Raw genomic sequence first — 288,358 nt, forward strand, 5'->3', positions numbered from 1 at the left:
TAAAAAATGAACAGAGCTCTAATTTCCTGATGATGTAGGTGCTACTTGGAAAGTAGCCTGTGAGGTGGCACAGTGGATAGAGTGCCGGGCCTGGAGTCAGGAAGACTCATCTTCCTGAGTTCAAATCTGGCCTCAGATACTTACTAGCTATATGACCCTGGATAAGTCATTTAACCCTGTTTGCCTCAGTTTCTTCATCTGTAAGATGAGAAGGAAATGGCAAATCACTGCAGTGTCTCTGACAAGAAAACCCCTAACAGGATCACAAAGAGCCAGACTCGACTGAAAACAGGTGAACAAGAAACACTTGAAAAGTATTTACTACTGGCCTAGTGTTGACTCTGTCTTGCTCTCCATTCCATTTTATAGTACTTAGAACTAGATGAGGGGGCAGTTAGGTGGCGCAGTGGATAGAGCACTGGCCCTGGATTCAGGAGGACCTGAGTTCAAATCCAGCCTCAGACACATAACACTTACTAGCTGTGTAACCCTGGGCAAGTCACTTAACTCCCATTGCCCAACCAAAAAAAAGACAAAAACCCAAGAAGGAAATAAAAGTCCATAGAACTAGATGAAGAATAAATCCTTTATTGACTTAATAACTAATTTTTGGGGGGAGGTGAGTAGATGGTTAAGAGTTAGGTGGTTTTGAAAACAGAAAGACTCTGGAAAGAAGCCATCATGAGAGGAGCTGGCAGTCTCCATCATGTCCCTCTCCTTAGCTTAAGCTAAACTGAGACTTTATGGAATTTTCCCCTTGGATGAGATCTGGAACTCTCTCTTTTGGTCGAGCTAAGATACCTCACTCCCATTGGGAGACCTCCTTCACTGTTATCTGGTATATATTCTCATACATACACTTTGTCTGACTTCTATCCTGCTGTTGATGTGGATAAATGAGTTTTTTGCTTAAAAAAAAAAAGACATAGTGGTTTAATTGAAGTGGCTATTGTATATAAGTGTAGAGGTCAATGGAACCCTAGAGAACTCCAATGGCATTTTGAAAGTGTTGTTGTTGAATTGGTATAATCTTTGAGTAGATAAAGGCCAGTCCTGATACCATGATTTTGCTATTGCTGTCTTGGGACTCTTTTGCCTTTGGGGATAAAGCTTTTGCTTGGGCAAAAGTTATGCCTATAAATTGAGTACAGAAATCCTTAGAGGAGGCATTTACTCCCATTTAACAGCTGGGAAAGTAACTGAAGGGATCAGAGTTTGGAGTGGATTTTATACACCTTCCTTCCTGGAGGGCTTTAAAAATCCCACGGTCCTTAGCTGAGAACCCAGGACTAAAATTTTAAGGCAGGGACTGGACAAAATGATCTACTGAGCTATTATCTTTCACCTCCCAGCTGTGCTATCAATTAGCTTCATGACATTGCTCAAGTACTTAAAGCTTCTTGAGTCTCAATATCCTCAGCTATACAATGAGGAAGTTGGATTAGGCAATCTCTGAAGTCCCTCTCATATACTGTGATCCTATAATCTAAATACAGTCCAAGAGCCCCATCAGAAATGATATCCTTCCCATTTCCCACCAAAAAGTTTTAGATGACTACCTCACCACTGTTCTTCACTATTTAAATCCCAATGATATAAAGCAGCTGCCCCTACTTTCTCCCATTATCTCCCCTCTCCCTGGAGCCAGTTTGGATTCAGTCAGAGGGCCACATTTGAGGACCTAGAGGGTTATATGTGGCCTTGAGGCTGCAGGTTTCCCACTCCTGAAAAGGTCATAAATATTTCTCTGATTATAAGCTATAACTACCTGCTATTTGATAATGGGAACTGGAGAAACTTTTGGGCCATTTGATAAGCTATGAAATACTTCCTGGGGTTCTGTTGCCATAGCAACTGATGATCAAGAAAAGGAGGTATAAGGAACCCTGACTGCTGCTTCCTGTCTTGGACTGGATTCTGCCACTTTTCCCATATTTGTTAAGGTTCCCTAGGAAGTAAAGTCCACCATCGTCTTCTATTCGTTGGTGCCATACTGTTTGCCATAGATATCCAAGCACTGCTTTTCATCAGAGACCTCTGTTGACTGGGCCTTTGAGTCATCTTCAGCTTTCTTATCATTCTCCTGGTAGGTAATAAAACAAAGAAAAAAGTTACTATCCAGCACTGCATTCCTCCTTGGCTCTTGCCTTTCTGCTGAAGACTTTGTGAGTCAGTAATTTCTCAAATCCTTTCCCATCATCTCCCTTGCTTCCGATTATAATCTATCCCGTAGATCTCCATCTACCTCAGTGGAAGAGGAAGTGGGAAAAGGTATTCATTTATCCATAGTGGTAAGAGGAACTGGGAGAAAAAAGTCTGACTGTGGAAGATTAGAGAATTGTGCAGAAAGAGGGTGAATGCTATAAAGATAAAACAAAAAATTCTCCGAACAGTCCTGCTAGTTTAGACCTAAATCAACCAAACTTCTATTTTAAGCCCCTGTCAAGATGCTGCATACCTGATTTTGAGTTCTGTAGTATTCATTTAACAAATACTGATATTTGGGTTCATCAAGTCCAAGCAAAGTGGCTAACTTCCCACCTAGGAAGTCACATACTACAAGAAAGCAGAAAAACAAAAAACACTAGAGTTGGCAGGATTCATAAGGAGGGAAGCTTTGAGTGTATGTGGCTGAGAATTTGAAACTGCATAGAAGAGATAAACCAGTTTCTAGAGAGGGGTGCTTCTCTAGAAAGGACTTATATGGTTTAACTGTTCTTAATGCCATAGTCACTCCAGTGTGTTCTAGGGCTCAAAGGAAACTTCAGAGATCATGTGGTTCATCCCTTCTCGATTTAGGTTTTTATTTTTGGTTATACATATACAATCATGTTAAACATATTCCCATATTAGTCATATTGTGAAAGAAGAATCAGAACAAAAGAGAAAAATCATGAGAAAGAAAAAACCAAACAGACTAAAAGTGAAAATAGTACTCCATTTAATTTTTAAAGAGGGAGTAGAGAGGCAGGTAGGTGTTGCAGTGGATAGAGACCAGCCCTGGAGTCAGGAGGACCTGAATTCAAATCCGGCCTCAGACACTTGACACTTATTAGCTGTGTGACCCAGGGGAAGTCACTTAACCCCATTGCCTAGCCAAAAAAAAAAAAATGAGAAAGTTGGAGCAGATGGCTTCAACGGTCCCTACCCAGTCTTAGAAGCTGAAGAGTAGGTGCCATTCTACATTGATGCAAGGAGTTCCTCACTAGTAGCTCCCTGCATTAATAAAGTCACAGATCCAGAAGGGGGAAAAAAGATGTTATGGATGTGAACAGTTAAATTACATCTAATAATAACACAAATTTATGTAGCATTTTAAGGCTTACAAAGCACTTCCTATGCTTCAGAATTAAAGTTGCCTCACAAGCTCGTGAGGAAGGTGGTAAATTAATTATTATCCTCATTTTACTTATGAGAAAACTGAGGCTTTGAGAGGCTACATAACCTGTGCATGGTCACATGGCTAGTAAATATCTGAGGCAGGATTCAAACCCAGGTTATGTCTTCATAGTCCAGACTCCAAGTCCAGGTCTCTTTTCACTACTCCATGGTACCTCAGATCAGATAGATACATCTTTTATTCAATAAACAGTCAATTATCAAACATTTATTGATCATCTACTGCGTGCCAGGCACTAAGGACACAGTTACAAAAAAAAAATGAAACAATCCCTCCTGTAAAGCAGTTTACAGTCTATATATTTGTAGAATAATCATAATAAAAAAGATAAAAACAATAGCTAACATTTATATGATGGTTACCATGTTCAGGCACTATGCTAAGTGCTTTACAGATATCTCTTTTGATGCTCACAACATCTCTGGGAGTAGCTACTCTTATTATTCCCATTTTATAGATGAGGAAATTGAGGTTAAGTGACTTCCTCACGATCACAGACAGTAAGTGTCTGAAGTTGGATTTTAACTCAGATCTTCCTGATTCTAGGCTCAGGCTCTATCAACCTAGCTACCAAAAAACAAAAACAAAAACAAAAAACCACAAACCCAATCTTCCAGAGAAGAAAAATCCCCCTTTTCACTCAGTTATCCATTCCAGTGCTTAACAATACTCACCATCGGGTAGTTCTTCATATGTGTAACCATAAGCCACTTTCTTCTTCCTCTGTTCTCAATCAAGATGGAGAACAGCAAGATAGGATTACTCACCCATCTAATTGTTGACACATTTAAGGCCCAAGGTTTAAATTAAGTGGAAAGCAAAATAAAAAGGAATTCTAGGAGTTTTCAATATGGAACAAGAATTTTAGGATTCCTACAGAAAAATTTCACTCTATAATTTTAGGATCAAAGCCTCTTCTGAATAACATAATGCTGGGGTGATCCTGGTAGTATTTTATACTGCAGGTGTTTAGTTTGCTTAATTAGACTATAGATTGCTATAGGGTATATATTTCCATTGCAAGATCTGTTACTGAGTGGTATCTGTCAGTAAAGTGATATCTGGCCAAATGGCAGAAGCTAAATAAATAAATGCAGAATGGAAATTTTTAAATGAAAGTGAAAAATGTAAAAGTTTTATTTCACTTTCAAGATTTTCTAAGGAAATTCTCTGTCTCTCTCTCTGTCTCTGTCTCTCTCTCTCCACACACACACACACACACTCACTCACTCTTTCTCCCTCTCCTCTCCTTTCCCCTCCCTTCCCCTCTTCTCCCTCATACACACAAACACATTCATACATACACATTCTCACTTTGTCTCTGTTTATCTGTCTGTCTGTCTCTCTCTCTCTCTCTCTCTCACACACACACACACACACACACACACACACACACACACATTCTCCGTCACACACATTCTCTCTCCTGTCTCTTTGTTTCTGTCTCTGTCTGTCTCCTCTCCTCTTTTCTCTTCTCTTGCTCTCTCTCGATCTCCCTCCTCCAACCCCACCCTTCATGTTTTGAAGACATATCCAACTGAAGCTTACTGATTGTGATCATTTTTAGGGGAAAACAACTCAAAGTAACAATCAAGTTATTGGTTATTCTAAGTCACAATTTGGTCCGTGTCAAAAAGAGAAATTGTCATCTTGAAGAGCTAAAATGAAGGCACTTACTGGAAAATGTAGCACTTGTCATTCTTATAGCCCAGAATCTCAAGTATGGCCCCCATGGAAGTTTAGTCTGAAAACCAACAAACAAATGAAATTGTGACAGTGATTAACAGAAAAGCCCAAGGATTTCAGAGAACTGTTTCTTGTAGAGATTTCACAATGCTATACCGCACTAACTAAAAAACATGTAGCAAACTCAGGTTTGCTTAATCTTCACTCTCTCCTATGTCCCAGTGCCTTTCTATAACCAGGGGTACTTTATAGTGAGCTGCTTTCACTTATCATTTTACAGAGAAGGTATCTATACACGATTAAATGATTTCACTCAAAGACACAGAAATGGATCTAGGTGACAGAGATTTTTGTAGTACAACTCCACTCATTTTATTTTTAGATGTTTCACTGATACTTTGAAAAATTAGCTTTAACATCACCCCTTACCCCACAACAGAATGCCCTATTCACTAGGTGAGGATTAACTTTTTGTGTGTCATGCACACCTTATTGAAGGAAATGATACATTTCAGTTAGAGCTTAGCAAAAATAAAAATATGATTTATTCCCATTCAGATTCACAGATCCCCAGAAATCTAGTCCATGGATGCCAGATTAAAAGCCCATACTTGAGAGCAAGGTCTTGTGTGAGCTGTTCTAAGTCATGAAAACCAAGTTCAAATCCTGCCTTTCACACTTCTAAGCAATGTGATGAGGGACAAGTTACTTAACTTTCTGAACTTTCATTTTCTAAACTATCAAATGGGTATAATACTGCTTACCTCGAAGAGCTGTGAGGATCAAATGAGATAATGTAAACAAAGCAGTTTACAAAATATATAATGTGCTCTCAAAAATCAGATATTCTTATTAGAATTATTTTCCAGCTAATGGTTTGGCAAATGGCTACTGTCCCTTTACCTATCACCCATATGGATCTATGGACTTACAGTATCAAGTGTTGGAGTACTCTTTAATTCTTCTTTCTCATCATCTTCTTCTTCTGTGCTATATTCATCTATAGTGTCTCCATTTGCAAAGTGGATTATCCTTTTGGGGATAATTCTTTTGGTAGTTTCTCTCTTCTCCAGTCCTGACTTTGGGAAACCATCCTCCTTCCCCATAAGAGAAACAACAACAATAACAACAACAAGAGATAAAGTGAATAGAGGAAAGGATCTTGTTAAGTTTATCTACTCAGAACAAGAATAAGGGATGTTTAGCTCAGTGCTGTGTAACCAGCAAGTTCTTCATAAATATCAATGAAGGATAAGTCCAGCCAGAAGAAGGCTGAAGACAAGCATTACCTGATTGTGTGGTATGGTTTCATCAATTCCAGGTAGAGTCAAGTCCCAGTTTGCTGCAGAAAGGAACAGTCAGAATAATCTGAGCCACCCAAGCAATCCTTTAAGGGCCACTTCTTCCTTTCATTATTTTCAAAACAAATCTCCGATAAAGAGTGGTCTCTTCTCTTTGTAGCCACGAAACCTTGCAGATTGCTTATGTGATACATATACCAATGGTAGCAAATAATATATCACAAGTTTTAGGACTACATGGACACCACACAATCGAGCCCATTCAAATGAGATCATATTTGTATAGTGCTTAGCACAGTGCCTGACACATAGTAGGTGCTTAATACATTCTTGTGTCCATCTCCCACTTCATGATGAATTCCTTTTGTGGCACTGAATCTATGCCATTTTCACAACAGTCTTTGTAAAAAGCTTAACAAAGCCTGAAATTCTCTCTTTCTCTCTCTCCTACTCCCTCTCCCTTTTCTCTGTCTCTTTTCTCTCTGTCTTCCTGTCTCTGTCTCTGTCTCTCTCCCCCTCCGTTTTCTCTCTCTGTCTCTCCGTCTGTCCCCTTCTCTCTTTCTCTCTGTCTGTCTCCCTTTTCTCTCACTCTCTTCTATCTATCCCCTTTTCTTCTGTGTGTCTGTCTGTCTGTGTCTCTCTCTCTCTCTTGCTAGAGCCAGCTTAAACTGGCTTGGGCCAAATTTGAAATGTTCATTGTGAGCATTTACACCTCAAACTACAAATCAGGGCTTGATTTATTGTTTTATTGATTTCTAGACTTAAGAAGGTGATTAAAAAAAGCAATGTTAATAATCCATATCAAACTTTAAAATATATTGTGGGTACATATTTTTCCTGGTGAGCTGGTTCTTAAATATTTAGCAACACACAATTACATACCTCCCCTAGTCCTGAAGTTCCTTTAAGAATGTTAGAATGAGAACATACAAGATATTTCCCACCTTATCCCACTGGGCATCAAAGTATCATAAAACTGATGGAAGAAATTTGAGCAGGAGTTTGTATGTATGGGTATTGTGGAGAACGGTGGGAATTGACCTATAATTTTTATCACAGAAAGCCTAACAGCCTCAAATTTTAAAAAATTTACTTTGATAACATTTAGCACTCACACTATGCAAAGTATATTAGCTTCCATTTGCTCCATTCTTTAAAAAATATGCAAAGTATAACTGATTAATAATAAACATTGCATTTTGATGATGCTTTATAGTTTTTGAGATATATTATTATTGTTACCATCTCGTTAATTCTTTTAACAATTCCATTATATAGGCAAGGGATTATTTTCCCCATTATATAGCTAAACCTCAGTTGGTCCTGAATCTTAGAAAGGTTGTGACTTGTTCAATGTCACAAAGTCAGAAAATGGAAGAAAAAGGTCCAAAACTCAGGTCCTTTATTTCTAATTCCTGTGCTCTGCCATCAAATTCATTAGCTATTACTTGAAGCTTTGTCATCTATAATTCGATAAGCATGCCATCTATTCATTTATCCAAGTCACCAATAAAAATGAGAAAATAGCACAGAAATTTATCTACTATGCCTTAATAAAGTTACCACAGAACCTTGTTGGTTTTTAAAAACCACAAACTCTTTAAAAGCAACTCACCTGCAATATCTCTTTGGCATTTTCCATTTTTTCACCAAGTCATATTTAGTACTGAAGGCTATAATACTTTGGAGCTGGACCTTGCTTTTGGAGTAGATGACATGAAATAAACTAGACCCAGGCCATGTTGCATGATTAAATGTGCTCTGACGTGGAACTTTTTCCCTCTCATGCATGCGTATTAAAAGGCAGGATCTGTTTGAGTTATAGGCAGGTCTTCTGCTATTTAAACAGTCAACATTCCTTTTTTTCCCCTGTTTAAACATTCAACATTCCTTTTTTTTTTTTCTTCCCTATTCCCTATCAGTTAGCTAGGGGTAATTGGAACCAAAAGAGGCTTGGAAATGGATATGGTAATGTTGAAAGTTAAAACTTTCAAGGTAACTCTTTTACTATCCTTATTATCCTATAAGATAGATACATGAGTGAATAGCTCCAAGTCAGAGAACATTTAAAGGCACAAAAGGTCTGAGTTAAGACTGAAATTCTAAAGTTCCAGTGCAGTCAGTGTATGTTTCCCAAGGCCACTTCTAAGCCAGTTTTATTATATCAAGCCATTCATATCTAACAGTTATAACTACTTCTAGGTCCAAAGGGCGGGGGCACTGTGTCTTCTCTCTCTCTCTACTAAGGGACCTGTCTGTCTCACTTCTGGATACCTGCATATGGTATAGGATATTGTCCCTAACTTACCAGATTCAGTTCTGGAGGAGCCTGGCTGTAATAAGAGGACTTAGACTCCTTTTCTCATTCTCTTTGACTCTTTACACTCCCTCCCTGGCACCCTAGGGAAAATTACTTGTAGTTTAGGTATGGCTTATGTCTAGGTTTTCTCCAACATAAAGGGGAAAATTTAGACAAGCAGCCAGAACATAACTACTGTTATATTTTCCTGGGAGGTTAAGGTGTAAAACTGTCAGCTCATAAAGCATTTTGCAGGACTGCAAAATAAATCAGTATTTCCTAGTTCACATTGGTTCTGCATGTTCCAAACAACCTCTTCCAGATCTGTGTCTTCTGGAAAGTGAGTCCAGGGATTTTTCCCCTGTCATTGGTATCCTCCTTAATGCAGAAAATCCTCCTGTAGCGAATCAACTTTGATTAAGGGGCCTAGAATCTTTGAGATGCCTACAAGGGGGTAGTTGTCATGTTAGGGTTGGTGTCGGGGAGGTTAAAAGCAAGAAAAAAGGTAGCATCATTTTTCTCCCCACTCTTCCAGATATCGACTCAAGTAGTCCTGATACAATCTAAAAATGGGAAGAGACAGTCACCGTCTTTTGAAAACCCACTGACTCAGTGGCTTTTCTTGCTTAGTGGATAATAAAGGGGTGGGTTCATCATTCCAAAAGGTCCAAGTTCTGAAAGTGGCTAGGATGCAGGTTCAGCATGGGTTTACTCCAATCCAACCCCTACAACACATACATTTCTAGTCCTGATAATAAAACTATTATTATATTATTAAAGATGGTACAAAGTAATACCATCTATTAGTGGAAGAAAAACTGCCACTGGAAAACCAAGTCATTTTTTAGTGCCTAGTGGGGAAAAAGAATGTGTAAGTTTATTGTTGTTTAAAAATTAAATTAAGGGATTTGTAGGGATTACAAAGGAACGAGGGAGTCTCAGAACTAGTTTATATTTAAGCCATGTTGAATGTTCTTCTGCCACTTAATGGGCCACTTGGGAATGTACCAGAGCACAACTGTACTAAGCTATGTAGTACAAGCAATTGATTGTATAAGCAAGTTCTTACTATGAGAAATACCCATGTGTCATATGATTTACATGTTTATCCAAAAAACTCCTGCACTTGTTACCATTTGCCAAACCATTAAGGGGTTTGAAAATTTGACATTATTGCTTTTAAAATAGTCTTAGGGACCTTTTAAAAAATGTTTATTTATTTTTAGTTTTCAACATTCATTTCCACAAGATTTTGAGTTCCAGATTTTCTCCTCATCTCCCCCCTCCCCAAGATGGCATGCATTCTGAATTCCCCTTCCCCTAATCTGCCTTCCCTTCTATCACTGCCCCCCCCCTTTCTCTTATCCCCTTCCCCTTCTATTTGCCTGTAGAGCAGGATAGATTTCTATACCTCATTGCCTGTATATCTCATTTCCCAGTTGCATGTGAAAACAATTTTTAACATTTGTTTTTAAAGCTTTGGGCTCCAAATTCTTTCCCTTCCTCCCTCTCCACCCACCCTCATTGAAATGGCAAGCAACTCGATACAGGTTATTCATGTGTAGTCATGCAAAACACTTACATAGTTGTCATGTTGTGAAAACTCTATTCCCCTTCATCCTATCTATTTTATTCTATTCTCTCTTTTGACCCTGTCCCTCCTCAGAAGTGTTTTCTTCTGATCACCTCCTCCCCCAATCTGCCCTCCCTTCTATCATCCCCCTCCTCTCTTACCCCCTTCCCCATTATTTTCCTGTAGGGTAGGACAGATTTCCATACCCAATTGAGTGTGTATGTTATTCCCTCCTTAAGCCAAATCCGATGAGAGTAAGATTCGCTCATTCTCTCTCCCTTTCCCCCGTTTCCCCTCCACTGTAAAAGCTTTTTTTGTCTGTTTTATGTGAGATAATTTACCCCATTCTACCTCTTCCTTTCTCCTTCTCCCAGTATAATCCTCCCTCACCCCTTAATTTTATTTTTTAGATATCATCCCTTCATCTTCAACTCACCCTGTGCCATCTATATCTATCTATCTATCTAATCTATCTATCTATCTATCTATCATCTATCTATCTTATCTAGCTAGCTAGATAGCTATTTTTTTCTTAGGGACCTTTTGTAAACAGTACATCCAATAGCTAGATGTGGACAGGAGACTAAACATCATTCTTTGGGCTGCTTTGGGACGTGTATTTAAGCTAAATTTTGTGTTCACCTCCACAATGAGTGTCTTAAGGGTCTCCAGACAATACATTCTCTTTATTTGATATCTTCCAAGTGACTAATTTAAATAGGTATTTCCTTCATTAGGGAGGTTATCAATTTCATTAGGGAGATAAGTTTCATTCATTGGATCTATGACATTATCAATATGGCTATTCTCTCCTCTGGTGTAGCTCTGAACCCATCCATCTTATAGAGCCTCTTTTGAATGTTTAGCCTATGGACTAAAAGCCTTTCACTAGGTTTTTATTCTTATATCTCACAGGGATCAGAATAATACTTTGCTGTCTATTTGTCTGTGACATGGTCAACAGAGTGCCAGACTTAGAGTTAGGAAGACTGGGTTTCAAATCCTACTTCTAACACCAGCTGTGTTAACAGGAAAAAGTCATTTAAACTCTCTGGGCCTCAGTTTCCTCATCTGTAGAATGAGGGAGATTGGATGAGCTGGCTTCTGAGACTCCTGTAAGTTCCAAATCTATGATCCTATCTATGAAGGACTTTATCACCTTCTCTACTTAGTTTTTTTCCTACATGACCAATTTCATTTCCTTCTCCAATTATAAATTTCTTTAATGTTATGCATTATGCTACTTCATGAGTTCAGGCCATTGTTGGAGATACATATACATATACATATCTATGTGTATATGTATGTGTATATGTGTATGTGTATGTATATGTATATATACATGTGTGTGGGTGGGTAGGTGTGGGTGTGGGTGTGTGTAGAGAGAGAGAGGGAAAGAGAGACAAAGAGACAGAGACAGAGACAGAGTTTTAGCTATTACTGTAAAACGAGAAGTTGTTTTGTGTGCTCACCAAAGGAATTTGTTTATTATGGAAGTTGTCCTGTGCAGGATACAGATGGAAGACACATGTCCAAGAAGTGATGATTTCATTCAAATAGTCCAATTTGCAGATTGCACGAAATCCAAGAATATTATAAGGCCTCAATGAGATCTATGATTACTCAAGAGAAATGTCTAAGACAATAACAGTTTCTATCAGATTTCATGGGCATTTACCTTGAGCACTTCCAGTGCTCTGTAAGTCACATGCAACTTTGAATGTAAAGAGATTATGGCATTACAGGATTCACATCATCACCAGGAGAAAATTTCATGTTAAAAAGATGGATTTTTGTCCCTGAGATCGTTAGAATCATTGACACAATTTCCCAAATACAATCCATTCTGCTTTCTCTTAGTTGAGTTCTGTGCCCAACTCATTGTCTCTTCACAAGGCCTATCCCAGATTCACACACTGATTTACTAACTGAATGAATTGGCCATTAAACTGCATACCTTGGAACATACAAAAGACATTTTTCATTCATTTAGTTCATACGATTTCACGGGTTGAAATCTGATGGAGATTGCTATTTTCCTTTATTGAATACTGAACATTTGTGCCTTCTCAGCCCTAAGGTGCTTCTCTCTTTCTCAGCATGTATGTCCGCCAGTTCTTCTTCTTCTCCTTCTTTTTTGGCTAGGCAATGGGGTTAAGTGACTTGCCCCGGGTCCCACAGCTAGTAAATGTTATGTGTCTGAGGCCAGATTTGAACTCAGGTCCTCCTGACTCCAGGGCCAGTGTTCTATCCACTGTGCCACCTAGCTGCCCCTGCCAGTTCTTTTAATACCGTTGGATGCAGTTTATCTGGAACTAGTGACTTGAACTTGGGAACATCGAAGAGGTGACATGGGCTGGGATGTAAAATGCATGAAAGGAAGTAATCAATCAATCAATCAACATTTATTAAGCTCCTACTATGGGCTAGGCCTATGAAATTAGTCTGGAAAAGTAGATTAATGTTAGACTGTGGAGAGTTTTAAATGCTAAAATGCTTGCATGTTGACAGTGACACTTGTTGTTCAGTCGTGTCCGACTCTTGGTGACCCCACTTGGGGTTTTCTTGGCAAAGCTACTGGAGTGGCTTGCCATTTCCTTCTGCAGCTCATTTTACAGATGAGGAAATGGAGGCAAACAGGGTTGACTTGCCCAGGGTCATACTTCTAGTAAGTGTCTGAGGCCAGATTGGAAGTCAAATCTTCCTGACTTCAGTCTCAACATTCTATCTACTGCATCACCTAGCAGCCCCTCAATAGGAAGCCACGAAAGACATTTAAAGAAGGTGATATGGTCAGAACTGTATTTTTAGGCATGTTAATTTTGCAGATGGGTGCATGGATTTAAGAGGGGATTACTTGGAAGCAGGAAGACCAGTAAGGGGGAATTGTTTCATCCTTTGTATTAGTATACACAGCACAATACCTGGCACATAGTAGGTATGTAAAAGATACTTGATTGATTAGGGATAGTGAAGTTCAGAAAAGTGATTTAATTAATCCCAGAGCTGCTAATGCTTTAATTCAGTACTCCTTAGTCCTAATCTAGTCTTCTGGAAAGGTCTGAGAAAGGAGGAGAAGGCTTTAGATGACCAAATAGTGTCTATGGCTCCTTCCTGCTCTAAATCCTATGGTCCTAGAAGTGAGTTTTTTGTGCCAATGTATAAAATGACTAGAATGCAGCAATTGACCCTGGACAAGTCTCTTAACCCTGATTTTCTCAATTCCTCATCTGTAAAATGAGCTAGAGAAGGAAATGGCAAACCACTCCAATATCTTTGCCAAGAAAACCTCAAATGGGGTCATGAAGAATCAGATACAACTGAACAACAAAAAACTGTGTCATGCACTGAGTTATGCGCTGGGGATAAAAAGACAAAAACGAAACATTCACTGCTTTCAGAAAGCTCACATTCTATCAGGGAAGGCAACATGTACATATTAGGTATATGTAGAATACAAAACCAAAGGTATTTAGGGAAGGACAGCATGAGTGTTTGAGGGGAGAGGTCAAGAAAGGCTTCATATGTTACCTAGAGAGGTGTGAGCTGCGTCCTGAAGAAGGTGAGAAGGTACGAAGGGTGTGTACTTCAGATGTGGGTGACGTCCAAAGAGAAGGAAGATATAATGCCATATGTGGGCAGGTGGCTAGTGTTGTGAGTTCAAATCTGGCGTTACACTTACTAGCTGCGTGACCCTGGGAAAGTCACTTCAGTTTGCCACAGTTTTCTCATCTGTAAAATGGAGAAGGAACTGGCAAACCACTCCAGTTCCTTTGCCAAGAAAACCCCAAATGGGGTCACCAAGAGTCATACACAGCTGAACCAACCAAACGTGTGAGGAGCAGAGAAAGCCAGTTTGGTTGGACTGTAGTGGGGAAAGTAACACATGAGGCTGAAAAAACAGGTTGGAGCCAGATCTTGAAGGGCATTAAAAGCTAAACTGAGTTTATATTTGATCTGAAAGCTAATAGTGAGCTGAAGTTTATTGAGCGGGGTTTGACACACCTGTGTTTTAAGGAAAATCACTTTGGCAACAGTTGGGAGGTTGGACTGAAGGAAGAGATGAGGCAGAGAGGCCAGTACAGGTGATAGGGGCATGAAAACTAAAGTGGTGACAGCGTGAGTAGTGGATAAAATAGACATTATGGAGGTAAAGAATATAAGATTTGGCAACTGATTGGACATCACCCAATCCAGATCATAGTAGCTATTGTCTATTGTGTGGCAGATGAGGAAAAGAGAGGAATTATGAGGTTATAAGCTGGGGAGACTTGAAGAATAGTGGTGCCATTTGACAAATATGTAAATTCAGTAGGACTGATTTGGGAAGGAAAATTGAGTTGTTTTGGACATGTTGAATTTGAGATATCTATGGGACATCCAGTTTGAAATGTCCAATGGGCAGCTGGTGATGCAGTACTGGAGCTAGAGAGAAGCTGTGGCTGAGTATATCAATGTATGAGTTATCTGCACAGAGATGTTAATTAAACTCACAAAAGCTCACAAGGCCTACAAGTATAGAGATGGACAGAGCCTTGGGGTACACCTCATTTACAGGGTATAATATGAAGTGGTAGTAAGGTGTGGGACAGCCAAGAGAGTAGTGTCACAGAAACTCAGAGAAGAAACTACCCATGAGAAAGGGGTGGTCAACAGACTCAAATACTACAAAGAAGTCAAGAAGAAAACTGAAAAGGGATTGATAAAACTTAGGGAGAGAGAAATAACATGTTATTATATTATACATATGTTATTATAATATAAATTGAGGAATGCCAATTTTTACATCACGTTAGTGAAACGTATCTAGGTGATGGTGAAATCCAGGGTATGACCACCAATACATATAGCTGAAGTCCTACATGGAAGAGTTCTCAATTTAGTCAAAATCCCACCTACAATGTCTTTCCTGGTCCCACTTCATGCTACTGACTTCACTCAGAGACCACCTCCAATTTGCTCTGTATACATCTTGTTTCTCTCATTAGAATGTAAGCTCCTTGAAAGCAAGATTGCTTAGTGCCTTTCTTTGTATCCCTAGCATTTCGTATAGTTTCTGGTACATAGCAGGTGCTTGATAAATGCTTGTTGACTGATGAGGTCATGGGATTTGAAGAGACTGAATGGGTAGATTAAGGTGTTCCAGGGAGCATTCAACATGTTGAAGTCCCCTAGTATAATGGCAGAAGACAGTAAACCAAGTACTGTACTTTTTAAGAAAGGAGGAATGATCTGAGGAATGATATAACAGCCACCAAGATCTGGATTCAGTGATAAGTTTGTATAAAGTAAACTTCAAAGCAGAGGTTACTGAATGATGGCAACAAAGGAAGGGTCAGCATGGTGGTGGTGGGAGAACTTTAGTTAGGACCAACTGGCTGGTGCTGAGATCAGGTCTCCTCTTTGTCCAACTAGGCAGGAAGATAGGTGCTGAGACTAGGACCCCCTCCTCCAGTAAGAAAGGCAACCGGTGACAAATTTTCAATTTCCTATTCAGATATCTTACTTACAATTTACAAGCAAAGCTCTTTCACATTTTCTTGGTATTTTTTATTCTTGGCACTCAAGACTTCATGCTGCTTTCTGTTTATGTACTAAATTATCTACAGATATGCCCAATCAACTACTGTGAAGTAGGAATAAGATGGTCTGCCCTGTTAAAAGATTCAAAATTCATCAAGAAATTAATTTATGCTCTGTGAAAAGACAAAAAATTTTAAAATGGCAGCATCTCATATACACCTCTTCAGGGTAAAACAAGCACTAGCCTCAGTAGTTTTCATATGTGATTGAATAAACTGCTCTGATTATTAGCATGAGCTCTTTTGAAGTCTACACTCTATTAAAACATGTTACTGAGGTTAGCAAGTTAAGTAAAAATAGAACTCTTCAGACAGAGATTAAGATTATCCAAGGTGGCACTACAAATTTATTTTTTGAAAAGCGTAAAATATACACTAAAGATATTTTCGTCTGAACATTAATTGTATCCTAATGTGACCAGTACAACAAAGAGAAAAGAATAATTACAAGCACTTTTATATAGCACTGGAAATACAATATTAATTTTGTAAAGTGCAAAGTTTGCTGCACAACATTGTAGAAATGATGGTAAGTTTTCTTTCTGGCCATGTGCTCAGAATACTGCATCATATTACATATGCTACATATTAATACCAGCTATAGACCCAGGCCAATTCTACCAAGATGGGCAGATGAAAACTCATCATATCAAAGAGTGCATGCAGACATATATAATTAAAACAGAATTAAATAGTGCATGAAATCAAGTAACATTAAACTGATACAATGACTATATGTATATATATATACCCACATTATATATATACCTTTTAAAAACTTTACTGTGAAAAATCATGATTTTGTTGCACATTAGGTATCTTATTAACTTAGTATAAGCATAAATATTCAATGTGAAATAGAACTTAAAATCCTAAAGAACTTGATTTGTAAAATTTCTCTTCTTAAAAAAGGGTGGGTGGCACAGTAACTGCCTATAGAATCAATGCCTTCAGTATAAGACAGTTACAAAAGACCAGAACTGGCTTAAATCAGACAATAATTAGGTGGAACAGCTAACAACATACATGCCTAACCTTCATGTAATCCCTTCGCCTTTATTTTTAAAAAAATCTCTAAACATGATGTCGAAATTTTATGATAGAAGATTCTAGCTGTAAGTCAGCTTTAAAGAGGACATTCATTTCCTACCCTTTACAAAGCTGCCAATCATTAATCTTGGTATTTACAATATCTTACAAAAAAGAAATGACACATTTTATGCATGGGAGGAGGAATCATATAAAACGTTCAGTATGAAAAATGAAAAAAACTAGGGTGAAATGCACTAATACATAAAATACATGAAAAAGTTCTACGTGCAGAGCACAGCAAATGTTAGTGTTAGGCTTGACTACCACAGTCAATGATATATGAAACATTAATGTTTGATCAGTATGGCTCACATCAAACCTCTGGTAACTTTCTCAAAGTAAAACATACACAAACAGTTCAAAACCAAAAAGGTTTCTGTACATATATATAGTGATGCACCATTTAGTAAAGTGTTAAAACGGCGAAATAATCAAATGTTACAAAGGAAGGAATTAGACTAAATGATCCATTTCTAAGGTCTTTTTCTAGATCTAAATTTCAACGACCGACACTTTATGTAAATATCATTACTTAGATACACTAACTTTGCTTTGCTTGGAGCTCTCTAATTTACAGACGGTTCACCTTTTATCTAACTCCTTGCTCTCTCAGTCCTGAAATATTCTCTCGAAGAAAGCAATACTAAGGTCTAACTGGTCATGATGTCAGTCTTTCCAATATTCCCAACAGACCCATGGGCAGTCATCTGATTTCCTGACATACCTAAGGACCTCTGGGCTGTGTCATCCACTTTGCTGAAGCACCCTTAAGACTTCCAGCCCTTTCCTTCTGCCCTGCAGGGGAACTTTCTTTTATATACTGTCTCCTTCACTAAGTGTGAGCTCCTTGAGAGTTAGGACTGTCTTTTTTTTTTTTTACTTGTATCTTTAAAGGTGCTTAGCACAGTGCTCAATGGGTAGTAAGCACTTAATTAATTCTTTTTATTCATTCATTCTGACATGATATATAGACTATTATTGAAAGCCTTATGAAGAGAACATATTCAAGTCCAAAACCAACTGACTTGGACACTTTGAAACAGAAATAAAAGGTAACCAGTGTAATTCCAAAGAGGTAGTTCTTCAAGCTTCTAAACATTTTCTGCATTATTGTATGGCATATAATTTCCAAGGGCTAATTTCTTTTTACCTTCTTTCATATAGATATATAAAGCTTGTTACACACAAATTAGTTCCTTAAGTCACATAAGCTCTCTAAAAAGGGATTTAAAATAAATATTCATTCCAAGAAAGTAAAGCCTATGTTAACTAGAAATAAAATTCAGACTTATCTTAATGTTCTAACATGTACACTGCAATTCTAGTTTTAAAAATATTAATGTTAGGCAAATATGTATCAAGGAGCCTAACTACTAATAATTTTCAGATTCTTCCATAATATAAAAGTTGTTTCACATGAGAAATAATAAATGGCTTGGGAGTGTTACAGGTTTGTGCCATGATACAATATAGCCATAAGGAAGCAAGAACTGTTTTTTTCTTTGTCGACTCTTATCTGTACCTCTCCTCTAATTTCAATGACAGATGGGAAATGAAAACAAATCTTCTTGTGACAAGGAGAAATGATTCTTTTTTATAATTTAATATATTAAACTGAAACCTATTACTACTCTAGAGCTCTCCAAAAAACACTCTTCCCATATCTTCAAGTCAAAGTAAGGTCTGTAAGAAGCTAGTCTAGTGAACTGACTAAAGTGGACACAGAGAAATAAAGCACTAAAAAAACCCCACCCTATTAAAAAGTGAGTGTTGAAATAGTTGAAGACCCACGAAAAGAAGCAAATTACTCTTCAGTCTCCCGAGGAATCACAAAAAAGAATCCAGTCCCAGAGTTAACCCAATCCACTTAAGAGAGGAGTTTCCTGTTTCTATGGCCTTCTAGGAAATATGGCAGCCACTATCCTTCTGTGGTTTGATATCTGGTTCTTTGACTGGTTTCAATTCTTCCTCTGGTTTGGGTTTGGCCTAGAGGGAAGGACAAAGAGTTAAGAATATCTGAGGCAAGGCTTTGGAATCTAAAATAAATTAATTTTTCTGAAGATAGCATATTTTTTTTAATGTGACAGTGTAAGTACTGGCAAAGTTGGTCAGACTACTACACATCTAATTTAGAAAGTATCATTTTTGCTGAAGAAGAAATTCTGGAATGGTACATTAGGTAATAGATCTGTCTGTATCACTTATTTTCATTCTTCTTGTGAGAAGGAAGGAAATAAAGGAGCCTTGACAACAACAATCACTAGCATTTATATAGCACTTTAAAGCTTTACAAATATTATTTCATTTTATCCTCACAACCATTCTGGAAGTAGATGCTACTATTACCCCCTGAGGCAGGCAGAAGTTAAGTGACTTGCCCGGGGTCACAGAGCTTGTAAGTATCTGAGGCAGGACTTGAATGACTCAGACCTTCCAGAGTCTAGGCTCAGTGCTCTATCCATGGAGCCAATTAATTGCCTCCAAATACAAAAAGCTAAATAGTCCTTTCCCCCTAAGGAGCTCATAGTCTAGCTAATTGCCATCAACAGAGAGACCTCAAGTTTGGAAGTAACAAATTCCCACATTATTTTGATGTCATTAAAAGAGCTTTATGTTGCAGCAAGCAAGTGGCTAACTAAGCAAAACAGAAAGAAGGCTATTTTACAGAGTTATTTTGACTGTGCAAGAGTTTTAACTCAAACCCAAGAAAGGCAAAATGGCTCTGAAAGAACAAAGGGTTCCCACTTCTACCTTTCACAAATCCCTAATAATCTTTCCCATAAATCTCTAATCATCTCATGCCAAAATTCAGGCTTTCCATTTACATTATCACCTTCATAAACCAAAATGCACTAAGGCTACTGAGAAATAAATGAATAGCAGTATATTTTACACCTTGATTATTTCCTAGAATGCTAAAATTAAGACCATATCTTCAAATATTCAATGAAATGGTCAATGTAAAGTGTGGAGCTCTATTGCAGAATCATATATTAATCTACTCCATTCTTTTAAGAGATTTAAGATACCACTACCACTCTTGTGTCTGATCTTAAAGCACTGTTTACAGACTTAAAAAAAAAAAGATAGGTATTACTTTGAGAATATTTACTTCTATGGATTCAGGAGCAAATATCTGGAAATTTTTCCAGAATGAAACAAATACTGCAGAGCCTTCCTGAATATTAGAATAACTCCAAATGGAAAGCACTAAATTAGCTAATTTAATAGTCACTGCTCTCAAATAAACCTCTATCTTTGCAAACAGGGAAAATAAAGATATTGAAATAAACTCTATAATCTTTATCTTAATTTTAAAAGAGAAATGGAAGAAATAAAACAGAATAAAGCTTATACATTATCATCCTTTGGCCTCTTGGTGAGATCAAATGCAGCTAGTATTTCTGGTGTCCAGTGTGCATTCAGAGGAGGAAATTCAAAGGCTACAGGCTCTACAAGGCCATAGTTTGCTTTGAGTTCAAGTTGTGGTGCTTCTGTTGGAACTTTTTGGAAATATCTATAAAAGAAAATTTAAACAACAATTTAATGCCAAGTTTCTCTTAAAAGAGACCAGGGATACATAATGACCCATCTCAACCACTTCTCTTCACCTATTAACAATGAATCTTTTGGGTATCAGCTGATTCCAAAAAGGATTATTCTCACCTAAACAGTTTACTGAGATAAAGTCAACTCCATGATAAGATTTTTTTCCCTGACATATAGTAGGCATCTCGTAAATGTTCTTTGATTGACTTGTGATTGATACTGTCTGTTGTGTTCTTTAGAGGTTCTTAGTAATATCAAAATAATGTTTCCTAAAACCAGGCAAACTGACAAGTTTTACTGTGTTAATTATTTTGTTCCAAAGGCTGTTAAAGGGGGCAGCTAGGTGGTGAAGTAGATAGAGCACCGACCCTGAAGTCAGGAGGATCTGAGTTCAAATCTGACCCCAGACCAAACACTTGACACTTACTAGCTGTGTGACCATGGGCAAGTCACTTAACCCCAACTGCCTAAAGAACAAACAAACAAAAAAAACCAAAGGCTGTTAAAGATTTTAGTTAGAATTTTTCTTTTTCTTTAAAAAAGCTCTATTGATAAATGAATAGTTTCTAATGAAGACGGTAAAATAAACAAAGAAATGTTAACAGAAGTATATCCTCACTAGTCATCACTGATAAACATTAGCTAAATTTATTAGAAATGAGTGATACATCAAAAATAGAGGCCAAGGTAAAAACATTTTAGGTGTGGCAAACTATAGTAAATATATAATTACGTTGTTCTCCAGTTAATTCTAGAAGTGAGAAAGTCTGTAGTGCTTTATGGATCATTCTTCATGCAGTATTTAAAAGTCAGCCTGATAAGGCTGGGGAAGAGGACTGAGAGAAAAAAATGGTTTTCTACCTTTAGATAAGACACAAAGGCAGATATAAGATGAGTGGAAAGGTGGATTAATAGATGTCTGGGGGTAGTCTAGTAAGTAGAATTATTATGTCCTCTCCCTTAGCTAAAATCATATTACTTAAGGAACAGAACCACCTGAAGATGCAAAATACTTAGGTATTACAAAATTTATACATTTTCAAGGGAAAAAAAGGAATTAAGACAAAAATTAAGGTTACTCTACATGCAAACACATTTTTATGTAACCTAATTAAATACAAAAGAAAACAAAGATTCTGATACACAGACATCTACACTTACATGAATCCATTTTCTCTCTGACATTTTTCTAAAGTATTTTTCACTAGACTTCCAAGTTTTCTAAAGAACAGATGTCCCGAAGGTTTGGCTGTTGTTCCAGGTCCTTTGGTTTCTCCATACTCTTTGCACAGTGCTTCAGCCTTGGCATAAACTGCACGTAAAAAGAAGGTAAAGTTTACTAGGTTACAGTTCATCATTTCATGCTCACTCCCATTTACTTGGTGAAATAAAAAACAAGATTCCTAAGAACAGCGAAATGAGATACAAACTAAGAGGTGAAGAGCTATGGGTGTTAAACACTGCATTTATTTTTTGACTTGGTTGATGTGTGTGTCAGTCTTACAAAACACTTTTTCTTCTTTTTTTTAAATAAGAGCCAGTTTCCTTGAGATAGAATATATTTGGTTATGACACTGATATCAAAATAAAAAGTATCAATATATATTTATTTAAATTAGAAGCAAACTTCTCTTTATAAACTCTGGAAAATTCCCTTCCCAGGTCCCCATCTGCCCATTTGAAGGTCCCTTTATCTGCTTAAGAAAATAAAAAATTAGCTTTTAAGGGAGTTAATATTCTGGCAGAAAAACTTACATTTTTCTGATTCCTGGAGAGACCTGATTGCTTCACCACATTTATCACTTGCCAGCAAAGTCTGACCATGATAGCAGTAAGCCTGGTGCAAGAAAAAACAAGATTTCCCATTTCTGTTTTCCCCAAATGGCATTTAACAACGGATATTACTTCTTTCACATTTCAAATATGTCACATAAAATTGCCTTTCTCTATTACTTCAAATACTAATTCCTTTTATGATTTTTATTTCCTCTCAGAAATATTAGAAAAATTTTATTATCTCAGTAAAGGACTTGAATTAACTTAAAATTCTTCGTTTATCAAAGACAAAGTACACTAAAATATGTTACAAATATTGGAAGGCTGGACTTTCTTACAAGTATGCAGTAATGGGAGATACTTAGAAGAGCAGAATGAACTCTGCTATCAAGAATTACTACAGAAATTTCCTTGGATGAAGTTTAGGATTAAAGATGGATTCTAAAATAAAGCCAGAGAAGACGATCAATGTCCATTACTTATTTAAAGTCTACTCCAACATTTTTCATCTAAAAAAAATAGACATATATAGTCTGTTAGGTAAGTACAAAGGATCAAACCCAAAGAAAGGTTTTGAGCAGCTCATTACCAACCTAGGAAGGCTAAACTGGGTGGTATGTCAAGCCTGGTTTAATACTTTTAAATTTTATTAAAGAAATAATTAGAATGAAGGAACTGGGAGGACATTCATCAAGTCTGCAAAAGACGCCAAACTGAAAATGGCCTTACAAACTTGTCGAAGACAGAAATCAAAGTAGTCTTAATAAATTAAGCCCATAAAAATGTTCAACAAGAATAAATCATATCTTACATATAATAGGAACTATATAAAACTTCTTGTTCAGTACCTAAAATATGAGTACACTAGAAGATATTTTTTTATAATGGTGAGGTTTTCTAATCTATTTAGTACTAGTCAAGAATAAGAAATGTGCTAAGACAGAGGGTCTAAAGAAAAACCAACCAAAATGATGAAAGGAACAGAACATCAGGGTTTAAAAAAATGTTTATTTTAAAAACAAGAGCTATAGTTATTCAGTTGGAAAAGAAAGCAAAGACTATCTTTAAGTACATCAAGAATTATTATATAAATAATAATACTAAACTCTTTTCCATCTTGGCTTCAATGGATCTGTAATCTCAGATGTCCATATCCTCTCCATCAGGACAAATGTCACCTATCCATGCCTTTCGATTCTATGTGATGTTTATTAATTTTATGCCACAGATCAGCCACAGAAAATCTACCCAATGTGCTAAAGAACTTCTTTTAATCTTTAAACATTTCACAGATATCAGTACAGTACTCAGGATCTCCATGTGTTATCCTTTGCTCTCATTAAATGACTTGTCTAGCTCCTTCTCTGAATATGAATTTGCTCAATAATTTCCAATACTCCAATCATACATCTCTCCACTGTCCTTTGGGTGATCTGCAATTTTTAATCTTTGGAGCTTTAGGCACATAAGCTTCAATTATCTTCACTGTAGTCTTTTCTGCTTATATATGCTAACTATGAAGATGGCAAGGCAAGATGAGTAAATACGTCCCATGAAATGACGCTTCTTGCTGTCACTGGGAACAGAATGAAACTCATTCCACTAACTCTTCTGTTTACTTTTCCAAGCTGACGCTACAACCCATCCATTACTTTAACCACAGCTTGCTTTTGTCTTCTGGTTTCATATATCAACATTGGTATGGTTTATTTCTTCCAATAAATAGCATGTCAATTTTGTTGGTCAATGGACAAAGAGCTCACATATAAAGTATGTATTGTTAAGTTACTATTTATAGATAGTCTAAAACTGGGAGATTCTCAGCACTCTGCCCCATTTTTCAACCATAATTACCACCATCAAAGAAAAAGGGTTTGCACTAAACTGAAGGTAATAATTTTTTTAAAAAAATTGTTTTCTCTCAGCCAACGTATTGATGATGAACCTTTCTGTACTTAAGACAACATTCTTGTTTGTTGATGACTTTATTCTCAAAGCCTTTCCAGAACTGCAGACTCTAGGAAAGCTCATGCTTTGCTGGCATAGTCTTCAATAATTTAGGGTCTACCTCCACATCAAGATGGGGGCACTGGAGCAGGGCTTTGCAACTGTTTAACTTTAATAAGGGAAAGAGGACACAGACTTAAACTTCAGTGAGAAGGGCTAATTAAAACAGGTTTCCAAAGAAAGCTAATAGAAGAAATGTCATACTGAGTCAGATCCATGCATTTTGATAAACAAGGGACATTGTGGGATGTCATGGAACAAAACCAGAGTTAAACCAATTAATTCTTTTAAATGGGATTTATACTTAGGAAATGAAATATTCAGAGAAATCTGCTCTCTGTAGAATAGGAATGTATTCTATTTTTCTAGATACATTAAGAGTACAAATCTTGGAAATCTGACTAGAAAATAGGGTGGAGTAAGATGTAGATGACCACACTCATTTCTCTTTCCCTAGTCCGTGTCAAACTAAATGTTTGTACTAGACAATCATTAATGAACAGGGTAAGTAATGATATCTTTTTGTTCTGAACCAGACCAGGAATTAATCAAATGTTCTCACAAATAGCAAATGTGAATGTGGGAACAACATTTTAACATTATACAACGTTAAATAAATACTTACATAAGCTGTGTAAAAACACATTTTCAAGTGAAGGTATTTCCTCCATTTAACAGTATATGCAGGCTCCAAACTGGATAAAGTGTGATCTAAAAATTACATTTATAAAACAAAACATAACTTCTCTGATTGACAAGAATCTTTGGTTTTCCTTTCTTCCAGAGTTCAAATACTATCACCATTCCAGTTTAAAAATTAAGACTGATTTGTAAACTTGAAACAAATCCTAAAACAATTCTTTTTCAGTGACAGTCAAATTAGACAGTGAGACCAATCACATGATGATAGTTTTCTCTTTTGAAGAATGTGGACCAGGCAGTGAGGAGTTGGAAAGAACACTAGACTAGGAGTCAAAAGGCCTTAGTTCTGGAGCTAGATAATTCTGATACTACTTACTGCCCATATAATATTGGGCAAATCGTTTTTTATCTCCTTGAATTTAAGCTTCCTCATCTGTCAAATAGAGATTAATACTTCCATGCTTAACAGGGTTGTAGTGAAGTTCAAATTAGATAACAGATGTGAAAGGGCTCTGAAAACTTTAAATCATTATGCAAGTTATGGTATTGTCATTATCTAAAAGTAAACTAATCAAGAAGAAAGAAATATAAAATTCAGTAAAATCCAATACTGATTCCTAAAGCATAACTGTCTTTTAATTTTGCCAATTTAATTGAACTCAACATTTCTTAAGCACCTACCATGTGAAAGGTCCAAAGATAAAAAACAACAGTTGTGAAAAGACAAAAAACATTGGTGAAAAGAATACTAGACCAGGAGTCACAAGATTTATGTTCTACTCCTAGTTCCAACACTTTCGCTAGCACTGTAACCTCAGTCATGTGTGTTAGGACCTATTCTACCTCTGGACAACTGGCTGCTGGCCCATCACGTAGATGTACAACACCCCAATATAGGAAGTACTGAACAGAAGGCCCTGAGTGAATGTTAACCTATCCACTCTTCCCATACTGAGAGTCTGGAAATTGACAAAGGAAAATTAAGAGTTAAACCAACAATTTAGGTAATGAACAAACAAACCTTGTACCACCTAGGGGAACCTGGTTGTACTACTGAATGCCTTCTCCCCTGCCCCCCCACCCCAGTTCAGGTTCTTTTTCAGGTAGATGTTTGCATGTGTGTGTAGGTATATCCAAAAACACCATTCCCTCTTCTCCTCTGACTCAGCTCCCCCTAAGAAAGAGTAAGCAAAAATCATAAGAGCACGGTTTTAGAACTATATAGGACCTTAGAAGCAATGGGAATGGCAAAAGCCAATATCCCTTCAAGACAGTGAGAGCTGTATTCATTTCCCACTTCTTAACTTACCCTTATGGCTAACAAACCCCGACCTGTTTCTCTCTATATTGTTTTTGGTTTTTTGCTTTTTAGGCAATCAGGGTTAAGTGACTTGCCCAGGGTCACACATCTAGTAAGTGTCAAATATTTGGTCTGAGGCGAGATTTGCACTCAGGTCTCTCCTGACTTCAGGGCTGTTGCTCTATGCACTGTGCCACCTAGCTGCCCCCTTCTCTCTACATTCTTGTAAATACTCAATCATCTACCACCTAGGTACAAGCTATTTTCAACCTCCCAACCTCCTTTTTACTCATGTCCACTTATTCATACTCCAACCCTATACCACTCATGTCCCACTCTAATCCTGCTCACTCCCTTGTATTACATCCTCCAGAATTACTATTCCATAATGAATAAACTTCCTTTCATTCTGGTCCTCTTTCTCTAATACTCCTACAATTTACTTGCTCTCAAAGAGACCTGTCTTCCCCAGAGGACCCTACATCCTCAGTCAACATTTCCAACACTGTATCTTCACTCAAACCCCAGACACACTGGTCTTGGGGGAGAGTTAAAATACTCCTTGCTCTCCTCTGCTTTCACTTTGCCACCATCACACAGCAACACCTCCTCCTCGATTCAAATCATGGTGGCTTTGTCTACTGGTCCTCAAGTCATTCTCTCTCCTTTCCCAAGGAGTTTAGCAACTAGATAACTGTCTACAAATTTATGTTATAAAATCTCAAATGGGACCTCAATTCTGTTAGGCAATCCTTATCAACTCATTATTCCAAGCTCCAAAGAAACTATTTATAAACTCTTAAAAAGTTGCTAAAACTTGGCTGTTTCTACATCCTTAACATTCTTTGCACTGACTACTTCTCTTTACTCACAAAGCAGTTAAGTCCTTCTTCAACTCTCACCTAGATTTGTATGAAGGCCTCCTAATTAGTCTCCACCACCCCCCCTTTTTTTTTTTCAGCCAAAGACAAGGTTTATTAGAACATCACGTTGGGCAGACTCTTTGGTCTCCCTTTCTTAAAGGTCTCCCCCTTCTAATCCATGCACCACTCTACTACCAAAGAGACTTTCTATCAGCACAGATTTGACCATATCAGTGTCCTACTTGATTAACCCTGATTTACTGAGTAAAGTTATTACAGGGAATAAACTCCCAGTTATTTTTTGAATCAACTATAAACTCCTACATTTAGGTTTTAAAGCCCTCCACAAGCTGGCCCGACCCACTTTCTGGCCTCATTGTATGTTACAGTCTTTTGGACTCTGTGATCCAGCCAAAATGGCCTTCCCTCTGCTCCCCTCATGTGACTCTCCATCTCCCATCTCTGTGCCTTTACAACGACCAATCCCCCCCTCACCTCTGCCTCAGAGAATCGCTCTCCTCCTTCCAGATACAGCTCGAGCAACATTTTCTACATGATGTCTTTCCTGATCCTCCTCAACTGTTGGTTGTCTCCCTCTCTACTTAGGCACCTAGAGGCAGCTAAATGGGAGAGTAAATAGAATGTTGGGCCTGGATTCAGGAAGACCTGAGTTCAAATTCAGCCTCAGATGCTTATAAGCTGTGTGACTCTGGGCAAGTCACCTAACCTCTGTTTGTCTCAGCTTCCTCAACTATAAAATGGGGGTATTTTGCAGGGTTCTTGTTAAACGAGATATCTGTAATGCACTTAGCACAGTGTCTGGTACGTATAGGTAGGCACTGTTTAAATGCTTATCTCTTGCCCATCTCATCTCATATTTATCTACTTTGTATTTTTTTTATATTTATTCTGTATATACTCAATGTTCCACAAAGACTTGTCTTTCACATTAAAATGCAAGCTCCTTGAGAGTAAGAATTGGTTCAATCTTTTTATTCTCAGTGCCTGGATACATAGGAGGTACTTAATAAATAATTATTGGCTGATTAAAACTTTGGCACATTTGTTAATTTTGTGAGCCCCTAACTGAAAACTACTATATGAACAAGCCCAAAGTCAGCCAAGGGATAACTCAGAATCTCTTCTGACTTCTCCAATTGACTTCAACCAACTGTAACAATCAAAACTCCTAAAGCCTAGATCTATGAGTGAAGACAACAGATAACATGTTGTTTCCCCATCAATCACTACCCTGGAATCCATGAAGAACAAAGGAGAATCTACAATGCATCAGAAATGGGACTTTTCCTGTAGCAAAGGAAAAGAAATGGGAATCATCCTATGTAGTACCACCCCAATTCGGATGCAGATTTGGGGGGACTACAACACACTTCCCATGCCTAGGCTTCCTCTGGCCTCAATTAACTATTAATTTAATACATATGGATCTTACACATGGGTTTTCTCCTTTTTTCTCCCTAGTGAGAGATGCTGATTTACTGTGTAATCACTCATTTGAACAGGTCTTTGCCATCAAATGTAGGAATCAAAATGGATAGGAGAAACAGATCTAGTTTTGTTCTCCTTTTAAAACTCCTATAACTCACCCAAACAGCCCTTTTTCAAACTACTTCAGTGACTCCGATTCATGTGAGCCCAATTAATGGGACTAATCCAGTAAGTCATTTAACTTTTCTGGATCAGTTTCAGCACCTGCAAAATAAGGCTGACACATGCTTTATCCACCTTACACTGCTGTGAAGAGAATCCATGGCAAATGACTATGAGAGCAATTTGGAAATTGTTAACCCTGTACAATGAGACACTATCGGAAGGAGTTCAGCATTTCCCTTTTCATAGAGATAAAAATTCCATTTCCATTCACAGGAGCACTTCTTGCTTCTTAACTGTAAACAGCTTCATTTCATCACATTTTACTTTTAAGTATATCAATCTACATGGACACCTGTCTGATGAATGGCTTACAACAGTACCCCTAATTAAATCAGTGGAAGAAAAACTTGGACACCGGATGGCTAAGGAGCACAATAATGGACCTAGAACTCACCAGCTCTTTGATAGAAATTTGCTGTTTCGTATGCCAGAGCAGCAATTAGGCCTGGATTATGTTTGAGTTCAATTGCTCGAGCAATTGTAACTGAAAAAGAAAAAAAATGTACCTCTATATTAAGAATTGCAACAGAATACAAGTTCAATTTGGATACATGGTAAGAGCAGAAATATACATCTGTGTCCCTAAAGTTTTAAGACTGAGAATGTTACATAACAACTATGATGTGAAAAATGTAAATTCCTGAAAATAAAAGCACCAGCATGCAGAAATTGCTGAGCTCAGTAGTACAGAGCCAAATCCCCCAAATGTTCTAAGAAATGTGATTCCTTGCATTAAGTAGTAACTATGAGACATACCAAGAACTATTCCTATGAAACGATTAAGAATGGATCAAGAAAGCCCCTAGCACAAGCTCTAGCCCTTATAGCTGTATGTTTGCATGTAGGCATATCCAGAGAGCACAGAGAAAAGCAGATGCAAAGAGCAGAAATGGAGGGAGGAGAAAAAGAGGGCAAATAAGAAAAGGGTGGGTGTGGTTTTTTACTCTTTCAGAAGAAGTAGGATAAAGTCAAAGACCTTCCTCAAAAGAACCAGAAGTCTTTCACCTTGTGTAGCCAAAGAGAGTCTTGCTAAAAACTAATAAGGCCAAAAGCTATTAAAAATTTAAAAAAAATTGCTTTTTGACTACAGATCTTTCAGAACCAGTTATCTTCTGGACAATGTAGCTGAATTGCAAAATAAATGTACTTGTAGAAAATTAATTTCTTAGAAATTCAATGCTACATTGTGACATTTGGGAATACCTTCTTGAGCTTCAGCTTGACATTGAATAATGTAGGAATCTATGAGTCGAACTTCCAAATCCCTGCCTTTTTCTGCAGGTGTGATAAGTTTGGGAATATGGTTTTCCTAAGAGAGAGCAAAATAAATGCCAAATTTTATTTTAACTCAAATTATTCTCGCCTGTTTAATGTTATATTTAAATATTTTAAGTGAATGATACTTCTAAAAGCTGAGGTGAAACATTCAATTTGGGACTTTGCTAGAAATTTCAAGGGCAAATTAAAGTTGTGCTAAACAGAGCAACTGTAATGGCCAAAACCCACAAAGAACTACAAGAGCTTCACATACCATATATTAGTAGAACAGCAACTATAGCCACAAATAATTTTTGGTTCAAATCAAGGGGGTATTATGAAATTTTTGTGTATATAATTCATACCTTTTGGAAAGCATTTAGCCAAAATGCTAATACAACCAAGTTATCTTTTGTATGTTATCCTGAACTATACTTTCAGACAATTAAGAAAACTAAATGTACAAGAAAAATGCACCTAAAAGAGAATCATGAAAAATACCATGTACAATTATAGTTTTTATCCCTGCAGTAACATCTCATACCAAGACTACAAATGAGAGATCACCTTTATATAATAGGGTTTTAATGTTTAGAAAGAACACTTCCCTCACAACAAACTTATAAAATAGCTACTGTAAATAATGTAATCATATTGCAGATACAATACAATAAAAATTTATTAAAGGCCTGCTGTGTACAAAGCGTAATTTTAGGCATTGGGGGAAGATACAATTTTTGGATAAAACACTGTCCTTGCCTTCCTGGAGACTGAAGTCTAACAATAGGGATAAAATGTAAACAAATAGCTGTGATGCATGACAACTGCATCAGAAAGCTTTCAGAGATCTGAAGGATCTCTGATACCAAGGAATTTGAAAGAGCAAAGTTGTAAGTACTGAACGTTTTGGCTAGAGATGAACCAGAAATGAAGACCACATTCCCATTTTTTTCCATCCTCACCTGACTAGGAGCAATTAAAACAATACATTATGATTAAAGATATTCTATTTATTAAATTCACATTACACTACAAGGCAAAAGATAAGTAGCTATGAAATAGTAAAATAAAGGACCAATTACTAATATATTTAAAATAAAAAACAAATTTCTTGGATCTCATCACTGAAATTCAGAAAGCTTCAAAAAGTGAGAAAACTATCAAAAGTAAAGATATATTTTGGTACCTTCAAATGTTTGAAAATCCCAGCTGCAATTTTTAGGCTTTTATGAACTTCTTTTGCTTCATCTTCTGTTATGCTAAAATATAATGACACCAGTCATACTAATTCTTCTTTTTAGTTTTCAAATAATTTTTTTTATCAATAAAAATAATTATTTACAGAAATTCTGGCCTTGTTCTTTTTGTAAATTCAATATTAACACTGCATATTATGGCCTAACATTTCACTCATTAGCATTTAAAACATCTCTATTTGGAAACAATCTGCACAGTTTAACAAGAAAGTGTTACAGATCCTGAAAATAACATTGGCTATGTTAAAGTTAATAATATATATAGACATTTGCACATATTCTTTGCCCCTTCTGTTCACACTTACTTTTCTTTTCCAGCCAATCTTGATGCATATTTGGTATACCATAAGGCTACATTAAAAGCCATGGAAATCAATTCAAACACAGCATCTTGCTGGGCACTAAAATTAAACACACTTTCATTAATTTGGTTACCTCATATATATCAAGTTTATCCATATAAAACATTAGCATCAATATGATTACTTAGTATACTATCAATCAACAAATATTTATTTTGAATGTCTACTAGGCATTATAGGTGAAAGAAAGATTACAATATGATCTTCAAATACCATATAACCTAGTTAGGAAGGTAAGACAACTATACATGAAAATATATATTAAATGTCAATCAATCAACAAGCATCTATTAAATACCTACTACATTCTGGGGACAGTGCTAGGCAGTGGGGACACAAAACCATGAAAAGAAAATCTCTACCCTTAGAGAGTTTCCATTCTGTCACAGGCAACAAGTACACATGTAAATACATTCAAATAAAAATAAAATAAATATAAGGTAAATGGTGGAATTAGCAGCTGAAAAAACCAAGAAAGGCCTCATGTAATAGGTAGGGTTTGCCATCTAACTGGCCAAAGGGAAGAGCAAAAAGACCAGTTTGGCTGGACCAAAGAATGTATGAAAGGGAGTAATATATAAAAAGGTAGGGAAGGAAGATTGGAGCCAGATTGTGAAGGACTTCAAAATGCCGAAGTAGTTGGTATTTGATCCTAGAGAAAGCCACTGAAGTGGCATTTGAAATGACACAGTCAGATCTCTCCTGTAGAAAAATCAATTTTGGAAGTTATGTGGAGAATGGAAAGTGGACTGGAAGGGAAAAGACTTGAGCCAGGGAGACCAACAAAGGTGATGAAAAATACTCTGTGTGGTCTAGGAGAGAGGTGATGAAGGCCTGAACTGGATGGTGGGGGTGGGAGCTGGCTAGGTGAGTAGAGAAAAGGTCTATATATGAGAGAAGTTATGGACGTAGAATTCACAAGATTAGGCTAACTAATTGGATATGGAAGGATGGAAAGGCAGAGCGAGGAACTGAAAATAACCCTATCTTATGAGTAGTTCAGAAAGGAATGATTCTTGAACTGGTCCTGAGTTGAATCCTCAAAGGATGGGCAGGATTTAGATTGATGAAGAAGCAAGCTTTTCCAATCAGGGGACTGGAATGGTAATTGCAAAGTAGATGAAATAAATAAGTTTCAGAGAAACCAGGAAAGATTTCACATATATATACAAATTTAAGCAACTTAACGGTGATGAAATATAAGCCAAACGACTAAATCATAGGATCATAGATACAAAGCTTTAAAGTACCTTAGTACCAATGTCACCACCCACTCTACCCCCAGGGACCCTAAGATTTGGGTAAATTAAATAGCTTCTCTTCTGAAAATGGCTGGAAATTTCCTAAAGACGTCACTTCTACCTGACAACATAAAGAGGAGTTTTCTATTTCACACACATTCCTGTTAATGGCATAACACTGGCATTTAAATATCAGACAACACAAAAATTTGTCTTTCCATTGAAGACCAAAAAATGAAATAAAATGATTAGACATAAAGAAAGATCAATCATTGAACTATTAGAACAGGCAATAGCCAAGGAAGGTTATTGTTCAAGTTCTTCCTTTATTTGTTAAGGTAGTGTACTTTGTTTTGGAACAATTTCAAGAATAAGACATTATCTCTAAGGTCCCCTAAAGAGCTAATTTTCTATAATAATCACCTTATGATGAGGAATTTTCAATGCTACCCAGAAAACATTATTAAGTGCCTACCAGTTCTTTGCAGTTTCTATCCCCAGAGTTTAGCACAGTGTTTTGCATATAGTAAGTGATTAATGAATTTGAATCATTCATTCATTTATACCATGTACAAAGCACTTGTGGTATATACTGGGAATGCAAACATCAAAATAATAATGATAATACTGACGATGATGCTAGTTAACATTTACCTTCCAGAAAGCATTTAGGGTTGGGGGGAATACAACATGTATACAGGAAAATATAATACAGGGTATTCTGTAGAAGGAGGGAATATCAGCAAGTAGAGGGGAGGATCAAGAAGGCTTCTCACCAGAGATAGCATCTGAGCCAAGCCTTGAGGGAGGATAACGCCTGTGACAAACAGAAATGAGAACAGACTCTAGGAAAGGCACAAGGACAACTTCTGTAGCTGTACTGATGCAGGAGACAAAATGTTAAGTTCAGGGAACAGCTAGCAGTTACTTGGCTAAAATGTAGAATGCATGAAGGGAAATGAGGAATAAAGTAGACAATGTATTAACATAATTTATTGATGATAAAATAACATTTTAAATGTTGAGGAAGGATATGGAATCCTTCACTGATTCTGGAGAATTTCAACACTGGAGAGAAAGCCGGAAAGGACAGTGAAGGATTAAAGACTAGTTGTGTGGGAAGGTCTGCTGGTGGGGAACTTAACAGACAGTAAACAGACCAACTCTCTAGAGCTCCCTCTCAAAAAATGTAGAATGAATAGATGAAGAGAAGGACTTTCAACTTTACTCTCAAACATAAGCTCATATAGTTAAGGTGGAGGGCTCAAATGCCTACATCCTTGTTCTGCATGTTAGTACTTTTTTTTTTAAAATTAAGAGTTAGTCTTCCTCTTGACAAGGTGAAAGTGAACATTTTTTTTCACAGTTTTCATATGGGTCAAATCTACTTTTCTAAGCGAATGAAATATTTTTCTTAACAGTAAGAGTTAAATTCAAATATTGTGGTTAAAAAATTTCCTAGGATATTAAAACAAAACAAAACACAAAACTTGTTAGGGGCAGCTAGGTGTACAGTGGATATAGCTCTAGCCTTGGAGTCAGGGGGACCTGAATCTGCAGACACTTGACACTTATTAGCTGTGTGTGTGACCCTGGGCAAGTCACTTAATCCCAATCGCCTCACCAAAAAGCAAAACAAACAAACAAAACCAAACTTGTTCAGATTTTTACCTTTTTTTCCCCCTACATTTGTTTTCCAAAATACAGAGCCTATGATTTAGTCCCTAGTTAATTAGTTACAAACATCAGATTTAACTTAGCACTATATACCTTGGAACATGACCTTGTAATGTATCAGTCCACTTAAAGTTTTGAATGTATCTCAATTTGCTTTCTTGGGTAGAGTTATCCAATGAATTTATGAAACCTGAAAAAAAATTTTCAAAATCTTAGTTTCAAAGAACTTCAGATATCTTATAGCAAAAAAATTAAAATATTCAGATGGATCCCAGCAAGAAGACACCAAAACACACACAATTCTATTCCACAGTTTCAATGGCACTATGCTCACATTTACTTTCTCCACACAAATTCCTTGGCCTCATTCTCTGACTACTTCTACCTCACCAGAAACTTAGGTTCCCACCGCTAGAATCCCTACCTCTAAGGGATGAGCTTTTGCCTTGTTATATTGGAGCATAGGCTCCTATATCTCTTTCTGGCCTTCTCTCCTCAGCATGCCCCAATGCAGGTACACTTCCATCCTCAGGCCAGCTTCCCAGCATGCATTCATATATTATACTCCCCACTAGAATGTAAGCTCCTTGAGGACAAGTCTGCCTTGCTTGCTTGAATTTGTATCCTCAGTGCTTAGCATAGAACCTGACACATAGTAAGCAACTTAATGAATACTCACTCTATAACTAACTTCATCTAACTTTCTCTGGCAACAACTTAAATCTGAACACTCAAAGAGTAAGAAATGGTTTTCAAAATAGTGTTTAAATGACCTCATTTTCCTACCTATCTTACCATTCTTCTGAAATACAACCACAACCTTCATCAGAATAAAAAATTCCATCTTTAAAAGCCCAAGAATTATACATTTATTCAACAAAATGGACATTATAATACCTGCTTTTAACAAACAGAAAAAATTCAACACATGTCAGTAAAACTTTAAACATCTAACCTTGCAAAAGAGAAAAGTAGGAATCTGTTGCATTCTTCATCATTTCTGGGTTACAGGTCAAATCAGTGAACAGCTCAAGCAGTCGTGCCCTTGATGATCTCAAATCACTTGAAGAATAGGTAAGAGAGTAAAGCTAAGTAAGCTCTATCATGAAGTCTAAAGAAAAGTGGGCAATTTAAAAATATTTAAAAATCCATCAATTCAAAAAGATACAAGGCTTGTTCTCATATATGAAATCTTACAAAATCGTATCTCCCAAGAAATCTGGGTTTTTTTGTCCAACGATAGAAATAAATTAAATTTCTAATTTAGTATCCTCAGATATTATATACATATATAATATATAAATATATATATAAATATATAATATATATAAAATGAATCTTTAACCATTCAAAAAAGATAAAAACCAGTTCTAATTAAAAAAAAGAACTTTATTGCTAAGATGTCACATTGACAATGTACTGCTGATTTAATTTTAGATAATATACATGGCTCTGTTGAATCTTCTAGTTTAGGGACATTTTAAAGACTCCTATTTATAACTGACAAATACTTTAATGGATCTGTGATTGCAGGTGCCTCCAGTGACTACAATTTCAATTCACTCATGCCTGTCCATTCTATCTGATTTGTCCATGTCTACCTGTAAATTGGTAGCAGGAAATTCAACCAATATCCTAAAGGGCTTCCTTTGTTCCCCCAACAGTCCACAAAGACCAGCGGAGCTTTCCGGCTATCAACTGCTTCTTTCTTGCATCTGCTACATGATTGATCTTATCTTTCTTTCTGGTCATACATTCCTCTGATGACTTTTTTTTTATACCTTTTCTCTTGTACAATCACTAATTTGTAACGTGTTTCAGCCTCCTCCTGTCCATCAATCCTTTGTGGCTCACCTTCTGGATGATCTCAGCCACAGCAAAATCCCAGAATTGTTTCACACCAGCACCAGGTGGTCTCTGAGCTTGGACAAGCACCTGCAGTACCTATGTTCAGGTCATGAAGTCCTGCTATGAATCAAATTTGTCTCACTGTTGCTGTTGTCCTTCCATTGTCAGGGCTACAGCTCACTGCATAGCTATTGGTATAAGTATTGAGATTGGCCCACGCTAAAGCAGGTGTCCTGTAGAGAGGTATTATTAGAGAAGGCCCCAGCATGTGTCCGGTTTCCCTCTACCAACTGAATAAAGAAATCTTTTTGCTTATAGCCATTGTTAACTCTTTGGTTTAATTTTATTTGTTATTTTATTTGTTAGAGTTGACTGTGATTTTGATAACCTGTGTGAGCTCTCTGGTTTTTTTAGAGTTAACAGAGGTTACAAAACCTCTGTGACTCTTTGGTCATTTGTTCTTAGGGTTGACAAAACTAAGACAGAAGTTAAGGGACTTGCTCACAGTCACACTGCTAGTAAGTATCTGAGGTCACATTTGAATTCAGGTCTTCCTGACTCCAAGTCTGACACTCATGATTTGCCTCATGCTTTTTCCAAACCTCGAATGCCTAATCTCTGCCTCTCTGCCCAGTTTAAACCTAATGTAAAGTCCCTATGTTTTCGCGAAGGCTTCTCAGATTACTTTAAAGCTCTACTCTCAACTCATAACATGTTGTCTCTGGTAAATTAATCACATGCTAATTTGTGAAATCTTTTGCACTGTTTTCTTGAGTTTAATTTAGCATTGGTAAGGTAATTTAACTATTCTGGCAAAGTGTAACTTCTCCTATGTAAATAGAGGGGAAAAAAACAAAAGATCTCAAAGGTATAAAATTTTAAAATGTGGGAGTTTAACTTTTCACATGCTGTCTCTCCAACTAAACTGCAATAGTTCAGGGTATGTATGTCATATTACTCTATATTGTCCACAACACCTAGAAGAGCAAAGTGAACAAAGCATAGTAGTTGAAGTAAAAGCATAGTAAGAAACATTAGATCTGATTCAAACTTACTTGCAAATTTTTGAAGCTGCAGGAGTTGTAGCTACACCATAATAATTAAAGGAGACAGGTGCAGTGGCTTTTAGTGGGTTCCGATGAAACCAGTGTGTCATTTTCCCCAGATGTTTTCTACAGATCTATGTAAAAGAAACCTAAACACACAGGAGAAAAAAAAAGTATAGATCTGAATGTTTATAATGAAACATTTATAAAGTGAACTCTATACCCATTTTTAGTTTTATAATGAAAATTAAAAATACATATCATTTTGTTTTTCGTGTTTACAATATACATTTCTGAAATGCTTTTCTATTAAAAAGATTGTACTGTATTTAAGTTAGGTCTACATAAAATTTGTTATAGTTTGCAAAGTAATATTTAATTTACATGACCCAGGAAGCAAAAGTAAAAAGTTAGATAGAGAAGGTCCTTCCAAATAACCTATAACAACAGATCATATATTACTGTTTTTGGTATTTTTTTCTGGTGAGGCAACTGGAATTAAGTGACTCATCCAGAGTCACACAGCTAATAAGTGTTATGTGTCTGAGGCTAAATTTGAACTCAGATCCTCCTGACTTCAGGGCCGGTGCTCTATCCATTGTGTCACCTAGCTGCCCCGATATATTATTGTTTTGATTTAAATTTAGACTCCAATAGGAAAGAGGTTTCCATTATTATTTTTCCTGTATCCCATTGGTGGCACACAAATCTTTATATTTTCTCTATGATAAACATTTTCCCCTGCAGCAGTAGTAACAAAGATTACCACCATTTAAAACAAATTCATTGAGTTAAAAAAAAATCCTTCCTAAATCTTATAGACTGTATCTATAACCTCTATAAAAAAAAAAAGAAAAACCTAAACACCTAAGTGCACTACTATTTTTAAAAGACTGACTTGTATCTATAACCTCTATAAAAAAAAAAAAGAAAAACCTAAACACCTAAGTGCACTACTATTTTTAAAAGACTGTCATCTATATTCTATCTTGAAATTAGTCCAGGAAGTAGTGCACAGAAGACATTTTGTCAATAATTTCATGATTTAGAAATATTTACTTTAGTTGGCCTCACTACTTATTTAAAATCAATAATCTTTATCAGCTTTTCTTATTGCTATTAAGATGGTATAACTATTGACTGGCACAACACCAGCTATGGCCAAAGTTTAAAAACAACAAAACTCATTTATATGCCACTTTAAGTTTACAAAATGATTTTTTCTTAACACTTTGGTGAGGTAGATAGTGTTAAATATTACTGCTCTGATTTTACCGAAGAGGCAAATGAGGCTGATGAAGTGACTCATTCTATCATGCTATAACTTGCCAGACATCACACAGCTAAGTTTAAGATAAGGGATTTGAATACGTAGCTCCTGACTGATTCCATGAGTAGCACACTTCCTACTACACTAAAGAACTATGCAAGATGAATTAGAAATCAAAGACACTAATCTGCACTACTTTTACCTTTTGCACTACTGGCTAAAGACAAGGTTCATAAACCAAACAGCTTCAACTGCAACCTGTCTTTTTCTCTCTAAGACACAGCCTTGATATTCCTTTTATCCTTAGTTGACTATTTATCCAACATGTTGTAAACATAATCGTAAATGGCAGTATATGTCCTGACACTGTATAACAGGATCATTGACAATGAGCTCCAAGGGAACTTGAAGGCATCTAGTCCAACCCCCTCATTTTAAATATAGAGATCTTATGTAACTTGCCCCACGTCACACAAATAAGTATCAGAGGTAGGAGTTACACTGAGATCGTGACTTGGAATCAGCCACTGTACTAGCTTTTCAATTACTTCAGGCCAGAATGACAATATCCATCTCTGAAAATGAGTATTTAAAAAAATTTAACTTTTTACTTAACTGAGTATCAAAGAGAGGCAGGTAATCTGTGAATAGATATTCTTTGGGAGGAAAGAAACCTAAGCTGATGAAATACAGGTTGGACCTCGGTTGCTCCTATTCTTAAAAGAATTTCAAAACATTAGAATGGATTTCTGTAGCAGAATTTTCTTCCCCAGAGACATTTTTTAAAAGGATCATTATCCACCTGTATTCAGAATCAGGATCCTTTATGTGTACTCAACTTTAAACAAAACCAAATTCAATTAATCAAAATCAAGATTTACAAAAAAGCTAAAATTAAGAGGACAGAGCTTTAATTTGCAAGCTTTCCTAGTGAGTTCAAAATTAAGTTTACAAAATTCACAGGCATCTTTTTACCACTGAATTTGCCCAGTAAGTTATAGGACTACTGCAATCTACTACTCAGTGATTGATATTTGTCCAGCAATTTTATGACATATTTTGGAAAAGGGTTCTTTATCACCTAATGAGAGGAAAAGCACCTTCCCAACATACCTCTTCCAGTCAGTCAACAAGATTCATAGAATACATTACTTAAACTAAAGTCTGGTCTATAAAAACATACTTTTAAAATGGTAGAAACTTTCTTGAACAAATTTTGATTTCCTCAGTAAAAAGCAAAAATTGTTCATAACTTAAAAAACCACTTGAATCATACCTTTGGGAACTTCCAACTCACTTGAAACAATCTATTTCTCATAGAGAACTCTCACCTACAACTTAATTGTGTAATTCATCAATACAAATATGCATGCCTTCTGGTGACTAAATGGATTATGTACACATTTAAAAGCTGTAATAAAATTAGTGCTTCTTCCAATTTCTGGCGGAGTCTTGGTGAGATATGTCCAAAACATGATCTTTTAACTGAGAGTGGTTCTTAACCTCATCTTCGACAACTATTTCGATCTAATTCCCTTCCTTGGTAATCCTATTTTACGCACTAATAAACAATATTCCGAGAAGGGGTGACCCACTGGCTTCATCCAGAGGGTCCATGCAACAAAAAGGGTGAAGAGCACACGAAGGAATGAGGATTGCCCGGCCCCAGCCTCCCCAGAACTTTCCCCAAGCCTTCATCTGTCATCAGGAAATTCTCGGGGCGAGCCGGTTGGTGTGGGGTCGTCTGTGGAGTCAACGCACGTGCCCCTGTTTCTGGGATCACGCTCAGACCCAGGACGAGATCCTCCCCAAAGGACAAGACTGGGGGTGGGTGGAAGGCAGAAATATATGAGGGGAGAACGCTGGCTGAGCCCCACGAAGTACCAACTCACCTGAGAGCTGGGCCACCACTTCCGGCTTACTAGCTCACCCTCCTCCCACACCCTCAAGAAGCTGGACAAGTTGCGCCTGCGCGATAGGGAGATACACACTCCACCTTCCCCAGCACATACAGCTGGACACACAGAAAGTAGGGAGGAGCCGTGGAGTCATTCCAATAGAAAGTCGATAGCGTCAACTGCGGAAGGCAGGGGAAGGCTACTGAAAGCCGAGATCATCGTTCGCGAACCTTTAAGAGGATGCCTTGCGAGCCCAGTGTGTACAAGGGCTCTTGGTAAGGTTGGGAGTGAGGAGTAGAGCCAAAGTGGGGGTGTTTCCTGACAGGAGGCGGGAGAAGAGTAAAGAGTTTCTCTAAGACGCCCCAACCTTACCGTGTGTGTTGATGGGGCGGGGGTTTCAATGACGGGGACATGTAAGGGGGCGGGCCCCAAAACGGAAAACAACTAATAATAGACACGTCACACTCACCAGGCTTCTCAGAGAACCGTGAAGCAGTTATTCCGGGGAAGTAGAGACAATGTCGGTACCCTCGAGACTAAAAGCAATAGGACTACGGGAAATCGGAAACCTCGGGATACTGGGCAAAGATCACGTGGCCCCCGAAACCATGACAAACAAGCTGGCGGAAACCCGCGTCCCTCGGAGATCGATGCTACGGTGGCCTGCGTAGCCCCTCTGCCACACTTTAGGGCTTCGAAAGTCGGGTTGTGGCCCCTCCCTTAGGTCAAGAGCAAAAGAGGAAGAACTCTGCAGGTTTCTCTTCGAGGCTCAGGTGCCCCAATGACAATGGCGGCCGCTGGCTCCTCCCGGCCGCTCCGAGGAGGCGGGGCCGACTCAACCTAACACGGGAGGCGGGGCCTACGAGGGGCGGCTCCTCCAGTGCCGCAAGTTTGGCTGTGGCGGCAAATGGGCTTGGGCGGCTCCGGAGCTGGCGGCGGAGGCTACTGAGGCTCGTCCTCGGAGCCCAGTGGATGCCGCGGCGCGAACCCGGGACCATGGCTCCCTAGAGCTCTCGGGCACGGGCGGGGGGGGCGGACTGGACCGGACATGTCGGAGGTGACCCGGAGCCTCGTGCAGCGCTGGGGCGCCAGCTTCAGGAGGGGTGCCGACTTCGACTCGTGGGGGCAGCTGGTGGAGGCGATAGACGAGTACCAGATGTGAGTGACTGACCCCGGGAGCTGGGCCCGGCGCGGCCTCCTCCCTCGCCCATCCTCCTTTCCCCCCCAAATCCGGGCGCGGCCCCCGGGGCGGGTTGGAGGCCCTCTGTAGATGTCCGAGCTTTTCCCAGGGGGCCGCCTTGGCCCTTCCTTGAACGGGCCGGGACCGTTCAACAAGTAGGCGAGCCCGCCCCGCCCTTCTCTCGGGGTAGCTGCCCACGAGCCTCGGCGGGTCACCCCTCCCAACTTGCACCCTCCGCCTGTCTGTCTGCCTCCTTCCTTCCTTCCTCTGCCCTTGCAGGTGGCTGCCCCTGCTAGAGAAAACTTCTCGGCGGCGCATCCCGCTGGAGGTTCCCCGCCCACGTCCCGGAGCCTGGATGCCCGCTTCGTGCGGGGCACAATCCTTGATCTGAAGAAAAAAAAAATTTTTAATTTTGAAAAGGAGGTGGTCTCGAGCTTGGCTGGGAAGCGTTTTGCCAGCAATCGGGGTGTCCCCGTGGGTCCCCTTTCCCCCCTTCTTATCTCTTCCCGGAGGAGCGCGTTTTCCCAGTACACCTCGCTGCGGTTTCAGTTTCCGAAACTGTTATTTGCTAGGCATCGAGTTCCACATCCCCACACCCTTTCTCTGTTCCTTTGGGTGGAGTCAGCTCGGGATTCGAGGAGGATTGAACGCAAAAATGCGAATTCTACTCAGCGTCTGACCAACAGCTAGCTCCCTCTCTCCTTCCTTCTCCCCTCATTTGTGGATGAGTTAGAACGTAAGCTTCATGTGAGTAGTAGGAATTGTTTGGTCCTTCTTCCTATTTGTATCCTCAGCTGTAGCCATCCCAATACTATGCCGAGGCCAAGTAGACACTTGATAAATGCTTGTTGATGAAGGGTAAAAGATAGCTTCAGGGTACAGGTGGGTACCAGCTTCCTGAACACCCCTACCCTGTTTACTTCTTTCTGGTTTTCCATGAAAGCTTCAGAGATACTTTAAAAATTACTGATAACATCTGTTTGACCTTCATTTCCGAATATATTTCTTACCTATCCCGACTCATTCATCCATCTCTTTAGTAACAGATAATTTTTTTAAAGAAATCCAACAAAACTGACCAACACATGAATCCAGTCTTACACTATATGCAATATTGCACATCTCTGCAAAGAAGAGAGAGAAATACACTTTCTCAGATGAGGTGGGGTGCTTGGTCACTGAAATTACACAGCTCTCACAGTCTCTTTTTGTTCTCTTCATTTATATTGTTGTGTATTTTGTTTTCTTGGTTCTACTTCCCCTGTATCCATTTTTAAAAAATGATTCTTCAGGGATATCAGGCAGTAATACACTAACAAACGATTAGAACCCTTTCTAATTCAGTTGTGATGTTTATATTTCAGTACTTTAGTGACTATATCAGAATGACCTGCCCTTCTTAGTGGAAAGACCTTATGCACAAGTTTTAACTTCAGTTTTACTTAGGAGAGCTGTGGTAGGCATAGTTCACAGCCAGGCCATGTTTACTTATTTGAAACCTTTTACCAAGTTGGTGGAATTATTATTATTGTAATTAGAATTATAGTACAGTTCTGGAATAGCCTTTTGAAGAAAACTGCACATCACCATGAGAAACTATAGTAGGTCCTTCTTTAGTAGAATGATCAGTGTTGTGTGGAATTAAAACAGGATGCTATGTTTGCCAGCTCTTGCTTCATTACTACTTGGGTGTTGATTCAATAAAGAAAGTCATCTTTTGTGGGCTAGAAGAATGTTAAATAGTATGTGTGAATGAAATATTTTTTCCTAAGTATCTACTGGAGTAGATTGGGACTTAATGAATGACAGTATGGCATGGATAGAGAGAGGCTGTTTCTTTTGCTGGATCATCCTTTATATCCTACCTCCCTAAATGTGCCTGTATCTCAAGTCTCTTCCGTCTGGACTCTCTTCTTATCTCTCTCTACATTTTCTACTGGTGGACTCACTTAGCTCTCCTGTGTTCAATTTTCTCTACATGGATGATTCCCAGATGTATATATCTAGCCCTAGTCTTTTTTTTTTGCTTTCCATTCTCCATCACCAAATGCCTCTTGGACATTTCAATCTGGATGTCTTTTAAGTATCTCAGATTCAATATGTCTGAAACATAATTAATCATCTTTCATCTCCAAATACACCCTTTTTCCAGACTTTTCTATTTTTGTTGAGAGCATCACCATTCTTCTAGTATCCCAAGTTATCAACCTCGGAGTCGCCCTCAATTCCTCACTTTTCCTCATCCCACATATCCAGTTGCCTGGTCTTGTTCATTTACTTTTATGCTATCTGTAATATCCATACCGTTCTACTCATATGGCCCTCATTCAAGTCCTCATTGATTCTCTCATCTGTGCTGTTAGAATAATCTCCTAATTGTTCCTCCTATCTTGAGTGATCACCTTCTATCTCAGTTCATCCTCTACAAAGCTGTCATTGGGATTTTCTTAAAGAATAGATGTGACCATGCTTTGTAAACTCCACTGGCTTCCTATTTCCTACAAGATCGTACAAACTTATTACAGACTCCTCTGGCGTTTAAAGCCCTTCACTATTGGCCCCAACCTAGGCCTAATGTACATTACTTCTTTTAAAATACTGGACATCACAGTGCTTGGCACATATTATTGAATTGTTCCTCACAGTATTCCAGCTCCTGTCATCTCAGGTCATTTGTCCATTATGCCTAGAACATACTTCTTCCTCATTCCCACCACTTAGAAACCCTGGTTTCCTTTGAAGCTCAACTCAAGTATCACCTCCCCTACATGAGGCCTTTCCTGGTATCTCCAGCTGCTAAAGTTCCCTTCACCTAAATTACCTTATAATTTGTTTAATTGGCATAAATATAAATTATAATTTGTAATAGGTTAAAAACCATCTAAATGCTAGACACTCTGCTAAATGATAGGGATAAAAAATGGGCTAAAATGGACCCTGTTCTCAAGTAGTTCCCATTCTAATGAGTGAGACCACAAATAGATAACTAGATATACACAGAATAAATGGGAAGTAGTCTCAGAAGGGAAGGCCCTAAGACCTGGGGGAACCAGGAGAGGCTTCCTGCAGAAGGTAGGATTTGAGCTGACTTTTATGTAGACAGGTTGCCTCCCCTGATAGAATGTAAGCTCTTTTTCATCTTTGTATTCCCAGCATAGTGACTGGCACATAGAAGTTTAACAAATGTCGCTTGAGTGAATGAAATGATAATAAATCTACAAATATTTGATAGACCTTTCTGTAGAAAAAGGAATAGTAAATTCTGAATGAAGTGAGTAAATTAAATTATTCCATTCATCTCCAGAGTAATCAGTTTGGCACTTTTTGCACTTAATTTGATTTTGTAGGGATGTGGTCTTCTAAGCACTTAGGCTGAGGATTCAAACATACTCCTTTGTTTTCTGTGTTTAAACTAAATGTCATCTACCCCAAAATCCAAAGCTGCCTTTCATTGGTATTCCAGAACAAAATGACCAGATCTGGAACAGAAAGACCTGAGTTTAAATCCTGCCACTGAAACTTATTCCCTGTATGAGTTGGGGCTAGCTACAAGCTCTCTGGGCCTGTCTTACTTTTCTATAAAATAATAGTTGGATAAGAACAGAGATCTTAAGAGTGTGTGTGTGTGTATGTGTATGTATGTATGTGTGTGTGTGTGTGTGTGTGTGTGTATAATAGACCCCTATGGTAGTCTAGTGAAGCCTATGGCCCTTTCTCATAGTACTATTTTTAAATAATTGAAGGAAATGCTAAATTTCAGAAGTTAATGAAAATAAAGGTATTATTTTTTCCCATCAAAGTCTGTAGAATCCCTGAAATGTATACATGCATCTTTTTGAGGTTCATGGACCCCAGGTTAAGAATCCCTTGGACTAGGTGTCTGAAATTAAACAGCTTTTAGCACTCAGATTCACTCAATAGCAATTGAAGATTTTTTTTTATCTTAATAGGAGAGGAAAATTGACTATACAAACCATGTATCCAGATTAGAGTTTTGAGTATTTCAGCGTGATCCAGAGAAGTGTGATGTGATGTATTTTTAAAAATTTTTTTTGGGGGGGGGCAACTAAGTGGCACAGTGGATAGAGCACCGGACCTGGACTCAGGATAACCTGAGTTCAGATCCAGCGTCAGACACATAACACTCACTAGCTGTGGGACTCTGGGCAGGTCACTTCACCCCACTTGCCTCACCCCCCCAAAAAAAAATCTTTTGGTTTCTGATGCTCTCCTATAGAAAGGGAAATTCCTTGGCTTCAGATACCCATGCTAGGACTTTAATTGGAATTTTCCTTTAAATCAGATAAATAATGGAGACTTGTCTATTTCAAGTTCAAATAAAAACATGGTGAGAGTGAATTAAATTTTTGTAAGCATTCAGACTCTCTACAAAATGAAATCAAGAATTGAGAAAATTATCAAATAGACAGATATTGAGACAAAAATGTTACTTTGGTTATGTTGTATAACTTGAATTCTCATCACTTGAATGTATAGATAGTCTCACACTGCTGATTGTTAGTTTAGTTAAATCTTCCTTTTTCTATTTGAATTTTTATTGAAATAATCATTTCCCTATGTATCCATCTCTTCCCACACCCCACTCCCAGACATCCCAGAGATGACAAAGGAGAGCATTCCAGGAATGGGGGCCAGGGAGAAAGTAGTTGGAGTTGGGAAATGGAGTAACTTATTTGAGAAACAGCTAGGAGAGAAGTGCTACTCAAGTGCAGAGTATGTTATTAAAAAGGAAGTAGGGTAAGAAGGTAGGTGTAAGAAGACTGGAAACGTGGGGAGGGGTCAGTGCTTTGAACAACAAAGAAAGGATTTTGATCCTAGAAGTGATATTGAGTTACTCAGTTCTGAGAAGACCAGTGTTACGGTCAGACCTGCACTTGAAGAAGATCATTTTTGATTGGTGGATAGACTAGAGTTCAGGTGTGAAGTGATGAGGGCCTACTCCAGGGTGGTGACAGTGTCAGAAGAGAGAACGGGACATATGTGAGACGTGTGTAAAATTAACAGGTCTTGGCATCGGTTTGGATATGGGAGTTGAGAGGTAGTGAGAACTTGAAGTGTCATCTGGGTTATGAGCCTGGGTGACTAAGAGGATGATGGTACCCTTGAGATTAATAAGGAAGTTTGGAAGGGGGGGAGGTGTTAGGGGGGAAAACAAAAGAGTTCAGCTTTGGACATGTTGAATTTAGGATGTCTACTGAACATCCAGTTTGAGATGTCTGAAAGGCATTATGGAAATTTGAGACTGGAGGTCAGCAGAGAAGTTAGGACAGGATAGGTAGATTTAAGATTTAAGTCATAGAGACGATCTTTGAATCCACAGAAGCTGATAACATTGCCAAATGAAATAAAGTGAAATAAAACAAAGAAAATAAAGTATGATGAAAAATTTTACTTAAAAGTAAAATTATGATATGTTTGTGTCAATTAATGTGCCTGGCCCTTCTGTTATTTATGATTAGTTGGTGCTATATCTAAGACCTACATAGATTGAATATAGTCAATAAAGATTCTCTATATTTAGTATAATGAACTTTATGCCTAATTTTCAACCTTTTGTGGCTTAGGAAAAGATATATAAATCCCATCTTACAACATTCCCAACAAGTAGATCTGAGATATACCTTTAATTCAGATTCTTATTAAAAATGTCATTTCAGAATACCCTTCCCATTTCTTGGCTGTCAAAAAAATTTAGACTAGTGACACAGTCTTTATGATACTCCTTGTTTACAAGTACCTACATACCTTAGTACTATATTTAGGTGATGGTGGTATCCTAAAATTTTCATGGGCAATTGAAGTCTGGTTTATTTTCCAGGGGAGTTTATGAACGTATGTTACATTTTCTGTAGTTGAAGCTGGTAGCTATTGGATGCCTATGCCCAGTAGTGACCAGAAATAGAAGAGTAACACTGTAAGTTAACTTAAGACTAATAAAGGGTGTGAAAATAGCAGTGACTTTACTGGTGATATCTTCTTTTATTGTCACTTAAATGTGAACTACTAAAATATTGTGATAAGTGCTGTATTATCATGGGATCTCAGTAATGTTGGTTGAGATCGGACCTAGGTTAAGTTAGTAAATTTGTATCTTATAAGTATGAAGAAATCCTAGGTGGCAGAGTGGAGAGAGTGCTGGACTTGGAGTCAGGAAGTCCCAAATTACAGTGCTATCTCAGACACTTTCCAGCTCTGTGACCTTGGGCAAGTCACTGAACCACCCTTTGAACCTCACTTTCCTCTTCTGTAAAATGAGAACAGTAGCTCCCACCTCACAGGCTATTGTTGGGCCCAAGTGAGATAATATGTGTAAAGGACTTTGCAGTTCTATAAAGTTCTACATAAATTATAAATGATATTAGCTATTATTATTCCACCTAATTTTGTAATGCTTTGTCAGCTCTTATTTCTCAAGGTTTGATTTGTATCACATTGTTTCACTTAAAATATCTTCTGAGTACAAAAGAAGAGTAGTACTGAAACTTTTTTTCTCTTGTAGATTAGCAAGACATCTTCAGAAAGAAGCTCAGGCTCAACACAATTCAGAATTCACAGAAGAGCAAAAGGTAGTATTTAAAAACCCTCTTAAGTATAGAAGAACTCACATGAAGTAATGGTATTTAAAACAACAAAATTAAATGTTGTGCTTTTGAGTAAAAATGATGCTCATATTTTCTCTTTCGGACTGTGAACTATTAAGAGTAATTTAGACAAGAAGTGATTCCTTTAATGTTCTGTACATTTTAGCACTTATGAATATATACTAACTACAGACAGATCAAATGTAATGAATATTTGGTGGAGGGCATCTGTGCTTTGGAGGCAGAAATAAAGGACTGAATGAATCACTTGCTACTATCTTTTCTTTTCACTATAAATTGGCTAAAGTAAAAGCAGTGTGATATAGTAGAAAAACAACGCTGGATTGGAGCCTAAAATCTGGGTTCCAGTTCTGACTTAGACACCTAAATATCTGTTTTACTTTGGGAAAGTCATTTCATTTCTAAATCTCAGTTTCCTCATTTATAAAGTAAGGAGGGTTGTACTGTTTCATCTGAACTTAAGCACTCTGAGTAATTGCTTTTCACCTTAATATTTTTTTAACTACCAGCTTTCCTCAGTCATCTCACATGGTTGCATGCGCAAATTCAGGTTGGGTTGGGGAGGATTATTAGTCATCTGCTCATTCTCCTAAAACTAAGTGATAGTAAGTGTAGTAAGTTCACTGCCCTGGAAATTTCATATGTCTTTTTAATGTATCAAGAAGGGGAGATATTCCAGAGATTTTTAGACTCAGGATTAGGGCTGGTAGGAATCTAAGGGATCATTATTCCAATTCTCTCCTTGATGCATTTATCTCATCTTAAAACTTCCCCAGCAAGTGCTCATCTGTTCTCTTTTTGAACACATTCAATGACAGGAAATCACAAGGTGATCCATTCCAAATTTGGGCATCTCTGATTATTCTTCCTCCCTGTAATTCCCACACTGGGGAAAGATGAGGAAGAGCCTTGTATTTTATTCCTGTTATTTAAGGATATCTTGCTTTATATTTACCTTGGATTCATAGAATTTTCACACTCAACCTTGCTTATCGCTGTAGTAACAATGATTCAATAATCAGTGAACAGTAATTTATCTAATAACATTGACCTGCCTAGTAAGCTTCAGAAAAAGTACACTACAAGTACTGATTATATTTTATTAAAATTCTTATGTGAGCATTTATTTGTTCATGTTTGAATTTGTATTTCTAAGTAGTTGTAAAAAACTTATTTCATTAAAAAATTATTTTATTTTATCTGTGCTTATTTGACTTGTATGTGAGAGTTTGGGAAATAATTATTTAGTCCACTAAGATTGAAGACTTCTGAATAAGAGATTAGTTGCATTATACAACATGGCTTAAGCATATTTGCCATTTAAAGTGACTTATCATGTAATTGATTTGCTCATATGAAAAAAATCGCATTTTCCCAATTTTTAACGACAGGTTTTAGCAGTATAGTAGAGTGAAAAAGAGAACTGAATTTAGGGTCAAAGTAAATGTACTTGGGCAGAAATCCTGCTCATTACCTCTGTGGGCTGTTGCAGATAAGTGTCCTTATCTATAAAATGGGAAAAGAGGTTGAACCTACATGACCTCTACCAGTTCTATGTAGAATTCTAGTTCTAAATCTATGCACATACGATCTGTTAACATCATTTTTGTCTATAACGTCAGCACAGTTGTATAAATGGAAATTTAAGGAAAAATGGTCTGATTTTCTTACGCATGAGAAAAAATTGCTAGTCTTTTATTTGTCTTTTTAACAAAACAAAGCTTACCACAAAATTATGGTTTTCAATTTTACGGTGGGTAACTACTAAAAATTTAAAGTTGAATTCGTACTAAATTGCATAGTTTAAACTGATTCATAATGTGGCAGCCTTGCTTTTAGAAAACTTTCAGAAGGTGCAGTTGATTAACTGTTCTGTGCATTAAGTAAATTGTTGTTCTATTTTTAAATAACTCTTCCAAAGATACACATTATATCTTTGATATATATAAATACTAAAGTAGAGAGATTTCATAAACCCATAATTTGAAAATTAAGGTTGCTAACTTTTCTTTGAAGTTATTTTCTAATTTTTTTTGTAAATGGTTTGTTGCAAAGTTATTGATAACTTTTTTCAACTGTTTTATTGATGCCTTTTAAAAATATCATTCTTTCATACCAGTTTTATTGAGGACTTTTTAAAACATCACTCTGATATATCCTCTTTTATGCATAATAAGGAAACATAGTTAAGTAAAACAAGCCAATAAATTGGCAGTATCTGACAGTACAGTGTACCTTACTGTGTACCTATCATCAGCCGCCTCCCAAGATGCAGATACTGTATATTCCACATTTAGTACTCTGCAGTTGATTGGTCTCTGCATTGATCGAAGTTCTGATGTCTTTCAGTATTGTTTTCCTTTATGATGTTGTGGTGATTGTGTAAATTGTACTTTTAGTTCTGCTTACTTTGCTGTACATTACATTATACAAGTCTGGCCAAGTTTCTTAAAATACTTCCAATTTATTATTTTTTAATTGTACCATAATATTATATTACATTCCTATATTACATTGTTTGCCCATTCCTAATTTGCTAGGCGCTCACTTTTTTTCTAGTTTTTTTTTTCTATCACAAAAAATTGTACAAATATTAAATATATGTTTTTATATGTGACACCTTTTTCTCTGTCTTTGATCTCATCAAGGCATAAACACAGAAGTAGTATTGCTGGGTTACAGATAGGATATGTATAGTTCAGTGACTTTCTAGTATAACTCCAAACTGTTTGTCACAGTGGTTGGAACAACTAATATCTAACATATATTATTCTGCATTAGTATATTGGTCTTTCACAATCCCTCCACTGTTGGTCAGTTTCATTTATTGTCATCTTTGCTAATATGATAAACGTGAAGTGAAACTTTAGAGTTTTGAAAAATTTTACGTTTCTCTCGTTGGTGGTTTGGAGCATATGGCATTGATAGTTTGTATTTCTTATTTTGAAAACTGCCTGTTCATGTCCTTTGACTATTTATCAGTGGGGAATGGCCCTTTTTTCTTATATAGTTGATTCAGTTCCCCATATAACTTACATTTCAGGCTTCTATCAGAGGTTTTTGTTGCAGTTGGTTTTTTTTTTTAAAGTAGCTTCTGTCTCTTTAACCACTATACTCTGACCTCCTTCCACCTCCTACCAGAACTTAGATTCTGCCCATGGGAAACTGGATTTTGATTGTGAGCTTTTAGCTTATTTGCTTGGAACCAGGCTACCATATCACTTCCTGGCCATTGCCAAACCATGTCCTCTTATGCTTTTCAACTCAACTCCCCTTAGGTGTTATTGCTTTCCATATTGGAATATAAGTTCCTTTACCGTAGGGACTGTCTTGCTTGTTTTTTTGTATACCCAGGGCCTAGGATGCAGTGAAGTACTTAGTGTTTTTCTTCCTTCATTCTGTTATTACTTCTGTCCTTTGTCATTTAGGAATTATCTCCTTTTTCATTTTTGTGAGCAATACTTCCTTCCATTTGCAATTTTTAAAAAATGATTTAACCTTTTATATTTAGATCATATCCATTTGGAGCTTACTGTGCTGTATTTTGTAAGATGTTATTCAAAGACTAATTTTTGCCAAACTGCTTTCCTGTAGTTCTTGTTAAAATAGGAAGTCCTTGCCCTAGTAGGTTGTGTTCTCTTGTTTATGGAACAATAGGCTACTACTGTGTTTGATTGGTTTTAGGTCTTTCTTATCTAGTATGTTCTAAGAATCAAATTCTCTATTTTTTTAGACACTACAAAATATTTTGATCAGTACTGGTTTATAATATAGTTTGAGATATAGTAATATTAGATTCCTTTCAGGCCTACATTTTTCCATTATTTCCTGTGTGATTTCTTTCTCTTTTTTTTTTGTTCCTCAAAATGACTTTCATTGTTATTATGTCTAGTTCTAAAAGGTAACCCCTTGTTCTTTTTAATGATATGGCATTAAATCTGTTCATTTATTTCAGTGGAATCATTTTATTATGTTGGCATAGCCCAACCATGAAAGATCTTCTATTAATTAAGTCTTTATTTCTATAAAGGGTGTTTTGTAGTTGTTGTAATTCGTATAAGTCCTGAGTGTTTGGGGAGGTTATTAATAGCTAATTTGCATTCTGCACAGATAATTTTTTATGAATAGCTTTTAGTAGTAGATATTTGAAGAAGTGGGAGCACAGGGCAAAATATTTTAAAATCAATTTTGGAGGTTGTAGTAAACAACTGCACTTGCCTTTTCAAATTTGAAATACTTCAGTATTTTCAGTCTTTTAAGATTAAGTCCTACAACTTTATATTGTATGATTTTTACATTATTTTTTACATTCACACTAATTTTATTGCAATACTACTTTGTTAGTTATAGAGTGTTTTTTTATAAGGTGTCACCATGACCAGCAAATTTAGCTAGGCATGAATGTCAGTAGAGGATAGCCCTGTAACTTGTATCAGCAGGCCAGACTTTTGCTGAATTGTGATATTAACTTCACCAAGTGCTTGTGGGTACATAACGGAGGAGATAAAATCTCTAAGTGCTTAAAATGTAATGGTTTTTGTTTTTTTCTCATCTTCTTCCACTTAGTAGTTGAATGGCCATGTCTTATTGTTTCAGCTTGACTAATTTAATTTTATTTAATCATTATGAGCTAGAAAGACTAGTCCTTTTGTCTTTTTTTGTCAAGTTTTACCTGAAGCAAACAGAGACCTAGAATTCCAGAGTTCATCAAGAGAATAGAGGGAAGGGCCAACCTTTTTTAAAGATCCATTTTTAAAAATTTTTAGTAGTACTGAGTTCCTCTATAAGTACTGTCATGCGATAATTTCATTTTTCTTTTATTGGATGTTTTAATATCAGGTTTTCCAAATGATTATTTTTTATTTTCACTTTACTCTGTGGTAACTTAGTTGATAAATATGTTCTTTTTGACATATGTATTTATATAATTTGCATTATCAGTGTCCTTGAAGACATTACTCTATATGAGATTTCCTGAAGTGAGACCTCTTGTAGGATAATGAATACAGGAGTTAGAATTTTTAGTTCATTGCACATTGTTTTTAAGGTTTAGAAGAGAACAATTTCTGTTTCAATCAGAAATTTGTTAGACAATACTTTTAACTTATTCCAGTGGAGAGCTATACGTTTCAGGAATAGATGTCATTAAATGTTATACAGAATTGGTAGGTTATAAAATGAAGTGGTATATAAGCAGAACTTCTGAAAAGTGAACACCTTTAGTGGTGGGGTTTTTTTTGTTTGTTTGCTTTAAGACTAGAGTCTCCCTATATTACCTAAGCTGAAAATTCAACAGTCACTCATGGGCCCAGTTCTGGAAATTTTGACTTGCTTTGGTTTTCTGGCCTGGGCTAGTTTGCCCCTCCTTAGGCAGCCTGGTGGTTCTCTACTTCCAGGGCTTGCCATATTATTGTTAGACTCAGTGCAGTACTAAATGAATATTATTAGTTCAACTACAGCTCAGAATTCCCAGGCTTAAACAGTCCAGCCTCAGCCTTCCCTAGCAGCAGGGATTATAAGCAAATGTCGCCATACCTGGGTGGTTTTTACTTTCTATTAGCATACATTCCCTCAAACTTGGTCTGACATTGAATATTCATTTCTTGGTACGTTTATTCGTTGTACATTTATTGCTTCTCTGACAAAGTGTCCCACTTTTCAAGAGAGTCACCTTGGGAGAGCTGACTCTGTGTGATCCCTTGTGAGAATGGCCAGTGTTCCTCAGGCAGAAGGTAGGAATTGACTTCTTGTCAGGCTGTTACCTGGGCAGATTAAGAATTGTAGTCTGGAAAGGAATTTAATAGCAGATAACCTAATGGTAAACCCATAGAAAATTATATTTTTTGACACTTGCTCATGCATATGTCTATTTTGAGATGCAGAAATGGTCTATAACAGTATTGGTTGTGAGTAAATTAATTGGGTAGAAAAATTGAAACATCCAGGATTTTCACATACTACACACCTTGCTTCTTGCTGAATTCTTCAACAAAATAGGTATGTAAACAAATAGTGAGGAGTGCGTATGTGTAAATGGACACAAGTTGGAAAATCAGTATGGGAAAGTTTGTCTTTATCTTGATGATATTTTGATCTTTTAATTTCTTTAAGTTTCTTCTGTGTTTTTGTTTTTGTTATCCTCCATCAGCTCCCCTGGGCTCATTTATTATCTCTGTGCAGATGATTGCCAGATCTATTACCTTAAGCTCTCTCTTGAACTCCAGTCTCAAAGCAAGTCGGTAAGCATTTATTAATCACCTGCTATGTGCCAGACACTGTGCTAAGCACTGGGGACACAAAGAAAAGCAAAAGACAGTCCTTGTTCTCAGAGAGCTTGAAGTCTAATGGGGAAGACAACATGCAAACAGTTATGTAGAGACAAGCAGCAGGCAGAATAAACTGGAATTCATCTTAAGAGAGAAGGCACTGACATTAAGGGGGAGACGCTTTTGGTAGCAGGTGAGATTTTAACTAGGACCTAAAGGAAGTAAGGGAAGTCTGGAATGGAGTACATCCATTGAAAATGAAAAAGTCCAGAGAAATGTCCTGTTTGAAGAACAACAAATAGGCCAATGTCACTAGATTGCAGAGGACCTGGAAGTAAGGTATAAGAAGACTGGGAAGGGAAGGGGCCAGGCTGTTAAGACAGGATTTTCTATTTGATTCTGGAGATAATAAGAAACTGTTGGGGTTTATTGAATAAGGGAGTGACATGATCAGACCTACACTTTAGGAAGATAACTGACAGCTGAGTAGAGGATGGATTGGTGTGAGGAGAGACTTGACAAAGAGACCAATTAAAAGACTACTGCAGTAGTTGTGAGGTGATGGGGTCTTGCACCAGGGTGGTGGTGGTGTCAGAGAAGAAAAAGTGGCTTATCTAAGAGGTGTTCCAATCAACAGGACTTGGCAACAGGTTACGTGGGGAGAAGTGGGGAGCAGAGGGTGAGAAATTGAGGATGACACTGAGGATGTGGACTTGGGTGACTGGAAGGATGGTATTGTCCTCAACACTAGTAGGAAAATTTTGAAGGAGGTCGGAAAGATTTGGAGGGGAAGTTAATGAGTTCAGTTTTAGACATGTTGAAATTAAGATGTCTATGGGACATCCAGTTTGAGCTGTCCAGTAGGTGACTAGTGACACAAGACTGGAGTCCAAGAGAAAGGGTGGGCCTGGATAAGTGTATTTGAGAAACATCTATATGAGATGAAAATTGAATCTATGGGATCTGGTAACGTGGAGAAAAGAAAAGGGCCAAGGACAGAGTGTTGGAGGAGGTTCACACACATAGCAGGCATGTAGTAGATGAAGATAAGCAAAGGAGACAGAGGAGGTCAGAGATGTAGAAGGAGAACCAGGAAAGAGTAGTGTTATGAAAACCTAGAGAGAAGAGAATTTTGAGGGAAAGAGGGTGATCAACAGTGTCAAAGGCTGTAGAAGATCAAGAAGAATGAAGATTGAGAAAAGGTTATTAGATTTGGCTATTAAAATGTTATTGATAACTTTGGAGAGAGCAATTTCAGTTGAGTGATGAGATTAGAAGCCTGACTTCAGGGAGTTCGTAAGAGAGTGAGAAGGGAAGTAGAGCCACCAGGTATTAGATGGCTTTCTCAAATTTAACCACAAAAGGAAAAAAAGCTATAGGATGATAGCTAATACGGATATATGGATTGTTGGATCAAGTGACTAATTTTTGGTTTTTTTGCTTTTTGGTGAGGCAATCGGGGTTAAGTGACTTGCCCAAGGTCACACAGCTAGTAAGTGTTACGTGTCCGAGGCTGGATTTGAACTCAGGTCCTTCTGACTCCAAGGCCAGAAGTCTATTCACTATGCCACCTAGCTGCCCCTCAAGTGAGGATTTTTGAGAATGGGAGAAAAGTGGATGTGTTTGTAGACATTAAGGAAGCAGCCAGTAGATAGGGAGAGATTAAAGATTAGTGGAGAGGTAGACATGATAGCTAGAAGGCAGCTCTGTAGCACTGTGGATAGGTTACTGGGCCTAGAGTCAGGAAGACCTGAGTTCATATCTAGCCTCCGACACTTACTAGCTGTGTGACCTTGGCTAAGTCACTTAACCTCCTTTTGCCTTAATCCACTGGAGAAGGAAATGACTAACCACTCCAATATCTTTGCTGAGGAAACTCCATGGATAGTATTGGCGTGCTGGTCCATGGGATCATGAAGAGGCAAACATGACTAAACAGTACGGAATGATAGAGGGGGCAACTTGCTAGAACAGTAGAAGATGAAATGCAGTCACTTGTGAATACAGAGGAGTTTGCCTTGGCAAGAGGGGCCACCTCTTCAAATGAGAGGGGCAAAGGAGGAGATAGTGGCAGGAAACGTCTGAGTATTGTCAGATGACAAGAGGGTGACAGGAGCACTCTGCAAGTGGCATCATTTTTTTCCAGTGAAGTGTGAGGCTAGGTTCCCAGCTGGGGGTGGGGTGGGGAGCCATGAGAGATTTGAGGGAGGTAAAAAGATTTGGGAAAGGCAGAGATGAGTGTGAAAATTAATTGATTAGGGAGTTGTAAAAGTATTGTCTTGCCACAGTGTGGACCCAGCTGAGATTATGTAACATAAATTTGTAGTGAATATAGTCAGTTTAGTCTCATGCTTTTCTCCAGCTTTGTTCAGCAGCACTTGAGAACAGGTGAAGACAGGGAATAGTCGGAGGAATCCAAGGTTGAGGCTTGGAAGGGTGAGGTCAGTGATAGGATAAGGAAGCAAGACACTTGAGAAGAGTTGAACTTACTCATCAAGGGGTCTAAGTGGAGGAATGAGAACTCACAGAGCAGACAGAACAGGGTTAGGGGTTGTAGGGAAGAGAGGGAGAGGTGGAATGGTAACAGATTATGATCAGATAGAAGAATTTCATAGTTCGTGAACCGTGAAATGTGGAACACTTGTGGTGATGGCAAGATTAAGGGTATCACCGATAAACTGCAGACCTCCCTGTCTTTTCCCTCAAACTCACCACTCTCCCAACCTTCCCTTTTACTGTTGAGCTCTCCACAACCTGGTCCCATTCCTACCTTTCCATTCTTTTTATACTTTAATCTTTTCTTTATATTCTATGATCTAGCAGTCCTGTCCTTCTTGCTGTTCCTTGCACACACACTTCATCTCCTCATGCCTTTTTTTTTTAATATTACGTAGCTTGCTTCAGTATCCTTTGACCTTCCCCTCTTCCTCCCAGAGAGCCATTCCATATAACAAAGAGATTATTTAAATATTAAAAAAAAGGAAAAAAGAAGCAAAGCTGATCAATACTTTTTCTTACCCCCTTCTACTCTCCAGATAGCTTATGTGACTTTTGACAAATCACTTTTTATCCAAGCCTTAATTTTGTTATTGGTATGAAAAAGGGGTTAGTCTAAATAATTTCTAAGGTCCCTTTTTGAGTCCTATATTCTACAAATAGTTTGGTGTTATTTGATTTTCCCTTTCAGTTAGGTGACCTACTAATCATCTTAGAATTCAGTAGTTTTATTATTCTAACACATTTTGAGTTTAGTAGCCAAAAAATTGCTGCCAAAAGCTTTAGTTTGATTGGATTCCCTGGTTTGTGTAACATTTTTTCTCGTGTAAGTTTCATGGGCCATGATGCTTAGACAATTTTCATTGTTTTGTGTCAGATTTGGTGGTAATGAGCATTCCAGCAATATTGTCTGCTTGCTTTACAATCCTTCTGACCAGACTTCTTTAGGTGGCTGGCCATATGTATGAATGGCAAACTGAAGACTGAGTCAGACTCTGTTACCTTGGCAGCTTTGGTTTTAAAAACTTGATTTCCTCCAGAAAGCAACTATAGTATATTTTAATGACACTGATTGAAATTTTTAATAGGTACCTCCATGTTCTCTCCTTTCACTTCTTAACCCCTTACATTCTGGTTTATAACCTCATCATTCTACTGAAGCTGCTTTCTCCAAAATTACCGATTACCTCTTAATTGCCAAATCCAGTGGTCTTTCTCAGTCCACATTCTTCTTGACCCTTTTATAGCCTTTGATGCGATTGATCACCTACTTCTCCTTGATACTCTTCTCTCTGGGTTTTTGGGGTATCACTTTATCATGTTTGTCCTCTTACCTATTAGACAGTTCCTTCCCAGTATCCTTTACGTTGAATTCTAATGAGGGTCACATCTTTTAACCATAGGTGTTCCACACAGCTCTGTCCTGGACCCTTTTTTCTTCTCCCTCTGTAGTACTTTGCTTGGTTATCTCATCAGGTCCCATAAATTTAATTACTCTCGCTGTGCATGATTCTCAGGTTTATCTAGCCCTAACTTCTTAGCTGACCCCTAGTCTTACATCTCTGCCTGCCTTTCAAACATCTTGAACTGGATGTTCAGTAGACATTTTAAACTCAACATGACCAAAACTGAATTCAGTATCTTTCTCCCTAAACCCCTTTCTGCCACACAGTTTCCCTATTATTGTGGAGAGCAATACCAAGCCTCCCAGGCCCTCACTCAGGCTTGCAAACATAGTTGTTATCTTGGACTCCTCACTATCTCTAAACCTTCTTCCTTCCCTGATATCCAGTCTGTTGCCAAGTGGTCTGTCAGTTTCACCTTTGTAACATCTCTCAAACATATCCCCTACTCTTCTTTGACACTGCTACCACTCTAGTGGCGGCCCTCATCCCCTCAAACTTAGACTAGTGCAGTAGCCTGTTGCTGGGTCTGCCTGCCTCGAGTGTCTCTTCACTTCATTCCATTCTCCAGCCACCAAAGTGATTTTTCTAAAGCACAGGTCCAGCCATTTCATCACCTTACTTAATGAACTCTAATGGTTTCCTATCACTTCCAGGACCAAAAACAAAGTGCTCTGTTTGGCATTCAAAGCCCTTCATAACCTACCATGTACTCAACCATTCCAGTCTTCTTATACCTTATTCCTCTTCTTAGAGCGTACTCTTCAGTTCATTCAAATTGGCTTCCTGCTTGTTGAACAAACAAGACCCTCCATCTCCCAGCTCTAGGCATTTTCTCTGGCCTGGAATGCTCTCCTCTATCTCTGCCTCCTGGCTTCCTTTAAGTCCCAGCTAAAATCCATCTTCTACAGGAAGCCTTTCCCCAACGCCTTTTAAATCTAGTGCTTTTCCTCTGAATTATTTCTTGTCTGTCCTGTATATAGCTCCTTGTTTCCCCCTTTAGATTATAAGCTCCTTGAGGGCAGGGGACTGTCTTTTTACCTCTTTTTGTAACCCCAGCACTTAGCCTATTATCTGGCATGTAGTAGATTTTTTTTTGGTGAGGCAATTGGGGTTAAGTGACTTGCCCAAGGTCACACAGCTAGTACATGTCAAGTGTTTGGTCTGAGGCCGGATTTGAACTCAGGTCCTCCTGACTTCAGGGCTGGTGCTCTATCCACTGCACCACCTAGCTGTCCCTAAAACCATCTTTTTTTTTTTTTTTTGGCTAGGCAGTGGGGTTAAGTGACTTGCCCAGGGTCACACAGCTAGTACATGTCAAGTGTTATGAGTCTGAGGCCGGATTTGAACTCAGGTCTCCCTGAATCCAGGGCCAGTGCTCTATCCACTGTGCCACCTATCTGCCCTGTAGTATATTCTTAATAAATGTTCATTGACGTTTTCTTATACCAGGTTTTCTTTGGGTAGGTGGAGTGTATGGTTCTAATTTTTTTTAAACCTTATTCTGGAATACTTTTTAAAAAAATTATTTAGTATTTTATTTTTCCCCAGTTACATATGAAAACAATTTTTAGCATTTGTTTTTAAAACTTTTGAGTTCCAAATTCTCTCCCTCCCTTCCCACACCCCAAACCCTCCACTGAGAAGGCAAGCAATTAGATATAGGTTATATATGTGTAGTGATGCAAAACATTTCTACATTAGTCATGTTGTGAAAGAAAACAGACCAAAAAAATCTCAAGAAAAATAAAGTAAAAAAAGTATGCTTCAATCTGTATTTAGACACCATCAGTTATTTCTCTGGGGATGGATAGCATTTTTCATTATGAGTCCTTTGAAGTTGTCTTGGATCATTGTATTGCTCAGAATAGCTAAGTTGTTCACAGAATTGCTGTTACTTTGTACACAGTACAATTCACTTTGCATCAGCTCATGTAAGCCTTTCCAGGTGATCCTGAGAGCACCTTGCTCATCATTTCTTATAGCACAATAATATTACATCATAATATCACATACCACACTTTGTTCAGCCATTCCCCAGTTGATGGGTGTCCCCTCGATTTCCATTTCTGTGTCCCCTGAAAAGAGCTGCTGTGAATATTTTTGTACATATAGGTCCTTTTTGTTTTTTATTTCTCTTGGGATACAGATTTTTATCTCTTTTGGGATACAGATCTAGTGGTGATATTGCTAGGTCAAAGGGTATACACGGTTTTGTAGCCCTTTGGGCATAGTTCCAAATTGTTCTACAGAATGGTTGAATCAGTTCACAACTCCAACAACAATGCATTAATGTCTCACTTTTCCCGCATCCCCTCCAACATTTGTCATTTTCCTTTTCTGTCCTATTAGCCAATCTAATAAGTATGAAGTAGTACCTCAGAATTGTTTTAATTTGCATTTCTCTAATCAATAGTGAGAGCATTTTTTTCCGTGGCTATAGATAGCTTTGATTACTTCATCTGAAAACTGTTCATATCCTTTGATCATTTATCATTTGGGGAATGTCTCTTATTTTTGTAAATTTGACACAGTTCTCTATATATTTAAGAAAAGAGACCTTTGTCAGAGAAACTTTGAAATATTTTTCTTAGTTACTATTGCTTAACTATATTTCCTTTCTTCTTATTCCCCCCTTTTATTCTGTTTTCTCTCTCTTTTCACCTGTCCCTCCTTGAAAGTGTTTTGCTTCTATTCCCTCCCTCAATCTGCCCTCCCTTTTATCACTCTCTACCTCCTTCTCTTATCTCCTTCTCCTCCAACTTTCCTGTAGGGTAAGATAGGTTTCTATACCCAATTGAATGTATATGTTATTCCCTTTTTGAGCGAATTCTGATGAGAGTAAGGTTCATTCACTCCCCCTCACTCCTCCCTTTTCCCCTCCACTGTAAAAGCTTTTTCTTGCCTTTTTTATGTGAGATAATTTACCCCATTCTACCTCTCCCTTTCCCCCAGTACAGTCCTCTCTCACCCTTAATTTTATTTTTTAAGATATCATTCCTTCATATTCAACTCATACCTGTGCCCTCTATCTATATTCTTTCTAACTGCCCTAATAATGAAAAAGTTCTTATGAGTTATAAGTATTATCTTCCCATACAGCCATGTAAACAGTTTAACCTTATGGACAAGTCCCTTATAATTTCCTTTTCCTGTTTACCTTTTTGTGCTTCTCTTGAGTCTTGTATTTGAAAATCATATTTTCTATTCAGCTCAGGTCTTTTCATCAAGAATGCTTAAAAGTCCTCTGTTTCGTTGAATGCCCATTTTTTTACCCCTGAAGAATTATACTCAGTTTTGCTGGGTAGGTGATTCTTGGTTGTAATCCTAGCTCCTCTGCCCTCAAGAATATTGTATTCCAAGCCTTTCTGATCCTTTAATGTAGAAGCTGCTAAATCTTGTGTTATCCTGACTGTGGTTCCACAGTACTTGAATTATTTTTTTCTAGCTGCTTGCAGTATTTTCTCCTTGAGTTCTGGAATTTGGCTATATTTCTGAGAGTTTTCATTTTGGAATCTCTTTCATGAGGTGATCAGTGGTGATCAATTTCTATTTAACCCTCTGGTTCTAGAATATTAGGGCAGTTTCCTTGATAATTTTTTGAAAGATGATGTGTATGCTCTTTTTGTGATCATGGCTTTTAGGTAGTCTAATAATTTTAAAATTATCTCTCCTGAATATATTTTCCAGGTCAATTGCTTTTCCATTGAGATATTTCACATTGTCTTCTATTTTTTCATCCTTTTGATTTTGTTTTATTGTTTTTTGATTTCTCATAAAATCATTAATTTCTATTTGCTCAGTTCTGATTTTTAAGGAATTATTTTCTTTACTGAGCTTTTGTGCCTCCTTTTCCATTTAGCCAATTCTACTTTTTAAGGAGTTTTTTTCTTCAGTGAATTTTTGTGCCTCTTTTTCCATTTGGCCAGTTCTTCTTTTTAAGGCTTTCTTTACTTCATTGTCTTGTTGTACCTCTTTTACCATTTGGCCTAGTCTGTTTTTTAAGGTGTTATTTTCTTCGGTATTTTTTTGTGTCTCCTTTACCAAGCTATTGACTCATTTTTCATGATTTTCTTTCATCACTCTCAGTTTTCTTCTCACTTTTTTCTCTACCTCTCTTACTTGATTTTCAAAATCCTTTTTGAGCTCTTCCATGACCTGAGACCAATTTATATTTTTCTTGGAGGTTTTCAGTTAGGAACTTTGACTTTGTTATCTTCTTCTGAGTGTGTGTTTTGATCTTCCTTGTCACCATAGTAACTTTCTGTGGTCAGAATTTTTTCTGTTGTTTGCTTATTTTTCTGATCTCTTTCTTGACTTTTAATTCTTTGTTGATGTAGAGCTCTCTTTTCAGGGTGGAGGGCGTACTGTCCTAAGCCTCAGGGATTTTGTGTAGCTGTTTTCAGAGATACTTCTAGTGACCTGTAAGTTTTCAGTTTTTCCAAGGTGGTATAATCTAAGGAGAGCTGTATTTACTACTCTCCTGGCCTGTGTTCTGGTCTGTGAGTGATCACAAGCACTGTTTTCTGCCCTGGAATTGTGAAGAGGGTCCCTGCTCCACTGAGGCCACAGGCTGTGGTGTCCTAGTGCTCCTCCTTGCCCTGGGACTGCCACCCAGGATTGCAACCCAGATCTGAATATGGGCAAAGCAACAGAGTCCTGTCTCAGTGCCAGCAAAGAGACCCCCATAATCTCCTTCTGACCAGTAGTTCAACCCCCTTACTGTCTGTGGGCTGAGAGCTCCAGACGGAGCTGCTGCTGATTCAGTAGCTTCCAAAGTCTGCTCCTGGTATGCTGTCTCTTTCCTCTCTCTTCCTGCCCCCCACCTCCCCTCACACACACTGGTGCAGCTTGCCCTGGACTGTGCTATACTCTCACCCAGGTGGAACATATCTTTCCTGCTGACCTTCTAAGTTGTCTTTGGCTAGTGAATTATTTTACCCTGTCCTTTTTTGCGTTCTGCTGCTAGAGGAATTGTTTTATGGCATTATTTAAAGGTATTTGGAGAGGTTTTGGGGAGAACTTAGGCAAGTTACTGCCTTTTCTTCATCATCTTGGCTGCGTGATACTCCCTCCCCCAGTACTTAAATTATCTGTTTTCTCAGTCATGGTAAAAATAACATTTTCAGTCTCTAAAATGAGAACTTTTTTTAGTCACAACTTCAGAATGATTTAAAAAATCTGAGTGACCTGCTAATAACTTAAATCTTCTTGGAGTTGAGTTTTGTTCGCTTCCTTTTTGGTATTAATTTGCTTTAGTTAAGTCACTACTCATTCTGTGGCTTAATTCAGTTATTTCATTTGTATCTGTTTTCTAGACCATTTGTTTATGTGGAAAGCAGATATATTACTGTAGCAAGCAGAAATTACCTCAAACAGAAATAATTAAATACCAAGTATTCTGAATATTGGAGTAAATTGCTGTTGCTGCAACTGAAAATGATAGTTTATCTACATTATTTTTATGCTGAGGCTGGGTGTGTCCCTTAAAATAGCTATGAATAATGGCTTTGGTATTTTGCCATAATGCATTAGATTCTGCATAAAAACAGATTGATGCCTTTTAACTTGCGAAGATTTTGGAGTTTCCATCTGCTGGTTACATTCTTTGTTGACAGGGAAAGAGTTCAGTTTAATTTCAGAAAAGAAAGAAGAAAGGAACTAGGTAATATTTCTAAGAGCCTTAAAATCGTCTAAGATGAGATATCCAAGTAATTAAGTTGCATCCAAATTTTATGAATATGGAAGGCCTACTTGGTGCAACTGTGTGGCTGTGTTATCTTTAAATTGTGTCACCCCAAGCTAGTGTACATGCCTGCTATAACAAAAGAATGTAGGGGTGCCCCCTTCCTAATGAAAAATAGTTTGCTAGTTTCCTAGCAACATTTATCCCTCTTGGTGTTACAGCAGCACTAGAATACATCATAGAGATTCTGAAAAAGGCGTAAGTACTAGACCTGTGATTTGCGTAGAGCAGAGGCATCAGACTTGCAGCCCAAGGGCAAGTGACCAGCAGAGCTTCAGACCCAGTACCAGGTTAAAAATAATTGGGGAAATTTAACAAACTAAATTAAAATGTAATATGACATAGAAAATATTAAATTGTGGTTTTCCAAGTCAATATGTTGCCTGCAGGATCCTTTTCTATTGTGACACCACTGGTTTAGATCACTAACCAAATTTAGGACTCAAAATCTTACAAAAGTGAATGTTGAAAACTGAAGGAGTTATTACTAAAAACTAAACTAACTAAAGTTAGATCACTTGCCCAGGGTCACACAACCATGTGTCAAAGGAGTAACCTGAACCCAGGTCTTATTGGCTTCAAGGAGGGCTTCTTACTAGACTGACTGGCTGCAGGCATTTAAAAAATGATTAAAAGTAGGGGCAGCTAGGTGGCGCAGTGCATAGAGCACTGGCCCTTCATTCAGGAGGACCTAAGTTCAAACACGGCCTCAGACATATAACACTTACTGTAGCTGTGTGACCCTGGGCAAGTCACTTAACCCCACTGCCTAGCCAAAAAAAAAAAAAGATTAAAAGTTTTTCTATTCTTATTCCAGACCTTTCACAATATATTGATTAACCAAACATAGTGATGTGATTTTGGTCCTCTTTGAGCACAACAGACAACTACTACCAGTTACAAGAAGTTGAGTCAAATCAATAAGCGATTGCTTGTTGACTTTAGGATAGGGTGGGTGGCGAGGTACATTTTTTATCAAGATGTTACAATATTGTATATTAGAGTTATATGTTTTATCTTCTTGCTAGATTGTAAACTGCATTAGAGACTTTCCTAGGTAAACTTGGCATGCCTCAGTTTGTAGCACAGTTTGCTGTACATAGTAGGTACTCTTAGTATTTAAATGAATTAAATTTGGCATTAAAAGAGGTAGAGAAAAAAGTGGGACTACAGGTGGTGGGGGGTAGAAACATCAAGAAGGCATTTTAAGATTAGGGTGACTTGAGCATATTAACAGATACTCGGTAAGGACCCAATAGAGATTAAAAATTGTGGAGAAGGGTTGATTGGATTAGAAGGTGTTGGAGGAGACAGGAGGGTTTGGGATGAAAGGCAAAAGTAGGTTAGGCTTATCAAGGGGAGATAGGGTCAAAATATTGGTAAATTTTGAGATGTGAAGGGGAGCTAAAGGGATTGCCTTCTATTGAACTTTATGGTCTCTTTAATAAGAAAGGGGCAGGGGGTGGGAGATGGTGAGAGAGATAAGGGTTTATATAAGGCCTGCTGTGTGCCAGGCACTGTGCTCAGTGCTTCACAGATATCTCATTTGAGACTCACAACTCTGGGAGGTAGGTGCTGTTATTGTCCCGATTTTGTAGTTTAAAAAACTCAGGCACCCATAGGTTAAATGGCTTGCCCAGAATCACACAGCTGGTAGGTATCTGAGGCTGGATTTGAATTCAGGAAGATGAGTTTTCCTGAATTCAGGCCTGACAGTTTATCCACTGTGCCACCTAGCTGCCCCGTTCATATCTTCCACTGCATCCGGGGTTGTCTCCAGTCATCCTGATCTATGTCTTGGCACTGGACGCAGATGGCTTTGGGGAAGAAAGTGAGGCTGGTGACTTTGCATAGCCCTCCCTTACTTAAATCCAATTCATTTGCATGTCATAGCATCACCTTTCTGATGTCATGGTCCTCTTCAAGAATGAAGGACCAAACACAACAGCATTTCTAAAGCAAGGTTTGCAAAGCACTTTACAAATACTATCTCATTTGATCCTCACAACAACCCTGTGCAATAGGTGCTATTATTATCATCCCCATTTTACAGATAAGAAAACTGAGGCAGACCAAAGTTAAGTGAATTGCCCAGGGTCACATAGCTAGTAAGTTTCTGAATCAGAATTTGAACTCAGACCTTCCTGACTCCAGACTCCAAGCCACTTAGTTGCCTGTAATGCCTTCTCAGTGGAGAAGGATGGGTTATGGCATTACTACTGGTGGATAAGCAGAGACTGCCCTAATAACTTCAGGGGTGGGGAAGGCATTAGTGTAAATAAGTTACTCTTAGTTAAAACAGTTGATGACCACCCTTAAGCCATTTCCCTAAGAGAAGTAATGCCCACTTATTAGGAAATAGTTGAACTCATTGTTTTAGATTAATTTAATGTATTATTATTGTATTACATATAACAAATAATGAAAGGAATGGGCTTAGAAGAACTTGGGAGGGCTTGTATGCACTGATGTAGAATGAAGTGAAAGAACCAGAACAATTTATGTAACGCTAAAAAGAGAAACAACTATGAAAGAGTTAAAAACTCTCAAGAGTGCTTTGAACAGTTAGAACTCCCAAACAGTGATGATGAATCAAGTGTGCTTTCTACCTCTTTAACAGAGAGATGATAAACTAGAAGTACATAATGAGATACCCGTTTTCAGATGTAGCCAATATATGGATTTATTTTGCTTGATGGTGTGGGAGGGTTTGGGTAGGAGTGATACAAAAAAAGCATCAGTTAATCATTAAAGAAGGTAGAAAGAAGTTCAGAATGGGACCAGTACAGGGCAGTGTTTAGCTACTGTGGTAAATAAAATAGTCTTAAACAAAGCTCTATGTCATAGATTCATGGTTTTACATAGCCTTTTTGTTTTTGTTTTTTGGTGTAAGGAAATATTCATGTTTAACGTATTCAAGTTCACATTAATAAAAAGGAAATTTGCAGAAGTCCTGGGTTGTAGAAGATGGCAGTCTCCATAGGAGTTAAAGTTCCATGCAATTTTCACTTTTTAGAATAATTTGAAGGCCAAAAAGGAGTAGATGATGGTACAGTTAGCTGGGGACTTGAAGATGATGAAGGTATGACACTTACCAGGTGGATAGGCATGATTATTGGGCCACCAAGGACAAACTATAAAAACAGAAAATACAGTCTGAAAGTAGAGTGTGGATTTAAATACCCAAAAGGACCTCCAACAATTAGATTTGTAACAAAAATTAATATGAATGGGATAAATAATTCCAATGGAATGGTGGATGCACAATGCAAAAATGACAAAATTGTTACAGTATTAAAATTGTACTTCAAGAACTAAGGCATCTAATGGGGCAGAGCCAAGATGGTGGAGTAAAAGCAGTGACTTGATTGAGTTGTCCCCCAAACCCCTCCAAATACCTATTAAAAGTGGCTCTAAACAAATTCTAAAGCATCAGAACCCACAAAAAGACAAAGTGAAACAAATTTCCAGCCCAGGAAAACCTGGATGGTTGATCAGAACAGGTATATCACACCGGGCTGGGAGAGGAATGCAGTTTGGTATGGGCATGCAAGCAGCAGCAAACCTGGCCTTAGAGGACTGAATTGCAGGCAGCTGTGGCAGTTTCCAGACTTCTCAACTCATGAATGCCAAAGACAATTTGGATGGTGAGTGGTAAAAGTCTGTTTCTGCAGGAAGAGAGAAGTGCGGGGTCCCACCCCCATTCCCCTAGCTTGGCCCCAGGCTGGTGGCTGCCTCCTGAGCTTCTGGCCCACAGACTGAGGGGGAATTGAATGGCTGATCAGAGGGGGATTGCCGGATTCTCTTGCTTTGCCTATGCTTGGATCTGGGTCACAGTTCTGGGTGGTGGTCCTTGGGTGAGGAGGAGTGCTGGCATGGTGAAACTTGTAGTGGCTGTGGAGAGAAAATCCTCCTCACAGTTCCAAGACAGATAAGAGTTCTTGTCACTCATAGAGCAGAGTGCAGGACAGGAAAGGAGTAAACACCTTGCCCTTGATCATAGCACCTTGGAAGAGCTGAAAATTTACAGGTCCCTAGAAGTATCTCTGAAAACAGTTGCACAAAACCCCTGAAGCTTGGGACAGTATGTGTTCTCTACACTGGAAACAGACCCTTACTTTAACAAAGAGTTTATAACTCAAGTAATTGGCCAGGATCATGAGCAAGCAGCACAAAAAGAGTCAGATTATATTATTTTGCTTTGGTGGCAAAGAAGATCAAAACATACAACCAGAAGAAGACAACAAAGTCAAAGCTTCTACATCCAAAGCCTCCAAGAAAAATATGAATTGGTCCCAGGCCATGGAAGAGCTCAAAAAAGAGTTTGAGAAGCAAGTAAGAGAAGTAGAGGAAAAACTGAGAGTGATGCTAAAGGAGACCCAAAAAAATACTGAAGAAAATAACACTTTAAAAAATAGCCTAACCCAAATGATAAAAGAGGTTCAAAAAGCCAATGAGGAGAAGAATGCCCTAAAAAGCAAAATTGGCTAAATGGAAAAGCAAGTCCAAAAGCTTACTGAAGAAAATACTTCCTTAAAAATTAGAATGGAGCAATTGGAAGCAAGCAACTATATGAGAAATCAAGGCATTGTAAAACTAATCCAGTAGAATTAAAAAATAGAAGAGAATGAGAGAAGGTGAAATATCTCATTGGAAAACCAACAGACCTGGAAAATAGATCCAGGAGAGAGAACTTTAAAATTGTTGGACTGCCTGAAAGCCATGATCAAAAAAAGAGCCTAGATATCATCTTTCAAGAAATTATCAAGGAAAACTGCCCTGATATTTTAGAACCAGAGGCTAAATAGAAATTGAAAGAATCCACCGATCACCTCCTGAAAGAGATCCCCAAAGGAAAGCTCCTAGGAATAAAATGTAGTCAAATGCCAGAATTCCCAGGTCAAGGAGAAAATATTGCAGGTAGCCAGAAAGAAACAATTTAAGTATTGTGGAAACACAATCAGGATAACACAAGATTTAGCAGATTCTACATTAAGGGACCAGAGGGCATGGAGTATGATATTCCAAAGGGCAAAGGAGGTAGGATTACAATCAAGAATCACCTACCCAGCAAAACTGAGTATAATCCTTCAGGGTAAAAAATGGTTATTCAGTGAAATATAGGGGACTTTCAAGCATTGCTGAGGAAAAGAACAGAGTGGAATATAAAATTTGATTTTTAAATACAAGACTCAAGTGAAACATGGAAGAGGTAAACAGGAAAGAGAAATCATAAGAGACTTATTAAGGTTGAACTGTTTACATTCCTGCATGGAAAGATGATATTTGTAACTCGTGAGTCCTTTGTCAGTATTTGGGTAGTGGGAGGGGGAAAAAAATTATATGTATGTATAGACAGATAGAGGGCACAGGGTGAGTTGAAGATGAAGGGGTGATATCTGGAAAATAAAATTAAGGGGTGAGAGAGGATTATACTGGGAGAAGAAGAAAGGGAGAAGTAGAATGGAGTAAATTATCTCACATGAAACAGACAAGAAAAGGCTTTTTACAGTGGAGGGGAAATGGGGGAAGGTGAGAGGGAATGAGTGAATCTTATTCTCATAGGATTTGGCTTAAGGAGGGAATAACATACACACCCCAATTGGGTATGGAAATATGTCTTACTGTATAGGAAAATAAGGGAGGAAGAAGACAGGAGAACGGGGGTTGATAGAGGGGAGGGCAGATCGAGGGAGGGGGATAATCAGAAGCAAACACTTCTGAGGAGTGACAGGTTCAAAAGAGAGAATAGAATAAATGGGGTTAGGATAGGATGAAGAGAAATATACTTAGTTTTTCATACATAATTACTATGGAAGTGTTTTGCATGACTACTGTTCTATAACCTGTATTGAGATGCCTGCCTTTTCAATGAGGGTGGGTGGGGAGGCAGGAAGGGAGAAAATTTGTAACCCAAAGTTTTAAAAACACATGTTAAAAAATAAAAACAATTTAAAAAAAAGAAAAGAAGAGCTAAGGTGTCTAATGATGTCCAAAAAAACCATGAAGCTTCTACAACCTCCAGAAGAACAAACATACAGCAATTAATTTTAACAAATCTCAAACTTATCTAAACCAACAATCTTCTACTCATGTTAATATCTTGATTAAATCTCACAATACAAAACCCACACATTAAAAGAATTCCAGCTGGTATACATGACCTGGACATTTGTAAGAACATATTTAGTATATATACAGCCATTATGTTTTCAGGCACAATGGGAAGAAAAATACAGCACAGTTTTTTTTTTCTCTTATCAAGGCACTATTATTTAAGCATACTCCAGCTACAATTCAGGTTTTATAAGATGAAAGCATGACAAGATGTGTCATATTGCTTTGGAGTAATGTATGTTTCAGAAATCTAATTTTTCAGGAAGGAAAATTATAAATGCCATGCTTGATCCGTCTTGCTTAGTGAGAGAGTTGCAGTTTAAATTGTTTAAGGGGCAGCTAGGTGGTGCAGTGGATAGAATACTGACCCTGAAGTCAGGAGTTCAAATCCACCTCAGACACATAATACTAGCTGTGTGACTGTGGGCAAGTCACTTAACCTCAATTGCCTCACCAAAAAACAAACAAATAAATAAATAAATAGTTTAAAATAACAGGTACAATAAGCACTGTTGTTAATTTTGTTAAATTTCTGAAGAAGTGTGGATACCGACTACTAGTAGTAACATAGAGTATATTCAGGATTGTTTTGATACCTGTATTTATAAAAAGGGGGGAGGGATTAAGGGAGGGAGATGGATTTCTGTTTAAAGCAGCTCCTGTGTGTTACATGTAACAGACATGCTAAAATACTTGTTTACTGTCTTTATTCTGATAAACCATGAATTTAAGTTTTAATTGAAAAAACAAAGCAAATAGGTGTATGGATATGTGATTCTGAGATTAAAGTTAGTCTTAAAATTTAAGTAAAATGTGGAAAGTGTCCTCAAAAAAAATAAAAACAAACAGGAAATTTTAATAAATTGCCAACCAAAAACCAAAAAGTGAGCCTTTGTTTCAGAAAAAAGTTGGGTGGAGGGCGTTGTTATTTCCTAAAGCAGTTCAACCCTCTCTCCTAAGTTGGGGAATGGGGGCAGCCTTAGATATGGTTTGATCTTAGGAACGAGGAAGAAAACAAACATATTTCCTTCCCCCTGTTCTATACTGTCTAAAATTTAACAGGAGAAAAAACTTAACCATATAAATTTCCATAGTGATATGAAAAAGCTTTAAAAAGTCTTAGCAGACACTTGATTGATTTGCCAAATGGTTTGGAGAGATGTGTAAGCCAAGACAGTACCACTTTAGAAAATAAATTTGAAAAACTTCAGAAGGATGGTAGATATATATGAGTGATATCTCATAAAACAGGAAAAAGCAAATGGAAGGTAAAACAAGCATAAAATCTGGCAAGAAACTTGGCTAATGCAATTCCAATTGTGCTCATAGAGGAGATAAAAATGGCACTAAAGAGAACAAAGATGGGAAAAACAACTGGACTAGACCAGCTGTATACAGAGGAGATTCAACTAGACTTGATAATTTTACTGTTCTTTTTTCATTAATTTATTTTTAATTTTTAGCAGTCATTTCCATATGCTTTTGAGTTTTAAATTTTTTCCCTCTCCCTCACCAAGATTGGTGTGCAATCTGATATAAGCTGTACGTGTATATATATATATATATATATATATATATATATATATATATATATATATATATATTCCTATTAAACATATTTTCACATTAGTCGTGTTGTAAGGAAGAATTAGAACCAGTAGGAGGAACCACGAGAAAGAGGAAACAAAACAGAAAGCAAATAGTGTGCTTCGATCTGCATTCAAACTCCCTAGTTCTTTTTTTGGATGTCAGTAGCATTTTCCATCACGAGGCCTTTGAGATGTCTTAGATACTTGTATTGCTGGGAAGGGTTAAGTTTATCAGTATTAGTCATCGCACAACATGGCAGTTACTGTGTACAACGTTCTCCTGGTTCTGCTCACTTCACTCAGTATCAGACCGTCATTTCTTATAGCATAATAGTATTCCGTTACATTTATATACCACAACTTGTTCAGCCATTCCCCAATTGATGGGCATCTTCTCAATTTCCAGTTCTTTGCCCCCATAAAAAGAGCTGCTATAAATATTTTTGTACATATGGGTCCTTTTCCCATTTGTACGATCTCTTTGGGATACAGCCCTAGAAGTGGTATTGCTGGGTCAAAGGGTATGCACATTTTTATAGCCCTTTGGGCATAGTTCCAAATTGCTCTCCAAAATAGTTGGATCATTTAACAGCTCCACCAACAATATATTAGTATTCCAGTTTTCCCACATCTTCTGCAACATTTACCATTTTCCTGTTTTGTCATGGTGGTCAATCTGATAGGTATAATGTGGTACCTCAGAGTTGTTTTGATTTGCATTTCTCTAATCAATAGTTATTTAGAGCATTTTTTCATTATTTGTTTTATTTTTACTTTTTTTTTTTTAAGGCAGTTGGGGTTAAGTGATTTGCCCAGGGTCACACAGCTAGTAGTAAGTGTCAAGTGTTTGATCTGAGCTCAGATTTGAACTCAGGTCCTCCCGACTTTAGGGCCAGTGCCCTATGCACTGTGCCACCTAGCTGCCCCTTAGAGCATTTTTTCATATGACTCTAAATGGCTTTAATTTCTTCATCTGAAAACTGCCTGTTCATATCCTTTGACCATTTATCAATTGGGGAATGACTTGTATTCTTACAAATTTGACTTAGTTCTCTATATATTTTATAAATGAAGCCCTTATCAGATATTGGTTATAAAAATTCTTTCCCAGTTTTCTGCTTCCCTCCTAATCTTGGTTGCATGGCGTTATTTTCAATTTGATGTAATCAAAATTAACCATTTTACGTTAGAATTAATAATTTTGAGAAAGATGTATTGGAAGGAGGGGAAGCTACTAAAGACATAGAAAAAAATATTAATTCCCTCTCCCCCCCCACCAAACAAGTGTCCAAGAAATACATGTCTGCTCTTCCATCTATATAAAAATTTTATGAGAAAAATACATACAGTCATCCTCTTCCACCTCATGACTTTCCTTAGCGTGATTTTGTTATATTGCAGGTCAGCATAAGAAATTATATGGCAATTTTTTGGGAGTTTTGCAGAAGCTGCAAATAACACGTGAAAGCCAACAGATGACAGAAAAGTTTAGAAACTCAGAAATGCATAAAAATATGTAGAGTATTGTATACTATCAACATATTTTATCTTTTACTACCATAATAATTCAGACTTCTTCTCTGGTACAAAAGGAGAGCCAAAAATTTTTACAAGGGTTTTCCAGATCATGGGGGCACTGCACTCCTTACTGTCAAGATGTGGAAAGGTAACTGTATTCATCAAAGAGCTCTTTGATGAGAATTAGAAATAAGAAAGCATTCTTTTTTATAAGAAATACCACAAATGACCAATTCTTTACCAACCACACAATTGACTGAAAAATGTAGAAAACACAAGGTCTCACTACATTGACCATTAAAAAAAGCTTTTGCTTTTTTACACCTGCTTTACAGAAGGTGAGGAGAGACTCAGATTGGGTGGATGGCTATATGAATGCAAAGAGGGGTGTAAGGAGGGGCTGATATAGGGGATGAAGGAGAAGAAAAATTCTGAGATCTCCAGATATATATGTCTAGCTGATAGTTAAAAATGGGTGACTGCTATTCAGGGAAGATATTGGAGCTGAATACAATATTTTGTAGAATAAAGGACCACTCAAGATATATGTGGTTGAGGACCATGAAAAATAAATTGGTTGACATGAGAGTAGCACTGTAGGGGTTGAGTATTGAAAATCTCAGTCCTTGGGTATGGGGTGAGTAGAGGGGAGGCCTTGGAATGAAGGGGAGGCTGAAGGCAAGGAAATAAAAAATCCGTTATATTTCAGTCTTCATCTTTGTATCTTAGTATCTTTAGTGGTAGTAGTTATGATGATATTAGGGAGAAGTTTGGTCATTGATGCTGCTTATAGATATTTTAATAGATCATGACCTTTTCAATGTGGCTTTTTCAGCTGTGTAAAAAACAAAAACAAAACCCTATTGAAGTAAGAAGATGAAAACCAAAAATTTGGTTTGGCTCTGTAAAAAGAATGCTAATTAGTCACTTAGGTAAACTTCTTACTATTATCATTGTTTTGTAACACTAGGTGTCAGATTAAGGTTGCAGATTTTATCTGTAAATGCTATAAACATAGATGCAGTCTTCATGGTTTATTTGTGGCATAAATAACAATTTAAAAAAATTAGAGAACGTGATTGAGGAGCCATGTCTTAATAATAGCTTTTTATTAATTTGAGTGCAACTTTTTGGGAGATTAGAAATTTCTCTTATGATTTTAAAGTAATTTTACTTATGTTGTAAATGCAGATTAGATTTTACATATTGAACATTCAACAGTTGTCCTGTAATACAAGCATACCCTACCTAAAAATAATTAATTGGTTCTGAGAAAATGTGATAGTTTAAATGACATTACCAGGAGCAATTAGTTCCACAGGAAAAAAAAATATTACAAATGCTCCATTGCCTCATGGTTACAACAGGATTTGGTTTAATGTATTAACAATAACTTTGGCTAGAGCAATATCATGTAGGAGTATAGAAGTATTATTAATATTCATGTCTCTTTCTTACAGAAGACCATTGGTAAAATTGCAACGTGCTTGGAATTACGAAGTGCAGCTTTACAGGTAAATAAATTACTCCTGCTTCCAATAAAAGCAGTAGCTGTCATTCTGCTAAATGTTTGCCATACCCACTAAAAGACTATACTTTCAGAGAAACTTTTATAACAGGAATTTTTCTGTTAGGTTAGCAAGAAGATTTAATGTTTCTAAGACAAAAGAAAGTAGAAGACTTTTTTTCCCCTCTTCCTTTATCTTTAAGTGCTTCTGGGAAAACAGGTGACAGTGACTCAATCTCTTGGTAGCAAGAAATTGATTGCTTTTAGGTTGTATGTGAGTGGAGTTCCTATTAGAAATACAGAATGCTTTTTCTCATGGATTGGAGTACAGAGATTAAAAATTAGGTTTATAATAAATTTGTAACATATATATATATATATATTTTTTTCATTTAGTCCACACAGTCTCAAGATGGATTTAAACTGGAGGACCTGAAAAAACTAGAACCAAGTAAGTTGAATCGTGGTTTTATTACAGTTACTTTAAACGTAATTTCTGATAATAAGATTAAACGGCATGGGTGATGATTTTATATTCTATGAAAATACAAATATGCTTGATCTTCTGTACTCTTGTAATTAATATACTACCATATTTATAGCAGTTATCCCTTTGAATCTCACCTTCACTGTACCTTTCTATCTTGGTTCACAAGGAGGGGAAGATACCAGATATGGAAGAAAATATTAATTCTCCCTCCCCCCCAAAAAAAGTGTCCAAGAAATTATCAACAACTACTGATCTACATGCCTAGTGTCCCATCTACATAAAAGTTTTATGAGAAAAATACGTACTCATCAAAGACCTCCTTGATGAGAATTAGAAATAAGAAAGTAAGATAGAGTATTTAAAGGTATGCTATTTTATTTTCCGATACAACATCTATATAAATTTAAATCATTTTGATAAACATACAGCTACCTTAAAAATACTTATTGTAGACTCATCTGGAAAATACATTATTTTATGTGGTATTTATCAGTGATACTTAAAATAACATTTTAGTGTTCTTTTAAAAAAAAATCAGTAACTTACCACTGATTCCCCTTCCAGAGCCTTCCCTTTGCAACAAAAGAGTAGTCAAGTAAAACAAATCAAGACATTGGCTGTGTTGAAAATATGTCTTGTATTATACCTTTAGTCTGCCACCTCATTATTGTCTAGAGACAGGAAGATATTTCACCATTAGTCATCTAAAGTCTTTCGGTGTTGTTTTTCTTTGTGTTATTATGGTTTGAAGATAATTTTTAGGAAATGTAAATGCTTACTGTCCAACCCCTACTTCATCTTCTGAAACTTGTTCTCCCATGGAAGAAAAGATTTGCTTCAGAAATTTTTATCATTAAGATTGTTGCCAAATAATCTCGTTGGCTGAAACAAATATTTTATTAGGATAAATGTTTGCCAACATAAGCACAACCACAGGTATTAAATATAAGATTAAAAATAGGCCAAAACTTTTTTGTCTTTTTATTAAGGCAGAATGTCATATCTTGAAAATATTTATACATAAATAGCCACAGATTCCCCTTCCTTTATCCATCTGTTAAGTCAAAATTATAATTGTCTGTGGAATCTTAATTTTAGAGCTGCAAGAAATCATAGATTTAGAGCTAGAAGAAACCTTACAGGTCACACAGTACAACTGTACATATAAGGAAATTGGGGCCCAGAGAGGTGCAATAACTTGCCCCAACGTTGTATACACAGGCAGCGAATAGCAGAGATGATATTCAAACATGGGCTCTCTGACTTCAGAACAAGTACTTTTCCCCCAGACCTGAGAGGTCATCCATTCCAAATTCTTAATTTTAGAACTAAAGAAAATGAGACCCTAAAGGATTAAGTGACTTTCCAGGATGCTAATTAGAACCCAGGTCTCCTAGTCTTTCCATCATACCCCAGTGAGTTTTATATTTTCATTGCCTCACCTTATGAGAACTAAGGATAGGGTACTTGGGCTTTTGCAAGCTAGACTTGGGCTTTTGCAGGCTAGTTTCTGATTCATAGCATAACTACCATGGACAAGAGTATATTATTTCTGGTGGTAGCAATAGGATTTGAATTACAGGTTAAATATGGTTATCAAGTAAAAAGAGGAGATCTTTCATTTGGTAATTTGGGGAATATCTGTTGGCTGTTGGTAAAGGTGGGTGCCAAATTGATGAAAGTATGTAGCAGATTTTGCTATGATTTTGGTGTTTTTCCTAGAGATTTTTTACGGTTTTTATTTCTTTTCAGAACATTTTCCTTCTGAAGATGACAGGAAATATAAAAATAAAATCATAGTTGTAGATTATTTTATATAATTGATATAAGTTTTGTTTTAATCGACACGGTTTTAATATTTTAAAATAGCAAATATAATCCTAGATCTCTTGAAGTTAAGAACATCTATCACATAAAGCTAAGCTTCTCATTTTGATTCTTAATTTTCCATGTTAACAGGTCTAAAGTTAAAATAGAATGTTTTCTTATAGCTTTAAAAATTATTTTAAAATCAGTCAGGCTGTGATGAAAGGGGAGGGGAGGGACAAAGTATTAATTACTTTGGGGAAAAAGCATAGATAGTATGATAGCATAAACAAAAAAATATTTTTGTCAGCCCCATAAATACTAGAATTTTATTTCAGTGGAAAGCCATATCTGATTATGTCTGCAAATAATAATTGCTGTCATTTACATACCATTTTAAGGTTTGCAAAGTACTTTTATGTGATATCTCTGTTATCTTCACAGCAACCTGTGAAGTCATTGCTACTGTTGTGCCCATTTTGCAAATGAGGAAACCGAGGCTGTAAGTGACTTCTCCAGGGTCACAGAGATAGTAAGTATCTGAGTCAGGATTTGAATTCACCTCTTCCTGACTCCAATTAACCCTAACCCTGTGCCCACCTAGTTTTCCTGCAATGCATTAGGATTAGAATATGTGATCAGTGTGTCACGTTGTTTTCAATTCAAGAAAATTGGAACATCCCAAACAGAAACTATTATAGTTTCCTCTGTTATTTATTGACCAGTTACTGTTTGTGTTCATTTTTTTTTTAAAGTCAGGGGCAGCTAGGTGGCACAGTGGATAGAGCTGCAGCCTTGGAGTCAGGAGGACCTGAGTTCAAATGTGGCCTCAGACACATGACACTTACTAGCTGTGTGACCCTGGGCAAGTTACTTAACCCCAATTGCCTCACCAAAAAGCAAAAAAAAAAAAGTATTGACAGTCACCTGTGGAGAAATTGTTAATCTTTAATGTATTATTTTAATTCTCTTTATACTTTATGATCTACTAAATTAGTCAACTTAACTTTCATCATAGGGAAGCATGGGTTTTACATGCAAATTATATCAGGATTCCGTAGACCTTCCAATTATAATCATTTTAATAGGACTATCTTTTTTTCTTATTGTTTTGAAAAAAAAGTTTTTCTCATTTTGCTAGAAGAATATGCTTATACTTTTCCTCTTTCTGAGATCTTTTTTTTTCCTTCTAGGTTCCTCCCAAAACTTTCCCATTATGATCACTTGAGTCAGTATTTGGACAAATGTTTTTTCCTTTGTATCATTTCAAACATATTAAATGCACAAATCTTTATCCTAATACCTTAGCATACTCCATTGTCGTTGCATTAACAAGAATCAGTCTTGTAATCTTCTTTTTGTTGGAGGAGAGGACCATGTTATGTAGCTTGAATGACTTAATGGCATTCAGATTGTCATGCTTTGAATTTCATATAATGATTTTGAATTTGATTTCTACATCTACTCGGTTCTTAATTGACTTTTAAAAAGGCATATAAAGTTGTTCTCCATGGTCCAACATCTGCACATAATAGAATGTGGTTTGGAATTTATTAAAGTTAGCTAATAGTTCTTAATTAAGATTTTAATTATTTTATCAGTCTTGGATTCTCTGCTTATTGGTGTTTAGCTAGGTTGTAGTAATTCTTTTTAGAACAAAGAGCACAATAGTCAACTAATTAGGCATCTAGATAGCCTAAGAACAGAGAAATGTAAAGTTAATGAGTAATATTAGCTTCAAATCTTTTGGACATAGATTCTTTTTTAAAAGATAAATTGCCTTACCAATTTCTTGTTCTTCAATACTTCATGCATCTGGGATATGAAGACACTAATAATATAATTTTCTTGTATTATTCCTAAATGATTTACTTGTTATCTAATCTACCTCCATTAATGTAATTGTAATATTTTAAGTGTTGGAAAAGACTTGAGAGGTTATCTAGTCCAACTCCTACCTATTGTTTTCTATTTAAAAAAAAAATTAGTCTTCAGGGGATTTTTACCCATAGCCACTCAAAAAAGTTGGGGAGCCCATCTTGCCTTGTCATAAAACTAAACAAATCAACTGTATAGTCCTTTCCAACAAAACAAGCCATGTTATTTATATTTGTGTATTTGTCTGTCTTTTTTTAGGATGTAAGCTTCAAGAGATCAGGGTATATGTTCTGTGATAGCATGCTGTGAGTGCTTAATTTTTTATTAGTAGAATAAATTTAGATGCTTTCTCTGCCTGCTTTTCTGAGGTCTGAAGTCTGTCAGATAAATGAAAAGGACCATCTAGTTACCAAAATATTATACTTCTTGCTTCTCCTAATGCTATCTATGTTATAATAATCCTCTGTGGTTCTCACAGAGCCTAAAAGTATCCTGAAACAACACTGGTAACTACTCCACTGTAACTTTCTCAAGCCATCAAGATAGGTGGAAAGAAATACATAATATAGTCAGACTCCCTTTTTAATCAACTTGAAGGGGTGTCAGAATTTCTGTTGTTAAAATGGAAACATATTACTAAGGTGTACTAAAGAGTTAAATGAGGGTTCTTGAAATTTTACTTTTGTAAAAGCACATCTTGTGTAATTTGTAAATAGTTAACATTGATTATGGGAAGCCATTTTGAAAAAATGAGATACTTTGCCTATTCCAAAGTAGTGATACCTGAAAAAGTAGATGGAATCATAGGTCTACAAGGGGTGGGGAATCTGTGGCCTCAAGGCCTCTAGGTCCTCAGGTGCGGCCCTTTGACTGAATCCAAATCTCACAGAACAAATCTCCTTAACAAAAAGGATTTGCTCTGTAAAACTTGGACTCAGTCCAAAGACCGAACCCAAGGACCTAGACGGTCCAGTGTGGCTGCAGGTTCCCCATCCCTGGCTAAACCTTGTGGGGACCTCAAAGGCCACTTAGTCCACCCCTCTCATTTTAGAGAGAAGGAAACTGAGGCCCAAGAAAGATAAATGACTTGTCCAAGAGAAAACAAGTAGTAACCATCAGATGAGGAATTTTAGCCCAGGTCCTCTGACTCTAGAACCAGTGTTTTTTCCAGTATGCAACATTGCCTTCCAAATACTGCTATGCTCTGATATAATAACTGTATTTGAATTTAAGAGAGTCTTAATATTTGGTGTGGTTTTCCATAGTCTTGTAGTAATATTTTATAAATTTTTGTTTGAGTTAAAATGTTCTTTGTTTTTTGCATTCTGTGGGGAAGGGGGGGGTGTAAAAGGTTAAAACCAAAATTTCTATACAGTAACACAATTTCATTTTGTCTTCACCTTGAGCTAGCAAGAGACCTTTCATGCAGTAGCTTTCAACAATTCAGACACCAGTTTGGGGGCTTTCTTTAGCATTTAAAGGAAAAAATGATGAAACTAATATATTTAAAAGTATTTCAAATTTTATTAAGATGGTTATTCTCACACAGGTACTATATATAATTACCTTACCTAAAAGAAAATATAATCTTAATTCTTAGATTGCTAAAGGAATGGGTCTTGTGAACACATTTGTTATACATAATTTATCTTTCAACATAATTTATTGTAACCAAATTGTTATTTATTACAAGCTCTTAACAATAAAATGGAAATGTTTTATTGTAGAGAATGGATATTATGACGGTATTCATTTAGAACAGAAATCACCTAATATAGATCTGGATCACTCAGGAAATAAGCATGATTCAGATGAACCAGCACCAGGTCTTGGGACTTTCACCATTCTTGTATCCTAGAAACTGAAGGAATTAGGGGAAGTACTTCCATACTGAGATTTCTGTTAAATGTCCACAGTTAATTTTTTAAAAATAAGGCTAACTTCATCCTATATAGCACCAGTGATTTTTTCTTTTCAGACTTTTAACATAATATGCCTGGTTTGGCTCTAAACTTGAAGAAACCTCAAAGTTGGGAAACCCAAGATCAACTAGGGCATAGATGGGGAACCTGTGACCTTCAGGCCACAAGTGGCCTTCTAGATCTTTGGGTGTGTCCTTTTGACCAAGTCCAAATTTTACAGAACAAAACCTGTTATTAAGGGGATTTGTTCTGTGAAGTTTGGATTCAAAGGGCCTCACTTGAGGACCTAGAGGGCCACATGTGGCCTTGGGGCCACAGATTCCCCATCCTGGAACTAGAAAGTCATAGGAGCTTCTTGAGTTGCCCTGGGGCTAATTCACTAAGCTTTGAAAAATAAAAATGGAAAAACCCTACCTTCCTGCATTTAATCCTGATGGAAAGACATCAAGAACATCTAAAATTTATTTAAAAAGCATTTGCATATAATGTATCCTTTATAGGGAAAGGGGTTGTATAACATCACAGCAGAATAGCAGACTGTGGAGATTTAGATAGGTGGATAAAAGAAGTTGTATTTTAACATTATTTGCTAACTTCCTTTTAAAGACAGTAGTAGTGTTGTAGTTACAGGTATTGGTATTATAGATGCAGTAAGAAAATATTTTAGCTCTTAAAATTAAAGGAATTTGCAGATTTTAGCATTTATTTTTCAGACATGGGACTTCACTAAAAAGAATGTCCAAAGGGATTTGTAGCACATATTGGAGCTGGAAGGGACCTTAGATTACAGCTGATTCAACCTTTCATTTTATAGATAAGGAAACTGAAGTTCAGAAAACAGAAGTGACTTGACCAGGGTCACATGGCTTATAGCGGAGCCAAGAACCAAACTCAGGTCTCCTAAGTCTGCTTGTCACTTCATGCTAAGAACAGGCAAGCATCAATGGATGATGTGAGCAAAATGGAGTCGTAGACCTTTGAAGGCAAAGTGCTGAAACCATTTTTCCCTTGATCCTACTTTGGCCAGTTCTTGATGTCAGTCTCAATTTGACTGTGATGGGGATGGTAGTTTTCTGTAAGGTCTCTGAATCTTTGGAGCTCAATTTCCATGGAAGTATGGCAGAATCCAAGGGTTGTTAGCATTTAGAATGAACTGGAAATTTATTCCTTGTTCAGCCTTTCAATCGCAGAATATATAATAATGGCACAGGGATTGTGGTAAGGTTGATTAATTTTTTAAAATATATATGTGTTCAGTAGTTTTGAAAATTCACTGTAAGGCCCATTTATTTCTTGGTTCTAATTTCATGAAAGAACTCATTTTTTATGTTTCTCTTTACAGTCCTAAAGAATATTCTTACTTATAATAAGGAATTCCCCTTTGATGTTCAGCCTGTCCCATTAAGGTAAGAAGAAAACCCAAACACCACCATTTCAATTCCAGTGTTGTACCTATATTTCTGTGGCTGTTTTCATATTCACATGGGTAGTACCTTGGGAAATAAGTGACTTGGAAGCATATTGTTTGCATAGCTCATTATTTCCTTTTTTATGTAGAAGAATTTTAGCACCTGGTGAAGAAGAGAATTTGGAATTTGAGGATGATGATGAAGAGGGTGGTGCTGGAGCAGGGTCTCCAAACTCCTTTCCTGCTAGAGTTCCAGGTAGGAGTCATCAATTATACATTTGTTTTTATCTAAGATCAAGAAGTAAGGAGCTTTTCCCCTAGTTCTTTCTAGAAGGGAGCAAAACTTCTTGAGCAGGTTCTCACAGCCTGTGTAGTAAGTAGTTGGCTGTCCTATATCAGCCTCTGAAAATGGCATTACAATAGCTCACATTTCTGTAGTGACTCAAGATTTATAAAGTGCTTTCCATATATTATTTACCTAGGATGTTTTAAGTAATCAGATTTAGGAATTAACAACATGAAATCAATAGAAAACTAACTCTAGGCTCAGGCAAAGTGGCCCTTGGATGACTCTTACATCTTTTGAGAGAGGGATTTATAAGCACAGAGAATTTTTTTACTTGCTTAGGTCAGGGAGCTCCATGTTTCTCTTTCTTTTCTGCAGCCAGCTAGGCCTTTTATCTTCCTTGGCAGGCTGGGAAGTTTCCTTGCCTTTTCCCTCCTGGCCCCCAACCATCTCACCACACCCTGTTTTTCTCTCTCTGTGCATTTCACTTCATATATTTAGTTAGCTTGGAAAGTGGAACAGTATTCAATGATAGAGTATTTTTTTAAGGCAGTGGAAGCTTTAATATAATTAAGGTTCCAGGGTTCTTAATGCAGTACTTCTAGATTTATTTGTTACATTATTTCTGTGTTTTTATAATGAAAGTGTGCAAACAGTCTTGCTTTTGCAAAAGGAGTGAGATGGGGTAGGCAGCTTCTCATTTGCTGGCTTGAAATTTATATTTCCTCTCAAACAACATGCTGTAATTAATGAGGTTTCAAGTTTTAGGAATGCCACCTAATTTGATAATTTCCTTGCTCCAAATACTTAACCAAAGCAGAAACCTGGAGTAAATGACAGCAGTGAGACAGAAATGATTTGAATCTGTGTTTCCAGTCCAGGATGCTCAGCTGAAGATGTTTTCTATTCTCTTACTGTGAGCTCATACCTCTGTGAGACAGATTAAATAATAACGTAGGTTTTGGTTTTTTTTCCATGATGTGGTATTGCTAGTCCCTCTTCTTCTCTGTAGCATGAAGGTCTGCAGGTTTGCAATGTTACATACACTATCAGAGTCCATTGCCAAGGCAGTCAATTTTGCTTACCTCTGTTACAACTTTGTATGTTGGGATAAGACTGCTATAAAAAACTAAAGACATTGATACAATTTCTAAAAATATATCATTAAGAATAACAGTTTTCTGATAGCTTTTGTGACTTACTGTGAAAAGTAGGGAAGTACATGGAATCAGAAGGTGGGGGAAATAAGTTTATTAGAACCAAATGAGCTGTCCTTGTGACTTGAGATTGCCTATTGGGGCTGTTCTTTTCACAATCACTTTTAAAGTTGCATTTATTCTGAAAATGTAAAGGTAGCAGTAACTTTTAAAGGATCTTCAAAGGACTGGAAATTTTTCTCTCCCTTTTTTTAAAAATCATGCTAAAAATTCATTGCCGAAGACTTATAGTCTGTATCCGCAAACTCATTGACAAAATATTTCTTATAATTGTTTTGACTAAACTTTCATTAAAACCACAATGCTTTTGGAATGACTAATTTTAGTTTTGATGCTTTAAAACTGTCACATAGCTGGACTGTACTTTATGGGTGTTCTGAAATGTGGACTTTATAAATTCTAGGTGGCGATCATGGATGGTTTAAGAAATTTATTGTTGAGAAAACACATTTTAGTGATTGTCTGTCTATAACTTTATTTGTGAAATTGAAATTTTATTTTCTGGTTGTTTGGTATGTTAGTAAGCAGTTTTGATTCATTTAATATTAATGAACAGTTGTCTGTAGATAGATTGGCTAGGTGGCACTGTAGATAGAATGCTGGGCCTGGATTCTGGAATACCTGAGTTCAAATTTGGCCCTAGAAACTTATTAGTCGTTTGACTGTGGGCAAGTCACTTAAATTCTGTCTACCTCAGTTTCTTCAAATGTCAAATGGGGGTAATTATAGCACCTACCTTCCAGTGTTGTTGTGAAGATCAAAAAAGATAATATTTGTAAACTGCTTAGCACAGTGTCTGGCACATAGTAGACCCTTAATAAATGCTTATAAGAGCACCAATTGAGATACAACTTAATATCTAAGTGTGACCCCACTGTTTTGTACTGGCCATCGCCCCTTGCCTGAAATGTTTTTTCTTCTCACCTCAGCCTCATGAAATCTCTTCCTTTCTTTTTGTTTTTTTAAAAATTTATTTATGCTTAGTTTTCAAAATTCACTTTTATAAGATTTTGAGTTCCAGATTTTCCTCCTGTCCCATTCCCAAGACAGCATGCAATCTGAAATAGGCTATACATGTACAATCATATTAAACATATTTCCTCATTAGTCATATGTGAAAGAAGAATCAGAACAAAAGGGAAAAACCATGAATCTCTTCCTTTCTTGAGGCTGCAGCTGAAGCATCACCTACTACATGAAGATTTTCTTAACCACCTTGTGTTTCAACTATTTTACATTTATTCTTTTTCTATTTATTTTGTACACACTTTTATAGCTACTTATCTCCCCCATCATAACATAAGCTTCTTTCGAGGAGGGAGAGGTCTTTTCCATTCCATTTTTTTTTTGTATTTATATCCTCATTGCCTGACACATAATAATGGCCTTGTGAACTTGTTGGTTGATTGATTGGTGAAATTTTTATATATGGTATAATGGAATGGTTAGATAGAAATGGCCTTTGGTGTCCACTATCAAGTTCTCTCATTCTGTACATAAACACACACACATACACACACACACACACAGCGAAAAGGCAAATCAAATTAATTGGAGTTAAAGTAACATATTGTAGATAATCTTGGTGCCTTTGAGGGGCAGTGACACAGACTGGGGAATTGGGTTGGGTAGTGCTTGGCACTTGAGCTGAAAGAAACTTGGAGAAGGTGGGTTAACGAGGTTATGTACTAGAGGGTATAATACCATTTTTACTTTAATTATTTTGGTCATCTTGTGTGATTCTTGTCCTTGTCCTGCCGTAAATCTTCCATGGGGTATATGACAAGGCATCTGGTTTCAGAGAGCTTATGATAGTTGGCATTTATGTAGTTCTTTAAGGCTTGCAGTCATTTTATATACATTATCTTGTTTAATTTAGATAAAGAGTCATATATGAAGAGATAAATAGAAATACAAAACAGATGATTGCCAAAGTAGTAGAACAGTCAGTAAGTATAATAGTGAGGACTGTAGGAGTTAGTAATTCATTCTAGAACATCATAGTCAACTTGGATGTTACTCATTTGCACACAAACAGATTATACATTTCTCCTCCAACTGTAGCTTTTAAAACTTCTACTTTTTGTTTGTGAGCTTTCTTACTTAACTGACCAGGCAGTTCTCTTGTCTTGTCATAATGCATGTCTTTAAACTGTTACAGAAGTTGCCCTTTTTACCACTAGCTGGTGCTTTTGCTTCTTCTCCAGTAAGGTCAAATGCTAATAATCTTATTTATTCAACTGTTTTCCAAAAACTGTTAGTAACTAAAGAAATAGATTGTTTAGAGTCATATATGCATCTTAGTTTAGTGCCTCAGTGAAATGCAAAACAAAAAAAGAATTAGACCTGGCTTAACCATGGAGAAAGAGACTGCGTAGTATAGTGAGAAAAGTGCTGTAATTGGAATACCTAGATTCAGATTCTAGGTCTGCCTAGTTACCACCTGTGCCCTTGGGTAAGTTTCTTGACCTCTGAGTCTATATTTGACTCTGTGGCTTTAACAATCTTTGTACATGGGTTTATATTTAGGAATATATACAGGAGTTTTATGTGAGTGGGGTCCCAGTTATGTAGTTGTGAATGCATGTTTCCTTTAAGGGAGAGGTTCCTTTATGCTCTAAAACTGAGATATGATCTTATGATAAAGCCCCAGAGGAGGAGTTTAGTGGGGGACAAAACTTTGTTAAATAGTGGATTAAAAAGTGGAATGAATTGGAAGTTTTTATTTTACCTGCTCTTAATAAAAACAACTAGACAAAATACAGTTTTACCTTAGATACTAATTTATGGGACAAAAGAATCTTGAGCTCTGTTGCATAGCTTTCTGGAATCTAAGTTCACCTCCATATTAAAATAAGGTCAAGAAAACAACTCTTGTCTTCTGCTGTTTCTTCCTAACATTAGCAACATTTGTTGGAGTAAAACGTTAGACATTGCTTACTAGGATGAAGGAAATGCTCTCTTGTGGTAACTGATGGTGTTGCAATTTTTGACCTTTAAATTGCTAGCTAGACAAAAATTTTAATTAGTTTGGACCTTCTTGGCCCTCTCCTCTTGAGATTTGCTTTGACATTATCACTAATTTTTACTGATGTATGGGAAAGCAAATATGTGGGACTGGATTTGGAAAGAATTAAGAATTGGGATGTTTTCTTTTTTCTAAACAGTTGATTTTCTATAATTGGAAATTTTCAACAACGAAATTTTTTTTAGGAAATTTGGTCATATTCAGTGTCTCAGATTCCCAAACATTTAAATTCCGTCTAAATTTTAAAGATTATTACTGGTTCCCCCTAATAAACTATTAATCACCATGTTTTCTAAATTATACTTATTTCAGGGCAACAGATAGTTGCATTTCTTGTGTGATTTAAATTCTTTGAATGATAACCTTTGAACTGTTAATATCTGTTCAGTACTGAGCTTTTGGCACTGAGGTAGGAATATTTAGATCTAGGGCAGCTTTCTTTTTCCTGGATATTAAATAATCTGAAAATCATCTTGCCATGTATGTTAATAAGGATTTGAGAGAAGTAGTTTGTTTACTTATGTGAGAGCAAGGGCCATGTCTTGTCTATGTTCTTTTAAATACCTATTTTAAAATTATTGGTAGGGTTAACGTTTATTGCTGTTTCTCTGTTACCAGGTACTTTATTACCAAGGTTGCCATCTGAACCAGGAATGACGTTACTCACTATCAAAATTGAGAAAATTGGTCTGAAAGATGCTGGGCAGTGCATCGATCCATATATTACAGTTAGTGTAAAGGGTAAATAGCTCTATTTCTACATTCTTTGCTGCATTTTGTACTACTGCTGCTTGTGGGCAAGCCATTGACATTTTTTTGTCACGTATCTGTGACAAACTCATTCTGTTCTACTTTGTAGTGAGACAGGATAACTGGGAACAGATTTCCATTTATCATCCTCCACTCCCCCAAAATTGAGAGGGATATGCCAAAAGCACTTGCCTGTTCATTTATAACATGCTGTACAGCATTGCTTTTGGGGTTTTCCTAAATTGTGTCTATTTTAACTCTATTATTTCCATACAGTTTGGTCATTACTTTTGTGCATAGACCTCATCAAGCATTATTCCATTGAAGAAATGAGTTAATTAACTACACATTTCAAGGATCTGAACCTTTTGAGGCAAAATCAAGTACTCTCTCATTTCTCCTGCTTATAGGCACTCCCATTCATTTCCAAGGGAACTCTATGCATGGGAGAGATCTGTAGAGGTAGCTGAGAATTAGAACTTTAATGAATCACCAGTACAGATGGAAAAACATGGATACACCCACAAACATCCATATCCTGAATGTAATCCTGTGGGATGCAGAAAAAGTGAAATATTTGTTATCCTTAACTATGTTGCCATGGTTATTAAACATGCTTATTTTTAGGAATTTTCTTCTATTCAGTTATTTCTTGTAGACAATTTTATTTTCATTTTTGACTTTGAGATCTAGAATTGGACTTTTTGTTGTTGTTAAAGCTTTTACATAGCACTTCAGTTTTCTTCAACCAGTTATTAAAAACTATGAAGCTTTCCTCAGTCTTATCCAATAAGAACTGTATAATTAGTGCAAGTTGCCTATTTGACTGTCCCCTAATTTTGATCAGATCACAGGGACAGATTTAATTTAAGCTGTGGCAGTAAAGGGGAATGGAGGGGGAGATAGGTTGTTAACTACTGAAATACTTGTGTTACTTGAAGCTAACAGTAGTGTCATTAAAAACATTTTTTAGATTGTTAGAAACATTTTTAAGATTGTTTTTTAAATCACTTATAAGACTTTTAGAGTTTAAGGAGGCATGTTAAGAAATGTTTTTAAAAATGATTTTTATTAAATTGAGTGTAAATGTCTTCAAGTGTCTGCCGTTGTCATTCAGTTGTGCCATGCAACATTCCTTTGCTTGGTCCTAAGGACCTTCATGGTCTGAAATTGCCAAATACCATGAATTATATGTTATTTCAGGCCATAGATTTGTAAGAGACTACAGAAGCACTTAAGTGCTCAAAAATAATTAAGCCAGTTGTCTCTGAAGGATAAAAGCTGCAATCTACACTTGTTGCACCACTTTGTTGCTATAGGTTAAATTTGGTTACAGCAAATGGAGTGCACATCTCAGTGAATACCTAACAGGGCCTTATACATAGTAGGCACTTAATTCGTTTTTTGATTAATAATTGTGGTTCTATGACCTACCTAAAGACCCATTTCAAGAAATATTTAGTAAAATGGAAGTACAATATAATTAAAGAACTTGGGTGTCACTTTGGAGTTTCACAATAATGGAATTTGATCTGTAGTTAGATTTTTGTCTCTGAATTTCACTTTGAATTCAGTGTTTTAGTTAGTGTTCTCTGCTGCTTTGCTCTCCAGTTTGGGGGAAAAATAAGTGTTTAAGGACACATACAAAAAAGGAAAATGATTGCTTCTGGGAAAACTTTACAATCATTTAATGATTACATTTGTGTGATGACAATATGAGAAGTATAACTTGCGATATTTCATGGTCTGTTCTTTGCATTAAGGTATTTCATGGTTTATGGTAGAAACTTTCTTTTTCTATAGATCTGAATGGCATAGATTTAACCCCTGTGCAAGATACTCCTGTGGCTTCAAGGAAGGAGGATACATATGTTCACTTTAATGTGGATATTGAAATTCAGAAACACATCGAAAAATTAACCAAAGGTTTGTAGCATTAAAGAGGAAGAAATGGTGTCAGAGGTCTGTAATGTATAGGTTATTATATGACTATATTACCCAGTTATATAATGAACGAAAACTTGCTTAGAAGCAGACTCTCTTTCGGTTTTCTTATCTTGATGAACTACAGGTGCTACTTAATAATAAAGCCACCACTTAAGGTTGAAACCAGTCTTGCCCCCAGATTTACCATATGAAAAGGATACTATAATTCCTAATTGACATGGGGAATGGAAGGCAAAATAAAATCTTTGAGAAAGAATATTGTGGTAAAATTATATTTATCAGTTAAAAAGTGCTTGAGAACTCAATACTTTTCTATGATTTTGATCACGTGATTCTTAGACTATCCCCTTTAAAAAAAAGATTTTGAAATCTCCATGTCTTCTGAGATTCACATCCTAGCTAGAGTTTCTCAAACCTTCATTCTTTGGAGAAAGTAAACAAAATGGAATGCAGTCAGTGCACTAGGTCATTTTCTGAACTCTGAAGAGCACTTTAGAAGCTATGAAAATCTTTCCAGAAAATATTTGAAGTTTTCTTTTTCCATTTGGTGTGAGTGCTCTTTGAAAGAACATTAGCAGAATGGGTACTTAATAAGTATTTGTTGAATGAATTTCAGGTTGGAAGATGTCATGTGAATGAGAACTGTTAATAAAATGTGCTTTTCCTTGTATTACGTAGTTCTTTCATTGAAAACTGCAAATGTTATGCAAGCAGGGGAAGTTTTCATGTGCTAACTTTTCCATTGTAACACCTCTGTGTCCTTGATGACATGACTCACAAGATGCTAAAAGTAAAACTGTATTCAGAGTTTGAGTTCCTTCACACTCCCAGTCTTCTGATTTAATTTTTGCCAACTCCTTTAACCCTAATTTGGGTCAGTCCTGAGGTTCATACTTGGTGCTTTGTTTATATGAAGTTTAATTAGTCTTCCCATCTGGCTGTTCTTATGAGGAATGGCCTTGTCATAGATTTTGCGTTTGTGTTAATGCTTAGGCATAACATGTAGCACAGAGCTCTGCATACCGTGGGCTTAGTAAATACATTATTTGCTGGTGATAGATGAATAATTCAAAAGAAACTTCAATTTGTAAAAAGATTCTTCCTAAAAATGAAAAACACTTGGAATCTTTCTCACCATTCTCAAGTATTAATTTAACGTCATGCTCACTTTAGATCACAGACACCGAAGCTTCTTGAAGAAGACTAATAAATTTGATTTGCTTTCCTTATTGGCTTGGAGGCAGTTCCTCTAAGTATTGTGGGCGGTGGAAGGGAAGAAGTAGCCATTTTATGGATCTGGGAGGGTCTTATTTTGGGAAAGGGAGGTCACCAGCAGCCTAAATATTGTAATCCAGTTGTATGTGGTGGGAGAAGGCCTGGCCACTTATGCTTATCTCTCCCCTACCCAGATCCTGTTGTCTCCTGAGCGATTGGTTTCTCTTTTCCCCCCTGACAGGTGAGGCACTCCAATTGGACCCAAGTGCCAAGGCTGTGCACACGTTTCTGAACATTGTTAAGCTTCTAGTAACTTGTGAGTTTTGTCATCAGTGAAAATATTAGATGTGTGTTGGCGGTCAGCACAGTTCCGGTTAAGTCAGCATTAATAGGTAACCAGTTAACAAATTCCCCTGATTTCCCTCTCCCAATTTTCATATATCTTCTTTTGAAATTAATTTATTAGCTAAATTGGTATGTGGTATTTTCTCTCTCTCTTTAAAAAAAAGAAAAAAGATCTTTTAGGGGTGGGACGATGGGGAAGCTTTCCTGTTTGGTTTGTGGAATTAAAAATAAAGCAACCCATCCTAAGACTTCCCAGCTATGGGAAAACTGGCTTCTTTTCTAGTCTTACTTTCCTTTATGCTCTCATTTTATAAGGTATTTGTTATTCCAAAAAGTTAGTGGTGTAGTAAAGAAATTGCCATCATTATTGGGACCATTTTATTAATGAAGTACTACTTCTGTTCCTATAGTGTGATTGATATCACTTCAACTGAGAAACACCTGGAAGATTTGTATTTTTTTGTTATGGTAAAGGAATGATTGTAGTTAAAATTCCTTCAGTATCTTTTTAAAGCACCCTGCCAACCTATAAATGCATTTACATCCAGTGACTTTTAAACTTGATCACCAGATAAATGTGATAGTTTCCTATCATCCTTAATATCTTTTTATGTGTTTTTAAACATGCTTTGGTGTTTTATGATCTTTAACCATTCATAAGATTTTTATAAATTTGAATTAGTTTAGCTGACAGAAAACAGTTTTTGGTCAACACCACAATAAGTTCTAAATAACTATATTTAATATTGATTCAGGTCACCAAAATTATGCGAACTGCTATTTTCTTCCACGTGCTGCTCCCTATCGGTGGAAATGGATTAACTCAGCAGAAATATATTGACTATACTATTGCTTATGTGAGTTTATTTTCTCCTTCAGGTGCAGCTATTTTCTTTGAATTCAAACACTATAAGCCTAAGAAAAGGTTTACCAGCACCAAGTGTTTTGCTTTCATGGAGATGGATGAAATTAAACCTGGGCCAATTATAATAGAACTGTAAGTGATATGCATGTAAATTCATATTTGTTTAGTGGCATCTGAGTTACATACCTGTCTAGATACCTCCCCTGTTAAACAATGTGGTCCTCTGTAGAGCATAGTCAGAATCCTAAAACATTGGTACCTTTCAGGTGCTAAAAATTAATTTTCATTACCTTGAAAAGATTAGTTACTGAAGTTTCTTTTTACAATATGCCTTCTGTTGTGGTTCCAGATACAAGAAACCCACTGACTTTAAAAGAAAGAAACTGCAGTTGTTGACCAAGAAACCACTTTATCTTCACCTCCATCAAACTTTGCACAAGGAATGACCATGGCATGTATATCCTAAAACTTCTGTGATCTGAACCCCTCACTACAAAGTCATGGTAGCACATTGATCCTTCAGTAAGCTCCTAGGAAACCAGCCCTCCTCATGCCAATAAACGAAAAGTGTGATCTGTTCTACAGCCGCACCACAGAGATGTTTACAGTCCAAGACATCAGTGGAGACCAGGAGACTGCACTCATTCATAAAGAGCTCCTTTAGCATACAGGTTTTTCCAGATTTTTTACAGTCTTTGATTTGTGAGTGATTTTATACATGGTAAAGGTTAAGTTTTAAATTTACTTACTATATCACTTAACACCAGAGCAAGCAGGAACACACATATCTACACTGTGCAGGATTTACTCCCCTAATTCACCCCTGCTTCAGTGCACTCCTTTGAATCCATGTGTTTATTTCCAGGTCTTTACTGCTTAGGGTAGTTGTCCAATCCAAGAGAAATTTGCTAGGTACCAGAATTGGTAAACTTGTAAAGGGTTTGTATCAGGGATGGCTCACGACTACCAGGTGATCAGTTATGGGGAGGCTGCAGAAGAATTAATAACTTTACCATGAACATAGTTCAGTCTCATGGGGGAAGGGGGCTTCTTTTCCAGATTTCAGCAGCCCATTTACCAAATGACTTGAGGTAAAACTTATTTGAAGAGCTGGATTCTTTTTAAATATTTAAGGGAATGGTGACCTAGGTTTCGTTTTTTCTTATTCAAAGTTCTTCCTCTGCTAAGTGATTCTGGAATGCAAGGCATCTAGAGAGTATCTAATTTTGATTTTGTGACAGTGTTCAGCTGCTGTGATGTGGTTGAAATAACCTTTTGTATGGTTCTAAGCTGTCTAGTCCAAAAATGTTTGAATTCAATCAGTTCCCTAAAGATACCTGCAGGAGTTATTGCTGTTTTTCTGAAAACTGATTGTGAATCCTTGAAAAACCTGCATACCTCTTATAGCAATTTGTATGCAAGTCTGGAAAGTTACTCTAAATTTTGTTTCTGACATAGATAGCTAGGATTACCATTTATTTTGTATTAAGATGTATTAAGTCATCTAAATGAAAAGATGCAGGTCATTAGCTTATAATTTGAGTATCTACATATTTTTTTTACTTAATAAAGGAACATAAATAAAACCCAAGCAGACCTTTCATATACTTAATAGGTGGGATATTTAATACATTCCTTTAAGGTCTGTTGTGTGCTTTATGTGGACTATATGTAGTATATGCACATACTTTCATATGCACTTATTATAATAAGTAAAAAAAAATCCAGCACCAAGTGAATGCATTGTCAATACTAGCTTTATTTTTTATTGTATAATCAGTCATACCACTCAGCTCATTTTCTTTCTGTACCACATAATTCTTACCAGTTGCATAACAATTTTATTAGGTAAACTCCAACAAAATAATTCAATTTATTCCCTCCTGTTTTAAAGGATATAATATTCTGTTTTAGCTCTCTCTGTAGGTCAGTTTTGTTCATGCTGGATAGACAGTTTATTTAAACTATATAAACCATCAATAGTTGATGATAAAATTTCTCTCCCTTTCCTCAGTCTTGATTGGATCAGTTCCATGGGGGGGATAATTTTCACATTCCTATTATCTGAGTTTAAAAGAGCTCTTCCTTTGGAGCTAACAGATAACACATTATCTTCAAATAATGTAAAAATCCCATAAGTGCTATGAAGCCCTCTGAGTATTCAGTAAATCTCGATGATAAGACTACCTAAAAATCATTACTAAAACAACTTCAATTGATGATAATGCAGTAAAAATGGCATTTTCTTTTCCTTCAGATTAAGGAAGTGTGCATACAATGAAGTGATAGTTTATAAAAAGTAACATTTCTGCTTCACAAGTGTGGTTTAGAAGCACCAGTGCCTGCCTTAGGAAGACCATGTGAAGAAGTGTAAGCTAAGTTTGACTGTGCTTCAGTTTCTGGCATAAGTACTTGTTATTACAGAAACACCAACTCTTCACTTAAACTCTATACCATTTGGTGTGTCCCATGTCTGAAATTATTCATAGTCTTGCTTTATGTGATGGATTTTTTCACTGATCTGAAGCATTGAGCAGTAACTACACTGTACATTTGTCTTTCCAAGATAGAGCACTGCTGATTCACAAATAAGATGGCTTTGTACAGTTGAATGAATTTTACATGGTAGCACTAGCAAGTGAGCAAATAAACGTGGTTGGATGGGATGACTACTATAGTACAATACAGTTACAGTTAATTTTTTTTGGAGTGAAATCTAATGATTTAAAATAAAAATGATTTGTGATATTTCTACAGTGACACTCCAAACTTGGGCTTTTCTGGGGGGAAAATGGTGCAACTAGTTGTATGTGATTTGAAAGTTTTATGATGGTTCTGGATTGGTTCATATTAAGCCAGGTTTGAGTTTTTCTAAATTTCATTGCTATGGCCATGAGTTTTCCTGAAGAGCATATCGTAGAAATTACTTAGGGGTAAAAGAGATATGGAAAGGGAAAGAGTTCTCATTCTGAGTAAATGATTAGGTTGGATTTAGCTTTGCTACTGTGATTATCTACCTAACTGGAATCTGTATCCAACTGGTGTTTACAACTTTTTGACTCAGCATTGTGTTACATGTCCAGGTGTCATAGGTATTCAAAGTTTGTGTTTGTGGATCAAGTAATAAAACTTTTTGTTACTTTACTAATGTTAAACACATGTCCTTTACTGTGAAGTATGGAATATCTTTAAAAAGAAATTCTTCCACTTTTGATGTTTTAAAGGGCTGGAGAACCAGTGTGTGGGAGTATGGAGGATATGAAAAAATTAACTTTATTCCTTATAATAGTGATTAAAGTATTTGTCCCTTTTCATTTCTCTCAAATGTAATGTGATAATGTAATGCCATTAATGTAACAGATTCTTAATTTCAGTGTTAAAGGAACAGTCACTTCTTCCTTACTAAAGCTTTTTGCACCTTTTATATGCCATTCTTAACTGGAGGCAAAAAAAAAATCATGCTAATATAATTTAAGATGTGGAACTTAAAGGAAAACAGGCAGGTCTCAAAAGTAATAAATATTCCACTCTTAAGTTTCAGACTTGTAACAGCTCAGTTATAAATTCTAAATCTTAACCTATACAACATGTTGTAAGTAGTGTGCTTTGAAGTGCCTACAAACTGTCTCTTACTGAAGCATTGTTTTAAAGTTGTATGATAATGTGGTAATGTGTATGTAACACACTTGCTCGTTACTGTTTACAAGTTTCATCACACTGTGTTGAATCATTAGCAAATATGATTTTCCCTGGGATCCATATATTATCACATGGAGCCAAAACTGAGCTCTATTTAAAATTTATAGTCAGGATAAGAGTTAGCTAAGGGCTTTTTAATGGTCTCTCATTTTGATGAGTTAACAGCAACATTATCAGAAGATCTGACAATGATAAACTGTCTAGAATATAGCTTTACACTACACTAGTGAACTTAAAAAAAGTCAGCCCCCAAAATAGCCATCACAGTCTGTGCACTGAAGTTAATGCAGTTTACACACAGGAAGCTCCCCTCAGATCCTTATGCCATCTTATTAAAGTTATATGTACTATGATTTCTAAGCTGATAGGAAATAGAATGGGCTGCTTAGAAGCAGGCATAGTGATCACAAGAAGTGAACGTTACAAATGAAATAAAAAAGAATAACATTCAGAACTAGTGTAGTAATAAATAGCCTTACCTCCATCAGTAGCCCCTAAAAGAAATTAGTCTATGATAGCACAAAATACAATAGTGGATATTTCTAATGATGCCAATTTGTCAAGAAAAGGTTAATTTAAGTACAATATTCCTTTTACCAAAGTAGGGAGTATGTGATACATTTTAGAAAGTTAAAAAATAAAGTTTTGATACCTAAATGGGTGGGCTTCATTTACTGGGAAAATCCATTAACTCATATGGAACAGTGTAACACCCTCAACAATGCTGGAGGAATGTTCCTACTCATTTATTGTATTTATTATGCCTCATGTAATCGACTGGCTTCTTTGGGTGGTTACCCCTGAAATTACTGTAGCATGTAGGACTGTTCCATACCTAGTAGGTGTTAAGTCCCTTTTGGCTCTAAATCCTATGAAATATTAATATTACAAATTCTTGCTTCTTGCTTGGATAGAGTGTCATTTTTCAGATCTATATTTCAGCCATGTTCCAATGAACAAAACACAGTAAAATAAATCTGATATTTACATGCATGTCTTTATTCTGTGGGAGGAATTCTTTTCATCCAGAAAACATGGCCTCCCTCTTCCCCCCAGCCCTGGAAAGAAACGCATGTTTTTTTATAAAAATGGGTTTCAGTCCAAAAAGTTACTCCATTTGCAGCATAAAGTGTGGAAAGCATGAAAGGATTGTAGAGGGACCCTGGAAAATTTTTCACTTTAGTCATGCACCTCTATTACTCAAATTACATTCATCTGTAATTGTGTCCAACACAATGGGTGGCTGCTACTTCTGCTGGCAAACTTAGGGGTAGATTCTGCCCCATCCAGGTGGAAAACTCATGATGGACATGGACAAGAATCACATAAAATGGGTTTTCATCTGTATTGTTGGAAGAAACATCCAAAATAAGATCAGATTTGAGTATTCTGTTCAGTGAATGTAGCTTACTATAAACAGGGCAACCACTGGAGTCAGTGAAGACCTGAGTCAAAATCCTGCCATCCAACAGCACCTTCTCCCTAAGCAGTTATTCTTTTAAAAAATGTTCTAAATAGGATTTATGAATTAACTGCATTAGCTCGAATCTAAGTAAGTCTTATGTTGAAATTTAGCAACTTAAAACAGATGGAAGTTGCCTAAGAACACTTACTCATTCAGGTATAACAAATCATTGCATGTATTTTTATCAGTCTGTCAGTAAGGACCAACAAGTGCTTGCTATTTCGAGTTAGCCAGCACGGCTTATCTGTAGTTTGCTCCTCAAGTGTTTGTTCACATTTTTGCAGTGCTGAAGGAAATGAAGATAACACCTTGTATTTACCAAAGCAGAGGACAGTTTGCAGAGAAATCTTTATTTTCCATTTTATAAAAAGAAATACAAATAAATTCAAAGGATATTGATAAGCCTTGTCCACCTTAATGTTTTAACCATGTTAAGGACAACTTCTCTGCCCTTTATGTAACAGACTTCACTGTGGAAGAAATATTTAAATGGCAATAATACACAGTTCTTTTTTATTATTCAGGGATATTCAGGAAGAGAATGAATTCCACACTTAGATTAAAATCAAGTTCTATCTTAACCCAAAGGAGGTTTTTGCAACATATTGATTATGGTAGAGAAGATAAAGCCTGTCTCAGCTTAAATAAAACTTTTAATAATTTAATTTGAATTTTCCTTTATAATTTTGCCATCTAAGTCCAAAATTATTTTTATACAACACAGATGGGTAGGTCTTAAAATGGGTATAAGTATCCACACCTTTGAAACCTATATTAAAATCATTCCTTAACTGCTAGACCCTCACATTTCCAAAAGGCCACAAATTATTGAATTGAATCTTAACACTAGAATTTAATCTCAACATTTCAACCAACTGAATTAGTTGGAAATAACAAAATTTTTCTTTGGATGATGGTTTATACAGCACTAATACAATAATCATCTTCCCAAGAGTCCCGGAAGGGGAAGAATAATTTTTATTACTACATTAGTAAATATTTTTAGGATTAATTGTTTATACTCCTGGTCTTCAAGACCAGATCTTTTTTAAAAAAATCAAGTTTATCCACATAGTACATTTATATATATATATATATATCTCATTATATATATATATATATATATATATATATATATATATATATACACACACACATATATATATATGTATATGTATATTGCAGAATGGTCTACACTAACAACAGTTTAACAAAATAATAGGGAAAATGAGGCAGTAGGGATAGCGCTTAACCTTTTTTAATAAAGTATTTCCACAGGAAATGTTCTGATTACATTTATGACATTTGAAATCATCAATTACATAAAACTAAAACACAGGTATATTTTTGTATTGCACATTTAAAGAGCTGGAAAAAGCTACAGCTTAAAAGGTCCTCATTCATGGCAAAAAATATATTTTTGTATCTCAGATTATGGAGAGGTTGAATAGTTTGGCTCATAAATGCACAATGATGCCAGGGGCAGCTTAATTGGAAAAAACAATGTCCTGCAAAAAATAGAGAGTAAACAAACCTACATATGAAGCTAATCATGAAATTAAAGTAAAATTTATTTTGAAGCTAATGAAGTCTTTTACCTGTATGAAGTTCCAACAGTCCATTCTCTCAGTTTGAAGGCTAAAGTCATGGGCTCTGTTCTGGAGCCTGTGCATAGTCCTGTGTGCTTCCTTGAGAGGCATGAGGTGGATGAGGGGGGGCACAGTCTCTAGAACCTGAAGGTGTCAAGTCTCTTGTAAAAGGTGGAGGTGGGTAGTCCCTTGGACCATGGGCTGGAGGCGGCAGTCGTGGGCCAGGAGGAAGGTACTCTCTTGGGCCAGGAGGGCCTAGAGGTCCAAAAGGTGGGTGTCCACGTATATACTCTCGAGGGTCAGGAGGTAGGTCCCTTACTCCTGGTGGAAGGCCATGTAAGTACTCCCGAAAGCTTGGAGGTGGAGGACCACCAGGAACTGGCAAAGAAAAATAAAATTAAATTATGCAAAAGTTATATCACCTGATACTAATCATGAGAACTTTGAGTAGCATAATTTCATAGACATAGTATTAAATGCTAAAGGCTATAAGAGCTATTCATTTCAATACAGAACCACAATATCTATTGAAATGAATTTTAAATTCGTGTGTGTGTGTGTGTGTATATATATATATATCGATGTGTGTGTGTGTGTGTGTATATATATATATATATATACACACACACACACATATCGATATATATATCGATATATATATATCGATATATATATATGGGTTTATTACCCTCGCACTTCAGGCATAAGAGATAAGAACTTGACCTAGTAACAACAACCCTTTTTCCTCAGAATTGTGAGCTGCCTCAACTTCAAAATACTGGGGGGTTAGGCAGCAAACCTGTACAACTCAACCAGGTACATCTTTGCATTACAAAGCACCTATAATGTGTTAGGTGGTGTTAAGCCCAGGAAATAAAAGAAAGGCAAAAGACAGTCCCTGCCCTCAAGGAGCTTACAATAGAATGGGGAGATAACGTGCTAACAAGCTTTATACAAGATAAATAGGAAATTAATAATCAACTGAGGGAAGGCACTCTAATTAAAAGGGGTTGGGAAAGGCTTCCTATAAAAGATGGAATTTTAATTGAGACTTGGAAGAAAGTCAGGAAAACCAGGAGATAGAGATGAGAGAGAATTCTAGGCATGAAGGGCAGCCAGGATAATTTCTTCTTACCCATTCTCTGCTAAATATTTGAAAAGAAGAACAATACAAGCCTTGCCAGTCAATTATCAATCCATATGCAGCAGCACCATACCAAGAGGTGGAGGAAGAGGTCGAGGCCCATAAGGTCCTCGTAGTGGAGGAGGTGGTCCAAATCGAAGAGGTGGTGGTGGAGGTCCTCCTATTGGTGACATGACGGGCATTCCTGGGAATGGTGGGTGGCCTTTGGGACCAGTGTTAACCTGTTATATAACACAAGTACAAATTTTAAAATAATATTTTGCTTTATGACATGACAGACCAAAAGCACCAACCAAAAAGATGAAAACATAAGCCCAGTGACAGATAAAAAGATATTTATTTCCTAGAAAGAAACAGCTTGCTACCTTGGCACCTTTCCCCTCCAACTAGTTTTGAAAGGAGCACAGTCACTGCTGCTGCAGTTTTCTGTTACTATCTCCAACAAATTGCCCCCATCGGACCACGTGTTGTTTAGGGAAGTTAAGAGGTAAAAGTAGTAAATAATTGTCTCTACTCTTTTCAATGCTGTTATTATAAACATACCAGCAAAGGTAACAGGTAGCATCAAACATAAAATATTCCTGCCAATATACACAATGCAGCAACACAATACAGGCAGTCCTTGGCTTAAGAACAAGAGCTATATAAAAATACGAAGAGAGAGAGTCATAGGTAAACCTCCTGCTCAGACAGAAACAACTGCTGTGCTCCCCAGTTCAGAATATCTAGATAATAAATTTTAAGACTATATGCATGAAAAAAACTAAACGAATTTTTCCAAGTAACTCGGCCAAAAATATGTGGATTGCTCCACTTCCCTTCCCAGTCAAAAAGTGAGAATTCTTTTTGGGGAGAATTCAAATTGAAATTTTAAATTGGAAATTGGAATGTATTTGCCTAGTGAAATGTTATAAACATCATAATCAGACATAGTTGGAATAGTACCATTATTAATTCTATACTGTAGACAGCTTCCAGGCTCTGTGGACATAGGGCCTGAACTCGAGATGGAACTGTGAAGGTAATCTGAAGGGCTTTGGAAATGGGAAGATGTCTACAAATTTGCTAAGTGAAAATCTGAGAGAAACTGAAGGTGAAGGGCAAACAGGCCAGAAGAGCAATGATCTGAGGAAGACATGGCTAAAGGAGGTAAAGGACTCAGGCTGAGAAAAGATAAGACAACTGGTTAAGAACAGTGCAAAGGCTTAGAAAGGAAAATGAAACTGAGTGTAGGTGTTGATGTGCTTAAAAGAAAGGAATAAATCTGTACCTGAAGACCTCCCAAAACAGTTTGCTAAAGAAGTTTTACAGATAAGCCACTGGTGAGAATTATAAGGACTGAGGATCTCACTTCCAAGAACAGAAGGCCAGGTAAATCTTTGCCTTCAAAGACTGTGACACTTCATAATAAAATAAAAATTACATGCAAAGTACAGACAGTCTCTCCTTACCAGAAAAAAAGTTGAGTTGAGAAACACCTCTTTACTCTAGGTTACTACTAAGGAGAACAGAGCATCCTGAGAAAAAAACAAAGCAACCAGAAGGTCTTCAAAATAAAAACAAAGCAACTTTTGAAAGGACTGACCTGTCAGGAAGTTGGAGAGTAGAAGACTGTCACGCAGAGGAAAGAGAAATGACAACTAAGGCTTTTCCTAAAGAGATGGGAGCTGCCTGTCCCCTTGGAATAATAATGTGTACCATAAGTGCTGTCAGGTGATAGACTGGTAAGAGCCAGAGGAGAAAGGCAAGTCTGGGTCCCAGCTGAGAGATATTGAGACAGCTATTTTACAACCTAATAACAATAGAAAGGTCTGTTATCTTTTCAGGGCATATATCTAAGACATAACTGAGAAATATCCCAAGACTTCTTAAGCATGATGAATAGTATAGACAATGTTGGTCATTCGTGTAGGCACAATTAACACTTCCAGAAAGAAGCTGGAAAGCATTGCTAAAGAAACTTTACAACCTTAAGGTAGGAGGTATTTTCATCACTGCCACCTCCTGAAGGCAAGTGATTCAGAAAATAGAGGTAGATTTAGGAAGTGAATAGTTGGGTAAGAAAATGGTGTCTGACCCACGATGAAAATTGCTATTCACCTCCAGGAGAAAACTGATAAACTCCAAGTACAGAGTGAAGCACACTTTTTCTACTTTGTTTATCATTCCTCAGTTTTTCTTTTCTGGGGGGGCAGTGTATGTGTTTTCATTTGCAACATGGTTAATATGGAAATACGTTTTATAAAACTTCACATGTATAATCGATATCATATTGCTTGCCTTCTCAATTGGTGGGGAATGGACCAGAGGGAAGGAGTGAATTTGGAACTCAAAAATTTTAAAAATTAATGTTAAATTTTTTTACACATAATTGGAAAATATTTAAATAGATAAAAAGCATATCTATGTGTAAACATGTATATGTACACTGTGTATGTATGTATATATAGGTATGGGTGCATATATGTGACCATATATCCATGACCACACATTGTGTGTGTGTGTGTGTGTGTGTGTGTGTGTGTGTGTGTGTGTGTGTATGACCAAATGTTTTAGTTCAAGATATGCTTGTGGAAAAGGAGAGATGTGGGCCCAGCCATAATACCGTTAGATAGGAGTTGGGATTGGCTAACTAGCTGGATTCAAAGAACAGTCAGGTTTCTGGTGGAGTGATCAAAGTTCAGTGCTTGTCCTTACGCTATTTAACACTGTCAATGACTTGGATAAAGAAGTCTTACCAGACTTGCATTACAAGACACAGTTGAAAAATCTTGACAGGTTAGAATATCAAACTATAACATAAGAAAATTGGACTTGATTCTGAGGGCCCTTCCAAGCCTCATATTCTATGCTGCTAGAGTTTTTGTTGTTTGTCCTTCATTCTGGAAGAGGACCACGACATCAGAAAGGTGATGCCATAACTTGCAAGTGAATTGGATTTAAGTGAGGGAGGGCTGTGCAAAGTCACCAACCTCACTTTCTCCTCCAGAGTCATCTGAGTCCAGTGACAAGATATAGGTTAGGATGACTAGAGACAGCTCTGGATGCAGTGGAAGACCTTAGTCTTTTGAAGCTAAGGTCTTTTCAAGTTGTCAGTTTGACTGAGGCAATGTCCATTCATTGATTAAAGCTAGGTAAGAAATAAGCCAAAGCTTATTTATATTAAATAAGCCAAATAATGCCCCTTTTACCTCATAAAAAAAATCAACCTGGGAGGGGAATTTATTTATATTCACTCTGAGCTATCTGGGCCCAAACAATAACCAGTAAGTGGGGCTTCGGCTGGGATCTATTGTTGGCCAATCAGTGACAGCCAGACTGAATTGGATTTAAGGCATCGTCCTGAAGAGAAAGAAACCTAGCCTGGAAACCCCAAGATATCTTCTGAGGTTTCAGCCATCAAAATTTACATTCCTTTGGGCAGAGCACCCACAGGTAAGGGGGGGTATGATACTCTATGTGGACAGAGGGAGGGGAGGGAGGGGAAGAAGGAAGGAAGAAAGGAACTGCATTGTCCAACTGGACCTGGCCAGTTAGGTCCCTAGTGGGACAGCTCATGCTACTCACAAGTTATTATTTGTCCTTCGTTCTGGAAGAGGATCATGATATCAGGAAGGTGTTGCCATGACTTGCAAGTGAATTGGATTTAAGTGAGGGAGGACTGTGCAAAGTCACCAGCCTCATTTTCTCCTCAGGAGCCATCTGGGTCCAGTGGCAAGATACAGATCAGGATGACTGGAGATGGCCCCCACTAGAGTTGTTACATGGAAGAGAGATTCAATTTGTTCTACTTCACCCAGAAGAAAAAACTAGGAACAATGAGTGAAAATTGCTAAGAGGCCAATCTAGGCTTGATGTCAGAAAGAACCTCTTCAAAATTAGAGCTGAATGAATAATAGCAAGGTCTTTGGAGTTCATTCTCAATCCATGTCACCCTGGGCAAGCATCACTCTTTGGTGTTGAAACAGCTCTCTCAGACTTGAGGTGCAGAGTGCCAACCCCCACTGGAATAGTTTGTCAGAGTCCCCTCCCAAGAAAAACCACAGGCCTAATTTAAATAGATTAAAAGTAATCAAAATGAGAATGGGGTGCCTTGGGAGATGGTGGGTTCCACCTAACTGGAGATCTACTTGTTAGATATTCCATGAAGGGGATTTTCTTGTTTAGGTACCTTTTTTCAGGGGTGGGGAACCTACGGCCTCAAGGCCACACGTGGCCCTCTAGGTCCTCAAGTGCAGCCCTTTGACTGAATCCAAAATTCACAAAACAAATTCCCTTAATAAAAGGATTTGTTTGGTAAAACTTGGACTCAGTCAAAAGGCCACACCCAAGGACCTAGAAGGCCACATGTGGCCTCAAGTTCCCCACCCCTGGTTTAGACAGTTTCTGAAGTCCTATGACATAAGTGGCTTGAGAACCTCATCAATACAGGAAATACAGGAAAATGTATTCCAAAAACCAAACTGACTGAAAAATAGAACTTGTTCATAAGTTGTGGACTGTCTGCATAATCGTTTCAGAATATTCAACACCAAATAACTAGCAAAACTTCTTGCTAATAAAAGGAAACCAGAATTAAGGGCAGGAGTAAACACAGCAGAATGCACCAACTTAAGCTGATTAATTTCCAAGCTCTTCTTAGTGATAGGCCCAATGTAAAATTGTTAATATTTAGTACCTAGCTCCCTGGATGGAGATGATGTCCTTATATGCAACCAATTTACTTTGCAAACTTTAATTTGCTATACACATATAATTGCATAAAAGCAATCTAGACTGTATATGAAGCAGGCACCTTCAGACCCAAAAGTTGTATAACTTTGTTTTGCATGAAAGACCTCTACCATCAAGTGCCTAAAAGCAATTAGTCTCCTAACCCGCAACAAAGAAAAGTCAGTTTAACACAACAATCCTCTAAAACCAAGTGAGAGGTCAACCAACCAGATGCGCCATGCATTTAAAGCACTGAAAAGTAGTGTCATGCTTTTCCTTAGTTTCCCCCAGATTTCCCAGAAAGTAGCAAGTAAAAGCCCAGCTCCATTTTCAGCCTCCAAATACTTACTGGTACTGACTCCTCAGCTGATGGTAGAACAGTAGGAGCACAGGGGCCTTCAGCCTCTGGGGGAAGGGTTTGCTTTTTTTTTTAATGAAAAAGTACAGATATAATAGAACAGAACATATAATTAAGAGATAAACCAAGTAGAGGGGATTATATAAATGTTTCCTCAAACAGTCCAATGAAAATGATTATGACCTTACCATGCCATCCAGCACTGTTGAGGGAGAAGAGCTTCTTGGGCCACTATTCATCAAAGGGACTGGACCAGGACCCAAATCTGTTAATAGAACAGAAAAATGATTTTCATACATTCGTAATTTAAACTTCTATGAATGAGAAAAATCAAGGAGTATTTTGTTATTTACTTCTCTAGCTCTTACTCCTTTAATAAATCTAGTTTCCTTACCAGAGGCAGACGTTCTTCCAGATACTTCAGATGACCTCCTCAGACTAGGACCAAGAGGAGGCCCATCCATAGATCCTTGAGAAAGAGAGGTGAAACAAGCTTTAAATGATCATGCTAGGTTAAATTAACTCTATTAAATGTCAAGCCCTAAAAAAAATGGTCTACCAATTAAAAAAACCAAAGCCAGTCTTGACATCTAACACAGCCTAGTTCCTCAAATAAAATGCTGAGAGCAATAAGAATTTTATTAAAAATATAAAATAGTATCCACAGCCATTCTGAAGGTCAATAGAAGTTTTATCTTCTACATATATAGCTGAGGATTTTAAAATAAATATACAAATGGAAGTCAACACTTGACACAAGGGTTGCTGAAGAAATCTGAAATAGGAAAATGAATAAAATTTATAGTCAAACTGTATCAGTCATGTAATGTTTCACATTATTTTACTTATTCATGTATTTTCAAATTTGTTAGGAAATGAGATTTTGTAGTAATTTCATGATCATTCCTGGTCCAGGAATCTCCAGGTAAGAAAAAGAACAGTAAAGAAATTCTGTTCTATAGCAGACTCTACCATCATATATAGTGGTATACCAAACCAAAATGGGAGACTGCTTTCTAAAAAGGTTCTTAGACACAAAATTCCAAACATGTAATTTGCATACAGATCCCTAAAAGGGAAGAAATAAGTTGTCAACAAAGTTTTTTGCAGAAAAAAAGCCACCTGCTTACCAAATTCACTTCTAGGTACATCTCTTCGGTTAAGAGTAGCAGAGACTGACCGTATAGGCGGTTCTATCATCAGTGGTGGGGAGGGTGCACCACCACTCACAGGGGATGGACCAAAAGAGCCGTCTCGGCTGAGGGGCCCTGAAGAAGACATTATCCCGTCACTATCCTATAAGAACTGGTTTTCTCTATTAAGTGGTAAAGATTATATTAAGAAGATCACAATATTCACAGACTATGAATTCTGACCTCCATACTAATTATCTCTCAAAGAGAAATTGGTGGGATTTATGAAATGCTCCTTACCTCTCCGTGGCGGAATCTGATGATCAGGTCTTCCTGGAGTTGGCTTTACAATCATTGGTCTTTGGAGCATTGCAATCTTTTGATTCACTTCTATTAATCTTTAATAAAGTGAGATAATGGTCTTGAATAGGGTTTAGAAAATGAGATAATAAAGTAATCTAACAATACCAACATCATAACTCAGAAATACAATGCCACCCTGAGAAGTGGATGTCAATGTCATCACATACGTACTTCTGTCTCAGGTTGGCTGCTTCCCTCTTCTCCTCTGCAAGAGCCCTTTCTGCAGCACGAGCAATGAGCTATTGTAAAATAAAATGAAATAAAATCAGACCAAATAATATAAAGGTAGAAATTAAATTATGAATAGAAGCTGTAGAAGCATTTTTAAAAGATTTTACATTCAAGAAACAAAAGGAATCCTCTTACCCAGTTGTCATGGGCCTTCTTCTCATGACTAGCAATCTAAAAGGTACAAAACAAAAAATTTGTAGTTTGATTTTTTAATGGCATGATTATCTGCACTAAATACCCTATAGCATATGAATGAAGGGTGATAAGATCAATACCTGATTCTTATATGACCTCTCTGTTTTCTGTAATTCATCCTCCATCTCCTGAATTCTTTGCCTATAAAAGATTTTAAAAATCAAAAAGAAAAAAGGCAAGCAACAGTTTCTTCTTCTTCTTCTTCTTCTTCTTTTTTTTTGCTTTTTGGTGAGGCAATCAGGATTAAGTGATTTGCCCAGGATCACACAGCTAGTAAATGTCAAGTGTTTGAGGCCGGATTTGAACTCAGGTCCTCCTAACTTCAAGGCCGGAGAGCTCTATCCACTGTGCCACCTAACAACCCCAAGCAACAATTTCTATAGGAAGACTCTAGAAGTTGAACTCACTTATAAGTTTTCACTTCTTCTGCAACCAAGCTGACTTTCTCATCTGCAGCAGTGAGCTTTTGCTCCTTTTCTTGCCTTTCATACTCTTCCTGAGTGAGCTTCCTGGAATCAAGAACAAGATTTAATCACCTGCTCAGGGATTCTCAATACTTTTGCTTTTCTCAACCAAACTTCAAAATGACACACACCCCAAATATTTATTGTCAGTGATGTTTTAGAAGACATTTAAGTCATTTAAAGAAAAGTTAAAATGCACTTCGTAGGATCAAAGATTAAACAGAGAAGGTCTCGGAGGCTATCTAGTCCAACTTCTTCATTTTATAAATGAAGAAACTGAGGCCCAGAGAGGACCTGCCCCAGGGTCACACAGACAGTAAGCATGGGTCAGGATTAGAACCCAGGTCTTCTTGACAAGTCACAAAGGTGTCACCCTTCTCATCTACCCCATAAGTAACTTAGCTTTTAGTATACCTCAGCTCTAACTCAAATTGGTAAGTGTATTATTGTGCATCTACTACATGAAAGGCACCACACAAGATAAAAGGAAAAGATATGGTCCCCTCCCTCTAAAAGGAAATCAGTTCTTCATGTGAAAGGTTGTGGCAGCTTACAAGGAAAGCTAGCTACTCCAAAATGATAAAGTAACACCTCGCTTTTATGTAACACCAAGATAATCAACTCAACTACAGTCATAAGGCCCTTAAACATCTTGGCTGATCTCCTCTAGACACTCCAGCTTATCAATTTCTGAAATGTAGTACCCAAATAATTCAATTAATGATAGCTGAATTAAATTCAATATAATAAATACACAGAGTGCTATGAGGTCAAATGAAGGTGCAGTGTTACTCTGCTAGTGGAAAGTTATATTTGTGTTGTTTCCACAGCTAGATATAAACCTTGTGAGGGTAAGGACTGGGTCTTGTACCTCTTTTGTGTTCCCAGCACCCAGACAGGGACTTACATATAGTATGTGCTCAATAAATGTTTGCTCAATCAAGTATTCATTAAGCACTTATTAGTAATGCTTTTGTTCCTACTGTGTGTCCAGACATGTATTGAACACTACAGGAATGAAGCAGATAAAACAACTCTTTGCTTCCTGGAACATTTCTTGTTTTGAACATGTGGAATGACAAGCTATGCTACCCCAGGGGCCTAATCCTCCTGAGGGTTGCTTTTTTTTTTTCTTTTAAAACATATACTCAGTATTAAGAGTATATCTAGCATGACTTCAGTATTCTTCTCTCTGAAAGACTGACATGAGGGTCTTCAGACCTTATTTATCATCCATGTGCCCTTTAGCAAATCATAATTATTCTGGGCCTCTGTGTTTCCTCATCTGTAACTGAGGGGGTTGTACTAGATGATCTAAATCTTATATTTCTATAGTCTATGTTAACACAAGTAAGGACATAAAAAAGGTAATTTTGAAAGAGTTAAAAAGGAAGAACACAGAACAATCATCTCCCAAGTAATAATTACCTAAGCTATATTATTAAAAAAAAAAGCAAGCTTGCTTTCTAAATGCAAACTTCTGACTTTGATAAAAGGCAGAAGGCAAGATACTATCAGTACACAGTCTAGTATCACAGGATCATAGCTTTAAAGATGGAAAAGAACTCAGAAGTTAACTAGTTCAACTCTCCTCATTTTAGAAATGAAAATAGAAATGTTTTGAAAACTGAGACCTACGGAGGCTGCCCAGGGTCACACATCCAGTAATGGTCTGAGAGAGCATTGGTTTTGTTTCTTTTGGTGAGGCAATCATGGTTAAGTGACTTGCCCAGGGTCACATAGCTAGTGAGTATCAAGTGTCTGGGGCCAGATTTGAATTCAGGTCTTCCTGACTCCAGGGCCAGTGCTCTATCCACTGCACCACCTACCTGCCCCTTCTGAGAGGGTATCTGAATTTATGTCTCCCTGACTCAAAGTCAAGTGGCCTATCTGCTATACTAGAGGTGTCAAAAAATGTGGTCCACAGGCTGCCATGTGGCTCACAACACTTCCAAGTGCAGCCCAAAACAGATTAAAATGTAGCTCCTGTCTCATTTTATTGTGCTGATGCACTAATTTAAGGGAAAAAAAGGGCAGCTAGGTAGCACAATGGATAGAATGCTGGGCCTAACGTCAGGAAGACATGTTCATGAGTTCAAATCTGGCCTCAGATACTTACTAGCTGTATGACCCTGGACAAGTCACTTAACCCTGTTTGCCTCAGTTTCCTCATCTGTAAAATGAACTGGAGAAAGAAATGGCAAATCACTCCAGTATCTTTGCCAAGAAAATCCCAAATGGGGTCACAAAGAGTTCAATACAACTAAAATAACTGAACAATTAATAAATTAATTAAAAAAAGAAATACATAAACATATGTGGTGGTTTTCTAGGCACAGTGCGTGTATATCTCAGCACACACACATTCATCTAGAAAATATTTATCAGTACATAGACACTTACTTCTGCAGAACCATCTCTTTCTGCTGGTAGAGTTCATTAAGAATCTCCACTTTTTGTTGCAGAGTTTTACATTCATTTTCCAACTGTGCTTTGGCTGACTGCAGAGAAGAAGAGTCATGTTCCAACTTCTTAATTTGTTCTGTAAAAAAAAAAATGTTCTGCCTGTTTGTGTGTGCATGTGACAAATGACACCAGGGGCAGGTAAGTGAGAATATTCAATTCTCGTATACAAACTCATTTATATTATTTAAAAAGAAAACATTTCATAAAGAAGAGTCTACCTTCCAATTCATGCCGAGCTTTTATTTCATCACTGAGTTTGGACTGCAATTGGTTTCTATCTTCTTCAACTATTGTTAATGTAGTTTTAACCTACAAGTTAGAGAATAGAGATTAAACTGAAATGTAAGATAGGAACTGTACAGACATTGTGTTGTATTACAAAAGGACCTAGATCTTACCCGTGAGACATCCATCATCTGTTTAATCTGGCTCTTCATCTTCTCATTCCGATTATCTTTAAGAAAAAAATAAAAAAGAGAATTTACTATTTATCATTTTATTTTTTTTACCTCCAAAAATTCTTGAGAATCCAAGACAAATATTTTAATAAAAATGAAACATCCTAAGAAAACCTGAATTCACTGGCCAGACACTGGCTACTTCACTCTTCAGGAAACTATAAACCTCTATACCAAGTTGTATTTGCCCAAAACAAAGTTTAGCAGTATTGTTCTCAGACTGGAAAGAGCTTTACATGGTAAAAAATTCCCTTTCAACTGAGAAACACTTCCTTTGTATTTTGTACCTGTCCTGATGGCAATTCCTGTTCTCTTGCTTCTGCCTTCTTGTAAAAAGCTGTTCCATTGTGGGTAAAAAACCCAAACCCAAACACATTTTAATGGTGGGACAAAGCAGATATCCCATTTGAAACATAAATACTAGAAAAGTGTTTTCTACTTCACAAGTTGGCAGGTGCCACTTTTTTCTGTTCCTCAAGCCCAAATAAACCAAGAAATGGCTTCTACAGACTATGCTGCAACTACTGGGCATTTGCTCCTGGTTTCTGAAACCAAAACACTGAAAAAGAGGTCTGCAGTAATTCACTAAAATCCTTCTGGGCAGGAGTAGATTCTTGGTTTTAAACATCAATCCTGTGGCAGAACTACTATCACATCCTGAAGTTGTTTTAACTTTAAGAATAAATCCAATGATTAAATCTAGTTTTCACTTTGTCCTTTAGAGGTGGCTCAGGTTAGATGAAATGCAGGTCATTATTTTCTTCCTTTTTTCCCATCCCTAACTAGCAGAAGGGAGAAAAAGAAAAGTTCTTATATGGAGCCTAGGATCTGATTAGTGGACAGACTCAACTACAGATTTAGGGACATATTTAATGTTCAATGGTATAAAATGTAAAGCTAATGTTTTTCCCTGGTATACTTTCAAAACAGTTCCTAGCAAACAAATTTAGGGACACAAGTCCCAGAGAAAGTTCTAAATGTTCTACCTTCCTATCACAGTGTTAAAATGGATAAGCAAAAAATCCATGAGCTACCTGAGGTGATTTTATCTGACAGTTCTCCATTGGCTAAGTCATCCCATCCATTTCCTTCTTCATTATTTTTGCGCTCAGATTCAGAATCAAGATCAAGTTGTTTCAGCTGCATAATGCAATTAGTCAAAACCTAATGAAGAAACCAAAAGGCATCAGAGAAAAGCTCCAAATGTGCAGAACATAAAAAGATAAGTTCCTTAGCAGGAACTTACTTCAATTTCATTCTCTTTGTAAGCAAGGGCTTCTTCGGTGTCTTTCTGAGTCTTCTGATATAATTTGATTTGCTCACTGAGTTCAGTGTGTCGCTCACTCCAACCTTCTGCTTCCTGCAGCAGCTAGGGGAAAAAAATGACTACATTACCATGAATCATAATTTGCAAGCTCTTCCTTTCAAGGGACATGATCCCTGTTTATTGACATCCAATGAATACACTTCGAAATTAAATACACACAGTTTGCAGTATTAATATCTTCCTGAGATCCAAGGGAGAATTCTATTTCTTCTACAGCCTACTCATAGGTGGAATGAAAGAGGACCAACAAGACAAATGAAAACACAAGACTATAAATCCTTGATATCTGGAGGCATCAATGAAAGAAGAAAAAGGATAAATGAAATAATCATCTACAGCAGACTGCTCTTAATAGCATAATCAGTTGTTCTTCTTAAAAGTTGGACAACTTCGGGGTTTCCAGTCTCCACATACCAGATTCCCTTGAATGAGAATGATAATCATTTCCAAGGATTAACAAAACTAAAAGTAGCTCATTATTTTTGTTCCTTTAGTAGGGAATTTGATTCCCTTATGGCAACAAGTCTGGCAAAAATACTTGCTTTCAACTGGGATTCCCATAAATACTTAAACAATCCATAATTTTATTTTTATTGTATCTACTTACACAGACTACAATCATTTTTCAGTCAGTAAGACTGTTTCTGAAAAAGTTGCTGTGACTGAAACCTGCAGGCAATCTTATAATGTGCACCTATGAATAGGTAGGTTAGTCCTTGGATGAAACATAGTATCCATCACTGTGCCCATGCCCAAAGTTTTTCTAACTTGGTAGAACTTGCTATGATGCATACTATGCTGACATAGCCTTTAATAATCCAGGGTTAAAGGTCACATCAAAATGAAACAATGGAATAAGACTTTAGCAGAGGTTTTCCTAAGTAAATCTGGACATGGAAATCTGGACAATGATTCTAAAGAATAACAAAGCTCTAATAAACAACATTTACGTAACATTAAATGTTTGAAAATGCTCTTCTCATAACAATCCCGTGAAGAAGGTATGCCCAACTTACAGATGAGGATACTAAAGATAACAAAGGTTAAAACTCATCCAGGGTTACACAAATATGTGTCACAGCAGAGATTTTAACTGGAGTCTTGACTCAAATTTAAATGCCCTTTCTACTATAAAATCCTTCCCTTCCCCTCTCCCCTATCCTTCCCTGCTACCATCATCACCATAACTGAACTGAGCTGGCACACTGAACTTGACATTCTTAAGGTAAATGTGAAGTCCACTTTGGAGGCATGAGGGAAGGAGAGAACAAAATGTCTGTTTCCTGGTCTATCACCTAAACCTAAGACTGATTTCATTACTGGGGAGAAATGAAGGAGGAAAAGTGCTTCCCTTCAGAAAACTCTTCCTGTATAAGCCTGAATGGAATCAACTCAAAGCATGAAACTAAAGGTTTAGCTACGGTGTCCAAGGAATAGTTGACAAACTAGTTAATCTGATTAAAATGTAAACTTCAGGATACACTTTGGTCTCACATGATGACAGTTCTTAAAACCGGTAATTCAAAGAATGGACCCTTAGCACCGATGATAGTGCACACTTCACCTTTTCTCCCAGTAAAAACTTAGGTCAAGTCTAGTCCTTCTGATTAAATATTTGCTCACCATCATGTCCATGTAGGAATAACTTTCCAAGGAGGATTACAAAATCCATCATGTTATCTTTCACTTAATACAAAATGAGTATACACTACTGCCTGATAATTCTTTTAGTCTCTTCAGGAGATACACAGAATGTGAGAGATGGGAGTAATCTTATTTATTTCCTTTTTTAACAGAATTAGTCAACGAGGAGGGTGAAAATGCTGTGAATAGTTTACCTAGATTTTATCAAAGCTTTTGATAACGTTACTGCATACCACTCCAGAGGGGAAGATGTAGAACTACAGAGTAGAGAAGACAAATAAATGAATTGAGAACTAAGTGACAGCTCCACTCAAAGAACAAGTTTTTTGTTTCATCCTTTGATTTTGAAATGAACCAATGATACCCCAAGGTTTATGTCTGAGGCAGTGTTTCAAGTTCTCAGCCTCACTCTCTCCTTCCAGAGTCACCAAAGTCCAGTGGGCAAGACAAAAGTCAAGAAGACTAGTGATAGCCTGGGATACAATGGACGACCTTGGCATCTTCAATGTCTGACCAAGCTCTAAATGCTCCACATGCCTGCTTCAGCCACCCTCATGGCCATTGGAACAAATTGTTCTCATTCACACAATCCATCAGGGGAAGTCTTTACATATTTGGGGTAGACATCCCCTTAACTCATCAACAGGTTTGAGGTCTGTCAGTTAACCTCAACCTGGTTTGGCCTATCTGCTGAGATGGTTTTACCAGAGTGTGGCTGCTGGGCACATTAGTTTCGTGGAGCCACAAGTGAGAGTTGAGTGCCAGGTGGATACCAAAGGTGGATGAGCAGCCCTAGAAAGGGTTCAGCAAGCCCTCACACCAGAGGTGCTAGTTCTCCTTGAACACCTCAATATTATTATTTCAGAAGATCTCCACTGACATATCCCAAGGATCTGTTCTTGGCTGTGGGCTGTTTACTATGTTTTTATAAATGCCTTGAATTAAAGGAATTCATGGCATGTTCATCAAATTTTTGGATGAGCTAAAGCTGAAAGAGTTAGTAGTTGGGATCTAAAAAGATCTTGACAGGCTAGAGCATTACACTGAATTTAAGATGAAATTTAATAAGCATAATTATAAAAGTCTTTTTATCTAGGTTAAAAAAATTGACTCCACAATTACATGAGAGAGGAGGCATGATTAGACAGCAGTTCTGAAAAAGACTGGGGATTTTGGTGGTCTGGGAGTTCAACTATCAGTCAACAGTATCAGTGTCAGCCAAAAACACTAATGAGATGTTGAACACTAACGCTCCATGAAGAGAAGATGCTTCCAGGAATAGTGAAGTGGTGGTCCCACTGTCCTCTGCCATCTTCAGACCTCCTCTGGAGTATTTTGCTCAGTTCTGGGTGACAGAGTTTAAGACAGACATTAATGAAATGGAAAGGGGTTCAGAGGATGGCAACCAGATTCATGAAGAGTCTTGAGTCACTATCATATCATAATGACTGGTTAAAGGAACTAGTCGTGTTTGAGTCTAGAGGAAAAAAGTCTTCTGTGGAGCTAAAACAAGATTAGACTTTTTAATAATTGACTAATTCTGGGTCAAAAGACAAAAATTAGGGGGCAGCTAGGTGGCGCAGTGGATAGAGCATTGGCCCTTGAGTCAGGAGGACCTGAGCTCAAATCCAGCCTCAGACATTTGACATTAGCTGTGTGACCCTGGGCAAGTCACTTAACCCCATTGCCTAGCCAAAAAAAAAAAATTACCCTTTTGCCAGCCTCATGAACTTGGAAAAGACATGAAATCTGGATGCACTGGCTTATTTATGTTGATACACATATTTATTTATGTTGTTGGATAATAAAAATTTTAACTCTGCTACATTAATAATACAAGCTCCAATTATTTCTTACTATATGCCTCAAAGGGCTATTGTGGAGAAATCACTTAGTAAACTAAGAACTACATGAATGCGAATTACCTATGGGTTAATACACTAAAAATACAAGAGCAACTGAGAGAAGTTAGATAAGAAAAGCACAAACCTAATTAGTTATGGCACTTAAAGAAGAAAAACTCACTATACCTGCTCCTTTCTCTTTTTGAGTCGTGCATTTTCTTCTTGCACATGATGCAGTTCAGACTTTACTTTCTCTTCACTGAACTTAGCTTCATTAAGGGCTATCTGCACCTAAAGCAAAAGATTACCATTACAACTGTAATCTCTCTGCTACTTCATATCCACACTGGATTTTTGATTTTTTAATGGCAAAAACATGCAGATTAGTATATCATGAACTATTTATATTTTAAGGAGTCTCTTGAGGGAATTGAGGGGATTAGGACAGCAAGTGGTAGGGGGAACTGAATGAACCACATTGACTCCATCTTGTGGCTCAATTATGGAGCTAGCTCAGTTCCCCCTCTATTCAATTATGAGTCTAGTCCAATTTCTGTCTTGTCAGAAAAACTTCATTAAATTATGGGAACTGTGAGAAAACTTTATTGCATTGTTTGAATCTAACCTCGTGTGGCTGGGAATCTGGACCATCTCTCCCTGTTCTTAGAAACCCTTATAAGGACATCTAGGTTATACTGACCAGAAACCCAGTCAGATCTAAAGAGTGATGCAAGAAATTTTCTAACAATTATACATCTCAAGCAACCCATATGTCTTATCTGAAAACTGGCCCCTTACAGGTTAATCACTTATTGTTTCCACGTTCCTCTGACTGAATACAGACACTTGAGGGGAGTAGAACACATTTTCTGATTTCACGGAATTATACCTGTTCACTCTCCCCCTCCCAACTTTAAAGTCCCTAATCCTTCCTCCAATTAGAAATCAGATTACCTCATTTTGTATCCTGGCTAATTGTTTTCTTTTAATTAATTGGTTTTATTTAATTAACTGTTTTTAATGCATAAAAATCTGTCTCCAATATTTGGGGTCCAGTGCCAAAGCTGAGGAAGGCTAATGGTCACGATTTGTTGGACAACTGGCATACATTGCTTAATAAATTGAGATAGTTGGAAGCGTAAACCTTTCTTTTCTTAGTCATTTCATCTTTCACCCACCATACTTGGTACTATAAGCCTTCAGGAAAAGTTAGATTATTTTACCTCTGAAAGTTCAACAGAATGCATTGCAATAACTTCTTGTAGCTTTTCTATTGATTTCTGAGTTTCCAATATCTGTATGAAAAAGAAAACAGGAAACAAAAATGTATATTAACTAAAAAGTTAAACGTTAGCCATTTAGTAAATCCATAAAATGAGCATACTTTTAGAAGTAACATTTAACAAACTTTATTCTTTTATACTTCTGATAAAGGCCACCAACAACCTTAAGACCTACAGATCTACTTCTGTAGGGAAATAAAGGAGAATGGAGGAGGGACAACAATCAAGGAAGGCACAATAGAAGGCACAAATGTTCTTCTGAATATATAAGGGTCATACATAATCATGCTTACTGAAATGAACAATGCAATAAAAGAAAATGGGAGGAAAAAAAATTTTTTTTAAAGGAAAATATAATGGACTCAGAACTCAAATACCCCAAAACTGATGTTTCTCTACCCTCTGCAGGGTGATATTGAGCAAAACTATTGGACAATTTTTATACAAGTGAAAATTCCACAAGAAACACTGCTACTGCATCTTGTCATTTTTACTTTTCTCTGAGCAAAGTACAGAAAAGGATAAAAATTACTATGAGTAAATAGCAACAATAAACACATGCAGTATGTGCTCAAAATCTAAGGCAGCAGTTCTCAAGCTTTCTGGTATCAGGACTCCTTTATCACTCTTAAAAATTATTGAGGACCCCCTCCCAAAAGAGCTTTTTACATGGGTTATATATTTGCGATGTTAGAAACTGAAATATTGTCAGCATTATGAAAACAGTTTTGACCTCACAGACCCTCCTGAAGGGGTTTCAGAGATCCATGCGAGTCCCCAGATCACCCTTTGAGAACAAATGCTCTAAGGAAATGTTCAAAGGTAAACAGACTACCCTGTCTTCCACCAATTTCAAGCAAAAGTCTCAACTCAAACAAGGCACAAAAAAATTCCAAATTAGAGGAATGCTTTTACCATGTCCTGTTTCTTTACATTCTGTTCTTTCTCAGTTTCCAACAATGAATGGAGATTTTTCACTTTGTCACCCAGTTTTTGGTTTGTTTCTTCAAGCCCTCTCATTTTATCCTAAAAATTATCAAGATCAATGAATTCAAGGAAATAAATCATTAAAAGTGTCTGCTACTACAATGGTTATTTTAAAAATCACTGATTTTACTTTTGTTTTTGTGCTATAATCCTAAAAATAGGGAGGATTTTTACCTTAAGGCCAGCTGCTTCATCAGAAAGATTAATATTTTGTTTCTTGGTTTCCTTCACTGACTCCTTTGCTTTTTTGATCTATAGACAGACAAAAAAAGATTCAGAAGAAGCAAAAAGCAAACTATAAAAACACCACAAAACAGATTGTCTCAAAAGTCTTATTAGTTCAGTTTAAGCTTTAATTCACTAAGACTTTTGGGACACGCTGTATATCTAAATGGGTGCTTGCTTTACATAATATAACCTCAGAAGGCATTATATTTGCATTTCCTTCAGATTTAGATAATTTGTAGAAAATAATGGACTAAGATAGTATGATTAAAGGGCTGAGTTATTAGAAATGAAAGAAAATGAAATCAAACAGGACCACCATACCTTCTGATCATATTCTGATATTTTTTCTAAAATCTCTGTTTTTTCTTGTAAAAGAGTTTTAATCTTCTCAGCAAGCTGTTTTTCAGTCACTAAGAGGAAAAAAGGCCATACAAAACTTTAACCATCTCACTGTTAGTAGAAAACCCATATCAACTGGTATTGTTATATTTGAGCTCTAAGATCAGATAACATACTGCCCACTTTGCACTTATCTTCTGAGTCCTTTTTATTAGACTTTATGGGAGGACAGATTTAGAACATAAAGGAACCTTGCAGATTACCTACTCCAACCCCCCTCATTTTACAGATGAGGAAACTGAGGGCCAGAGAGTCATATAAGTAACTCCAAGGTCACATAAGTAGTATCAGAGTCGGAATTTGAAGCCAGGTGTGAGATCAGTTCTCTGATCTCAAAACCAGGATTATTCCCACTCTACCATGTCTTACGTCAAGAGCAGAAATAAATAATTATCAATTTCATGATTGTTTATGTCTATTACCAAAAAAAAAAAGCTTCTTTTCTGATGAGCCCATCAATAAAGTGGTTTATGTCGCAAAAGTACCTTTGGATTTTACATTTCATACCAGGAACTCAAGTCCAAACTTTTTCAGGCCCTAAACACCAAAGATATAGTAGCTCAATTAATGAATCTGATAATCATCCTTTCTTGCTGTGGACCCTGGCATAGCACATACTATATGCCATAACATTATGTTAGAGGAACAAAGGACTGGTAGAATGAATTCACAACACAAATGAGGAAAAGCCATTTTGTCACCATAGACCAAATAATTTAAAGAACAAGAAACAGTTAACTCAATCATATTCCCTAAATTACATCCCAGAGCCAAATAAATTGCCTTGTGTGTGTTGTTCTTTTTTTTAAAATACTATTCTCTCAAAACTCTCCAAATGTATCTACTCTCACTTCAACTATCATCTCTGGAAATCCCAAGTCCTGTCTTCTCACCTGACAGCATTCCTATCTCCTAAATATTTTCCATTTCAAACTTATCAAGCATCTAAAACCACACATAAAAAAAGCTGGCTCTTCTCTCAACTTAGCATTTTCTACTAGCAAGGTGCTCCATAAATTCTCCCCACCACCCACAAAAACTTAGGAGTTATTCTTTCTCTGTCTTTCTTGAGTTCCAAATTCTAATAATTTGCCAATTTTTATTGATTTTTCCTTCCTAATGCTATCACTCTAGTGCAAAGCACCCCACACCTACATTATTGCACAGCCTCCTAATAGGCTTCACTATTTTAAGTTTCTCACTACTCCAAACCATTCTGCTCACTGCTGCTAGAGCAAGGGTTCTTAACCTGGAGTCCATGGACACCCCCTCACTCCCCAAGAGATCTATGCATAGATTTCAGAGGATAGGAAATGAAATTATATCTTTATTTTCATTAACTTTTTAGTTTCCTTCTTAATCCTCTATGTTTTATCTTACATAATTAAAAATACGGTTCTGAGAAGGGATCCTTAGGCTTTACCAGACTGTCAAAGGGGTCCATGACACAAAAAAAGTTTTAAAACTCCTGTGCTAAAGTAATCCTGCTATAACATTATTGCAATCATGTTACTCCCTCCTGTCTACCAGATCAAGGCCAACATCTTTTCCATAACATGTAAGTAAGGTTTTTCATAATCTGACCTCACTTTAGCTATTCCAACTCAATTTTCTACTAGTCTAGAATATAAGCCATCTTCTCCAGTCATAATTCTCCAGTTTCCTAAATGTCTCTTCCACACTGTCCCCAACCCCCACCAAAAAAAACCCTATTTCTACCTCTGCATTTTTGTTCATGCTTGGAATACCTTCCTCCATACTTTTTAAAAATTAATTTATTTTGACTTATCAACAATCACTTCCATAAGCTTTTGAGTTTTAAATTTTTCTCCCCCTCCCTCCATTTCTCCCACTCCAAGACAGTGCACAATGTGATATAGGCTATACATATACATTCCTATTAAACATATTTTCACATTAGTGATGTCATAAGGAAGAATTAGAACCAATAGGTTCCTCCATACTCTTGGCCTAAAAATATCTTCAAGGCACAGTTTAATTCCCATTCTACCTATGAAATTTTATTAAACTAGGGAAGCAGTACATCATAGCAGAAAAATCTCAGAGCTTGGAATCAGGAGATTAGGGTTTCAGTTCCTGCTCAGCTACTAATTTCTCATGTAAACTTGGACAAGTCATTTAATTTCTCTAAACCTGTTTCCTCAACCATAAATGCCAATTCTGCTACGTGCTACTTTGCAAGCCTTGGACAAGTCTTGTCCCCTTCCTATGGCTCAAGTTTCATCATCCATAAACTGAGGGTATGGGGTTAGATTATTTTCAAAGTCTCTTTCAACTCTAAATACTATGAATCTATGTGAAGGCATGAGACAAGATGTCAGTCAAAAGGCACTTATTAGGCACCTACTACTTATCAGACATTATTCTACAGTCTCATCTAACTCCCAAGTTCTACACAGACTACTTCTTCTAAACCCCTATAGGATTTATGATCTAGACCAGTGGTGTCAAAATCAAACAGAAATGGGGGCTACTAAACTGTAAGTGAAGATCCCTGCAGGCCACATATTAACTTAGAATTCAACATATTTATGTAATTCTTTTTTTATTATTACACAACACATTAAAATTAGATAAGTACTACATTTTATTCTGGTGTGGACCACACTCAGTAGTGTGCATGTTTGATACTTCTGGTCTAGACCACGCATTTTAACATTTAAGTTATATTTTGTCATATATTGTTCTTTAAAACAAATATTCTACCAGTGTTCATATGTCTTCAAGTCATGAAATATTAGTCTCTGAAGGATTAAAAATGAGTATTAATGAAAGCAAGAAGAGAGGTGCATGGTGGATATAAGCAGACTGTAACACATAAAAGGGAATCTCAAAGGAATTAACAAATATTTTTTAAGCATTTACTATGTGCCAAGCACTGTGTTAAGTGCTGAAAGAACTGGATTACACGAAGTCAAAGAAATGTACAAAAGAAAGAGGTGTCACAAAGTCAGAATGAGGAAAAGCCATAATACTCCACTGGTATTCTTACAACATCAAGAGAAAAGTAGGAAGGCTTCAACATATTAGACAGACATCCTATGGTGAACATATGAGATGAACATGGACACTTCCAAAGAATGGACAGACATAGATAAGGTGTGGTCTCTATATCTTTAGAAGGTATGTTCACATCAATGAGATCATGAGTATTGTTCTGTGGCTTTTATTTGTATCTTCTTCCTCACTAGGGAGACTCTAAATTCCTTCAGGAAAGAGAATAATTTCTTTTTATACTTCCTTTGAATCTTTCATAACACCTAGTATATAGTAGGTACACAATGCTTACTTAATTGAATTTTAAAAGAAAAGCCTGAGAATTAGTTGCTGTGTTTTCCTTTAATAAAAATAAAAGTTTCAGGCTATGTCTATAATCCTCTCACCCCAAAACCCAGTATGTGTTACAAAATTATTTTAATTTAGCCACTTTTTCTTAAAAAAAAAAATCATGCTAGGTCTTCTTTAGCTCAAACTATTTTATTTGGCTATACAAATCCATCTTCATAAGGACTATGCATTCTAACATAGAATATGTGGTACCTTCCCTTTTCATTCACAATCTAGTTTTTAAAACTAGCCTTGTAAGATTTCTATTCAACTCTGGTTTCTCAGGTAATTAGCAATTTGTATTTGGCTTTTGAATGCTACCTTACAGAACCTAGATTTTGAAACCTGATACTTAAAATACATCATTGGAAAAGCTAGGGGTTCCCAAAGTACTATATTCTAAATGTTTTTAATTAAGTACCCCATAGAATATCCTCTAAATATGAAGAAAGCTAAAATAATTTAGGAATTTCACGTCTATTATCTTCCTCAAAAACAACTTTTGGGGAATGATAGTAATTCTCAGAAGGTCCTCTAAAATGGCTTAAGAAAACCAATTTAAAAGTAGAGAAAAATCAGTTTATTTGATTAGTATTTACCCAAATAAATCCTATGTATAGATAACAAAAAAGGATATGGTTTATACGACTTATAGTTCAGTACTCTTCTGCTAGGCACATAGTAATTACTCAATAAACATTTTTTAGACTGACTAAAGAATCTTCTAATAATAATGTACCCTTGTTTCCTAAGAGACTTTTCCCACTTACTAATAAAATTACTGCTCTAGACCACAAGTCAGCATTATACAAAAGAGCCATTAGAGGAAGCTATATAGTTCCATTTAATATTGCTGAATTTAGTCATATAGCTTTTACAAAGTCTCAATATATTACAGATAGGTCTTGATTAGTACACAGAATGAATCCTATCAAGTAGTTGCATTATTTTAATTCCCACTGCATATTTCCATTGGATTGGATTGGAAGTAATGACCATATTTTGTGTAATTATAACTTAAAATAATGTGAATTCAAATACATGCAAATATGTCACAGGATTAATGCACACTAATTAGGACCTAGCTGTAAAAACACAGAATATAAGTAGAATCACTAAAATCTTAAGAGCTGGAAATAATCTTAGGCTTCATCTAATTTAAGGTCTACCCAAATTACTAATCTTGATTATTTAACCACTAGCTAAAGATCTGAAGTGACAGTAACCTCATTAACTTACAAGAGATCCTATCTTATTTTTGGTTCATTCTAATTGTTATTAGTTTTTAATGTTTGGTAAACTAAAATCCCCCTTTGACTTTTACCCTTAAGTACTAGCTCTGATGATATCGGGGGCAATGAATAACAAATTTAGTGTTTCTGTCATCTGTCACGTGACAATACTACAACAATTTGAAGGCCAGCAACAGATCACCAAATCTCTTTTCTCTAGATAAAATTCTTCAACTGATCCTCAAGATTTTGAATCCCTTTACTATTCTGGTCATGTGCTAATCCAGAAAATGCCCCTTTCAAAGATATGACAACTTACAACTATACCCAATGCTCCAGACTGTGATCAGACTACATAAGATAAAAATAAAAATGGTAATTCCATTGTTCTCTACACAGTATTAATGCGGGTTAAGATCACATTAGTTTTTTTGGCTACCAAAGGACACTGCAAATTCAATACTGAACTTACAAATCCACTAAGATCTACTGAGATCTTTTTCCATACTAACTGCTTTTTAGCCACATCTCCCTCATATTATACTGTGAAGTTGATTTTTTTTTGCCTAAGTGCAGAAGTTTACAATTATCCCTATTAAAAATATAATCTTGTTAGTTTCATCCAACATACTAGATAAGCACTCAATAAACTTGAAAACATAAACTACTTAGGAAAGAACTCCTTATTTGACAAGAACTAATAGGAAAATTGAAAAGCACTTTGTCAAAAAATGAGCTTAGGCCAACACTTTAGACTATTATATAGTAAATTCCAAATGGATATTTAACTTAAATATAAAAGGCTACATTATTTTAAAAAACTGAGGAAAAAAGATATAGGTATCTTTTATGACTATGGGTGGGAGAGAATTCTTAAACTAACAAGGGACAGAGATCACATTACATAAAATTTAAAAGATTCTACATAAATAAAAATCTTTGTATCAAAAATCTCTGCTAAAGGTCTGATATCCAAAATACGTAGTGAATTAACACAAACATATAAGTTCAAGAGCCATTCCCCAATGGATAAGTTGTCAAAGGACACAAACAATTCTCAGAAGAGCTGTAACTGCATGAAAGAAGCCTTCTCCAAATCACTAATAGGAGAATACAACAAATCAAAACAACACTGAAGTTTTACTTTACAAACCCAGCAAACTAATCACAGAATGGAAAAGATGAAAATAGTCAAAGCTGGAGGGGCTACAGGAAGACACACAAATATATACAAATTCCCTATCACCTCCAAGATCAAATACAAAATCCTCTGTATGGATTCAAAACCTAGCCCCCCCTTCTATCTTTCCAATCTTCTTATATTTTACTCCCTGACATATATACTCCCTTAAGTCTAATGGGACAGGGGCTGTCTTTTGCCTCTTTTTTACCAACCCAGTGCTTATCACAGTGCCTGGCACATAGTAGGCACTTAATAAATACTTAGTGACTGATTTATCAAGCTTGGCCTCAGAGAAAAGTTGAGAAATGCACTTCCTTTCATTGCTGAGGGAGTAGGGATGGGGAGGAGGGACACGACTTTGGGTATGGAACATTGCATATGCTATCAAACAAAGTTGATGGGTCTACTCTGCTACAACTACTTTTTAAAAAAAATCTCTGTTACAAAATAGTTTTGGTTGGCTAGGGAAGGTAGAGAGGGATGTCTCTGGAAATAAACATGATATAAAAACAAAAGTATCACTTAAAATAATGTATTACTTTACAGTTATTCACACACAAAATAACTCATAAGCTTGGTTAAGACAGGCCTAATGTCACCACCACTGGAAAAATTGTGTTATCTGAACATACATTATAAAGTGTTTTTGGATACACAAGCTATTCATCATGCTATGCATCGTAAACAAGAATTTCTTTTAACATCCTTCCCTCTTTGTCCTGATCAAATAATCTCCACATCTTTTTAACTCATAGCCAGCATAAACTAGATCATTTGGGGATTAGTATCTGAATCTCCCAAAGTCAAATTTAAAAAACAACCATTTACAGTGAAATGAAATCAATGTATCTGTTACAAATCACAGCATCTACATATATCACAGATATGTAAACTCTACTAAACATTACACTTGAGTGAATATGTAACACACAAACCAAAAATCTTACCTTGATAAACTCTACTCTTCACCTAGAATTGATAGAGAAGAATGTATTTATGTTTTTTATAAATTTGATAAATTTTATGATAAAACACTATAACAAAGCAGATATAATTGCTATTTTAAACTGACTAATATTGCTAATGTCATATATTAAGTGAAACTACATAAATATACTTTTGATGATTTCTAAATTAAAAGTCTCTAGTTTAATGTCCCTATTTCAGAGATAGGATAAAGGTCTGCTTATGTAACTATTAAATATGTCTAAGTAATTTGCAGAAAGGCAAGTTTAAACTTGAGGTAACATAGAATTTCCTAACCATTTAGAGATATCCAAGGCTGCCTAGAAAAGTAATGGGTCCAACAAAAGCTAGATAACCACTTGTCATATATTTTGTAGAAAGAATTCTTGTATAGTAATGAATTAAGACTAGATGTTCTCTGAGGTCCCACTTCTACAACATATCTTCCATATTCTGTAAAGTAGCAATTATCTTTATGGCAAATATAGTTAATGCTTCACTTTATCTAAACATCAACTTATCCTGAAACCCAACATAGCAAAGTACCATGAAGCAAGGATAAATGAGAAAAAGAAAGGGGGCTTTCAGTACCCCAATTTTACTTATAGGAAAGGCCTATACACTTTCAACTTAGGGCATACTTTACACATAATTCTAACAAATTTGACTAATTTATTTTTTGTCCCACTTCAAATCAGAATAAGCAAAATAAAAATGAAGAAAAGTGAGATGACTGCTAGCCACTATCACCCTGACAGAGACAAGGAATAAGAGCAAATAATGAGGGATAAGATATAAAAACTACAAAAAGCAGAAACAAAAATTTTTAAAATACCCTCCATTCTAATGACATTTTAGTATTAGAGGCAAACAGTACTAAATGTACTGCAACATCTGAAGATGACATAGGCAAGATCTTACAGAATGAAGGAGTTATATTCCAAATTTATTTTCTCATTGAAATTCAATTCAACACACATTTATTAAGTACTGCTTGTATCCAAGAACTGTTCCCAAAGCCTATTTAACCCACAATAAAACTCTAATTTTTTTAACTGGACCTGTAATTTCATTGTTATAGAGCAAGAACTTCTAATTATTAAATTCCCTCTCACAACTGAGAGCAACACCTGTTCTGCACCTTACAGTCTTAAGAAAGTTGCCTGAGGTGCTGATAAGTGAAGATACTTGGGGTCACAAAGTACTGCAATGTGTCAAAGGCAGGTCTTGAACCCAGGTCTTTTCTGGTCCCAAGGCAAGACCTCTATTAAAACTACAATACACTGCCTCTCCTAATCATATCAATTGTGCTGCTGAAACTACCTACTATTTATAACATTTTTTCAAAGAGAAAAATGCTTTCACAGTTCCAATTTGGGATGCCAAGACATATTTTCATCAAAAGATTTGTACCAAAAATTGTTGAAATTTTCAAAATTGTTCTGGCACTTAAAGGTATAACTTCTCCAATTTGAGAAATTCACTTATGTAGATTAGTTTATTCCTTGAGAATCAGAAGTGGAGGTATTAAATATGGATGGTATGATATCAGGTGACAGGGTGGCACGGTGGAAAGCAAGCTTTGGAACCAGAAAAGCTTGAGTTCAAGCCCCTCATACATATACAACCTGTCCGTGGAACTAAGTCATGTGCCATTCCACTAGCGTCCCAGGCCACTCTCTAAATTGTAAAACGACTGATAATCTGCTCTGGTCTAGGTCAAGGGTTCTTAACCTGGAGTCCATGAACTTCGGTTTTCTTTTTCTTTTTTAAATATTTTGATTAGTTGCATTTTAATAGCGTTGATTTCTTTTGCAATTCTGTATATTTTATTTGTGCATTTAAAAATATGATCTGAGAAGGGGCCCACAGGCTTCACTAGACTGACAAAGGGGCCCATCACACAAAATAAAAGGACCTCTGGTCCAGGTGAGATGCCTCGCTGGAAGCCATATGCCAATGAAATCCCAGGTCCATGGGAATTAGGACTATATGAATTTCTACAGTGCTTCTCCATTGTATATGGGAAAGAGGATCTCAATTACAAATATTACAGGCAAATTCAGAGGTATTAGTTATATATAATAGGCTGTATGGATGTAAAAATATCAATTTCAAAACAGACATACCTATATAAACAGAAAGCTTTTCTGAACTGCCTGAAAAAGTTCAGCAAGCAAGAGTCAATGAGGAATAGCAGATAAGTCAGTCTCTGGTGTCATCCAACAGAGCTGATCGCCTTGCTGTTCCTCACATACAGCACTCCATCTCCCATCTTCATGCCTAGCTGACTGGGATGTCCTCTTCACTTCCACTTCAATATTCACTTATTCAAGATTCAATTCAAACACCACCTTTCAACATAAAGCCTGCCAGTACTAAGTTACCCCCACTCCCCCCCAAAAAAACACCTCTGTATTTTTTCTATATATAATTATATAATCTATGTGTCTCCCCTTGTAGACAGGTTTCTTAAGAGGTGAGACTGGGGGCGGCTAGGTGGTACAGTGGATAGAGCACTGGCCCTGAAGTCAGGAGGATCTGAGTTCAAATCTGGCCTCAGACCAAACACTTGACACTTACTAGCTGTGTGACCTAGGCAAGTCACTTAACCTCAACTGCCTCAAAATAAAAAAAGCTTAAAAAAAAAAAGAGGTGCGACTGTTTGATTCCACTTGTCTCTGTATCCCCAGTGCTTAACACAGTGCCTGAAACACGGAAAGCACTTAATAAATGTTTGTTGGTGAAATGATATAGTCTCCTTACCTAGAATTTCAGAAAATTTTTATTTCAAGTTAAATTTTCAGTGTTTTCTATAGTTGAGCTGATCACCTTATATGTCTAAAAACTATATAAGAATTATGCAAAAGAACAAGAACCTAAAATATGAGAACTTATCACCAGCAATATAAATCATCTGTCAGGTTCTAACAGAAAGACACTTAACTTTCACCCAGAAAAGTACCACTGATTTTAATTACCACCAGCATTTATATCATATTTAGATGGATATGAAATATTTCATTTGAAGTAGTCATTGTCAGTGGTATTTTTTGACATTTTCTCACTGGCATACAGAGTTATCTTTTCCACTAACATTCCCTAAAGGCTGTTATAACAAAATTTAAGATCGTTTTAAAGGGATAGCTTGTGTTTCAAGTAGTTTGTGTTCACATATTAACAAAATGGAGAGACAAAGAGGAGGTTAAAGAAGTACACCTTGGTATTAGCAGAGTACTAAATATACTAAAATACTAATGTTTTATGCAAATTTCACCTAAAAATAAATTCAATATACTCACTGAAAGAAACGTTCTCCAGAAGAAAATGGCAAGTGAAACAATTCCCAGTAAGACTGTAATAATTATAGGCTCCCAGGGCATTCCACGAAAATCAGGACCAGGTCGAATATCCTCAGGTAATGTAGCAATCAACTGAAATATCAATGTTGGAAATGATGAACAAATTTGCAAGAAATTTCTCATGACACATTCACAATGAATCACAATAATATTAAATCATATTTCTATCATTTTACTACTCCCTCCTCAAAATTTCAATACTTCCACTCCTACAAAATGAAGTTCAAATCCCTTAGTTGACCAGCATTCAAGGTCTTCACAATCTAAACAAAAACTACATTTATAACCTCATTTACCCCCTTTGTTCTACAAAATGAGGCTTATATCAAGCAAAAATGATTTGCTGTCTCCTAAAAATACTTTTCAAATTTCCATTTCTTTTCAAATTCCCATTCAAATTTCCCATGGCCATTCAAATTTCAATTTCCCTTTGATCATGCTATTTTATCGCCTCTTTAAACTACTGGCCCCAAACCTGGAATGCCCAACTGCTGTCTCCTATGTGCTGTTGTTATTATCATCATAATTGTTATTATTATTATAACCACTAAGGTTGTTAGAGATCTTTCCTTCCTCTGCATTTCTAGAGCACTTGCTGTCTAGACTACTTATATTAAATTGTTGGTGCCTTTTATTGTTATCTTTACATCTTAACTAGACTAAAAGTTTCTTGAAAGCATGAATCCTACCTGTCAAATTTTTTGTATACCCTTCAAAGCAAAGAGAATATAATGCCACCTTTTAAAAAAATTTTTTTTATTGACATCTTTTGTTCTTTAAATCACCATGATTTCTTCCAATATCCCTCTTCAGATAGTGTGGGACAGAAAATGCTCAATAAATATGTGTTGAGTGATTCAACTTCTTCATATAAATCAAATACTAGGGAGCAAACAAGACTTCAAAAATGAAAAACTGAGTCCACATCATACATATATCTCATCAGCCCAGATAGAAAACATGAAAGGACCACAAAGCAAATAAATAATTTCATTAATCAGGACAGAATCTCCATAGTTCACGTGGACATAGGCTAAACATCTAAAATTCTATACTATATTAATGATAAATATGAAAAGAAAGAGATGAGAGCAGATCTCATCATCACATTTTAGCTAGGCTGAACTCAAAGTGAACAGATGAAATAGAGGTTTTCAACTTTCCAAACTTTCACAGATTTTTCCTTTTCTACACCTCTGGATCCACAGATTCTTTAAATGAATCAAGTTTCTAACAATGATTCCCATAGCAATGGCAGTCTATAAAGCATCTGTGTGGGAGACAGGAAGGTAGGAGGCATTGTGGGGGAATGTTATTTTCCAAACTCAAGTTTACCACATGTAAGGCATTGTGGTAGGTCTTCATAATGCAAAGATAAAATAAAATAGAAGAGGCCCTGACCTCCAAGAGTTCACAATCTAATAAGGGAGTAAGACATATACAAATATTCAGAAAGCAAAATGAGATAACTCCAGAGACATAAACAAGAAGCTATGGGGAAGAGTGAATAAGTGTAAATCACTTCCAGCTGAGAGAGGAGTTCAGGGATAGAGGAGTTGGCATCAAACAGAGAAGGGCTTTGAAAAAAGAAAAGGATTTCTACAGACTAAGATGAAAGAAGAGTGAGCGCATTCCAAGCATAGAGATGGTCTGCACAAATACATGGAAAGGGTAATTAATATTACAATTAATATTGGTTGGAATACAGGGTATAGTCGATGAATGAGAATTGTGTATTATCACAATGCAATTCTGTCTTACTTCCAGGTTAGGAACTCTCTCTTCTCAATGTAGAATGACATCTTTCCTGAAACTACATCTTTAAAAGTTTGCTGGGATACTGAGAAAATAATTAACTTGCCTAGGATGCAATAGCCAACCTATATCAGAGGAAGGACCTGAACATATGCCTCCCTGACTCAGGCCAATACTATAACCATTACAAGACACTGCCTCTCAGCAACGCAATTAAGAAAGCCAAATATAATGAATGCAGAAATATAACGAAATGCAGAAAGACCCTATGTGAAGCAATATACCTGAAGAAATCAGAATTGGAAAATCAATGTATGTTGAATTTAATTACATAAAAAGCTGTGACAATACATACATGAATGGACAAACATCACAAAGTGGCATGGAGTTATAGTTTCTTTTATATGTTGATATTCACTTTTCAAACATAAACCACTTGCCCATTTAAAGTTTTCAGGCTTAAAGTTGATACACTCTTCAAAGAATTCAAATAAATGAGTAAAATAAAAGTCACCTTCTCACCTGAAACCAAAATCCTAGATCACATACATTGAGCTAACTTTTAACAACCATTAATGTCAGTCTTGAAACAAGTGCTCAAAAAAAAACTCCAAGAAAAATAAAAACTTTTATGCAACATGAAAAAGCAGAATAATTTATATCAATAGTTACAGCCAAATAACCAAAGTATAACTTTTGGTTATCCCTCTTTTCTAGCTATTATCTAAAGTTAGTACTTAGTATAAATTTTCTCTCCCCTTGAGAGCTTTACTGTCCTAAGCACATAGAGTGGACTATTTAAAAACACAAAGTTACTAAGAACCTCCCACTTAAAAAAAAAATTAACCTCCGGCTTAGTCTTCCAAACTTAATTCAAAACAGTGGTGTCTCCTTTTGGGAGAGAACTGAAAAGGGAGAGGTAAAGAAGGAAGGAAAAAAAAAAGTTAAATTAAACTCTAAGATAAGTCACTAAGAAGCTACAAACATGTTTTCATGGTGTGGTATTACATTGAAAGAACATTTGGATATAACTGGGTTTGAGTCCAAGCTCCAACACTGCAAGCAAGTACCCTCTTTCTGGGTTGTAGTTTTTTTAGTTGCAAAGATTAGACCAGATGACCTCTATTGTCCCTTATGGCTCTCAAGTTCTATAAAACAGCTGTCCCAAAACCTTTTCAGGGGGTACATGAGGTCAAAATGATTTCATAATAAAAATACTTTTAAATTCCTAACAATGTATATACACATAGAGAAATAGACAGATAAATATAACCACATAAACAAAAGCTCTTTGGGGATGGGGGTCAACAATAATTCTTACGTGTATATAAAGGGGTCATGAAAACAAAAAGTTTGAGAACCACTACTATAAAGCTGCAATTCATGTGGTGTGTAAAATAGAGTGAACAAATAGCATGCAAAAACAACCCAAAGTATTAAGCCTGGTTTCCTATAGACTTAATAAACTAAAGACAGAATCGTCTAGGCATCAAACTTTTGGCTCTTGGGCCAACTCCTGAGTGCACTCCATGTCAGATTAAAATGTAACTGGGAAATGCTGAACAAAATAAATACAAATACAACACAGATGTGAATTTTTGGTTTTCAAATCCCACAGGTTTCCATTTGAGTTTGATACCAAAGACCATAGCTTTTTTTTTTATATTCTCATTTTGTGATTTAAGAGTTTTACTTTATCAGGGGAGAAGGAAGCAAGGAAAAAGCTGTTAAGTTTGAAGAGCAGATTGTACTTCATTAACATCTTTCTATCCCTTTCTTATTTTTTTAAATGTTACAAAGCAAATGCAGGAAATAAAAAGGACAATAGAAACTCTCCCAACTCATTCTTACAAGTCACTGACCTCAAGATAAAACAAAATTTCTGCAGCCATCTTAAAACATCTTATTTTATGTGCATACCCTTTGACCCAGCAACACTACTTCTAGGGCTGAAAACAGGAAAAGGACCCACATGTACAAAACGCTCTTTCTATGATGGCCAAGAATTGGAAATTGAGGGGATGCCGGTCAACTGGGGAATGGCTGAACAAGTTGTGGTATATGAATGTAATGGAATACTATTGTGCTATAAGAAATGATGAGCAGGCAGATTTCAGAAAAACCTGAAAAGACTTGTATGGACTGACGCTGAGTGAGAACTGTTGTACACAGTAACAGCCACGCTGTGTGATGATTAACTTTAACAGACTTAGCTCTTCTCAGCAATGCAAGGATCTAAGACATCTCCAAAGGTCTCATGATGGAAAATGCTATCCACATCCAGAGAAAGAACTATGGAGTTAGAATGCAGATCGAGTCATATATTTGCTTTTTTTTCTTGTTTTGTTTTCTCTTTCTTGTGGTTCCTCCTATTGGTTCTAATTCTTCCTTACATCATAACTAATGTGAAAATATGTTTAATAGGAATATATATATGTAGAGCCTATATCAGATTGTGAGCTGTCTTGGGAAAGGAGGGGGAGAAAAATTTAAAACTCAAAAGCTTACGGAAGTGATTGTTGATAAATCAAAATAAATTTTAAAAATCTTATTTTAAGATAACAAAATAGTAGAAAGAGATCAGTGATTTAAAAGTAAAACTTGAGTTTTAGGAATATTATTTACATCTACTTTCATGCCAGCATAAGGCACAAAGTAAAATATTTATTTACTAATTCAGCACGAATTTAACTTTTATGGAAGTAGATGAGCCTCAAAGGAGCAGGAAAAATCAAGATCACAATGAAAATAACACTACCTTCAAAAGACAAAACAAAAAAGTCTCCAAGATTTCCCTGTCATTTGGTTTTATCTGTACTTAAAGTTCCATTTTTGAACTGGTAGAGATACATGCAGCTTCTCTGCATTACTGATCCCTTCAGGACTGGTTGCAGATAGCTTTCCCCAATTTTAACTAAATTCTCACTTCAAAACTCTATTCCTGAACTCCGTCCCTTTTCCTTGAAAACAAAAGATCGGATATAATACACCGACATTCCTTGTGAAAGCAATACACACACACACACACACACACTTGTGACAGCAGCATGCTTTCCTCAAAACACACACAACATAGACACCCACAAGACACACACACTCTTGTGACAACAGCACGCTTCTCCTTCAAACACACACACACACACACACAACACCCCCCCCCGTACGCACACCACACACACACACACCCCTGTGACAGCGGCACGCTCCTTCCTCAAGCTGCACAGGGAAGCACCAGTCTCTTCGGATAGGAAGAGGCCAAGGCCACCTCCACAAAGAGCCGGCCTCTGGGCCAACGAGTCGGTTACCTTTCCCCGGGGGAGCAGGCCCCCCCTTCCGGACCTACAGGGCACCTGCCCCTGCCCTTCCGTCCGCTCCTCCTGGCACCCCACCCCCACAGCAAGGCCTCCCAGTCCCCTCCCCCGTTCCCCACCCCGAGGGGTTCCAGTGGTCACCTCCAGCAGCTTGGCCAGGAGGGCGGCGTACAACATGGACACGGAGCCCAGCAACTCGGGGGTCCCCGTGGTGGCGGCCGACGGCCCGGTCGGGGCGGGCCCCGTCTCCATCGCCCCGGCGGTGAGGCTGGAGCACGGTAAGCCCCCTAAGCGGCAACGACGCTCCGGGGTCTGGGATCCCCCGTCACGGCTTCCTCCTCCCCAACGCCCAGGTCAGGTCACCGGAGAGTGAACTTTGCCTCCTCTCGCTTCCCTCCCCCTAGAAGTAACACGTCAACCGGACCAGACCTGACCCCAAGCCGGTCTTGGCCCCGCCCCTCCCCACTATGGCGTCAGCACTTGGCGCCGCAGCCACAGCGTCCCAGGCAAAGAGCGCGACACTCGAAGGAAACCGGATCGAGGGGGGAGGGGCCGGCCAGGTCCGGGCAGAAGAAACCAACTGGAGGACTAGGAGGGGGAGCAGAAGAAAAAAACTCCCATTCTAACAGATACGGGACGGGACCATTATGAGAGGGGAAGGCTTAGAACTTCAAACTCCCAGAAGCAAAAAGAGGCGGGGAAAACCTCAGAACGAGTCTGAGGGGGACTGAAGAGCCAATCAGAGAGCAGGGCGGAACAGAAGAGTAGGGGCGCGCTCCAATGCCTTAGGGACTTGTGGGCGCTTCCTCCTCACTTTAAAATCAGAAAGTGGCAGGATTTGGATCAGCGGAAAGGCCGTCAAAGAAGATGAATTACCTTCAACTTTGCCATTTTTCCCTGAAGACCAGGGGATCTTTCCCTCGGACTTGCAGCTGAAACCTTCCATAACTGTGGTCTCCCCCATTAGAAAGTGAGCCCCATGAGGGTAGGGACTGTCTCACTCTTTTCTTTGTATCCCCAGGGCTTTGCACACAGCAAGCGCTTAATAAGTGCTTTATTCATTTATTCTCTCAGTTATTAATGCTTCCTTTCCAAAATACTGCTGCTTATCTAGATGCGGGTACCCCACCCCTCTAGAAGCTCCTTGAGGACAGGGCCCGTTTCTTTGAGTCTTTTTGTTAGCGCCAAATAGAGTTGCTTTGCACGTGTTTGTTTTGTACTAGTCCACACAAAACCTTCAAAACCTGGCCCCTCCTACCTGTCCAGTCTTCAGACACCTTAACCTCCCCACACCCACATACTAGTCAGTTCAAGACACAGACTTCTGGGAATTGTTACTGGCTGTTCCTGGACTACTGCTTATCTCCCCTTACTACATTCTTTGGCCTCCTTCAAGTGCCAGCTAAAATCCCTTCTTTAGCAAGGATTTCCCAGTCCCCCTTAATGCCTTCCCTCTACCATCGCCAATTTATCCTGTATATACCTTGTTTATACACAAATGCTCATGTCTCATTAGATGGTGAGCTCCATGAGGATAAAGACTGCCTTTTGGCATTCTCTGAATCCTCAGTGCTTAACTCAGTGCCTGACACATTAGCAGGCACTTAATATATGCTGACTGACTGACTGAATAAAGCATTTATTTATTAAGTGTTTATTATGTGCAAAGCACTGTGTTGAGAGCAAGAGTTTTTAACCTAAGGATTTTGACAACTGTACTTCAATATAATTAGTATTTCTTGTAATCCTACATATTTCATGCATTTAAAAACATTCTGAGGAATCCCTAGGGTTTCACCAGACTGCCAAAGTGGACTATGACACAAAAAGTGTTAAGAACCCCTGCTTTAGGGTCTCGGAGGATTACCTGGACCACTTAGAAGTGGTCACACAGCTAGTGTGTATCAGAGGCCAGGCTAGAACCTAGGTCTGAGGATAGCTCTCTTCATTATGCCATTCTGCCTCTTGTCTTGATCATAGTAGGTACTTAATAAATGTTGGACTGACTTGGCATTAATCTCTCTGGATATTAGTTTCCTAACTTATGAAAGGAGAGTTGGACTAGAAGGATTTCTAAGTACCTTTCAACTCGAAATCTATTGCCATGGGGGGAGGGAGGAGAGAAAGAGAGAGAGAGAAGAGGAAAACCACCCCAAACTGCCACAATGAGCAAGAATCTTTCAGCCATAATGCTACTTAAGGAGACAAGGCTGCTCCAGCATTTTCCCTGGATGAGAGAGGGTTAAAGAGTTCCCACTGAAAGAAACCAAAAACTACTCCTTTAGAATAATGTTCTAATTCCTGTAGGAGGCCTCCTTTAACCATCCCCAACAAATCTTTGTCATCCTCCTTTCCTGACTTCCTATTGTACTAACTTAACTGTCCCCAACTCAAATGTTTCTAATGTCTTTCCCCAGTCTTTTTACCTATGCAAGTTCAACTCCTTCAGAAACTGTTAAAGTTAAAAAAAGAGAAATCACTAAAATATGGAATGGCCCTTAAAAAAGAAAAACAATAAAACCAATCAATAATTAACATTTAATCTAAGAAGAGAAAGAAAATCAAAATACCAACATTACAAATAGTAAAAGAGGCAAAAAACATGAATCTATAAGCTTTGACTTTAATCACACACCTCCTCTTCTACTCAAGTAACTTCCATTAACTTGGGAAATGAACATCTAGCTAAGAAGATGGTATGTAAGACTGGGATTTGGTTTTCTCGTCTATATGTAAAATATGGCATAACAAATTCCTGGCAAAAGATAGAGGGGACCTTGAAAAAAGAAGGCTAGTAAGATTATGTATTTGCCTAGGGTCTGCAAAGGTTTTTTATTGTTTTTTAATGGTAAAGAAACAATACTACCTAAGTAGAGGCCACCAAAGTAGATACAATAGAATACTTAACAACAATAAGGAACAAATAGCATATGAGACTCCCAGAAATCACTGGAGACAAAATCTAAGAAAAAAAACCAATGCTCAAATCCAAGAGTAAAATCCCAAGGACTAAAATTCTGTGGGGGAAGTCAGCCTGAGACGAACAGGAAATTCTGAAAATGTCAAGGAATACAATTCAGAAGTAAGTGAGTGTGGGGGGAGGGGAGAAACAGGAGTTGTCTACACAGTTTGATGTGAATGTACATGGAACTCAGCAACAAGCACAGATCTTTAAAAGATGGATAGAGATAGTGGAATGAGGGCAGCTAATGGAAACTGAATATAAAATCCTATTGTGGTACTGTAATAGTGTCAGGAGTGCTAAAGCTTGGAATATTACTTGGCTGGAAAGAAAAGGCAAGGCCACAATAGAGTCTTTGGCCATATTATAGGGGGAAAAGAGGACAACCAAAGAAGAAACAGGCAGAGATCTTGAGGTGCTTTTGGGGGATTGGTGACAACTGATAACAGAGAAAAAAGACAGCTACTTAATTCATATTTTAGTTTCATTTTCTCTGCCAAGGGGAATGGCCTTCCCACTGAAAATGACAGGACAAACATGACTAATGGAGAGTTGGTACCCAAGGTAAATAGAAAATACAGTAAGAAAGCAACCAGCTGTCCTTGACAGATTCAAGTTGCTACAGCCAGATGAACTGCATCCTTGAGTACTGAAAGGACTGGTGGACATTATAACAGAGCTTCTGTCAATGACATCAGAGAGGTTGTGGAAAATGGAGGAGGGGATTGGAAGTCAATTGGTGTCCAGTTTGTTGCTGTTGTTGTTGTTGTTGTTGTTGTTGTTGTTTTATAAAAAAATGGACTGTACAAAGTGAGTTTGACTGGGATTTCCAGGAAATTTCTACCATTGATCATTAAAGAAATGATTAGTGAGGATCTAAGAAAAGGATCAAAAGTAGGTCATGCCTGGCTAACCTTATTTTTCTCCATGCTTTTTTTAAAACAGTATTACCATAAAATCTGTAGATCAGAGAAATGCCATATAGATGACACAGTATATTACTTAAATTTTAGCAAAGCTTGGAATAAAGTATCCCATAACAGTCTTGTGGGTAGGAAGGAGAAATGTAAAGGAGATGATAATATTATTAGATAGATTTGGGACTGGTTCTATGGTCAGACTCAAAAAGTTGTCATTAAGACTTAGTTTGATATCAATTTGGAAGGTCTCCATTGGAGTCCACCAGGGATTGTTCCTGGACTTAAACTGTTTAACATTTTTATTAATAACTTCAATAAAAGTATGATGGAATCCTTGTCAGACTTATAGATGACATGAAGCTAGGAAGAAATACTAATATACTAGATGATAGGACCTTTTTTCAACATCCAGATTGTTGTCTTCCTCTATTAAATGGTAAATCAGTCAATCAAGCATTTATTAAGTGCCTACTACATGCCAGGAACTGTGCTAGGCTCTTAGGGATACAAATTGTTATATAATTCTTTTTATCCCTCATGACCAGTATCACGATATGTATGTAGAGCTATACATACTAACTGAATGATCCTTCAGTAGCTGCAGTCTGAGTACTTTTTTTAAAAGGGTTTAAGTGTCTAATTTCACTAATCTGTATATTAAATTTAGATATCTTAGCATTAACAAATGAAAGCTTTTAGTTTTCTGTGGCATGCTGGTATTGTAGAAATAGCACTGGACTAACCGATAAAGGGATCAGAAAATGAGATGTTCAGGTGAGGGAAGGAGTACTTTCCATGCATGGGGACACCCAGTGAAAAGGCACGTAGATAGGAGATGAGGAATGGTAAGAAGATGGGTTTATCTAGACTGCAGAGCATATGAAAGGAAGCAATGTGTAATAAGGCTGGAAAGGTAGGTGGGGCCAAATTGTGAAGGACTTTAGATGCCAATCAGAGGAGATTATATTTGATCCTAGAGATGAAAGGGAACCACTGGAGTTTATTGAGTAAGGGAATAAAATATTCAGGTCTAACCTTAAAGAAATCACTTTGGCAGCTATATGAAGATGTGATCAGGATATGAACTTGGAGTATATGAATAGACAATGCAACAGATGTTGTAGAGGAAGAAACAAGATTTTGTAGCTGCTTAGATATGCAATGGGAGTAACAGTGAGTGAGGAGTTGAATCATGAAGCTGAGATTATGTGACTGGAAGGATGACGGTATTTCTCCACCGAAATAGGGAAGTTTGGAATAGAAGAGTATTTGAGGGGAAAGATATGGAGTTCTGTTTTGGACATATTGATTTTGACATGCCTATGGAATATCTAGTTCAAAATGTCAAGTAAGCAGTTGATGTGAAGTGCTTCACAAACCTTAAAATGTTAACTAAATCTTAGCTGCTATAATTGTTATTACTTTTAATATTAATATTTTAATAAATATTAACCAATCAATTTTATTAAACATTTAATTCAATCATTAAATTTTATAAGAATTTATTAGATTATATACCTTTTATAAAATTTAAATATTATAAAAATCTATTTATTAATTAATTATAAGATTTATTCATTTGGCATTAATAAAATTAAATAAATATTAATGTGTATAATCATCATTGTTACTGAAAAATTACTAGCATCTTGACATAATGGATAGAAAACTAGGCTCTGAGTCAAGAAGACCTAAGGTGAAGTTCCATTTCAGTCACGTTCTGACAGTGTGACCCTAGACATGTAACTTAAATCTCAGTGCCCTACAACAAGCTCTCTGAAACAGGGTTTTTAACCTTTTTTTGTGTCATGGAACCCTGTGGGGCCCTTCTCAAAATAATGTTTTTAAATACATAAAATAGGAAAGAATTACAAAGGAAACCAAAGATTAGTGAAAATAAAGGTGTATTTTTCCCATCCAATTTCATGGACCTCCTTAAATCTCTCCATGGATCCCTTCAGGGTCCTTGGACCCCAAGTTAAGAACCTCTACTCTAAAATTATAATTTGTGGAGGAGATTTCATTATTAGAAATTCCTAACACCAATAAAGACACATATCCAGACCCTCTTCCAAACCCCCCCACACCCCATGCTCTCCAGTCTAGCTCTCATGCCCAAAGTCACTAAAAATGTGATGATGAAGGAGGCAGGATTGTGCAATGGAAAGAACACTGGCTCTAGAATCAAACTGGGACCACATTCAAATTCTGCCTCTGGTTTTTGTTACCTTTGTGACCTTGGGTAAGCACCGAATCACCCTGGACTTCATCTATGAAATAAGAAGTTGGACTAGGTGGCTTGTGAGATACCTTCTAGCTCTAGATACCATTTATGGCCCTCTGATCCTAATCTTTAGGAGGAGAGAAAAACGTAGCGTAAAAAGTGTTGGCTGTGGAGTCAAATGGCCCTGGATGAGTTATTTCCCCTCTACTAGCGTCTGTTTCCTCCTCTCTGCAACTAAAGGCTTCAAGTAACAACCCATAATGATACTATGAAGTAAACACTGAAAATGCGTGACTATTATTAACAGTTTCAAAAGGCCATTTCCAAAGGCAGGCGAGAGAGGCTTTTCATTCAGTGTAACCACTTTCACAAGATTATAAATTTGGTGCTAGAGAGAATCCAAGGGGTCATGTTCACCTAGTGCAACTTCTTCATGTTACAGATGAGGAAACTGAGGCCAAGTGACATGAAGTGATGTGTTCAAGTTTACAGAAGCGATAAAGTATTAGATACAAAATTTAAACTCACTGTCCTCTGAATCCTGAGATAATGCTCATTCCATTGTGTCAAGCTCAGTGGCACCCTGAATAGCTGCTACCCCAGACAGCTAAAGAGAGAGTGAAGAAAGAGAATCACAGCCTCCTTCCATTTTGACTCTCCAAGTTCCTCATTTCCTTGTGCTGACTTCTGGCCAATCCAAAGTCCCTCACTCTTCCATCCAATCAATTCAGTTCAACAATCAATTAGGAAGCAACAAATATGTTCCCTCTCCTAGGTGATCATGATTCAGAGAAAACAAAACAAAACTGAAAATCTCTGCCCTCTAGGAGTTTGTTTGTATTCTACTGGCCTACCCTTTGAGAAAATACTCCAAAACTTCTTGCCAGTTATTAACGTGTTATTACCTCCACACTGGGAAGCTGTCTGCAGCGAGAAAAGAAATGATCAGATTAGGGCAGTTCATAATGAAATGTGAATAGTATAACATGGGCACAATTACACCAAGGATATTTGTATTTTTAAAAGAAAGGTTAGTCAACTGAATAAAAGGAAGATAGAAAATATAGAGAAGGGAGGATGTTTTTGATAAAGGAGCCTGAGTTCTGCCTCTTGCAGACCTTTCCCTTACCAGGAATAAGGATTAGTAACTCAACACCCTACCTTCCAGAAATTTGCCCAGACCTAGAGTATACATTAAAGCAAAATTACTAACATCAACAAATACCCCAGTACACGGAGCAGAGCCCTAAAAAAAACCTCAGGTATTTCACCTTCCATAAAATACCTCAACATTTCCCTTGAAAATTCAATTCTGAATAAAAACAAAAGCATAACAAAACCTGTAAAGTATTTCAAGTTCTATCTTTTAAAATTCCTTTAGATTATCAAGATCTTTTCAGAGCTATTAAGCTAGTCACTTGTTGAAAGCCCTAACCACTCAAAATATACTTAAATAATTATAATAATCCATAAACCATTTGGAAAGTTAATCTGTCATACTTACCATCTCAGTATATTGTTTCATGCTTTCTTTTGCTACAAGACTTGCACTCTTCATAGCTGCAAGAATCAGTGGCACATCTGGATTTGTTTCTAGTTGTTGTTCTGTATCCAAAGGAGTCTCTTCTGTGGAAACTGTACCTAGAGGATGTTGTTCTGTATCTAAAGGAGTTTCTTCTGTGGAAATTATTTCAAGAGGATGTTGTTTTGTATCCAAAGGAGTATCTTCTACTGAAACCATTCCTAGAGGAAGAAAAGTAACCTAAAATGTAATTTAGTTTATACGTGGTATTTTAGAATGTGGAGTTTTTACCCATTTAAACAATTCCCAACATAAGTTCATCCTTAAATGTATGACACTCCTGACAGAGGTGTATATAGAGCCTCTGGGTTCTCATGAAGGTCCCTAAAATTTAATTATAAAACAAATTTCTATCTCCCCTTAATGAAAGGCTAGTTGAATAGTACTTATATCTTGGAGAGAAAAGGGAAGACAACTTTTGTATTTTCCCCAAGGAAAAAAGAGTCACATAATTAACCCTCAAGACAATGGATTCATTCAATAATTAAATATCATTAGTAAGATAGATGGGCAGCTAGGTGGCACAGTGGATAGAGTGTCAGGCGTGGAGACAGGAACACATCTTGAGTTCAAATCAGACCTCAAACACTTTCTAGCTGTATGACCCTGAGCAAGTTGCTTAAAACTTTTTGCCTCAGTTTCCTCATCTGTAAAAGGAGCTAGAGAAGGTAATGACAAACCACTCCAGTATCTCCGCCAAGAAAACCCCACATGGAGTCACGAAGAGTTGGAGGTTTATGTAGTATTTTACCAAACTATGTGGAGTTTTCCCATATACTTCTTATGAAATAAAACTATTTGACAAATGCCTTCTTGTTTCAATGAACAAGTATCCTTTTTAAGGTCTATTTAGTGCCACATTTTTTTTACATTTTTTGTGCTTTTTTAAGGGATGGTTTTGCTGTTTAAAATTATTTCCAAGCATATTGCTAAAGTGATTCTAGTGTTCCTAAGCAGGACAAGGCTGTGATGTGCCTTATAGACAAAATACATGCATTAGATAAGTTTTATTAAGTCATAGGCTATAGTGCTGTTGGCTGTGAGTTCACTGTTAACAAATCAACAATAGGAAACATCCAGAAAAAGGAATAGTAAATTCTCTGATCTGTACATGAGGCCACTCCAGAAAGTACTAAAATAAATGTTGTGACCAGAGACTTGCTGGAACTTAACCCTGTATATCCCCTAGGAACAATGCTTCAGTATTGGCTTAATTCAGTGTTCACAGTGACTTTATGGAACATAACAAGAATCAACTGTGTCGACCTTTATTTAATGAGAAATAGTTACTCTTTATTGCTCCTCTTTTCCATCCAAAATCTACCAGCCCACAAACACTTTTAAGGATTGTTGCCCTGAGATGCTTAGATAAAAGACAAATTATATATATTGTTATGCCACATACTCACACTTCTTTCTCCATTGATCAGACACTTTTAGAGGTTCCTAATTGGCTCTAGGATAAAATGCAAAATCCTTATCTTGACATTTAGACACTTCCAATCCACCTTAGCAGAAATATTAAATTACTCCTTTACCACATCTACATTCTAGCCAACTTGGACTACTAGCTGTTACCCAGACTTGACATGCTAACACCAACCTTTGTGCATTTGCACAGGCAGTCTTCCATGCTAGTGACTCTACTCATCTCCAAATTTTAGATACCTCATCTTTCTCAGCTGAAGTGCCACATGCTCTATTTAGTCTTCCCTGATCCTTGCCCTGGAAGGAGGAAGAGGTCGTGTTCTTTGAGGGAGGAAAAATTTATGAGGAAAAAAATGAGGTGAATTTGTCTGACCTCTATTGTCCCCCATCACTCCCTACCTAGCATTGATACTTATCTATTTATGTATCATATCCTCCCTTGAGCCTTCCTCCCTCAGAATGTAAGTTTACTGAGGACAGGGACTGTTTAATTTTTGTCTTTGTTATCTTTAGTGTCTAGGTAGTATTTTGTACATAAGAAGCAGTTAACATCTATGATTAATTTCAATTAAATTTTCTAAAATACCTACATATCTGAGACAGTCCTAAATAAGATTATCCTACACTCTGATACATTTTAACCTTGAACTATAGCACACATGCACAAATTACAGTTTTTACAGAGAATAAGAGATTAGACTAGCTCAGTGACAAGATATTAATTTCCCTTTTCCTATGTCAAACCTCATCTTGTTTTTCACAACAACTAAGTGTCTAAAACCTGGCATGTGAATTGAATTTTTAAATATGAAACCATTTATGAAATGCAGTAGAAGAATTCACTATTTAAATGAATCTCAAAGTGAATTGTTTTGTGAAGGATCCTTTTGTCAGAAATTAAAAGTTCCAAAGCTGAAGAACAATCTTGAATTTTTTTTGTAGGCGGGATGATAAATTTGGATTTTGTATTTTTTTTCTTAAAGTGAATTTACACTTGTTCAATTTTTCAAAGTTTCCAACACCCTCAAAGTTAAATTGGGTGTTGGAGAGAATTCAACACTAATTATTCATTTGACAAAGATTTATTAAGCCTGGGCTGCTCAATTAGAATTTGTCTTTGTTCATACAAATGTTCTATTTCCATGCTTATATTACTTTATTATAATGAATAATAATAGCTAACATTTTTTATAGCACCTTATGGCTTGCAGAGCATTCTACAAATTACCTCATTTGAATATTCTTCCTATGAATGATCAAAATGCATATGCATTAATTATACAAACTAATTAGAGACTATGCAAAGGAGATAATAGTTCCTGCCTAATAAGCCTGCAACTTCAAAAAAATCTTCATCAGAAGCATACCCTTTTGATAGACATTTCCATAAAAGTTTTATATATGTTAAATCAAAAAAAGGTATCAAAAAGTATAACTGTTCCAGAAGGGCCTGATGTTTAAAAGAATTGATTAATCCTTTTGTAAAATAAATGAGTCTGTGGCAAAACAAATACTTCAATCCTTGAATGGATCCATTACCTATCTGATAGTGCAGACCGTGACTCATCCACATGCATTCAGTACAAAGGCATGTGGATGGTGAGGCAGCTAGGTGGCACAGTGGATAAAAGCACTGGATCTGGAGTCAAGAAGACCTGAGTTCAAGTGTTATTTTAGACTGTGTGATCCTGGAAAGTCACTTAGCCTCTGCTTGCCTCAGTTTCCTCATCTATAAGATGGGAATAATAAAACTACCTACCTCCCCAGTGTTGTTTTGAGAATCAAAGAAGATAATATTCACAAAGTGCTTAGCATAGTACCTGCTACATAGAAGGTACTATATAAATGTTAGATATTTATTATAATTAATCCCACATTCTGTGATATTCTTTTTCATGTCTTCCAATAAATCCTCCATAATAGATTTACTCAACCTGCTGAGAAGAACTTCCTTTATAGCTCTTGCTATTGCATAGGTAAAAACAGAATACACCCAGGCTGTCCAATGGTTATCTTTGCTCTCCTCACTTGACTGGCCTGCCTCCTCTCTTCCAGAGGTATATCTTGGTATATATCTCTCTGCCACCTCTTCTGCGCAGTTCTTAATTTGTATTCATATGTTGCAGCCAACTCATACCCACCATGCATGTCTCTCCATTATTCTCTGAGTGATCTGCAACTTTAATTCTTTAAAGATGGTGACATTGCTTGACTTGAAGCCGTATGACATCATCAGAAATATATGAGTACTGTTAAAAATGGTTCTTTGTTTCAGGGAAAAGCTTGAAGTCATTAAAAGTACTGCAGTTTTCCAAATGCAATGGAGCCTGTTCTTCCTATTCAATTTAATTATTCTGAGTCTGCTATATTCATGGACCATGGTATATGCTATCCTTTCAACTGCATATCACATTTATTTCATTAAGATAATTTTTAAAACAGTAAAAATAAATAGGAAACTAGGAATATGAGCTGATAATTATTGGTATCTTCATCACCTTTTTGTGGAAGTATTTAACATCTGTAACTTTTCCCCAAGCCTTTGATATTCTCCCCTCTTTCTGATATCTTGGCAATTAATCTCTCAACTTCTCTTGCCTACCTCTCCAAAATTGTGTCACCTCCTGCATGGTCCTCCTTTGCATATACTAAATTTAATACAGGCTTACTTTCTAACCTTATTTTCTTAGGTGCTGTTTTCTACTTCATATATAGCCTATCAGAGATTGTGAGGCTGAGACAAAATGTGTAAGTCCACTATACTGATGGTAAAAAGAATTGTTAATTTGTGTATCAATCTTGAAAGATCTTTTTTCCATTTTTTGTCCTTTGTTCTTCCAGTTTCACCATTAAATATTCTTGGAATATTTGGCTCAATTATACTGCTTACTATGCTTTCGATAAATTTATTTTCCTTGTTACAGCTTCTTGTTATTTAATAAGGCAGTACTATACTCATAATTTTCTACCATTCTCCTACTTATAATTTTATAATCAATTTTATATTCTAAACCTGTGTTACATTCTCTGCCATATTTCTTCACTTGGCAATGTGGTTTCTAGATTCTTTTGGTCTTTACATTATGTCTATTGATTTCCATTGGTTAAATTCCCTTAGAAAACAGCAGTAATCTGTGCTGATATCTATGCTTTCATCTATTTTTCATTATTTGGCATGAACAGTTTCTTTAAATAGATCAAACTAGAGATGTTTTCATTAAATGCCACATCTCCTTTTTAGTCTTTCTTCTAATCTGATATTGATTTTGCTTTTTGCTATAAAAAATCAATGGCTTTCATATTGGTAAACATATATTTCCTTTCTATTAGGATATAATCAACTTAATATGTTGTGATGACATCCAGTGACCACCTGTTCAATACCTCCCAACTCTGTTCTTGAAAAAAATATTCATTGTACATAGATGAAGAGCTTCTGTGTAATATATACAATAAGCCTATGACCTCTTGTGTTTCTTTTTTTTTTTTTTTGGTGAGGCAATTGGGGTCAAATGACTTCCCCAGAGTCACAGAGCTAGTAAGTGTCATGTGTCTGAGGCTGGATTTGAACGCAGGTCCTCCTGACTCCAAGGCTGGAGCTCTATCAACTGTGCCACCTAGATGCCCCCACCTCTTACATTTCTTATTCCTGAGCCATATTTTACAACATTTTCTACTCACATTAAAGTCACTGAGTATTAAAGTATACACTAAGTTAATGTAGAGGCCCTTAGGGAGACCTTTCTAAAATTTCTCCTCTTTTATAGTCTAAAACTCAATTTGGCCAATAGGCTGAAATAATCTTTATGATGGCCTTTTTACAAATGTTTCTGTCACAAATATTCCAAAACAAAATGAACAAAAACATCAAGAATTTGCTGGCAATTATGCCAGCTTCTCTATTTGCCTCTCCAAGTAAAATTTGTAAACCATTTCATGTTGGCTTTTTGTCTTCTGCTTTCATTTATACAAAGAATGTGAAGATTACTATGACCCAGTACCTCCTGTATGTCTGCTCAGTCACAGGACAAAGCTCTTATATTTCAAGTAACCACATATACTTTAATGTTTATAGATGTTATTAAAAAAAAAACCCATGTGATTCTTTGCAACCTCTGTTCCCTTTTATCACTATATCACCATTACTACAAATGCTTCTGCATTCTGCCACACAGGACTGATGGCTGTTTTGTATTTTATATGTTTCATGAGTTGTAATGGCCAAAGAATTAACCAATAATCAAGTTCTAACTTTAGAACTTAATCAAGTTCTTAATAAAACCCATTTCAGTTCACTTTTTTAATATGAAATTTCTTAAATTGCAGCAGGAATGATAGTTTCTCTCTCGCACTCTTTATAAACATGTAAAACATATTCATTGAATTTTGTATCCCTTTGACAACAAAACCATTTTATTGTGTTCACCAAGAAAATCTTGACTGTGATGTACATGAGATATTTTCTGAAGAAAAGTTAGTATTTTTTTCAATAAAAATGAGCAAGTCTTACCTCTAGCCAAATCTTCCACAATACTTTGGTCTGGGGAGGACTCTTTAACCAGTAGTCTATCTTCTGAGTCACTGATATCTCTGATCTCTCCTGAATCCAAAAGATCATCCTTTTCTGAGATGTCCATATCCTCCTCTGGTACTTCCACTTTATGAACTTTTATTTCTATACTCTCTGGTGGCCTCTTGTTTTCCTCTGGTGCCAATGTATCTCCTTCATTCACTGAAAACCTTCTTCTCTGGTCTCCTTTGGGTTCTGTTTTTTGTTCTATAGGAAATACTAGAATGTTCATATTTATGCTGTTGTTTAGCAAGCCACAGTATATAGTTCCAAATATCTTACAGATTTACATAATCTTATTACTTACCTATTAAAATTAAATATTTGTAGTTATGCTACTCTACCCTCAAATATGCTAATTTGTTGTTTATGTTACTACATGGAATACATTTCTTCCTTCAAAAGTTAGGACTAAGCATCATATATTTGAACAAATTGACTTCTCAGTATCTCCCTGAATATGCATATAATTTGATCTTTGGAACCTTGTTATATTTCTCTGCTTTATTCTCCTAAGCATTCAGAATGCTTAAAAAATTATTCCTATGCTTAGAAGCACTTTTAGAAAATTGTTCCCTTGGGGCAGCTAAGTGGTACCATGGATAGAGCACTAGCCCTGGAGTCAAGAGGACCTGAGTTCAAATCTCGCCTCAAACGCTTGACCCTTACTAGCTGTGCAACCTTGGACAAGTTACTTAACCCTGACTGCCTTGCCCAAAAAAAACCTGTTCCCTCTCCTAAAACCTCAGTGGATTAAGAATAACTTGAAGAAATTATTAAGGGCACTGTCTGTATTTATCATCCATAAGAATACCCAAGGAGAAGATGTGGGAAAATTGGAACATTAATGCATTGTTAGTGGAGTTGTGAGCCAATCCAACCATTCTGGAGAGCAATTTGGAACTATGCCCAAAGGGCTATAAAAATGTGCATACCCTTTGATCCAGCAATACCACTTCTAGGGCTGTATCCCAAAGAGATCATACAAATGGGAACTTATTTATAGCAGCTCTTTTGTGGTGGCAAAGAATTGGAAATTGAGGGGATGGCTGAACGAGTTGTGGTATATGAATGTAATGGAATACTATTGTGCTATAAGAAATGATGAAGAAGTAGACTACAGAAAAACCTGGAAAGACTTGTATGGACTGATGCTGAGTGAACTGAGCAGAACCAGGAGAACATTGTACACAGTAACAGCCACGTTGTGCGATGACTAACTTTGATAGACTTAGCTCTTCTCAGCAATGAAAGGGTCTCATGGTGTAGATCAAAGCGTGCTATTTGCTCTTTTTTTTCTTCTGTTTTGTTTTGTTTCTTCTTTCTTGTGGTTCCTCCTATTGGTTCTAATTCTTCTTTACAACATGACTAATGTGAAAATATGTTTAATAGGAATGTATATGTAGAGCCTATATCAGATTGCATGCTATCTTGGAGAAAGAGGTGGGGAGGGAGGAAGAGAAAATTTAAAACTCAAAAGCTTATGGAAGTGCTTGTTGAAAACTAAAAATAAATTAATTTTTAAAAAAAATTCCCAAAGAGGAGCACGATAAACCAAACCATTGCTTTTAACTATTTATTAATAGCAATGCAATTTGTTAGGAAAAGAGGTATAACCATAGGTTGAAATTAATATGAAGGTTTTTTGGGGGGGAAAGGAGGAATGACAGTGAATTTTAGTAATTTTCTGATATCTCTATTCCTCATGACACAATAGGTAATAAAGTAGTTGAATTGAATAATTATCTTTATACAGAAACTTTTATTCCAAAGTATTTTTGGAGGATATAATATTTATTATACCTCAATAACTTGGTTACTCTTACTGTTGAGAACAGTAAATACCATGCTGGAGATGTAGTGTGGTGTAATGGGAAAAATAGTGAATCAAGTCAATAGAGCTAAGTTTGAATCCTGGCTTTGACACCTATTGGCTTGTGACCTTAAGCAAATCACTGAGTATGGTAAATCTTAGAGACTCATAGCTGAAGGAGACCTCAGAGGGCATCAAGTCCACTCCTTATTGTATAGATGAGGAAACTGATGCTCAGGAAGATGAAATACCTAAGAGGTTGTCAGCTTCTAACCTCTCTGAAACAGTTTCCATATCTATAAAATGAAAATTATATTTGTATTACTTTTGTTGTGAGGAATGTGCTTTCTAAAATTTAAAGTACTATATAAAATATTAGCTATTATCATTAATAATAACTCTGAATAAAATATACTTTCCTCCTTTTGACAGAGAGATAGAGGACTACTAGGGGAAAATATAGGTGTTGTCAGAAATGGTCAATGTTTTTGTTTGTTTTGCTTAACTGTCTTTGTTGTTGCCATAATAAAAGGTTCAATTTGGAAGAATGAGGATGGTATATCTAGAGATGGCTATGATTAAAAACAAAAGTCATCAATAAAATTTATTTTTAAACAATAATAAAGAATAATAATACTCAATTGCCACTGAGATGAATGGGAAAAGGGAATTTGGGGTCAAAGAGAGGGAAATGAACAGCTATTCTCAGACTATTGAGATGTCATGTACTCTTTCCTAAACAGACCAGGCTGGTCTCATATAGGGTTATGCCTTGCACTGGATTCGAGAAAGAACATAACCGCCCTTACCCACCAGCCTAACTCAAGAAGACAATAGATTTGTACTTACCTGCAAGAGGCACATCAGAACTTTGTTTTGGAGGCTCAGCAGCTGCTAGTGGTACACTCTCTTCTACCAAAGGGTGTTTGTATCTGACAAAATAGATCAGGTCCTGAATATCATCCAGCAGAGCAGCCTCTTCATCAAACATGTCTATCTCCTTCATGCCCAGTTCCTTGTTTTCTGCCACTCTTGAATCCAACATTTTCTCTACCATATCAAGGATGTTTGATTCTGAAGAGCGAAAGACATCTTCCAGGGCTTTTTCCATATTATATGCCAGACTCTCCTTTTGAGCAAGCTCTAGCTTACTTTCCATGTCATGGAATGTGGATTCCATTAAGAGGACATTCTCAGACCCAAGGTACTTTTCTAATCTTTCTACTCGTTTTTCATCAAGAAAGCCTTTAATGATAGGCAGTTGCTTTATTGTGTCACTATATTCTGACTTAACAGCTTTTTTATATACCAAGTTATCATCAAGCTCTGTAGAATCAGATTGCTGATTTGTTTGGCTTTCTGCATCAGTGAAATTCTGTGAATATTCAAGGTCCTCTTGGGAGAAATCATCTGGCCAAGACCTTTCTGTGTAACTGAAGTCTTTTTTGTTTTTTGGACCATCTTCTTTTTCAAAGTAATTAGTCTCTTCAACTAAATCTTGAGCCTGATTTTCATCCTTGCCAGAAGAGTCACTAATTGCAGAGGATGTGGGTTTTTCATCTTTTTTGAAGGGATTCTTTTCTTGCTGCCCTATAGCTATTTTAATAGATTCTCCAACCTTTGCAGTTACCTCTTTGGGCATAGTCCTGCCTGACTCTTGCAAGCTGCTATCTACTCCCTCAGTTTCCAAAATCATACTTGTTTTCTCTTTGGTGTCTTCCGTGGTATGAATCAGATTAGTGACTCCTGAAGTAGCTTTTTCTCTCATTTGCACATCAACATTTATCCTACTGCTCTGGTCACTAGCAGCAGCGCTTATAGCATTTTCATCTTCTAACAAATCCTCAGCTGTATAGAAATCATCACTTTCTGTCTGGAATTCTGTTGTCTCTATGATAAGGGGCTGGCCTACGTTTTCTTTGAAATAATTTGTTTCTCCATCCTGAGGAATATCTTTGTCTTTACTTTGTGTGCTCTCCATTTCTTTGCTTCCATCTTTGGAAAGTTGATCTCGAATCTCTCTTTCAGAATGCCTGATCTTTTCAATCAGCTTCTTGCTAATCTCAGTTTTCATATCTTTTTCCTGCTGGTCCATTAAATTTTCTCCCAACATAAGATTCTCCTCCACCTTTTCTCTTGGTAAATCAGTTTGATCTACAGAAGAAATGTTGACTTGATTTTGAGTTCTAAGCCCAGATAGCTCTATGGATTCCTTTCCTTGCATCTTCACTGGAAACATTTCCTGCTCTTGTTCATTTTCTGAAATACCTATTATATCCACGTTTCCTTTGGATGCATTTTGTTGTTCATCTTCTAACAGTGGTTTAGTATTTATAGATTTCTGTTCAGTATTTTTGTCTTTCATTTTCTTCCAGAGAGTTTTATGTACAAGATCACTCTCTAAGTTGTCATCTAAAACCTTCTCTCCAGACTTTTCCCCTTTTGTGGTCTGGTGAATAATGGTTCCCTTTAGGTCACCTCCCACATCATTAAGGGGTGATTTTAAAGTGTCTTCTCTTTTTTCAGCAGGATTATTAAGTTTAAGGTCAGTTTCATGAGTAGGACTTTTTATAAAAATGTCTTCATCTCCTAATTCCATTCCATTCTTCATGAATTCTTCTGTGGATGACTGTATTCTCTCACTATTTTCCTTAATTTCAGTTGCCATGCCAATTTCAAGGGCATCGTCTAGGTTTTTGTCATGATTTGTTACAGGCACTTCCATAGTCAAAGGAGTGCTGTCTTCTTCCCATTTACTAGTTAGGACTTTTTCATTATCTTCTACCTTTTCTTCATCTAAATCAGAGCCATCCAAATCTGTGGCATCTCTTTCTTCTTCACCTCCACCAACAATAGATAAAATAGTATCTCCTAAGGCTTTCAGTATATTTTTATCATTCTTTTCACCCGTCCTAAGCTGAGCTGTTTCATCAGGGTCTCCTTCAGTATTTTCACCTGTTGAATATTTCTCAACTACTGTGTTCCCTGGTGTTTTCCCATCTTCTCCATTTGTAAAAGTTAGTAATGGTGGTTCATCAAAGCTTTCATTGTCCTCTTCCTCAAGTCTGGAATCATCAGTATCCAATTCCTCATCAAATTCATCTTCTAATGAAGTAACAAGCCTAGTTGTTTCATCATCAGATATAAGTGCATCTGCAGTTGAGCCAAATTTTGTCTTCAAATCCAAATTAATTTCCTTTTTCAAAAGTTTATAGGCGTCAATTTCCTCCCAATCCTTGGAAAGCTGAGAAATATTGATATTTTTGGCATTCTCACTCTCTGGCACTTTTAATTTATCTTGCAGTATTTCTTCTAAGGGCTCAAGGAAAGGTTGGTTTCCCTGAGGATTATCTGCATGACTATTTACATGGACTGGGGGCCTCTGTGTTTCAAATTCTTCCTCTAGATTCTTAGTGTTTTCAGGAGGTAAGCTGTTTTCTTCCGAATTTGCAAGAACTTTACTGTCCACTGCTATTTCAGGCTCATCATTGCCATCCTTGGATACTTCAAGGGGTTCTTCAATATTTACCTTCTTAGGATGCTCCTCCTCCATTTCTTCTGTAGGTGTCTCAGAGCTTTCAGTTCCTGAAGTGTTCAATTCATCTTCCCCTTTGCCTCTTACAGTTTCTCCCCCAAATCCTAAAAGATCTTCAACATCATAGTTGTCAAAATTATCCGTTCCTCCATCAAAACAAACAAAATCTGTTTCCTGAAAGGAAAGAAAAATGTTATTGTGTCAAACCATCTTTAACACACATCCTGAGTCCTGTAATACAGTCAACTCTTGATTACACATATTAAGTGGCTTATCAATAACTCATTTTTTAAAATTTTATTTATTTACCTATTTTTATTTTTCAACATTCACTTTTATAAGATTTTAAGTTAAAATTTCACTCCCTCCACTCCCGCCCTCCCCAGGAGGGCATGCAATCTGATATAAGCTATATATGTATGATCACATTAAATACATTTCCACATTAGTCATATTGTGAAAGAAGAATCAGAACAAAAGGGAAAAACCATGAGAAAGAAAATATGAAAAACAACAACAAAAAAAAGAGAAAATAGTATGCTTCGATCTGTATTCAGACTCCATAGTTCTTTCTCTGGATCTGGACAGCATTTGCCATCATGAGTCTTTTGGAATTGTCTTAGAGTTCAGTAATTGATTTTTGAATGAATTTTGTATTTATATTTAAAAATAATTGTATCTGATGGTCTAGGAATTCCTTTCAAAGTTATCAAATTACTTCATGAAGCTCTGACTCAGGAGAAGCTGAGAAACTAACTTTCCTATCAACCTGTCTTCTTAAATATGCTTGCATATCTTCCACTTCATGTTAGAAATCAACAGAATTTGTCATTCTAGTTGTTCTTATTTTCCCTGGGTTAGCAAAGAATGCTGTTCACTTAAAGGACCTTTTATTGGGATGCAGGCTACATAGGAAATTTAAAGTAAAAAGAAATAGTGAATCATGTCAGAAGTTCTTTCCTACTTAATTATGTCAATAAGAAGTAGAAAAGATTTGTTGAGGGACATACCCTAAAGTAACCTGGAGTCATTTATATTAATTTTAAATGAATGTTTATGTCTATTTGTGGATTTTATTTTATCCATGCTATTGTTACCCCTAACTAAATGAAAAGCTGAGCAAGTATTGGATTTAAATGAATCATATACTTAAAGAAAATTTCAATTAATTTTATTAGCTTTAAAATGCCTTATCCTTATTTTTATTCTCTTTTAGCTTTGTATTAAATTTGATCTTGGCTCTAACAAGCTAGTTGTCTGAACATACAGACAACTGATTGAGAATGACTCCCACACCAGTAATGATTTGCTCCTTTCCATTAAAATATAATTAATTCATTCCTTTTCTTAAAGAAAGTCTTTTTTTTTTTATGACTGCTCAGGGGTCATTTCCCCAGCCTGGGCCTCAGTTTCCTTCTCAGTAAAAGAAGGGGTATGGAAGGCTTCAAGTAAGCCTCTCAAAGAAAGTATTCATGATGTATAGGCAAGATAAATCTGTTTAGTCTACAAGTGTCTTTGTCCTCACTCCAAACCTTACTGCTGAACCCAGTTTGCCAACTTGTTTTTCTAAGTTCTCCTCTCTGCACTGAAGTCATCAAGCCTAAGAGTCTATGCTTAGCTAAGTTGGAGGTTCTTTATTTTGATGTTGCAGGGCTAATAGCTTCAATTAACAACTGGACTCATTGGTCATATGTGTGTGTAAGAAAAAAATGCCATATCAGTTCTCCTTTTCACTGCAAATGAAAGCATTTTAAACCATTCTATTAACACCCTCAGAAGTCTAAACTGCTTGACAGAGTACAATCTGCCCAGGTCACGTCTCTATGACCTACAGACTGCCTGAATCACATTTAAACATAGAACTGTCATGCAATTAAAAGTGAGGGAGTTCCTGCAATAAAGTCAGTTTAAAAACCCCCAAGACTGGAAAAAGTCAGAGGATGAAGAAAGCTCAAAGCCCTCAGCCATACTGCAACCTCTGCCAAGATTCTGCCATAGGTCAATGCTACCAGCTTTTGAGCTCTCTAGCAACTCTAGAACAATTAATTAGAAGGAGGAAACTGCATTGTATTATTACTTTGGCAATCAGACCACTTCACCCAGCAAAAAGCCATGTTGCCTTAATTCATTGAAGACCAAGGCCTCAATCCCAAAACTCTTTCTGTTTCCTTCCCCTGAATCTACCAAATATTCAGTCACTGAAGTCAGGGATAATGCTTTCTTTTGTAAGAATAGAGGTTGATTGAGTAAATCAATAAAATTAACCCAATCCATTTAAAGTAAGAGATAAACTGCTAAACCCTGATATTTTATCCAGGAAAGAATACATCTTTTTAATCAGTCTTTAGACTAAGCATGGGGAAAAACCCTTGACCATTGCACAAACTGGCTGAGGAAACTTGATAACAGCACTTTGTGAGACCTGTATAAAACCAGAGGGTTGGTTCAGAACCAGAGAGGATCATACATGTATGATCAAGAGGGGACGAAAGAGCATCTCAGCTAAACTCCTGAGAAGAAAATGATCAGTGGCAGAGAAGCAGAGGCCTAGGACTTGGCTCAAGTCTCTTCCCACTCCCTTGACCAGAGGAGGACCTCATAAACTTCAGGGTCTGGAGGACTTCCCATTTTCCCAATACTGTCCTAGAAACAATTCCAAGTGAACTGGCTTCAGTGTCTCTATTAGGAACCACAGACAGACTGGACACAGATTCAAAGCTCTCCAAAGATCCCTTGCTCTCTGTCTGAGCTGGCTTTCCCTTTGATTCTGTACCCACAGAAGAGAGTATGCCACAGACTTCTGAGAAGAGAAAACAGTTTGTTGGCAACTGTTCTCACAACATGGCAGCTCTATATACCACCTCATAAATAAATACCCCTTTCTAAAAGCTCATTAAATCTGGCTGACAAATTGATATCCACTGACAATCATGATAGGATGCACATTGGTTGGAGCTAGTAAGCTATTCCCAGTGAAGATGCTGCCATCCTGGCTCTAGACTTGTTAGTTCAAATGGGAGGTGGAATAATCAACTCAGAGCACATGTTTCACTTTAATGTCAAATTAGTTTAACTTTGATATGCCATTTGAGTGCTTTATTTAACATCCAATTTAAGCAAATCAACAATTTAAGTCAATGAGCATTAATTAAGCACCTTCTATGTGGCAGGCATTATGCTAAGCACTAGGGATCCAAAGAGAGACAAAATAGAGTCTTTGCCATCAAGGACCTCAGAGTCTAAAGGAAGAGACAACATGCAAACAACTACATACAAACAAAACATATAGAGGATAAATTGGGGATGGTGTCAAAAGGAAGACACTAAGTTTAAGGAGGACTAGAGAGGCTACTTGCAAAGAGTGGGCCTTTGAATGAGATTTTAAGGAAACCAGGGACACCAGGAAGCAGAGATGAGGAGAAAGAGAATTCCAAATTCTGAGGGATAACCGTTAAAAGTGCACAGGGTCTGGAAATGGAGTGTCTTCTGCAAAGAACATCAAGGAATCCCAACATCACCAGACTGCAGAGTACACAGAGGGGAGTAAAACATAAAAAGACTGGAAAAGTACAAAGAGGCCAGGGTATGAAGGACTTAAAAACAAGAGGGTTTTATATCTGCCTCCTAGAGGTGACAGCAAGTCTGGGGTTTACTGAACAGGGAGTTCATGGAGTTTACTGACATGATCAGACTTGCACTTTAGAGAGATCAATTTGACGGGTGAATAGAGGATAGGTGAGAATGGAGAAGGCAAAGAAACTAACCTGAAGGCTGTTATAACACTCTAGATATGAAGTGATAAAGGCCTATACTACTGTAGTCACAGTATCAGAGGAGGGTGGGGGGCAGCATATAAGATCAAAATGATTTTTAATGGACCAGTCTATCAATTTACTTGCAAAAATGGGCTGACAAGGACAGGTAGGTGGCACAATTGATAGAGCACCAGCCCTGAAGTCAGGAGGACTTGAGTTCAAATCTGGCTCAGACTCTTACTAGCTGTGAGACACTGAGTAAGTCACTTAACCCCAATTGCCTCCCCCACCTCCAAAAACAAAATGGGTTGACATATGTCTTAAAGCAACCAAAAATACTTCATCCCTGAAGTTTTATATGCAAATTTTTCCTCAGTAGAATTAAGCTCCTTGAGGAAAGGTACTATTTGTAGTACTTTGTGTATCCTCATTACCTAGTAAAGCACCTGACACCTAGAAAACACAATATATGCTCGTTGGATCAAACTGAAATTCCAGATGTAAAGGAAAGAACCCGTAGGCTACCCAGCTGCCTGAAAATCTTTTATGTTTCAAAGATTATATCTTCCATCACAAAGTCTTTAAAATTCTCTCTCTACTTAAAATATGCTCTAGCACAAATTAAAATTTGATGCAAAGACTATTAGGATTCCTTACTTTCAAGCTGAAAGTAACTACTACAGTCTTTTAAAACCCACTCTGAAGAAACAGATGGTCTACTTAATAATTATAAATTAAGAAAAAAAAACTCATTACTTACATCTGTTGGTAGTTCTAATTCTTGTTCAGAATACTGATGATTTACTTCAATTAGATCCTTTGGAAAGTACCCAAAAACACTGCCAACCTGTACATAAGAATGAACAAAATGAGGAAATATCAATACGCACTGCAGAGAAAGAAAATAGCAAACTTGTAGTAGTTACAAAAACTGTCATGTGTCCTTTCCATTAAACATATAGCTATATCAAAAGTAGCTCACTGCAGCAGTCACTAAAAAAGGATATATATATGTATATACACACATTTATGTACCTATACATACCCAACACACACACACACACACACACACACACACACACACACACACACACACACACAGAGACACACACACGGAAATAAAATCATCTTATCACCAACTAGTTAAATATTCCACAGTAATAATCTCATTAGTAACATCTGACAACTGTCTAAAAGTCAACATTACTACTAAAATGCTGTTATGAAGATTAGATAGTACAATAAAAAACTGGCAGATAGGCCATTAAAGTCATAGAGTTTCTAACATATTCCACCCTCCTCCCCCCCAAAAAATGGCTCCAGAATAGTTTTTTTAAAATGAGGACCCAAGCATCATTCTAAAAGCTGTTAAAAGAAGCTCCTACATTCTACCCGGTACTTATGAAATAATGGAAAGAGCTCACAACTAGGAGTTAAGACATATCGCTTCTAATTCCAATTCTTCTACTAAATAATTTCCACTAACACATACCCTTGGAAAATCACTTAAGGAAACTAAAGCCCAGAGTGATAATCTGCTGAAGAGAAAGACTGGATAGGTCTGTATGATACCTTTCAGCTTTATATCTCTGCAATGTAAGGAAAAACAAATTTCACTTGTCCAGGTAACAAGCTTTAATGATAATGAGAAAAATAAGGAAAGGAGGAAGTATTTCTAGAAAGGAAAAAAAAGTTCTTAAACAAAGAAAATATTTAATATTTACCACCTGAGCATAAGCACAGACAATAGCAAACCCTATATTTACACACTGGGTGGTATCACCTTTCTCAAGAACAGTAAATAGAATTAGAGAAAGAATGTATAATTTCGCCACAGCAGGAAAACTAATGCTTGAGTCAGTCAGTCAATAAACATTTATTAAGTGCTTATTATATACCAGGCATTGTGCTAAGTGCTAGGGATACAAAGAAAGTCAGAAGACAGTCCCTGCTCTCAAGGAACCCACAATCTAATGGGGGAGAAAACATGTAAACAACTATGTATACAAACAAGCTATAGACAGGATAAAATGTAGATAATGAACAGAGGGAAGGCACCAGAATTAAGCATAAGCTAACTATTAGGATAAAAGTAAGAGATATAGTTCAATGTGCAACTAGGTTTACAGGTGCACCACACCTTGAATTTCTCTCAATGCCAACATTTTTTTCCTTTCCAAAGCTGTACTAGAAATAGAAAGTGTTCCTTAATAAAGTTTACTAGGCTAATATTCTAAGACAAATTCTAGACAAATAAGCATAACTCTTTCAGGCTACTCTATAAAATGTTAAGCAGTAGAAGAGTGGGTCAGTAACATTAATTCTAAGAGTGAAAGAGGTATAATAGAAAGGGCAGGAGAGTGGCCTGAGATGTTATTGAGTGAAGAGCTAGTCTTGCTTGAAAATGCTCTATCAGTCAAAGTGTAGGTTCCTGCAAACAGTATCATGGCTCCTACATATGGATTTTGGGAAATCTATTATGTATAAAATGAAATTTAAGGAAAAAGAAATATTTTGGTTTTTAATAAAAACATTCAGGTGGAGAGTCACGGTCTACTGGAATGGTAGAAGCTCATGCTGGCTTCTCTTTACTGACAGAAAGAAGACAGGAATCACAAGACTTTTAGATTCCAAAGCTGGAGAAGACCTTAGTGAATACCTAGGCCTATCTCCTTAATTTTACAGATGAAGAAACTGGGTCTAGAGATGTAAAATGATTTGCCTGAGGTCATACAAGGAATTAGTGGTGGTCATGAAGTTTAAACCTAGAAGGCAGAATATTTAGCTAAAGTTCCATCCAAAGGATTTTCCAGGAGAGTTGCTACTTTCTCCACAAAACCTACTCCAAATATTTCAGCCCACAATGATCTTTCCATTCTCAACTCCTAAAACACCAAAATCTTTCCTGTCTGTAGCACTCATTTGTGCCGTTAACCACGGGTTTCTCTTTGACTATTTCATGCATAACTACAAGCTTTTGAGGGCAAGCTATTATGTTTTAAAACTTCTATATCATATAAAATAGCTTAGAAATATATCATCTCAATCACGTGCTAGCAGGTAGTAGGAACTTATCAAAGAAGTACTTATTTGATTTAGTTGAATTCCTTTTTCTACAACTCACATACAGAATACTTTGTACCCACTTTTCTACTGCACTGTCATACATGAACTCTCTCAACTACATTGTTTGCCACCAAAGGCCATTTGTCAAAAGATATGAAGAAGGAAAACAGACTGAGTGCTTCTCAAAGGCACCTATATTCCTCAAGTCTTCAGTGCCCTACTATAATGCTATGCATTAACTGGCACTCAAATAATTATTCATTTAACAAATACTTACTGAACATATCTTATGTTGAAATCACTATGTAAGGGATATATAAATATAAGACATGTCTTGCTTTCCAGGAATTTCTAATCTAGCCAGAATATGTACACAAATAACCACACAAAAAGGTAGTAGATAATAAACACCAAACAAGTTTGGGATTAGGTAATCAAGAAAGGCTTCATGGATGAGATCGGATTGGAACTAGTCCTCTAACTACAAATCCCGCATAGTGCCACTACACTATGGAACAATTACCCTTAAGGATTTATTTCCTTCTTTATGAGTCTTAAATAGAATAGATTTTTATACATATCAGATAGTTTAAATGGATTACCTCCTAGAAGCTGGGAGTTAGACCAGAGGATTTCTGAAGATCCTAGACCCAGGATTTTATTTTTAAACATTATACCTATTGCTTCATGAAGGGGTTTTTCCTATTATCGTTTGTTTTCTCTCTCAAGTTTTAAAGCCTTAGAGTAGGGATTATGCCTTTCTTTGAACAGTACTAAAAACCCTTTCAGTATGGAGAAAATATTAAGCTCTCAACCCACTACATTTAAAAAAACAAACACAGAAATTAAGAGAAATCATAAGCATTCCTTCCAGTCAGGCACATCTCTTTCCGATAATTTTCCCAAATCAATTTTTTAAAAATACATATGCAATTTGATGGATTAGTCAGGTCAAATTAAAACAAACTAGTAACTAGTGAAAGGTGTAGCTGTGGACAGAGCCTAGCAGAAGACATTCAGAAGAGGCAGGAAGAGAGAAAGGATAATGATGGAAGGGGGGGGAAATGTCTGAAAAGGAGCTAATTACAATAGAATCCAATTAAAAGTCCTTTCAAGAGGAAAAAAAAGCAGTATGGAAAGATTGTGAAAGTTAAGTTTTCCTTCTTCCCCATCCCTTCCCCCACTTTAATGATGCTAAAGGCTCTCCAATGACAGAACCTATTAATAACACAGATAATTATGTGCCACAAGTTCCCAGATCCTTTAGGCTTTTCACAAACGTTAGCTAAGTTGCTATAAATGAAAATGCAAACACAAAGAATCAACTGCACATCATGAAACACTATAATAGGCTTACCTTCTTAACTTACAGAAACAAGTTTTGATGCTCCTGACAAATTTAAAGTATGTGGAATTTGTCATTTCTCAGGGCAATAAAGGAGATTATCTGCAGGTTTTTAGTCATCTCAACCTTAGAATATTTATGGAATATTCATAGCTTATGAGGTCTTGAACTCAGTGTTATACTTTTGCCAAAAACAAGAATCTCAAGACAATGGTATACTGAAATAAAAAGGGAAGAAAAGAAAATATGCTAAATAGTACTTACACTTCCAGCCCAAAGTTCAGGTGATCTTCCTACTAATTTGTAATAGACATATACAGCTTCCCCTTCTTTGAAATTTACAAAGCGACAGTCTGGACCTGTGAAATCCTTCAGAGCTCTACCTCGGTACATCAACACTGGAGAAGAAAGATAAGGACCAAGCATCACTAGTAGCCCTTCACACTTCTGTTTGTGTTTATATTCCATGGAGAATCTGAGAACACTCTGTAGATGTGAATTGTTTTCCCACTACTTGTAGACAGAGCCACCTTCAGTAAGGTTCTTAGTAGCACTTAAGGTTTTAAATGTTTTTTAAGATTTTTTTTGTTTTAACATTTGTAACAACTCTTGATAGGTAGACAGGTTTACATCAGGTAGTACTAATTCCATTCTGAGTGTGGATGGCAGTGAAATCTGGAGAAATTAAAGTGATTTGGACAGCACTTTCCTGTCTAATACCCTAATCACTGAACTTTTCCATTTTATGTCTACAAAAATGTTCATTTCACAGATTGAGGTATAAAGAAATCAAATGACTTACAAGAGTTGGTAACTGAGCTGTGAAGAAAACCTGAATCTCAAGAGCTAATTATTTTGAACTATTAGAAGGCATATTACCTATAAATGGACAAAATTCCTAATATGCAGCAGTAAAAATTGAGGATTATATTTGTAGCAAAGCTGTGCTCCTTGAGCAAATTATCTGGAAAGAATGGCTTTGAGGTGCCAAGTCTTTGCCAATAAGCCTATGGTTTTGATCATAAGATAAGAAAAACATGCCTAAAACAAAAAGCTTTTATGAGAAATAAAGCAGTTTTAAATGCATCAAACACCAAGCTTAATCAGAATTTAAAAGGAAAGAAAATTCCTTTCTCCCATAAAGCAGATAGGGGGTAGCTTGGTGGCACAGTGGATAGAGTGCCAGGCCTGGAATCAAGAAGACCTGAGTTCAAATCCAGCCTCAGACACTTACTAGCTGTGTGATCCTGGGCAAGGCATTTAACTCTATTTGCCTCTGGTTCCTCATCTGTAAAATGAGCTGAAGAAGGAAATGGCAAAACCACTCCAGTATCTTTGCCAAGAAAACCCCAAATGGGGTCACAAAGAGTTGGACATGACTGAACAACAACATAAGGTAGATAGAGAAGCTGACATCAAAACAGCATTATGAAAAAAAGTCATTGTTGGTAGACACTAAGGAAAAATTTAGACACAAAATCAGAGCATTATATAGATCTGGAGCTGGAAGGGACCTCAAAAGCCTTATTATAGGATAACCCTTCTCATTTTGCAGGTATAAACTGAGACCCAGAAAGGCTGTGACTTGCCTAAGGTCACATAAGTGTTAGACACAGCACTTGTCATAAATTGCTCTAACACTGAGCGGCCTGAAGAATAAGGATTTAAATCAGGCAGGAACTCAAATCTTGGTTGGTATTTTTATTAGTCACTCCCCCCCACATATATATGTACATATGAATATATGATATATACATGTACATGTATAAACGCACATATACCATACTATAAATGAGTATGTTTTATGTATATATGTATGCTGTATGTTTGTATGTATAATTGTATGCATATATATGTTGGTATACATACACACATGATTGCAAATATAGTCACAAAACATGCTTATATTTGCAGCATAATGTAGTAAGAGAAACAGACTCTGAATCAGAAGACCTGGATTCAAATCCCATCTGGCAGAGGCAACGGTTGTAAGACCCTGTGCAAGTTAAGTCTCTTAATTTCTAAGAGTCCCAAGCTACTCTCTAAGACCATAAACTGCAGAATATTTCCTAATCTATCCTGGCAGAGGAAGTAAAATCATAGGTCTGAACAAAAAGGAAAAAAAATCCCAAACCTAAAATTAAAAGTGTACCGACATTTTTTCCCCCTAGTACAAAAAAGAGCCAAGAAATTGTTTACACAGTGGTTAAGGGGAAAGGAAGAAGAGGGGCAATGGAAAACACTCTATTCCTTTCCTAAGCATAGAAATTATTAAAGTTCTACATAAATTAATTTCTAACTATACTTTGGAATGAGACATATACATAATAACTTGGTTTTGAGATCTGTTCCAAAGAAGTCACTTGAAAACAGAAAAGGCTGGCAGTTTCAATTTATTTCAAACGTCCCTAGGTTAATTTTTAGCAATTTGTTGGAACAAGTAGGTCTTTTAGTTGTATATTGATTCTGCTCACTTCTCTTCAGGAGATACAATAATTCTTGTATTTCAAGTTATGAGAATTTTTAAAGGTACCTGTATATGCCTTTAAAGAATATTTTCTTATTCATCCTTGCATATTATAAAAGCCAAGTTACTTCTCTTCCGGCACTTAGGTCAGCCAGTTACAAATCCATTTGTTGTTGTCAGACAGACAACTATTAACAACACAAATGACAAGAAATACTCGAATATTTTGTAGTTTCCAAGAACAAAAGTGGACGAAACTAAATTTGCTTTAGGTTGTAATACTGGTGTATTCTTTGTTTTTTAACTCTTCAAAATTACTCATGACTATCTCCCTCCCCCCACCTCTCCCCCTTAGAGCTGGCCAAAGGACTTAAATCAGAAACCCAGTTTTAACTAACTGCTTCAGCTTCCTTGCCTATAAAATGGGCTATCCCAGGAGTCGGGTATGACTGCTTTGGTCTCAGGGGTGAAAGATATGACCTCCCCTGTGACTTGTTGGAGAGGGAAATGTTTCACATAAGGACAAGATTCAGAGATCATTGATGTCTGACTGTAACAAAAGTGTAATGTGTATGTATGTGTAGGTAATCTGGACTTGCCCTTTCATAAACCCAAAACACTTTTCAAAATACAGCTAAGTAGCAAACAATTCCAGTAAGACTCAGAGAGGGCGGAAAAAGCAGCCCATGAGAATGCCTTAAACCTAGCAACCCGTCTGGTCCCACAAATGCAGCAAAGGAGATCTTTACAACAGTGGAAGGGCTGGAAGGCACTTTCTCCTAGCCTAAAAAACAAACACTGGGCTTTGAAAACCAACAAATCCCAAGGAAGACTTAGATGTTATGTTTCTTATCTCTTGCTATCGGAAGGAAGGCTGGAAGGGGGTGATCCGAGGGCCCATGCCTGTAGTTCGGGAGAGGGTAAGGGGACGTTTCTACTGCTCTCCCCTCTCTCGATTCGGGGGCAAAAAAACTTGCAACAAGTGTGGAAGAAGCCGGCGAGCTCGGGTGCCGCGGTGGCAGGCTGAGGCGGAGCTGCGGAGACGCCCAGACCCAAGAGCAGAAAAACCGGGGGAGGGGTAGGGGGTACTTTCTTCTGCCTCTAGAAGCCGGAACTGTTCCCTGGCGCCAGCTCGGCCTCCGATCTCCGGCTCCCGCGAAGCACTGACCCCCTAGCATGCTGCTCGTCCGCCCCCCAGCCCCGCAGCTCCGCGTGTCCCCCCCGCCCCCACCCCGATCCCGCGGACCCAGGCGCCCACTCACTGCTGCACTCCTCGTCCGAGCAGCGTTTCAGCTCCGCGAAGCGCCGGTCCCCGCTTCGGTTCGCTTGACCCAGCCGCGGCCCAGTGGAGAAGAGGAGAACGAGGAGACAGAAGGGCAGACGCGGCGCTGCAGCCATGTTGGCGGGGCTGGGGCTGGAGCTGGAGGGGTGAGGGGGGCGGAGGGAGGCCTCGGGCGCGGGGGACGGCGATGGCGAGGCGGCGGGGAGGAGAGAAGAGAAAGCGGGGGCGAGCGGCGAGGTTGGGACCCGGGTTTGGGGCGGAGGGAGAGCATGAGCAGTGCCAGGCAGACACGTCAGCCGTGCAGGGGATGGAGAAGGATGGGAAGGGAGGGCTGGGGAAAGAGGAGAGGAGGAACCGGAGACCGGGCTGCATCTCTTAGGCCTAGGAGAGGGGCGGGGAAATCCAAGGGAGACCCCGCCACCTGGCCATTATTCCGTCATCTCTTCCTCGCCCTATCCGCAGCTCCTGTCCTGCTCTCTTTGTGCTGCTGGCTGCATCCCGCACTCCTCCGCGTTGGCCACCTCCTCTGCTCTAGCGAGGATCCGCTCTGCGCCCTCCTTTGCCCTGGTTCGCCTGCACTCCAGCTCTCCTTCAGGCATCCATTATGCTCCTTGCTCTCTCTCCTTCCACTCCCTTGTCCTGACCACTGTCATTCTTGACTTTCAAACAACTCCACAATGCATCTCTTTTAACTTTGTGTCTCCCACCCCCCCCAGGCCATTCCTATTTTGCTGCATGGGGTAACTAAAGGGAGGAGGGATTTTGGAAGGTCTGGGGTCAGTCTGGATAGGGGCTGCTAGATGGTGCAGTAGATGAAGCACCAACCCTGGAATCGAAGGACCTGAGTTCAAATCCAGCCTCAGATACTTAATAATTACAAGCTTTGTGACCCTGGGCAAATCACCTAACAACCCCCATTGCCTCCAACATAAAAAAAAAATAAATTTTTAAAAAAGATTAGGATGCACAGAATACTCCTGAATATATATTAACACTGAATACTGAAAAAGTGGAATGAGAAATTCTAGGCTCACAGCTCACAGAATACAAAAGATAAATTAATGATTAAGCGATGAAAAGATATAAACCAATTTTTGGATCAAAAAAAAAGGATTAGGCAGTGAAATATAGTATCTGGGGATCGTGACCCCAGAGGAAGCGTTCCACTATATTTGGAAGGTGTGTATGTGTATACACATACACATATAGTATACAAATATATATGTGTGTGTGTACACATACATTTATACACATGTATTAAACTATATATGTGATTACATATGTGATATGTGCGTATTCTAGAAAGGAGGCATTGGTGATATGACTGCATTTAGAGCTAGAACCTGGGTTTGCATTTCTGCTACTAACTCATTGTCTTAACTTTGAGCAAGTCACTTAAACTCTAGGCCCCAGTTTCCTCATCTGTAAAATGAGAGAACTGAATGAAGTGACCTCTGAGGAACCTTCCAAATTTGAAATTATGATGACCTGGTCATCTCTAAGGCCGCTTTCCAGCTGTGAATCCTATGACCTCAGACACCTTTTCCATCAAGCTAAGTCTTGAAGGGGGATAATATTAGTAAAATGTGCCATCAGAATTGTTCATTTTGAAACAAAATTAAAAGAAACCCTTGAAGAAATCAACACTGTAACATCCTTTTCTTACACTGATACAAGTAAGTAGCTTGTTAGTCCCTGTGTATTTACATATCCAACAAGTACCTATGACACGTAGTAATTCCAAGAACACGTGTACTGTTGACTTAGGGTGGAAGTCTGGCAAATCTTCAGAAATGTGACGTTAATTTTTAGGTAGAGAAAGTCTCTAATTTATAATCTGTACCCCCAAATTATGTAAGTCATTTCATTGGAACTTGTAATTAATTTTTTCATATAAATAAATGGCACTTAGAATAGCCTAGAAAGTATATTTAGCTCATATTGTAGCTTTTTTGAGGGGGTTAGTGAAAATCTGTACATATGCAATGAAAATATTAGAAAATAATTCAATCTAAATATTCATTAAGCATTTTATGTGCAAAACACTGTAGTAGACATAGAAGATACAGAAAGATGAGACACGGGCCCTAGTCTCAAGAAGTTTATAAATCTAATAAGGGAAAAGACCAAAACCAAATAACTACAATACAAGGAAGGCTGAAATGAGGAAGTGTCTAGAGTGGAAAGAGCATTGAATCTGGAGTCAGAAGAACAGGATTTAAATCTCACCTCTTATACTACCTATATGCCTGCAGGGCAAATACCTGAAGCCTCAGTTTCAGTTTTCTCATATGTGAAATGAAGGGGTTGGAGTAGATGGCATCTGACATCCCTTCCACGTCTGTGAGCTGTGCCCCAACAGTACAAAAGGAAAAGTCTAGTCCAAATGTTATGAGAAATTTGAGACAGAAGAGATCTCTTTCACCTGAGGTATCAGAGGCTTTGACACCTTAGCATCTGAATTGGCCCTTGAAGAAAGGGCAGCACTTTTGGAGTGAAGAAAGCTTGATAGGGAATCCATTCTAGGCACGGGGGGGGGGGGACAATACCATCAAGGCATGGAGATATAAGGGACAGAATAACAGTGGAGAATAAAGAGCAGTTCAGTATTTTTCATGTAGACTGCATGAAAGCTACTTATAGGTAGTAGTGTGAAATAAGGCTACACAGATAGGTTGAAGCCAGATTGGGGTGGGTCTTCCCAGCTCTAGATCAATCAATCAATCAATTAATAAATAAATATTAAGCAAAAGTGCTGGTCTATTGATCTATCTAGATCTATGATTTAAAATATTTAAACTTTAGCTAAAACTAAATACAATTAAAAGAAAACCTTAAAGAAATCAACATTAGCTTACCTTTTTCTTATAATGTTGTAAGCATGTATATATTTACTCATTCTACAAGTTAGTTTTATTTGTGTTTCAATCTATGATCCTTTTACTGATAGAGTCAGACTATACTTTATTCCTTAGGCAATAGGGAGCATAAGAAATAAAGCCCTAAGAAGGCTTTTTTTGTATAAAAATGCCATTATCATAGCAATGCATTAGGAAGATTACTTGAACATAGAGGAAAAGATGGGAAGAGGGGCAAGAATATGAGTTAGGAGCCTATTAGAATAGTTTAGAGGACAAAAGAGGAGGACTTGAACTAGAGTGGTTGCTGAAGGAGTTAAAAGCAAAGTCTAGAGAGGTATCATGGAAGTAGAAAAGGCAGGATTTAGGTATGAGTGAGGGATAAAGAGAGAGTTTTGTCTTAACCCCAAGGTTATGATGTTGCAAATGAAACAAAACAAAAAATAATAACACTGAATAAGATCATTTTAAAAAATTCATCTTGAATTCTATTTCACGATTGAGGAAATAATTTTAATTAGAGAAGTAGGGAAACTTTTATAGTGTTTCCAGAGACTTCTGAACACTTTTAAGGGTTTTAAAAGTTGTTGACATTAGCTCATCATTATACCTGGTTTCACTTAAAAATCTATAGTTTTTGTTTTCCTTGACATAGGTATATTATTTGCACTACTCAAATGATTATCAGCCATGGTTAGCACTGACTTTTGGCTCATAAATGTATAATGTATAAAAATGGAGCAATGCATAGACTGTCTGATATAAAACAGCTTGTGCATGTATGGCATGGATAGATAGATATATCTGATCTGCCCCCCGGGGGATTGTGATTTCAACTCTTATGGGCAGTAGGAGGTGCACTGTGGTTGTTCTACTAGTACTAGCTGAGGGAGGGAGGGGCAGCAAGGATCCAGGACAGCTGTGGTTAGACAATCTCTCACTTTTCTATATCCAAGAGGATTACTGGGCTAGAATTATGTCTACTACTTATACGTTATGGGTATGATTCTTTGGGGGTTCAAGATCAGCAGCACTTTACTTGAATGGGAGGGTAACAGCTAGCTTACTTTTGTCAACTTACCTCCCTTCCACCAAACACTTAGTATACAAAAAACAATACCAGATAGTGACCAAACAGTATCCAAGTAAACAGAAATTAGAAAAAGTATACAGACTAGTGCGGGGAAAAAATACACAAGAACAGATGAGCTCTCATTTATATCAAACTGCATGCCTTCTCAAGGAGGGGAGAATGGAGAGAGGAAGGGAGAGAATTTGGAATTCAACATTTTCCAAAAAAATTAATGTTAAAATTGTTTTTACATGTAATTGGAAAAAAATAAAATACAAAAATTGAAGAACAGATGAGTTCTTGGATTGGAAGTGAGATAAACTCTTAGCTTAACCAGGGAAAGTCTACCAGCAGGGAAATTACTTTTAACAATCTCAATCTAGGATTGCAGTGGCTAGAAAACAAAGGACATTTTGAGAGATGACTTCTCCACTTCTGTGGCTCAGTTCAATTCAATTCAATAAAGTTCCTGCTATATGTCAGGCACTGTGCTAAGAGCCTGGGATACAAATAAGAAAAACCTAGCCCTGCAGGAACTTATAATCTAATGAGGAAAGCCAACAAATCAAGGGGCAGGTAGATGATGCAATGGATAAAGTGCCAAGCCTGGAGTCAGGGAGACTCATCTTCCTGAGTTCAAATCTGGCCTCAGACACTTAACTAGCTGTTTGAGCCTGGGCAAGTTGCTTAACCCTGTTTTCCTCAATTTCCTTAACTATAAAATGAGCTGGAGAAGGAAATGGCAAACCAGTCTAATATCTTTGCCAAGAAAACCTCAAATGAGATCATGAAGAAGTGGACATGACTGAAAACAACTAAACAACAATAACGACACACCAAAAGAAACTGATAAACTAGGGGGTAAGGGGTAGGTAGGGCACAAAGGAGTGCCCTTGGGGGGGTGTTGTTCCATAGAGTTGAAAGCCAAGCAGCTGATGGAAAACAGGGAGGTTGTGAGTCCTCTATAAAGGAAGGTTTTGGGAGGAGTTTAATGCTCTGCCCTCTATCTCTTCAATCAAAAGGGAGAAGCCACTGAGGGTGAGTTGAGAAAATACAGAATATCAAAACATGAGTCTTTCTTTGTGGTGATAAGATTTCAGATGATCAATTTATCCTGGGATGGAGTGGGGGAGAGGACATATTATTCCATGGAAGAAAGGGAAACTGAAGGGACAATTAGCCAGACCTCCAGTCTCCCATCTGCACTTCAAAAATGAAGGCAATGGGGTATAGAAATCTATCCTGCCCAACAGGAAAATAGAAGAGGAAGAAGGTAAGAGAAGGGGGGGAGGGAGATAGAAGGGAGGGCAGATTAGGGGAAAGGGTATTCAGAATGCATGCTGTCTTGGGGTTGGGGGAGGGATGAGATGGAAGAAAATTTGGAGCTCAAAATCTTGTGGAAGTGAATGTTGAAAACTAAAAATAAATAAATTAATGAATCTTTTTTTTTTTAAATGGCTATCTAGGGGCACCTAGGTGGCACAGGGGAGAGAGCACTGGCCCTGGAGTCAGGAAGACCTGAGTTCAAATATGGCCCCAGACACTTGATGCTTACTAGCTGTATGACTGAGGGCAAGTCACTTAACCTCATTGCCTAGCAAAACAAAAACAAAAACAAACAAAAATGGCCATCCACTTCTCTCACCCTCAGTAGACTTTTCCTAGTCTCAGTGTCCTAGCTCACAGCTCTGTCAGCTAGTCAGGAGTCACCCCTCCCTGTATTTATAGGTTGTCCTTTGGGAAACTGCCCCAGGCTTGGTAGGGTGGTAGGATTACAAATGAAATGAAGAGAACAGAAAGGGGAGAGAGTTTTCTGAAGTAACTGGGCAATAACCAGAATTAAAGAGAAGAAGGAAGAAAGATGTTAAAGAGAATGTGCGTGTGTGGGAAAAAGAGGGAACGGTGGATGAGCATAAAAAATGCACAATCTCCTTTACTGAAAAGAAAGAAGATAATGAGGGAAGATATTATATCAAATAGTTCTGTGCCCTGGCCATGTGAAGAAACTACTGGCCTTGAGTAACTGATTGCCCTTCTTACTATCTTCACTAAGGGAGAGGAAAAGGGAAGGTGGTATGCATCCAGCTCTAAGTTTGTATGGAAAATACACAAAACATAACTCCATAAGTTATCACCTTTAAGGATCCCAAAACAATTTCCTTTTTAGAGATGGAAATCTTTTATGCATTTCCTGATATTGATCTCTGTTCTTTAATGACTGCTAAAATTTAGAAGAGGGATATCAACCATAAAAAGCCTTGTTACATTTAGTGTTATATTTTTACTTCTCAAATATATTTAAGAATACTAAACAATTGAGAAGGCATACTAATATTTTTCTGATTTCTATTCAAAGAAAGATGCCAAGAATACATCAGTGGAAGACTGTAACAAATACTCAGAATTGCATGTTAGTTTCATTGTTTTCATTTAAAAGAAGTGGCTTAGCTGTTTGTACAAAAATAATAAATATATGGTCTGTCTTTGAAATAAAGTTAACTATTAATTATTCAAGGGATGGCCATATTATTTGTAGATTCTCCAGGCTATTTGCTTCTATGCACCTACTCTTTGATGCCTTAAGGTAACATAACTACTTATAGTACAGTTGTGCAAATAATTTATGAGAATTAAATAGCCTAAAACTTTGGGAGAAAAAGTCAATCCCTCTTTCCTTGGCATTCTTTGCTATTCACCTGTCATATGTAGATGGTTAGTCAACTTAGTTTGTAGTCTATCAGAAGACAGGCAGGGGTGATAAAATAAAATGAAACTCCAATCTGAATTGTTAGCATTTCCAAAATAATTTTCCCACGTGAGAAAGAAGATAATGGCCAAAATGAATGTTCTAGATACTAACTGGATTGCGTAGGTATTCAATAAGTACTTGAAGAACTGATTTTAATCTATCAAAGTGTTTTTTAAGAACTTATTATGTTGGGGCAGCTAGGTGTTGCAGTGGATAGAGCACCAGCCTTGGATTCAGGGGGACCTGAGTTCCAATCTGACCTTAGACATATAACACTTACTAGCTATGTGACCCTGGGCAAGTCACTTAACCCCATTGCCTAGCCAGAAAAAAAAAAAGAACTTATTACGTCCTCAGCACTGTGAGGGAGATTCTGATCTATAAGACATGGTTTCTTTCTACACCCAGATTTTATGATCTGCATAGATACATACAACTATTAGTAATTACTACAAGATATTACATAATTAAGTGCTAAATTGTGTGGTAAAGATTATACATGCTATACAGATATAGCATATGATATAAGAGTTAAATAAAAAATAATTGGAGTAGTTAGGGAAGATTTCGTGAAGATGGTGAGACTTGAGCTAGCTAGGCCTTGGTCTGGATTTAAAGAGGATAGCAAGAAAAACAGGATGCTCCACAAAATAGAATAGCATGACCAAAGGAACAGAAGAGAAATTAGCACAGTATGTTCAAGGGAAAAGTATCTGACCAGAGCCAAAAAATCAGGAATAAGTGGTAAACATGATTGAGGTACCATCTCTCATGCCTGAAATTCACTCTCTCCTTATGTCTGCCTCTGACTTCCCTGGTTTCCTTCAAGTCTCAGATAAAATCTTACCTCCTACAAGAAAGCCTTTCCCAATCTCCCTTTATTGAGTGCGTTCCCTCTGTTGATTATCTCCAATTTGCCATATAGATAAATATAGACATAGATGTGTGTAGCTATATATCTATATCTTGTATATATATAGTTATTTTCATGTTGTTGCCCCATTATACTGTGAGCTCCTAAAGAGCAGGGACTGTCTTTTGCCTTTCTTTCTATCCCCAGCACATAACACAGTACCTGGAACACAGTAGAGGCTCAATATTTGTTTATTGACTGACTTCTTTAAAGCCAAGCAAATAGGTTTAGACTTAATATGATAATATACATGTTGGAATGTCCCAATAGACATGTGTGTGTGTGTATGGAACCATATGACATTTGTCAACAGATTGACACAATTAAAGTGTTGTTTAAAGATTAGTTTGGAACTCCCTAAGAAAAAATCCCCAGGACCAGATGGATTCACAAGTGAATTCTACCGAATATTTAAAGAACAATCAATTCTAATACCATATAAATTATTTGGAAACATAGGTAAAGAAGGAGTCCTTTCAAATTCCTTTTATAACACAAATATGTTGCTGATACCTAAACCATGATGAGCCAAAACAGAGAAAGAAAATTATAGAACAATTTCCCTAATGAATATTGGTGCAAAAACTTTAAATAAAATACTATCAAGGGGATTACAACAATATATCACAAGGATCATATATTAAGACCAGGTGGGATTTATACCAGGAATGCAGGGCTGGTTCAGTATTAGGAAAACTACAAGCATAATTGACAATATCAATAACAAAACAAACAGATATCATACGATTATCTCAATAGATGAAGAGAAAGCCTTTGACAAAATACAACACCCCTTCCTATTAAAAACACTAGAGAACATAGGAATAATGAATGTGGTAATTAAATCAATATTGTTTCTGGAAAATACATGTCAATTACTGGCTTATGGATTCATTTGCCATCTCCATGACTCCCCAGACCAAAATTTAACTTAGCCACTACTTCTTTACATGTATTGTTTTCCTGTTAAAGCTTGAGCTTCTTGAGGAAAGCTACTGTCTCACTTCTGATGTTAGTGTTGGGGGATGAATTTGTGATCTTGGGCTAGGAAGATGACCTATTGTGGTTTCTGCTTAGGTTTCCTAATCACTACTCTATTTTGGCACTATTCTTGACCTTTGTTGACATAGGTGAGGGGTGAGCTGGACTATACTCTTCCTACTTCCACTATCTTTGCTGGACTCTCTCAATTCTGTATTTTTATGCCTGATGTTTAGCACATGTCCTGCCTCACAGTAAGTGCTTAATAAATGCTTTTTTTTGGTTTTTGTTTTTGTTTTTTAGGCAATGGGGTTAAGCGACTTGCCCAGGGTCACACAGCTAGTAAGTGTTATGTGTCTGAGGCCGGATTTGAACTCAGGTCCTCCTCAATCCAGGGCCGGTGCTTTATCCACCGCACCACCTAGCTGCCCCAATAAATGCTTTTACAGTTATTCATTTCATTCAAAGTTATTGTAAAGATCTATGTGTAAAATAGGATAGAACAAGGAGAATAGAGAAAAGACAGATATGAAAGACATTTCAAAAGAAAAACTGTCAGGACTTAGTAACTCTCTGTAAATGTGAAGAATGGGATATATAAAAAAATTGATTCTTCAATTGCCAGAATGACTATGAGGATGGTGATACATTGACAGCATAGTTAGGAGGGGAATTATATTTGTTGTCATTGATGTGGTTGTCACCATTGTCATTGTTTTTGAAGGGAATGGTTTTGGACACTTGGAGATTGAGGTGACAATGACATATCCAAATACAGTTGGAATGTCCTAATAGACATTTGGAAATCTGGAGATCATTGGAACAGAAGCAGATGCTAGCCAAATATATCATTCTCCAGATGAGTTATCTGAGGGAGAGAGTATGAAGTGAGAATAGCGGTCTAGTCACTAAACAATAAACATTGATCAAGCACTTACTATGTGCAGTGCAGATGTTTGGGCCAGACAAGTAGGTTGGCTATGTTGCAAGAGTGAGGAATAACGTATGGACGACCCGAGTTCTGCATTGGTACCCAAGTCATATCAAGAAATTGAGAAAAACAGTGCTCTGCACTTCGGGTAACCTTATGGGTGATTTTGGGTCCCTAGCGATTTGATGGTTAAATGGTCCAATTTTCCAAAATGGTAAGAGACTGGATTCTGTAAAGTACAATTTAATATGTTTGAACTCAATCCTCATAAAATTCTATACCAGTTTATTAACTAATTGGCTTGTGAGTACTTTAGAAAGAAATGGATAGAACCACTGTGCCATTTGTTCATTATAAACAAATCATGCCAGACTAACCTAATTTCCATTTTGGATTAGGGATACTGGACAGATAGCTCAAATTAGTGTCCTACATAGAGTATTCAGAAAGGGATATTATAAAGTCTCTCGTAATATCCCTGTGGACAAGATAGAATGATAATATAGTTAGATGAATTTTTAAACGACTTTGTGAACAACTGTAACTATAGTATTGAAATGTCTAGTTACATTCTGTGGCTCTTTGTCCTTGACCTCATCTCTTTCAAAACTGTTCATGTTTTGAGACTTGGATGAAGATAGAGAAGTCATTCTTATCAAATTTGTAGATTATCCAGAACTGGAAGGGATAGTGTCTAAGTTATCATTCCAATCAGAATTCAAAAAAAATCTTAATAGCCAACTAATGAGCTGAACTTCACTTCATATTTTACTGAGAAAATTAAGGACATTGGCCATGAGATATTTCTTTTTCCCCTTCTCTTTACCTCAGAAACCCTTGACATCATATCCCATTTTCATCTTTCCCCCTAGTTTCTGACAATGAGATGGCTCTTCTCCCTGCCAAGGTGCATTAAAATTGCATCTAGTTTTGGTCTTCCTGACCACTCCTTCCCCTTTCTAGTCAGTATAGTAAGTTTATAAGTAGCCAGTATAAAGGGGCAATAGCAGGAAATAAGATTGCAAAGCTGAACCTAGAAGTCATGTGCAAACTGTCCCAAAGATCAAAAGAACATAATTTACAAATTATATCATATATTGACCAAAATTCACATCCTGGTAATATGTGCTTAATCAGCAGAAACCATTTAGTTACTGCTGTCAGGGTTCTGGTCTTATAATATGTAAATCTCAGACAAATTCCAGACCTCCACGAGTTCTGATCAGCAGAACATCAAAAGATCTTGACTTTAGGATGATTGGGATATGTAAAAGAACTAATCTCAGGGAGGCACAGATAAAAGTTAGTTTCTTCACAAACCATATAAAAACTAGACCTTAAACTCCTGCCTCCCTCTACCCGCTTCCATCTCCCTTGGGTCCATGCTACCTAGTGCTCCCAAATCTAATCCATGGTTATATATGCGTGATATGTTCTGCCTTACCCCCCTCCTCATCTTCTTCCCAATGTGGCCTGCCTTCTTTCACCATTTCATCTCCCATTCTCATGCCATCCGCCTCTGTACTCTTTTTGTTACTTTTCTCTGTACCTTCTGTGCCTAATTAAAATGTGACTGCTGCCCCATTTCCCTTTGCCAGTCAGGGTCTTTCCCAGTGATTACCCAAAGAACCAAGTGTTCCTACCCCCATTTCATAATTTCATAAATCACTTATCAATTCATAGAGGCAGCCCCCCCAATAAGTGTCCTCCTTCCTTTCTCAAAAAAAGTTCCTTGAAAAAGCTGCCTATACTCATTGTCTCAACCCCTTTTTCTCCTCTCATTTTGCGATTCTTTGTCATCTGGCTTCTAACCTCATCATTCGAGAGAAACTGCTCTCTTTAAAGTTACCAGTGACCTGATTGGTATCTTTATTGCCGAACACATGGGCTTTTTTCAATCCTAATCCTTGTTTAGCTCTCTGCTGCATTTGACGCTGTTGATGCCTGTCTAGATACTGTTTTCTCTTGAATTTCATGACTCTACCCTCTCTTGATCTTACCTACCTTTAGTCTCCTTTGTTAGCTTATCATTTATATCACATCTCCTACCTGTGGGTATTCCCAAAGGTTCTGTCCCATGACCTCTTCTCTCTCTAAGTTATCTCTCTTGGTGACTTCTTCAGCTCCCCTGGGTTCAATTATAAATTCTATGCAGATGACTCCATCCCTAGTTTCTCCCCAGGGTTTCAGTATTGCATCATCAACTGCCTGTTGGACCTTTTAGACTGGCAGTCCTGGAGATCCTTCAAACTCGACATATCCAAAACTGAACTCATTTGTCTTCTGAATCCCATCCTTCCAAACTTCTCCATTCCCGTTAAAGGCACCACCATTATTTCACTCTTCCAGGTTCGTAACCTAACTGCAAAATATATAGCTATCTGGGAGTGAAAAGTATCTCCTAAAACGTAGAACTGGTTGGTTTATATTTACAACTTTTTTTTCTGACTTTAGTTACAGGGTCAATTTAAATTAAATTAGTAGCATGTATTTGTTTCACAAGGAGCTTGGCTCACAGAATACAGCTCTTTTTTTGTTTATTTTGTTATCTTAATGTTCACAACTGGTCAGGAAGGACTTTGGAGCTCTATATGTTCTGAAATCAAGTACCTGCTGCAGTCTCATACTTACTAAATGTTCATTGGACTTTGTTTTCTTGCACAGATGTGAAAATCAAACCCCACAAGGTTCCATTCAATCTTCTGCTTAACAGTTATTCAGAGTTTACATATTGGTGCTGGAGGTAAGAGACACCAGGGTTTAAATCCTGCCTCTGACTGTGATTACAGGCAATCAATTGATCAATAATCAAGAAGTATTTACTAAATGCTCACAACATGCCAGTCACGATGCTAGCCAGGGAAGATACAAAGACAAAAACAGTCTCTGTTTTCAAGGAGCTAATATTATTTTGAGGGAAACTACATGTACCTATACAAGTACATGCGGAATAAATATAAAGTAGTTTAGGGAGGAAGAGCCCTAGTAGTTGGGGAGATTATAAAAGGCTTCATGTAGAAAGTGGATTGATCTGATTCTTAAAGGAAGTAAGGATTCCATGAGGCAGAAGAGATATGGAGGGAGTACATTCCTAGCATGAGAGAGAGCCAAAGCAAAGGCATGGGGATGGAAAATAGAGTGTCATGTGTGAAGAATAGCAACAAGGCCAATTTGGCTAGACTATACGTAGAATGAGGGAAGAGAGAGTAATAAGCCTGGAAAGGTCATTTGGGGCCAGGTTGTGAAAGGTTTTAAAAAGCCAAACGAAGGAATTAATATTTTATCCTAGAAATAATAGGAAGACACTAGGGCTTGACGAGGAGGGGTAACTTGGTCAGACCTGAACTTAAGCAAATAACTTTGGCAGATACATGGTGGAGGGGCTGGAAAGGGAAGAAATGAGTCAGGAAGCTACTGCTATAATTAGGCAAAAGGTGATGACAGCTTGAACTAATGTGCTGGTTGTGCGCACTGGGATTGAATGCAACAGATGTCGTAGAAGTAGACAAGATCTGGCAATTGATTTAATATGTAAGGTGAGGGAAAGGGAGGAGTTTAGGATAAAACCGAGGTTGTAAACTGAGGTGACTAGAAGGGTGGTACTGCCCTTGACAAAATAGGGTAGTTCAGAAGATAAGTAATTTGAGAGGGGAGGAAGGGGATAGGGAGTGCTTTGGGATGGGGTGGGGGAAGGGGAGTGGGTCCTAAATCTCAGTTTCTTCATCTTCAAAATGATAGAGATGCAAAATGGGGAAAATAATGCTTCTAATACCTATATCAGAAGTTCCTAAGTTTATCTATAGATCAGAGTCCCTCTCAAAAACTTGAGTTATTTACATTGTATGTATGTGTATATATTTTAAATTTAATCCTCTAGTATTCTTGTCCTGTACTAAAATGATTCCTAATAATTATATGCAGGTGATTCTGGGTGATCAAAAACCATGCCATGGAGTGAAAGCTCTGGTATATCTTACTAGGTTGCCAAGGCTTCACATATGGGCCCACTGATAGAGGTACAGTCTGTCATCCAAAGCCCTATTTAGCTAAACTCAGAGAGACTCATCAATAGAAGCTTAGCCACTAAGTGATGATTTTGGTTTTTTAGACAACTCCTGAAGACTTTATACTAATTCATAAAGGGGGTCTTACTTGTGTTGGTGTTGGAAGAGTTGGCAATGATTAAATCATGAATCTACAATTTTAAAGTCCTAAAGTTAAACCTGGCAGGAAGGGCATCAAAGATAGCCATTCAAAAAACAGAAATACAGCAAGTATTTGGTGCATTCTTTATTTCTACCAACTCCATGGTAATAAAGTAAAACCCTCCTTATCCACAGATCGGAAAATATTTCTGGAACATTAAGTGCCTTTATGAGTCAAGGAAGAGGCAAATATTTATCACAGACTTTCACAGGATCACATAACAGTGATTTAGAGCTGGAAGGGACTTTAGAAGCCATTTAGCCTCATCTCTTCAGTTATAGCTGAGAAAACAAAGGCCTAGAAAGGTTGAGTAACTTACCCAGGTTCACACAGCACATGACAGGCACTTAATAAATATTTGTTGATTGAGTTGTCAGACTGTACCATTGCCAGGATAGAGCAAAATGTTATTTATTATATCCTATGGTTCAGAGCCTCAGCTCCAGGCTGACTCAGGCCAAGTCCCATCATGGGGGCTTTGAAGATCTCTATAGTCCTCTTGTCTTATAGTACTACCCTGGGTATGGCTCTGACAAGTAGAATGAACTCAGGGTACCTAGAGAGTGAAGCAGCTTCCCTCTATGGTAGATTTCACTTCCCTTGGGACCTACAATACCTTACCTGTCAGTAAGTCTGCTATTGAAAAGGGTACAAGTACCAGCAAAAGGACAAGTCTGGGTTGCTTTCCTGCATTGTGACCTCCTGCTATGCTGACCTTTCTTTCCTTCTGTATCTCAGTCTGCCAATGGCTCCTCTCCTTCAGTATTTCTCTCTGGCACTAGCCACTTCCTTCTTTCCATGTTTCTATCTAGCAATAGTTTATCAATGCTCATGCTTCTCTGGCAGGACATAGGGTTTCTTAGACAGGCTATGTGGATATGCAGGCCTTTCCTGGTAATAATATAGATCAAAGAACTGTCATCAGATGGAGATTTGGAAGAAGAGAAGTTATTGGCAAATGGAAATGTAAAGGGAAGGAAGCATCTGCATAGCCGAGCACCTACACAGAGGCAGCTAGATGGCATAGTACATAGAGCACTTGGCTGTATGGTCAGGAAGGCCTGAGTTCAAATCCAGCCTTGACATGAACCATGTGATCCTGTGATCCTGTGTATCCATCAGTTTCCTCAACTGTAAAATAAGGATAATAGTAGCACTTGAAAAAAGAACAGCTGGCTCAGTCTCACCAGTTTAAAAGATGCATGCAGCCTGTCTAAAGAGGCTTCTCCACTTAATGTGGTAGAAGATGCAACCAGGTCCATAGTATATAAATTGGGCCTGCCTAGACTAGTCCAGGGTTACACATGTTGTAAGGATCAATTGATATAATATTTGACTTAGCACAGTATCTGGCATGTAGTAGGCACTTCATAAATGCCTATTTCCTTCTTTCCTTTCTTCTACCACAACTAGTACTGTGAGTCACATGGACTATATAGGTTCCAAAGAGATGTGGGAATCATCAGAGGGAAAGTATTTTCCTTGACTCCCTAACAATCATAAGTTACTTTCCCACTGTGTGGCTGTAGGGGAAAAAATAACCTAGAATAATACTTTATAGGTCCTTGGTGAAAGTGGAGAGAAAAGAAGATGTTTTGACTATCTATGGGCTTTTGGTGCAAGTCCACTGCATCAGATATTAGTTTACATAAAACCTGTTTTCTAGTCCTTATTTTATTAGCCTAAGTGTTTGCACGGAGCTGATGCACCTTTAGAAATATGGAAAATCCTCTTGTCCCTAGGGGAAATCTGATTTAAGGATAAACCATAGGGATTATTGAGAGAAGCCCCCAAAATTGAATTTAAATTGTGATATCAGAGTTGTGATTATGATCTATGTGTTCCATTTATATATTGGAGTATAAACTGATCTGATATTTTTATTAAAGAATAATCAGACAACTATTTGGTGGCACATTCAGAGATGATTCAGATTAAACACTTTGATTACATCAACATCCAGTTGTTAGATGTAATATCTTGTATATACACACACAAATTCTTAGTCAGGAGACAGCATGCTCCATTGCAGGTCCTCTGAAATCATGGATGATCATTGTTTTATTCTTTTTTTTTTTTAATTGTGCAGAGACTTTTTTTTAGTTCTTTTTTTTTTAAATTCCCCTCTCCCATTCAATGAGAAGGCAAGAAAAACCAAATCTATTACAAATATGTATAGTCATGCAAAAGGAATTTTCATATTAACCATGTTCCCCCCCCAAAAAAAAAGCAAGAAAAAGAAAGGAAGAGAAAAAATATACTTCTGTCTGCACTCTGAGTCCATCAGCTCTCCATCTGGAGGTGGATAACATGTTTCTTCAAGAGTGGTGGGTCATTGTGTTAATCAGTTACTAAATCTTTCACAGTTAATCATCTTTACAATATTGCTGTTACTTTGTAAATTGTTCTCCTGGTATAGATAATCATTGTGTTTATCATAGTTCGTGTAGCTTTCAAAGAGTATGCCTTTCAATGTAACTGTTGTAGAAATTGTTCTGGTTCTGTTTACTTCATTCTTCATCAGTGTATAGAAGTATTAAAAATTGGTCATTAAATAATATTTATGTTATAGTATAAAATGTTCTGTATCAGTTCATAAAAGTTTTCCCATGTCTCTTCGAAATATTTCCTCATGTCTCACAACACAAGAGTATTTCATTACATTTATATACAGCAATTTATTCAGGTATTCCCCAATTGATGGACATCTTAGTTTCCAGTTTTTGCCATCACAAAAATAGCTTGTGTAAATATTTTTGTGTATATGGGTCCTTTTCCTCCTTTTTAAATCTCTTTTGGGTATAGGACTAACAGTGTTATATTTGGGTTAAAGGGAATACGCTGCTTAATAACTTTCTGTAGACAATTCCAAATTGCTTTCCAGAACGGTTGTATCCATTCACAGGTCTACCAACAGTGTATCAGTGTGCCTGTTTTTCACACACCCCTTCAACATTTACATTTGTCACCTTTGCCAATCTGATGGGTGTGAGATAAAACCTCAGAATTATTTTTATTTGGATTTCTCTAATTAATGATTTGGGGCATGGCTATAGATAGCTTAAGTTTTTTTTTAATCTTGAGAATTGTCTGCTCATATCATATTTCTCTTTCCCCTCTCTTGTTCCTATCTGTTTTGTTTGTTTGTTTGTTTTTGGCTAGGCAGTGGGGTTAAGTGACTTGCCCAGGGTCACACAACTAGTAAGTATCAAGTGTCTGAAGCTGTTTTTGAACTCAGATTCTCCTGACTCCAGAGCTGGTGTCCACTGTGCCACCTAGCTGCCCCGATTCTTGTTCCTATTTGTATTCCTGTTCAGCTGAATATATGTCCACACCAAACTCTTTGTGTGTGTTCTACCCTCTTTTGGCCAGTTTAAATGGAAGTGGGTTCAAAAGATGCCCACTCTGTCAACTCCTTCCATGTTTGTATGTGCTTCTACTTGTGCACCCCAATTACACATAACAATGTTTCCTTATCCTTTCAGCTTCCTCTAGTGTATCTTTCTCCTTTATTTCTTCTTACAGCATCATCAAAGCATAACATATGCATTTATAGATATTCTGTGTCATTTGACTCTGTGGCCTCTTGTGTATGAATGAATGAAGTATTTATTAGTCACTTACAATGTGCAAAGCACTGTGCTACGTGTTAGGGATACAAAGAGAAAAAACAGTCCTTGTTCTCAAGGAGCATTTAACATGCTAATGATGGAGACAATAAATATGGAAGGTTTCAGCTCTATGTCAGATGGAAAAGTACTATGGTTCTTAGGTTGCAGTGACAAAGGACATTGAAATGCCTCTTTTTAAAAGACATGTCCACTGATAAAATCACATCCATCTCTAAGGTTGAACATTCAAAAGTAACTTTGGTGACAAGCATTTTCTTTTTGGGTCTTCAAAAGAAGTGACTGTAACCCCTGCAGGGGCAGTTGCCAGGCTGCAACAGAGGTTTTGTTTTTTTCCCAAGGATAATGTTGGTTGACACTGGAGAGGACACATTGCTATTTTTAGAGGTCTGGGCTCATAGTCCTGTGTTATTTTCATCGGGGTCTGAGGGGAGATGGTAGACAATGTGATAGAGCTGGTTTTATTTGCTTGGCACATACTACTTCCTGTCTCTTTCTCAAGGGGCCTTGCTACTTCAGCTAGGCTGACTTCAGTGCAGTGTGGATGGAAGTTGGTTAGTAGCTGATGGAGATAGCTGGCCTCTTTTCCACAAGAGCTGTCTCCCCAGATGATGGTTGTGAGGGGATAAAGCTGGAAGCTAGGCTAGTGCAGGGGCTGGGGGTGGGGGGAGGAAATGGTGCTACCACTCCTAGAGCTTTTGTTGGCTACAGTTGTTATTGATTGTGATGAGGCCTCTTTACCAGAATGATTTCTTCCCTAGATGGAAGCTGTAGGGGTTAGGCTGGAAGCAAGTCTGGTGATTTGTGATATGATATTCCCAAGGCTCTTGGGCTCAGGGTTCTGTGCTTTCCCCATTAAGATCTGGGTGAAGATGGTGGTCAAGGTAATTGATGATGGTGGTTTGACTTTCCTGACATTTGCTACCACCTGCCTTTCAGGGTGCCCTGATGCTTCATTTAGGCTGCAGCCTGCACAGCAAGCCAAAGGATTTCCTCCACACATAAAGGATGTTTTCCTCTACATTTTTCCACAGGCCCGTGGGAAATCCTTTGGCTTGCAGCAAGCTGCCCGAGGGTGGGAAGCAGCCCTTCAGTCACAAGTTGTGCAGGCCTGAGCTAGGTTGTACCCTATGGATAGCAACTGGTTGGCAGTTGGTGGGCTGGCCCTTTCCCACAGGATGATGGCCTGCCTCCCAGAATGATGGCATTGGAATTCTAAGAGAACCCTTTTATACTCTCTTTCCTCCTTTAGAATGTAAACAGTTCATTCTTATTAAGTTCTTTCTGATTGATTACTCATTTTTACATTTTTATTTTTCTCCACTTTTCTATTAGTATTTAAAATTTCCTTTTCATCTCTGGTGTTTTCATCAGGAACATTTGGAAGGCCTCTATTTCACTGAAGATCCATCTTTTGCCCTTACAAGATGGTACTCAATTTTGTTAAGTAAGTTATTCTAGTTGCAAACCTTTATCTTTTGCATCTTGGGATATCTCATTCCATGTTCTCTGCTCTTTTATGGTAACATCTGCTAAATCTTATGTGATCCTGATTGTGGTTCCCCAGTATTTGAATACTTTGCTTACAGTGTTTTTCTTCTTTTATCTGAAAACTCCTGATTTTGGTAATGACATTCCCAGGAATTTTCATTTTAGGGTTTCTTTCAGGAGGTAAATAGTGGATTTTTTTTCTATTTTTACATTAGCCTTTTTTTAAAAAAAATATGATATCCAGGTTCTGTTTTTAAAATGGACATGGATTATCCAATTATTCTTGTTATCTCACCTGCATCTGTTTTGGGGTCAGGTTATTTTTTATATAACTTACATTTTTCTCCATCATCTGAAGCTTTTGACTTTAATAATTGTTGTTTTTTGGAGTAATAACTTCTATTTAGCCCCTTCAATTTTTAGGAAGTTTGTTAGTGGGCAAGGTTTTATACTACCTATTGATTCTTTTTTTTCCGAGTCTATCCTCTATTACTTATTTTTTGTAGTATCTTTTCTAAACTCTTGAATAATTTCTTAGAAGAATTCCAATTGCTCTTGTGATCAAGCTATTTGTTTTTTTCTTTGAGGTTTTGATTATAGATGTTTTTGAGTTATTCTATTCTGCATTTTTGTCTTGGTCATTCCTGACATCTTAAAAATCCCCTACCCCCATTTTTTGTTTACTTATTTTTATTGCTGAGGCCTCAAGACTTGAGTTTTAGATCTCCTTTACTCTAGGGATCAGATCAAGTTGAGGACCTTTGCTTTACTCTGGGTCTTTCTTTAGACCAGTTATGGCCCTTTCTTACAACCTCAGCCTTCTCCTTCACCACAGACACCAAGGTTTTCTTTTCTTTCTGTGATTGGCCTTAGTTGAAGCCCTTTTCCTTGGGAGGAGAAGGAGAGATGAAGGAGAGGTCTTTTAACTTTTGGTTAAGTTGTAGGTTGCTGCTCCTCTGGTGGTACAAACCTAGCTGAGGCTTATTTCCTTGAGGGAAATAAGTAGGAAAGAGGTCTTTTTCTTCCACAGCTCCTTGCTTACTTCCCTCTCCCCTTAAAAGCAAGGGCTGTCTACTTTTTTCCTTTCTCCTCCCCCCTCCCTTTTGCTGAAGTTTTAATTTTCCTCTCTTAGTTCTGAAGTCTTTCACTTTCACTTTCATCCCTAGGGGATCTGGATTTTTACCTCTTGTCTAATGAGGTGAATTAAATGGTAATTGGGTTCTTACTTAGTGGTGGGGAAAAGCTGAGCTCTGCCTTTTCATTCTACTCCCCCATTTTGAAACAGCAAAATATAGGCCTTTTTGAATATTTCAAAAGGTGATGAGAGAGCCTCCACTTACTATATGGTTGTTGGTTTACCTTATCCTGTAAGAGTGTATATGTTCCACAGTTTCTCTAAGGTACTTCCCTCATACACCAACACAATTGTCACTGGTCATCTTTGAAGGATCTTCCATGTGGAGAGGCTCTACCTGAGCAAATTGATGGGAGTCTGCATATGTGCCAGACCTGCACTACAATGTGAACAAGAATAAAATCAAACAGAACAAAAAGACCTGGGCTGATTATAGCCTTATTGGTTAAGGGAGCACCCATAGAGATAAAATCATAGAACCATCCAAGTATCAAAATTAAGGGTGTTCCTCAAGATTGCATGTATAGTGTCATGGTCAGTTAGTTTCTGACTAAAAAAAGCACTAGACTTCCTGTCCCTCACCTTGGCTATATTCAGGTGTTGCAATACAGAAAGAAAAAAAAAAGACAATTCTGGCTGACATGATTAATATGCCAGAAATACTGCTTATTTGAAAGGCATAGTGTGTCCTTCATTTAGGAGTTTCCATAACTAAAAATTCCCCATAGTAGAATATAAATTCCTTGATATTAGGGAATGTTTCTTTTTTGTCTTTGTACTTCCTTCACCTTGCTCAGTACCCAGCATGTAGCAGGCCCATAAGAAATGCTAAATCAATGAATAAATAACCTAACATAGAACTTAGAATTCTAACACTACCTGAAAACTATGAATCTGAAGACATGAGTTTTACTTCCATTTCTAATCACTACTCATCTGTTGTTTCTCCTTGGGAGAATCATCTTTCTCTGTTTTTCTCCATCAACAAAATGGAAATAAATTATATTTACCACCCATTCAAAGGTGCAGTGATGCTTTACTAAAGCTTTTATTAAAACTTTTTTTTTAAATTAAAGCCCACTGAGATGTGCATATAAAAGAATATTAGAGTAATGTAACAATTTTGGGACACAGGAATCAATTTCCTTATTTGCAAAATGAAGATATTGACCTAGAAAACTTCTAAGGATCCTCCTAATGCTAAAATTCCATGGTTCTTTGATCTTATGTCCTCTTCCTTAGAGGTAGCAGGGGCAATCACTCATTGCTCCACCTCCAACTTATCCTAACTACACATCTAAAGCTCTTTGCCTTCTGTGTCTTTCATTTCCACAAACATGTTATTGTTTAACTACTACATATAATACATTGAACTAAGTAGGCATTTGGGATACAAATATGAAAAGCATCACATGCCCAAGAAGTTTACCATCCAATAAAGAAGATACCCTAGGTAGGCAGATACAAGGTAGAATGTGAAAGGGACAAAAGAGATTAAGACAAATTACTCTAAGAAAATCTGTGGAGGGAAGTGATCATATAACTAGGCAGCATGAGTGAAGGAGGTAATACCTGATCTTGGCCCTATAGGAAAAGAAAAAAAAGAAAATAGGGTGACTCAATAGAAAAACTGTTCGATTTCAAGTCAGAAAAGACCTGGATTTGAAAGGCTGATCTGATATTTATCAAATAATACTTATATAGCAATACACTATTACATTTGATCCTCATAATGATGATCATTAGATTATGTAGAGATTATTATCCCCGCTTTATAGATGAAGAAACTGAGACCCACAGAAGTAAAATTATTTTTTGAAGATCACAAAGGTAGTGACAAAGTTAGGATTTGAAGCTTTATTCTCTTCAGTGCTGTCCTGACTCAGTTGGATTTAAAACCATTTCTCTACTGGTTTCAGTTTAACCTAACTTACTGTCAGATTAAAAAAAAACCTTTATTTTGAACTTAATCATCAACACAAAACACAAAATAATAACACAAAGAATACAAATGATTGTATATGAAGCTGTATTATATGATTGTATATGAGACTCTCAGGCCTACTCCACCATCATATAGATCTAGTTTGCCTCCAAGCTGGCTAGTCTAGTACAAGGTGGATGATTCCACTTTGCCTGGAACTGCCATATGAGAAGGACTAGTTAAGTTGTTCACTTTCCAGGTAAGTGTTGGGATGGATTGAGCGCAATCAATCAATCAATCAATAAACATTTATTAAGTGCCTACTATGTTCCAGGCACTGTGCTAAGTACTAAGGATACAAAAAGAGCCAAAGGACAGTACTTACCCTCAAGGAGCTCACAATCTAATGGGGGATAATCCAATGCTGGGCTTGATTAGGAAGACCTGAGTTCAAATCGAGTCTCAGACATTTATTTACTAGCTGTATGAGGCTAAGCAAGTCACTTAATGTCTGGTAGGCACTTTATAAATGCTTGTTTCCTTCTTGCTCACTCTCCAGTCTGTTCCATCTCCATACTGGCTGCTTTATATTTTCCCATAACAGAATATAAGCTCCTTGAGAGTAAGGACTATCTTGTTTTTGTATTCTGAGAGCTTTACACTTACTAAATGCTCTATCCATGTCTGTAAACTTGTTATAGCTTTTAAAAATGTACATCAAATTTAACAAGATAGTAACAAAATTGACATTTGTATTCTCTCCTGAATTATTTTTCTGTGTATGTATCTCTCTGATTGCTAGTACCTCCTCTGCTCCCAATATTACATTGTATATACTTTGTATTTACTTATGTGTTTTCATATACCCAGCACATAGCACAATGCCTCACTCACAGTAGGTACTCAAATAAGTTTGTTGATTAACTTTTCCCCATATATTTGCACACTAGTTCTTAACAGTTTCTATCAGCCATTGTTGTGGCCGAAGGAGACCATTATGAATCAGATATGCAGGGCAAACAGGATAGAGCTATTACAGAGGCCAAGGAAGAAGGCAGTGTACAGAAGGGAGTATTCAACAATATGGAACGCTGCAGAGAAGTTAAGTTGCATACAGGGAAAATGTTATTCAATTTGCTAACTAGGTTACTGAGTACTTGTGAGACAGCAGTTTAAACTGAGTGGTAGAGATGGAAGCTAGATTGCAGGGATCTAGAAGTTGAACATTGAAAGGGAAGAGAGATACAGGACATAGTTTGAAGGAATAACAGGATCAATGAAAAAAAATTTTTAGAACGGAGACTTACGCATGTTTACAGATAGACTGTAAATAAAGGAAAACAGAAGGTGAGAGACTGATCCATAATGGATCAAGTTCTCAGAGATGGGAGAGATGAAATGAAAAGCTCAAGGGGTTAGACATAGCATGGAGGTGGCTCATCTCATCTTCCAAGATTGGACTCTAAGCTGGAAGTTAAGGGTGGACTTTCCACCCTTACCAATTACCAGTGTTGACTTTGGATAAATCTTTCAATCTTTCAAAACTTCATTGTACTTCTAAATCATAAAATAGTCACCTTAAGCAAGTCACTTTACTCCTAAGCCCTCAAGTTCTTATGTTTAAAATCGTCCCAACTAGATGATGAGCTCTATGAAGCCCTTTTTAATCAAAATTCTATGACCATGTGACTGTACTTTGTTTTTATATCTGTGGCTTAGCAAAATACTTTTCACATAGCAGCCATTCAATAAGTATTGAATTAAATTCTTAATTTTATAAATGGATTATTTCAGCTTTCATCAGCCAAATCCTCAGGTGATGCCTGCAGCTCTTTTTTTAAAAAATTTTCCCCAATGACATGTATAAACAATTTTGTTTTTTAAAATTTTTGAGTTCCAGATTCTCTCCCTCCTGTCCTCATTGGGAATGCAGCAATTTGATATAGGTTATACATTTGTTGCCTGCAGTTCTGTGAAGTTCCCTTACCAAGCTCAGGCATCTTCCTATTTCTATTTTTCCATAGTGATATTACTGTAATGGGGTAATGAGTCCTTGGATCCCTTCTCTCAGTAAGGCCTGAAGGGGGTATTGATTTTTCCAAGTGCATTGCCTTCAGAAACTTTCCATCAGCCTAAGAGTTGGAAAGGACCTCAGAGATAGTATAATCCAACCTACACATGAATAAGAGTTCCTTAGGATCTTACATGCAAAGCTGGAAAGAACCTTAGAAGTCATCTAGCACAAATCTCTATTTTAGAGATGAGGCCCTGAGACTAAACTACTTGCTCCAGGTTACATACATGGTATGTAGCAGATCCAGGATTTAAACCCAGGTCTTATGTTAACCAAATTCTGGGCATTTTCCATACAATACGATTTCTAAAACATCCCTTACAAGTGGTATCTTCTTGAAGACTTCCAATGAGGCAAACTCTTATCTTCTGAGATATCCCATCCACTTCTTAAGCACTCCAAATTCAAAATGTTTCTTCACATTGAAGGGAAATTTGCCTTTCTCAGATGGCTACTGAACTATTATTCCTAGTTGTGCTTTGTGAAACGAAGCAGAATAGTCTAATTTCTACCCAATTTGAAAAACCACTAGGTCTCCCTTGGGTTGCACCCTTTTTCAGGTCAGGCATGGCTCTGGTCCTAGGAGGCTTGAAACCTAAGACAGGCAAAAAGTGCTTCTCTCTGCTCGGCTCCTTCCCAAGTGTGCTCGCTTCTCAAGGTCACATACTTGTAATCAGGGAGATGATCAGTTTCCAGCCAACACTGGAAGGTGAGAATTCCTTTTTACGATTCAAGGCCAAGTAAAAGCATACACTGAGGATATATTTACATGGGCAAAATCATAACTATATACAGTCAGACTTCTTAATAGTGATTCTTGCCTCTCGGTTTATTCTTTTTCTGGCCAAAATAAAAGTGGGGCTTTCGGACTGACGAAAATGGCATTAGCTTTTCTGGCAGGATAGCTGAAACACTTGGTGCTCATGCTTCCTCTGGCATCAACAACTGCGCGCAAAGCCCAGCCGGCAAGTTCTCCAAGAACGCGAGGTCAGGGGTTATTCCACTGCCCAGCATTCCGGTTTCACCTTCCTCCTCTGACCGGGAAATCCCCTCATCCTCCGGATCGGAAGGCATGGTGAGGGGGAAATCTATTTCGGGAATGACGGTGACCAGCACCTCAGATAAAGGAAAACGACCACAACGGAGGCCGAAGGCGCCACAGACAGGAAACGGGGGAAGCGAGAGGCGGCGAAAAGCAGGATCGGAGGAAGTGACGCAAGCGCCCTCTAAGGCAACGCGCGGGTAGCGCGCATGCGCAGCCGAATCGTGCGCCGTGTGGGTTTCATTTCTGGTCGCAGACTTGTAGCTCCGGGGTTGGCTGAGCTTCCGCGGGGATTCCTCTGGGTCCTAAGGGAAGGTAGTGGGAGTCTAGAGCGGAGCTCGGGGTAAGTGTTGGAATGAGAATTCATAGATTCAGGAGCTGCAGACGGTGACTGGGCCTCGTCTCGGACGTCCCGCTCTGTTTGGGCCTGCTCATTATTATTATTATTATTATAATTTTTTACTAATGGCTCGTCACCGTTGCCTTGGGAGCTCAAGCCCGTAACCTCTCCCCTTGTTCCTTTCTCCTCCATTCCTTTTCCCTTCCCTACCTCCGGGGAGGCGAGGCTTGGTTGCCATGGCTACCGCGTAAAGGGGGAGGGAGTACGCGCTGGGGCGGGGGAGGAGGTGGTGGCCTAGGACCCTCGGCTTTGTGACTCTGAGCTGAGGAGGGGGCACTAGTGAGGTCACGGCCATCATCAATTTAGTCTCATCCCAATAACGAAACCTCTCTGTAATTGTGATTTTATGAAAACCTTGCCATACGTTTGTATAGCCCTGCAGTGATGATGATGATGATGATGATGATGATGATGATGATGATGATGATGATGGAGGATATCCACGGGGGGGGGGGTTTATAAAATACCTTTCCCATGACAACCCTCTGAGAGGCTGGTTGTGCAACTTGTCGTTATTTATGTGCCAAGCATTGTGCTAAGTGCAGGGGGATACAAAAAGGGGCAAAAGGCAGTTCCTGCCCCCAAGGAGCTTACAGTCTAATGGAGGAGACAACATACAAACAGATATTTATATACAAAGCAAACTATATACAGGATAAATAGGAAATAATGAGCCTAGAGAAAGCACCGGAATTAAGAGAGGTTGGGGAAGGCTTCCTTCCAGTAGAAGGTGAGATTTTAGTTGCGACTTATAGGAAGCCGGAGAGGATAGTAGTCAGAACTGAGGAGGAAGAGGGGTCCAGGCTTGGAAATCAGCCAGAGAAAATGCCCGGAGCCAAGAGAAGTTGAGGTCCTGAGTGTGTTTATGTACTTTGCTCGAAATTACACAGCTAGCTGGGAAAGTGTCAAGGCAGGGATTTAAAAGGTAGTATTTACAGATCCATTAGGCTTGCAAAAGGCTTTACATAGGCTATCTCATGAAATCCTCCAAACAACCTTGGAAACAGGCGCTGCGGCAGAATTCTAACTCGGGTTTCCGGACTTCCAAATCCAGTGCTCTATCCACTGTATCACTTAACTCCACACAGATGTCCAAGTCCACCACTTGTTCTGTGCTTTTAAAGAGTCAATTATAGTCGTAGTGAGAGCTGCCCTTGGGCCAAGAAGACCTGATTCAAGTCTCTGACTCTTATTGGCGGTGTGACCCTGGTCAAGTCATTTAACCACTTGGTGCTATATACAACTCTGAGTTACAAAAGTGGTGCTGACTTACCTTTGGTAGGGGGAGTTTTCTCATTTAGGAGTTCCCTGTATCAGTGAAGTGACAGGTCCAGTCCCTGTTGCTCTTTGTGCATTATCTCATTTTGACTGACAAAATGACTTACCACATTTAAAAGAAGAAACTGCAGTGCTAGAGATTAAGCCTTTGAAAATGAGGAAGTTGAATTGATTTCTAAAGGTTCATCCAACTCTAATATTCCATGAACGTATGTTATATCCTATTATAGAATACTTTGTGGTGTTCTCAGACTATTGTCTGTTTTGCCTCAACTAAATTGTTTAGAACTGTTCTCCATTAGTTCTGTCATTCCCAATAAATTATAAGCTCCTCTTATATAGCAAAATCTTAAGTAGTTGTGGATTATCTACTGTAGAAGACTCAAGTACTCACCAGCCAGATTAAGATATAATTGGAAAATATTTAGAAAAATAAATAAAAACACGGTAGAACATAGCTAGATAATGTTAATATCTGGTTTCCTGAGTCCAATATGCAGCTTCAGGGATCCTTATTGTTTTAGAGTTTAGTGGCCTCTGTTTCTGTTTGAAACTGATACCATTGTTCTCTATACATCAAACTACTAATTAGAAAATTGTGATTCTTTTTACACTTTCTCTTAACTCTGATCACTTGTTTAAACAGTTCAGGAGAATCAGCAGAGTTTTGTCACAGATTTAACAGTGAAAGGGGTTGAATAGACTGCATGAGAAAACTGAGGCCCAGAGAGCATGTGTCACACAACTGTTTATTAAAGGCACAACTACTAATTAAAGGAAATTTCACTAAGTCTAGTCTTCTGTTAACATCTATTAACTTTAGCAAGACCCTGACTGATTTACATTGTTAGACTTGTAAAACTCGTATTAGATCATAGATTTGGAGCTTGAAGGAACCTTAGAGATCATACTAGCTGAGGCAGACAGGGTTAAGTGACTTGCCCAGGGTCACACAGCTAATAAATGTCTGAGGCCAGATTTGAACTCAGGAAGGGGATACTTCCTGACTCCAGGCCCAGCACTTTATACAGTGTGCTACCTAGGTGCTTGCATACTATACATGCTTAATAAATTTTTAAAAATTGATTTATATGAACGTTACCTTCTGGTTCATTTCCACTACTCCTGACAGCTCAATTTTGTTTTAAACTAGAGGAAATTCCAGGCACGTTGAAGTGCATGCTATATTTATTAGTTTTTTAGAAAATGCTTTTGTTAATATGATATAGAAGAACTATAAATTTATGTGCAGAGTTTGTAAATATTTTTCTTCATTTGGAGTAGCTTTCAGTGATGGATGCTTTCAGTGAGGAATTGATGAGGTCTGTGGAAGAGGATGATCAAGAAAAAGCATCAGTAGGCTGTGGTCCAGAAATACATTTACCTTGGCTCTCACAGCACATCCAGAATACAGGTAAGTGGAGCTGACCTATGGGAATAATATACAGAATATGAAAAACAAATATAGGGATTTAAGCTTCCTGATTGTTTGAATTCTAGATAAATAAGAGTTACCATGTCATGAGGATTTCTTTATAAATCTTATTCTTTCACCTGAAGTGGGCCTAAATATCCTCTTAGGGCTCTTGGGAAGTATGCTTCCCTAGTATAGGGTATGATATATATGCTATATACTATATGCAGTTATCCCACATTGAGAGGTGGGGGGCTACGGGTGCGGCACCCCTGCTATCTGGAAAATCTGCTGGCCTTTGAGTTTCGTCTGTGGCTTCCACAAAACTTCCACAAAATTCCCATTTAATTTCTTATGCTGATCCGTGATATATTGAAACTGCAATGGGGAATGTTGTAAGGTAGAAAGGATAACTGTATAGTATATATTCTTAACTCTGGCTTATATATTCTGGAAAGCAAATTGGATTGGGAGTCAGGCAACACTTAGATTCTAGACCTCACTCTGCCAAATACTGTCAGTGTCTTAGCTTCGTCTATAAAATGAGGGGATTAAATTAAGTGACTTTTTTTGTGGTTGAGTTTTTATTTCATAATCATGAATTTAACTCTGTTGCCTAGCCAGAATTGTGGAAGGAATCCAAAGAGAACTGTAGCAGGTGAGAACACAAGGATTATAGGTTATGAGAGCAGTAGGAGTTTAGGGGGGCTCTTCCCAACTACAGAGGAGTGGTTTGGTGGTTAAGAAAAAAGCAAAAAAACCCAAACAACTTATGAGAGTTGTCCGCAGTCAGCAGTGGTGATCTTCTTGCTGATCTTGCCACCCCAGGAAATGAAGTACTCCATGGCTTCCATGATTTTCGTGTATTCTTTCACTTAGCCAAAGACCACATGCTTACCACCCAGCCAATCAGTCCTAGCAGTACAGATGAAAAACTGGGAGCCATTTGTGTTGGGCCCAGCATTTGCCAGGACAAGATGCCAGGACCAGTGATGAAGTTCTTATCAGAGATGGACTTGCCACCGGTGCCATTATGGCAGGTGAAGTCACCACATTGGCACATGAACCTAGGAGTAATTCTTTGAAAGCAGAACCTCTTATAACCAAATCCCTTCTCTCTGTGCTCAGAGCATGGAAACTTCTACTGTCTTTGGAATCTTGTCTGCATAGAGCTCAAAAGTAATTTGTCCAGGGGCTCATTATCAATGGTGATGTCATAGAACATTATGAGGTTGGGTATGGCCACAGATGGTCTGGGCTAGAGATGACCAGAGAAGCAGAGGTGATGAGCAAATGAAACATACCAAGGACTCCTGATGTCAGCTTCTGCAAAGCAACCAACCAGTGACTTTTCAAGGTCTCTTCCCCTCTAAAATTCTGTGGTTCTTTGGGATCTTCTTAAAAACCAAGACTACCTTTGCCATTAGATTTTATTTATATAACATGCTACATTTTAGTATATAATTTAGTGCTATCCATTTAGAGGTGATTTTTTTTTAAAGGAAATGATGCCTATTAGAGAACAAGGGATGAAAAAAACCCCTTTTTTTTGGATAAATTTTCTTTTTCTTTTTTCTTTTTTTTTGCAAGGCAATCGGGTTTAAGTGACTTGCTCAGGGCCACACAGGTAGTGAATATCATGTGTCTGAGACCAGATTTGAACTCAGGTCCTCCTGACTCCAAGGCTGGAGCTCTGTCCACCTGCACCACCTAGCTGCTCCTAAATTTTCTTATTTATTTAAAACTTAAATACAAAACAAGAAAAGGAAAAAAAAACACTGCCATGTACGCAGCAGAACATAAGAGAGGATTCAATATAAAACAATAATTTTCCATTTCAAGAAAACCTGTACAATAAATATTACACATTGTTTTCAAAGCTGTCCAGCTTTTCTTTGCTTCCTTGTAGGTTTTCTTTTGTTCTCTGCTGTATCCTTTTTACTTTATTTCTCTCCCCACCCCATCCCTACTATAAGGAAGGCTCCAATTAAGTGTGGATAAATATACATGTAGATAGATATCTATAAACATATATGTATGTGTGATATACATTCATACATATATATATATGTAAGACTGCATTATGCTTATTTCCACTTGTCATTTGTTTCTCTGAAGGTGGATAGCATCTTCATAAGTCCACGTTTTTCTATTTTTTTCTAAATCAACCAGCTCATCATTTCCTATGCACAGTAATATTCCAACCCAATCACATCCTATCTGAGAGATTGTCTATGAAAGTTTTTCCCTCAGTTTTCTGCATTCCTTCTATTCTTAACCATGTATGTTTTATTTATACAAGAAAATTTTGATTTAAAATAACTGAAATTATCCATTTTACACTTCAGCAATGCTCTCACCTAATTATATAGTTTAAGTGATACTGCTGAATTTGCTTCCTTCATGTCTTTTTTCCCCTGGTTTCTTTGTAGTTCCTGACCTTTTGTTCTTCCACATGAACTTTGTTACTATTTTTGTCTAACTCAGTAAGATAGATTTTAGTAATTTAATTGAGATGACATTGAATAAGTAGATTAATTAGGTAAGATTGTCTTTTTAAAAATTATATTGGCTTTACCTACCCATGAACAATAAATATTACATCAGTTATTTAGATCTGACTTTATATAAAAACGTGTTTTATGTTTATGTTCACATATAGTTCCTGTGTCTATTTTGGCAGGTATACTCTCAGGTATTTTATACTGTCTAGTTATTTTAAATGGTCTAAAATAATATTAAAAATAACATTTTTGTATAATCCATTCTGTCATTCTAGAGCATGACTATATGTGTTATGTCTTAATTTTGCCTGTAAGCAACACAAACTGGAATTACTGTTCTCAAGATATTTGAAATAGAATTGTTATGTTATATGCTAAATATACCTGTTGAATTATGTATACTCACAGAAGTTCTTGGAAGAAAACTTTTCTAAAAACTTCTATCCTTTGGTTTTTCTTTCTGAAGGCTCTGAAAATTATGCATTCATAATTGCAAATTGAAAATGCTCTTAACTGTGGCTTATAGTCTATTAAAACAGTTGCAGTAGTGCTTTTTCCACAAGGCAGAGTAATAGTCCACAGTAAAAGTTGAATTTGTCACATTTTCATGTATTAATTTCAGAAAGAGTCTTTTGACTGGTATTCAAGTCAATCCACCCAAATACACACAGACTCGCATGACTTCATTTTGTTTATAAATTCAAAGTTCTCTTGAGAAATATTGTCATTTCATCCATTTGGCCAACTCTATTAAGCAAAGGACAAATTATTAAATGTCTAAAGTGCTTATGAGTAACTGCTAAACTTGAAGTTATTCTTTATGTCCTATACATAGTTCTCAGCCTATTGACTGAGTGAAGAGAGTTGTCAACATTTCATGTGAGGCTTTAAAAGCCAAACAAAAGATTTTATATTTTGTATTTTATATGTTATTGTAGAGCAAAGGTATTTAATCTGGGGTCTGTGAATTTAAAAAAAGATATTTTGATAACTATTTCAATATAATTGGTTTCTTTTGTAAATATATGTATTTTGTTTTGTGCATTTAAAAACATTTTGAGAAAGGATTCTTTTTTTCTACAATTTTATTAATTTATTTTGATTTATCAACAATCACTTCCATATGCTTTTGAGTTTAAAATTTTTCTCCCCCTTCGTCCCCACCACCCTCCCCAAGACGGTGCACAATCTGATATAGGCTATACATTTACATTCCTATTAAACATATTTTCACATTAGTGAGGTTGTAAGTAAAAATTAAAACCAATAGGAGGAATCATCAGAAAGAGGAAACAAGGCTCAACAGAAGAGAAAAAAAAATAGCGATTTAACTTTCACAGTTATGATTACTGTGTGTTTTTCTCCATCCTTTTTCCCCGTTTATGCTTTTCTTTCTCCTCTCTCCCTTTCCCCCCTCACTAGTACTTTGCTTTTGACCACTGCCTCCTTCAGTCTCTCCTCCCTTTTATTATCCCCCTCTCCCCCTTCTCCTTTGCCCCTATCGATTCTTCCCTCCTTTCCATCCCCCCTCCCTTTTCTTTCCCCTTTTCTCTCCTACTGCCCATAGGGCAAGTTAGATTTCCATAGCTAACTGGTTGTGTTATTCCCTTCTTGAGCCAAATCTGATGAGAGCAAGGTTCAAACAATGCTCACTCCCCTCCCTTCTTTCCCTCTGCTGTAATAGGATTTTCTGTCTTTTCCTGTAATGTAATTTACCCTTGTCTGCCTCCTCCTGAGAAAGGATTCTTAAATTTCACCAGGTTGCCAGAGGGTTCCAACACACAAAACATAAATAACTCCTATCCTAGAGATTGTAGGGAGCCATTGGAGTTTAGGAGAGAGATCTATGCTTAAGGACAGTCATTTAAGCTGCTATGGGCAGGTGTGATTGGCGAAATATCTACTTGATATGGGAAACCAAGTATAAAGCTCTTGCAGTAGTGCAGGAAAGAGGTGATGAGTACCTGAACCAATGTGGTAGCTATTTGAGTCTGCTGAGAAGGGGTCAGATGTGGTAGGTGTTGTGGATATAAAAACAGTAACTGATTGGCTACATGAGGTGAGAAAGAATGAGAAATAAAGAAATACACTGAGGTTAGATACCCTAAAAGGTATCATTTGTCCAGAGAGCTAACTGGTAGAAGAAACAGTGATATAGCACAAGTGACATCATTATAATGTTACATGTAACCTGACCAAGTGGAGAATATAGATAACATTTTCCTGATATAGATCATGAAAGTTACAAAGAAGAAAGATTTGGTGGTGATGGGAGATTTTGCTTCTCTGAATAGCTACTAGAAAAACCACTAAAAGTGGAAAATCTGTTAAATTTCCTATTCTCTTGCAAAAAGTAGGGGAAACAACAAAGAGAATAGATATTTTGGACCTAATTCTGACCAACCAGGAAGAACAGATTGCAGATGTGGAAGTGACACAGGAAGAAAGTGATGCATCTCAGGGTTTATGATAGATGAGGAAGAGAATACCAAACCTAGTTAGATATGTGCTTTAGACATTAGGGGAGCAGATTTCAAAAATCTAGAGAATAATAGATGTAATCTCATTGTCTGTGATTTTAAAAATAAAAATGGCCTGAGGAAAATGGAAAGCACTGGGAGGCAGATGACTACTTGTCAGGTCTTAGTAGTGTTGTTTTTTGGATTAGAGATTAGAATAGATGAATGTATTGTTACCCCAAAATTAAATTCCGACAATAAAATCTCCAGAATCATCAGAGATACTAATGTGGAAGAAGAAGAGGAAGACACATCTAAAAAGACGGTTAAATGTATAGGATGCTGAGCTCAGAATTTAAAAGGACATCTCTGAAAAATTTAAGGAAGGTGAATAAATGAGTTAAAATACAAGAGGTTGACACAGATTTTTTTTTTAGAATGATGTCAGGAATATCAGAGTTCAGATAAAGCTGATGCTCCCAAAATGTTTTAAGCGCAATAATGACCTTTCAAGGTTATGTGTTGGGCAAGCTGAACAAGGCAGGTATAGGCTTACTTCTTGGAACAGATGGTGTTAATGTTAAAAAATGAGACAGATGGCAGAAAGACTCCACTGTTTTGCTTCTGTCTTTTCCTTCAAGGAGAATGATCTTCAGACTGGAAAGGGTAGGAGAAATGTGATTAAGAGGGAATTGGAGCCAAAGATAGTTGAGGAGATTGTAAGAATGCCTGGCTGCAATAACTGAGCTTGTCACTTGGTCCAGGAAAATAACATTCTGTGGTACTGAAGAAAATGCCAATGAGATCAGCAGTGTGTTATCAGTAATCTTTGTAGATTCATATGGAATGGTGCTAGAAGACTGGAAATCTTCAGTTTTCAACAAGGACAAAAAAATGGATTCTACAAACAGTGGACTGATGGATATATCTGATATGTATCCACCCTGACCCAGAGGCGTTTTAGAAAGGAACCATAAATTTATGATTTGTAAACACTTAGAAAGGAAATAAGTGATCACTATTAGCATATAGCATGAGTTCACTTAGAACAGGTCATGCCAGTTGCAATCTTATTTTCTTGATAGAATTGGTAGGTAATTCTGTAGCATGTCTTAGTAGGTCTTAGTTTCATCAACATTTGATAAAATCTTTCCTGTAGAAATTCAGTAGGTAACGTAGTAAAACAGGGATGAATCTTGTGTTGGTGTATCTCTTGAAAACAGTCTTTGTTTTTAACTAGATACCTCTTGTTTTACATCATGGTCATTTCCTGATACTCGGTCTTTACTTTTGAACCCCACCTTATAACAATGAAAAACAGTTAAACAAAAAAAACCAGCCAAGCAGCATATGCTTCTAAGAACAGGGAAATGTGTTTCATCATCTGTTCTCTGTGGTCAGCATTGGTTATTGCCATTAATCTTAATTCAAACACTTGTTAGTGTTTTTATTTATGTTATTGTCATTGTTTAAATTGTTTTAGTTCTATTTTTAAAAATCTGCATCAATTCATGTAAGTCTTTCTATGTTTCTCTGAATTCCTCACCTTTGTCATTTATATTACATTTATTTATCACAGTTTCTGGGGCAGCTAAGTGGCACAATGGATTGAGCACTGGCCCTGGATTCAGAAGGATCTGAGTTCAAATGTGGCCTCAGGCACATAACGTTTACTAGCTGTATGACCCTGGGCAAGTCACTTAACCCCATTGCCTAGCCCCCCCCAAAAAATTTATCACAGTTTGTTCAGTGATTCCTCCAGTCAGTGGGAACCTATTTTGCTTCTAGTTTTTTGCAATCACAAAAAGCATTGTTTGCAATATATTTGCAAAAATATGTTGGTGTATATTGGACTTTTATTGATATCTCTAACCTCTTTGGGGCATGTGCCTAGTAAAGAATCATAGGGTCAAAGAGTATAAACAATTCAGCTTCAGAATCACAGAATTTTTGAGTTGGAAGGGACCTCGGCATTCATCTAGTTCAACCCATACCTAAAAAGGAGTCTCCAGAGTAGAATGTGGTTGAGAAAGGGATTTCCAGTCTCTGCCCCAACACATCTAATGCGGTGAAAGCCCCTCCCTTCCAAGGCAGCACATTCGGCAATTGGTAGGAAGCTTCTTTTTTTTTTGACTATAACCCTAGACTTGCCTCTTGGCACCCTTTGCCCTTCCTTCTCTTCTCCAGGCTAAACACCCCCCAGTTTCAATTATTTTTTATGGGGTATGGATTCTGTCTACCCTCTGGATGCTCTCCAGCTTGTCAATGTCTTTTTAAAACCATGGTGACCAAAATTAATCATAATGTTCCAGATATCATCTGACCAAGGCATACTGCAGAAGGACAATTAATTTTTCTAATTAAGATTTCTAATTATTTTATTAGTAGTTCTAAAAGTTAAGTCTCTGGCTGCCACATCGTACTGCTAATTCGTTTTGAACTTAGAATCCATTAAAATCCCAGATGTTTTTAGGACAAACTGCTAACCAATTTTACCTTCCCATCCTGTACTTGTGAAATAGATTTTTAGAAACTCAAATGTAAGACACTACTTTTATGCCTCTTCAATTTCATCTTATTAGGTTTAGTCCAATGTGCCCACCATGCCTCAGGATACAGTAGATTGCTTCTCTTTGGAGGGCTTCTGGCAGAAAGCTGGATATCCAGTTGCCGAGAATGTTTTCAGGATTGGGTTTAACTAGATGACCCCTGAGGTTCTTCTCCATTCTGAAATTTTGTGACTGCAAAGCAGGCCTCAGTCACCAGCTTTGACAGGGACTCGAGGTAACTTAGCATTCTGTACGGGCATACCCTTCCTAATGACATTAATTGAAGCAAGTATCTTATTGTCTGCTAAAGCACAAGGCCCTGACTAGGTCCTTGCTGGAAGTCAGGAGAGCTGATTCTAGTCCTGCCCCTGGGATTAACTGTGTGATTTTGTACAAGTCACTTCATTCCTGGGAAGCTTAGTTTCCTCATCTGTGAAATGGGATGGGGGGTAGGACAAAATCATTCCAGGTCTAACTTTCTTTGATTCTGTGGTTGTGTCACAAAACCACAGTGTTATAGATGGGTAACTGGCTGAATTATGTTATACCAGTGTTTCCATACCTGAGAGGGGTGTTCTTTTTTTAAAGTATTAATGATGTTATTATGAAATAATGTTGGTCTAGGCAGCCTTATGCAGGGAATAGCTATACTGGCAAATTTAGTTATTTCTTGTGCTCTGTGGTGACTGTCTGCTTAATTTTATTTTTTACAGTGAGTCATGGCCATAAGGGGATAAATTTTGCTCAGACGACAAGTATTTGTTTAAATTTCATACAAGAAGCCCTGCTGAAGCACCAATGGCAGCAAGCCTCAGAGTTTCTGCAGTGTTATTTCCAGGCCTTGGAGGACTTTAACAGCCAGAAACGGCAGGTGGCCCTGCAGGCAAGTGTGCTAAGGATGGGAATGGGGAAGAGCCTGAGGGGTTCTTCATCCTTGCCTTCATTGAGGAATAATTTTCTCAGGATTCAAGATTTTTAATCAAGATGTCTTTGTTATATTTTAAAGAGTATTTTAAGTAGAAGCAGCTTCAGCTGAAGGTTGTGTGCATGGGTGAGGGGAAGATTTATTTCCCTCCATATTTTCTGTGTTTCTAATGAAGTGGAATTTAAAAAAAGTAATAAAGTGGTTTGAATGCACAATTTTAAAGTTAGCAAATAATCATGATTACTCTTCATTTGATTTTATAGGTTTCTGTTTCCTTTGGCTATCGTTAATAAAATAATCAGTTATTTGTTTACTTGCAAAATGAATCTATGTCACCTTGATCAAATTACTTCACCTCACCAAGCTGCAATTTCTCTCACAAAAGAGTATTTGGACTAGAAAATCTCTAAGGTTTAGTTCTAAAATTCTTTGATTCTGTGCCTTTTTCTAGTGAAATAAACATTAGCATATGAATTATGAAGAATTCACATTTAGATTATGTCAAGTAAAAAGACACATGTGGCAAATGTGGTGGGATGATTCTTGACTCTTTCTTCTACCTCTGCCTTTATTCAGTCAGTTGTCGCATCTTGGGGATTCTACCTCCACAGCATCTCTCAAATCTTTTTCTCCACCCAGGTGGCCCCCACCCTGGTTCAAACCCTCATCTCCTCTTACTTGGCTCATTGCAACAGTCATCTAATTGGCTTTCAACTTCTTTTTCTCCAGTCCATTCTCCACATAACTGCCGAAATTATCTTCCTAAAGTACAAATGTGACTACGTCACTCCCCGTCTCTGGAAACTTAATTGGCTCCCTATTTCATCTAGAACAAAAAACAAAAACTCTTCTGTGTGGCATTTAAAGCCCCTATAATTTGGCTGTAGCTTGCTTTTCTAGGTTTATTATTGCACATTATTGCACTTTATGTTTCATCCAAACCAGTGTCCAGGTGTCCCGTGGGTAAGACATTCCATTTCCTGTTTGTGTGCCAAGCTGTCATCTATGGCTGGGAGGCACCTTCTCCTCACCTCTGCTCCTTAGAATCCTACCTTCCTTTAAGATTCAGCTAATGTGCTATCTCTTCTAGGAAGCCTTTCCTGATCCCAAGGGTTGTTAGTGCTCACTCTTTCCTCATACTATCTATCATGTATACACTTATCCATTTACATGTTGTATCCCTGCGTTAAAATGTAAGCTCTTTGAGGACAGGGATTGTTTGTCATTTTGTCTTTGCATCCCCTCACCAGGATAGTTCCTTGTAGACAATATGTGTTTATAAAATGCTTGTTGGATTGGGTTGGATTGGGTTTTTTGAGAGAGGAAAGAAGAAACATCTATTAAGTGCTTACTATTTTCAGAACACTTTGATAAGTGCTGAGAATACAAACTGGAAATCAGGACAGTCCATGTTCTCATGGAGCTAACATTCTAATGGGGAGAAATAGCACATAAAGGAGGTTTCAGCTGTGAGTTGGATGGAAAAGTCCATGGACCTTAGGGTCCATGATAATGATAATGAATTTAAATTTATAGTAAGATTGATTTTAAATTTAAGCAAATTTTAGCTTAATATAAGAAAAAAATCTTCCTAATTAGGACTCTCAAAAAATAAAATAGTCTGTCATAATGTACTGAGTTCCCAGTGAGCAAATAGAGGTGAGACAACCACTTGTCAGGAATGTTATAGGGAAGGTTCATGCCCTGGGAAGGAGCTCAGAATTGATCTCAAGTCTATGTTATTTCCCAATTGGTGATTTAAATAAAAATTTCAATTAAATCTTCCTTGGAGTGAACATTATATAGTTATATTAAATCAGAGAAAGAAAAGGGAAAAAAAGGAAAAGAAGGGGGCAGCTAGGTGGCACAGTGGATAGAGCACCGGCCCTGAAGTCAGGACGACCTGAGTTCAAATTCGGCCTCAGACCAAACACTTGACACTTACTAGCTGTGTGACCCTGGGCAAGTCGCTTAACCCTAGTTGCCTTAAAAAAAAAAAGGCAAAAGAAGAAAGCCCACCAGAAGGGAGAACTCTTATGCCTAAATGTTGGTGGCAAAGGAATAATATAAAATCAAGTTTAACTAAGTGAAGAGATTTTTTTTTGGTCTTGTGGTACCTTTTGCTGATAACTTTCCAAATTAAAATATAGTTTACTTTTTATTTTCCACATGCCTTATCCACTCTAGATGAAGTTACTAGTTTAGTGCTTTGTCAAGTTTTTATTAAGTAAACAGTGGGGTTTAATAATAGTTTTTTTTTCAGGTAGAAATAAAAACTGGAAGGAATTTAACATTTTGATTCTTATTTTTTTTCTTATTCTTTTAACTTGACAGAATATTTGGAAACTGGGCAGTGCAATTTTATATCATCATCCTAAGAGCAGTGTTGAAACCTTCAGTGCCTTTGCTGACCGGATGAAAAATATTGGTGTCCAAAATTATTTAAAGGTAAGGAAGGGCCTGCTTTGTAGGATCATAGGTTTAGAGTTAGAAGGGAGCTTAGAAGCCATCTAGTATACCCCCTCATTTTACAGATGAGGAAACTGAGGCTCACAGAGCAGAGGTTAAGTCACTTGGCCAAGGTCCCACAGGTAGTAAGTGTGATAAACAGAATTTGAACCCAGGTCTTTCTGACTTTCAAGTGCAGTACTCTACCCCCTGCACCATGCTGATAATTGGGTAGTGGGGAATTGATATCCCAGTGATGATGAAAAATTGATAAGAGGGGATAGGAAAGGACAAAAGTACCCCTAAATGAATAAGGGGGTGTTTCATGAAGATTGGCTACATAGCATCTACCCACCTCATTGTTTCTTTGGTTCTCTACACTGTACTTTCATATTCTCTGGCTTTTTCTAGCCCTTGAGTGTTTTCAAAAGGAAAATACTAAGACTCCTTTGTTTGAATTTCTCCCAGTTTTCCAGAGAACTGTCTCAAAGGGAGTTTGTGAAGCCTGTACCAGCAGAATGCAACCTCTGATAGGGTCTGCCAGGTTAGAAAGCTTCAAGTATGGGCTTAGTAGCTAGCTGTTTGTGTAGCTATGTACCAGCCTAGCTATATTTCTTGACATCAGGGACCCCGTGTCTCAATCTCTTTAATATATTCCTTTAGTTCCTGTGGCTCATTTTGGTCCAGTCTTGTGATTTCTTGATGTAGGGAATTCCCAGGGAAGAGATTCTTGCATGAAAGCAAATTCTGGAATTGAGTGTTACCTCAGAGGAACTGAAAGATTATATGACTTGCTGGGGTCATACAGTCAGTATATGTCAGATGTAGGACTTGTATCCATGTATTCCTGACTCTGAGGCCACTGTTCTTCTCCTGCCTCTCCTATTCGGAATCCCCTGACCCAGGTTGTTTTTATCTGTTGCAGATCTCCCTACAACATGCATTATACCTTCTGCATAAGGGAATGGTTGAGGAGGCTTACAGGAACCTAAACCAGGCAGAGAGCTGGAGATATGGTGAAATGTCTGCTTCCCAAGAAAAATTAATTAAACTTATCCAGGCCTACAGAGGGCTTTTGGACTATTATACGTGGTCTAAAAAGAGGACTGAACTGTCCAAATTTGGTGAGTGAATTTCAGGCTTTACCTTATGATATCTAGGAGTGGAAAGAATGTTATGAGATTATATTGTTCATCTCTAGATTTCATTTGTGTATTGCAGAGAAGGAAAACCTCCAGCAAAGGAAACTTCAGAATTTCCTTTGATACAGTTTTTAGTGTCTCAAAACCCTTCTAGACAGGAAGCTTCATGGGCATCCATAAAATGGTCAGTTATTTTATGGTCATTGCCATTTAAAAAATTCAACTGCCATTAATAGTTGTTTTGTCATTTACTTAGTAGTGACTTGTGGGTGTGGATTGTCCTTTGTGCACGTTTTTATGAAGTCCATTTTACTCATTTTGTAAGACTAATCCATGTAAATAGTACTAGGTAGATTCTCTCAAACCCAACTGATTCTCCTGTGAATCATGTGAATCAATAGCCATGCTATTGAACTAACATTTCCATTTTAATTTTAAGTGTGAATGTACCCATTTTCTACAATTGCTGGCATGTGAAACATATCTCAACTTCCCAACTCCCCTATTACTGACTGTCATGCCCTCAAGCTTCTAGGTTTATATTCTTTGGAATTATTTTGATTTTAGTTTTGAATCCACTGTTGCCTATCAGTCAGTCCTCATGACAATCATTTTCTTCAAAGCCTCCTGCTATTCCTGATCTGCTGATCTTCAGCCCCTGAATAGTTCCCACCATCTGATTTGTCTACTGCCACTAAAGAAAGTCATGAAATCCAGCTGATTTCACTTACTGTAAACTTACAGTGCATAACTGTAGCTGAGTCTTCATTGCTATTTGGAAGTCCTTCCGTTGAATTAATATTGATTCCTTATCTCTTTTTTCCTGGAGTGACTTTTAACATTTTTCTTTTGTCCTCTAACTCCCAAGCATACCTCTTACCGACAGAGCAAATGGCTTAATTTTTTACTGGGCAGATCGTAGCCACCTGACAGGAGCTCCTTCAACTCCTGAGTCAAAATCCCAGAATTTCATAGTTGGAAGGCATCTCAGTGGCCATCTAACACAACCTACACCTGAAAAAGAATCCCCTGTACAGTATACTTGATAAGTAAATATTTATCCTTTGCTTGAAGACCCTCCCCACCAGTGAATGGAGATTTGGTATTTCTTGAGGTGTCCTGTTGCACTTTTAGATAGCTCTTACTTTTAGGAAGTTTTTACTTACATCAAACCTAAATTTGTCTCTTTGCATCTTCTACTCATTTCTCCTAGTTCTGCCCTCTGAGACCAAAGAGATAAATCTGATCTCTTTTCCACATGATAGACCTTCACATACTTGGAAGAGAAGATGCTCCCCCAGCCTCAAACCGTTCCAACTCTTCTTCAGGCTAACTACTCCTCAGTTTTTTCAAGTGATCTTCATTTTGTTTACCCTTGAGATCTTTCACTGTCCTGTTTATCTCCTAGATACTTTCTGGCTTATTAATGTTTTTCCTAAATGATGGCACCTAAACTGAACACAACACTTCACCTGTGGTCCGATGAAAGCATAGTACCTCAGGATTGTCACCTCCCTATTCCTGGAAGCTGTGTCACACTATTAACTCATTAAGCTTATGGTCCATTAAAACCCCCACATCTTTTGAAAATTAAAAGTTTCCCCTCTTCATATCTCCCTCCTTCCTTTCTTAGAGCAGAGACTGTTCCATTTTGTCTTTGTAACCCGGGGGTCTAATACAGTGCTTTGCACATAGTAAGTGCTTGTTAAATCTTTGTGGTTTTAATTTTTTGTCTTAGAGGAGAAAGTCTCTCTCTGCTTCTCACTCAGGCTGTTTATTGTCTCTGCCTGTGCCCCTTGCCTTAGGGTTCTGTCTATTACTAATTTTATCCTCCTTTATGCATCTTCAATCTTACGATCACTGTGAATGCTTCCAGTTTGATTGGGTTTTGTCAGTTCTATAAAAAAAGTTTTCTACCATATCCATCTGTCGTCCCATCTCTTTCCCTCATAGTTAAACTTCTTGAGAAAAGTCATTGATGTAAGAGGCCTCTATTTCCTCACCACTAACTCTGTTCTCCATGCCTTTTAGTCTGCCTTCTGTCCCTACCACACTCTTGAAATTCTGTTTTCAGAGATCCACAGGATGACCTGTTCTAAGTGGCCTTTAGTTTCCCCAAATCTATTTTACCAACCATGTGAGTTTGGAGGAGTCACTTTGCTAATCTTCCGTTAAATCATGTATAAAACAACGATGATATTTTCTCTGTCTACTTCACAGGGTATTAGACAAGTATTTTGTAATTCTTGAAGCACTATGTAAATATGAGTAATTGTTTTCACTGCCCTAATTATTTGCATTTGTGTTGTATCTCCCGAAAAGACTTAGCTCCATAAGGGTAGGGCTTATATCCTTTCTAGATGTTTTATCTCCCTCAGTACTTAGCAGAGTAGTCCCTTAATAAATGTTTGAATTTAGAGGCTTACATTCAGATAACCTTCCCTCATTGATCACATAACCCCTACATTGATTCCCTTATTTCATGTCCTCTACACATGCAGTTAATATGAAGTGAATTAGTTGTTGGGCTGTTGCCTTGTTTTGTTAGGTTGTTGCATATGTGCATATTCAGTTCCCCAGTTAGTCTATATAAATTTTTCAAAAATGGGGACTCTAGTAAAATGTTCTGCCCACAAAGCATTTGAGGCTTAGGAAACACTCAGTGACCTGTAAATGATTAGGCTCAAATTTCAAGTCAGTATTTCCCTTTCTTTTTACCCTTTTCTGTATAAAAGATTAAATAAATATTTGACAGCTGGAGAATTTGGTACTCAATACTAACCCCTTCCCTACCTAGATTCTACTAGCCTTTCTGTGACAGCTGATAGCTCTGTTCTTTAGCAAAGACTAGTCAAAAGTTAGCAAAATGTGTATATAGCTTTTCATATTTTATTTAGCTTCAAATGACTGTCTTAGAAAGGGTGGTCAGAAAGTTTTGTATAATTAGCAAAGAGATAGAACTCTTGGCCATGTCAGTATCATCTGGTAATTGTTCCTGGTTTCTGTGGCCTTGAATCACCCAGATTCTGGGGTATCTGGCTGCATGGAATCCCAGTTACTGCATCATACCACCCATCTTCATGCTGCTCACAAATTAATCTTTCTGCACACCTTTGGTCATGTCACTCATTATAACTTTCCAAGTGTTCCTTATTGCCTGCTAAAATCCAAACTTCTTAGTCCAGCATTTAAAGCCCTTCATTAGAGGATGCCAGCTTGTCTTTGTAGTCGTGGTTCATTGTACTTTCTACAGTACGTTCTGTGCTTCGGCAAAGAAGCACAGGCTACTCACTGTCTGTGGCCCTGCTTGTTCACAGTACCCCCCATGCCTGGAATCTCCACCCTGTCTTCTCCTTTCTCCTGCTTGCCCCTGCTTCCCATATCTGCCTACTGAAATCTTGTTTTTCGAGACCTAGTTCAAGTATCATTTCTTCTCTGAGCCTCTTCTAGTCTTCTGCCTCCTCGACTGAAAATAGTTTTTCCTTCCTCAAACCTGGACTAACCTTTTGTACTTAGTCCCTCACTGTAGTCTGTTTTGTATTTTAATTATATATTTTCATATATTCACTGCTGGATTGCAGACTCCAGTGTCTTACCTCTTTGTCATCCTTTGCTGCTGGCATAGGGATTGACAAATGGTGGTTAAATTAGTTATTCAATTGTTGACTCTATCCTAGTCAGAGGACATGTAGATCATCTTTTGCATTCATGTCACTTATTCTGCTGGATTTTTTTTTACCCCCTTCCATTGGCAAGTCAACAGTAGGCCCTTGTTTCCCTTTTTTTGGTTTATGGGGTGGTGATACGTCTCTGATAGCTCTTGCTTCTGGGTGACTAAATAACTTTGAAAGTTCAATCTTTGGGCAGATATGGACGGTTTTGCTACCAGTGCAGCAACCCAGGATATGCACAGCTATTTCCGACAGGCATCAGTAAATCTTCATGAGATCATTAAAATTCCTGGAGTATGGGACCCTTTTGTAAAGAGTTATGTAGAGGTAAGCAGATTGCTCAGAGTTTTATCTGGTTCTTCCTTTCCTGTTGTAACTATATTCAAAGACTTTTCTTTCCGTGGTCTCTAATAGCCTGGAAAGAAGATTGTTATAGCATTGAGTTCTTGAATCTGTACAATTTGGTTATTTTACTAATGTGCTATGAATATTATGCACCCACTTTCACTATTTGATAACTTATTTATGACTAAGTATTTTGAATGGGTAGGATTCTTTTTTTGTCTTGGTTGTCAAGACTCAAATAATGGTTACATTGTAGATACTGATTCAAAGGAGCTTAGATTTAGAGCTGGAGTGAAATCTAGAAATAATAATAGATTAAACTCCGCATTTTACAGATGAGGAAACTGAGGCCCAGTTAAGTTACTTGCCTATGGTTACATAAATACTAAGTAGCTGAGCTAGGATTTGAAACCCAGGTCCTTTGATTCCAAAGCTAGCATGCTTTCCACTGTACTAGGACACATCCCAATTCTTCATTACAGTTAAGAGAACCTGAAAGAAAGCAGATTTTTAATCCCTTGAAGAGTGTAGCATCAGTAAAAAAAAAATCTGAAAACAGGATCACAGTAGAAGGATGAATTACAGCGCATAAGAGAGTTATTGTGTCAATGCCATGAGGCAGTTGTGGTTAATTTTCAACAGATCGATGCTGACCTTTCACCACTTAGTTGTTGATGAAGGGCTGTGGCACCATGGAGTCTTTCAAGAGCAAGAGGGTTGTATTCTTGAGGTACCTAGAAGCGAAGCCTGCAGGTGGTGATAAACTGGGCAGGTTACTCATTGAATGCCAGACTCAGATGTCACCGATTCTGTTAATAATGGCATTTGTAAAGCCGTGGAGCAGTCACCTACACTGAACATAGTGGACAGTGGGCCAGTAACCTGGGTGGAAAGCTGGGCTCCTGAAAAAGAAGGAAGATTCCTGCAGTTCCCTCTTTTTCATTTTTGAACATGATTGTATTGCTTTGAAGCTCTTTACTCCTTAAGGAAGCTGCTGGCAATGCAGTGTGGGGCTTACAATCAGTTCGTATCCAGCCTCAGGCACTTACTAGTTATGTGACCCTGGGCAGGTCACGTAACCTCTTTTTGCCTCAGTTTTCTCTGCTTCAGATGGGGATGATAATAATAGCTCCTAACCTCCAGGGCTGTTGTGAGGATAAAATGAGATATTTGTAAAAAGTGCTTAGCACAGTACCTAGCACATAGTAGGTGCTATAAAAATATTCTCCCCCGCCCCTTAAGGGTTCCCACTGAAATTTTGGGTGTCTTTGGGAGTAGCTTCATGCTCCAACCTATTGTCAATAGTCCTTCCCACCATAGTCCATGGAATGAATGGAAGTTGTGTGGGTGGTTAAGGCTTTAATGTAGCATTTCTTCTACCACAAAAGAAACTTTTACAGAGTAAAAGTCTATTGAAAGCAAAACTTGCAGCATTTCTCGCTGTCTGTATCATATTCTGTTTCTGTGTGTAACATGCCCAAATGAAACAAATAGTATGTTGTAGTCTTTTACTGAGTCAATAATGAGGTCTTTAGAAATTTAGTTGACTTTACTGTTACAGATATGTCCTTAATGTTTCTGATTTAGTGTGTTGGTGACTTCCATTTCCTTATAGATGCTAGAATTCTATGGAGATCAAGATGGAGCCCGGCAGGTGCTCACTGACTATGCCTATGATAACAACTTTCCATCAAATCCAAATGCTCACGTCTACTTATACAAATTTCTGAAGAAGGAAAAGGCACCAGAAGATAAATTGATTAGTGTGCTTAAGGTATAACATTTTAAAATTTCAGCTAGATCTTGAATATTGATAAAAATTCTTAAGTAGAAATTTTCTTTTCCTTTCGCCAAAAGATATTAATAAAAACTTGTATTCACATTTTATTCAAAATATGACATTCTTAAAGACTTAAAGACTTAAAATACAAATGAAAAATAAATACTTTTTTTCATATCTCCCTCCCAGTAAGCACTTATAACTCTAATTCCTCTGATTGAGAGTAGGAGTCAGAGTATGGGGAGAGAAATCTCTGATGATAGCTGATATGGTAGTCATTACAAGAGGGTCCCTTACTTATATAGGCTCAATCTGTATATGAATGACAACCAAGGAAATTTGTGTGGACAGTGGCTACATTTTCCTTTCTTTCCAGTTTTCTCTGCTTAAAATTTCTCTTTTAATTTCCTTTTGCCTGTATCTCAGTGGACCTTCGCACCAGCCGTGGCCTCCATTTCTTTCCTTTCCCATTCTTGTCCAAGGAACATACGTTGTTGGAAGGATCAAGTAAAACATTGGGGCTCTTATCTGTTGTTTTCTCCTCTGTATCAGAGCTTTAACACAGCTCCAGCAATAGTCTGTAGACAGGAGTCTTAGGTCCTTTCCCATCTCCTCCGTTCCATTTCCAAGACCTCCCTCACAAAGGTCCTGTGCTTGCTCTTATGATAAAATGTTTAAGGAACTTATTGAATCTTTGTCTATACCCAAGGACCCACCATTGTCAGTTATAGACACCTTTGTCTTCCCCATAGGGCTGGGTTTATCCCAGAGTCCATGAGCTTGTTTTTTAAAAAAAGATTTTGATAATTGTATTTCAATGTAATTGGTTTCCTTTGTAATGCTATATATTTTACACATTTAAAAATGTTATTCTGAGATGGGGTCCCAAAGTCTTCATCCAACTCCCATGTCATAGGGTCTAATAAATAAAAACAGACGATTGTAGGGACAACAGTCCTTTGCTGTTTTAGAAAACCTCTGTAGAAATAGGGACTTTGCTTTCAGGGACAGGAGGTTAGAGGAAAAACTAAGACTATATTCTGTTCTGTCGTTGGCCGGGGAGGAGAGAAATTGTATTTGAAACCAACAGGGAATGACTGTGGAAAGCCTATCTCTGGTGCTCTCAAAAAATAAGAAATAATGTCGTGGAGTCTAGATTGAGAAGGGGTCCCAGAGATTTCTAGTAACTGAAAGACCTGTTTCTTTTTTTTTTTCTAGCAGAATTTTTAGTTCGGTTTTATTTAATTGATGTCTTCATATTCATTCCCCTTTTTTAGTCTCCCTTTATTGCCATGCCTAGTACTTAGTTACTTTCTGTTCTTGTTCTGCCACCTGGTGGCACCAGAAATCAACTTTTTATAGGATACGAATGATCTCTTAGCAAATTACATTTTTTAAAGAATTAGAATCTCAGTTTATTTCTATATTATTTATTTATTTTATTTATTTTTTAATTATTATTTAGTTTATTATTATCATCCCAAATCCATGAAACTAATGTGACTGACTTCCTTAGCAACTGCTCAAATTGTGATGTGGTTCTTAAAAAAAAAAATTCCCTTTATGATATCTGGCGTGCTTCCTTTAACAGATTTTTCAAAAGGCTAACACAAAATTGACTTGTGTTGTGATCTGCAAAGTTCCTTGAAAATGTGGGACTAAGACAACTTAGTAAGGAAAAAACTTAAATGAACATTTCTTGTATTAAGTATGTTGAAATGAGAAAAATGGTATTTTCACTTGTAATTCTAATTTTTTCATATGTAGTGTATACTATTGCTGTGTGGTTTAGATACATTTGAATATTACCTATATTGACATGGTGGTTTACAGTTTTCAAAGTACTTTTATGTACATTATTTAATTCTCATGACAGTCTTGTGAAGTAAATATGCAGAAATTTTTATCTCCATTTAAAAAAATGAACTTAATGAGATTCAGTTTCTCTAAGTGATTTGCCAAAGGGCTAGTAAAGACGTGGATCTGTGTCTGAATGAATGAATGAACAAATGAATGAGCATTTATTAATAATATAATAATAGCATTTATATAGTGATTTAAGTTTTTCAAAGTGCTTTACAAATATTACTTCATTCTATTATCACAACAACCCTGGGAAATAAGTGCTATTATTATCCCTATTTTACAGATGAGAAAAGTGAGCCACGCAGAATTCAGGCCTTTCTGACTCCAGGTGTAGCCTCTACCTGTAGCACCACCCAGTTGTCTCTTTACTTTGTGCTAGGCACTGTGCCCTTGACCTCCTGTTTGTGTTTGGGATTTTTCCCCACCAAATCAGGCTGCTTATGTTAAAGGCTTTGCTCATTCTTTCACAATACCTTGTATTTCTCAGCAAATTGTTTATTAAATGCTTAAGGGACCAAGTGACCTGGCAGGACCCTTTGTGCCTGCGCAAAAACTTCCGCCAAAAGCAAGCCCTTACCCTCTCTTTTCTGGGAACTTTCATTCTAAGTGAACGTTGCATAACTTCTTATAATCAATAACTGTTACAAATTAACCTGATTCAATTTTGTGCCTTGAAAAATCCTGTCAATTGTTTTTGTTAGTATTGATTAAAAAAAAGAAATGAGAAAATATCAATCTAATTTTGGATGCCAACTGGACCAGTTAAACCAGTCAATCTAAATCTAGTTTATTATCTGCAGTATTATCTGCAGAGTTTTGCAATATTGTAAAGGACACATTTTGTAGCAGCCAAAATAGGATGGAAGTAAAAAACTTTAAATTGTTTATTTTTCAGAGAAAAAGTGTTTTTTGAAGAAGAGGGGGGAAATTCTTCTTTGAAATGAGATAAAATCTTAGAAATAACCTGCTAATATGGTAGTAACAATAAGCACCATTCTATTTTTCAGATTTTGCACCAGATTGTGCCTTCTCATAAGATTATGCTAGAATTTCACATGTTACTTAGGAAGTCAAGTAAGTCAAAATTTCAGTGAACAGAACCTCTTCTTTCTTTTGTGTAAACAAACTGCAGGCTAGCCAAGTTTTTGCCAGGGTCAGAAAAGGCTAGTGAAGGAAATGGCTGCATAGCTATTTTTCAGTTTATATAACCTATCCATTATAATCACTGCTAGGCTCCATTTTGGTGATTAAAAAGATGCACTTAATGAAAGGAGATAAATTAATTAAGTCATTTCCAAGCACAACTGTTTCCAGGGCCTCTACAAACCTCAAGACATCAATTGAGTAGGAAGAAAGCCCATCATCTGTTATCTGTATTGCATTATTGAAGAGCTTTGTCCCCTCTTCTGTTGTACTTGCCTCTTGACCATTTCAGAATGAATAGAGAAAGGAAATGAAATTCTGGGCAACTCAGGAAAAAAGGTTTAGAGAGGAGGAGGTCGGAACACTTGACTTAGGCTGAGAATTCCGCACTGCCCATATGTAATTATCCGTATTTTCTTTTATCCTGGCAGTATTATGCTCTCCTTTCAGTATTACCATTAGTAGAAATTTTGCTTTGAGTTGTTTTTCAGTAATGAGAATTTATAGGTATCAAACTCACAGCACTATTAGAAGCAAACTAACCAGTTCAGTTAACCACACGCACACACATGACAGGCTGTGCTTAGTACAATGCATTATTCTAACCTGTGAATCAGACGGGAATATTTAGTAGCCAGCAGTAACCTAATGACTATAATTTTTGAGCCTCTTTCAGTTCAATGCTGTACATTAACTTGATCTTGTATGGCCATTGCAGAGAAAGAAGAACACCATAAACTGGGGCTAGAAGTTCTATTTGCAGTCCTAGATTTTTCTGGTTGCATTGAAAACATAACTGCTTGGAGGTACTTCGCAAAGTACCTGAAACAAATAATGATGGAGTAAGTATGAAGCATCTTACATAGCTGAGACAGCAGAAACAAAATGGCCCAGTGATGCAGAAAGAGTAAGAGGATCTGTATTTTGTCAATTTTAACAGGTTCTCATTTCTTTTTTATTTTTTTAGTATTTTGTTTTTTCCCTAATTACATGTCAAAACAATTTTTAGCATTCATTTTTACAAGATTTTGAGTCCAATTTTTTCTCTCTCCTTCCCTCCCTTCCCTCCTTTTTTTCTGAAATGGTAGGCATTTTGATATAGGTTATACATGTGCTATCATGTAAAAACATATTTCCGTATTAGTTACAGTTGTGGAAGAAGAAACAGATCAAAAGGGAAAAAAAATGAAAAAGAATAAAGTCAGTGAAAAAAGTATGCTTCAGTCTTCATTCATAGTCCATCAGTTCTTTATCTGTATGTGTACAGCATTTTCGTTCATGAGTCCTTTGTACTTGTCTTGGATCACTGTGTTGCTGAGAAGAGCTGAGTCATTCAGAGTTGATCATCACACAATGTTGTTGATACTGTGTACAATGTTTTCCTGGTTCTGCTCATTTCATTTTGCATCAGTTCATGTCAGTCTTTCCAGGTTTTTCTGAAGTCTGCCTGTTCATCACTTCTTATTGCACAATAGTATTCCATTACATTCATTTACCACAGCTTGTTCAGCCATTCCCCAGTTGATGGGCATCCCCTCAATCTCCAAAATTTTGCCACCACAAATAAGACTGCTATAAATATTTTTGCACATGTAGGTCCTTTTCCCTCTTTTATGATCTCTTTGGGCTAGTAGTGGTATTGCACAGTTTGGTTGCCCTTTGAGCATAGTTCCAAATTGCTCTCCAGAATGGTTAGATCAGTTCACAACTTGACCAACAGTGCATTTAGTGTCCCAATTTTCCCACACCCTCTCCGACATAATTTTCCTTTTTTGTCAAAAGCCAATCTAATAGGTGTGAGGTGGTACCTCACACTTATTTTAATTTGCATTTCTCTAATCAAAAGTGATTTAGAAGACTTCTTCATGCCTGTAGATAGCTTTGATTTCATCTGAAAACTGCCTTATCATATCGTTTGACCATTTATCAATTGGGAAATGGCTTGTATTCTTATGAATTTGACTCAATTCTCTATAAAGTTAAGAAATAAGGCCTTTATCAGAGATACTTGCTATAAAGGTTGTTTCCCAGCTTTCTGCTTTCCCTCTAATCCTGGTTGCACTGGCTTTGTTTGTGCAAAAGCCTTTTAATTTAGTATAATCAAAATTATCTCTTTTGTATTTTGTAATGCTCACTATCTCTTGTTTGGTCATGGTCTATAGTACCTTTTAGCAAGATGTAGTTTCCTTCCTTATTTCTTTTTAATTAAGTCTATTTTTGCTTTTGCTTTGTCTGAGATCAGGATTGCTACCCCTGCTTTTTTTTTTTCTTACTTTAGCTGAAGCATAATAGACTCTGCTCCAGCCCTTACCTTTCCTCTGTGTGTGTCTCTCTGCTTCAAGTATATTTCTTATAAAGAACGTATTGTAGGATTCTGGCTTTTGATCTACTCTGCTATCCTACTTCTGTTTTATGGGAGAGTTCATCCCATTTACATTCACAGTTATGATTACTAACTGTGTATTTCCCTCCATCCTATTTTTCCTCCAGTTTGTCCTCTCTCTCCTTTCATCCTTTCCTTTGTCGACAGTGTTTTTCTTCTGTCTACTGTTCGCCTGTTCCCATCTGCCTTCTGTTCTGTCAGTCCCCACCCCCTCCCCCCTTTTCTTAACCTTCTCCCCTCCTACTTTCCTGTTGGGTAAGATAGATTTCTATATTCAACTGATTGTGTATATTATTCCCTGTTTGAGCCAATACTGCTGAGAGTAAGGTTCAAGTGATGCCTATCGCCCACCCTCCCATCTTTCCCTTCACTTTAATAGGTTTCTCATGCCTCTTCACGTGAAATGATTTATCCCATTCTACCTTTCCCTTTCTTCTGCACCCAGTGTACTCCTTTTTCTCATCCCTTAATTATTTTTTTCTGTCATTCCCTCTAATTCACCTTATACCCATACCCTCTGTCTATGTATGTTCCTTCTAGCTGTACTATTAGGAGCACAGTTTTTAAGAATTACGAGTATCATCTTCCCATATAGGGATTTAAACAGTTCAGCTTCATTGAATCCTTTATGTTGTCCTTTCCCTTTTTTACCTTTTTAGGCTCTCTTGGTCTTGATATTAGAGCTCAGTTTTTGTTTAATTCTGGTCTCCTTATGAAAGCTTGAAATCCTTCTATTTCATTGAATGACCATTTTGTCCCTTAAAGTATTATGCTTAGTTTCACTGGGTAGGTGATTCTTGGTTGTAGTATTAGCTCCTTTGCCTTCCGGAATATCATGTTCCATGACCTCTGATACTTTAATATTGCAGCTGCTGAGTCATGTATAATCCTAATTGTGGCTCCCTGATATTTGGATTGTTTCTTTCTGGCCGCTTTCAGTACTTTTTCCTTGACCTGATCGTTCTATAATTTGGCTATAACAGGGATGAGGACCTGCAGCCTCAAGGCCACATATGGCCCTTAAGGTCTTCAAGTGCAGCCCTTTGGCTGAATCCAAACTTCACAGAACAGATCTCCTTAATAAAAGTATTTGTTTTGTAAGACTTGGACTCAGTAAAAAGGCCTCACCCAAGGACCTAGAAGGCTACATGTGGCCTCGAGGATGCAGGTTCCCCACCCCTGGACTATAATGTTCCTTGGAATTTTTATTTTGGGTCCCCTTTCCTGAAGTGATCAGTGTATTCTTTTGATGCCTCTTTTTGCCTCTGGTTCCAGGGTATCAGGGCACTTTTCCTTGATACTTTCTTGCAAGATTCTGTCTAGGTCCCCCTTTCAATTATGGCTTTCAAGTTGTCCAATGATTCTCACATTGTCTTTTGTTTTTCCAAGTGTCCAATGTCCATTGTCAATTGTTTTTCCAGTGAAGTATTTTACATTTTCTTCTATTTTTTTTATTCTTTTCAATTTGTTTTGATTGATTCTTGTTGTCTCATAGAGCCGTCAGCTTCTTGCTAACCTGCCCAGTTCTAACTTTTAAGGAGTTGTTTGCCTCATTTAGCTTTTGTACTTCCTTTTCCATTTGGCCAACTATACTTTTTAAAGAGTTGTTTTCTTCAGTGGATTTTTGTATCTCCTTTTCCATTTGGCCAGTTCTACTTTTTAAGCAATTGTTTTCTTTTTCCAAGCTGTTGACTCTTTTTTCATAATTCTCTTACATCATTCTCATTCATTTTCCCATTTTTTCTTCTGCCTCTCTTATATGATTTTTAAGCTCCTTTTTGAGCTCTTCCATGAGTTCTTTCTGGGTTTGAGACCACTTCTCCTTTATTTTTGGGTCTTTGCCCATAGGAGTTTTGACATTCTTGTCCTCTTCTGAGTTTGTGTCTTGGTCTTCCCTGTCACCATAATAACTTTTTATGGTCAGATTTTTTTGTTGGTTTTTTTTTCCTCATCTTTTTTGGCCTTTTACCTTTCTTTTAAATTTGAGCTTTCCTCCTAGGGTGGAAGGGGTACTGTCTTAGGCTTCTTGTGCCAATGACTATAGGCCCTGGCTGTTTACTTGGTGCTGTACTGATGTTGCCCTGAGGCCCGTGGGGGCCCCTTCTGTGTGGTGCTACACTGAAGAGGTGGGGGAGGGAATGGCTGGTGCTGCTGGAAGCTGTAGGGGTCTGGCAGCTTATCTGGTGCTGAGCTGGGGTCCTAGTGTTGGTATCTGGTGTGTGCTGAGGCTGGGCCAGTGAGGTATTTCTGGGTTTCCCCAGGTTACCCTGAAACACATGGTAGTTTGGCCACTAGAGGCTGCCTGTTTGCCAGAGACTATCCTGAAGCACATGGCTGGCTGCCTGTTTGCCCAGGGCTGTGCTGAAGCTCATGGTGGTTCTTGGGCCTGGATTCTGTCCATTCCCCTGGCTATGCTGAGGCATATGGGGGTCCTGGTATTGGTGTTTGACTGCTCCACCACACTGGGGCTTAGGATCTCCTGCTGGTTTGCTAAGGTGGGGCTTTCTGCTGGCTTGCTGTCCCGGACTTTGCTCCCCTTTTACCCAAGTGAGACAGATCTTTCCTGCCAACCTTCTAAGTTTCTTGGGCTAAAAGATTGCTTCACCCCATATTTTTGCTGGTTCTGATGTTCCAGGATTTGTTTTGGGGTGCTATTTTATGGTTGTTTGGAGGTGAATATGAGAGAGTTACAGCGAGTTACTGCTTACTTCGGTAAACATTTCCTAAGTGCCTGCTATGTCAGGTTTTCATTTCTTATACTTTAGCTTTCTCTACCAGTGCTTTAACATCTCTTCAGGGCTTTTCAGCTTCATGAAGTGCAAAGCCTGAAGCTAAAAGGCCTATTGTTTATTCTTGTGGGGTGAATAGAGATTGCTATGCTATCCAACTGAGTGTGTTATCCTAGCAATACACTGCCTTGGGCATTTAAATGTCTAGTTTGAGTTGAGTGAATAAGGACTCCTAAGTGAGCACACTGTGCCCGTGTGCTGTAAGAAAATGACTTGTTATGTGAATGGTAATATCTTTCCAAAACTTTTAAAATCCTGCAGAAGAATTCTTCCATGGCATAGGTTTGAAAGAGAGAAAAGCTCATGTAAATAGTGTAATAATAGTATACTTTTTTTTAATCTTCCTGCATGACTCTTATCTCACTAGAGGGTGGCTTCAATCCTGATACCTCTGGCCATGTTATATTTGGTGGCATATTCAGAAAAATGGGCTTCTTCTTGTTAGCCTTTTTTCTTTTTCTTTTTTTCACTTTCATTACATGCCAGTATATGAAGAAGGAAAACATCTGAATTTTTTTCTGTACCTATTACATTTTTGTGAGAAGGTTAATTTTTTTCTAGAATTGATCTTTAATGATCAGATAATTACCTGGTTTGGTACATTTAGCCAAATCTCTAAATGTTGATTCTTTGGTGGAGTATGGTGTGCAGAGGCAGTATATAAAACTAAGATGTTATAAACCCTAGGTGTGTTAGATGCTTACCTTCAAAAGTCAAACCATTTGTCTTGTGTTTTTTGTAAAATGGGATTACTGAGCTCTTTTTGTGGTGGTAAAGAATTGGAAGTTAGGGGAATGCGCATCAATTGCGGAATGGCTGAACAAGTTGTGATATATGAATGTAATGGAATACTGTTGTGCTATAAGAAATGATGAGCAGGTGGATTTCAGAAAAACCTGGAAAGATTTACGTGAATTGTTGCTGAGTGAAGTGAGCAGAATCAGGAGAACATTGTACATAGTAACAGTAACACTGTGCAATAATCAACTATGATTGATTTAGTTCTTCTCAGCAATACAGTGATCCAAGACAATTCCAAAAGACTCATGATGGAAAATGCTGTCTACATCCTGGGATCTGAATGCAGATCAAAGCATATTATCTTCGCTTTTTCTGGTGGTTTTTCCCTTTTGTTCTGTTTCTTTTTTTATAACATGACTCATATGGAATTATGTTTCCATGATTGCAGTTGTATGACCTATATCAGATTGCTTGTCATCTTGGGGAAGGAGGAGGGAAGAAAGGGAGGGAGAAAAATTTGCAACTCAAAATCTTATAAAAACGAATGTTGAAAACTATCTTTACATGTAATTGGAAAAAAATGCTATTTACAAAAAGGAGAATAAAATAAAATAATAAAAATTAGATTGCTGATTAAGATGGTAGATCTTGCTAGCATATATACTCATGACATGAGGTTGCTGAGTAAAATTTTTCCTGAGTGGATGAATGAAAAATAAGGAAGTTAGATGGAGAGTTAATAAAATGATTTATTTCCATAATGTTCTCCCTCATATATGGTGCTAATTTAAAAATGTTTTCCTTTCTGTTTTTCAAATGCTTTACTAAAGTTAGTCTGTTTTCTGGCCCTACACTCTCTCTCCCAATTTTTCTCCTTTAGAAAGCACCTAGACTGGGTTCAGGAGGGGTGGAGTTCTAGAAAGGACTGGTGGCCAACATTTCACTTCAGCTACTATCTAGCAAAAAAGAATTGGAAGGAAAATAAGATCCTGGCACTGGAAAAAGCTTTCACATCTGGAATACTGTTGGGAAAAGGTATGTGCCTTTTATTCCTCTGTCCCATGTCAAGTGTATCACTGTGAGAGTATGAGGGGTTACTGTTGACTTCAAGTGCCAAGAATATTTATCTGTATAGCCGCTTTAATTGAAATTAGTCAGTGGGCAGAGACATACAAATTTGAATCAAATAGTTATATAATACTCTAGAGACCCTCAGGCTTGGTGGTGTTGGGTACAGTGTGTTGCAAATGGATAGTCTTTTGCCCTCAGCAAAGCAGGATGGGGAGGTGATTAGAGATTCAGATACTATGCTTAGCAAGAATCCCTGGGGATCAGGTCTCCCTGTTAGGGGAGTGCCTTGTGCATTTTTATGTGGATGATCATGTTTGACTAGTATTGTTATCTGTTGGTTAAGCGTTATTTCTATGGGACTTTGAGGTGCAGGATGAAGTTGGAAACAGCTGCTGTCTTAAATGATCTGTCTGTTGCTACCTTGGAGGTTTTTTGGGGTTCTCAGCTTTTTCCAGTCAGGAAATCAAAGTTATAATTTATTAGCCATGTTGCAGTAAGGGATTCATTTTTTCTTCCAGTGTAGAAAAGACAGCATCTCTCCTGTAAAGAAAAGAAATGTGTCTGTTAGCCCAGCAAACAAGCCCTCCTAAGAGAAAAGAGGAGACAGTCTTTACTTTGTGAGTTATGCTGGCTGCTTGACAAAACTCTCATTCTCTTGATACCACTTCAGCGTGGAGAGGCAGAGAGCAATGGAATAAGTGCTGTGCAGTGACTGTTCACATCAGTTTCCAGCAAAGCATGTTTAGTGAGGCTGCTCAAAGTAGACTACACAAGGGTCTCACAGTGATGTTTGCTAAAATATCTGTCTTCCTGGAGTATGAAAGTATCCTGGAAAGGTCCTGCCCTTGCTTGGATTCCGTAGTTCAACTTATGAGAGATTTATTTTGATTAATTATGGTAGCTAGCATTGATAAGCCTTTAAGGCTTATAAAACATTTCTCATTTTATTTTTACAACAGACCTGAGGGATAGATACTACAGGTTCTACCTGCTAATACTATAGGTATTAACACTACAGGGCAACTAGATGGGATACTGGATAGTCTGCCGTACCAGGAGTCAGGAAGACTCATCTTCCTGAGTTCAAATCTCACACACTTTCTAGCTGTGTGACCCTGGGCAAGTTACTTAACCCTTTTTGCCTCAGTTTCTTCATCTGTAAGATGAGCTGGAGAAGGAAATGGCAGACCACTCTAGTATCTTTGCCAAGAAAACGCCAAATGGGGTCACAAAAAGTCAGACACATAACATTAACAGTACAAGTCTGTTAATACTACAGGTATTAATATCATTAATTTTTATAGATGAGGGAACTGAGAAGTTAAATGACTTGCCTGTTGTCCTATAGCTGGTAAGTGTCAGAGAGAGGATCCAAGCTCAGATCTCCCTTGACTCTAGTTCTGCTGATCTTTATACTCCAACATCCTCCACCCTTCCTCTACCCTCCCTAGGGTATCCTCTTACTTCCCATATAGTTTGGCATCAAGAAATAATCATAAATTCTGGAGTCAGAAGACCTATGTTTGAGTCCTAGCTCTGCCCCCTCCCTACTAGCTGAATGGGAAAGTTATTTAGCCTTTCTGGGTCTTATGAGGAAAACACTTTTAGAACGTAAATTATTATTATATTATATATATATTATTATAAATAGTCATATAGCTGAAGGTACAGCAAGCCACACAAGCTAATTTTTATTATTACTGATTCCTCAAACACTCACATGGATCTGTAATGTCATCAGCGTGAATAGTCCTTCCCATGATGCTGTTCTAAATCTATCTCAGCCTATCATATGTGACTCTTGTCTATGCCCTCCCCCAAATTCACTACAGAGAGTCTACTCAAATGCTCTAGAAGTCCACCATACTTTATGCATTTCTCACTTTGATCGTATTACCCATGTATTATCTTTCTTGATGTTTCCCTTCTCCAAGATGAGATATCCAGCCCTCATCTCACTCCTGAGCACTAATTCAGGATTACCAGCTGCCTGCTGAACTTCTCCCCTTTGTGTTTCATAAACATATCTCTCTCTCTCTCTCTCTCTCTTTACATATATATATATATATATATATATATATATATATATATATATATATATGTATGTATATATATGTATATATATGTATATGCACATACATATTATACACACACACACACACACACACACATATTGCCCAGAGTCTAGTAAGTGTTATGTGTCTGAGGCCGTATCTGAACTCAGGTCCTCCTGACTCCAAGGCCAGTGCTCTATCCACTGTACCACCAAGCTGCCCCTAAACTCAATATTTTTAAACAGAACTTATTAACCCTCCTAACCCCCAATCTTGACTCCTCTTCCTCCTAAAGGCACATTTCTGTTAGAAGGCCATCCTTCTAGTTCCCTAGGTTCTTGACCTCGGCATCATCCTTGACTCTTCACTGTCTCACCTCTCCCCCCACCCATATTCAGCCAAGTCCTATCACCTTTCTCAGTGTCTCATGCCTATTCCCTTCTTACCACACAAAGCATCAGCCCCAGTGATCACTTTTCCCTCAGACTGTTGGAGTTGCCTCCTAATTGGTCTTTACGCCTCTACTCCCTCCCCCTCTTCTGAACATCCTCCGCGCAGCTACCAGGAAATCATCTTAAAGTTTACTTCCGATCATGTTCTCCTGTTCAAGAAGCTTCAGTTTGGCTTCTGGGATAAAACACAAACTCATCTGTTTGGCTTTTAAAACCCTTTACTCTGTAGTTCCAGTTTATCTTTCCAGACTGATGACAGATTATTTCCCAGCCACAAGCTCCCCTTTGCAGCCAAACTGTCTTACTTGTCTGTACATGAAAATCTGTTTCCCAGCCCCCATGGCTTTGCATGGGCTATGCCCCCTGCCTGGAGTACTTTCCTTCCTCACCTCCACCTTCCAAGTACAGCTCAAGTGCTCCCTTCTGTAGGGGTCTCCCACTTGTTAGTCCTCCTCCTCCTCCCCCGAAATCACTTTGTATTTATTCTGACACATTTTGCTTATACCCATCTGTGTATACATTGTTTACCCTCAAGAGAATATGATCTTCTCAAGCTATTCACGTAGTAGGCATTCAGTAAATGCGAGTCAAGTTAAATTGAATTAATCAGGTAATTTATGCCTCTGGATAGAGAAGGTCTAGGTAATTTTGGGTGGTCTATGGGATTGAGATTCTTGGCATAGATAATAAAATTAGGTTGAAGTAAAATAATACAATTTAGAGATACAGACTAAGAATTTTGTGTCAGATTTTTAAAATTCTCTACTTTTTTGTCTTTTAGGTTGCAAATATTTTATGTATGTTTCTAAACAAGGTCATAAAGTCCAAGAGAAGAGTATTAAAACAATGAAGAAATTTGTGATGAAGCACAATATCTTAGATTCAAAAGAACTCTAGTGTTATAGAATTATGGTATAATGAAGAGATCATTGGAGTTAGGATCAAAAGACCTGGATTTGTGTCCCAGTTTTGACATCTGTGTAAACTTGAGAAAGTCTCAACAGCTTTGAGACTCAGTTCCCACATCTATAAAATGAGGGAAATAACATTTTCTCCATCAGCCTCACAAAATGACTGTGAAGAAGGCACTTTATGAAAGTAAAGCATTATAAAAATGCGTACACAAAGTACTTTGGTTAAATGAAAGCAATCTTCTGATCTCCAGAAAAAATTATTTTTCTATGTTAAAATTCTTGCAATTAGTTTTGCAAAGAAAACTTGTTTCAGCATCAACTGTAGCTTCACTGTAACTATAATGTTTGTTATGTTTCTAATTTTTTTATGGAATAATAAAATAATTTATTCAAGAAGGAATGCTCTCTTTGTTAAGTAAGTCCATGTTTTATATCTGGTGATGAGATGAAGTGTGAGTCATTGGGGGCTCTCCCAGGCTGAATGGAATGTATTCCTGAGAGTAAACCTGAGAGAAGGACCGAAGAGGCACTGTTGGTGCTGTCTGTTTGGGATAAAATGAAATTTGGATTTCATTTTGGTTCATCTGAGTTATCCTTCAGGTTAATTGAACCATCAGTGAGGTAGTTTTTCTAATGTGAGGGAGTGTAAACATTATCTGGGATCATTTGTGAGTGTTTTGAGTAAGCAAATATTCCAGATATTATAGATTATGTCAGTTTGTCAATTGAAATAACATTACCAAGGGCAGTTAGAAAAAAATGTTATAAATGAAAGACCTGTCCCTGGGCAGCTCCAATTTGGGCTATAAAAGATTAAAATAGAAGGAGAAAGGGACCAATGAAATTCTCCTAGGCTGAAAGCTTTCACCTCTCGTGTTGGTTAATGAACTTGCTACACCAGTCCCAGCACTTGTTTTCAGAGTGTGGAGGGCTTCTCTAGGTAGACCCAGTAGAAGACCACTTTCCAGACTGATTGAATAACAGGGTTTACTTCTATTCATATGTATTAACAGTGATAACACAAAATTGTATCGCCTAGGGCAATACTACATGGAAAATTGCTATGCTTCTGTGGATCTGTTGTCAATGGGGATCATCTCTTCAATGGTATAAATTGAAATCCATTGATATTTTCTTATTCTATGCAATGACTTTCTAATTTTCCAATAAATCTTCCATAGAAGATCATCCTGATGTGTTGGTGCCCATCCTTTGTTCCTAGATGGTGATAGAGAGTCCTTACTCAGCCCCTGAAGAAGAGGGGCAACTCTTAGCAAGAGACACTTAAAATAGCAGAGATTTGGTATCTCTCCCCTCCCACCTGAAGTTTCCAGAGAGAAGGACATTTACTATAGTTATTCGAATTTACCTTTTCTATGTCATCAGAAAGGAAGTCACTTCCTGACGGCGTTGCCCCTTAATTCCTTAAACCTTTTCTGGGAAGGAGTTTCCCAGAGGAAGTGGGGACCTGAGACGTATCCCCCATATATACAGAGTCTTTCGAAGGATTGTAGATCACAAGACTTAAGTGACTGTGTTACAGAGATAGAATAAGGAAAGACTGGAGAGGGTCAATCAGAGCTATGGCCAAAATCAGTCTGTTGTCAGATAAATCATTCTGGAGGCTGAATTCAAGCCACTGATGGACCAGATTTCCCCATTTCCCCATGAATAGGGTGGTGTTGATTCATCTTGGACATAGCTGCTGGGAGATGGAACACACCTGACTGTGGTGGTCAGGGTAATAATGATAAAACTGCTGGTTAGTAGAGAAAAACCTTTTGTCTTGAGTTAAGGGAAGAGGGCCCATTTCTGGTTGAGTGTGGGTCCAAGACTATCCAAGATAAATGGGCTCTCCAATAGGCATAAGGGAACCCAGTTGGGCAGAAGTAGCTCCTGGATCCAGATTGGCAATTGATCTACTCCTGAACTTTTGCCATTTTTATGATGTTTTTACTTTAGTAGAGAATGCTGACATGTTCTACAAACAACTGTCAGCGGAAGGCATCAAAAAATTCCTCCGTTGGTTCAGATCTGAAGGAGTGAGCGTTTGATTGTCACAAAATGTTCTCTCCGGGCCTCTGACCCATGCCCACCACCCAGGGTAAGTGAAGATCTTATCTGATTTGTATTTCACAGTTCTCTCAAATACCAGCCCTTAGCCTGCAGAGAGGACCAGTAGACTCTTCCATCCCTCAGGGCATCCTCCATTATTAGATTAATGGTTGCTGAGATCCAGTTGTCTATCATAGCCATCAGAACTGTTGGTGAACCAGGTGAAATAGTGTTTCTCAGAAGCCAGGTCCTTGTAGGTGAAGGCCTATTGGACTAGTAGAGGAGTGAGACAGGACTGGGACCAAAGGCCTTAGCCTCTGGCAGAGTTAAAATCTGTTCCTGAAGGATGTTATCACCTGAGAGACAGGGGCAAGCATTATCTTGAATGTACCATTCCTATTAGAGTGTGGGGATGTGAATATAGTTCGTCTGGATTGTGTCCAGAATTATCTGGGCTCATTCCTTCCACTGTATGCTTCCAAACTTAACATAGTTGGTTAGATTTTCTTCAGATTGATTTCCATCCATCTCTTTATCCCTCAGATGGGTGGCCATCCAGTGTAAGGCCTCTCCTAAGGTGGCCTTATATATCTCCATCAGCATTATATCATCAATGTAGGGCTATATATCAATACCCCCAGGAAGTGGGGCCTGTTAATACTAGAGTTATGGTAATCTTGGGGAGGATAGTGAAGCTATAGTGGACTCCTTCCCAAGTGAAAGTGAATTGCTAGCCTCAACCATAGGAAAAGAGAACATGTTATTAGCAAGATTAACAAACCCCATATCACTTACTAGGGGCCTAAGCTGTCTGGTCTGTCACAATTATGGCAATTGTCACAGCCTTGACAATTGGAATGACAACTTTGTTCAACATCCTGTAGTCCACTAATAGCTTCCAGGTGCCATCTGCCTTCCTCACTGGCCTTACAGGGTTACTGTAATGGGAGCTGGTAAACCAAAGTATACTGGCCACCATTTCTATTATCAGGAAGGAAGTAGTTTTCATTCATCTCAGGACCCAGTACTGTTTGGTGTTAACTACACTGGCTAGCTCTGGTATCTCCAAAGGTTTCTATTTACCCTACACAGAATTACTGGCACTCCTCAAGAGAAATTCCCTATACCAATGAAGTTAGAGGCACAATCCAAATCAAATCAAGTAGGCCAATTGAAAATGATCAACAGGTATCACTTAGGTGCTTAGCATGTGGTGACAGCATTTCTATGATCAAGGGCAGAAAGAGTCAGCAGAGATGAGGTGAGAGATAAGACAGCCACCTATCATGCTGAGTGCTGTGACAAGGGTCCTTTTTTACTGACATTTTGATGCAATCAGATTCCACACTGTATTGCAAAGGGAATTCATGTTACCCCTGTTGCAGTGAAGGCTCAAAACCTTTAGTAGACAGTGGCATAGGGGCCAAGGTTCAAACCCTGACTTAGCAGCCCAATTGCCTTGTCCTGGCTCTGTAGACTTTTCCAGCCCAATGAGCATGAGGTAAACATTCTCTTTTACTGGACAGAGCTCTGGATGTGGAATCGGGAAGACCCAAGTTCAAATATTGCCCTAGTAACTTAACTTGCTGTGTGACTCTGGACAAGTCACTGAACCTTTCTAGACCTGTTTGCTTACCTGTAAAGTGGGGATAATAATACTACCTACTTCACATCATTTTGAGGATCAGATGACGTATCTGTAAAGCATTTTGCAAACCTTAAAGTACTATATATTTAAATGTAAATCAGGTGGAGTAGTGATTAGAGTACCCAACTTGGGAGTCAGGATGACATAAGTCTGAATTCTGCTTCAGACATTTGCTAGCTGTCTGACCCTGGGCAAGTCACTTATCTTCCATCTGCCTCAGTTTTTTCATCTGTAAAATGACAATAACAGTAGCATCTGACTAACCAGGTTGTTGTGAGGATGAAAAGCTTTGCAAAGCAGCATTGGACCTGGAGGTACGAAGACCTGAGTTCAGTACAGCCTCCAACGCTTACTAGCTGTGTGTTCCTGGGCAATTCACTTAACTTTTAAAAAGATGTTTTTTTTTATCTATATAGAGATTTATTCTGATATTTGTCAGTGAAGACAGCCCCTCCATTGATGAGGATCACAACTCTTCTACTTAGTAGATAGTCCTCAAGAGTTTCTTTCGGTAAAAGCTTCACCATCTTTTGAAAGGTCTGATGTTGACTCTCACTGAAGTTAGCTAGCTTGGTCCTTGGATGACTGGCACAGTCTCTCATCAGGCCTGTACCTGAAGTTTTTTTTTTCCACATTAGTCATATTGAATTCACTTAACCTTTGCCTCAATTTTTTCATCTGTGAAATAGAGATAATAATAGCACTTACCTCGATTACTCTATATTTCAGTTTAATCAAGCAGTGATGTATTGTTCTAGTGATCTTTTTTTATGAAAACCCTCCCCCCCAATTTGACGTTTTCATCCTTAAAAACTCATTGATTCTAACTATGTAACTTGCTCCGATGACCACAAAAAACAAAACCTATTTGTTCTGTAAATTTGGCCAGTGGCCAAAAAGCAATGCCGTTGGGCCTGACTTCACAAATCCAGAATATCTAGGAATGCTAGTATTTTGTTATATTAAAATGATTGCTACACCTTACCACCTGATAATTTACATAATTAAAAAAAACTTTTTTATGAAAGAGATGCCCTTTTCATGGAAACTTTGCTTCTGTGAAAAAAGGCAACCGAAACTAAATAAACAGTCATTAAATAACCCAAAAATATTGGCAAGTGCTCCATAAAATAGGGGAGTGTTCACTCCAAGTTGGGTTAGGTAATCCTCCTTTTTTTACTCAGAAGCCAATGGCAGCTGTGTCTTCACTGGCTGTATTTAGGTAGCTTTTTATACGTCTTGCTCAAGACTGCCAGAATACTGATACTGCTGTTATTCATTCACATCTAACTCTGTGACCTCATTTGGGGTTTTCTTGGAGTTTTCTTGGTTTACTGAAGTGGTTTGCCATATCCTTCTCCAGCTCATTTTACAGATGAGGAAACTGGCAAACAGATTAAGTGACTTGCCCAGGGACACAGAGCTGGTTGGTATCTGAGGCCAGATTTGAACTCAGGAAGAAGAGTCTTCCTGACTCCAGACCTGGCACTCTATCCACTGTGCCATCCAGCTGCCCTTCTGGGCAAGACTACCAGAAAACTGACTTTATTGGACCATTTAGCTGCCACTTTCATGAAAACTACCCCATCAGCAATGGATGAGTCCAGTGTGTTGGACTTGTGGTCATTAAAAAAAGAGTAGAACAGGTGGCACACAGAGCAATACAAACAGGAAAGGGGGGCCAAGGAGAACTGTGCAGACAACAGCAATCTGCGTAATTCATGGGGGGAAACTTTTTGCCTTTTCTTTTTTTTTCTCTTTTCTTTTTATTAATTTATTTTGATTTATCAACAATCACTTCCATAAGCTTTTGAGTTTTAAATTTTTCTCCCCCTCCTTCCTCACCTCCCTCCCCAAGAAGGCATGCAATCTGATATAGGCGCTATAATATATATATATATATATATATATATATATATATATATATATATATATATATATATATATATATACACATTCCTATTAAACATGTTTTCACATTAGCGATGTTGTAAGGAAGCATTAGAACCAATAGGAGGAACCACCAGAAAGAGGAAACAAAACACAATAGAAGAAAAAAAAATAACAAATAGTATGCTTCGATCTGCATTCAAACTCCATAGTTCTTTCTTTGGATGTGGATAGCATTTTCCATCATGAGGCCTTTGGAAGATGTCTTAGGTCCTTGTATTGCTGAGAAGGATTAAGCCTATCAATACTAGTCATCACACAATGTGGCTATTACTGTGTACAACAGGGTTCTCCTGGTTCTGCTCATTTCACTAGCATCAGACCATACAAGTCTTTCCAGGTTTTTCTGAAGTCTGCCTGCTTATCATTTCTTTTTTTTTTTTCATTTATTTCTTTATTATTTGCATTTAACAAAAATCAATTTCCTCATCTTTTTTTTTTTATAAATATGCGGAGCAAAGTCTAATTAGATTTAATTAGTACACTTGACCCCTGTAATCTAGTTCTATAGATAAGTAGTTGGCTGTGGTTGACTGTACTTAGAGAGGTTATTCAGAGCAAATTTAGGTCATTACAGGACAGATCTTCCCACATTAGAAAGATTCAAACTTTGCTATGAATATTTGAAGAGCCAATCACCACCTCCCTAAGCACATTACTGTCAAGAAAACTGTGAACAGGTGACATTTTTCCTATGTTGAGTCCAAGGTGGATGGGAAAAAGAAAGGCTGTCTACAGTACTTTCTCTATACAACAGTAGTTCACCAGGAAGAGCAACTTTGCCCGTGTGAAAAGGGGGTTTTAGGACCTGGTGGTAGTGAACACATTTATATCCCTTGGTATGAAATAGTGGGCCTGCAGAGGTTGTTTCTTCCCATCTATCACTGGAAGGTCCCTCTTAGGTGGCTTGAAAGGTGCTAGGTCCTCTACAACTCTCATATCCTGTATCTGCATGAGCTTCATTGGAGATGATTTCTGAGTACCTCTGTAGGACTAGACACTGAAACCTGAGTCAGATTTCTGAAGGGCTTTTGGTCCAAAAAAGCTTCATTTTTCAGATGAAGTTCTGTTCCTATTTCCACTTGTAGAATCCATGCTGCTGACATCTGGGCCAAGTAAAGAAGTAGAAGTAAATTAGCCTCTGAACTTTTGCTTAGGAGAAGAATGAAATATCCTACTTGGAGTAGACTGGACTGAAGCAGTCTGTCTTCGTTTGTCATCTCTCCATTTTGCAACTTTCATTTAAGGACTGTCTCTGCCAGACAATGGCACCTGGCTTCTTCTGTGATGAGGCCTTTATGCGTATTAGGCACCTTTAGGCCTCCCTGGCTGCTGCTCAGACTGCTAGATGTTCAATTGTCTGATCTATAATCAGAGAATTCCTGATGGCATGTATAGCCTTGGCCTTCACCACTGGCACCTTGTTCATATGGTCGCTGGAAGATGAGGGAGTTATGGCAGGAGAATACAAACTAGTTTCTCCTTCTTCAATCTTAGAAAGCTGTTGGTATTTCCAATCTAAGATAACCAGCTTTTTCCACAGGACCTTACTGCAAATCAGTGTAGTATCCTCCAAGGCATCATCAAAACTGAATGCCTGATGATGTATTCCAATTGTCAGCAACGTCTTGCCTAGAAGCCTACCTTGTGCTCAGTAGCAGGCACATCTGGCTCTCTGGGTGCCAGCAAAGATTGTGATCTGGGTGTTTCTTTAGATTGAAATGTAGAACTCCATGGTGAAAGTCTCAGATTCACACTGCTCAAACAACTCACAAGGTTTAGATTATAACTGGTCAGCCAGTATGCCTTTCTTTATTACCTGTTGTGGTCCTGTTCGTGGTCATCTTTTCTTCTGAGAATCATCCTTTGCCCAATATATTGGCTCTCATGGTCTGCCGGTGGCTTTCCCCATTCCCTGGACTTCTCCCACGTGGTCCAAGATCAGGAGTTTGTTGGGAAAGGCTCAATTCACCGAGACCACCGATGTACAGTGGGAGCGCTCTTCCCAGGATGTCTTACCTTGTCCCCTCCGAAGTCTAGATTGAGCCCCACGTTGGGCGCCAAATTATTAGAAATATGCTTGACACCAAAAATTTAGTATCAAGAAAATTTATTACAGAGAAAGTCCAGAGGATTTAGACATTTCTGGTCAGAAATGGGCTCCACCCCTCTTCAGGAGGGGTGGGCCCATCATTTCTTATAGTAAAATAGTATTCCATTACATTCATGTATCACATTCACAGTTATGATTACTATCTGTATCTTTCTTTCCATCCTCCCCTGCCCCCCCCATTTATGCTTTTCTTTCTCCTTTCTCCTTTTCCCTCCTCACTGGTGTTTTGCTTTTGACTACCACCTCCCTCAGTCTTACCTCCCTTCTATTAGCCCCCTCTCTTTTCTTCCCCTTTACCCTTACTACTTCTTCCCTCCCTTCTATCCCCCCTCCCTTTTCTTTCCCCTTTTCCCTCCTACTGCCTATGGGGCAAGTTAGATTTCTATACCTAACTGATTATGTTATTCCTTTCTTGAGCCATATCTGATGAGAGTAAGGTTCAAACAATGCTCATCTCTCTTCCTTCTTTCTCTCTGCTGTAATAGGTTTTTGTGCCTTTTCCTGTAATATGATTTACCCTGGTCTGTCTCCTTTCCTTTTCTCTCAGTATATTTTCTTAGATCAGATGAATCTACTAACTTGGATCCATTTAACCCACTTGATTAGATTTTACCTTTTGTTACCTGAATAATGAGCAAAAGTATTTTTGCTTTAGTTTGATTTTTATCTTGGGTTTGAAGTATCTGGGTAATTGATGAGGCCAGACTATTTACATACTTTTTTGTCTCTCATATGTTGAAATAAAACGGGTTCAGGCTTATGGTGGTGAGTAGGGAGAGGGAGCCTTTCTAAGGACACGAGAAATTGGACACCCTGTCCGTTTTATTAGCATAAGGGCAAGTTTTAATCATGAACAAAATTCCAGATTCTTAGCAGAGCTGTGAAAACAAGCAGACAAACAGCCAAGAGTTAGGAGTACAAACCCTGCTAGTTCATTTCTCCTTGGCCCTGTGTATGGGGTTATGGTGTTTTGGAACTTCCAGATCTATTTCTTATTCATTCATTTACCTATTTGTTTATTTATATTCATTCATTCATTTTTTTTAGTATTTTTAAAAAGTTTTTTAAATTTTATTAATTTATTTTGATTTATCAACAATCACTTCCATATGCTTTTGAGTTGAAAATTTTTCTCCCCCTTCCTCCCCCCCACCCTCCCCAAGACAGCTCACAGTCTGACATAGGCTTTACATTTACATACCCATTAAACATATTTTCACATTAGTGAAGTTGTAAGTAAAAATTAAAACCAATAGGAAGAACCATCAGAAAGATGAAACAAAACTCAACAGAAGGTAAAAGTAAGTGATAGCGATTCGACTTCCATAGTTCTTTCTTTGGATGTAGACAGCATTTTCCATCCCAAGGCCTCTGAAGATGTCTTAGATCCTCGTAATGCTGAGAAGGGTTCAGTTTAACAATCTTAGTCATTGCATAACGTGGCTGTTACTGTGTACAAAGTCCTCTTGGTTCTGCTCACTTCACTCAGCATCAGACCATATAAGTCTTTCCAGGTTTTTCTGCAGTCAGCCTGTTCATCCTTTCTCATAGCACAATAGTATTCCATTACATTCATATACCACAACTTGCTCAGCCATTCCCTAATCGATGGGCATCCTCTCAATTTCCAATTCTTTGCCACCACAAAAAGAGCTGCTACATTCATTCATTTTTTGCTTTGCTTTCACCAACGAATTGAACCTGTAAAATATCCAAGATATTAAAGCAAAATGCCGCATCATTATAAAGAGTGACTATCCATATATCAAGAACTTGCTTTTATAGACAGTTGGGTGATGCAGTGAATAGAAGTGCTGGACCTAGACTGAGAAGACCTGAGTTTAAATGCAGCCTCAGATGCTTACTAACTTGTCATTCTGGGTTGGTCATTTAACTTCTTTCTGCCTCAGTTTCCCCATATTTAAAATAGGGATAATAATAATTCAGATTCTTTGGAGAGCAGTGAGGTGGTACAGTAGATGAGAGTGCCAGGCCTGAAATCAGGAAGACTCATCTTCATGAGTTCAAATCTGGCCTCAGACACGTACTAGCTGTGTGACCCTGGGCAAGTCACTTAACCCTGTTTGCCTCAGTTTCTTCATCTGCAAAATGAGCTGGAAAGGAAATGGCAAGCCACTCTAGTATCTTTGCCAAGAAAACCCCAAATGGGGTCACAAAGAGTTGGACATGACTGAAATGAGCGAAAAGCAACAACAAAACCTCTCAGGGTTGTTGTGAGGATAGAATGAGAAGATATTTGTAAAGTACTCTGTAAGCCTTTAAGTGCTATATAAATCTTGACAATTATTGTTATTATTTTAGTATGGCAAGTCCCTCCTTTGATTCAGATTACCACCTGCGTATAATTTTTAGCCTTACAGAGCTGCCTGGGTGACTCGGTTGAGCATAAAATATGGTGTTAGTCCTGACATACCTGCTCACTAGGCCTCTCTCATTTCACTTTTCCTGACTCTTGGTCATGTGTACAAGATTCTCTAAATTCACTCCCTACCACTTCCTCTGCATTGGTGTACCCAAAATTCAGCTATTTGAGGCATACTTCATCAATTCCTAAGTCCGGTGTGATGTCTGAAATAACACTGAAGTAGTGTTTTTAAGGTCCTCTCCTTTGAACCTGGTGTCCATGTGCAGTGTCAGGAACACGCTGGATCAGGGCTCTTTGTTCTATAAAGTGAGTGTCCTAACTGGAAGGCATTATGACTTCCTGCTTATTCTCCTCCTAGACATTGAGGAGAGTCTCGTGCAAATGATATTAACATAGCCTCAGTCCCAAAGCCCAGGGTGCAGGACATTTATCTCCACTAATAAGGACAGCATCCTATACCAACGGGCTTTGGAACTGGGATTACATTCAAATTACAGATTCTTTGGACTTAAAGGCAGAATGAACATTAGAGATCACTACTATGGCCACAATTTCACTCTGCTAATTGATCAGTCATAGTCATTTCAGCACTGAGAGTGGTGGGTGGTAGAAACAGAGACAAGGCATCTGTCCTTTAACAGCTTCATATCTAATTGTGGTTGGGTTGCCCCCTGCCTCTTACTTTGAATGAAGAAGGAGAGCTCACAGGGAGAATGACTTTCTGCCCTTTAAGAAAAATTTTGCCCAGCAGATTGCTACTAAACTTCATGGAGAAAGAGGAGGGAGGGGGAAGAAGGAGGAGGGAGAGGAGGAGGAAAAAGAGAGGGAGGGATCAAGCAAAAAGCAGGGAAGTCAATCTGGGTAAACAGCAGCTTAAGTGTTTCCCAGGCCAAGATGCTGAGAGGGATTGTACCTAGGGGTGGTCCAAGGAACTCAGCATCTAGACTTGTCTCCCAGCTGCCGAAATCTTGCTATGTTTCCTGCTTTTGCCTCTTGCTTTTCTTAAGCCAGGCTGCCTTTCTTCAGGGACATCCACAGTGCCTGGATTATGGGCCTCCCTTCAAGCCCCCTGTGCACTTAGAGTTCTGCTCTGATTATGAAACCTTTGGCTGCTGTGATCAGAGCAAGGATCGCCGCATTGCTGCCCGCTATTGGGACATCGTGGAGTACTTAGACCTGAAAGGCCATGAGCTGTGTGGTGGTTATATCAAGGACATCCTATGCCAGGTAGGGATGGATATGATGGCTATAAGGCAGTGAGGGATGGAGACTTTAGGATGGCTGCTAGGGGTGGATGCTAGGCTGGATGGCAGTAGTGGAGGGGAAGCCGTTTCACTTCCCTCAATCACTGAATCTTAGAATTGGGTGGGAATGCAAAAGCTGTCTACTCCCACCTGCTTCAAATCAAGAATTGCCAACCAGTGGTCACCCAGTTTCCATTTAAAGACTGTCAATGACGAGGAACTCACTATTTACCGGGGCTGCCCCTAATCCTATGCTCCCCATCTGGGTAGGAGCTTACATTATCTTGCCTGCTAAAAGTCCCAGGTAATGATTGTAATAGCATCCCTTTCTTCTGTGTTGACTGTATTGGACAGGGACACCCACAAAGACTAGAAGTGTGTAGGATTAGGCTTTAGCTGCAAAGGCTATAACAAGGGCTGCTTTCCTTGGAGCTTTCTTAGTGTTTTGGAAGATAAAAAGTGACTGTGCTTTGTAGGATTCTCTCTTTAACCTGTATCCTCTCTCTAGAGCCCAGAGGAGCTTGAAATAATTTCCTTATGGGATTTCTCTCTCTCTCTCTCTCTCTCTCTCTCTCTCTCTCTCTCTCTCTCTCTCTCTCTCTCTCTCTCTCTCTCTCTCTCTCTCTGTTACTCTGTTTCTCTCTCTTTGGCAAGAGGGCAAAAGATGGGTGGGGATGGGCCTCTTGGAAGTTCTAGCTGCTTCTGCATCCTCTCTGCAGTCTTAGAGGGGAAAGGTATGGGGCCACTCTCTGCTGAGTTCCCTGTGGTATCTAGGGATCCATTCCCTCCTGGGTCTTCTCTTCAGTGCCAGGGTAGTGATGGGGGGAAGGCGCAGGGAGGAGAGTGGGAGAGACAGCAGTTCTGTCCCTAGAGACATGGCTCAGCAGGTTTCCAGGAGCTGGTTCGGTAAATGTCATGCAGCTGACTGCGTGAGTCATGGAGGTTTTGCTTGTACCAGTCGTCCTGGATTCAGCCAAAATCCACATTCTAGAGAAACGCCAATGTAGTTCTCCTCAGCCTAAAAATGTGAACTGGGAAAATGCATGCTGACTTTGAGGCAGGAAGATGGAGTAGCACCAGGAAACTGATAAGATTGCTGATTTTACTGGGAAAAACTATCAGTAATTTACTGTTAAGAGAGGGAGTGTGGCATAATGGGTAGAGGGCTGGCCTTGAAGTAAGCAAGATCTGGATTCAAGTTTCACCTTTGCCCTATATTGGCTGTGTGTCCCTGAGCAAGTCACTTAATATCTTGGTGCTCCAAACAACCCTAAGCCGAGAAGGGCTACAGAAGATACATTCTATCTACAGAGATAATACAACACACACCCACTTCTGGCCTCACTGCCTTGATGGATCCAAAGAGGTTAATAATGTTACCAGAATTCTTGAAGAGAATCAAGACAGTGCCAGACTCCAAAGCCAGGAGGAAGGATACCTATGGCTCAAGGCTGTATTGTTAGTTCCTGGCTACAGCCGCTCTGCCCCTTCCATTTAGTTGGGAAGAGGCCAAGTGTGTGTCAGCTGACATCAAGGCTTTCTTTTCTTAAAAAAAAATTAACATTCATTTTTTAAAATTTTGAATTCCAAATTCTCTTCCTCCCTCCTGCCCCTCTCTCCCTCATTGAGAAGGCAAGCAATATGATATCAATTATACTTGTGAAGTTATGCAAAATTTATTTCCATATTAGCCATGTTTGGAAAAAAAGCCAAAAAAAACCCCCCAAAACCCAAACCCCACACAAGAAATATAAAGGACATTTTAAAAAGTTCTTCAGTCTACATTTAGAGTTTATCAGTCCTCTCTCTATAGGAGGATAGCATTTTTCATTATGGGTCCTTTGGAATTGTCTTGGATCATTGTCTTTTTTTTTTTGGGTGAGACAATCGGGGTTGAGTGACTTGCCTAGGGTCACACAATTAGTAAGTATCATGTATCTGAGGTCAAATTTGAACTCATGTCCTCCTGACTCCAGGGCTGGTACTTTATCCACTGTGCCACCTAGCTGCCCTTGGATCATTGTCTTGATCAGAATAGCTAAGTCTTTCATAGTTCATCATTACAGTATTGCTGTTACTGTGTACAATGTTCCCCTGGCTCTGCTCACTTCACTTTGCATCAGTTCATGTAAATCTTCCCATGTTTTCCTGAAACTATTCTGCTTGTCATTCGTTATAGCACAATAATATTCCATTACAATTATATATCACACAACTTGTTCAGCCATTCCCTAATTGACAGACATCCCCTCAATTTCTAATTCTTTGCCACCACAGAAAAAAAGCTGCCATAAATGATTTTGTACAAATAGGTCTTTTTCCCTTTTCTCTGACCTCATTGGGACACAGACCTGGTAGTGGTATTGCTGGGTCAAAGGGTATACACAATTTTATAGTCCTTTGGGCATAGTTCCAAATTGTTCTCCAGAATAGTTGGATTGGTTCACAAGTTCAACAACAGTGCATTAGTGCCCCATTTTTCCAGTCCCCTAGACACTGAATCTTGACTGTGTCACTTGCCATGTAACTCAAGCAAGTCATTCTATTTTTCTGGGCCTCAGTTTCCTCATCTGTAAATAATGAAGCTGAACTAAGATGGTCCCTTCCAGCTCTAACTTCCTGTGATTCTTCATGTCCTTTCTTCTCTCCCATAGAGGCCTGTTTGTTTCTAGCATTAATAGACTGTTAGGATTGGAAAAGATGGGAAACTTCATCCCATCCTTAATTGTTACCAACTGTATTTGACCCAAGATATAGTGAATGGGTATGAGTAGGAAAGAAAACCTTAACAGAAATATGGCCTTCTTCAGATAATGCTCCTAACCTACCCCCATCCTCACTCCAAATATAAAAAGATGTTATCCTACAGCCAGTGAACTGAACTGGTGGGGTACTGGTAGCCATTATTTGTGGAGGGCTTTATAACACAAAGATGAAGAAATAACTAACTAGTATTATATTTTGCAAAGCTGATCATCAATTTGTTGTAGTTTCATGGTTTGTTGTGGGGGTTGTCTCTTGAATGAATTCAAACTCAGACTATCTGTAACCCAAATAAAGACATTTATTGGGAATGATGCCTCTAATGGACTGAGTTCCAAGAGGAATCAGCAACTTAGTAAGATAGGTAATTTTATAGTGTAATGATGCTGAATACACAACAGAAATTATGAATATTAAAAAGGCAGAAGGGGTTTGTCAAAGGATTAGGTAATGGGGAAAGGATCCCAGCTTTGGTGAAACTATGTGTGCAATTTCGTATAATGCATACAGAAAAACCCATGGGAAGGGGCTTGTATATGTGATAATGATATTATAATAAGCCTTTCAATGTTCTAAGTTCACCTAAAGGACAGCTGTTGCTATTACTGTGCAGGTGCCTACTTAGGGAAAGTCCCTTCTATTGTTTTGGGGTTCAAATCCTGCTTGGGCATTCTGGTGGTGCTGTTTTCTGATTGGCTGGCTATAGTGGTCCTGTCTGAGACTAGATGGATGTAGTTATGGTTAAGTGCATGGACACATCTGCTCTTTCTGTAGGAAATATGAGGAATGGGTCTGGGAGCAGTGGTTAGTTAGAGGCAGTGGCTGAGATCCCATCACATGGACATACCTGCTGTTTCTGTGAGAAATGTGAGTTCATGGATACACCTGTTCTTATGAGGCAGTGAGGCATATGAGGAAGTTAGGATATTGAGTCATTGGTGGGGGAGTGGTTAGGTAAGAGGAGTGACTATATTGAGTCTAGGGGCAGTGGTGGGCTAGGGGCAGTGGTCCTGCTGTTCAGTGAGGCTTATGATTGAGTCTGAGGGCCTGTGGTGTGGTTAAGGCCAGACTGTATGGTTAAATTGGGTCATGCTTGCTGTTCAGTGGGGCCCATAGGGAAGTTAGAATATTGGGGTTGGGGGCAGCTTTATTAAGATTCCATCAAATTCAACTCAACAGTCATTTATTAAGCATGTCCTGTGTACAAGGAACTGTGCTAGGAAATAGTCCTTGCTCTCAAGGATCTTACATTCTACTGAGTGACATGACATATAGTCAAACACTCCAATGGAACTCTGATCTCATCAAAGTGGGCATTCCTTCCAATGATGGAGGTTGTAATTCATCCATGGCTGCTAAACAACTGATGAAGCAAAATATATACAGGTTCACAAATAAGTAATTTCATGAGGGAGTGTTAATACCTGGGAAATTAGGAAAGGTAGGTGGATCACCAAACCATCTTCTTTCTCCTACCACTTCCTTCTGCTCCTTGCTATTCCTAGTAGGCGGCAAGTTGTGGTGATAAGAGTGATGAATATCAAGCCACAGGACCTGAGTTCTACTTATTGCTGTGTGACTATGCGTGAGACGTTAACCACTCTGAGCCTGTTTATCTGTAAAATAGGAATAATATGATACCTACTTCAAAGGACTGTTGAGAAGAAAGTTCTTTGTAAACTTGAAAACTGCTTGGTAAATACGAACTATTATTATTCCTTAGCAGAAATCCTCCTCTTCTCGACCTTGATCCCTAACAGATTGGACAGCTGGGGAGAAGAGAGTGAAGTTAGTTAATTTTGTTTCATTCAACAGTTCAGAAAAAATATAAAGAGGGAGTATGTTTATATGTGGGGTTCAAAGTATGAGATATCTATCACCAGGGGTCAGGTGATGAGCAATCCCACAGCCGGAAAAGAAGGGCGAAATTTGGAAGAAAGCTGGAGCCATAAGATAAGCATTTCACACGGTACCTGACACATTGTAGGTGCTTAGTAAATAAATGCCTGTTGATTGATTGACCATGCAGAGCAGTACAGACTTTAAGCTGAGTTGTCTTGCTGTGTCCTTCTTTTGCTATACGTGCGTGTGGGCAGCAAGAAAAGGCCTGAGTGTGTCCAGAGACTCTGTACATCTGCTGCCATTGCTTTGGCCATTTATCTACCATCCTGCTTTGGGTAATTTGTGGGGCTATTGTTGTTGTTGTTCAGTTATGTCTAGCTCATTGTGACCCCATTTGGGCATTTTCTTGGAAAAGATATTGGAGTGGTTTGACATTTTCTTCTCCGGTGGATGAAGGCAAACAGAGCTTACGTGACTTGTCCCGGGTCACACAGCTAGTACGTATCTGAGGCCAGACTCCAGGCCCAGTGATCTATCCACTGAGCCACCTAGCTGCCTCTGATTTATGAGGGTAGCAGATAACTAAGATATGTGCCTCCCAAGAGTCAGCCAAAGGAAGAGGCAGCCAAGTGGGAAATGGATGCTAGGAAACCCCCTTTTTCATAGAATTTTTTTTTCCCCTCTCCCAGATCTATCAGTGTAATGAGAACCTGGTAAGGAGCTTCTAATGCAGTTCTCCAGATTATAGTCTTAGTTGCTTTGAATAGAGAAGACCTGGTCTCAAGATCTGCTCCTGGTACCTATTGGCTATGCGATCCTGGACAAGTCATTAGATAAATGTCAGTTATTGTTATTGGGAGAAAAAAATCTTCCATAAAATTAGAACTGTACAAAAGTGAGGGGGATTGGAAAAGGCTTCTTGTAGAAGGTGGGATATTACTTAAGACTTGAAGGAAACCAGGAAAGGGTAGAGGTGAGGAGGGTAAACAATTTAGAGTCTGTGTTCAACACAGGTGCTCTTAGCCCAAATCTACTATAACACACTGCTTTTCATCTGCTATGTATTTTTTTAAAAATTGGTCTCCTTACTGACATCATGTCCAAAGTTTTACGTTCCATTATTATAGTCAATTTTCCATTACGTTAGCACAAGGTGGAAGGCAGCAGGTGTGATCAGTAGCCTGGAAGAAGGCACCAGTCTCTCATCCACCCTGGGGTTGCCTTTACCTAGTGTATATAAGCAGAAAGAAGCAGGACTTTTGGGATGTAAAAACTAGTCCTCATCATACCGTGTATGCAGCAACCTTTGATAATTGAAGGAGAGACAGAGAGGACAACAGTTGGACCTTATTGCAATGGAGCTGATGACTAGATTACTAGTATTCTTGTATAAGTGCCACCAGGCAGCTAGGTGGCTCAGTGGATTGACTGCTGGGTCTGGAATCAGAGTGATCTGAGTTCAGATCTGGCCTCAGACACTTATTAGTTAGTTGTGTGACCCTGGTTAAGTCACTTAACCTCTGCTTGCCTCAGTTTCCTCAATTATAAAATGGGAATAGTAACAGCACCTACCTTGCACTGTTGTGATCAACTAAAATAATATTTTTAAAGTGCTTAGCATATTGCCTGGTACATAACATAGTAGGTGCCATATAAATGCTTATTCCTTCCCTCTGTCCTCCACCTCCCCCATTAGAAGATGCTGAGGAACAGGTAACAACCTTAAGGTGGGCAGATGATGGTGCTTGCATATAAGAGCAGCTTACAGAGAATGAAATTCTGGGCATGCAGACAGTCTACTGGCACTATCAGAGCCCCTCATTCTGAGCTCTGTTCTGAGTGACTACCCTGTGTTTGTTTTCTTTGTTTAGTTCCTGGTTTCTTTTATGTCTGTACACCTTGATTTGAAGAACCTAATCCAGATCTCTGATTTCTACTTTCTCTGTGTCTGTATTTCCTTGATTCAGCTTTGTCCTTTAATTTAATCACCTTTTGTTTTTACATAGCAGTCATTTCTAGATATGCTTTCCAACTCGCATTGCCTCTATCACATCGAACTCTCTCTTGTTCAATTATGTTGGCTTAACTAAAGGCCCAAACAAGTGGATGGTGCCTTCGATTCAGCAGCAAACATTTGTTAAGCAGCTACGATGTGTAAAGACACTGTGCTAGGGACTACGGGTTACGAATATTAAGTTGATAATATCTTCTGGCCATTCCTTCTTCCTCAGGCACGTTGATGTCACAGGGGTGGGGACCCTGACACAGGTGAGGGGACTCTGGGATCATTTAGCTTATGGACTATCCAATGCGTGGATTATTTTTTGATCCTCCTACAGAGTGTTTGCTTTGGATCCTCTTGCTGGTCTTCAGAACTTCCATTAGAGGGTAGCCTATGAAATGCCAAGGCTCTGAGCAGTCTTACTTATCTGAGAAAAGTGAGCTTAATTGGCTAGAGTAATGATGCTAATGAATCAGAAATCAGGAGTTTAATGCTGATCCTCTGGGTATTAACTGTATCTCCCATAGGGCTTTGGACATTTGAACAACAGCAGATGAATTGGTGAAGATCTCTCATCTCAACAAGAAAAGCACATACTTTGGACAGTGGGTCAGTAGCATTGTCTTCACAGGTTACACAAACAACATCTCTAAGGCAACTTTGCTGCTTGTCAAGGACTCCAGTGCCCTCCCCAAAGTAATTCTTGGGGAGTTCGGATGGCAGTCCTAGGGTACAAACTGGCTTCAAATTTTGGATGGGAGATTTGAAAATAAAACCTCAGCACCTCTGTAACTGAAGGAGTGGCAGTGCATTCACTAGATTTCATTTGTATTGGGACAAGTTTAAAAGCTGAGATTTTTGCTTTCAAGAAATCTAGGAAAGGTTCTTCATTTCCGGGAGGCTATCAGAAGGGAATATGTGTTGCAACTCACAAAGATCACCAGGCCTTTATATCTAGAATGAAAGAGCAAAATGTTATTTTAAAATGCTAACTCTTGGACTTTTCACGTTCCTTGTTTTACTGCTTGTTAGCCTGACCCTAACCCAGTTAATGACTACTAATGACTGAAAAACCAGGTAATGAGCATATGCCCACTCACTACAGAATTTCATTTTTTATATTAGTTTCTAAAGGCCTTATATTAATGAAATTTTCAGATTAGTATTAACTCTGTGTTCTGGTTCAACAAAAGGATCTTAAAGGGCCTGTATCATTTCTTAATTATTAACTAATAACCATGTATTTATCGAATATATTTTCATGTAGCAATAGAAAAGCATATTGGATAAATAGATATGGTCCAAATCAGGCCTCTGCCTCTGACACACACTGGCTATGTGATCCTGGGTAAATTACTTAAATGCTCAGTACCCCACCCAACTCTCCAAGGTTGCAGAATAGTCATTTATCTGCACTGGTAAAGAAAGTTTCCTCTGACTATACTCTATAATGGTGAGATCACAGGTTTGGACCAAAAATAAAATGAATGTAAGAAATGTACTGGATGATAGGACAGCTAGGTGGTGCAGAGGATAAGGCACTTGCCTTGGAGTCAGGAGGACCTGAGTTCAAATCTGGCCACAGACACTTGACACTTATTAGCTGTGTGATGCTGGACAAGGCACGTAGCCCTGTTGCCTAGCAAAAAAAAAAAAAAAAAGAAAGAAAGAAATATATTGGATGAGATTTATCTACTTGTGTCCTGAGCAGCAAACGATCAATAACAATTTATTGAGGGCCTACTGTGAACCAGGGACTGTGCTGGGTGCAGGGAATACAAAGACAAAAGTTGGACAGTATTTGCCTTACTGAGCTTACATTCTATGGGAAACATGCATATGTATCAATCAGTCAACAAATATTTATTAACCTCCTCTATTCCAGGTACTATGTTAGACACTGAGTATATAAATGCAAAGAATGAAATAATCCCTACTTGCAAGGATATTACAGTCTAATGGGAAATAAAATATATGCAGCATAAAAATACAAATATAGACAAAAGTAATTAAATCTAGTAGTTTGGGAGGGAGGGAGGGCACTAGCAGTTAGGTGGGATTAGGAAAGCCTTCATGGAGAAGATGGTGCTTGAGCTGGTGTGTGGGTACGTGTTTATGTATTCATACATAAATATGTATATATGTGTGCATAAATTAGCCAAGTACTCTCTGGCTTGACTTTCTGGGGTAAAGGTATATTTCCTCCCCTCAGAGTTCTAGGGCAGAACTGTCTCTTCTCTAATCCTGTCAGCTCAAGACCCCATTCTGGTGTGGGGAAGCCATCACTGTTAACCACCCAAGTTCCATTTACCCATTTAACATCAATTAGCTTTTATAAAAGGATGTTTCCTTTGAAGGTATAGCAAGAACAAAAGTACAGACATTTTACTTTAACAAGTGGGGGATACACTCTCCTCTATACTACCTCTATCCCTGGGGAAAGTAGACTCAGACTTAAACACATTTTCTGCATAGCCTAAGTCCCACCGAATTCACATTGTTGCTGTATGAGCCCTTGTCTTATTATTGACTATCTGGGTCCCAAAGATCTCTCTTCAGTCTTTTAAGCCTGAAAGCTAGACCTGGTGACTACAAAACTGAGCATGGACTTGACTCCTGGTCTTTTTTGAAACTCACAAGATTATATAGCCTTCAATCTCCTTCATCTTAAGTGAGAAGACAATTGCCAAGGGAGATAATTAAGAACTGTATTGATGCACCACATGTTTAGCCTCAGATGGGGAGGGCCCAAGGTCTCTCTCTACCAGGCCAGATGAAGGTCCTTAGGAAGAGAAGGACTAGACTCTGGACAGCTAATGCATTCTGGATGCCCCTCCATCTGGCTCTGAAACCAATCAAACAGGCTCTTATCTACCACATGGTCAGCAAAGCAGGGACCAAAGACTTACGTATACTGTAAAGTCCAGGTGGGGAATTACATCAAATGAACTCTCCCCATATGCTTTTAGGGACTGGATTCACTAGCCAGTCCCTCATTATATTCATCACGGCTCAGGATGAGAACGGGCCAATCTTCCATTACACAAATATAGATAAATATATCTCTTCTATCCCATGTCTATTGTTAGAGCCTCCAGAACTACATCACACAATAGCAGGGAAAGGAACATCCTTGCTGTACTCCTGTTTCTACTGGGAAAGCCTCTAGTGCATTCTCATATGCAAAATTAATACAACATAATTAGAGGAAGGATGACACTAGCAGTCATGGGGATGGCTTCATGTAGAAGGTGATGTTTGAGTTGAGGTATTCTAAGAGGTGGAGATGAGGAGGAAGGGTACTCTAGGCATGGGAGACAGCCAGCACAAAGATGGGAGATGAGTATCTAGCATCCTTTTGATAGGATCACATTTCTCCAATTGCTTCTTGTCTTTATGTCCAGTTTCTAATACATATAGTAAAATTAATCTCATCGTTCTCTGGTCACACCTCATTTCTGAAGCTAATCATACCTGAAACTACCTTATTTACCAGACTTAACCTTGAAAGAATGAAGATGTATCATTTAGGAGGGGTCAACAAGATCTGCTATAGGCTCTGGGGGCAATTCCAAAGGAGGATTCTCTCCCCCCACCCTCTCCAAGGTGCTTGAGGGCGGTGATGACATCGTGGAATGTCCAAGACTTTCCCCACCAGGACTACTCTGAAGGAGGTGGTGCTTATTTAAATGGAGTTATAAATTTAGTGAATTTGTTTCAAAATCGGTCCCACTCAATAGGTGTTTTTATAAATAGTAATCAGGTCCCAATAAAAAGAATCAATTCACTTGGCACGTGAGTGGGAAAGACCAAGAATAGAACCTAAGCGTCCTGACCCTTTATGAGTTGTCTCAATCAATGAGTCCAAGTCCGTCATTTTACATATGATCCAGGGCCCAAAGTGAAGCGACTTGCTCAAGCAGTGAGTAACAAGAGCTAAAATTCAAATCCAGGTTTTCTAAGTTCAGATCCATTGTTCTTTCCTCACTATACTGTTATGATATATTTCTATCCCCTCTTTATTTCATGTGTGATTGTAGATGGAGACAAATAGCCTATTGCTGTCATTCTGGGTCCAAAACGGTCTTAAAAATTATACCTGACATTTATGTGCATTCAGAGAGGCGGTGTTGCTCAGGGAATGGAGAGCTGGCCTCAATGTCTGGAAAACATAGGCTCAAGTCTAGTCTCTGACATATACTGATTGTGTGAATGGGGCAAGTTACTTAATTTCTCTGTAAATGTTTTTGGATTGGGAGGTTTTCCCAAGATCCCTTAAGCTCTAGTGGTTTTGAACTTGATCTGGGGCAGATTATTCAGAATATCCCAGGCCTTAAATATGAAGGGGCTTTTGGGAAGAGCAAAGAGGAAACCACAACAAGGAAGAAGACAGCATTGGAGCCATCATGGAGCATCAGGAACAGAAATCATCAGAATAGCCAGGATCCCACCAGTGTGAGTGAAGAGATGGTAGAGAGCTGGAGATGAAGGGGGACAGTCTGAGCAAGATCTGTGGGCTGACTGAACTTTGCACTGCTCATCAAGTGTGAGCCAGGAGGAGAGACAGTAACATAGGGTCACAGGATCAGATTTAGAGCTGTCAGGGACCTCTTTCTCCCCGCTTCCCTCCCTAACGTCTTTTTTGTTGTCTTCTCATTTTCATCCCAGCTCCCTACCTCCATCTGTGTGTGTGTGTGTGTGTGTGTGTGTGTGTAAAAAGCAATCTGAAGACTCTGGAAGTTTGGGGCTTTTCCTAAATGTTCACTTTTCCTTCCTAAGCCTTGAAAATGGGATAAACCATTGACGAACAAAATATTTTATTGATGTACAGATATTGAAAGTGATATTTTCCTTTTACAGATGAAAGATGTATTTGTTCAGCTAAGCTGAATGGCGGCTGAGCTGAGCTGAGCAAAGAGTGTGTGTGTGAGTGCGTGTGTATGCTTATGTGTTTCATATTAATAAACATTGTAAAAATTTGATTGATTTCCTGTAAGTATACAAGTTGAGCAGCAGTATGAGAAAAGCCGTAATGCTTAGGCCGATAGTTTTGGTGTCTTGATTCCCTGAGGGCATTTTAAGAGCAGCCTGTGCTCAGAAAGAGCATATGATAGCCTAGGAGGATTAGCCTTCAACTGGGCAAGGTGAGGTAGCACAGGATACTGGAGCTTAACCTCATACATGACTTCCCTAGAGCACTGAAAGCAGGGATTTTAACCTTTTTTTTTTTGCATTATGAACCACTTTGGCATTCTAGAGAAGTTTATGGACCTCTTCTTAGAATAACGTTATTAAATGCATTAAACATTGGATTACAAAGGAAACTATATTTAAGTACAGTTATCAAACACACACATTCATATATGTACACACACACACACACACACATGTTTAAAGTTCATGGATGCCGAGTTGAGAAATCCTGACTTAAAGATTCACCAAGCTCTTTACCAAACTCAAGGGCTCTGACCAGTCTCCCTTCCCTTTTCTAGGAGTGCTCACCCTATGCCGCTCACCTCTATGATGCTGAAAACCCTCAGACGCCTCTCCGGAATCTCCCAGGCCTTTGCTCTGACTACTGCTCGGTGTTCCATTCCAAATGCCATTCTGCCATCTCTCTGCTGACTAATGACCACCGTATCCGGGCATCCCAGGAGAAGAATGGAGCCCACTTTTGTCACCTCCTCAATCTTCCAGACCAGGACTACTGTTTCCCCAATGTGCTAAGGAACAACAACCTCAATCGCAACCTTGGAGCTGTGGTGGAGGACCGTAAGGGCTGTTTGCAACTCTGTCTGACTGAGGTGGCCAATGGGCTAAAGAACCCGGTTTCCATGGTGCATGCTGGGGACGGAACTCATCGCCTCTTTGTTGCTGAGCAGATTGGCGTGGTGTGGGTCTATTTGCCAGATGGGAGTCGATTGGAGGAACCTTTTCTGGACCTCAGGAGTTTGGTGTTGACAACCCCATGGATAGGTGATGAGAGAGGCTTCTTGGGCTTGGCTTTCCACCCCAGATTCCGACGCAATCTCAAGTTCTATATTTACTACTCATGTCTGGGCAAAAAGAAAGCAGAGAAAATTCGTGTCAGTGAGATGAAGGTTTCTCGGGCTGATGTCAATAAGGCTGATATAAACTCAGAAAGGTAAGGAGTTCTACAGATGGCAGAGACTGTTTTTTGATGGCCCATAAGAACACCTTTGGTTGATTGTGTTCTGCGATTCATCATGTTTCCAAAGAGGCATTGCCAAATAATATAGATGTTCAGAGTAGACTCTTATAACGTGTCCCTTTTACTCAAGGACTCTTATGGGGTTTCACTGGTTGAGTGGAACTTCTATTAGGCTTACAAAAGGTGTAGATAGTGTTGTGCCTATACTACAAGAAAAAGCAGATGCACATAGAAGAGAAGGTTTCCTTTTTTTTTTTTAATTTTCTTCACTTCTTTCTCACTGTCTATACAGATGGACTGGGAAATCCCAAAGACCCTGGAGAAGAGATACAATAATTCAAGTCTACCTATCTGAACCTTTTGCTTATCAAATATTAAAAAGCCATTTAAAATTATTTGGTAAAAATAGGGACTTGTAAGTGCTATCTGGATAAAATCCACACTAATAATGTGCAGCACTTCTAAATATCATGGGCACATAGTTTGGCATTGTAAGTCTTTAGATAATGAGGTCAAACACTGGGAAATAGTTCGCTATCCACTTGGGACAAAATGGCTGTGGGCTATCTATCTACATACATATGTACATACACACAAATATATACATATGTTAGTGTGTGGAGGAGTGTGTATATGTACATATACATACATACATTCTATGTATGTGTGGGTGTGCTGGTTTGTGTGTGTGTGTGTGTGTGCTGGTAAATGTTTAATAACTGGCTCCCCAAGAAAGCATGCACACACATTTCAAAATTTAATCAGCATTATTAATATCATCTCCATTACTTTCTGTAGACAATCAACAAAACAATAAATCAAGCCCTGATTTGTGACAGTTCCCAAGGTGTAAATGCTTATGCTGAAACTTTAACAACCGTGTTCTTAGGAGCCAATAAGTGCCAGCTCCAGCTTGTTTCTGTCATAGGGAACAGTTTCAAAGCCTGAACTCCCCAGTTACTGCCAGAGAAAGATCTGTCACTTTAAAATCCTAGACTTAGAGGTGGAAGGGCCCTTGGAGGGTATTTAGTCTAACCCTCTCATTTTATAGATAAAGAAGCTGAGGACCAACGAGCTAAAAAGTGAGTTGCCCCAGGTCTCACGGTCAGTAAGTGGTGGCAGAGCTGGTTTTCAAAGACAAGTCCTCTTTCTGAAATACCACCTTGTTTCCTATGGACCACAGTTTTCTGTCTATTTTTCTTGTTGCCACTAGCCTAATTCTGAACCTCAAAGGATCCTGACTAGTCAGTCCCCTTTTCTCTCTAGACAGGATACCAGAGAACCCTCCTTCAATATTTACCAGAGAAATGGCAGGGGTGAGCAGGTGCTGGTGAGTACCAGATGAAGAGCCATTTGTTAAACTTTTAGGGTGAGCATTTATACCTTGGAAATTTTCTGCAAATCAAGGCTTGATTTATTGTTTTGTTGATGGTTTAGAATTTTTAAAAATGGTGAAGAAAATGTTAATAATGCAGATTAAACTTAAAAACATTTCTTGCATGTGTTTTTCTTTTTCTTCTTTTTTAGTTCGGTCAATTGTTAAATATTTACAGTGCAGCCCTGCACATAACCAAACAAAATGAGGTACAGAATCCAAGGTGGAGGTCGTGTTCACAAAAGGATTCCTCCTGGAGGCCTTGCCAGACTCAGCAAAGTCCCAAACTCAATTTAGTGCCCAAGTTAGTAGACTAGCTAGGAATTCACCTAGGGAGAGTGCTAATCAGGGAAAGAATTTGATTAACCACAGCATACTTGCACTGATTGGAACCTGAAAATAGTAAGCCACTTGGACCTGGGAAGCATGGGGTATCTTGGCTGCCTTAGAGGACTAATTGTTTCTATGTATATGAGATTTTGTTTGAGTCAAGGATATGTGCATAGTTTATCCTTCTCTTCTAGGGTCATCCTGGAGTTAGAAGAGCCAGCTTCCAATCATAATGGGGGGCAACTCCTCTTTGGCCTTGATGGCTACCTGTATATATTCACTGGGGATGGTGGAGAAGCTGGAGACCCCTTTGGCAAGTTTGGAAATGCTCAGAACAAGTAAGCTGGGGGCTGGGCTTCAATCTCTTTGTGCCTGCTACTTACTTGGGTGGGCATAGCAGCCAAGATGTGGAATGTTCTTAAGAGGTAGAGATCAAAAGCTGTTTCAGCTTCCCGTAGGTATGAAATCTAGGCTTCCCGCTTAGCTACCTCTTACTGCATGAGGTGACCCTGTGGAGAAGCCCCATTTAGCTTCTTTACAGTGTTCAAATTCCAGATTTCTATGATTAATTAAGCTTTTGGATTCCCATAGCACCTATCAGTAGAGAATAAATTTTATTTTATATCCATATACGCTAGTCAGTTTTCTCATTGCCAAGACTCATAACTTCCCTGGCTTTCTTTAAGACTCAGCTCAAATTCCACCTTCTAAAGGAAGCCTTTCTTATCTTTTCTGTGAGGCCCCAAGTTGTTAGTGCCTTCTCCTCTAAGGTTACCTGCTGTTGAAAATGTATATGTCTTGTACATACCTAGTTATTTACAAGTTGTCTCGTCCATGAAACCATCAGCTCTTTGAGAACAGGAAGCATGTTTTTGCCTTTCTTTGTACTCCTAGTGCTTTAGCACAGTGCCTGGCATAAATAAGTCCTTAATAAATGCTTGTTGTCTGACTGTTGACTTGAGAAGTTGGGTAAGAGTCAACTTTCATCTTGAATGCATTTGGAAGAATGGAACCCCTATTCTTTTTTGTAATCCTAATACCTCACTGAGATTCAGAGGTTACATAGGGTTATATGGTGAAATCAGGGGCAAATGTGTCATGAAATGAAATTCAACAAAGGTAGACTGAGGAATGTATTCTCTGAGCAAGATAACAGTTATTAACAGGGCATGAATCTGGTAATAAAGGGATCAATGACGCTTCAGTTTAAGCCAAAGAACCCCAGGAAAAGAAAAGCTCCCCATTTATAGTTTTTGAGGAGTACAGAACAAAGACAGGACTTCGTAGGCATGAAGCAAATTATGATTGGTTATAGGGTTGGTAATATCATGGGGGTGAGGACGACATGATGGTTACAGAGTTGAGTGCATGGGGGACAACATGATTGGTTGGAAACTGTAATGGACAGGCTAGCAACAACCCCCTTCTTCCCTCCTGTGACTAAGAAAAGTTCATTTGTTTGAGTCTCCCTACAAGGTTAGGGATAGTGGGCCACACTTCTTTGGATAACAAACAGATAACCTTGAAAGATAGCTTGGTGGTATAAAGATACTAGACCAGATTCCCTGGTGCCCACCTGCATTCTCACAAGGATAGCAGATTTCCTTGAGGCAAAAATAGGAACATGATAAAGTAGAACTGGATTTCTAAACTTAACTCATTACAGGCCAGCTAAATTTCTGCACTAAGTTCAGAGACAAAGGACCATGACTTGGGCAGTTAGGAGACAAAATCAATTAACTGTAATCAGGATCAATAATAAATGGTAGAGAATCAATAGCACCTTCTTACATGGTTAACAGAGCAGAAAAAGTTTCATTTTTGTTTTTGCATTCTCATCACAGTATTTCAGTACCTTACATATAGTAGGTACTTTATAAATATTTAAGAAATGATTCCAACTTCAGCATGTAGAATCCTAACATCTTGCAGGGATTGAAATGTAACAGAAAACAGAATGTATACCCCTAGCAAAGCCATTTCAAACTATCCTATTGTACCATATGATAGCCTGCCACAAAATGTATCTTAGGCAGGCAAAGCAAAAACTGTAACAAGGATAAGGGAATGGGTACTTTGCTCCTGGGCGCCAAAATGTGTAAGATTCTGACAACATTTGTTTCCTTAAATAAGCACAAACAATAAGCTAAGCACTTAGAAAGAAGAATTAGTTAAAATGAGAAGTTATCAGGTGGCAAGCTTCTTTCTCCCTCCCCTTCCCCCAACTCCCAGAACTCCTTCCTGGTGCTATCTTACTCTACTCCTTCCCTTAGTAATAGCTTTCCCAGCAGGAGCCTCTTAGCACCCCAGGGTGTGTCCCACCTCCCACCTAACCCCCTCCTCAATTCAGAGTCTCCCCTTCCCTTCTCCCCTTAACAGGGCTTTATGTAGTCTGAAGTCTCTCTTCCCCACCCCTCCCCGCCCCCTGTCCCAACTGTGTGGCTTGCCCCAGGCCTGTTCTGTGGCATTTGCCCTATTCAAGAATTTATAGTCACCCTTCTTATTTTACTCTCATTCATTGTTAACTCGACTCCCTATCCCCTCTTCCTTGCTTTTTTTCTTTCTTTCTTTTTATTTCAGGAGTTCACTTCTGGGAAAAGTGTTGAGGATAGATGTAAACCGGAGAGGCTCAGATAACAAGCGTTACAGGATCCCTCCAGATAACCCCTTCATCTCTGAGCCTGGGGCTCACCCCGCTGTATATGCATATGGGGTCAGGAACATGTGGCGCTGTGCAGTCGATCGAGGTGACCCCACCACCCAGAAGGGCCGAGGCCGGATATTCTGTGGTGACGTGGGTCAGAACAGGTTTGAAGAGGTGGACCTCATTGTTAAAGGAGGGAACTATGGCTGGAGAGCTAAGGAAGGCTTTGAATGTTATGACATTAAGCTCTGTCATAATGCCTCTTTAGGTAAGGAAGAAAGCCTGAAATTTGGGAGGATACGTACGGGCTGGGAATGAGAGACACTGTGGCATAATGAGAGTCAGAGAGAGCCTTGGAGTCAGAGAGACCTGGATTCAAGTTCTAACACATGGACACACATAACATACTGCTTGTGTGTCCCCACATCATGTTCTATGATGAAATCACAGGTTGTATGTGTGAGTGTGTGTGTGTGTGTGTGTGTGTGTGTGTGTGTGTGTGTATGAGAGAGAGAGAGAGACAGAAAGAGACAGAGAAAGAGAGAGCATAAAGCTTGAAACAAAAGCATTTCTGAATTCAACATTCTCTGCCCTGCTGGGTGTTTGTTTATCCTTCTACTTTGCTTGTGGGTGCTGGAAACAGAGAAGGTCATAAAATGCTTCATTGGCCTGACCAGAAAAAACTAGCCCCTTGCCTGGGTCCCTTCTCTCACCAAGCACCTAGAATTAAATCACATTTCACTGGATCAGTCTCATCTGGTCGTTAATAAGCCTTTTCTCCTTTCTTGGGTGCTCTTGACACAGATTGTGACAATTCCTTGCTAAAAATATGCATTTCTAATTCTTTTGATATGTTAGGTACTGTACTTTTCTGTATTTTGAGGTTTTTCCAGGGTCACTGTTGTAACTCTGTATGCCTATCATTAGAAGGATTTGCTAATCTCTAATGCCACCGTGCCTGCTTCCTGTATTGCAGTAGTTTTAAAAAACACTTTCAAAGCTGCTTCCCCCCTTCCCCACACCATGCCAGTTTTTTCTACACCACCTGTCAATTAGCTGATGAACAGTAGCTATTTCTCCTTTTGTTTCTTGACAGATGACATCCTGCCGATCTATGCTTATGGCCATTTGGTGGGAAAATCAGTCACTGGAGGATATGTGTACCGGGGGTGTGAATCCCCAAATCTAAATGGCCTCTACATCTTTGGGGACTTTATGAGTGGGTAAGGATTCTTACTTCCTGTGTCATCTTGGGCAAGTCTCTTAACCTCCCTGGATCCCAGTTTATTTTTATATAAAATTAAGGAGTTGAACCACATGACCTCTGAGGGCTCTTCTAGCTCTCTGTTGGTGATCCCATGATCTACCATGTTTCCTTTTCTAATTCCAAGAACCATTCTTTAGACAGGCAGTTTTATTTCACTCCATCCCACACTTTCCCTTTCCACAGCTACTTTCCTTCTTTTCTTCTTTAACCTTGGAGGGATTTGACCTTAAATCTGAAGAACACTGAAATTCATAGTCAGAATAGTACAGCAAGCAAATGATTTACCCTCTCTGGGCCCCAGTTTCTTCTGTAAAATGAGGGCTTTGGATTAGATGATCTCTGAAATCCCTTCTAACTCTGACTCTATCACCCTAAGATCATAGCTCAGGGCTCTTATCCTTTTTGTGTGTATGTCATGGACCCCTTCAGATGGACCCTTTCTCAGAATCATGTATAAAAATGCATAAGCTAAAATTACACAGGATTACACAGGAAATCAATTCTGTTAAAATGCACTTATCTAAATAGATTTTTTTTTAAGTTCATGGATCCCAGGTGAAGAACGTCTTATCTAAATCATCTTTCTCACTTTAAAATTCAGAAAACTGAGTCTCAGAGAAGCTAAGTGCAGAGTCTTAAAGCCAGGATCCAAGATCCTCCCCTTAGTATTTAATATCCCCAGTGCCTGGCCTGTAGCAGGTGCCTAATAAGTGCTGAATGATCGACTGACTGAACTACTTCTAGGGATATCAGGAGATGGCAGTCTATCAAGGAGCTTTTGCCAGCACACTTGCAGAGAGAGACCAAAAGCTTCTATGGGGGTCCCTGCTGAAGTTATACTAATAGCTTAGCATTTATAGAGCACCTCATATAACAGGCTGGGTAAATGTTACTTTATAAGTGAAAAATGATCACTTACGTATCTAGTGCATACTAATGTACATAAGATAGTCATTGTATGATTGAGTAACTGATGAGTCAGGAAGCCACTGATGATTCCTGAGCAGAGGAGTAATATGTTCATACCTGCTCATCAATAGCAATTTGGCAGCTGGGTGGAAAGTGAATTGGAGAGGAGAGAGATGACACGTAGGGAGCCCAGTTAGGAAGCTATTGAAATAGTCCAGACAAGAGGTGATGAAGGTCTAACCTAGAGTGGTTGTGGTGTGAGTGAAGAGAAGGAAGCTAGATATGAGAGATGTTGAGGAGGTGGAATCCATAAGACTTGGGCGGGGGACAGAGAGTGAAGAGCCAAATATATGGCCTCTGGGTTTCAAATATAGGTGACTAAAAAGATGGTAGTGTCCTTCATAGATATAGGGAAGTTAGAAGAAGAGGTAGATTGAGTTTGAGATGCTGATGGGACAGCCAGGTGGAGAGGTCGAGCAAGTAGTTCGAAATACACGACTGAACTCCAGTGAGAGATGAGAGCTAGATATGTACAGGAGATTTGGGGATCATCTGCATGGAAATAACAGCCAAAGCCATAGGGGCTGATTATATCATTATGAGAAGTCCTTCCTGACCTCCCTAGATAGCAGTGCTCTCTACTTTCTTGAATTACTTTGTATTTTCTTTTCATATACATTTTATTCCCGCAAGACCCTCCCTCCCCTTCCCAAGTGAAATGTAAGCTGCTTGAGGGCAGAAATTATTTTTTTTTTGTTTTGTCTTAACACCTGTAGTGCCTGGCATAGTGTCAATGCACTATTACACAGTCAATTACACTGTTACAATTACACAGCCAATGCATAATGAATTACTCGTTGAGAAGGAGATATGTGGGGAAAGAGAGAGTTAGAATTCAAAATTATGTCAACAGGTTAGAACACTGGGCTGAATTAGAAAAACAGAACATTTATGAAGAACTTACTACGCGCCAGACACTGTACTAAGCCCTGGGGACATGTACATATAAATAAGCAAGTAAGGGGCAGCTAGATGGCGCAGTGGATAGAGCACCAGCCCTGTAGACAGGAGGACCTGAGTTCAAATTTGGCCTCAGACATTTACTAGCTGTGTGACCCTGGGCAAGTCATTTAATCCCTATTGCCTCAAAAAAAAAGCCCCAAACCAAAAGTATATCATAAATAAGCAAGTAAGATAGTCCCTACCCTCAAGGACCTTCCACGTTAATAGGAATAGACGACATATAAAGGGAAGCTGACGGTAAAAACTTGCAGCCGTATGATGTGATGATGGCTGGCTGGGAGATGGTAGGGTGGCCTGGATCTGGGCAAAATGAGGTGACAGCTAACTTATCAGAGCCAGGGAATCTATTGGCAGAGTCCAAGGTTGTAGCTTGAGGGAGTTTCTCACCTATTTAACAGTGTGGTTTACTCTTCAATCTATTTTTCACTTTTATTCCACTCAGTCTTGGCTCCCATTCTTTTAGCAGCCTGTCCCCAAAAGTGGATAATTAAAGAAGAACTTAGTTTCTTGCTTTGAAGCTAGTTCCCTAGAATAGGTAGTTTTAATTTCCATTAGGAAGCTGCTTGGCTCCCAGCTATGAGGAGCTCCAATAAAAAGTTTTAGAAATCATTTATTATTTTTTTATTTAACAGCCCCTTTACATTTGCACTCACTCAGCTCTTTTTGTGTTAAATTGTAATCTGAATCCAAAACTTCAAAGTTTAAACTTAGTAAAACTGGAATTATGAATAAAGTCTAAAAGAGAAGAGGAGCCATATAATCACAGATTCTAGAATTGGATGTTGGCGCCAGGAGCTGTCTAGTCCAACTGGTATCTGAATGAGAATCTTCTCTATAACAACCACCTTGTGCTTATCCAGCCTCTCTGCTCAAAGACCTCAAGTGAAAGAAGGAGCCCAGTCCCTCTAGAAGCAACCTTTCTACTTTGGAACAACTCTAAATGTTCAGAAAGTCTCACTTTCATGGAAGCTAAATAAAGCTTTCTTTAACTTCCACCCACTACTCTACTTCTACCCTTTGGGACCAAGCTGAATAAGCCTAAACTCTTTTCCAAGAAGTGACAGTCCTTAAAATACTTGAAAATAGCTATGATAGATAGATGATAAATAGGTACATAGACGAATAGACCAACAGAGAGATAGGAAAGAAGGAAAAAGAAAAAAGAAAGAAAGAAAGAAAAAAGAAAGAAAGAAAGAAAGAAAGAAAGAAAGAAAGAAAGAAAGAGAAAGAAAGAAAGAAAGAAAATGCCCGTAAAGTGTTTATTATGTGCTAGCTACTCTGCTAAGCCCTGGAGATACAAGGTGTGTATGTGTGTATGCATATATATATATATATATATATATATATGTGTGTGTGTATACACATACACACACACACATACGTATGCACACACATATATCTCCCTGTCCTCAAGGAGCTTACATTCTAACAGGAGAAGACAACTTATAAAGGGGATCTGGAAAGTGTGTGTGAGAGACATGGGGTAGCCTGGTGTGGTGAGGGCTGGGAAGTGTTGAGAAACTCTGATTCCTGGCAAGATAGGTGAAATCTCCTTTAGTAAAGCTTAAGGAACCAGAAATAGAGTCCAAGATTGAGTCAGTGGGGAGGAGAGAGATGATGGCCAAAGTATAGGCTGCATAATGAGGAGATGACCAGGAAATGATAAGATAAAGCTTAACAGGGTTAAATGTAAAGTTTGACATTTGTGCCCAAAAAAGTCAGTTAGACAAGAACAACACAGGGGAGGTGTAGCTAGATAGCTGTTCATCTGAAAGAGTTTTGGGAGTATTAGTGGACTACATGCTCAATATGAGGCAATAGTAATATTTATATCTCAGTCAAAAAAGCTAATGATATCTTAGGTATCATTAAAACAGGCATAGAATCTAGGACTAGGGAGGTAATGTTCTGTTGCACTATGCCTTTATCAGACCATATCTGGCATATCGTGTTGAATTCTAAGTACCACAGTTCAGGAATGACATTTATAGGTCATACAAAAAAACCCAACCAGGATAGTGAAGGGTCTTGGTAGTATTACATGTGAAGACCAGAAGAAGGAATTGGGGATGTTCTGCCTGGACAAAAGAAGGCTTAATGGGGATGTGGCAGCTGTCTTCAAGTACCTGAAAAAGTTGCATATGGAAACGGATTAGACTTGCTCTTATTCCCCAAAGGACAAAATAAAGGGTAATAGGTGGACTCATACACTTAACTGTGAGTGTACCCAAGGCTTTATTCTGGGTCCTCTTCCCCTTGCTCACTATGTGCTCAGTGATCTCACCAGATGCCATGGATACAATGGTCATTTCTATACAGATGACTTCCACATCCATATATATCCAGCTTTTCCCTATCCCTTGAGCTCTTGTCCTGTATCACTTACTGACTTAACTGGATATTTTGAGTTGGATGATTCAGAAGCATAAAAAACTCAACAGAAGTCATGATCCTTGTCTTTCCCACCAAACGTACTTCGCTTCTGAACTTTCTATTTTTGTTGAGGGAATCACCATTCTTCTAGTCACCTCGCTTCATAAGCTGAGTCATCCTCGGTTCCTTATCCTTCTTCACCTCACATATCTGATAGCCGACAACTGTTCTGTATTCTATCTCCACATCTCTTCTATCCGTTCCCTTCTCCATTTACAGTCACTACCCTTGGCCAGGCTTTTGCCGCCTCTCTCCCGCACTATTGAAGCAGTGTTCTAATTGGTCTCCCTGCCTTGTTGCCACTGCAATCCATCCTCCTCACGGCTGCCAAAGAGCTATTCTTCAATCACAGACTTATCGTATCACTTCCTTGCTCAGTAAACGGCTGTCTCCGTATTGATTCTGTGATTGAGCGCTAACTGATCAGCATTTAAAGCCTTTTGCAATCTGCTTCCATCCTACCTTTCTGTTATTATCCTTTGTATACTCTTTGTTCCCACCACGCTGGGCTTCGTGATGTTCTTTATGCATGACACTCTATTTCCTGTCTGTGTTTTCACACAGGCTGGCCTCCGTGCCTGGCAAGTACTCCCCCCCCCATATTCATTTCTTCAAATCCTTAGCTTCCTGATAGCTCAGATCAAATATCACCTCTTACTCAAGGTCTTTCCTGATCCCTCCAGCTGCTAGCTCCTCCTTAACATTAACTTGCATAAGTTTTAGACATATTTATGTATTTACATGTTGCCTTCCCCTTTAGAATGTAAACTTTGGGTTCAAGGACAGTTTTATTTATCCATTTATTATTTGTATTCCTAACTAATGCCTACTATACTATCTGCTACACAGTAGATTATTAATGTGTTTGGTGATTGGTTGAAGCTGCAAAAAGACAAATTTCAATTTGATATAAGAGAAAACTTCCTAAAAAATAGAGCCATCCAAAATGGGCATGACTTGCTTCAGAAGGTGGGTTCCTCCTCATTAGATGTTTTAAAGAAGAGATAGAATGACCACTGGTTTGGGATATTATAGAAGGGATTCTCGTTCATTCATAGGTTGTATTAGATGGCCTCTCTAGTCCTAAGATTCTGTGCTTTTTATACAAAAATAATCCCGCACAGTGGACAAATGGATGCCTAAAATATAAGGTTTTGCTTTTCATCTAGTCGACTTATGGCTTTGCAGGAAGATGAGAAAACAAATACATGGAAAAAACAAGACATCTGCATTGGCAACACTAAGACCTGTGCCTTCCCAGGATTGATCAGCACCTACAACAAGTTCATTATTTCCTTTGCTGAGGATGAAGCAGGTAACCTCGGTTTATCAGAGCTCTTTGGCTGCCACAGCCCCACAGACAGAGAACCCCGAAGTTTTAGATGATGCCTACTTCGTGCTATTTCTCAGTGAGCCCCCGCTTCAGATTCTGCCTTTCTCCAAGCCCTAAGTTCCTTTGCTTTTGGGAGCTTCCCTTTGCTCTCTTCTCTCTTTGCTCTTTGTCGTCTCCACTGGAGTTTGCTGTCGGCCCTCCAATTTGGTGACGTGGTAGGGACTTGCGAAACTCTTCGGTTTCCTTACATTTGGAGCAATAGGTTAGAGGTTTCAATTTTGTCTTTGTAACCCCAGAATCTAGCACATGGCAGACTCTTAAAAAGGCTTGTTGATTGATTGACGTAACAAAAATGTCAGCACACTTTGAAGTGCTCCAGCAAACCATCCAGTCAATTTTCAAAGCTAAAGGCTTCAGATGAACATTTTGTAGCATTAGGATATTTTGGAAAACTAAATATTTTGAAATGAAAAAAAAAGCCATTGAGTTCCAAACAGAAAACCCAAACACATGAAAAACAAGAGGGACCACAGGCTGGCAACCCGGTGATCAGTCAATGCAGGGCAGACGATCTACAACTCCACAGGCTGTGGTGGTAAATCTCTCCCAGAGTACTCCAAAGACAAGGATGGCCTGTCTGCCTGGGGTATCTGTGGGCTGCAGTCTGTTCCATGGCTCAATTGCTTAAGCCAATACTCTGGCTTTGGTTGTGCCTGCAGATGAGTCTTAGAGGAAAAACAAGCTATCTTTGCAGACAGAACATAGGCAAAGAAAAACACCTTTGGCTGGGATTTGGTGGAGAGGACTCCCTAGGCTTGGTTACCAAGCAAGGGTGGACCTAGGGAATTTCTGATGAAAACTTGTTCTCAATGGAGAATTTCTTAAATTTGGAATTCCCGCAAGAGGCGAGCTAATAAACCAGCCCATTGCATGTATTAAGTACACTTTTACCTCCCTGGCATAACCCTGCTAGCACCATAGTCCCCATTCCAGACAGGACTGACAGATCAGATTTAACTCAATATATGTGTGTTTGGGAGTTGGGGGTAGTCGAAACTCAAGGAACGTACTTTTACCTACATCCACATCATCACAGTTATTATTATTATTATTTTTTTGGCTAGGCAGTGGAGTTAAGTGACTTGCCCAGGGTCACACAGCTAGTAAGTATCAAGCGTCTGAGGCTGGATTTGAATTCAGGTCCTCTTAACTCCAGATCCAGTGCTCTAACCGTTGCGCCACCTAGCTGCCCCAATCACAGTTATTTAAAACATAACATTTCCCAAACTTTACTGGTCTATGGACATTTAAATTTATATTATCTATAAATATAATATAGAAATATGTGTACTATATAAATGAATATGAATATGCATTACACAAATATATTTTTAAATATACTTATTAACAAACATGTTCATGTATAATATAATAGATTTGTATTTATTTAATATATTAATATATTTAATGAATAGATTTATATAATGCAATGTAAATAATACATTAGGTAATAAGTAGATATTTGCTTCATTACTATAATATAATAAATATAATATAAATAAATATATTATTGTTAAGAGAGGTAGCTTGTAGTAGTGGGCAGAGAAAGAGAGTCTTAATGTTGGCAGAAACGTCCTCATTATTTGAGCTTTTCAAAAGTGGAATGGGTTCCCTCGGAAGGTCATATGGCTTTTTCCTTACAGGCAGAGGTCAGATGACTACTTCTTAGGGATATACAAGGGATTGTTGATTCAGGAACAGGTTGGTGTAGATGGCCTCTGAGGTCCTTTCCAACTCTTAAATTATTTGATTCTATATGTTCTGTATGTACACACACACACACACACACAGAGCAGTGTTATAAATGACAGCTCTAGTTTACATCTACCTTTCCATCCTTATTGGAGTAAGCTAGGTAGCACATGGGTCAAACTAGGTAGCATAGTGTGTAGAGCAGGGGGAATTTAGAGCCAGGGACACCTGGGTTCAAATCCTGCTTCAGACACTTACTAGCTGTGTGACCCTGAGAAAGTCCCTTAACTTTTATGAGCCTTACTTTTCTCATTTGCAAAGTGAGGATAATAATAACACCTGCCTCCTAAGGGTGTTGTGGGGATCAAATGAGTTAGAATATGCCAAGTGCTGTGCAAACCTAGAAGTGCCATATAAATGCTAGCTATTATTACTATTATTCCATATCACATACTTTCAAGATTTCTATGTTCTAGACAAATGGGGTTACCCTTCTTTCCCTGGACTTGATACTCCTGCCTCCCTTCTTTGGTAGCTGTCCAAGGTACTCTCTGCATCCCCACCTCTTAGTTCTCATCTTCCTTCTAGCTCCATTCAGAAGCCAATCCTCCAGGAAGCTTTCTTTGTCTCCTCCCCATCATCCCCAGCTGTTAATGTATATTCTCATTCTCCTCAGTTTTCCTTGTACTTATTTAGATACATTTTGGGTCCCCTATTCCTACCCCAGTGGAAGGCAAGCTCCTTGAAGGCAGGTAGGTGGTGCAGTGAATAGTGCACTGGGCCTAGAGTTAGGAAGACTTGAATTCAAATTTAGCCTCAGACACTAGCAAAGTGACTCTGGGCAAGTCATTTAACCGTTGTTTGCTTCAGTTTCCTCAACTGTAGAATGGTAATAATAATAGCACCTAATTACCAGGGTTGCTGTGAGGATCAAAATGAGATAATGTTGGTAAAAGCTAGTGCTTAGCACATAGTAGGTACTATATAAATACTAGCTGTTGAGGTCAGGGACTGTTTTGTTTTTCTTTTTGTATGTAAGTAGTGTTTAAAATTATCGAATTGTAGTAAGATGAAATCTAACACAACATTTCTGAGAGTAGAAAGGCCTCCAGGAAGGACTAAAAGGCCTAGATTGGCTCTTGTTTTCTTGACTACTAACAGTGATTCTGCCTCAGTCTTTAGAGTTGTGATAAGTGAGAAGCTTAGTCTTAATTTCTGTATTTGCAGACTGGACCTCTTATATGTGCTTTGCAAGCCCTGGGAGACGTCTTGGGTAATTTAGTTCTGACAAAACTAAAATCCTGCGGTCTTGTCTGTTTTTTGGTTGTTTAGGAGAGCTGTATTTTCTGGCCACCTCTTATCCGAGTGCCTATGCACCGCATGGATCCGTCTACAAATTTGTTGATCCTTCTAGGTAAGAACTCTTATTTCTGTTGGGGAATAGCTCTGCCCAGAGATCCCAAGACGTTCTCAGAGGATAATTCTTCCCACCTAGGGCCTTTTGACTGGAGGTCAATAAATCAGGCTAGGCTAGAAGATAAAAATTAGTATCAGCAAATGGGCAGCTTGCCAGGTTAGAAACTCTGAAGAACCCAAGGAGATACATACACACACCCATAGAGTTTTCATAGCCTTAGGGCAAGCAGCAAAAGAAGCCTATTTGGTGAGTCTTTATTTGGAGGTCTGAGTAAAAGGAACAGGATGTTGGGTGATTTGGAGAGGTTGGGGAGAACATTAGTAACTTTGGTGTCATCCAAGATGAGGTCTGTAGGGGTGTTCCCTACAGTTAATTTCATCAGACCATGGTGGGGTTGGAGGCCTTTAGTTAATCTCATGCTAATATTTAGGTCTGGGATACTGGAGGCCTCCTTTTGAGATGGAATCAAATTGAGAGTCTGATTTTTATTTATACAACCCTGAAGGCTATATTTCTTTGGCCTCTAAGGCTACTGTTTCTGGGGAAGTTTTCCAAACTCACAGCCCACAGATTTTGTACATTTCTTACACATTTCCTACTTGTGTACTCCATGGTCGAGAGACAAAAAGCAATGATTTTGGAGTCAGAGGGTCTGAGTTCAAATCCAATCTAATACTATTTTCATGACTTTGGGCAAGTCACACAACCTCTCTTGGCTTCAATTTCCTCATCTGTAAAATGAGGGATTGTACCAGACAGTCTCTGAGGTCCCTTCAAACTTTAAATCTATGATGCCAAAATTTGTCCAGATTCATTTCTGAATATCCACATTAAACAGAACTGAGGGTTGAGCAAATTCGAATCTAGAACAGTGCTCCTCCAGGAACTTTGGAAACTAGGGAATATGGTAGCTCTAGAGATGGGACTGACTGGTTTGGATGGGCTAGAATTGACTGATTTAGGCTCTGGAACCCCTGATCTTCGACAAGCTTCTAGGATTCTCCCCTTCAAGTCTCCCTCCCCTATCCACCCTTTCAACAGAAAAACAAAAACACTTGGTAGTTATTTCTTGGTTATACTAGCATTCCATCTAGTTCCATAAAGAATGATAGAGAAATGCTTACTTCTCCAATTGGGAAGTAAGGAGGGCTGGTACCCTATGGGGCAGATGGACAGTACCACTCAAGCTTCACTCACCCTTCCAGTTGCGGAAGGCTGGATAAGGAGGGGGAGGTGGCAGTCTTCATCTAATCTTCCTTTTGGCAATTTGGGGTTCTCAGTTTATTTTTCTATTAAATTTTATTATTATAAACTTTATACTCTCAACAAATATGCAGTTCGGATTATTTTTTTCTAAAAAGGTGTTGGAAGAGATCTGCAGGGCTTAGTGCCCCCAGCTAGGTGGTATAGGAGAAGGAAGCATCTCAAAGGCTACTTTTGGGAAGGTCTGGTGGGTCATCTGGGATTACAAGGTATCCCACCTATTTGATTTTGCTTTTTTTCTATCATTCCTGGGCTTCTGGTCTCCATCTCACCCCTTACCTCCACATCCCTATTCTCACTCCGGGGATTGAAAAGAAGTATGGAAAGGATTCTTCTTCCACCTAGCAGCCAGATCTATGAATGATTTAAAGATCAGGAAATTGGACTGCCCTGGACTGGCAGCCTATCTCACTAACTGGGTAGTATTGATGAAAACACTTATTTTCTATGCTCATTAACCTCTATGATCTATAAACATTCATTGGGATTAATTTACAAAGCTATTCCAAGAGTTTCCACAAGATGTAACTCAAAAAACAGATGTGAGGCTATTTGCCAAGTGCTAGAGAGATTCTTATTTTTTTGTGGATTATCTATATAGGCCATTTGCCCATTCTCCCTGGTTCATTAACAAAGGCTCTTAGACCAGCCCTAGTCACGGAAGGTTGGACTGGTCCTTTCCTATATCCAGATTACTGTCTTTTCCCATTAGAAGATAAATCAATCAATCAGTCATCAATAAACATTAAGTTCCTACTATGTGCTAGTCATAGTACTAAATGATGAGAATACATAATGGGAATAATAAAACAATCCCCCCCCCCCCCGGTTCTCCCAATTAACCTGGGTAATTCAGAGTGGACTTTGCTAGGCAACAAGCATTTACTGAGTCTCCTAAGTGTCGGATTGTGTACTGGGACCTAGGAATACAAGTTCAGAGAATGAAACCATCTCTACAGACAATGGGCTCACATTCTAATGAGAGACACAAGTGCATACATAAACATACATAGTATCCATATAAAGTGAATAAATAAATACAAAGTAGTTAAAGTCAAGGTAGTTTGGGAGGGAAGGCACTAGGAGGGAATCTGACTAGATTTCATTGCTTGAGTAGCATCTTAAAGAGAGGGACTTGATGGGTAGGAGGTAAGGAGGCAGTGCATTCCAGGCATTGGCGGGAGGGTGGGTGGAGGGGGAGAGAAGGGGGGGAATGGCCAAAGCATTGGTACAGACCTGGGACTTTTGGTGTCACGAATGAAGAACAGAGGGAAGGTTAATTTGGCTGCATCAGAAGAGGAGTAATGTCTAATAAGGCTGGAAATAGAGGTTGGGACCAGGTTGTTAAGGGCTTTAAAAGCTCAGCAGAGGGTTTTATATTTTATCCTAGACCTAGAAGCAATAGGAAACCTCTAGAGTTCCTCTGGGGCTACTGATAGCCAGGCTCTCCAATTCCCCTGTTCCAGTTCCACGTACTCAGCCTCTCCCTCTTTGTTTTACAGGCGAGCGCCGCCAGGCAAATGCAAATACAAACCAGCACCTGTCAAAGCCAAGAGCAAGCTGATCCCCTTCAGGCCACTTGCCAGTGAGTTTGTCTTTGAGTTTCACAGTTTGGGCACCTGAGTGGTCAGAAAACCCTCTGCTGTGGTTCCCAAGAGAGCTGCCCTGGCTTCTATTTCAGGGGTTATGTTTTTCCCCATGGAATTATAAATTCATTGAGCGTGAATTCAAAGCACGCGTCTACCCTATGGCATTTTTGACAGGCAGTCATCTAGGCTTCTCCAGATGGTTCCTCGGCTCCCACTCCACCCCCCATGGGAACTCAGTGTGGTGTAGTATACAGGGTATTTATTAGATTTGAAATTAGGAAGAAATGGGTTCAAATCCTACTAGTTGTGCAACTCTGGGCAAGTCACCTGACTTCTAGCTGTGCTTTAGTCTCCTCATTTGTAAAATGAGGGGATGAGACTTGATTGACTTATGTTTCCTTCCAGCTCTATATTGGTGGGTATGTGGTCCTTTGAACTCACTTAGCAGTTAAGATAATACTGCCCATCACTTTTGGGCAGCTCTAAACACTAGGAAGCTGTTTTCCCTCAGTTCGAGACAAAATATGCCTCCTGGTGCCTTCCACTCTTCAAGGGCCGAGCAAAGCAATCGAGCAATGGAATCTCTCTTCCATATAACAGCCCTTTACATCCTGAAGTCAGCTATCCCATCTCCCCCAAGCCTAAGCCCAAGGCTAAACATTCCCATTCTTTTAAGTGATCCTTCTGAGGCTTACTTACCAGTCTGGTCCCTGTTCTGGTGCCCTCTTTTAAGTAATAATAACTGACCTATGTAACCCTTTAAAGTTTGCAAAACACCTTACTTACATTATCTCATTTAAGCTGAATAATGATTTCTCAAGTAGATAATTTCATTATCATTCACCCCATTTTACAGATGAGACAACTGAGGCTCAGAACTGCATGGTCACATGGTTACTTCCTGTCAGTAGTAGAATTTGAACCCAACTCCAAACTAAGCACTCTATCCATTTTTCTGTGCTACTTGTTTGTCAGTGTTCTTTCAGAAAAGACATTGATTATTTGTTGGTTAGAATTTGTTATTTGTAACCCTTTAACTTGTCATTAGAGGCTAACTTGTCATCTCTCAGTAACATCTAGAAATGACTATGTTTTTGTTGTTAACCTTTTTTGCTATATGTACCATCTGGTAGACTATAAGCTCCTTGAAGGCAGGGACTGTTTCATTTTTGGTTTTGTATCTCCAGTGCCTGGCACCTAATGGCACTTAACGAATGCCTGTTGGGTGAATGTGTAGGAATTTATTCATTGAATGGGAATTTATTAAGCATCTACAATAATTTTAAAAAATTTTGTCTTTTTTGTCTTAATGATACTTTTTACAATGATAAAATACAAAAATAAATTATTTACAAAAATTTAAAAAAATATTTTTGGTGCTGTGAGAAATGAGAAACTTCCCAGGGTCACCTCTCCCTGTGAGCATCCCAATAGCTAGTAGGATGCTCCCTGTTCAAGGATTTGGGATAACTGACCTAATACGAGTTGATATGTAGAGAATGGAAAGCCCTTGTGACTTTCATAGGTGGTGGGGCTTTACTAGAATTGGAGTTTTGAGTAATTTCAGTTTTCCATTACTGCCATATCTTATTATACAAATGATTGTTTTTCAGAGACTGTCCTGGGGCTGCTAAAAGAACAGTCGGAGAAAGCTGCTAGAAAATTAGCCAAAGCAGCATCAGCTTCCGGTACTCGAAGGAGGGGCTCTTCTCAGAAAGCTTCCTCTAAGAAGCCAGCTTCTCCTAAAGGCACCCAGAAATTGCCTGCCAAGCCTAGACCCAGGCCCAAGAAGAAGACACTTCGAGTATTTGGCAAGCGCCAGGCAAAAGCCAGAAGACTTTCCACTACACCTCAGGAGAAGAGACCTAGGGCCTTAGGAACCGGCAGCACCTCACCCAAGGGCAGCCAACATAGAGGCAGGGTTGGTAGGAGTCTGCCCTTTGCCTTTTTTTCTCCTGATGGTCAGCAGAGGAGAGCGGGGGAAGGGGAAGAGGGCCCCTCTCAGAGGCTCTGATTCAGCCCTAGCCCCAGCCCCAGCCTCAGCCCCAGCTCAATTGAATAATTATTGGAGAGCTGGGACTGACATTGAAACCAGTGTGGTTTTCTTTTTCATGCCAGTGTCATTATCTATCGACGAGTCCACTGACGGTAATTTTGCTAGTAGCACACAAGGATGGCAATGCATGGGTACTGCTTGTTTGGAACCCCAGTTGGCATTACTGATTTTGTCTCAAATTCCCATGAGGGCAGGGGCTATTTCATTTTTGTCTTTATATATTTAGCACATAAAGGGCATGCAATAAAGCTTTTTGAATTAATTGAATCAAAATGTCCAGGCAAATATCAAGGTAATGTAAGTTTCTTGAGGATAGGATTTGTTTAATTTTTGCCTCTGTATCCCTAACACCTAGCATAGTGCCTGGCACATAATTAGGTGCTTAATAAATGCTTGTTGAATTGAATTGGTGAATAAAGCAGCATTTCCTCAAACTTACATCTTCTGGCCTTTTTCCCTTCAATGGTGAGCTAAAATCTAAAATTCCTTGCCCAAATCCTCCCTAGCTATTTGTTCCTTAGGGTTTTTATTTTACATTCAGTTGTAGAAATTTGGATTCTGTCACAAGGCTAGGAATACTGTGCCTGACAGTATGGTAGAATGGAAAAAATACCTGAATTAGAAGAATGGACACCCTGCCTTCGTTTCCCCATATTTTCACTCTTCAAATGCTTGTGTTCTGAACCCTTTGAGGGAAAAGGGGCTTCATAAATGGGTAGTACAGGACAATCCAGTCAAGATTACTCTGGATATAGGTATATAAACTGGGAATTAACTATAATTTCTCAAAAATAAAGGAATGGACTCAATGAAAAGCAGAGCATTAAGAATATCATGCTTTGCTTTCTCCATGTGCTGGGTGATGTATAGAGAAAAGAGGTGAAAGATTGTCCTTAAACAGTTATATTGGGAGCTGGCTGGATAACAGTGAAATGTTGTAGAGTATCTTTTTTTTTTCTGGATGATGAGAGCAAAGCCTGCTGGTGCCAGCTGTTCATGGAAGAAGTCTGTTCTGTTTGTTTTTTTTATATTTTCTTTAATTTTTAGGCAATTGGAGTTAAGTGACTTGCCCAGGGTCACACAGCTAGTAAGTGTCTGAGGTCAGATTTGAACTCAGCTCCTCCTGACTCCAAGGCTGGTGTTCTATCCACTGTGCTATCTAGCTGCCCCCAATTAATTTATTTTGAATTATTTATTTATTTTTTTTAGGCAATTGGGGTTAAGTGACTTGCCCAGGGTCACACAGCTAGTAAGTGTCAAGTGTTTGGTCTGAGGTCACATTTGAATTCAGGTCCTCCTGACTTCAGGGCTGGTGCTCTATCCACTGCGCCACCTAGCTTCCCCTAAGTCTGTTCTGTTTGAAAGAAATCCTTTAGCTATGGGGGAGCCAAAACAAATGAAGCTACTTCATAGCCCTAAGGTTGGAAAAAGTACATTACTTTAACAAATACTAAGATGCCTGTGCTTTCTCCTTCTAAACAGAAGGCTTTGGGGGAGAAGGGGATTGATGGAAGATGATACAGCTAAGGTGTCTTAACAATTTGACAAGACTAATAAAGCACCTATTGTGGGTGCAGAGAAGTAAGCACCATCATTAGTTCTGTCAGTTGAAGAAACTATAACCTGGATATTTATTCTTGTGTTTTGGCCCCTAAAGATCAGAAAGTGTTTTAGATACTGGTTTATTTCCAATATCTTGCGGGATACCTTTCCTAGTTTTCTAAAGCATGGTGTTAGATATATATTAATAGGCCCATTTCTCTGAGACACTCTGAGAATGGCCTTCGAGGGCAAGCTTTCCCAAACTATTGTCTGTGGAACCCTAGTTTTCATGTGATGTGTATAGGGGTTTCAGAGAAAATTACTTGGTAGTGCTGTCTCCCCCCCCCAATTCCATTAAATTATGCATATATTAAACTTGGGAATGTGAAAATGCCTCCATTTCCTCTATTTATTAGAGAAATTTCCCAGAACCTGCACTTTCATTTTTAGAATTAGAACATTTATAGTTCTCTCACTTTATTTCAGGCCCAGGATTAATTTTGTGACCAAATTAATTTAAGGAACACTACTCCAGAGTTGATTTCATTTTTACAACAATCCTGGTAGGTAAGCAATGGGTAGATATCTTGTGGACAGATGGTCAAATAGATATTAATTAGCTTAAAGGTCATTTAAAGGCCAAGAGATTTTTGGTTTTCAGATTAGATTCCCAGTTCTATACACTGTTTTCTAAAAAAATTTTCATTAAGAACTTAACACCAAATAAGATGAACATTTCTATATACAAAGCAGAGTAAAAAAGGAGGATTACACATGCATGGGAATCTGCAGGTTATATCATCTGTTTCTTCCTCCAAATATACAGCAAATTCAACATGGTTGAAAAACTGCCCTGTTTTTCTGTTTCCTATTCTGTTGTCTTTTATGCATTTTAAAAACGTTTCAGTGACCTTTTCTTACTCCACCCCCCCCCCATTTTGGTTATCCTGTTGCTACACTCCTCCACCTCAAATTGAAAGAAAGCACAAAACCCTTGTTTGTATAGTCATGCAAAACAAATCCCTACATTGGCCAAGTCTGAAATATATCTCATTCTTCACTTTGAGTTCATCACTTTGCTGCCAGCAGGTCCTTGGGAAATATGGTTGGTTATTGCATTGATCAATATTTTTAATATATTTTTTACACTTTTCCCCTTTAGTTTTCTTTCTGTTATTTTATAAATTGCTCTGTGGGTTCTGCTCACTCCACTCTGCATTAGCTCCCCTAAGTCTTCCTAGTTTTGTCTAAAAAGGTCCCTTTCTTAGTCCCCTATACTTATTGACCAGTAAGGGCAGAGACACAAAAACTGGGTGACTGTTTGTTAACAAGGGGATTCCTGTTCACATATGGGTTGGGCTAGACGGTTTCTGAGGTCCCTTCCAACTTTGAGACTGACTTGGCATTCAGGGGACGAAATACAAGCCAGCTTAAAGCATTGCTGTATAGAAAGATTTGGGGCTACCCCATTATTTCATTCAATTCAATAGGGATTTACTGAGTTCCTCACCTAGCTTATTAAGTCCAATTTTTTTTAAAAAAAAACGAAAGAAAGAAGAAAAGAATTGTAGAGGTATGCACAGTGAGAGAACTGAATTTGGAATCAGAGAACCTGAGCCAGAATTCTAGATCTGCCACTGTGTTCTTCCGGACAACTAATCAACCAGTAAACATTTATTAGGTTCCTACTATGTGCTAGGCACATAGATCTGCCATTTTGTTGTTCAGGACAACCAATCAATCAACATTTAAGTCCCTACTATGTGTTAAGTGCTGAGGACACAAATAGAGTTAAAAGACAGTACTTGCCCTCAAGGAACTTATAATCTAATAAGTCAGTTATGGACAAATCAATTAAACTGCCAGACCCAGTCTCCTTATTTGCAAACTGAAGGGGCTGAACCTCATGACCTTTACAGCCCCTCACAGTTATAGTTATATGATCTCTGGTTACAACACTGGTGCTCTAGCCACTGAACTATGACTCTATAACACAGTTATGTCCCTCATCAGTAGCACATGCTTAAGTGTTTAGGAAGTTAGCTTACAAGCTCCTTGGAGGTAATGTGGACAAGCCCTTGGCCAAAGGCCCACTTGGGGGAAGTCTTTCCCATCCCCATTCAAGCCAGTGTCCTGCCCAGAGACATCGCTATTCAGACCGTCTCTAGTGGACCGAGCTCCCGGCCCGAAGTCTCCTGAGTTAAAGTTTGGCCTGACACTAGCTGTGTGACTACCCTGGGCAAGTCACTTAACCTTGTTTGCCTCGGCTTCTTAAGCAGTAAAATGAACTGGAGAAGGAAATGGCAAACCACTCCAGTATCTTGGCCAAGAAAACCCCCAATGGGGTCACCAGGAGTTGGACACGACTGAAATGACTGAACGACAAAATATCTCGTTAGTCCATGCAGCAGTCGTTTGTACGTGGTCTCCCCGACAGCACGTAAACTCCCCGGGTGTTTTTGTATCCCCAGCAGTTAGCACACAGTAGGTGCTTCGTCAATGCTTGCTGATTTAACTAGCGATCTCTTCTGAGAGCGAGGTTAGAAAACTGGAACGGCCGAGGGGAGGGCGGCGGGGGGGGAAAGGACAGGAGAGCGAGCGGAGGCTGCGCAGAGGCCACACTCCCGCGGGTTCTCGACCTCTCCCGGAGGCCCGGACCTTGTACCTTAGCCCCGCCCCGCCCCTCCGGCAGCCCAGGTCCGCTCTCGGGTGCCACGTGGCATTGTTTCGACAGGCAGAGCGGAGGCCGAGCCCCCGCGCCTCTGGCGCCCTCTGCCGGCTGCACGGGGGAGCGGCAGGCGGCCGTGGCTCCGCTCGAACCTACCGGGCCCCACCCTCCCCGCTGCCCGCCGCGCTCTGGCGCGCGGAGCCGGGCCGTCGGTCCCCGGGGCGCCTCCTCTCGGTGCAGCCTGAGGAGCTGGTGCCCCGCGCAGAGCCGCCGGTACTGCCTTTCGCTTAGTGCAGTGGCCTTAATAAGGGCCCCGGGCTCCCCGCCGCGTCACGCCCGCGCCCCAGCAGGTGCCCGCGGCCCCGGGCGTCCGGAGCCCGAGCGCGTCGCCTCCTTTTCCCGAGCAGCTCCTTCTTCGTTTCCGGGGCCCCGCCTCAGCATCGCGGAGCTTGTGTTTCCTCGAGCTTCTGCAAGCAGCGCTTTCAGAAATCGCGTCTCTTCTTCGGAGCCTGTAAAATGTATTTTGAGAGGAAAGAAAAAAAAAAAAGCAACTAAAGAAGAGGCCCCAGCGAGGATCGAACTCGCGACCCCTGGTTTACAAGACCAGTGCTCTAACCACTGAGCTATGGAGCCACCTATCATCCTTCCCAATATAATTGAGTGATAGTGAGCTTTGGGCGGCTTCCGCTTTCTATTAACCTCATTTTGATAAATAACGCTTTCCCAAGAAGGGACCCTTCTCTTTCGCGCCAAATAGAACTTGCGGACGCTTTGCTGGCTCTTGCACTTAAAAGAAAGAATTTGGCAAACAAATTGTTACCCAAGGGCGAGGCGAGGGAATATCCTGCCCATTGAGAAGTGCGTAGTTAATTAAACAAGTTAATTACTGCAACAGGGGTGTTAAAATTGGTTGTCTGTAGTTTATATTGAGTTGGAACTATTCTACCCTGGAAAAACAAGACTCCCTCTTGTTGCTGCTGCTTACAAAGCCTCCAAAGTTCACGTCATGAAATCATTAAGCTTTTTGGGGAGAATGCTGTATTTCTGGAGTCATCAATCAATCAATCAGTAAGCATTTATTAAGTGCTTACCACGTGCCAAGCACTGGGCTAGGCCTGGGGATACAAATACATAAATGAGACAGCCCTTGCCCTCGAGGGGATTACATTTTAATGCGAAACACAACTCTAGTAGAAGAAAGGATCAAAGAAGAGTGTCTTGATCTGGGAAGTCACACAGAAGGTCAGAGGAAAGAGAGGCCAGTCCATTGACATACCCTTTGCAGAGGTAATGTTAGTGTTGGCTAGATCGTAGCTCTCAGAATAAGAGGTGAAAAACAGGGCTGCAGCTAGGGGAGGGTGGGATGCAGTGGCAGGAAATAAAATGATTAGAGTGAAGGTGAAAATGCTTGGTTTCAGCCAGTGCAATGCTTAAGGACTCTGTTCCTAGCACACAGGGAGCAAAAGCAATAGTGGAGGAAGGAAGGAAAATGGCCAGGGTGAACATGTGGGCTCATGGTCCCAGGGAGGGCAGAGCTGGGTTGCTTAGCTATGAAGAGAACCTTGGGATCCTGTAGTGAGAATTCCTCAGGTTTCAGCCTTCTAGCTAGAAAAAGGGGATTTCCTTGGCAATGTGATTCCAGAATCTCTTCTTCTAGGCTGAAAAGAGGAACGTTCTTGGACAGCTCCAGCCAAACCCCAAATTTGAGAGTTCAGGAATCTGGCCTTCTACTGAGAGAAGGACAGTTTCCTAGGCAGCATGCTTGGCTGGAGAAAAGGACGTGGCCCTCGCGGGTTAGGTGAAGAGCATCTAGGGACTGAAGTCACACTGTGTAGTTAGCAAAGGACCTGGACTTTATATTTCACTATTGCAATCAGTTGTTTGGTGGTTTGGGTCAAATGGGAAAGGAGTGGGGGGAGGAGGTTGAATGTCTGGTAGCCCCAAATGTGTTTCCCATCTCAGGGAGTTAAAATCTTCAAAAGAACATCTCTCTGGTGGTGAAACTATGATTCACCAGAATTTCAGGGATTGACTGTCTACCACTTGCAATTGCATTTCCCTTCCAAGGAGTCCAAGTCATCAGAGTGCCATAAAGCAAAATATCTCTATGAATATCTATACTGTACAATGTTGAGATATTGACTATTTGGTAGCCTCAAAGTCATTTCCCTTCCAGGGGCCAAACCACAGGGTGGCTCTATGATTCTGGGGACCTCAGGTGTGCGGCTAGGGAAAGATGAAATCACCAGAGGGAGGACATTGCTTATGAACTCTTATGAATCCTTTATGTATCTTGTGCATTTGATTGTGGGCTCTTATGAGTCCCTTGTATTTTCTGTATTTTTTTTGGAGTAAACAAAAAGGTTATCCTGTACCCAGTATGTATGTGCTATTACCTTGAATATTTGTATGGGATCTGTGAATACTTTTTGGAGACTTAGACAAAAAGTGTATTCTGAGCTTTCCAAGAGTTGTTAATTTTGGGAGAAGTCCCGAAGACTAAGCTTGGTGTGTTGTAAACTTAGAGCTTGGTGTCCCAGGACCATGGGTTACATTTACGTGTATTTATTTCAATTGGCCCTCACAACAGCATTGTGAAGTAGGTTTTATGAGTATTATTCATACATACATACATACATACATATTTTGCACTTTAGGAAATGTAAACTCAGAGTGATGAAGCTATTTGTTCATGGTAACACAGCTAGTAAAAAGCCAGAAGCAGGATTTGAACTCTGGCTATGCTGTCTTGTAGAAGTGTACTAATTCAGTTAGCTGCTGTGACTCTTTTGGCCCCGAGGATTTGGCTAGCATGATATTGGGGCTTGAGGTGGAGGAAAAAAAAAAGAAACTGCTTCTCTCCTATTCTTTTCCATTAATTCTGGTCACCCATCTTCCTACACCTTCTTCCTTGGAGGAGAGGAAAGGAGGTAGAAAGATGAGAGAAAGGTTAGGAATGTCATTGAAGATTTTCTGAATGATTTTTCTCCTGCATCTAAGTGGAATGAAATTTAGGCCTCAAAAAACTGTAGAATACTATATATCTTGTATTATAGAATATCATCCTTAAGAATATCCTTAAGAATATAAAATATCTTCCTTAAGTCCTCCCAATAAACATAGGTTCTTGCTTAGGTCTACCTCCTGGTCTCCTTTGCTGTGACTTTTCCTAGTTCCTACTTCCATTTCAACAGAAAAGAGACTTTGGAAATGCAGTCATTTGCACTGAGAAAAGCAGCAATCTGGGAAGAAGAGGAAGAAAGCTCAGGTAGTAGAGATGGTATAACCCTGGTGAGCCCTTGGCAGTTTTGGAAAATTGTGCCTCCTTGTTCATTCCTATTGCCTTGGAAACTGAGTTTTTATTGTCACAGGAGACTTGACTTTCCACCAAAGGAGTGCCTCGTTGCCATGCAAAGTGGATTTTATGCTCATTTTTATGTGTATTTTTTTAGCACCCTTGTTTTACCCTCTTCCTTTTGCCATGACTATGGAAAGTATGGTGGAGGAGGCACTGGCCAAGTTCTGCATCTTGGGTTGAACCCCAGTGAAGCCTCTGAGAATGGGTACCATGAGAAGAGCTGAAGAAAAGGGGATGGGTAGAGGAATGAAGCAGTTACGGCAGGGTCTAGGGGCTAGTGACTGAGCTTTTCAAGGACAGAGAAGGAAAGAAGTGAGAGCTGTTGGTTTTCTTTTATGAGCCTGTGGAGTCTCTGGGCAGGAACTGGTTCATGAAAACAGCAAGACAAGAGAGGCTGGAAACACAGCTGATGAGCACAATAGACTAGAAGAATAATGTCCAGAAGAGAGGGGAAGTTTCCCAGTGGACTTCAAACTTGAGAGGTATTTTAGTTGGATAAATCCACACTAATAACACCCTGTAGAGTGATACTAGTGTTGCTTTCCACAGAAAAGCAATAATGCAGTGTAGATAGACAGTTTTTTTGGTATCATGGACAACTTGACACTTTCCTGGAGTTCCCTCTGGTGTTGGGTCTGGTATAGGACAATTCAAAACTTGGTTTTCACTGTGAATAACATTGGGATAGTGGTTAGCAGTGCCTCCTAGTGGTTATACATTTACAAAAGCAATATGAAAACACTATCGTCCTCCTATTCATAGGTATACATTGAGTGTGGTCTGAATGTTCCTCAGGATGCCAGCACACCCCAGAGTCAGCATTACCATTAGCCCGTCTTCTTCTTAAGAGAATGGGCTGTGGTAATGCTTGGTCCAGGGTGTGCCAGCCCTGCTGCAGGTATGCTGATGGCCATACTCTATTGTATCATTATGGTATGGAGGTGACCATTGGTTTTCCAGTGCTATGTGGGTAGTGGTGGTAGGTACCACTAGGCTAAAAAGTCTTTGAGTAAGGACCTAGAAATACCCTGGTCATTGAGGAGCAGCTTACATCCTTATTTAGAGGCTACGTTGAGAGAGGTCCTTATCTCCTAAAGGCTGGTTACTAGGTCTTTCTTTTTTTTCTTCCTCCCTTCCTCCCTCCCTTCCTCCCTTCCTCCCTCCCTTCCTCCCTCCCTTCCTCCCTCCCTTCCTCCCTTCCTCCCTTCCTCCCTTCCTCCCTCCCTCTCTCTCTCTCTCTCTCTCTCTCTCTCTCTCTCTCTCTCTCTCTCTCTCTGTCTCTCTCTCTCTGTCTCTCTCTCTCTCTCTCTCTCTCTCTCTCTCTCTCTCTCTCTCTCTCTCTCCCCCCCTCCTGCTATAGCAACTCATGAAACCAGTGTGTAAGGTACTGACATTAATGAAATTAAGTATCTTTTGAGGTTGACAAGATTTTAAAAGGGTACTAAAAAATACCTCTCATTGGGATTCCCTGTGTATTTGGTCCTAAGCAGCTGCCTATCTCTATCTCACAGTCCATTAGAAAAAATTAGACAATCACTAGGGTCCAATGGAGAGATCAGATACACACTGGAGGCAGTATATAGAAAATAATACTGTCTAGGAATTTAAATTCTAATAAAATTCCTTTGCCATCTAAATAGCTGCTGTAAGAAGGATCTAAATAAAATCCTTATTTACACAGAAAAAAAGAACTTAATTATACAAAAGAAAGTAGATGAAGAATGCTAATAGTAAAAAAAAAGTCTTATTGTCTAGAATAAGGGGTCTCAAAGTATTGACCTCACACCTTGGTGGGATTCCTCTGACCTTTTGGGGGTTCTGCAAGGTCAAAACTAGTTTCATAATAATATTAAGATGTTATTTGCCTATTAAAATACTCCTCCCTTTTCCAACTACATATCTGTGTGAGACCAGATTTCTTTATATACTTCAACCAAAATATCATATAACAGCAAATTGAATGCATTAGTATATATATGAAGATCCAGCTGTCTTCTATTAAGCCAAACATCAAAGAGCTTTGCGAAAAATATGTAAGGTAATGCCACTGTTTTCACGAAATTTTTTCTTGTTTTGAAAACTATAATTATTTTTCACAAAAATGTCATTGCTATCAACATGTAATAGGTTCATTATTGTCATTTAAAATGTATAATAAATACATTTAAATTTTATCAGTTTTTATTTTGAATATGGTATCAATAGATATAATCCATATAAACAAAAGCTATTTAGGGTCTTCAATAATTTTTAAGAATATAAAGGGGTCCTGAGACCAAAAAGTTCTGGATCATACCTACTGGCCACATATTGACTCAAAATATCACAAATTAATATTTTCTATGTTATATTGTATTTTTAATTTATTTTGTTAAACGTTTACCAATTACATTTTAATCTGCTTCAGGGTGCACTTGAAAGTTTTGTGGGCTCTCTGTGCGCTCTCTGTTTGACACCTGTGGTCTAGACTGTGATGTCCATTTGGATGGGATGGACAACCTCCTAAGCTTGTCCATTGGTACATATATCAATTCATCTAACTGTACATGTATCAGTCCAGTACATGTATCCGGAGCAAGCATCAGATGGGTAATGAAGTAGGCTCAGAACTGAATGGACTGGGCAGGGGGAGCACTGGCTGGATTATGTCTGGGAAACCTTATGGTTATTTTAACCCCACATTTCTCTCTGAAACAAAGGTCCATATTTTTTTTTTTAACACTAAGTATTCTTCTTCTGATGCTATTTGGCTGCAAATAATGGTATATACCACCCATCTCTGATTAATTGAGGCTTAATCGTAGGCTCACTTTTGGGGCAGCTAGGCAGGCAGTGAATAGAGTTTACTAGCTGTTTAATCCTGGGCAAGTCACTTAGCCCTATTTGCCTCCATTTCCTCATCTGTAAAATGAGCTGGAAAAGGAAATGCAAACCAGTCCAGTATCTTTGCCAAGAAAACGCCAAATGGGGTCACAAAGAGTTGGACGCAACTGAAAACAGCTGCACAGCAACAGGCTCACTTTAAGCACTATGATGGACAACAAGTTGAAATGAAACACATTTCAAATGAAGAACTGTATAGGAGGGGCAGCTAGGTGGCATAGTGGATAGAGCACTGGCCCTGAAGTCAGGAGGACCTGAGTTCAAATGCGTCCTCAGACCAAACACCTGACACTCACTAGCTGTGTGACCCTGGGCAAGTCACTTAACCCCAATTACCTTAAAAAAAATTCTAAAAAAAAAAGAGCTATATAGGAGAAGTTATGATAGAGAAATGTAGGACTGAAAAAAAAAAAAAGATGGGCTGCTCCTTTAGAGAGAATGAGGAAGGATAACCAACAAACCGGGTGTGCAGCTGGTTGATGCCCTCAGCTAGTAGTGCCTTCCTTCCCTTCCAAGCTATTTTGTATGTATTAGCTTTATACTTATACTGAGTCTATTTTCATATATACTTGTCACCTACATTACAATGTAAGCCTATTGTGCGTTGGGATTGTTTCATGCTTTGTACTTGTAAACCCATTTCCCAGAACAAGGCCTCATGCATTGTTGATAGGATTTGTTCTGATCCACACAGTGTTAAAAGAACGAGAGAAAAGTCCATATGGATATTAGGTGGATCCCCTTTGGCTGATTGATGGGAGAACATGAATCAGAATCACACAGGACTGGTAGGCATTGAGGGGCTGTGATCTGCTTTGCTGGAGGGAGGAGCTACTTCGGTGAGATCTTAGCTCCGTAGGGGCATCTGAATTTTGATGGAAAGGGGAGAAGTTTTGGGAAGTTTTCAACAGTTTTTTTCCTCCTTGCCTTTTCTCATTCTGAGACTTTGCTCAGATAGTCAAGACGGAGTAGTATAGCTAGATGCGTCCATACAGCAATTGCTGTTCTCAAAATTGGTCACCAGAGGGAGGTGTGGGAGCATAATAAACTCTTGGGCAATACTCTTGAATTTCAGGATTACTCAAACTTTCCATTAACTTGAAACTTCTAAACCTCTGTTGAGGAGAGTCTGCCAGCAGGTGTGCCTCTTACTGAATTGAACACCGCCATCTGACACCCACACACTTCCCTCTCCAGACACCATCATCTGGCACCCCCATCCCCCTGCTCCCCAGTACCATCATCTGATATCCCTCATTCTGCCATCTCTCCTCCTCCTCCTCCCCCCCTCTCCCATCCCTCCAACTTAATTTAAATTATAACTCAAGCCATTCTCTTCTTTAAGAATTTATTTTATAAGGTTATATCCATGGTTAATTTGTTAGCTTCAGGATGGGAGAATGAGAGCTTCTACTACACAGAAGTAGTAGAAGAAGGTATCTGCTGTCCTTGAAGGGCCAGATTTTCCTCAAACAAAAAGGGAGTGGGGATCAGAGGCAGGAGTCTGTGTTGGAAACATGAAGAAACATAGTCCTGGGGCGGATTGGGGAAAGGTAGATGGAGGTTCCTGACGGTCACTTTCCAGCAGTGCTGCGTCTGAGGCCAGTGATATAGCACTGGGGTAAAACACAGCCAGTAGATGCTCTGACTTGTTGATTTGGTGGGCCTCCCTGCTTATTGTTGTTGTCGTTCAGTGGTTTAGTCGTGTCTGACTCTTCGTGACTCTGTTATGGGGATTTGTTGGCAAAGATACTGGAGTGGTTTGCCATTTCCTTCTCCAACTTGTTTTATAGATGTAGAAACTGAGGCAAACAGGGTTAAGTGACTTGCCTAGGGTCACACAGCCAGTAAATGTCTGACTGAGGCAGGTTCCCTACTACAGCCTATCAAATATATGGTATCTGGTTTATGCTTGAAAACTTCCAAGGTGGGGGAAGACCCACTATGTCTTGAGGTAACACGGTGCCTGGCACATAGTCGGCATTATATAGATGGTTGTTCCCTTCCCTTCCTTCCTTTCGCTTCTCTTCTTCTATCTTCCCCAGGGGGTAGTGAAGGCTGAGGCACTTTGGGAAGGAGCAGGAGCTAGTGAAATAAGTGAAAAACCCTGAGAGACAGAGTTTCTTGGTAATTAATAATCAATTTATTAATTAGGCTAGTTGATAATATAATCAATAAATCGATGGTCAGTAGGGTCTCTCAGTAACCAAAGACAAAACCATGGAGATCCCTGAATGCTTAAATATCTTTGGAAAAGGAGGTACCCCTACAGGTGAAAATTAACTCTGATTGGTGAACAATTAATGAGGGGGTGGACATATTAATGAGGAGGTGGGCTAAAAGTCTTCAGCTCCTCCTGCTGAGAATGTGACTTAATCATGAGACACAGCCACCTTCAGCAGTTTGGACAAAGGAATCCCTCTATCTGGACCACTCTGGTTAGTTGTCTCCTTCATCAGCTAGGTTCCCCTAGACTCCAATGGATGACATAGGTGTATTTCCTAAGGGCAAGAATTCACCTAGATTAGATTCTATTTGTAAGGTTTTCTAGCTGGGTGGAGTCATGCCCGAGATCACAGAGCATGTACTGGGAGGATTTGGGCAATCTCATATATCAGCAATGTCCTTCAGAGACTGGCTTTATTTCCTGAATGAGGAAATAAAGGAAAAAAAAACCTCAATCCTAAATTAATAATTGGTTATTAACTTAATAGAAAACAATCACTTTGCTCAGTAGGAAAAGGTGAGGTTTCTTTACTTTGTAACATCAAATAGATCCCAAATTCTAGCAAAATATATGCAAATAAGCATGGAGAAGGGAAAGAGTGAACCAATGGTGGCTACTTGACTCACTTTCTCCCCAAGACTGGTTCAGAATTGTTTGGGTTTAGCTGCCTACCTAGAATTTCTCTGAGTGAGGCAAGGGAGAATTGCTCTTATCAGCAGGATTTGGGGAGAGTAGTGATCTTGAGAACCTGACGATTCAGGGATACATTGGAGAGGCACAGAATGACCCAAGGTTGTACTCTACCAAGCTGGGCCTCTTTCCCTCATGGCCTGAATTCTGGGGTAGGGGATGGAATGTGTGGGGAGTAGTGGAATAGAATAAAATGAGGCTTCACTGGGGATGATCCAGGGCAAACTTGGGCTCTTTTTTCTCTTCTCCTTCTGCTCCTCCTCCTCCTCCTCTTCCTCTTTCTTCTTTTTCCTCTTTTTCCTCTTCTTCTTTCTTCTCCTTCAAAAATAATATTTTATTTTTTTCCAATTACATGTAAAACAATTTTTAATATTAGCTTTTAAAAATCATCTCTCTTCCTCCCTCCCCTTTTTCCCTCCTGAAATAGCAAGCAATTTGATATAGTTATACATGTGCAATCATACAAAACATATTTCCATACTAGTCATTTCGTGGAAGAAAAGTTACAGTAAAAAAAAAGAAAGAATTCGGACTCTATCAGTTCTTTCTCTGGAGGCATTTTCCAACATGAGTCTTTTGGAATTGTCTTGGGTAATTGTATTGTTGAGAATAGCTAAATCATTTACAGTTGATCATCACACAATGTTTTTGTTAGTGTGTACAATGTTCTCCTGGTCCTGCTCACTTCACTCTGCATCAGTGCCTTTAAGTCTTTACAGGTTTTTCTGAAATCACCCTGTGTGTCATTTCTTATAGCACAATAATGTTCCATAACAATCACATACCACAACTTGTTTAGCCATTCCCCAGTTGATGAGCATTCCCTCAGTTTCCAATTCTTTGCCACCACAAAAATAACTGCTATAAATATTTTTGCACAAATAGGTCTTTTTCCTTTTTTTTTTTTTTAATCTCCTTGGGATGCAGACCTAGTAGTAAGTAGTATTTCTGGGCCACAGATTTATATTGGCTCTTCTTTCTACTTAGGCCAACGGCTGACTCTGTGCTTTGGTGATACTTATGTGGGGGTAGTGTGATTCAGCAGGGGGTTGGGTATGGCCTTAGAGGGCTTGGGTTCAAGTCCTGCAATTTCCACTTACTCCCTGTGACCTTTGATAAGTTATCTAATCTTATAAGATTTCAATTTCCTCATCTGTATTATATTACCTCTGTAATCCTTTCCAGCTCTAAATCTCTGATCCTAAAACACCAAAGCATCCAATCAGTGAAAATAAAGATAAAAAAACCCCCAGACATTGTGGCATAGTTCAGAGATAGCCTTGGAGTGAGGAAGACTTGGGCTCAAACTCTGCTTCTGACGCATATTGGCTACATGACCTCAGGCAAGTTACTTAATCTTCTCAGTGCTCCAGATGGCTCTTTAAGACTCCAAATTACAGAATAGTTGCTGATCTGCCTTGGTAGAGAGAGTTGCCTCATGTGGTATTCCCTATGGCAGGTGTGGGGAACCTGCAGCCTCAGGGTGACATGTGGCCCTCTAGATCCTCAAGTGCAGCCCGTTGACTGAATCCAAACTTCACAGAACAAGTCCCTTGGATCTAGAGGGTCACATGTGGCGTCGAGGCTGAAAGGTTCCCCACCCCTGCCCTATACCAATCACAGGTCTAGAACAACGAAAAAAGTCAATCACTTGGGTTTTTAGTTTCCTTCTATTATACACACACACACACACACACACACACACACACACACACACACACACACATATGTGTGTGTGTGTGTGTGTGTATGTGTGTGTATATATATATATATATATATACTTACATATATATGTATGTGTATATATATATGTATACACATACATACACACACACACATATTAAAAGCAAACAGACTGAACTTTGAACATATTTGATGAATGAATGAACCAGATGTTTGAAGGACAAGTTCATTACCAATGGACAGCCTGTGTGTACCGCTTGTATCCAACAGTGTCAAAGGAATTAAAGAAAGGACATCAGTATATTGGTTTGACCCCCTTTGGCAGACTTAAGGAAGAACACAAATAAAAGTCCCTCCTGCAGGGACCTGTGCTGTCATACTCAGGAGGACAATGGCACTTGGAGTTGATGACTTTTAACATTCCTTTCAGCTCTATGAGTCTTAAGTGGCAGGTTAGGAAAAGAGTTTTTGATTTAGCAGCTTTGATACTTGGCTTGCTTGATTTTCACCACAGAGCAAATACCTCCTTTCTTAGTGGATCCATCTGAATTCTCTTTTTACTCAGCTGTCAGGCTGCTTCCAAGGGGAAAGAAGATAAGAGTGTAGAGATAGATATCTCCAGTTTGAGGCCTTGTGGGTCCCAGGCCAAAAGAACACTTGATGATAAGGCTAATTATTCCTGCTGTGCCCAGATTTTCCTCCCATCTGAGCACCTGAAAGGCTGATCCACTAGAAAAGCTCACTCTAGCCCTGTGAGAGAAGTATCTGGGTTGTAGCTCTGGCCAGGTCCTTAAGGAGAACAAGGGCATGGCAGAGAGGTCAGTTTGAGATGACATTGAGTGGTGTCTATGAGGAGACTGTGTGGAGGGAGGAGAGTGGAGTTCTCTCCCTTTTGGTTTGGAGTTGGGGTGTTTTTTCCACTATCTCCTTATATTTTCAGCTCATTACAGACACAGAACAGAGACCTTGATTTCTGGATGGTCAGTTTCTAGGCTGTCTCTTGAAATATGCTATAAATGCTCTTGCTATGGACTTGTGATAGACTTTTAAGGGAAAGCTTGGGTTCCATTATAGAAGAAAGAAACTCTGAAGTAAACTAAGCTAGAATCAGGATTGCAGCATCATACAGTTTGAGATTTATGGGTGGATTGTAGCAGCCATCAAGTCCAACCCACAGAAAGAGTTTTCACTCTAACATATTCAATGACTGATCATCTGGCCTCTGCTTGAAGACCTCAAAGGAGAGAGAAGCCATCACCTCTTGTTATGGGAGAAATCTCTCCTTTTTGAGCTCATGTAGTAGGTTACTGCTGCCGAATAAATCTATTACAACACAGGACTTATAGTGGCAAAACCCTCTGTTATATTATGCTTAAGTACAAGTTCAGGAGGTAGAAAAACAACCCTAAATCAAGATTAAGATTCTTTTTATAGACAAAATTATGTCAGAGAGATAGACAAATAATTTTTGACACACAGCAATCTAGGATATCTTCTTAGGTCACAAAAATTAAACAAGGTTAGTTAAACAGAATCATAATCTCATGTACTTTCTAAGAAAGCAAACCTAATTAAACAGACTCTCTAGGTAAACTAAGCCAGGTAACAGATTTACATTTAGAAGATTCACAGTAGCCTGATTGAGAGGAGGAGAGTCATAAATATAACCAAAAGCTTAGAGTCAGGGAAATCCTTCCATAAGTATTGTTAGCTAGGGTAATCCTTCCACAAATAGCTACATCACTTTGGGAAGCTCAAACTCCTCTTTGGCTTCTTATCTGAGGAATGTCAAAAAGTCTCCTCTTAATTTTATAATTCCATAAGTAAGGTTTTAGCCAAATGAAGTTAATATAAACAGGAAATAGCCAAATATCTATGAGAAATGGCATGATAAAAGATAATAAAAGGAAAAATGAAAGAATACCATCATGCTCTCAAGACACACAGTGTCTACTTTTGGACAGCTCTAATTGAGAGGAAATTTTTGCTTATAACAAGCCTAAATTTTCCTCTTTGCAACTTTGACCCATTGCTCTGGATTATTCCCTTTGGGTCTAGAGAGAAAAAAGAAATCTCATCTCTCTTCCACATTAAAAGTTCTAGCACTATAGAACACCAGGGCCAGAAGGGACCTTAGAATCACCTCTAGTCCAAATTTCTCATTTTATGATGAGGAAACTGAGGCCCAGACAGGTAAAGCAACTTATTCTAGTTCACACAGATACTTGAAAGCAGAATTGAGATTCAAACTCTAGTCTTCTGACTCCAAATGATAATAGCTGGTATTTGGGTAGCAGCTTAAGGTAAACAAAGCACTTTACATATCACATTTTGTTTGAGTCTCAAAACAATTCTGCAAGGTAAATGTCATAGATCATATAATTTCTGTTTTAGAAATGAGAAATCTGAGTCTCAGAAAGGTTAAATGTCTTTCCCATGGTCATAAAGCTAATGTCAGATAATGTCAAACCCAGATCTCTCTCTATTCTAAATCTAGTGTTTTTTCCATTATACCATATGACTGTATCATGATGATGCAAAAGTGTCTTTTTTTTTTTTTTGTACTAGGTCTTCCTTCTCACTCAAGCTAGAAGTATGGTAGCCATCCATCAGCTCTATCCCATGGTTGATCAGCATATGCTCTATGACTTGCTCTTTTTCTGACTCGGACTGGTCCACCCATTCCTTGGGCAAGCAGATTCAGGCTTCTCAGTGGCATTTTAGCAGTGTTGCTCAAATCACTGTGTATGATGGCAGATAAGAATTGCTTGTAAAAATAAATTATATACACACATATCAAAGAAAGATACCTTCAACCCCATAAGGCCACCTCTCCTTAGAACTGTAAGACATAGCAGCCTCCCTCTGGGGCCCTGACCTGCCAGTGGGAATGGGGTTGGGAAAGTAGCTCCAGAGTTTGTGGTACATCAATATAGATAGAAACCCTAGAGTTAGAAAGGGCCTAGCCAATCCTTGTTCGGCACCTGCTGGGCTTGCTGTTTGAGACATGAGGACTTTTCTCTTGGAACCTGAAATAGGAGTCAGTCAGTGAGTCATGTTCAGAAAGGAGAGCCTTTCTCACCTCCCGAAAGACAACGGATTAGAATTAACCTTATTAAACTCAGATAGGGCAAGCTTTCAACCAACCCGAGAAGAGTGTTTCCTTTCTGTTTATCTAGCTGTCTCCTGTCATCTCATTCTCCTTCCTCAAAGAGGAACCCCAACTTGGAGTAACTGGGGGGGAAGCTTAAGGCTTTTTGATGGTGGAAAGAGATGCCAAGAATTTACCTAATGAGTCCAAGATGGACTTGGAAGGAATATTGGACTGTGGGGACAGTCTGGTAATGGAGGGTTTAAGAAATCCTGTCTTTATTCACGATTGAATCTTGTTTGTCACCTCCCTACCCCCACACTAAGGTAAGGGTCTCCAAAGGCCTCCTGTTAAAGGCTTATTGGGGTGAAGGCCAGCACTCAGGTTGGTAGGGATACTGTAAAAAGAGCTTTCTCCATTCCAACAAGGCCAATGTTTCCTTTGGAAACCAAATTATTGGAGTCTGAGTTAGAAGCAACTTGGGAGATCCTTTAACTCAATCAATATTTGAAGACTGAATCTCTTCCTAAAATGTTCCACTCAAATGATCATCTAGACTCTACCTGAACCCTTCAAGTAACTGGAAACTCACTATCTCATGAATAAGTTGATTTCAGTTTTGGATCCTTCTAATTATTTAGGAATTTTCTACTTTTATTTAAACAAAATCTTTCTCCCTGTACTTTCTAACCATTGCTCTTGGTTCTGCCTTCAAGGGCAATGTTAAATGAATCTCATCTTATTTCCACATGAAAAATCTTCAAATACTTGAAGATATATATGATATCTTGTTTTTGCTGAATAAATGCCTTATTTCCTTTAACCAAATCTTATATGAACTGATTTTGAATCAGTGAATCTTCCTCCTCTGGCAGCTCTCAGCTGGTCCATGTCCTCTTAAAATTTGATATTCAGATCTGAGCACAGTGTTCCCTGGTGTGGTCTGACTAGAGTAGAATACAATGGGACTATAGCCTCCCTTGTTCTGTGTTCTGGGGTACCACATCACACTTTTGACTCATGTTGTGCTTTTAGTTCAATAAAGAGTGCCCAGGCAGTTTACCTATGTATGTGGGAGTGTGCTGGTAAATGTTTAACAACCAGCTCTCAAAAAAAAAGACACTTTAAAATTTAATCTGCATCGTTAAAATTTTCTCCATCACTTTAAGTCTAAACAATCAGGAAAACAATAAATTAAGCTCTGATTGGTAGTATTTGCCGATTTCTGAGGTGTAGGTACTCACGTTAAAAAAATTGATAATTGGCTTTCCTGAGCCTATTCAAGTTGGCTCCAGCCATGTCTCTCTCATCCTGTATTTGTGCAGCTGCTTTTTTTGGAATTGTAGTGTAAGACTATATTTGTCTCTATTAAATTTCATCTTATTAAATCCAGACTGATGTTAAATTTAAGGTTAGCATTGATTTTCTTACAGAAAATAAGCACACAAGGGACATGCGGTATGTGATAGTGGAGACAGTGCTGGTTAAGAGATCTGGTTCTAATCTTGCCTCCAATATTTAAGAGCTGTGTATTGTGGCAATTCATTTAACCTTTCAAACCCTCAGTTTCTTCATCAGTAAAGTGGGTATGATAATACATCACAGAGTTGGTGTGGTCAGATGAGAAAATATGTGTAAAGTGCCTTGCATCCTGTAAAGCGTTATTTAAATGCCAGACCTTGCAGTCGAGAGGTATCAGCTGAGAACAGATCATAAGAAACACTGGATTTTGGAGCTGGATTTTAGAGGTTATCTAAACCAGTCCCTGATACAGTAGTGCTACCTGCCTCCTCCTGGCCAGGGAACAAAATACGCCTAACTCTATCTCTAGTGTTATTATCTCCTAGGAAAGACTTTTCATCATTTTCCCACCAGAGTTAACGTTTCTACAATGGTGGATATTTGTTATCTTTCATATCTATAGCTGTCAAAGGAGTTGTGAGGCTGCTCTTTGTGTATCAAGTGCTTAGAGATCCTTGGATGGACATTTTCCCATAAAAACATAGGATTATTGAGTCAGCTCATGCCAGGTGACTGACAAGCCTCCTGGGTATATCATGGGTATGCTGGAAGGTGGGTTCATTCTTTTGAGCCCTGAGCTCATATTTTATAAATGGTTAATCCTGTGGTAGGAAAGAATGGAGCAGAGGGAGCCAAGGAACACTTACTGAGCTTCCTTCTCTAGGCCATCGGATCTTCACTTATTTATCTTTGAAATGGGTATGTTTGCCTTCTCAACGAGTGAGGGAGGGTCAGGAGGGAGAGAGAATTTGAAACTCAAAAAAATTAATGTTAAAATAAATAAACAAAAAGATAAAGAAATGGACAAGCTATTGTTTTTCAGAATCACAGAGCTAATCATATTTCCAAATATGATAACCATAATCCAAATTCCATATTTCATTACTGTACTTCAAAATCCAATTTCATAACCAAATCATATTTCCAGGTCCTCTTTAGGAGGCATGGAATGTTTTTAGTCACTTCAGTACTTAAAGTATCTTTTGGACTGTCCAAGCGCAGAAGAAACCACAGTCCCAACTCAGAGTATTAACACTATGAAAAACCAAGAGGGAGACAACTCCCCAACACCCCCTCCCACATCCACACCCACAGATGGAAAGGAGAGAGACAGAAAGACAGGGAGAAAGTAAGATAGAGAAAGACAGTGAGAGGGAGAGAGAGAGAGAGAGAGAAGAGAGAGAGAGAGAGAGAGAGAGAGGGGGGGAGAGAGAGAGAGAGAGAGGGGGGGAGAGAGAGAGAGAGAGAGAGAGAGAGAGAGAGAGAGAGAGAGAGAGAGAGAGAGAGAGAGAGAGAGAGAGAGAGTTGCCCTGGGTCATATAACTAATAAGTATTTGAGTACAGATTTGAACTCAGGTTTTACGGACTCTGTGTCCAGTACTCTACCAACTGCCCCATGTAGCTGCCTGGCTTTTAAACTCAGTAATCCTTTGGTACTTTGAGCGGCTAGGAATCTTGATTCTAATGCAGATTCTTCCTCAGCTCCAGTTTGGATTGAG

General features: G+C 38.3%; 7 protein-coding genes, 1 long non-coding RNA gene, 1 other non-coding gene and 2 pseudogenes across 13 annotated transcripts; 4 read left to right on the plus strand and 7 right to left on the minus strand.

Moving 5' to 3' along the window:
• Positions 1-572: 572 nt before the first annotated feature.
• FAM177B (family with sequence similarity 177 member B) lies at positions 573-8,160 on the minus strand. The gene is made up of 5 exons (XM_020982018.2): positions 8,003-8,160; positions 6,019-6,183; positions 5,078-5,144; positions 2,459-2,556; positions 573-2,083 (listed from the first exon to the last, which is right to left on the minus strand). The coding sequence occupies exons 1-5, from the start codon at positions 8,027-8,029 to the stop codon at positions 1,976-1,978; spliced, it is 465 nt and encodes a 154-aa protein (XP_020837677.1). The 5' UTR covers positions 8,030-8,160; the 3' UTR covers positions 573-1,975.
• A 7,999-nt stretch (positions 8,161-16,159) lies between these two features.
• Positions 16,160-41,156, minus strand: BROX (BRO1 domain and CAAX motif containing). 2 transcript variants are annotated; one of them, XM_020982214.2, is made up of 13 exons: positions 41,069-41,156; positions 37,441-37,580; positions 35,493-35,599; positions 34,631-34,727; positions 31,563-31,658; positions 31,188-31,260; positions 29,948-30,053; positions 29,139-29,228; positions 24,891-24,976; positions 22,238-22,319; positions 21,644-21,794; positions 20,291-20,450; positions 16,160-18,919 (listed from the first exon to the last, which is right to left on the minus strand). In XM_020982214.2, exons 2-13 carry the CDS (start codon positions 37,539-37,541, stop codon positions 18,833-18,835), a joined length of 1,236 nt encoding a protein of 411 aa, XP_020837873.1. In that variant the 5' UTR covers positions 37,542-37,580; positions 41,069-41,156; the 3' UTR covers positions 16,160-18,832. The 2 variants fall into 2 exon arrangements, with proteins under 2 accessions (XP_020837873.1, XP_020837874.1); XM_020982215.2 differs by lacking the exon at positions 41,069-41,156 and adding an exon at positions 40,594-40,685.
• On the plus strand, positions 40,701-41,366 carry LOC144457794 (uncharacterized). The gene is made up of 2 exons (XR_013487299.1): positions 40,701-40,874; positions 41,072-41,366. It is a non-coding gene; the product is annotated as an uncharacterized LOC144457794 (long non-coding RNA).
• A 44-nt stretch (positions 41,367-41,410) lies between these two features.
• AIDA (axin interactor, dorsalization associated) lies at positions 41,411-96,893 on the plus strand. Of its 3 annotated transcripts, none has more exons than XM_020982217.2 (10): positions 41,411-41,757; positions 48,300-48,366; positions 74,998-75,051; positions 75,441-75,495; positions 82,483-82,546; positions 82,698-82,804; positions 87,698-87,820; positions 89,633-89,755; positions 92,216-92,333; positions 92,551-96,893. In XM_020982217.2, the coding sequence occupies exons 1-10, from the start codon at positions 41,648-41,650 to the stop codon at positions 92,645-92,647; spliced, it is 918 nt and encodes a 305-aa protein (XP_020837876.1). In that variant the 5' UTR covers positions 41,411-41,647; the 3' UTR covers positions 92,648-96,893. The 3 variants fall into 3 exon arrangements, 2 of the variants coding, with proteins under 2 accessions (XP_020837876.1, XP_020837875.1); XR_002323610.2 differs by lacking the exon at positions 92,551-96,893 and adding an exon at positions 91,233-91,383 and having other exon boundaries at positions 41,541-41,757; positions 92,216-92,304; XM_020982216.2 differs by lacking the exon at positions 89,633-89,755 and having other exon boundaries at positions 41,541-41,757.
• Positions 96,894-97,694: 801 nt separating this feature from the next.
• Positions 97,695-133,793, minus strand: MIA3 (MIA SH3 domain ER export factor 3). Of its 2 annotated transcripts, XM_020982212.2 has the most exons (24): positions 133,490-133,793; positions 128,223-128,354; positions 124,902-124,923; positions 118,114-118,202; positions 117,739-117,816; positions 117,493-117,603; positions 116,518-116,589; positions 115,481-115,585; positions 111,726-111,848; positions 111,514-111,643; positions 110,420-110,475; positions 110,240-110,330; positions 109,959-110,097; positions 107,499-107,600; positions 107,172-107,232; positions 107,032-107,067; positions 106,837-106,904; positions 106,603-106,700; positions 106,300-106,437; positions 105,564-105,638; positions 105,358-105,434; positions 105,161-105,232; positions 100,172-100,319; positions 97,695-99,332 (listed from the first exon to the last, which is right to left on the minus strand). In XM_020982212.2, exons 1-24 carry the CDS (start codon positions 133,598-133,600, stop codon positions 99,010-99,012), a joined length of 2,457 nt encoding a protein of 818 aa, XP_020837871.1. In that variant the 5' UTR covers positions 133,601-133,793; the 3' UTR covers positions 97,695-99,009. The 2 variants fall into 2 exon arrangements, with proteins under 2 accessions (XP_020837871.1, XP_020837872.1); XM_020982213.2 differs by lacking the exon at positions 105,161-105,232 and having other exon boundaries at positions 133,490-133,791.
• A 27,031-nt stretch (positions 133,794-160,824) lies between these two features.
• On the minus strand, positions 160,825-164,902 carry LOC144457793 (uncharacterized). The gene is made up of 2 exons (XM_078156300.1): positions 164,278-164,902; positions 160,825-160,946 (listed from the first exon to the last, which is right to left on the minus strand). Exons 1-2 carry the CDS (start codon positions 164,667-164,669, stop codon positions 160,928-160,930), a joined length of 411 nt encoding a protein of 136 aa, XP_078012426.1. The 5' UTR covers positions 164,670-164,902; the 3' UTR covers positions 160,825-160,927.
• Positions 164,903-189,505: 24,603 nt separating this feature from the next.
• TAF1A (TATA-box binding protein associated factor, RNA polymerase I subunit A) lies at positions 189,506-224,818 on the plus strand. Its single transcript, XM_020982218.2, has 11 exons — positions 189,506-189,645; positions 192,265-192,394; positions 200,620-200,789; positions 203,166-203,279; positions 204,205-204,403; positions 208,289-208,419; positions 210,053-210,211; positions 213,091-213,157; positions 213,945-214,068; positions 220,020-220,174; positions 223,498-224,818. Exons 2-11 carry the CDS (start codon positions 192,274-192,276, stop codon positions 223,611-223,613), a joined length of 1,356 nt encoding a protein of 451 aa, XP_020837877.1. The 5' UTR covers positions 189,506-189,645; positions 192,265-192,273; the 3' UTR covers positions 223,614-224,818.
• Positions 193,165-195,577, minus strand: LOC144457983 (peptidyl-prolyl cis-trans isomerase A pseudogene; annotated as a pseudogene).
• Positions 224,819-230,084: 5,266 nt separating the features above from the next.
• On the minus strand, positions 230,085-231,127 carry LOC110205440 (putative monooxygenase p33MONOX pseudogene; annotated as a pseudogene).
• Positions 231,128-234,617: 3,490 nt separating this feature from the next.
• On the plus strand, positions 234,618-267,634 carry HHIPL2 (HHIP like 2). Its single transcript, XM_020982220.2, has 9 exons — positions 234,618-235,009; positions 247,126-247,778; positions 249,705-249,848; positions 252,091-252,422; positions 253,251-253,377; positions 258,956-259,101; positions 262,204-262,285; positions 265,054-265,136; positions 266,754-267,634. Exons 1-9 carry the CDS (start codon positions 234,677-234,679, stop codon positions 267,152-267,154), a joined length of 2,301 nt encoding a protein of 766 aa, XP_020837879.1. The 5' UTR covers positions 234,618-234,676; the 3' UTR covers positions 267,155-267,634.
• A 4,332-nt stretch (positions 267,635-271,966) lies between these two features.
• Positions 271,967-272,039, minus strand: TRNAT-UGU (transfer RNA threonine (anticodon UGU)). Its single transcript has one exon. It is a non-coding gene; the product is annotated as a tRNA-Thr (tRNA).
• Positions 272,040-288,358: the final 16,319 nt, after the last annotated feature.

The sequence above is a fragment of the Phascolarctos cinereus genome, unplaced genomic scaffold (genome assembly GCF_003287225.1).
Source record: "Phascolarctos cinereus isolate Bilbo 61053 unplaced genomic scaffold, phaCin_HiC Scaffold_5;HRSCAF=322, whole genome shotgun sequence".
Lineage (NCBI taxonomy): Eukaryota > Metazoa > Chordata > Mammalia > Diprotodontia > Phascolarctidae > Phascolarctos > Phascolarctos cinereus.

Excerpts from the sequence above, each read along its gene's own strand:
- AIDA (XM_020982217.2), top strand. The coding sequence starts at position 41,648 with ATGTCGGAGGTGACCCGGAGCCTCGTGCAGCGCTGGGGCGCCAGCTTC. Across the intron at positions 82,805-87,697 it reads CTTTCCTGCTAGAGTTCCAG|GTACTTTATTACCAAGGTTG; the intron begins GTAGGAGTCATC and ends CTCTGTTACCAG. Across the intron at positions 89,756-92,215 it reads CATCGAAAAATTAACCAAAG|GTGCAGCTATTTTCTTTGAA; the intron begins GTTTGTAGCATT and ends TTTCTCCTTCAG.
- BROX (XM_020982214.2), bottom strand. The coding sequence starts at position 37,541 with ATGACACACTGGTTTCATCGGAACCCACTAAAAGCCACTGCACCTGTC. Across the intron at positions 35,600-37,440 it reads GCAGCTTCAAAAATTTGCAA|TGATTTGAGATCATCAAGGG; the intron begins GTAAGTTTGAAT and ends CTATTCTTCAAG. Across the intron at positions 21,795-22,237 it reads TCTCCAGGAATCAGAAAAAT|TTTATGCCAAGGCTGAAGCA; the intron begins GTAAGTTTTTCT and ends TTTTACGTGCAG.
- HHIPL2 (XM_020982220.2), top strand. The coding sequence starts at position 234,677 with ATGCTGAGAGGGATTGTACCTAGGGGTGGTCCAAGGAACTCAGCATCT. Across the intron at positions 249,849-252,090 it reads TTTGGAAATGCTCAGAACAA|GAGTTCACTTCTGGGAAAAG; the intron begins GTAAGCTGGGGG and ends TTTTTATTTCAG. Across the intron at positions 259,102-262,203 it reads CTTTGCTGAGGATGAAGCAG|GAGAGCTGTATTTTCTGGCC; the intron begins GTAACCTCGGTT and ends TTGGTTGTTTAG.
- MIA3 (XM_020982212.2), bottom strand. The coding sequence starts at position 133,600 with ATGGAGACGGGGCCCGCCCCGACCGGGCCGTCGGCCGCCACCACGGGG. Across the intron at positions 111,849-115,480 it reads TCAAAAAGAGAAAGGAGCAG|CTGCTGCAGGAAGCAGAAGG; the intron begins GTATAGTGAGTT and ends TTTTTCCCCTAG. Across the intron at positions 110,476-111,513 it reads GTCAGATAAAATCACCTCAG|ATAATCGGAATGAGAAGATG; the intron begins GTAGCTCATGGA and ends TTTTTCTTAAAG.
- LOC144457793 (XM_078156300.1), bottom strand. The coding sequence starts at position 164,669 with ATGCAGCCCGGTCTCCGGTTCCTCCTCTCCTCTTTCCCCAGCCCTCCC.
- TAF1A (XM_020982218.2), top strand. The coding sequence starts at position 192,274 with ATGGATGCTTTCAGTGAGGAATTGATGAGGTCTGTGGAAGAGGATGAT. Across the intron at positions 200,790-203,165 it reads AACGGCAGGTGGCCCTGCAG|AATATTTGGAAACTGGGCAG; the intron begins GCAAGTGTGCTA and ends TTAACTTGACAG. Across the intron at positions 214,069-220,019 it reads CTGAAACAAATAATGATGGA|AAAGCACCTAGACTGGGTTC; the intron begins GTAAGTATGAAG and ends TTTCTCCTTTAG.
- FAM177B (XM_020982018.2), bottom strand. The coding sequence starts at position 8,029 with ATGGAAAATGCCAAAGAGATATTGCAG. Across the intron at positions 5,145-6,018 it reads GTACTCCAACACTTGATACT|ACTAAACTTCCATGGGGGCC; the intron begins GTAAGTCCATAG and ends GTTGGTTTTCAG. Across the intron at positions 2,084-2,458 it reads ACTACAGAACTCAAAATCAG|GAGAATGATAAGAAAGCTGA; the intron begins GTATGCAGCATC and ends ATTACCTACCAG.